Below are 209,057 nucleotides of genomic sequence, written 5' to 3' on the forward strand. Positions count from 1 at the left end.
TATCTTAACCAGGGGTGCCAACTTGAATAAAATATTGGGGGGGGGGAGAGAGAAGGTAAGCCCCACCCCACATAATTGATCACATGATGTGGTACATGCACACCATTTGAATGGCAATGCCTTGGGGGAGGGCAGTCCCATCAAATATTTTATTTGGGGGCCAAAGGGACCTCATCCCCTGGGAGTTGGCTCTTATGGTCTTAACATAGGCAACAGAGTCTTAACAAAGTCCAAAAGCACAATGTTCATCACTTGCGAAATCCAGGCTTCAAAAAGATTTGCATTAAGCTTTCCCATTTTTCTGCAATCACTAATCTAGCTGCAGTTAATAAATGGAGGATGAAATCTTTATTCGTTCTAATCTGTGAAGTATGTTACAATAGTAGAGTTAATTTCGAGTCTGGTTTTAGCAATTATTGCATCATTTGAAACACTTTTCCCCCAAAAGGGATAATTTTTGTGCAAAACCACCACATGTGCAGGTAAATTGCACTCCCACCAGCAAAGGTTCAATGTGTTATGATTAATTCTATATTATCTGGCTGGGCACATAAACCAGTGATGTGCTATCTTTAAAGCATTTTCTCAAATTCTAATTTAGATGGAGTCCAAAAGGTGGTTCATCCCAAATTTGTTCCCAGAGTTGTTCCGCTAATTCTTTTCCAAAATCTTTCACCCCATTTTAGTCTTACTGAAGTGAGAGGAAGGGTAGTCAGTTGTGTGAGGATTTTATATCGTTGGGAGAGATTCCCTTTCCCAGTGGGTTGGCTGAATAGAATAGTTTCTCAAAACCATTTCAGCTGTGTAATTATTGAGCCCATTTATTATTTATTTATTTGATTGATTGATTGATTGATTGATTTAGAAAATGTATAATCTGGTGTATCTCTAACCAGCCACACGGTATATCTCCCAATATAAAATTTATTTATGGAGCTGCAAGGGCTTTTGATTAGCACAGAAGTCTCTGGACTGTTAAGCAGCCACAAAACATTCTTGCTTGTTCAGAAAACAAAGAAAATACATGTAGGTGTTCATAGGAGGTCAGAGCAATAATTTGCTGCAAGCTCCTGCCAGGCTGAATCTTTCAAGCTGCATGCACAGTATTCTTAATTCATTGTTTTTTTACAGGTGCTCTTGCCCACGTGTAGGTACAAGCCCTCCCCCTGGGGGCAGGCAGGCAAGCCTGGAGACTTCAGGTCAGTGGTCTGCCCTGGTGGGGAGCTGGCAACTCTGCCAATGGATTTGACCTCACAAATGCAGGCAGAGGCAAGGCTCACAGAAGTAGCCCCCACACCCTGCAATCCTAGTTTGTGTTAATGAGTATCTGAAGAAAGTGGAGAAGCAAAGGCCTCTTGGCTAATGGAGGGAGATTGTGCCTGCATTGATAAGCCCCACCACATAGGCAAACATCATGAGGAACCACCCTCGGGCCCCACTTATTCATAGCAGCTTTAGTGGAACAGTGGAAACAGCACCCAACTGTTGTCATGCTTACACTTTTTCCTGAGCAGGAAGAAGCAGATCAGACCGTGGCACCCTATCCCCACCCATCTGCTCCCAGATCAAAAGGTTGCTTGCTTGCTTATTTTAAAAACTTGTGTGCATGTTCAGACATGGTGCAGGTTTAGCAAGGCCAGGAAGATGAGACAGACCTTTCAACCTGGGTCTTACAGGTTCAATCAAAGCACCTTATAGGAATGAAAGGTGTCTTGATCTCTCATTAGTTAGGCTGTAGAGTGAAAAGAGCTGGGCATGGTTTGGTCTAGAGCAGGCATAGTCCTGGTGGGGCTCTCCAGATGTTGCTGGACTCCCAAACTCCCTCCCACCCTGCCTGGCCAATAGTTGGGAATTAGGGCATTGTAATCCAACAACATCTGGAGGGAACCATGGTTGGCTAACCATGTGGTAGATAATGGGTGGGAGCCCTGCAGTCCTCTCAATATTAGATGACAGCTTCTGCAATCCCTCAGGGCTGGTTCAATCCACAAGTGACAGCACTGAACTTTCTTGGTGTTAATGTATACATAGGAAATGGCCTTACAATGAGTCAGTCCATTGGTCCGTCTGACTCATAACAACAACAACAACAACAACAACAACAACAACAACAACAACAACAACAGTAATTTATTATTTATATGCTGTCAATCTGTCTGGGTTGCTCCAGCCACTCTGGGAGGCTCCCAACAAAAAATAGTAAAAGCACAATACTACATCACACACTAAAAACTTCCCTGAACTTCAGATGTCTTTTAAAAAATCACATAGCTGTTTATCTGTTTGAAATCTGATGGGAGGGCATTCCACAGGGCGGGCGCCACTACCGAGAAGGCCCTCTGCCTGGTTCCCTATAACCTCACTTCTTGCAGAAGGCCCTCGGAGCTGGACCCCAGTGTCTGGACTGAACAACGGGGGTGGAGACACTCATTCAGGGCAAGGCCATTTAGGGCTTTCAAGGTCAGCACCAACACTTTGATTTGTGCTCAGAAATGTACTGGGAGCCAATGTAGGTCTTTCAGGACCGGTGCTATATGGTCTTGGCAGCCACTCCCAGTCACCAGTCTAGCTGCTGCATTCTGGATTAGTTGTAGTTTCCAAGTCAACTTCAAGTGTAGCCCCACATACAGCACATTGCAGTAGTCAATGTGGGAGATAACCAGAGCACCTCAGTATTGTCAACTCAGGTTCAGAGTCTCTCTTAGCCCTACCTGGAGATGCCAAGGATTGAACCTGGGACCTTCTGTATGCACGGCAGAGCCATGGCCCTTCAAATAGGTAGGGTTTGTTAGCTTAAAAATGATTGAGTCTTCTAAACATTCAAGTAAACCTTAGAATCATAGAATTGTAAAGTTGAAAGGGACCCAAGGGTCATCTAGCCCACCCCCTGCAATGCAAGTTGCAACTGGAGCAAATTATTTCCGAACACTGATATTTTAATAGACAAGTTTGCAGAGTTGTCTCATGAGATTCACAAGGATTAAATAAAAATCCAACTCAGATCCGTTTCTCCTTCCTCAATCCTGGCTGTGTAGCATCTCTTCCACATTGCCCCTGAATGGCACCTCTTATCCAAGCCCTGCTGTTCAACTGGGAAAATGACCATTGTGGGGAAACTGCCATTTGCTTTTTTTACCTAAAGGTTTAACTGAGGGTGGCAAAGGCAAGTTTATATATTTGTCAAAGAAGGAAATGCAAGATAATTCATCTTTACCATGTACAGCTGTCTGCTTTCTTCAGTACAGTATATGGTGCAGAGATACAACATTATGGAGTGACAGAAACCAGGTGAAGGTAAAAGATTACTGTTGGTCTACATAAACGGTTCTGATTTGCATATTATGTTTTTTAAATCCTTTTCTGGCTGGAAGAGCTACACAGCTTTGGGAGAGGAAGAGGGGAACTGAGCTGAAATGAGGTATTTGAAGAAAGGAGATGCTTGGGCTGCAAATCCTCTTAGCTCATCCGTTTGCCTTTAATCCTTAAATTTATTCTTATGTATTTCTCACAAGGGACTCAGTGGCATTATCAGGACTATACACAGGAATTGTTAAGAAGCAGGGTACTGACGGTGCACCTCTAGAGCCACAGTCTAGTCATCATTGCAAAGGCAAATTCTGGTTGTGTTGCAACTGAAGAACAACAGATGTGTGCAGAGAATCCAACAGATCCACATCCACCAAGTGGAGACTTGGATATTTTACATCAAGTGGAGACTTGGATATTTTACATCAAGTGGAGACTTGGATATTTTACATCCTGGACACTTTTGAGTGTCAAGCCCCAAGGCCTGCTTCTGCCTGGGCAGCTGTGGAATGCCCATTTGCTATTAGCAATGTCTGCCAGAGATGGAATTGCAGCAGCATCAGTCTCTGTGCAGACAATGTGGTATTTGTTCTTAACTTTATATTGAAACAAAGTTTGCATGACAAACTTTAACTGGAGGAGGAGGAAGAAATGTGTTTTTGTGTGTGTGTACATTATAGGAACATAGGAAGCCACCTTGAGTCAGACCAATGGGCCACATTGCTCAGTATTGTCTACACTGACTCGCAGTTCTCCAGGATTCCAGACTGGGTACATTCCCAGCCTTACCTGCAGATGCCAGAGACTAAAGCTAGGACCTTCCGCATATAAGGCAGATGCTCTACCTCTGAGCTAAGGCCCTTTCCCTTAGTCCATCCATCTAGCAAACCAACATGGCAGCCCTAGTAAGAAAAGATCCCATGTGCATAGCAAGCAAGAAGAGATCTCTGTTTGATATCTGCAGAAAATACACACAGCTACAGGTCTATGAACCAGTAAGGGCTGCTTTAGTGTACATTTTTATACTAGCAGCCTGACCTCTCTTCACCTGCTCCATGCATTCCTGGGGGTGACTCATAGTAACGTGAATGTCTTTGAGACTGGTTACTTATTCTTAATGAAATCAGCCCTGAGTGCTCACTGGAAGGACAGATCGTGAAGCTGAGGCTCCAATACTTTGGCCACCTCATGAGAAGAGAAGACTCCCTGGAAAAGACCCTGATGTTTGGGAAGATAGAGGGCACGAGGAGAAGGGGACGACAGAGGAAGAGATGGTGGGACAGTGTTCTCGAAGCTACCAGCATGAGGGAGGCAGTGGAAGACAGGAGTGCCTGGGGTACTCTGGTCCATGGGGTCACGAAGAGTCGGACACGACTAAATGACACAACAACAACTTCTTTTGTGGTTCCTGCTTACACACTGATCCCTCATGGTAGAGCACTTTTGTAGGATTTCAAGTACAGTACAAGGGTGCAAAGGAGAGTGCAAGGAGAATTTCTCAGAGCAAAGCATGTTCCTGGCACCTTCGTGGAGGCAGGCCAGCAGGGAAAACTCAAATAAATGTTTCACCCTAGTTTGCTTCCAGAGTTTGATTCAAGGATGTTTGGTGCTCCAGAGGAATGTTGTCATGGTGATTCCAAGGAATGAGAGCCCAAACTCAATGTGCAGAAGGGGCAAGCTAAGAAACAATCATTCATAGCCTGTGAATGCCTTCAATTTCCCCTGGAGATCTGAATATTAAAGGTGGAATCCAATGGCAGACTGAGTAATTTTAGCTGATGGAAACTATTGGGATGCTCTTATAGGCAAGCCCTGTTGAAATGTAAGGCTCTTGTAAGGCTCACCATTCATCTCAATAGCAGGAGTGTCCCAATGGATTGCATATTTAATTTTTTTTTAAAATAATATTTATTAGAGTTTCAAATAGTACAAAAAACAAAAAGAAAAAAGAGAAAAAAAGGAAAACAAAAAGAAAAAAGATTCAATCATTACAATCCAAATTTTCAATGACTTCTTTCCACAACTTCCCCTCACCTCCCCTTCTTGTATTCCATGTCCAGATATTTATCCAACAAGTTCTTATCCCTAAATTTTTAACCTTAATTTGTTATTATATTTAGTTCAATTTATATATCAACTTTTAACTTATATACATCAATCCTTTATACTTAAAATTTTTTCCTAGGGTCGACCCAGTTCCCCTTCCACGAATTCCCCATTTTTATACTAATAACAACACAAAATTTTAAAAAATTTTTTTTAAAAAATTCAGTCACCCTTTGGATTTCCAGGGCCCACCCTCCCTTCCCCGGTTTCGATCCCCGAACCATTGTCCATTAGTCCATCTACTCTCAGCCTGGCAACCTCACGTCTGAGGCCCTTAAATCTCTCTCAGTCCCTCTCTACCGGTTTCTTTGAAAGTCCTTTATATTTATCACCAAGTCTCGGAGGGGCACTATCCCTATAATGTCCATGTTCCTTCCAGCCAGACTTCCCTGTTTAAAGGTGGAGCTCAAATCTTGTTTTTTAATCCTTTTAAGTCCAAATAGTCCAAAGGCTCCAACTTCCACCTTGGTCAACTTTATAGTCCATAGATCTTCAAATCCCCACAAAAGGAGATCTTTCCATTCCTCATTTTTAAATTCAGACCAAATTTTCCTCTTCCAGTCCTTATTTTCATCCATCTTGACAGGCCTCCGGCACTCCTTTGCCTTCTGCAGCACTGCAGCCCCTCCTTCCTGCTCCTCTTGTTCAGCATATATCTCTTTCTCCACTTCCTCAATTTTTTCTAGTTTCTTTTCTTGTTCAGCTGCCTGGGTTTTGTACATCAAGTCCTTTTCCAACTCAGTAGATACATTTACTGTTGACTTCGAAGTTATGGCAGATGTAGACAAAACATGACCTTGCTCATGCAACTTTCGCAACTTTCCCAAGAGAAAAGCAACCTCATCCAGGTCAGCTAGTATTTTCCGACCTATTTCCATTCTTGTAATGACCCTGAACCCCCTCTAGAGGGATTCTGGTTACTCAGTATTCCTTTCACTTCCAACCCAAAAGTCAAGTTAATTTGTTTCAGTCCTTGTTTATTTTCAGCAACTTGTAACTATATTGTATCTAATGTAACCGGCAAGAACATCAGAAATAAAATTCTCTATTTTTCTGACTTTGACAGCTAATCTGACAGCTGTCAAAATCTTCTGTGTCTCCTCAGCAGGCTCCTCTCGCGGATCACTCCCGGTCCCGGGGGGGGGTGGTGGCACTTTAGCTCAAAAAGTTAGCTCTTATCCTCCAGCACAATAACTTATATTATCAATCCGTGGAATTAATAACTTTTATCCAATAAAGAACAGGCTCTTCACTCGACCTTAGTTGTCAAATCCTTGCTTTAAATTGTTTACAATGGGGGGGAGACGGACTTCCTCTTTGCATCTCCCCCGCTCGTACCGAATCCAAAAAGGTTTTTAGTCCAGTTTCCAAATTACTCACGGGTTGTTGTTTTTAGTTTTAGTCCACATTTTCAGAAGAAGAAGTCAGCGCTCTCCGTCGAATGGCATGCGGCTTCGCTCGGCAGGGGAAGCAGAAGACTCACAGCACCGCGCCGCTCCCCGTCCCCCGCTCCGTAGCCTTTAAAAAGGCTCCTTCGTGGGTCGGGGGCGCTAATGGTGCCCGCCGAGTCACCAGGTCCACGGGCTTCCACGCCCGTGGTTTTTGAGGGTCCCCGCGTCGCCGGCGTGACAGGACCCGACCCCTGCCAAGCAGATTCCCTCCGGAGCTCGGAGGGAATCCGCCATTCGGCAATGGCGCCAACCCGGAAGTCCCAATGGATTGCATATTTAAGTGTTGCTTTACAAAGGCCCCTACAGCCTGCTGTAGCGGCTGCCCAGCCATGCAAAATGTCTAGCAAAAGGCTTCCAAAAAGCCCTCAACTTGAAATTAAAGGTAGGAGCATTGGCCAACCTTTCAGTTACAATTTCTGCAACTCCCATCATCCCTGGCTACTGGTGATACTGCTGAAGAGTGGCAGATGGGAGGAGGCTGGCCTGGGAAACAATGGGTCTTCTTCCCCCCCTGTTGGGTTGAAATAAACAACAGACGAATGACAAGTGTCATACGGGAGGCATCTACCAAGCATGTCTCGGGGAGTCCCTTTTATTGAATATTACAGCATTGCCACATATGTGCTTGTTGCTGATTGGTTAACACAAATACAATACAAGGGTTGCATATAGACATTAATCATCAATAGATTAAAGGTTGGGAAAGGGAACACAGAATTAGACTGGCATGAAAACCTATTAAACTATAACTAGTGACTGATATAGCAAAACTTAACAGGGCATAACTATTGTATTCCATAGATGTGGTCAACCATGCATTAGGAACAGGTCAGAATATGATGTTTCATGAACTCAATGTGAACTGAACATTCTAGGGTGAGGAAGGAATGCTTCAGCTTAGATGTTTGCCAGAGTCATGTGCAGAAGCAAAACTTCCCATCACCCCCCTTCTTTTTGTATTTTTATTTAGATTTTCCATCATAGAATTTAATTTAAAAAGAGAAATAATACATAACAGAAAAGAAACATTAAATCATTATACATTAAATCATTATACAATATCCGAAAAAGAAAAAACATAAACAAAATAAAATAAACCCACCACCCAGTTTAACTTCCCTCCACCACTACTCACCACTACTACTACTTGTCGTGTGTGTGTTTCTTTGTGGCTGATTAGCTGCTCTCCCTGTGCAAAGGTCAGAGGGGGCAGGGCTTCTGTTGAGTCAGGTGATTAGCTGTGGGAGGAGCTTATCAGAGCTTGCAGGGCAGCGGCTGAAGGAGGAGCAAAAGAGTTTTCTTGTGTGTGTGTGTTTCTTTGTGGTTGATTAGCTGCTCTCCCTGTGCAAAGGTCAGAGGGGACAGGGTTTCTGTTGAGTCAGGTGATTAGCTGTGGGAGGAGCTTATCAGAGCTTGCAGGGCAGTGGCGCGCCTGGTGGCGCGCGCAGTTTGATCCATCTTTTAGGTTTAGGGGAGCTAGTCTCAAACGTTTGTTGGGGGAGACCTAGGTTTTTTTTTTTAGGGGGGTTATCTGTCCTGTCTTCACGCTTTTAAAGATGGAGGACCACTGTAGCCACCCCCAACGACACGTTCTCAAGATGGAGGGTGAGGGAACAGCTGCAGTCGCCTGCGGTTCCTGCGCAATGTTTGCCATCTTGCCAAAGGTTGCAGGCAGCTTTACCTGCAGCAATTGCATGTTGATTGCCCTCTTAGAAGACAAAGTCCAGCAACTAGAGGAACGTGTAGCTACGCTCCAAAGAATTAGAGAGCTGGAGCTCTTCTTGGAAGCAACAGAGAACACCGTCTCCACCAAGGAGGAGACAGGGGACACCCCTGAGAAGGAGGCTAGTTCACCAACACAGGTGCCAGATATATGGAGAAACATGACTCAAAGAAGTAGGAGGCCCAGGGTTCGCTCTGATTGTTTAGAAATACACAATCACTTTGAAGTCCTCTCCCCTAGCATGGAAGACGAAGAACAGACTCCATTTGAGGATCTCTCCCTCATTACAGTCGATCAGGTATATGAAGACGAGCAGCAAAATCAGTCCTCAGGGAATGTGCAGGCGACCTTGGAACGGACAGCTCACGGAAGAACCCCGACCAAACCTAAGAGGAGGCGTGTAGTGGTGATAGGGGATTCCCTACTGAGGGGAACAGAAGCAGTGATCTGTGGGCCTGACAAGATGTCTCGGGAGGTGTGCTGTCTCCCCGGGGCTAAGATCCAAGATGTAACTGAACGACTGCAAGGAATCATAAAACCCACTGACAAATACCCCTTCCTCTTGGTTCATGTGGGAACCAATGACACTGCAAGCAATAGCCTCCAGAAGATCAAAAGAGAATATGAGGCTCTGGGCAGGAAACTGAAGCAATTAAATGCACAAATTGTCATCCCAGTTGAACGACCTGGCCCAGGGAGAGAGGGAAAAATAGTGGAAGTGAACAGCTGGCTTCGCAAATGGTGTAAACAGGAACGGTTTGGATTCTTAGATCACGGACTGCAGTTTCTTGAAGATGGACTTCTGGCAAGCGATGGGCTGCACCTCACAGCGGTTGGGAGGAATGTTTTTGCCAAAAATCTCAGAAACCTCATCAGGAGGGCTTTAAACTGACTAATGTGGGGGAGGGAGACAGTGCTCCTGAAGGTAGGAGTCTATCAATTGATGAAGATGATCATCCAAATGTCATAGACCAAATGGAGCAAACAGCACGCAGACCTAGTGGTGGGAGGAAAAAATCATTAAATAAGAGACACGGGGGAATGATTAATGGACTTCAATGTCTGTACACTAATGCGCAAAGCATGGGAAATAAACAAGATGAGCTTGAGCTCTTGGTACAGCAAATTAAATATGACATAATAGGCATCACTGAAACCTGGTGGGATAAGTCCCACGATTGGAATGTAATAATGGAGGGATACAATCTATTTCAGAGAAACAGACCAGACAAGAAAGGAGCCATGAAGTTGGCTTTCTTAAAGTCAAGAAATTGAGTCCTAGTATGCTTGGCTACTCCTTTCCGCTGTATAGTAAACTTCAGAAGAGCATGATCACTCGCGCCTAATGATCCTTCCACTTCTACCCCACTAACCAGGTCATCAACATTGGTTAGGACCAGATCTAAAATGGCGGTTCCTCTTGTTGCTTCTCCCACTTTCTGGACAATGAAGTTGTCTGCAAGGCCAGTGAGGAATCTGTTTGACCTTATGCTCTTGGCTGAGTTTGACATCCAACAAATATCCGGGTAATTGAAGTCCCCCATTACTACTATCTCCCTTCCTTTTGCATGCTTGGCCAGCTGTTCCAGGAAGGCATCATCTATGTCCTCTGTTTGGCTTGGGGATCTATAGTAAACTCCCACAATGAGGTCTCTGTTATTCTTCTCTCCCTTAATTTTGACCCAAATGCTCTCACTTTGGCTTTGAGGTTCTAAATTTTGGATCTACATTATTACTTTTAATTTGAGAATCCATTCCTCCTTGGTAGGTAGTTCTTTAGCTTTCCATTTAGATGCTATTACTATCCTAGCTGTGGTGGTCGCATATAAGAAAATTCTTTTTTTCAATTTCAGTATTTCTTTTTTTTTAATGATATTTATTGAAAGTTTAAGATTACAGAAAAAAGTGAGAGAAAAAAGAGAAAAAAGAAATTAAACAATACAAGTCAATACATATAAAAAACAAAAAAAGGAAAAAAAACACAATACATCAAAACCAAAAACAAAAGCAAAAAAATTAAAAACAGATCCAATATTTCCATATCTTTATCTTTCCTTAACTTGTTTCATCGACCTCCTCACACCTCCCTTTTTTGTACAGTGGTGCCTCGCAAGACGAAAATAATCCGTTCCGTGAGTCTCTTCGTCTAGCGGTTTTTTCGTCTTGCGAAGCAACCCTATTAGCGGCTTAGCGGATTAGCGCTATTAGCGGTTTAGCGGCTTAGCGGCTATTAAAGGCTTAGCGGCTTAGCAGCTAAAAGGCTATTAGGGGCTTAGCGGCTTAGCGGCTTAGTGGCTAAAAGGCTATTAGCGGCTTAGCGGCTTAGAAAAAGGGGGGGGGGAGTGAAAAAAATCGCAAGACTCGCAAGACATTTCCCCCTTGCGAAGCAAGCCCATAGGGAAAATCGTCTTGCAAAGTGCATCGAAAAATGGAAAACCCTTTCGTCTAGCGGGTTTTTCATCTTGCGAGGCATTCGTCTTGCGGGGCACCACTGTATTCTAGTTATTAATTATTTCAGCAAATGCTTTCCATCTTTCACTATTTTCTGTCATTTAATTGTCTTAATTTATTTTAACCTTATCTTACCATAAAAAACCCTAAAACTTAAAACTTATTTGTACATAACTCCTTATAACATTTCTACTAAAGCCATATAGTTTCATTCCAACATTTTTCTAACACTCATTAATTTTACAATATTTCTCTAAATAAATTTTTAAACTTTCTTCCAATCTTCATCCACCGTCTCTTCTCCCTGGTCTCAGGTTCTGTCAGTCCTTTCTACCCATTCCATCTAGTCCATCAACCTGGTGATCTTCTGTCCGAGGCTCTTAACTCTTTTCCATGTCCCTTCTGCAGATCTTCTTCATATTTATACCTGCACTTTACTTTGTCTTCTGCTAATCTTGTTCTTAATTTCCTTCCTTTGTCACTGAGGAGTAGATCTCGGGGAGACTCCAACCTAACAATGTCTTTATCCCTTCTCGACAGGTCAGCCCATTCTCCATAGTCAGAACTAAAATCCAAAGGATATTTCAAAGCATGTTTCAAAATCCCTCCAAAGTTAAAGGCCCCCACCACTCCAATCTCCCCCTGGCCCAAAACCAGATCCCAAAAGCCAGAACATCCCTGCATAAGGGGATCTTTCCAACTTTCCTTCTTCAATCCAAGCGGGACTCCATCTCTCCAAATCTGGCTTTCTCCAGATTCGGTCTTCAAAAACAACAGCTTATGTTCATACAAGGCCGAGGCTCTCTCCACTTGTATTACCTGAGGTTCAACAACAACCTCCTCCTTTGTCTTCTCCACAGCTTGCCATGTCAACGCAGATTCCTGGGTCGGTTCCTGAGTAGTTTCTGTATAAGTATTCACTTTTTGTCCCAAATCAATCATTTTTTGTACAAAATTGTCAATTTTAGTAATCATCGCATCCGTCTTCTCATGAAGCTGTTCCAATAAGGCACTTGTTTTGCAAAAAGCAATCACTAAGGCTTCTTCTGTCCACATTCTTGTCCAAGGTCAATGTCTAATTCTCACGGTCTTTAATCTCTGCAGCTGGAGAATTCCCCAGCTCCACTCCTGCAACAGTTTCAAAAGCTCCCTCTAGGGGAAACAATTTCTATTTGTATCCGTCCTTTTAAAAGCAGGTCCAGCAACAAAGTTAACAAAGTTAATTTCAATTTTCAGATATTTTGCTCCTTTTAAGTGCAAAAGGAAACATTGGAATCAATATGTTTCTCTTATTTAACTATCTGTCAACATATGTTTTATTCACAGTCAATGAACTTTCCCAATACGTCGGTCTTCCTGGCAGCCCGTTCCCAGGTTCAAAACGGTGGTAATTTATCTTTCTTCACTCTCTCTCCTGCAGGCTTAAACAATCTAAACTTTCCCCCCTCTTCTCCTGCTTCCAAGGGGGGTTTAGTAATTTTAGCTGATGGAGATTTAATCCATTACAAAAGACTTTCCAGACTTTAGTTTGCAAAGTCTTTGCTTCAATCTATTTACAAAAGCGGAAGGCGGACTTCCTGTTTGGAACCTTCCCGCTTCGGTGCCAAATTAAAGATGTTTAGTAATCCAATTTTCCGTTCTACTCACGGGTAGTTGTTTAAAGTCCAATTGTCCACAGGAAAAAGTCAGCGCTCTCCGGCAACAGCAATGCGGCTTCACTCCGTGAAAAAAGCAGTCGATTCGAAGCACTGCACCGCTCACCCCATGTCGCTCCGGATCCCCGAAACCGGGCCGGGTTTCCCCGCGAGTAGGGGAGGCGCAAAAGGTGCCAGCCGAATCCCACGTCCACAGGCTCTCCCGCCTGTGGTTTTTAATGGGTCTCCGCCTCGCCGTGGCGGTCCAGACCCTGATTTCCACAAAGCGGATTCCTCCCGATCAGAGGAAATCTGCCATTGCTGGAGGCGCTAACCCGGAAGTCTCCTCAATTTCAGTATTTCTTTTCCTAAAAGGCCCAATAGGTTAGCCTCTAGTTTTTTCGTTAATGGGATTTTAAGCATTTTTTCCAACTCCTCGTGTATTTCTCCCCAGAAGTACTTAATTGGGGTGCAACTCCACCACATATGCATTGTTGTGCCAGCTTCCTTGTTGCATTTCCAACAGAGGTTGGATTTTAGTTTATAGATTTTTGCTAATTTGGCTGGTGTTAAATACCACCTGTAGAACATTTTGATTAAATTTTATTTTATTGTATTTGTTATGTACTGAGTTGAATAGGATCCAAAATGCAGCAGTCTGATTGGTCCTAGAACAATAGGATTCAGAATGCAGCAGTCTGATTGGTCCTAGAACAATGCAGCAGTATGATTGGTCTGCAGGAGCCACCCAATCCGGCTCCAGATGGAAGTGAATCCACAACCTGATTGGCCTACAGGAGAAGTCCGGAATTAGCCAATCACGTGCAGCCCATTGTGTAAATAATGTATATAAAGCAGATACTTTGAGGGGACTTTCGTTCCTCCTCACCACTATGAGCTGAATAAAGAGCATGAAATCCACTCTCGACTCTGAGTATATTTCAGTACTACAGGTGGTAAACCTTATATCTTCCTGCCAAAGTTTCTCCCTTTGCTCTAAATATATTGTGTGGCCAAAGTCTCACGCCCATTTAATCACTGTCTCTTTCACTTCCTCGTCAAACATATCCAAATCTAGCAATAGGTTATACATTTTAGATAGTAATTTTTGAGGGGGTTTTTTTAGTAATGTTTCATGCATTAATGAATTCTCTTTAGCAAAGCCTTTCTTCGAGTCCGAGTTAAAGACACTTCCAAGTTGTATATATTGCCATCTGTTGGAGACATAATGCCTTATTTCCTCGTATGGTCTTATTCTAGGTTTACCTTGATCTTCCCCTATCAAATTTCTATATGTTGCCCATTCCTTATTCATGTTTAATTTTTTCATGGCATGGGCTTCTAGAGATGCAAGCCACCATGGTGTCATTGGCTCCAGTCTCATTTTGTACTTGCTCCAGACTTTATGGACTTTGATCTTATCATATGTGAGGTAGGCATACCTATTGTTAAAGCCCTCCAGGTCTAATAAATCTGCTTTTTCCAAAGTGATCCATTCTTTCAGCCATACAAGGCATTCTGCTTCACAGTATAATTTTAAATTTGGCAACGCCAGACCTCCCCTCTCTTTTTTGTCTGTCAGGAGTTTAAATTTTATGTGGGCCTTCTTATTTTGCCATATCTTTCCTCCACTCCTCAAAACATATTTCTCTAGATATGGGAATTGTTTGAAAGAGATGGAGCATTTTGGGAAGGACATTCATTTTAATTATGGAAACTCTTCCTCCTATTGATAATTTTAATCTGCTCCAAGTTTCAAAATCCTTTTTTATTTCTTTCCAAACCCTATTACAGTGGTACCTCGGGTTACAGACGCTTCAGGTTACAGGTGCTTCAGGTTACAGAAATAGTACCAGAAATAGTACCTTGGGTTAAGAACTTTGCTTCAGGATGAGAACAGAAATCGTGCGGCGGCAGCAGGGGGCCCCATTAGCTAAAGTGGTACCTCAGGTTAAGAACAGTTTCAGGTTAAGAACGGACCTCCAGAACGAATTAAGTTCTTAACCCGAGGTACCACTGTATAAAGAACAACAAGCCATGATGTAATATTTAAAGCATTTTCCTCCTCCGCCACTAGGTGTCGCTGCAGTTGGAGCTGCAGGCCCTTCTATTTTGTCTATGGCTCCATTTTAAACAGGCAGGACGCTAGATGATTCAACTTTTCTTTATACTCATTGCCATTTTACCACCCTTTCTTCAGATCCTCATTGCTTTGCTTCTTCTATTGACACTCTGTTCCCGCTATCTTTTGTAGCTTTGCGCTCTCCCACAATTTCCTGTTCAACCTCCTTTTTCCTCTCTGACGCTGGCTTTTCTTTCTCCCGTCTTTTTCTCTCCCTTCTTTACCGTTTGCAACGCTCAGCCAGGTCTTTATAGCTCACTTGGGTTCCCTTGGGTTCTGCTTACTATTTTAATTCTTTTGCCTTCTCCACGGCTTTGCTTGAAGTGATTCTCCATGAAGCCAAGTGGTAGGATTGGGGAATCTAGTGATTCCCCCCCACTCCCACTCTCCGCCTTAACGTTAAAAGGGATTTAGGTCAGTTCTTAAACTTTGCTGAACTGTTTTGCTCACTTCGACCTCAGTATTTGAGCTAGTATGCAGGAGCCAAGAGGCAAAGCCTCACTTTTACTTTGATGTACAGTGGTACCTCTGGTTACGAACTTAATTCGTTCCGGAGGTCCGTTCTTAACCTGAAACTGTTCTTAACCTGAAGCACCACTTTAGCTAATGGGACCTCCCGCTGCTGCTGCTGCTGCTGCTGCCGCGCAGCCGTGCGATTTCTGTTCTCATCCTGAAGCAAAGTTCTTAACCCGATGCATTTTTTATTGGTTTGCGGAGTCTGTAACCTGAAGCGTCTGTAATCTGAAGCATATGTAACCTGAGGTACCACTGTAAAGCTCTTTAGTTGCAATTAAATAGATCGTGTTGCTGTGGATCTCTGGTAAGTAAAATTTTTTTAACCTTTCGGCTTGAGATTTCTTAATAGTAATTTGTAACCTCTGCATCTATGAACTTGGGTTTTTTTTAGTTTAAGCCTCTTTTAGTCCAAGTTTTGTTTTATTTTATTTAAGATGCAGGGTCCAGCGGCTCTTATAAATCAGAGAGTTCAACACTACTCAATTCAGTCCTTGGGGTGTCTCGCTGCAAGGTTGGCCCAATTTTTTTAGCGCTGAGGTTCTGTGCTTCCCTTGCCTTGCTGCGATCGGGACGTGCTCGATCCAGCAGGAGCACTTTCCCCTAACCTGACTGTGAGAGTGCTTTGCCGGAAGTGTCATGGGAAACAATGAGTCTTCTGTTGGCTGTGGATAGTGGAAGAAAAGGCTGGGCCCTGTGGATTCTGACTCGAGGGTAGCACTAAGTGTGTTTAGCCCAACTCCCTACCATCACAATTTCACAGCCTGCTATGTATTACCGTATTTCCCCCTCTATAACACGCAGATTTTTTCTTCTAAAAAGGAAGGGGAAATGTCTGTGCGTGTTATTGAGCGAATGTGTGGTCCCTGGAGCCGACTGGGGCGAGTGGAGGCAAAAATCAAATCGCACGTCTTGGAGAAGGGTAACCTGAAAAGAGGAAGCGGCTGCTTTCCTGCATTCTGCCTCAGGGTCTTACTGCCCACCCTCCTCTGTTTCGTTGCTGTGTTTGCTCAAACGGAACAAAGAGCAGGGAAAGCCCCTCCCCTCCAGGCAAGCAGAGGGGAAAGCAGAGTGTCGTTCCTTCCTCTCTGTGCTCCGGTGCTGCTGGAAACATGCAGGTGGGAGAGAGAGAGAGAGAGCGAGAGAGCTGGCTGGCTTGGGTGGGTAGGTGGGGGAAAACTGTTGCCTTCCTTTCCTCCCTCCCGTTATACCCCTCTCCTGCATACTTAGCCAGCTGCTTCTCTGCACACCCCTCTCGTGCTCCTTGTCCCTTCTGTGTTTTTCCTTCCCTCTCCACTTAAAATGTGGTTACAAAGCATGGATCCACATGGATCCTCAGGATCTTTGCATTGGGTCAGCCCAAATTCACCATCAGATCACATAGCATGTCCATGGCTACAGCCTGCCCCCCAAAAATCACGCACCCACTGTTGCCTGGGGCTGCAATGGTGCAAAAACGTGGTTACAAAGCATGGATCCACGTGGATCCTCAGAATCTTTGCATTGGGTCAGCCCAAATTCACCATCAGATCACATGTCTGTGGCCACAGCATGAAGCACAAAAATGATACATCCACTGTTTCATTCAGAATGTTTTTTCCCTTGTTTTCCTCCTCTAAAAACGATGTGCGTGTTATGGTCAGGTGCATGTTATAGAGCGAAAAATACGGTATTTCTTATTTCTATAGTGCCCTCTATGCACATGGCACCTTGCAAGGAACATAGTTGACAATCCCTTATAAAAAGTCTAAAAACAGACACAGGGAAACATGCTTTTCAATACTGCACCATGTGCTTTGTATTGTTCTCGGTGACTTCTAACACTGAAAGTGGATTTGTCATTTAGTCATGTCCGACTCTTCGTGACCCCATGGACCAGAGCACACCAGGCACTCCTGTCTTCCATTTCCCTCCCGCAGTTTGGTCAAACTCATGAAAGTGGATTAGATCAGCCCTACTGATAACAGCATTCTAACTGCCTCCATCATTCCTTTTCTTTATATCCAGGGGTGTGTAAGAGTTATTAGACACACACAAAGTACAACTGATGCCTCACAAGCCTCTGAGTCAGCTCCTTGGTTTACTTCACACAGTTCTTCTTACTCTGGCAGGTAGTAGCTCTCCAGGGCTTCACACAGGAGTTTTTCCTACCTGAAGATCCCAGGACATTCTTCATGCAAAGCAGCTGACATCAGGGAGTACCTTTCATGTGTTTAGCGAGTATATTTTGCAAAATTACAAAGAACATGCCTTTTAAAAAGCATCTAAACTAAAAGAAGTTTTATCGGATTTGTTGAACACCTTTTCGGCCCTTCCTTCTCAAATTCTTCCTTCCCTCCCAATGCAGTAGCCCAGGGAGACATTCCCCTGCCATCTTGACCTTAGACAGGTCATTACTCCCCACAAAGTACTGAATGACTACTCTACAGGGCAAGGGGGGGCCTGGCTGGGCCAGACAGAGATGGCTCTAGAGAAATGCATGCTGGGGAGGGAGATTGTGGTGCTTTTATTTATTTGCTTGATTTGGGGGTGGCAGCTCCCCCCCCGCTCCCCCCTAGCTATGCCCATGCCTGGGGAAGAACTAGGCAATGAAGCCAGTCAAACTGAGAAATTATGTGTGGGGAAAGACATCTAGTGGTAAAAGAGGGGAACTGCAATTGGTTTTTTATAACACTACTTTTTCTTTTTTATGGAATTAGAGAGGGGAAAACAGGGGCGAGTGACACCTAGAGGTTTCTAAAATTATTGCAAGTCAAAACAATATTACATTAAGAAGGTAAAGATAAAATTAAATAATTATTTAAGACAATTTGAGATATGGCAACTGAAAAGCCACAAGCAACGAAAGGAGCGGTAACTCCCACTCCTGCACAAGGGAGAAGAGGGTCAGCACTAGAAGTGGAGCCAAAAATGGATGTTTCAGAATTAATTATGGGTTTAAAAAAAGACATAAGTGAAAATGCTAAGGCCTTGGATGAAAAATTGGATAAATTGGGGGGTGGAGGGGTAGAATTGAACAAAATACAAAATTAATTGTGGAATTAAAGGGTCAAATTAAGGAATTATCAACAAAAACTACAGAATTGGGTAAATCGGTACAAGACCTAAAAACAAAAACCCAAGGCCTAGAAGATATGTCGAAAAACACCCCGGCTGAGGGCAGAGAGCTAAAGAAAGAACAGGGGAAAAGAAAGGAGGAAGTGATAGAATTAAGAGACCCAGGAAGCAGCTTGGGATTCGATTGCAATCTTGGAGATGCAGCAGAAGGAGCTGACATTGTGCTTCCAGGGGATCCTGGAAGATGCTGACGAGGATATGAGAGAGGTTAACAAAGGAATTAGCTAGTTGGCTAGAGATACAAGAGGATGAAATATCTACGTATATTGGAAAAAATTTCTGAGTTAAATCGAGACTTGCAAAAGCTTAAAAATGGCCTGGTGACTGTTTGGTGGTTTTCAACTCAATAGCCGTCAAAGATAAGATTTTACAGATAAATTATCAAAAAAATACTGCAAATGGATGAGAAAAATATTATTAGTTTAAAAGAGATTCCAGCATGACTGCTTTAGAAAAGGAGTAACTATAAATTTCCTTCACCTACAAAAGGAAAAAGCAGAGATGCAGAAATGTAGGAGAAGCAGAAACTTTTTGGAGAAAGTACAAAAAACTAGGAGGTGAAAAACCACCGGCAGTGGGAGAAGTAAGTGAGGGGTTGGTAGCAGTTAAGGAGAAAAACAAGGAGAAGTAAAAGAATAAGACTATTAATTAGATTTTTTTTTGTAATAATACATAATTGAATGATAAAGCTGAAAATCGTAATGTGGAATGTAAATGGACTAAACATTAAAATAAAAAGAAATAAAATAGAGCATGTTTTATTGAAACAAAATTTGGACATACTTTGTTTACAAGAAACACATGTAGCAAGGAAACACAGTAGATTCTTGAATAAAATATTAGGACTGGACTTAATTACATAAAACAAAAAGAAGAGGGGTTGTAATTTATGCAAAAACTAAGCTCAACCTGAAATTATTATTCAAAGACAAGGAAGGAAAGATGATAGCAATACAGGTAACAGCACAAGGTGAGAAAATAACAATAGGAATTTATGTGACGAATGAGAGAAAGTCGGAATTTTACAAATCACTTGAGGAAAAAATGTTTGAATATATGGACCAGACAATAATTTTACTTGGAGATACTAATGGGGTAGTCTCCCTAGAGATGGACAGGACATTAAGAAATCTGAAAATAAGGAAGGGAGACGACCATTAACTTTTTTTCAATTAGTGGAAAACTTGAATTTAATTGATATATGGAGATTTAAACACCCAATGGACAAAGAATTCACTTTTTTCTCAGAACCAAATCAATCTGCTGGAAGAATCACCTCAATATCGATATCGAGTGATGGAAAAAACCCAGAGATACAACCTAGGACTTTTTCATATCATAACCCAGTCTTATTAGACCTGAGGGGTGAAAGGAAACCACCACAGAAGTGGAGACTAAATGAAGGAATTCTGGATGATAGGTCTGCTTTGCAGAAAGCAGAAAAATCTTTAAGAGACTTTTTCGAATTAAATTTGAACCAGGGAACAGATTTGAATGTGGTGTGGGATAAAAGTAAAGCAGTAATGTGAGGTTTTTTAATACAACAAAATACACTTCCGAGAAAAATGGGGGGGGGGGATACTGGAGGAGATAATAAAAAATGAAAACAATGAAAACCTTAAAACAAAATATAAAAATGTTACAAACACAATTTTCAATGTTGGCGAGTCAATAAATTGAATGGAAAATCAAAATGTTAAAACAAAGGAATTTTGAATTTGCCAATAAGCCGGGGAAACTGTTAGTATGGCAATTAAAGAAAAAACAGAGGGAAAATTTAATAAATAAATTGAAAGTAGAAGATAAAATAATTGATGGCTTGAAAGATATAAGGAAACATTTTGTAAGATACTATATGGAACTATATCGAGCCGGAGAGGAACATAAAGATAAAATAGATTATTTAAAGCAGAATAATTCTGAAAGAGAAGATTAATTACCTGAACACACCAGTTACAATGATGGAGGTACAAGAGGCAATATGTGATGGCCTGAGAATCGGATTCAGAGGCTGAACCTGAGGAATCCCAGCCTGCAAAGGAGTCCCCACCTCCAGGACCGGCTGAGCTGGGGCTGGGGCTTGAACCTGAAGGGCCCTCACCTGTGCTGGATCCTCAGGAGCAGACTACCAGCTGAATCTGCTCTGGCTCCGGAGGTGATCGAGGACCCATTACCTCAGGTGCTCCACTCTCAGCCCCGTCAAGGGAAGGTGACTGGGTCCAGTAACCTCCAGCCTCTCCTGAGCTGCAGAGGCTCAGGGCAGAGAGGCGGAGGGAACTAAGTTATCGCAGGAGGAGTGCTCACCTTAAGGCCAGGAGAGGCAGGTCACCTGTAGATCGGGACCACCCTAGGCCTCAGAGGAGATAAAGGCCAGTCAGCCCAGTCCCAGGTTGCGGGAGCAACATTGTTGGTAACCTGTTCCTGCTGGCACCCTGTCCTGCTCTTCTGCCAGAGTTCCTGACCTCACCCAACTCCTTGCCTTGGACCCCGCTTCAGCCTTGACGGACAGCCTCCATACCACACCTTCGACCTCGGACTGGACTCAGACCACACTGCACGGTAACCCCCCCGGGACCAGCACACAATAACTCAGGCCAAACTAGGTAAAATGCCAATTAAGTACTATAAGGAATTTCAAGATTTTCTGGTACAACCACTTAAGGATGCAATGAATGGAATATTAGATACAGGAAAGTTACCAGAATCCTGGAAAGAAGCATACATTACGTTGATTCCTAAACATGATACAGACTTAATGTCAGTTAAGAATTACAGGCCTATCTCCTTACTAAACAATGACTATAAACTGTTTGCTAATATATTGGCAAACAGATTGAAAAGGATTTCGACTTCCGGATAGAATACATCCCGGGAGACAACAACGTCATGGCAGATGCACTATCCAGGAAGCCGCAGTATCTCGAGGAAGCGGCACCGGTGGCGGCCAAGCACATTTTCGCACCGAAAGCGTGGGCGTGCGCTTCAGCCATAGTGGACCTGGACGCGGTGCGTCGAGCACTGCAGACGGACGCGTTCGCACGATCCAAGATGGAGGAGGTGCAAAGAGGCACAGCGAAGGACGAAGAGTTCCAGGTACGCGACGGACTACTCCTCCGCAAAGGGGCGCTCTATGTGCCGGGGGACGACCTCCGCGCGAAAGTCCTGCAGCAGTTACACGACGCACCCAGCGCTGGACATTTCGGCAAGGACAAGACAGCGGAATTAGTAGCCAGAGACTTTTGGTGGCCCAAGATGAGGGGTGAAGTTGAGGATTACGTCGCTCGGTGTGACACTTGCCAAAGGGCCAAACCAGTACACAGGGCGCCGGCGGGACTGCTGGAACCGCTTCAGACGCCGTTTGAACCGTGGGAGAGAGTGGCCCTGGACTTTGTCACAGATCTGCCCAGCTCGAGAGGCAAAACAGCGGTGCTCGTAGTAGTAGACCTGTTCACCAAGATGGCGCACTTCATTCCTTGCGCGAAGGTGGCCACGGCGGAACAAACCGCCAAGCTGTTCATAGACCACGTGTTCAGAGTTCACGGCTTGCCGAGATCCATCCTATCCGACCGGGGGTGCCAGTTCATCTCGAGTTTCTGGCAGAAGCTGCTGGGCATCCTGAACGTCAAGATCGACTTAGCGTCGGCACGACACCCGCAGACCAATGGACAAGCGGAGAGGGTCAACGCCATCATGCAGCAGTACCTGCGATGCTACGCGAACCAACAACCCTCGACCTGGGTGGACTACCTACCGCTGGCCGAGTTTGCCTACAACAACACGAAGCACGCGTCTACAGGGGTGACGCCGTTCTTCGCCAACAATGGGCGGCATCCCAGAACCTTCCCGGGTTTGGAGACGAAGGGGGAGGGGGAGCCACAGGGGGCAGAGCACTTGGCAGCAGAGTTGCAGGAGGTCCACGAGCAACTCCGAAGGAACTTAGAACTAGCAAAACAAGCCTACAAAGTGCAGGCAGACAGGCACAGGAGAGTCGGGGAAGACATCCAGGTGGGGGACTGGGTATGGTTAGCAGCCCAGGCAGTGCCAGCCAGAACGTTAGCTAAGAAGAAGCTCAGGCACAAGCAGCTAGGGCCTTACCAAGTCGAGGCGCAGATCAATCCAGTGGCCTTCTGGTTGACGCTCCCGGAGGGTTCCAGAATGCACCCAGTCTTTCACAGGTCGGTGCTCACACCCTACAAGGAGCCCCACAGGTTTCAGACCCCAAGGGCCGCACCAGACCCACTCCGCAAATCACCAAAAGGGGAGGGGTCACAGAGGGCGACACCACTCAACGAGGTCACAGAGATTTTGGACTCGAGATGGGGGGAAGAGGGAGTTGAATATCTCCTCGCCGAGGAAGGTACCCCGGCCAGCGCCAACAGGTGGGTACCGGACTATGCCTTGGAGGAGCGATACCTCAAAGACGAGTTCCATGCACTCTTCCCTCACAGACCTATGCCGGCAGATTATTTCGACAACTGGCTTTTCACACCCACACTTTCGGCCAGCACGTTCCAGGGGTTCTCATCAGCTGAGGAGGCGACGCCGGAATGGAGCACCCCAAGGGGATCTTGCTCAGGGGTCGACACCGACCGCTCCTATTGGTGGGAAGATCAACCGGAGGTGGGGTGGAGACGGGAACTGCAAGAGGGGCTCGGACTCGCAGCATCACCCGAGGTACCGGAGGGTGAGTTGGATATGGACGCATTGGGGGAGGATCATGGGTTTGAGCATGAATGCAGAGAGATGGAAGCGGAGGAGATCGATGTCGACGAGCCAAGTACGGACTGGCCAGATCCAGCGGGAGGGCTGCACGACAAGGGCACCGAACCGTATCCAGCACTCGCCCCCACAGCACTGGAGCGCCCGGAACCCACGCCCGAAGAGGGGGAGGGGGGAAGGGGGGCTTCGCGGGGGGGATGGATGTCAGGGGCTCAGGGAGAGAGCCACAGGGGAAAGAGGAGATGGAGAGCGAAGAGGAAGGATCGGAGGGAAGCATAGGAGGGTATGAGAGTGACCAGGGAGATTCCATGAGCCTCTCCAGCGAATCAGAAGATTCCCAGAAGGAGGCGCCCAGGGTCAGGGCAAGGGGGGCCAGCGGAGAGGCTCAAAGCGGCAGCTGGAGATCAGGGCCAACTTACCCACCAGAGCGTAGCGGGGGGGGGGGGGAAAGAAGCCCACAGATCAGGACCAGCGGGGAGGGAGAGTGAGTCAGGACTGACCACGCCTCCGTCGGGGAGTGGAGGAGCGGAGGGGAGGTCAGTTCCAGCCAGCCCCCCCGAAGGGGGAAGCAGTGACAGGAGCAGTGTAGCCGTTAGGAGGAAAGTGGGAGGCTGGGCGCGCGCGCCAAGTTCAAATGTGCAGGCGTGCGGGACAGCAGAAAATCCGGATTGGGAACCAGGTCCCAAAGCCCGCCGGAAGCAGGGGGAGGAGTCAGAGGAATCCGCGTCCGAAGAGTCGAGGAAGGGTGAGACCTCGGCGGGCAGGAGGACCCAGAGGAGAAAGGAACAGAGGAGGAGGTGGAGCAAGGCGAGGGTCTTGAACTGGTGTACGGGGGGAGGAGATTCAGATGGAGCTTCGACGGTCTAGAGTTACAGACGTAGGGCTGCGCGCCGCGGCTGTAAAACCAACAATGAACTTCAATAAAGACTTTTGTATATAAAGAGACACTGGCGTTGGTCCTTTGTGAGCTGGGACCTGAGGCTGCCCTGACAGGTATGAAAAAGTTAAAGTCCACAAAGGATTCCTGAACCATGTAATAAGAAAGTCATTATATGTGGTATGGGATAAATACATTTTGTTGCTAGAACAAAGAACTCCATGGTGGTTATCGCCATTAGAAGCGATTTTTGTGAAGAAATCGAATATGAGAAAAGATTGGTTACAACATTTTAACAGATTGGTTACAATATCACCAGCTGAATTATGTTTTTAAAATGGATAAAAGAAAGGGTTTTGCCACTGAATTATCGAGGTTTGAGAAAGAATTTACAAAATAAGGTGAAACTACTTTCTAAAATGTATAAATTGTTTTTGGAATGGTTTGTTAAAGATGAAGAAGTTAAGTCAGCAATAATTCAATGGGCAAGAGATTTCGGATATAACATAATAATAATTTATTATTTATACCCTGTCCATCTGGCTGAGTTTCCCCAGCCACATAAAATTGGCAGCATGGGAAAAACTTTGGAAAGAGGATTTAAAATTTACAGCGAGTTACATGCTGAAAGAAAACTATATGATTATGTTTAATATTAAGGACTATAAAAAAAACTGGCAGAGAGGAACTGAGAGAGAATTAAGAGCCTCGGACGTGAGATCTCCAAGCTGATAGTAGAAGATTGATAGACATTTGTTGGGGATTGAAACCGGGAAAGGGGGGGTGGTGGAGTTTGGGGATCCAAAGGGTGCATAATTATAATCTGTTTTTGCTTTTATTTTGTTTTGCTATTTGTATGAAAATTGGGGAAGTCGTGGAAGGGAATTTGGGTCGACTTTAGAAAAAAAAGTTTTAAGAATGAGAATTGAGGTATAAATATTGATGTTTATAAGGTAAAATTGGTTGTTTTTTTTAAATGAACTAAATAGAAAAAGGTTAAGAATTGGAGATAAGAACTTGTTGAATTAATAATTTGAATTGGAATACAAGAAGGGGAGGGGTGGGGAAGTCAGGGAAATATGTTATAGAAAAATAAGGATTGTAAACTTTATGTGTTTTTAACTTTTTTTGTTTTTTCTTTTTTGATTTTTTTTTTATTGTACTAAGTGGAAAATTTCAATAAATATCTTTTAAAAAAAGAAAGAAAACAAAACTATATGATTATGTATCATTGGTATTTACAGTAACTCCCAGTAAGTTAGTGAAAATGTATAGGACTAGCTCAAATGTCTGTGGGAAATGTAAGGAAAAAGAGGGCACCTTCTACCATATGCGGTTGAATTGTAAAAAGATAAAGGAATTATGGGAAATATAATGAATTAAAAAAAGTTTATAATAGTAATTTTAGGTGCAGACATACTGAAGGATTTGAGAAGACTGTTCATGTACGCGTCTACGGCTGCAAGGATGCTGCTTGCCCAGCAATGGAAAGAGAACAAGATGCTGTGACAAAGGCGAATTGGCAGATGAAATTAGTTAACTATGCAGAGATGGCTAGATTGACTAGGAAAATCAGAAATCAGGAGGATCAAAACTTCCATAGAGAATAGGACAAATATAAAAGGTAAAGGGGACCCCAACCATTAGATCCAGTTGTGACCGACTCTGGGGTTGCGGCGCTCATCTCGCTTTACTGGCCAAGGGAGCCGGCGTACAGCTACATGTGGCCAGCATGACTAAGCCGCTTCTGGCGAACCAGAACAGCGCATGGAAACGCCGTTTACCTTCCCGCTGGAGCGGTACCTATTTATCTACTTGCACTTTGATGTGCTTTTGAACTGCTAGGTTGGCAGGAGCAGGGACCGAGCAACGGGAGCTCACTCCGTCACGGGGATTCGAACCACCGACCTTCTGATCGGCAAGTCCTAGGCTCTGTGGTTTAACCCACAGCGCCACCCGCGTCCCAGGACAAATACAGATTGTATTTAAAAGAACATTGTAAACACTTGAACTCTTTGGCAGGCTTTGAATAACTCTTGAAGTGTTATACTTTGGATATATTGGAGGACTGTAATTCGGATGAACTATAATATGCAGTTGACATAGACATTTAAACCCACAGAGGGGAGGAGGGAGGTCCTAAGATTTGGGAAAATCTTGTTTTATTTTTACTATTTTTTAAAAAAATGTTAATTGTTTGATTTACTTTGTAAAAACAATACAAATTATTTCAAAAAGGGAAATTGTGTGTGGGAAGAAGTCTTATATTTTATAATAAAAATCCCAATTTTTATTATTGTTTTCATAATCCTAGAATTTCACTTCCAATACAACTCAATTTTAATACCATACTTGAGGCTGAACTCTGGGCCAGCAGCCCCTCCGACACACCGTCGCGCGGCAGAGAAATGTTCTGCAATTATACATTAATTCCCCCTTTAAGGGAGGCACTTCCCTCCCCAGGCGGGCTTCGAAACTCCTCCCCGTCTCCTCCGCCCGCGGCCTGCGCGGTCCCCATGGCAACAGAGGCGCTTCCTCCTGCCCCGCCCATGAAGGTGCGCAGGCCCCGCCCCTCTCCCTCCCCCTTCTGCAAGCCCCGCCCCCTGGCGCCCGGGCGAAGCAAGCTGGGCGGCGCCGCGCGCCCCCGACGCCCAGAAAGAGAGACGGGGAGCCGAGCGCGGCGGGCAGGACGGAGCACGCGCGCACGCGCCACCGCCGTCGGACCCAGGTGAGGACTAGGGGGTGGTATTGTGTGGCCCCTCCCTCTGGGGACCCCCTTCCCCCAAATGCAGCTGGGGGGGGGAGCAGCGACGCCCCTCGGCCAGTTTCCTTCGCTCTATCGCATCTCCCAAAATCTCCTCACGAGGAGGGGGCGCCCCCTCCCCCAAGAAAGGTGCTTCGCACGGAGGAGGAGTCGGGTCTCTTTCTCTCTCTTTCTTTGCCCCCCCCCCCGGATCCTTTTCCATCTCCGGGACCAGCCGCTGCCCCTCCTCCCCAAGAAGACAGCCAAAGTCTCCCCCTTGTGCGAGCGAAAGACAAGCCTCTTCCTCGGGGCAGTCTCCCCCCCCCCCCGCAAATCACTTCCGATCGCCTCCCGACTTTCCTGGGCACTTGTGAGCCTGCCCCCCCCCCCCCGCGTCCTCTTCGGTCTCCTCGTTTGCTTTTCCTCCTTTCCTTTCCTCAGTTCTGCGGGATGCGCCCCCCCTCCCCCAACTCTTCTCCCGCTTCGCAGCCTCTTCCCAAGCCACCTTCTCTTCCGGACACCTCCACCCCCCCCCCCGCATTTTCTTCCTTGGGGTCTATATGTGTGCAGGCGGCACTTTCCCAAGGGGAGGGCTGTGTCCCCAGATTCCTCCTGACACGGAGCCTCCCCCCTCCCCTCCTTTCCTGCCTGGCAACAGCCCCTTCTGCTTTGTGTGCCCCCTACCCTTGCTCTGCTTTTTTGTTTCCCGTCGCCTCTGTCATGCGCCTCTGCAACAGCTTGGGGAGAAGGCGGCAGAGGAGAGCGCCTGCCTGCCTGCGAAACCCTCCAGCCGTGCAAAGAGGTCGGGGGTCAGTGCCTGCTTTGCTTTCTTTGCAGAGCATGGAAGGATGGGGTGGGGTGGCATGCGGGTGGGTGGGTGGAAGAGCCCTCCAGGCAAGCTTGAAAGAAGGAAAGGGAGCCTCCTCTTTTAGGTCTAAAACTCCCTGGAGTGATTTTTACTTCCTCCCTCCCTCCCCTTCCCTTGTTTTTGCTGCGTGTAATGGGCTCTCCCTTTTTAGCGTCCAATAAGCCGGACCCTTTTGATGGGATTAAAGGCCAAAGCTGACAGAGGAAAAATAGCAACAGGGGCTGGAGCCAGGTCGAGTTCCTTGTTCTTCACCCATTTCCCAGACCCATTTCTCCCCCTCATTAGTTAGCTGCCAGGAGGACAGAGCAGGATCCTTATCAGCCAGGCAGCTTGGCTTGGCTTGTTCCAAAATTGGGTTGCTCTGACTAAAAACAAAAAGAAATCCGATTCATCTTGATCATGCTTACCCTAAAAAAATAATCACATTATGCTATTTCCAGAGTTTCTTCCTTCTGCATAGCTAAATCATAGTATTTAAACCTCATTAAAGCCCCATGGGATAATTAAGTGATTCTGACATCCGTAATTTGTCTTACTGCATTTGAGATGATTATGTTTAGTTGAGTTATGCTAATGTCATTGTTTGTCCTCTCTCTCCTTCAGAGATTATTCATTTATTTCCTACATAGAGTGTATGTCGCAGGGAGGGCAGACTGGAGGAAACTGCTGTGCACTTGTAAACTGGGAAGGGGTGCAAATGGGAAGTCAGCATCATGTAATGTACATGAGGGGATTATTGGGCTTCTGTGCATCTCCCAGAGCAAAAGGCCAGGGGCTGGCTAGTTGGAGGGATCTAATTTTTGACTTGTGGTATTATAAAAGAAATTAATTTGGGGAAGGGGGTAGTCCCTTATTGTGGTATGTCCTGTGCTGATAGTATGGTTGTAAAATGAATCTGGGTCTATTTTTTATTATTCAGACAAAGTGTTTAATAAAAAGTTTTGGCAGTGTGGTGTAGTTGGAGAGTGGTCATGTGAATGGAAAGACTTCTTCAGCTTTGGACACATTTGAATCAATATCCATTTCTCATTTAAAAGCAACTTAGTTGACAGATTAATGATGTTATTACTTTTGTAGTGTGTTTTTTTGATAAGGGATATTGTAGGTAGGATTGTGTTTTTTACTTGAAGCAGTAATAGTGTGACTAAATGATGAACACTTTAGACATCCTATTTCAGCTGAACTTCTTTCAAGACAGATGCTTTGAATTAGGGCAGTCTTTGCTAACCTGGTCTCCTGAAGGTGTTTTGGACTACAATTCCCATCAGCCCCAGCCAGCATGGCCCTATGATGAGGTTGTCAAGAGTTTCAGTCCAAAACATTGGAAGGGCACCAGGTTGGCAAATTAGGGTCTCCTTTGTGGCATTAAGCTTAGTGCTAGTTCCACAGGCATCCACAATGGTGTGAGATAAGAGAGATAATATTTATTACGGCCATAGGCCCATACAGGTGTGTGTTCTGCCTGTAACCTGAAAGTTGAAAGATAAAGTTGACTCCAAAGGGAGCATGAGCTTGATTCTATTGATGGCACAGTTAATTTGGTTCTGAGGCACCTGACAGTCAAATCATTTCTCAGCTGTGGATTCACTGAATCTCTGTCATTTCTTAGCAGTAGACACTGTTGATAGACTGTACTGCATCAGACATCTGGTGTTACTGAATATTTGAAATACTGGTTTTCTGTATCTGATACGATATTATGGAAGAGTGCTGGGATATTCGAAACTTCTTAGTTTAATGCCCCAGTGTTAAGCACATTGACCTGGAAGAAAATCCTACTGAAATTAATAGAATTTACTTCCCAACTGTGAAACAGGAATGTTAATGACATGTCTCTCATAGCAGTTAGGAAAACAAATATAAGCATTTAAAGCCCATTTAGCACTGTGATTCTTGCATTGCAGGGGGTTGGACTAGATGACCATTTGGGTCCCTTCCAATCCTACAGTTCTATGATTTCAACCTGAGGAGCCCAGCTCTGTTTCTGCTGGCTGCATCTGTGCAAAATGTGTTTTGCTTTGTGGCAGCTACAGCAGCATCCTTTGCTTAGCAAATGGATAGATAGCCTCCATGTGTCAGCAGCCTCAGCCTCCTGCCTGCTCTGCCCTGTCAGAAAATGTGCCCCCAATGACTAGGGTGGGCTCCTTGTGCTGGCATTGGAAATTCTAGTTCCCATTCCTCTGAGAACTGCCTACGGGTCATGTCATCTTTGACTGTGGAAGTGTTGAAGTGTTTTGATATTTTGTTATATTGAAATTGCTTAAAAAAAGGGGGGGGGGGAGAATTGTAAAGTTGGAAGGGACCACAAGAGTTATCCAGTCAACCTTCTGCAATGCAGGAATCTTTTGCCCAATGTGGGCCTTGAACCCACGACCCTGAGTTTTCATGCTGTACTGACCTGAATTAACACAGGCCATATGATGCTCCATTGCATTTGTTGTATTAGAACTGTCAAATAGTTTTCTTTTAGTTTCTCTATTCAATTTTTAGTGCAAACAGGTACATACATACCAGTACTTATATTCAGATTGGGGAGGGAGATGAGAGATTCATAAAGAAATGCAAACCTAAAAGAAAGAAATGAGAAAAAAACTGTAATGTGAGAAAAGATCACATAGGGATAAAAGGAAACTCAGCAAGTATATTCAATCTGCCCTTTAAGCAATGTGGCACATGTTCTGGTTTTGAGCATTGTTAACCAAAACATGCATAATGTGTCTTGTCTAAGACGGCAAGCTAACCTTGTATAATGGCAGTGTCTGTATTTATAAAAGAATATACCAACGACCCTCTCATAACATAACAATGTCACTATATACAGCAATATAAAAACATTTAAAAATACATTAAAAGCACTACAAAGTAATCATTAAAATGACCAGCTACTGGGTATCCTGCAAATGTTCTGGTTTTGCGGGTTAAACATTTCCCTCAGATTGTCAAATCTGCCTTTATGTCCCTATTTGCATGACATGTTCAGTTTGCAGAGGCAAACCATCTCTGCAAATCTCATTGGGGATTGTGCCTGTTGTGTGATAAACTGAGTAATTTAATCTGGAAGGACAGGTGCTTTCCTGACGTCTGGCTTGAAGAAAGTTTTGTATTTTCCGTGTTTAAAGTAGGATTAGGACAAGTCTTTGACAGATGGCAGGATGCAGACTTAATCAGTGTACCACATGGTATCCAGTTCATAATCTTTCAAGTTTGATCTCTCAACCTCAGTGTCTCTAATGATGATTTAATGTGTGAATGATCTTGAGTATCTCTCTCTTCCAGGTACTTTGGATCATACAATTCTGTTCAAATTAATCTGGCGAGTGCAATCATTAAGTGAAGTTGGCATCGCTATTCAGGGATTGCAACATATGGTTATTGATCCGTCATACATGACTTTTTATTGGTGACAATTATGAGAAAATTTCATTGCGAGAAAAAGGGTAGCTAATGTTTCTATGGCAATGATCCATTACTCTCAGCAGCTGTAGGCAGCACTCTTTTAAAAAGTCATGTGTACAGGCCTGAACCAAAAAGTTTTTGTCCTCCAAGCAACTGCACCATAATTCAAAAGGTGCCCCTCAGAGTCTCTTGCAACATGATACGTACTACCTGAGCTGTGTGCAAATATTATTTCCTAAATGCCTAAAGCAAAGTGGTGAAGAATAAATATGACATAGGGTGGACAAATCACAAGAATGTGCCTGTGGACTTAAGTAACCAAATGCATGAGGAAAAGAGAGGAAGTGGAAGGAAGGGAAGTCTGGAGCAGAGGAGACACATTGGCTGTGCAATCCGATGCATATTCTCACAGAAGTAAGTCCCAGTGAACTTACTCCCACGTAAATGTAGTTAGGGTTGCAGCCTCAGTTAAAATATTAGTGAATGAAGAGAATACCTGGGAAAATAGAGACAAGACTACAAGAGTTCCTGGTTTGTTCTTGACCCCTGCAGCTGCTTAATTGAGTGCCCTCATTGGAATAATAATAATAATAATAATAATAATAATAATAATTATTATTATTATTATTATTATTATTATTATTATTATTATTATTATTTATTATTTATACCTCACCCATTTTTTGCATTACAGAGCAGGCCTTTAGGCTAAGAGGATGTCCAGCACTGTTTCTCTGGCATTCTGGGTCATACCAGTAGGTAGTGCATTTGATGAAAAGACAACAGAAAATTTGAAATATCACAACACATCAAGTTGATCAAAATACAAATTAAATAATGTGAGTGTGAGAATAGAGTGAAAAAAGTTAACTTTACAGTTGATAAATGTGACGTATCAGACAGCTGGTGCAACCCATGATAATATCACAAATGATCCTTGCTTATAGAGCGACAATTTTTCTTGGCTCTTTTCAACATATTAAATGAATGCAACCCCCTGTTCTATAGGGGGTTGATCATGACAAAAAATGGAGCTGCTAGTGAGGAGATCTTCCCTACCTGGCTGGAATTGCTGTTTTGTGTTACTGCCAACTTCTTCTAAAGTTAATTGGTTATTGGCAGATGAGTGATATTTTCATGATAAGGCTATTTCAGTTGCTTTAACAACTTCATTCACACAATATCACTAGTGCATCAAGCCACAACCTCATATCCTCCAGATGTTTCCCCCCCAAATGATATTTATTCAGAGTTTCATCAATACATATAAAAACCCCCAGCCCTAACCCAAAAAGGAAAACAGAAAAAAATAAAAATAAAAAGAGAAAATACAAATCTCAAATTACAGTTTTTCATTTGCTTAATTCTTGAACCTCCTGACACCTCCCTTTTTGTATTCTAGTTTAGTTATTTCAGCAAATTCTTCCCATATTTCTCAATTTTATTTTAAATAGTTAATCTTCACACTCTATCTTATTTATTAATCAACATAACCTTTCCCTCTTTTAATATAATCTATTATTCAATTTACCTTGCTCCATTTAACCTTATCTTATGTTAAAAATCTTAAAATTTCAAAAACACATTCATGCATTTCTCCTTAAAAACATTTCTACTAAAGCCAATTTAGTTCCTTTCCGACAAAATCCCTCAAATTTCAATAATATTACACTAATTCCAAAGTTAACATAAAAAAAAAAAAAATTCCTTCATATTTCTGATTTTCATTTTCGGGTTGTATCAGTCCTTTCTGTCCATTACTTAGTCCATCAATCTGGTGTTCTAATGTCCGAGGCCCTTAAGTCTCTTCTAGGCCCCTTCTGCAGATTTTTTTGTTCTTGTTTGTACTTACGCAGTTCCTTGTCTATTGTTAGTTTATGAGGGAGTGGGTCTCCGGAGGGTTCCATCCAGTAATAATTTCCATTTTTCTTCATCTGATTGTCCCCTTCCCCCCGGTTCCACTCCCAATCTTCATCTTTGTAGTCCAAAAAGTATTTGTCCAAATAGTTGTTCACCTGTTTCACAGTCCCACTAGAGTAAAAAGCTTCTATGACTTCAAATACTTCAAATACTTCCCAGCTCTCTCCAAATTCAATCTTCCAAGGCAATAGCTTTTGTTCCTGTAGAGCTTTGGATCTTACCATTTGTGTTGTGTAGGGAATAGCTCTTCCTTCTCCATCTGCCCTTGAACTTGCCTTGTCAAACCGGATTCCTGAGTTGATCGCAGTGTAGCTTCTTTATCCTTGTTCCCTGTTAGATCATATTCACTGGCCACAGCACTCATAAAGACCAATTTTTCATTCATCAGGCTCATTTTCACGGACAGCTGCACCAGCAGAGCATTAGTCCTGTCAAGGGCAGACACCAAGCCTTCCTGCCAAGACATTTCTGTTCAAAAACAAGGTGAAATGGCTGAAACCGCAAACTGACAGGCTCCCTCTAGGGGACACAATTTCTATTTGTATCCATTTTTCAGGAAAGTATCAAATAAAGAAAGTTACTTTCGATTTCAAAGTCCTTTCAATTTCAAATACTTTGTTTCTTTAAAGAGCAGAAATGCAGAAGGTGGCATTGAAGTTAGTTTGTTTCTCTTTTCTTTTCTTTTTCTATCTGTCAAAGTACTCCACTTTCAATCGATGGACGTCTCAAGCAGATTCTATCCCGATACCCCGTCCCCAGGCTTGGGACGGTAGAAACTTATATTCCTTCTCTCACTTCCTGCAGGATTAAACAGTCAACCCCCCCCCTTTTCTCCTGCATCCAAGGGGGGTTTTGTTGATTATGGGTGCAGGAAATTTCCAACCTTAAAAAGACTTTTTAAGCTATTAGGTTGCAAGGTCTTTGCTTCAATCTGTATACAAGAACGGGAGGCGGACTTCCTGTTTACACCTTCCCGCTTCGTGCCTAATTCATAAAATTTGCAAGTTCCTAATCCGATTCTCCGTTTTTACTCACGGGTACTTGATTTAGAGTCCAAATGTCATCAGGAAAAAGTCAGCGCTCTCCGGCGATGGCTGTGCGGCTTCCCTCCATGGAAATAGCGATCGGTTCGATGCACCGCGCTGCTCACCCCACTTCACTCCGGAGCCCCAAAAATGGGTTTCCTCGTGAGTAGGGGAGGCGCTCTTGGTGCTCTGCCGAACCCCACGTTCCCAGGCTTCCTCCGCCTGGGATTTCTAGCGGCCCCCCGCCTTCGCCGCTTCGGGAAGCCCCAATTTCCACAGAGCCCGTTCCTCCAATCGGAGGAACTCCGCCATTCGCCGATGGTGCTAACCCGGAAGTCCCATATCCTCCAGATGTTTTGGACTCCCGGCGCAGCAGTTGTGACTGGAGTTGATGGGAGTTGTATTCCAAAACATCTGGACTAGGTTGTGGGTGGATGCACTATCAAACAATGGTAGCCTGGCTATATTAATTAAAATATGGTTTCTAAATCTTACATGCCTGGACAGCTTGATTTGGGAGAAGATTTTTTAAAATTGGACACTGCATTTTGTGATGCACAAATAAGTTTCCCCCTGACTTTTCAAACCACCCTGATTGTTTTTGCCACTTAATGAGCATCTTGATCCCCCTAACTGCTCTAGAGCATCTGTTGGCTTATATATAAGTTTTCATTTCTCTGTGAAGAACCATGCACTGATTTTGCCACATAAATAGTAATTTGCTCACCAGGGTGGTGTTAAATCACCTGTTAAACTGAACAGGCAAAGATTAGGGACCCACGTATAAATGCATAGGAAAGACATGCCAGTTTTTCTGGTCAAACCAGTTAGGGAGTTTGCAATTATCCAGGGTATGGTAATTTTAGAAAACCTCTCGTATCAATGGTGTGCCAACTCCAGCCTCCCATTGTATGGTGGTAGCACCATGGAAACTGACTGTATCAAGGGGAAGACATTGTTGACTTTGGTTGGGAATGTGACAAATGGGGTGAATCCCCTGGCTCTGTAGTGTGTATTGTCATAACAAACAAGTTACAAGTTAAAGGTAAAGGTAAAGGGACCCCTGACCATTAGGTCCAGTCGTGGCCGACTCTGGGGTTGCGGTGCTCATCTCACTTTATTGGCCGAGGGAGCCGGCGTACAGCTTCCGGGTCATGTGGCCAGCATGACTAAGCTGCTTCTGGTGAACCAGAGCAGCGCACGGAAACGCCATTTACCTTCCCACTGGAGTGGTACCTATTTATCTACTTGCACTTTGACGTGCTTCCAAACTGCTAGGTTGGCAGGAGCAGGGACCGAGCAACGGGAGCTCACCCCGTCGCGGGGATTCAAACTGCCGACCTTCTGATCGGCAAGTCCGAGGCTCTGTGGTTTAACCCACAGCGCCACCCACGTCCCTCTAAAAAGCATTTGGGATGCTTTTTAGAAGCGTCTTCAGTTCTGGTTTATGACAGAAAGAAATAGGAGATGCATACCATATGTCACTTATCCCTGTGCTTTTTGCTTTCCTGTGAGTAACTAGCCAGGCTAGGTAGAACTTTACCTGATCCAGCAAGGCAGCTCTTATATCTTCAGAGTGCCTGCAAAAAAGGGAGAGGAAGAAAACGGGGCCTGAACAGACCCTGTCCCAGGACACTTACAATCTAAAGTTTGACAGCGGATGCATATTAGAAGAAAAATAATGTATTAGTAACTTGGGCACATTTGCATTGATTTCTTTTTAGTACATCAGTGTTCTTAGAGGTGCTTTTTGCTGATTTGCAGCTTTTAACTTTTATACTTTAAGGTGGTCCAAAGTATATTGCTCTCCCAGCTATATGCATCTTCCTCCACAGGCCAATCCCCGTTGCTGCATAGAATCCTTTATTGTCAAAAGAGCTGGTCTTGCAATCCAGCTTCCACTCTAAAATGGCCTTTAAGAGGCTGTGTCAGTTTCCTTGACTGGTGCTTTCTTGTTCCATGTTTTCTTCAAGGGTGCAATTTATAAATGGCTGAAAACTGAAAATGGCTGTATGTGTCAGATTAGGTACTTAGGTAGTCTTGTCTCTTTAATTTTTTTTATCTTGAGTTGATAAACATCATTGTTCATGTGAAATGTATTTATAGTGCCTGCAAGTCTCCTTTGGACAGGGCGTAATGTCATGTAATAATTGTACTAGAGTCTTTTCCTTTCCAAACAGATTCGTTCCAGCGGTGTTTTGCTCACCCCCTCCCAGACCACGTCTAATTTGAGGGGAGCAGCCTCAAGAGTTTGCATCACTGTTTATTTCTTATAGGCCTTTATGCCAGTCAGTCGTTTTTGATCAGTGTGGCATGAAAAGTATAATTGAGGTGCATGGTTTTAGAAGTCACTTATGCTGTGCAAAAAAAAAAAAAAAAAAAAAAGTTCTTTCTCCATGAAGACAACTAGTGAAATTAAGATTTAAACTGTGAAAAGAGCTCACCTTTAACTTGCCATCTAGAGATGTATAACAGAAGGTGTGTAAAATAATATTTATATGATGTGTTACAAGTGAATTAGGTTACAATTGAGTAGGTTATTATCCATCTCTGTTCTGCGTTGGTTGCCCCTCTACCGGATTCTGTTGGGTGCGGATGTGTGCTTTTGGCTTTCTGCTTAATTGTGAAATAATGAAGCTACTGTCAGGAGAACAAAGCTCTGCTTTGCAGCCTATGAGATGCTTCAGAAGGATCTGAGGGGAATAGGCACTTGGTGGAGTATCTAGCCCAAGGTCAATCTGTCGTATGCTGTGGTTAGGAGATAATGTTGCTTGTTTAGGCATGCAACTGCCAGAGGTTCACAGGGATTATGTTCATCTTGATCTTTCGCATAGCCTTTACTTTGGCACTATTTTTACTTCATTTTATTTACATAGTGCTTGGAGCAGTCATTAGGGGATTTGGAGCTTGGTGTCATCAGTGTGCTGCAGATACTAAGCTCTGTTTCTCTGTTATATCTGAGTCAGGTGTGCCTGGGCAAGTTCTGAATCAGTGTCTGGGCACAATGGTGGGTTGGATAAAGGTCCTGGCAATGCAGAGACCGTGGGGAGGATGGTTCCTGGTCCAGTAATCAAGCAAATTACTTGTTCTGGATGGGTTTGCACTCCCTCTGAAGGAAGAGATGTGTGGCTTGAGAGGGTCTTCAAGTCGCCGCAGTGGCTCGGAGCACCTTGTACAGTCATACCTCGGGTTAAAGTCGCTTCAGGTTGAGCGTTTTCAGGTTACACTCCACGGCAACCTGGAAGTAACAGAACAGGTTACTTCCGGGTTTCACCGCTTGTGCATGCACAGACGCTCAAAATGACGTCACATGCATGCGCGGAAGCGGCGAATCGCGACAGCGCAGATGCGGGTTGCGTTCTGCTCTGGGTGTGAACGGGGCTCCGGAACGGATCCTGTTCACATCCAAAGGTACCATTGTACTGCTTTGGCTGGTATAGCTCTTTCTTGATGGGATAACTTTGCTACAATGATCCAAGCATTGGTAACCTCAAGATCTAGTTATTGTAATGGAGTCTTAATGGGGCGGCCCTTATGGGTGTTTGGAAGTTGCCGTTAGTGCAGAATGCAGTGGTTAAGTTGCAGAGTGGAGCTGCTGACTGAGGGCATATCACAAAAAATTGGAAAAATTGGCACTGGCTACCCATTTGCTGCCAGCAGCCAGGCGTAAGCTTTGTATACTGACTTATAACCTGATCCAGAGGTTGGCAACCTTATTGAAGGATGGGCCGGTTGACGCTCAATCTGTTGGAGGATGGGCAGGAGCGTGTGCGCATGTGCTCTCTTCCGGGTTTGAGAAGTGCTTGTGCTCGTGCACACACGCTATTTCTGGCGCTCTGACCCTGGAAACAGCGTATGCACACGGGCGCTGCTTCGACCTGGAAGAGTGTGCGTGCGCACACGCTATTTCCAGCGCACACCTGGGTCGGAGAAGCACCTGTGCACATGTGTACAGGCACCATCAACCTTGAAGTCGGTCCCCGCACCGTGCTGGTCAGAGCGGGTGGGGGTAGGAGCGGCAGGGGTCGCCGTGGGCCGGTACCGGCCCATGGGCCTTAGGATGCCGACCCCTGATTCTGATCTGAAGTTGTGTAGGGTTTTGTCAGAGCAAACACCTTCTTCTATATAGACCTCCTCCTGAAGCAACCGCCCCAAAAAATGGTGGGCACCAACAGTAATACATGTTCAACACCACTAAGAATCTACCTGTATATGGATGCTTTGGGACTTCCGGGTTGGCGCCATCGCCGAATGGCGGACTCCCTCCGAGCTCCGGAGGGAGCCGGCTCGGCAGGGGTTGGGTCCTCCCACGCCGGCGACGCGGGGACCCTCAAAAACCATGGGCGCTGAAACCCATGGACATGGTGACTCGGCTGGCACCTTTTAAGCCCCCCCTCGACCCGCGAAGGAGCCTTTTTAAAGGCTACGGAACGGGTGACAGGGGGGGTGCTTTGAGTACTCCGCTTCCCCTGCCGAGCGAAGCCGCATGCCATTCGACGGAGAGCGCTGACTTCTTCCATTGGAAATTCGGACTTAAAGTATAACCCGTGAGTAATTGGAACTTGGATTAAAAAGGACAAAATTTATAAAAAATTTGGAACGAGCGGGGAGGGCGTAAAAAGGAAGTCAGCCCCCCCCCTGTTGTAGAGGAGTTAAAGCAAAGGACTTAACATTTAAGATCGAGTGCAACCCTATTTTGAAAAAGTTATTAAATTTCGCGATGGAAAATTATAAGACTGAGCTGGAGGAGAATAGTGGAAGTGAATTAAAAAGCAACCCCCCCACGGAACCTGGGAGCGTTTTAGCTAGAGCGCCCGGAGAAGACAAGGAGAGGTTTTGACAGCTGTCAAAGAGCTGTCAAAGCAGAAGAACAAAAAAGAACTTTGTTCCAAGGACTTTACCGGTTACATTTGTTATAATTTGGATTTAGAATGTTTAAAACAAGGAATACTAAGTTACTATGATTGCTGGTTGTGATCTGGAAGGGAACTGAGTTATTGCAATTCACCTAGAGGAGCTGAGGGATATTACAAGTTGTCAGCACTGAATTTGAACAGAACTCTTTATCTCCTGGGAAACTGCAGAAATGGAACACTATTTTGGCTACAGAGGCTTACACATGTAAAGCAGACAATGGACTTATCTACCGAAGAATGGAAGGGATTTGGCATCATGTTTGGTTCCTGAATAACAGAGCCTTTGCAGAGGAATTTAGAGACTTTTTGAATTGGAACATCTGTGCAGGAAAATAGGAAAAGAAAAGGAGGGGAAAAAGAAGAGACAGATCAACAAGAACAACAAGAACAATCGACAACTGGATAAAGCTGGAAGCGGGAACATTTGGAACATCCAGAAAAAGTATAAAGAAGTAAAACTGGAGTTTTCACTCCCAAGTATAAAAAAGTCTGGATGGGAAAAATGGGCCCTTTTGAGATAGACTCCTTCCAAGATTGGATATACAAAATTAAAAATGACTGGTAAAGGACTATGGTTTTAAAAAAAAAAATGTGGGAGCTACAGGAAGACATCAGATTCGAGAAATATTGGGGACGCAACCGGGGAAAGGGGGAGGGAAATTTGGAATCCAAAGGGTGTAAAACTACATTTCATTTTATTATATTTTAATCTATTATGTATATTAAAGGGGAGAACGCGTGGAAGGGACTAAGTCGATTTTAGGAGGTGGGCTAATATTTTTAAATTGGGATAATGACACTAAGTTTAAAATCTGGGATAAGAAATTGCTGAACTTATTTGTAAGAATTGGAATGCAAGAGGGGGAGGGGAGGGGAAGTCCTGGAAAGATGATATGGAAAATAAGACTCTAAATTGGGATGTTTTGTTTTTGATATTGTTATAATTGGAAATGCCTAATAAATATTATTAAAAAAAATATATATGGATGCTTTGGGTGGCTTTTGGCACAAACCATCTTTTAATAACATTTATACTGATTTTAATAGTGTTGTTTTATTGTTATTGTTATCATGTTCTAACAGGTTTTATTGTAAATCACTTTGAGATGTTTCCTCTCATACACACATACATGCTTTAATTAACAGAAATATATAAATTATTCTGTTAATTGAAAGCGCGTCACTGTGCAGAGTACTTACAGAGCAACAAGGAAAGACAGATCCTTGCCTCATGAGACTTAGAACTCATGGTAGTTGGAAGGAACTTGAGGTGATAAGGATAAGTAGTGGGATAATGTACAAGTATAAAGGCAATCAAAACCCATGACACACCATCCTGTGGGAATCTTTATTTTTGCAATAGCAGAATAATCTGGTGAAGGCTGGTGTCCCTCTGCCTTGGATGCTTTAGATGAGATTCCTACGTTGCAGGCGGTTGGGCTAGATGGCCCTTGGGGTACCTTCCAACTCCACAAGCTATTATTCTATGATCTAAAACTAGATTGAAAGCTCTTTAGCACTGGAGACCTGCCTTTCCTTCCCCTGAGGCTTATATTTATGTAACTCATAACACACCACTTTGCTTAGCTTAGGCCAGGGGTCTGCAACCCGCGGCTCCGGAGCCGCATGTGGCTCTTTTACACCTTTGCCGCGGCTCCGGGGCGGATACTAGAGAGGGGAGGAGGCACATTGTGCGCCCCAACACTCCCCACTGTGGCGGGCGCTGTACTGGCTGTGACGTCGCATGGGGGCAGTGCGTGCGTTAGTTACGCACTGTCCCGATGTCACCTTTCCACCCGCTGTCAGATCAGAGGGCAGCGGCGCGCATGCTTTAAATGTCGCAATGGTTTTGCGGCTCCCAGGTTTTTTTTCCTTCGGAAACGGGTCCAAGTGGCTCTTTTTGTCTTAAAGGTTGCAGACCCCTGGCTTAGGCTATACAGTGGTACCTCGGGTTACATACACTTCAGGTTACATACTCTGCTAACCCAGAAATAGTACCTCGGGTTAAGAACTTTGCTTCAGGATGAGAACAGAAAACATACACCGGTGGCACAGCAGCAGCAGGAGGCCCCATTAGCTAAAGTGGTGCTTCAGGTTAAGAACAGTTTCAGGTTAAGAACGGACCTCCGGAACGAATTACCGTATTTTTCGCTCTGTTGGACGCAGTTTTCCCCCTCCAAAAATTGAGGGGAAATGTGTGTGCGTCCTATGGAGCGAATGCAGGCTTGTGCCATAGCCACGCGCAACCCCTCCGGCAGGGAGAGGCTGCACGGGGCTATGGCTTCTTTAGCCCTGCGCAGCGTCTCCCGGCAAGGAGTGGCTGCACGGGGCTAAAGGGGAAGCCAAAACAGCGAGCGGGATCCATCCCGCTCGCTGCCTTGCCTTCTTCCATAGCTGCGCGCAACCCCTCTGGCAGGGAGAGGTTGTGTGCAGCCTGTATGCTGCTCTTTGGGGCTGGGGGGGGGGTGAATTTTTTTTTTCTTGATTTCCCCCCCTAAAAACTGGGTGTGCCCTATGGACCGGTGCGCCCTATGGTGCGAAAAATACGGTAAGTACTTAACCTGAGGTACCACTGCATAAGTAAGTTGAAACTTACTTTTTTCTTCTGCCAACTCCTTAACTACAAGGTAGTTGTAGCTGAGGCTCCTTCTGGAAGTCCACCTGTACCTTGCAGCCACCTTATCTTGCAGGTATTATTAATATTATTTTATTTATTTTATCCCACCTTTCTGCAGCTCAAGGAAGCACACAGAAATAAAAACCAAAACAAATAAAATACAGAGAGCTAAAACCATATAGAATATAACTTACTGACAGTAAGAGCTGTTTGACAGTGGAATTTGCTGCCAAGGAGTGTGGTGGAGTCTCCTTCTTTGGAGGTCTTTAAGCAGAGGCTTGACAACCATATGTCAGGAGTGCTCTGATGGTGTTTCCTGCTTGGCAGGGGGTTGGACTCGATGGCCCTTGTGGTCTCTTCCAACTCCATGATTCTATGATTCTATGATTCTATTCTATTCTATGAATAGTTTAAAAGTAATAAAACTATAATAGGCTATATAAGGGAACAAACAGATATATTAAAATACATGTAGTGAAAACGGTAAAGGTAAAGGGACTCCTGACCGTTAGGTCCAGTCATGGACAACTCTGGGATTGCAGCGCTCATCTCGCTTTATTGGCCGAGGGAGCTGGCGTACAGCTTCTGGGTCATGTGGCCAGCATGACTAAGCCACTTCTGGTGAACCAGAGGAGCGCACTATTAAAAGCCTTGTCCTTAAAAGTAATCAGTTCCCCATAGTCTCCAGGAATAAAGTTGCCTTCACCTGCCAGTGCAAGGACAACAAGGAGGGAGCCAGTCTCCCTGGGAAGGGGGTTCTGAAGTCTGGGGGCAGCCACTGAAAAGGGGCCATGGAAGGTCATAGCCCAAATCCTCCTAGTGGACAAAGGGCAGAGTCCTTGCAACTACAAATTTTCGGTTTGGATGCCTACTTTAATTATAAGGCTGACTTACAGTTTAGGATAGTTGACCTACTTAGATGTGAAGCATGTAAAACATTTCAGCTCACAGAGAGGGCTTGATTTGCGAGAGAGGGGGATGCATTTTGCCCTACAAACAACTGCTGAGCTGGGCACAGTGGGCCAGGTTATGTAATTATTTTCAGGTGAATTTCCAAGCGGCAGCAGCTAGAGATGTGGTAGGTGGAGAAGGATCTCTGTGGCGGATGTGATGGCTTGGATTTTGCAATAGGCTCATATTTCTGGTCAAACAGTAGAAGAGCATGTGATCATGATCATGGAAGGACTTTGAGAACAGTCAATGGATCGTCATGCTCCCTTTGCAGATGCCAGCAATTTGCTCCACAATTTGTAGCACTGCTGAGAGCAGGTTGGGGTGTATGGACCGTTGCCATGAGAACAATGTGCTTGTACCTTGCCCTTTCCAGTATCCTGGCATACCTTGGAGAAGAACAAGAAAGTATGTGTTGTAGCCTTAGACAGAGCTACTGTTCCATCACTCATGTCCCAGGCCCTTTCAGTGTGTGAAGACTCAATGAGGGATACAAGCAGTATACCTGAAGGAGCGTCTCCAACCCCATCGTTCAGCCCGGATGCTGAGGTCCAGCGCCGAGGGCCTTCTGGCGGTTCCCTCATTGTGAGAAGCAAAGCTACAGGGAACCAGGCAGAGGGCCTTCTCGGTAGTAGCGCCCGCCCTGTGGCACACCCTCCCATCAGATGTCAAAGCGATAAACAACTACCGGACATTCAGAAGACATCTTAAGGCAGCCCTGTTTAGGGAAGTTTTTAATGTGTGATATTTTAGTGTATTTTTGGTTTCTATGGAAGCCACCCAGAGTGGCTGGGGAACAAATAATAAATTATTATTATTATTTTCCTGGAAAACAAAATTGTACCTATGGTATGTCAGTACAGTGGTACCTCGGGTTAAGAACTTAATTCGTTCTGGAGGTCTGTTGTTAACCTGAAACTGTTCTTAACTTGAGGTACCACTTTAGTTAATGGGGCTTCCCGCTGCCGCTGCGCAATTTCTGTTCTCATCCTGAAGCAAAGTTCTTAACTCGAGGTACTATTTCTGGGTTAGTGGAGTCTGTAACCTGAAGCGTCTGTAACCCGAGGTACCACTGTATCTTTTATTCCCATCCCCCTTCCTTGGGCTAAAAGAAGACAGGTCAAATATACTAGAGCTCTGATCCTAACATATCCCCATAAGATTTGTGCTCCATTTCATTTCGGAGTTTGTACAGGTTTGAGTTTCTTGTGGGTGAATCTGGTAAAGCTAAATTCTTGTTAACTTTTATTTGTTTAGCTTGCCATAGGCTTTTGCTTAGATGTGTATTCTCTTCTGATTTTTTTTTCTATTTCCATTTGTCTAGGTGTTTTGTATTTTCAGTTATTTCAGGTGTAGCGTTGTGTAGCGAGAGGTAATGGAGGTTAAGAGCATAATATGGCTTTATCTGAATTTTGTTTTGAGAGTTGCTAACTACAGAGTACTGAAATGGGAAGGAGAAGTTGTGAATTACTGAAATCTCTTTTGCTACATGTTGGACACTCGTGGAACTTCATCAGATATATATGCAGATTAAAAAATAAGAACTGCAAAACATTTGTGGTATTGGCCAGATGCCATTATTATCGAAGTATTCTGAACATTGGGTGGATATTGGCCACTGTCAGCTGTCTTACCCACACCCTTAACTTTTTTATTTTTTCTCTCTCCCCCAATCCTTTATTTCTTACAACTTCCCCATGTATTCAGCACATTTTAGCCTACATACGACTGGGCACCCTCTGCAAATCTTTCATGAAACTTTGATTTTGGCAGTGGGGAGTAAAGGTAAACTGTAGGCAGAGGTTTTGAAAGCACAATAGCTTTTATCGGAAGAAACCTGATTTTTGTAATACGCTTTTGACTCCACACACAAATAGTTTTAGGCAGCACAGAAACGTGACTAAGCGACAAGAAAGAGAAAATGGCTAATGGGAAGGAAGGAGCTGTAGGTGTATCCGTGAGGCCTCTTTATTGGGCAGTGTAAGCAAGGAGAGTGGGGAAGCAAGTTGAGGAATTGCTGAAGATGTCACCTTGAATTCTTTCTGGTGTATCTCCATCCAGTTCAAGCACAAGTTCATATTATGGGGAGAAAGCAGTGGCATCATCAGACTGATATTGTTCATGGAGGAGGAAAAAGGCAGATGGAAGGAACACAGTTTTTTGCAAAAAGGGAAGTGTGTGGGCAAAGTTGATCCATGTTCAGAAGGGAAGACTTGACAAATAATGTGGCTACTGGCAGCACACTTGCGGGGGGGGGGGGGATCAAGCAAGAGGCTCTGAAGTTGAAATGAAGTACATTGTGGGATGTTTATTTTCCTTCCCAGGTAGGAAATGGTGCTAAAGACTCTGCGGAAAAGCTCTACTTCAGTAGATATATGAAGTGGCTTCATCCTAGATAGGAAGATTGATAACATGCAGGCAACTCTGAGGCAAGCTTGATGGTGGGAAGGCTACCTGGAATCGAAGGGGCTGGGCCCAGTCACTCATTGGCACTCCTTGCGCATACACAGCATCTGAGATGTGAAGGCCTCAGAAAACATGGGGGGGGGGACCTTTGGGTGGAGGGACACCCCCCCCCCTCCCATTGCCCCTGCCAAAGGCAGTTTTCCTGAAGAATTAAAAAGGGTTTGTAAAATATTTCAAAATGATGAAAAGAATGTTTAAGACAAGCCACCCAAAAATGATTTCTAAAACTGTGTAGAGGGAAGACTTTTATGTAAGGCTATCTACAGCAGGCATAGGCAAACTCAGCCCTCCAGATGTTTTGGGACTACAGTTCCCGTCGTCACTGACCACTGGTCCTGTTAGCTAGGGATCATGGGAGTTGTGTCTCTTGTGCTCTGGTATGATTTTGGGAGGGAGGGTGCAGCCAGAATATGTTGATTCCCCCCCCCCCCCTGCCGCTTGCTGAGAATGACTGAGATATGGACTTAAATGGGAGCAGGAACAAAAGACCCGACCAAAAAGAACAAACAGAGGTATACAGGACTGTTAAATAAACCAGTCTCTCTTTTTTAAACATTTCTGCTATTGCTGTTTCAGTGGGTCATTCCCTAATGAGCCATGAGTGGTCTTAGAGCTGAGTTTGAATTATGGACATAAGATATGAAGCCTACATGCCATGTTGCATCACAGCCATTTTTGTGGCCTCTTGATGTCTCCTTCTCCTATCCAGACGGGTGAGGCTTCTTAGACAGGCTTGCAACAAATATGTGGAATCTTTTCCCTTCCTTTCCTGCCTTACCCAAGAAGAAAGAAAAGTGTCACGTATTGCAATAGAAAATACTGGAAGCTGCTTTACCGTGGAAGGATGAACAAGCAGTATTAATGAGTTGATGTTCATCCTCTTGTAACATCGCAACCTACACAGAATAAGTACATAGGCAAAGGCCCCCTTTCCTTTTGTCATCACAACCTGCTTCCTTCAGATCTGATCTTTTCTTTTACTTTTCTGCTTTCTTGAGCTCCTTTGCCCTGGCAGACTCATCTTCTGCATCCAGAAAGAAAACTTTCCCTTCCTCACTCTACTGGAGTGCTGGTTGTGTTTTCCCAGAGTGATGACCATGTTGGCAGCCAAGGAGTAATTACTTTCCTTTACTTTTCAAACACTCACTAAGTTTTTAAGGAGGGGAACAAATCCTATGTTAGAGAGAGGTCTTTTTAAAAGACAGCTAGCTGTGTCTCAGCCATGCAGCTGCAATGAAGGATATATTTCTAGTGCTGGAGCAGAGACCTCTCTCAGGTCATTACTCTGGGAGTGGAATTGCTTAGAGGTAGTCTCCACATACCTTTGAACATATCCTTCCAGCTAACGAATAGTCTGCCTCTTGCACCCCATATTGCTTAATCACAGTGGCTTCTCAGTGGTCACAACTCCTGGGTTGCCTGCTTAAATATGTTTAAGAGGTAGGATTTCCTGTTACGGGCAGAGGGAGCTGCACTTGGCACTTCATGACTTTATAATGTTTTACCTGAGGAATCTTTTAACCTCAGTCCTAGATTTGTGCTAGCTAGTGCTTAGGTGTGATTTGGCTTTTGTTTTCTCAGGTGTTTTTCATTTTACAGTTAGTTGAACAATCCTTTCTTCCAAGTGGCCAAGGTTTCCAGATGTAACTTTTAGAAGTGGCACAGAGATGTCTGGCTTCACGGTTAACAATGTCCAGTTGACAAGTGCTTGTCAAAATGGCTATTAACAGACCAAAGGTGCTAATTATGAGGCAGTAATCTTGTTTTTTGTCTGGTGAAGGGGGGTGGGTTTGTCCTTACACATCCATTGGATTTACTCCAGTCCTGATTCCCCAGCTAAAAACAACAACAACAGCAACAACAACAACCCCGCCCATCTGGCTGGGTTTTCCCAGCCATTCTGGGTGGCTTCCAACAGAATTATTAAAAACATGATAACACATCAAATATAAAAAACTTCCGTAAACAGGGCTGCCTTCAGATGCAACAAATTCATGAGCCATGGGAAGGGACCTCAATCAGTATTTCAAATGCTTTTGCTGCATTATCCAAGTTCTAAGTAGTAAACTGGTCAAGTGCCTGGGATTTTTGTTTACTATGAGGAAATACTTTTTTTTTTTTTACTATGTGGAAATAACACCCCTCCTCCCTGGTTTATTTCCATAGAACCACATGCAATATATTTCAGAAAGTTGTTTGTTCACTAACTCACTATGCATTTGAACTCCTCTTAAGATAGTGTAGCCAAAATTTGCATGATGGTTCCTGAGATCAAACCACGTTTTTCTCCCTTTTTAATCAAGATTGCGGACTGAACCCTTAAAAACTGCACTGAGTTTAAACATTGATTTCAAAACTGCACTGTTTTTGTTTGTTTGTTTGTTTGTTTCTTAGCATTCCTAAGCAAGCGCAGGCATAAAGCTGCTGGTTTACAATAATAAATTAAAAATCCACTTGTGTTGCTGTGTCACTAATAGTGGGATTTGGCTCCCTAAGTTGTGTACTGAGAGAGACGTATGAATGCATGTCTTCTGCTGCAATGGCTGCCCTTATTTTTTGAAAAACCATTAACTAGTCAAATAATGCACTCTGTGGAGTGTGGTCAGTGCCAGGTAAGTTCCTAATTAAGATGGACCATCCATCCTGCATACTGATGGACACTTCTGATTGCTTGATTGTGATGCATGTGAGCAGGGGTGCTGATCATGTTTTCAAGTTGTTGATTTCACTGAGCAAGTGTTCACCACATAAGTCTTTTGTAGAGCAAAACAGACGGCCTTTTGAATAAATTTGCACCGCGCATTGCAGCACCCTTTTTATAAGCCTGTAAATCTAAAGATCAAGGTTGTAAGACTAAAGATTATCAGGGCAGTGAATCAACAGTAGTCGGGGGTTGCCTGGGAACACTCCTGCCCAATGATCTTTGGTGAGGCATTCTGTGTGGTTTCTTGCCAGTCCCCTGGGCTGTCTGCTTCGCCGATGGCAAAGGGCAAAGTTCCTAGGGCGTGCCAAACCTTCTCTAGCCTGATTCCATTCTTCCTGTTCTTGTGTGTAGGATGCTCCCATGAGGACTTGTGCCCTGGGTGATTAAGGATCAAAGATCTAAGTGCAGGGTTGTATACAGAGGCACATGCAGAAGATAAAACTGCGAGCATTTTTTTTTAAAAGCAAAGAATGTTGTGGGTCTGCAAAGGTGTCCTCCACTTTCATGATCTCTGTGCAGTCATACATGCAGAGCAACTTCAGAAAAGTCTAGAATAATTTTTATTTCAATATTTTCCAATTAGGATCCAATTAGAATTAGTAAATTCATCAGTGGCAACAACTTATTCTGAAATTTATATGGAACAATAAAGAAAGCAAGATTAAAAGCAAAAAATCTTTTATGACAAAAAAGAGCCTTCAGGTCCCAAACCTCACCTTGTTATTTAATGTAAATTGTGTAAACTGGTTTACAGATGAGATAGTAAACAGAAATTCTAGTTATCATAGTTTGAATATAACGCACAAAACTTAAACTTTATCTACTATATCTTTTGGGAAATCTATTCAAAAAGTATGGAAGGAAGATCCCCGCATGCAATTAATTCATAACTGCATATTAACATTCAGTGACCCCTTAACTGTGTTAAAGTTATTTCAGCTTATCCTGTTAAAATAGTCTTAAAGTACAATTAAAAGAAATGGGACTTGATAAGAGAAATTGAGAAACTTGGATGAGCTTAACAGCTTTCAGTTTTCTTTTGCAATAGGAGTCCATCGATTTTCAGGGCAGTTTCTCGTTAGCAGTATACTTTACTAAGAACACTGGAAGCATTGGGGCCGCCTGCCACTTGGTTATCAGCTCGACAATTTTAAAGTGACGTTCACCAGCCAATAATTCCTAGGTATTTTTCCTTTTATCCCCACTGAGCGATTTCATTTTTCTCTTTCAAGAAAAGAGATAGTCGTCGTCTTCTTCGTCTTCTTTTATTTTTACTCTGCCCACCTGGCTGGGTTGGTCCAGCCACTCTGGGCAGCTTCCAACTAGAGATGGGAAGTCATGGGGGAAAACCAGGGAAATTGGAAAAAAACGGCTTTGGAAGAAAATGGAATTTTTCCATTCCCCCCCCCCCCCCCGGCCTTCCCATCTCTACTTCCAATATATACAAAAACATCGCTTTTTACTTTTTCTTATAATAGGTAAGGTTAAATGTTTTTATAGAAAAATCTGATAATATTGCTCATGAGTTTCTTAGCAGTTTACTAGACATAACAAACTTCAGGCAGTTTCTTTCATGATAGTATGACTCGAATAATAGGAAGCCTCTTCTCACAGAAAATGTTCTTCAAGAGTATCCCAAACACCCACAAATCCTTAAGTACTGTTGTTGATCATCAAGGTTTGTCGAAGCAATAGCTACACACAGTTACTTGCCTCACGTGTTTTGTTGCAGCAGAGTCTCTCGATTCGTGTCTCTCGTCATGTCTTTTGCAAAGTACAAACAGGTCACTGCTGCAACGGGAAGGCAAAATCTGGTGGCTCCCTTCTTTCTCTGCTGGGTGTGTGACCACAGGCTGTGCGATCCCTGGCTGCTGACTGAGTATTTAGCAGGAGAGGCTGGGGACTCTTCCCACCTCTGCCTCCGCTTGCCCAGCTGCTCCGTAAAGGAACCAGTGCCATCCTATGCTGCCAGGAGCTCATGGAAGCACAGGAGATAGAGCAGCTAGGCAAGCGGCTCTCGTTCTGGTACACCACACTCCCACCCCACTTCCCATGGTGATGGAGAGTGACTTTTTCTATTGGAACATCGCCTGCTACAAATCCAGACCTTGGACTTGCCATTATATTTAGTACTGTCTTTCTAGGGCTTCAGGCAGGGTTCTTTCCCAGCCCTTCCTAGAAGTGCCAGAGAGATCACATGGGTGACATTATTGTTTAGTAATGAAAGAAAATAATATACCGTATATACTCGAGTATAAGCCGACTTTTCCAGCACATTTTATATGCTGTAAAAGCCCCCCTTGGCTTATACTCAAGTGAGGGTCCCACCTGAGTGCATTTCCAGCGGCAGAGGCTTTCGGGCTTCTTGTTCCTCCTCCGCCGCTGCCGCCACCAGCCTCTGCCTCTCAGCAGCACCCTACGTAGGCAGGGGGACAGGAGGGGTTGGGGGGGGAGAGAGAGAAGCCCCCTCTGCCGTGTGCGCATGCGCGCATGCACACACGCACTCCGGCCTACCAGGAGGTTTGTGGTGTGGTGAACCGGCTTACATTCAATAAGTTTTCCCAGTTTTTTTGTGGGAAAATTAGGTGCCTCGGCTTATATTCAGGTCGGCTTATACTCGAGTATATACAGTATATTTAGTAACATAAATGTACACATTGTGTTTCACAGAGTACAAGAGGGCAGGCTCCTGTGGCAAACGGATGACACTTTAAAATGTACAGTAATTGTTAACATTTATTTCTATACCTCCTTCAGCAAGAAAGGCTCCCAGCAAAGGTTGTCACAAAAATACAGAATTCAAAAATGTAATACAAAAATTTTAAGTCAACAAAATCCTGTTTAACTGTTATGGTTTCAACAACACCATTAAGAAAGAGCTAGACAATTACTTTCACATAAGCGAGAGATGTTCCTGCCATCTGGTTTCATCATCCTTATTAGAGCCTGTTGAAATTAAGTATGCTGTGCTGCATCAGTCTAGATTTCTAGATTTCTGTCACTTCCTCACCCTTCCTTGCTTCTTGGTCTTGTTGCTGATTCCTCAGTTCCAGCTGCCGTTTTCCTTACAAAGTTGTGCAGTCAGTCAGTATCCTAAGAAGACGTCCGATGAGCGACACAGCTCAAGTGGAGAGGTTACACAGCAGTTTGAGTAAAGCATGTGCGTTTGCATGTTCTCAGGCTATTCCTTTGCCTCTGAATGTTGTCTTCTTAAAAAGACCTGTTGTTATTCACAGGAGGAGGAGCAACACTTTTCTCAAGTGATGCATGGAGAGGAGACTCTGAAGAATGTCTCCAGATCCAGCTTGCCTCTTTTTCCAGTGGCCAGGGAGACTAAGGTCAGTGTGGTTTGTGTGAAAGGGGGGTACTAGAAAGGGTCTTGTGGGTTTGATGTTACTACAACAAATTCATTGGAAGCACACGTCCGCTTCTGATGCACCATTGGATTTCAAATGCCGCTCCTTCCTTCCTTCCTTCCTTCCTTTCGGATATTTGCAACTGTGTTTTTGTGATGGAAAGTGCATTGGGAATCAAGTGGAAATAGACAACAAAGAGGGCTGGGCTGGGACAATATGTTCAACTACAAGTGTGCCTTTGCAAATGAGAATGATTGTCTGAATCTGAGAAACTTGCATTTTCTACATGGAAATCATTTATGTGGGCAAAAGGTACCCACAAAAATATTTATTGGCAAAGATGACTCCAAATAAGAAACTCTTGATATTAAAAACATTGTTAGAATCCTGTCACCACCCGTCCATTTCCATCCATGTCCATGTCTGCTTGTTCACATCCCATTTGTTGAACTGAGGGGCAGTAACACCTAATTTTATTGCTTTTTTATAGCATGTTCTTCCTCACGGGTTCTTTGTAATTCCCCTGGATGGCAATGAGAGCGATGGCAACGAAAGTTGAAGTCAGCTCTGTCCTGACATCCCTGACCAATCGAAGCGAGCTTGTGAATGAGGCAACACTTCAACACACCTTTGCCAGCAGTCTTTCTGATACAAGCAACAAGTCCAATGAACATCCAAGTTCTGTGTCCCCACAAATTTCAGAAGGAAGGAGCACATTTGGGAACCCTATGAGACCAGCAACAATGCCTCCAGCTACTTCAAGGCCACGATTAACTCCGAAGCCATTCTCAAGGGAGAAGTCTTGGGACACTTTTGCAGCGGTGAAAGCTCCTGTCCCCACAGCCAAACCTGGCAACGTCGCCCGCAGACCCTTTGCATTTGCCAAAAACGTTGAAGACAATGTGGCAGATGTTAAGGGAATGCTTAGTGGAAGCATTCCTCCCTTGGTAGAGCAAAAATTAATCGAGAACAAAAGCACAAGTGAGTTTGTTGCAAATATGCCCTTTTATTCCAGTCCCCAGGCTAACACAGTAATCCTATTCGAAACCAGAAGTACTGAGGAAACAAGGATGAAGTTATCTTCTGAGAAAACATACAGCACTTTACGGGCGCAGGAGAGGCAGCTTCCCTCAGAATCAGAAATGTCCTACAGAAGACCTGAAGGTGCTGCCATTCACCAGCAATTTTCTGTTTCCTCAGAGTCCAAGCCTGTCTCCTGCAACCCTCACAGATCTCTCGAAAGGAAAGAGTCCTTTTCAGGTGCTACTGAGGAAAGGCCTAAAAATGTTGGAAAGCAGCAGAGCAGCGCTAGTTTGGCTAGCGAGGAGCAGCCAAGGCCCAAACAGAGACCAGTGTCTGCCATTTTTCTGGAGTCCTTAAAGGATCAAAAGCAGTGTGGAACTGATGTTTCTGATGAAAAACCTAATCCTGAAAAGTCCTGGGTTAGGAAGCCTCGCCCACTATCCATGGATCTTACAGCAAAATTTGAAATCCGAGACTTTTCAATTCAAAGGAAATCTTGCCCATCTGAAAGCAAGGAGAGGAACCTTCTTACCAATGAGGGCAGCAGCAGACCATTTGAACTGAGGACCAAGAGTGAAACAGAAGGGTTAAACAAAGTGGATTCTTCCAAGTCACATTTGAAAAGTGCCACTCAGGTTGATGACTGCCTGGGTATTAAAAGTAAAACTACTGCTCAAATCCAGAAACCCTCTTCAAATGAAGTTGGGTCCCTAGGCCGGAACACTCCAAAAGACTTGAATCAAGTCTCTGCAAAGGACAGAAAATACCTATGGGAGATGAGACTTAACAGCCAAGAGGAAGAAAATGGGAGAGAAACAGATATTGCAGCAACTTCAGGAAAAAACACAGAGCCACCCCGTAGCAAAGGGCTGTCTGGCAAAGAGAGAATGGCACCAAACCACAAGGGAACTTGTGCCTTTAGTGAAATCTCTGCAAATGTTTCAGACACCAAAAACAAAAGCTTGAGGGAAGGCACTATAAAAAAAATTGTGAATTTACCAGATGCATTTGAAAGCTGTGCACCTCCAGTGAATGCTGAATCCTTCCCAGAAAGTCCTGGGAAAGAAAACAAAATTATGAACATCCAGCAGAGGATCAGAGAACTGACTGCTGAAAATACAGAGACCAAGCCAGGAAACCTGCGCCAGTCATTCCGCTCGCGGCCTCTTTCTGCAGACTTGACCAAACTGTAAGTTTTGGAAGATTTAGATGTAAACTCCATAAATTCAGATAAAATGTTATTTTTAGAACATTTCCACTATTCTCATTCTCCTACTGCCTCAGTTGCTCTTGATATCTTATCTGTCTGCACAAGCATTGGCATTTTGCCTTGCAAATTGATAGGGGCAGTTGCTGGTGTGGAAAGGAGTGTCGGTGATGCCCTTTGACAGCACACTGTTTCTTTAAAATGGTGTGTTCTGGTTGGGGGCTGTGATTCCCTGCAGGTTTCAGCACAGCCTTAAAGAAGCAGGATTACTCTTGATTTTTAAAATAATGATTTTTTTAATAATGCAAAATTCATAATGTAAGGTAGGACCAAGCATTGCTAGTTCTATCAAACTAACAAATGTATGTGAATGAGTCTAATAGGTTTGTTTTTTTGTTAGCTGAATGGGCAATATTTTCAGTGTGTTCAGCTGTTTTAATGGGAGGGCTAGCAGATTGTACACCATCTCCATCTGCCAATGGGGCCAGTTGCTCCCTGCAGTTCACGGGGGTTGACACGGCTAACTCTCCCTCTTGCCCACCTGCTGCTCCCCCCTTCTGCTTGCCGGCCCTCTCACAGCAGTGGCATGGGTTCTCCCAGGTTTGCTCAGAGTGAGGTATTGTGGATGAGCTTGACCAGAGAGTGCCTGGACTACCACTGCTTTAAAACACAGGTTAATTTCATTGCATTTGGAAGTGCAGAAAAGTGGCTTTGGCACAAGCACTCTTTCAGGCAGCCCTGCACATGGCACCATCAATTGCTTCCTCAGACTGAAGCTGAGGCAACCTGTTGTCACTTTGTCAGGAGTGGCTCAGGGGAAGGACAAAGGTGCCCCTCCCCCAGTCTGACTGCTTGTCATGGTGGGCAGGGGAGTGGGCAGGGGGGGGGTCAGGGTGCCGAGGAGGGAGGGAGGAGGTGGTTGCTGGGCCAGGCTCCAGTGGCTCATTGTCTTGTGCCTGCTCTGTTTAGATCCAGAGCTGGCCCTCATTAGGTCTGGGGCAAAGGGCAGACAGAATTAGAGATCCATTTACACATCATGGCCAGTAAGACAGGTCAGGGTTTTCTGGAGTGGATGCATTGCTATTAAATTTAATTTTTCCAGTGACCTTTATGAAAAGCTGCTTTGGAATTTTTGGAAGTTTGCTAAATTAATATGCTGCTTGCCTGTAATGTACTGATGTGCCTGTATTGGAGCAAATGGCTAGTAATTTTGTTACTCAGGTTAGATCATTCCTTTTTAACTCAGTGGAATCTTTGCAAACAGGTTTTCCAACCCTGTGACTTCTGGTGACACGAAGCCTGAGCGACAGTCTGAATCAAACATGAAGCCTGTTAGTCAAACGCCAGATATTCAGGAGGTGAGAGAGCATTGTAGGGTTTGGTTCTTCTAAATGTAAGCCTGTTTTGACATTGTGTCAGGCTCTGCTTGTGCTCTGCTCATGCTGCTCCAGAGAAGCGGACACGGAGCAATGGATACAAACTACAAGAAAGAAGATTCCACCTAAACATTAGGAAGAACTTCCTGACAGTAAGAGCTGTTCGACAGTGGAATTTGCTGCCAAGGAGTGTGGTGGAGTCTCCTTCTTTGGAGGTCTTTAAGCAGAGGCTTGACAACCATATGTCAGGAGTGCTCTGATGGTGTTTCCTGCTTGGCAGGGGGTTGGACTCGATGGCCCCTGTGGTCTCTTCCAACTCTATGATTCTATGATTCTATTCTATGATTCTATGAAGCCTGAGCGACAGTCTGAATCAAACATGAAGCCTGTTAGTCAAACGCCAGATATTCAGGAGGTGAGAGAGCATTGTAGGGTTTGGTTCTTCTAAATGTAAGCCTGTTTTGACATTGTGTCAGGCTCTGCTTGTGCATATGCCCGATCAAGAAGTGGACCTTGTGCATTTTAAGAATGACCTAATCCTAAGGTGCTTAGCTTGCTAATTCCTTTGCTGAACTAGGCAGCAAAGAAAAATCCTTAATTTAGGGTAGTTTGGCTCATGCATATGGTTGTTTCTAAGCATAAGATAGCAAAATGCCTCAGTAAGCTTAGTAGCCTTTTATGAAAGAGTTCCCTGCCTCTCTTCTTTCTCCTGTGAATAGTGCTAGTTTGTTTTAATCATTATGCCATCAATTAACTCTCTCTAAACATTTCATTCCATTTGTCATAATGATACTTGGATATGGACAGAAGTTTCACTGTTAGACATGTTGTTTCTCAGTTTGTGTCAAGGCATATTTTTATATCTTTAAAAAAGATGTTCAGTTTGCTTTTAAATCTCAGTCAATTAAAGTTTGCCATGCTTTAGTAAATTTTCATGAGGTCCCAGATAGGCTGGTGATGTACTCTCCTAGCTCAGTCTAGCTCGGTCTCACTATGGAGAAAAATAACAGTTTAATAGAGTTGTTGAATATTTTATTAAAGCACCTCTTTAATTTTATTAAAGCACTAGCTTCAGTACATTAATTTCAGTGGGTCTACTCTAAGCAGAACTTAGTTGGATACTGCCCATTGGTCCTGCAGGGCTCAGCAGAAATTGGCTCAGGCTTGAATCCTTCAGGATGAAACCATGCACCATCCAAATCAGAGGAGAACAGTGGTTATATTTGGGGGAAATAGTCCAATTTTACTGCATGCAATTTTTGCTATAGTTTTACAGTCCAAAAACCATTTGCAGGAAATATCCTGTTCCTGTTGTTGTTATTGAAATGTTACAAACTTCTTAAGAAAAGCCCAAAACTTGTGAGTTGGTATAAAATTCTGGGATGTTACAAGGTTGTTCTTATGATTTATTTATTTTTAATGCTACAGGAGTGGCATATGTGTAAGATGTCATTTAGAAATGCTCTAAAATATCTTTTTCTAATGTTATATTGTTTCAGGATGAGGCATATTTCCTGCATGCAACAGATTCTAGAGAAGCCCATTCGGCTGGAACTCCCTGGAAGCTACAGCAGCCTTTAAAAATCCCACACAGAGATGGGCACCTTGAGAGAGATAGTAGTTTTGCCATAGAGAGTCAAAATGTCACTCTGCAGGGTGAAAGTCCTGCTTTGGTCACAGATCATGATATGAAAACACATTCCAAGCCTTCTATAGAAAATGTGTGCATTAAAACTGTTAGAGCAACCATGTTTGAGCACAATGTGCAGAGGCACCACATAGCTGCTGATCACTTTGAAGCTGAGTCTACATTGCAGGCAATGAATGAGCTTGTTGAGGGGCAGCTAGGATTTGGCAAGGAGTCATGGCTAGAAAAAGCTCGGGAGGCTAAAATGAACCCAAAGAAAGTGTCCTCCAGGCAGGCTCATATATCAGCAGATGCTGGAAAACAAAGAAATGCAAACATTTCAAATGAAGACAAAGTTCCTCAGGCATCAGAGATATACACTGCAAAAGACAAGTATGAAAAACCCACTGCAAAGCATGTGGAGGACTCATTAATGTACCAAAGGATAGAGCCAAGATATGAAATTCTCCAGACAGTTGGCAAAAGGGTGCAAAGCGAGGCAATTGCAGTTGTGCCTGAGGATAAGGCTGTAACCCTACGCAGCAGAAGATTTTTGAAAGAGAGGAGAAAAACGGATGGGAGTGCTGTGGATGCTTCTTGGACCTGTAGCTCCGACATTAAGGGTGATGGCTGGGAAGATGACTCTTTCCTTTTCAAAGCAAGAGACGCAGAGGAAATTTCAACAAAGGTAACTGCTCTGAAAGAAGTTAGTGCCTCCCAAAGCCAACATGTTTCCCACAAGCAAGGAGCTGAGTTGGATAAAAATCTGACTGGACAGCAGCATGCAACTGTGATAGCTTCATACTTCACTAATAGAGAGAAGGATTTGGGGAAAACAGATGACACAGTCTCTAAGCTATCTTCAGGGACAGAAAAAGGAAAAAGTGATGCTGTTCTTGCTGGTAAGATGGAGAGTTCCAAAATGCTGAAATGCTTCCCAGAGAGTTTTGAAGCAGGTCCAGACAGGACAGATGGCTGTGAAGCCAGAGCAAATGGTGGTCAGAACATTTCTTCACCCATTACCAGTAAGCAGGAGAGCCAGACTTCTCTGTGTGGGATGACCCATTACCAGTGGCAAAAGCACAGCAGCAAGTGTCCCCACCCAGAGGCAGACCCTACAATATCTTACGAGCAGAAAGAAGAATCTAAAGCATTTGGATTAATGACATGCTCAATGGCATACAGTGCCCAAGAAGAACGGGATGTTTTGGAGCACAAAGCTGAAGTACACCAACATCAACAGCTCAGTGGAGAAGAGATGGTCAGGAGAAGTGGCCGTCATGTTTCTGGTCCAAAAGCTTCAGAAGGATGGCGAAGGAAGACCTTGCCTCATGATGCTGCCCAGTTTGAGGAAGTTGGGCTGCTGGCTCAGGAGAGTGGCAAAGCCCTGAGCAGACGGGACTCCTTGCAACTTCATGACAAATTGATTGCAAAGAGAAACCCAAAACCCAGGTGTGGAGCAGAGCCACAGGATGGGAGTTTAGTCACTCCCAGCAGTCCAGACAATGATCTTAAGAATCAGCTCTCTCCTTCAGAGCCGAAAGCAACATATTTTGCTATTACTTACCAGATCCCTGATGAAAACGCAAATATCTCTGGAAAACTACTTGATCCTCTCAGAAGCAAACACATTTCTTCACTAGCCAAAGATGCTTCAGTTACTCCCAATACTAGTACTTCCAGAAGATCCTATCCCCCAAATTACCAATATAGTAAAAGATTTACAGATGCACATGTCTCTATGGACAGGCATCTTAAAAAGAACTGGATTGAAGGGGGAGAAGGTAGTGCCTCAGATCTTCCAAAGAAAGGAACATTTAAACATAGACTAACTGAGACCAGAGATGGGAACTCGATGGCTCCGGAGAAGCGACTAGAGGATGCTAAAGCGAGGGTTATAGAAGTAGATCCCCTGCATCTAGCAGGGCCAGAGTCTCTCTTCTATTTCAGACCTCTTCATTGGGACAGTGAGCATTTAGGGCAAAAGAAGTGTAGCAACCACAGCCATAGTATGGCCAAAGGTAAGGCCTCTGATTATTACAGGTCAAAAGTTCTTGACATTGATGCACTGATGGCCCAATATGAAGGAGATTCTAAGAAGGACTCTGTGGCTCTGGGCAAGAAAGAGGGTGGTCTTCCTGAAGATAGCAGCTCATTTCCTTGGGAGAGATTGGCACATAAAAGGAATTCTCCAGGAAGCACTAGGCAGGATATTTACGCCACAGAATTCTGCATAAGAGAGAGAGAGCTGTTGAGGAACTGTGGCCAGCAGCTGAATCCCTCCAAGGCCATAGATGTGAATTTCAGCCCTCCTTTCCAGGCAAGGGCAGTTGCAGAAAAACCAAAGTATTCACCTGCAGCAGATCCAGTCAGCACTAGGAAAAAAACATTCATTGTTGATGATGATCAAGGAGAGGACCTCGTGTTAAGGCACCAAAGTGCAAAATATGCTTATTACAATTCACAGATCTCCAGTCTTGTCAGTACGGATGTGGAACTGGAGAAAAGCTTTGTTCTTCATCCCCCACAGGTACTCAGTGACAGTGCCTTGGGGAAGGATGTGAGCCTGAAGCAACTGTCAGCTGTGCATTCAGAGGGCAACTGGAGCACCAGTGTTGACGTGAGTGGGGCTGATAAGAAGCAAGCTGGTGCAGGTGGAAGTTCTTTGGAGAATGACGGTTCTGCAGTCAAGAGCAGAGCCAAATGGAGTCGCGCCACATCTGGTTTGGTCTGTGACCTACCAGACTTAAAGCGTTCGTACTCTGAAAAGAGTCGCCAGTCCAGAGCAAGGGGCAGTTTACCCTCTGGGCCAGAAACAAGAGGAAGACAAGACCAAAACAGAGTATGTCAAAGCTTCCCACCAGAATCTATGGACAGCCAGCTGAACCAACAAAGGACATCTCAATGGGACTCTTTCCTCCTTGAAAGGACAAAGGTACATTACAGAACCAGTCACTGAGTATAGCTTGTATTCTGCAGGGCAGTCTTCTGCAACTGGAACCATTCAGATGCTGCTAGACTCCAACTCCCATCATCCCCAGCCGGGGTGGCCTGTGGTCCATGGTGATGGGAATTGCAGCCCAGCAACATCTGGAAGGCATTAGGATGGGGAAGGCTACTGAAAGGAATGAGCAAAGGGTGAGGGGAATGACCATTCTAGGTCTTTTTGTTCTCATGTCATCTATGATGCCCCACAAGGCTTGGGTGCACCACTGGCAAGCTGTATTAGCTGTGCAGATGGGCAGACAAACCCACACCTTCTGCCACTTCTCTGCAGTGGCAGATATAAAAACTTTGCAAGGACTCATGGCATTAAAGCAAGGTCTTGATTTTGGTGAGTTCAGTTCTCTTTTAAATTTCTTTCTCTAAAAGGATGTTGACAAAGAATGGACCAAGCAGGACCGTGATGGCTCAGGAGCAAGAAATTCTCCCTACCTTCCTCTGCAGAAGAGGAGCCACAGTTTTTACAAAGACAAAAGGACTGACCACTGGGCAGCGGTAGGTTCTCTTCTTCTGTGATTTCCCCCCCCCCAGGCCTGCAAATCTAGTTGCGTAAATGTGGTGCACTGAAGGTCTCAGAGCTTCACTGCCCACAGAATGGTTTACACACTTTGCTATGAGTGCAGATGTGCTTTCCTCCCTGCCTTGCTCTTTTCCGTAGCCTTGCTCAACCAAGGTTTCCTGGTCTAGAGTGGGCCAGTGACTTGCCTAAATCACATTGCGCCAGACCTTTCTCTGTGGGGCTGCTGAGAGCGCAATGAGTCTCCCCTAGATCACTGGATTGCCTCTAAAAGGGGCTACTTAGTGATCTGGTGATATATCACAATGTTGAAAATCAGATATTGCCCAGCCCTATTGTTGACTTAGCGTGATTGGTTGGGATGGAGGAGAATATGGCATAAGTTTAGAATAGGCGATCAAGCTCAACAAAGTGGATAACGAGGGAGACATGAGCAAGTGAAACAAGGTGTTCTTTGCTCTGCTGATAAAAGCATACTTTAGTCTTGAGTCATCTGGTAGACAAATTTGCTTGGTACTTTCCCCTTCTATTATCACTATCTAGAAACCCTCTTGAGAGTTGGAATACTGAACCTAAGAAACAGCCATGCAGTTAGTCTTTTACTCAAAGGCAAGACTTAGTGAGCCTGCTGTCATCCTAAAGGCTACTGCAGCAGCTCCTCATTTGTGGGATGCCCATGGGAGACTCACCTGGCTCATTCATTGACTACCATTAGGCACCAGGCAAAAACGTTTCTCTTCAACCAGGCCTTGGGCTGATTAACATTCTGTAGCTTTTGAAATGTGTTTGTGGAAGTGAGATTATTGGTTTGTTTTTGTCTTTGTTATATATTTTCTTTTTGTATTTTTCTGTTGTGAACTGCCCTAGGATCTTTGGATGAAGGATGAATTTAATAGTAAATAAATAAAGCTTTTGTGAGTTGTTGTAACTACCTATAATTGGATGTATGAGGTGAAATTAAGAGGCAAGTATTTGAAAATAATTGCCAGAATGCCTGCAATCAATGCCATTCCTTCTCCATTACCTTATGAAATTGACCATGGTGCAGAACTCATTTGAAACAGGCGCCTGTCCCAGAAAAGGGGCTAAAGCATATTAAATGTTGTGGCTGGGAATGATATCTCACTGTGTGAGGTGCAAGTGTTGCTTCATATTCATTCCAGTCTCTCCCTTTCAGAATTAAGTGTTCTGTTTTTGAATTTTGAATTCTGAGGTGCTAGTGCATAAACAGCAGAGGTGGAAGTTGGTGTTATTTGGTGCTGCTGTTGATCAGCATTGATGAAAGGACAGGAACAGTCTCTGATGGGTTATGGGACGCTGGTGACAGTAGTAAACTGCCAGTTAAGTGCTTATCCTTGAGGAGGAAGCTTTTCAGAGTTGTGCCTGCAAATAGGAAACTCAAAAGTGTGCTTTAAATCAAAGATTTGCTGATCACCTGGGTGTTCAACTCCACCATGTGGTGACTGAAAGGATTGCTTTTAGAAAATTGTATGCTTTTTTCAGCAGCTGCTAGCAATGGAGTACTAAGACTGGGGAAGTTGTGCTAACTTTGGCAGGTGGGGGACTCTTGTCATGTCCATGTTGTGATGTCCGTGCATGGGTAAGAGATGGGGGAGTGCTTTCTAGGATCCAGTTTCGGGGAGGGGGGATGCCTGTAAACTTTATTGGGCATTATTGTTGTCCTGCGAGGTTGCCCTGAAACATACCCAGCATCCCTTGGAGCTTCATGTTAACAGGGGAAGACCAGGAACAGTGGTTGTCTGATAACTTGTCTGTGACTATCAGCCTTCTTGTGGCAGAGCTCTGATGTGCCTTGGTGGAATCCCAGTTTGAAAAGCTAGGAGACAATATAAAATCTGGCTCACTGTCTTCTGAGTAAATCAATCTCTTGTCTGGTAGTGAGATTCTTACTAATGGGAAGCCAAGGTATGTTTGTATTGTGCTTGGTGTGTGTCAGTCCTAAATGGTGCCACCACATTGGCGTTTCAACATTTTATCCATTCATTCTGGGCAAGGTACCCATTTTTGTTCCCTTTAAAACCTTATCGCTCAAGTGTGTGTGTGTGTGTGTGTGTGTGTGTGTTAAAATAACCCACCTTTTTAAACAACAGGTTGAGCCAAACCCTTGAAACGTCACCCAATTTCAATCGTTAAAAAATATTCTTAATAACAATATGAAATTCCATCTCCTTACATTAAGGGGTAATGACAAGGGGGTGGATTTGGGGTTTTGCTTTCATCATAATGTTGCACTGTTGCTGAAAAGGGAAATCATGAGATTATGATGATTTTTATATGTTCTGTGGGAGAGAGGTGAATACTGGAAACTGTCCTCCCCACTGCCCAATGTTGGTCTCCAGCTTCCCTAATCTCTGACCATTGGCCATGTTGTCTGCAGCCGACAAAATCCAGCAGGGCACAGACAATGCACGGGGCATTGTGTGTGCCCCCCCCCCTCATTTCACTTAAAAGTCTCTTGGTTTTCATTTGTGTGCTCCAACCTGTGCCCTCATATGGTGTGAGCTCTCCTATTCTTGCTTCAATACACCAAGTGCACGATTGTCTTTTCCCTATGAACCCAGCACTGCACACTGGGATTGGCTGATGGAAGTAGATGACTTTAATCATAACAGGGCTTAATCTTTGTGGGAGTCCAGATTTCCTCACGCTAATCCCAGCCCTGGAAAGGGCTAATCTGTGTCAGCTGGTTGCACCTGAAAAACAGGATAGGCAATTCTGCCTTTTGCAATGACACCCCCCCCCCAAGTCTTACCTGCAAACTCTTGCTTCCACACAGCCCTCCCCACATCCACTGCTGTCAGATGAAGTCCTCGGGGCGGGGGCGGGGGGCGGCTCCTGCTCAGCTGTTGTTGTAAGAACTGCTGCTTACCTTGTGCCCAAGGTTCTGGGTGCTGACTTACAGCACTTATATTTAGGTAAGCAGGGGAGGCTGCCGGCAGTCCTGGATTACCTAGCAGGCAGATGAGCATTTGCTTAGGGCACCAGCAAAGCAGGGGCACCCCCCAAAAATGTGATTTTTTTTTAAAAAAAGAAGAACTTAACATTTGATATTTAAGAAAAAGTGTTGAAGTCATCATTATCATGGGGAAAAGGAGAACTTTGTAAAACTTCCTTACACTGCATTGCACACTCTTTCCCCCCTTTCGCGTTCTCTTTTTATTACTCATCTGCGCCTACATGAACCAGGGTTGTGTCTTACTAATGTAGATTGAAATAATAAGAGGAAATCAGATCATCTCATGTGTTTATTTTATGGTTTAGTATTGCTTTTATTTTGAGTTATATATTTGGGGGCAGAATCTTTCCAGTGCTTAGGGCCTCTCAAGGTCTTCATCTGGCCCTGGCTGCTCTTGCAGTCCTGCGCAAGTCTACTCAGAAGTAAACCCCATTGAGTAGGGCAAGGCTCCCAAGGTTAAGCAGGTTGCAGTCTGTGACTCAAAGAAGTGTGGGCAGCAGCATCTTGACCTCTCTTTCGCCTCTTCCTCTTCTCATACACCTGAGATCTTGAGAGGTGGCAAAGCTGTTCTCCTCCTCCTTCTCACAGCCTTTGCTCAGGAAGCTGCATGCAGAGGAACACAGAGCAGCTGATGAATAATTTGTAGGGTTTACTGCTGGTTCTTAGTTTGCAAGTGCTGCTGGTCATCAGAGGAGCGCAGGACTATTCCATGCTCTAGAATAGTTTTATCCCCTTCTTTAATTTGAAAAGTGTTTTTATGCTAAGCCTGTTCCTCTCCCCCACCCCCTTTTGTGGTCTGCAGCTCAGGGGAAATGAGGTCAGTCAGCCACAAAGCAAGGGCTGCTCCTTTTGCCATATACTGCAGCCTGTATCCGCTCAACAGGCCTTTTTCAGAAAAAGAAGTTTTGGTCAGAAGTATAATTGGAAATTGAAATTGCAGCTGCACTCTTGCTGGTGATCTACTAGCACTTGTTGGTTAATGTAAATAGGCTTGGAAGTGGCTTTAGCACCAGCACCCCCACCCGTTAAAGGGACAGACGGTGCACGGATCCTTTCCTCCTATTGAGCAGCTCTCTGAATTATTCATGGTGCCTTTAATTGGGCTGAAATGCTTATGACTTTCTACTGAAGAGCAAAACAAGCGGAGGTGGGGGAGCACACTTTCTTTCCATCTTCTGGTGAGAATGGAGTATTATTACTGCCCAAACTTGCTGAAGTCCTTACGGTCTCTGTGGGTGAGTAGAACATCTGCCTCTTGCTCATATTCTCAGTATTGGGGTGTACTTGCTTTCCCGTTAAGTATATCTGTCCATGGCTTTGAGACCTGTCTGTCAGGAGGGAGGGAGGGAGGGAGGGAGGGCAATTGGTGTCTCTTGGTTAGGAGCAGGAGGGGAAGGTCATTTGAAAAGAGATACCTGAAAATAATTTAATCATGGTAGGATAATAAAAGATGACAGCATAGATCTGTGGTTTGTATATGGGACTGGGATCCTAACTCCTTTCGGTGAGACAAGCACCAAACAAAGCAGTCATGCTGACTGGGGCTGATGGCAGCTGTCAAAAACATTGGGAGGGTAGCGGTTTGGCCACCATAGTCCATGCATTAATTACATCAAGAATGGATCACTGCAATGAGCTCTGTGTGGGGCTTCCCTTGTGCTTGATTGGGAAGCTGCCATTAGTGCAGCACAATTGCTGGCAGCCGTGAAACCTTGTCTGCATATCACACCTGTGCTCAGAGATCGGCAGTGGCTGCCAAGTTCAAGGTATTACTATTAGCATAGAAAGGCCTTAATGACTTGGGGACACATTACCCCAAAGATGGCCCCTCGTTTGCTTCCATCTGCGGAACGGGCGCTGTTACAGGTACATCATACATGTCCCACATTTGCAAGAAATTGATATTTTAGTCTGGGAGTGCCCACACTTTGGAACTCCCTGCCAGGGGCCTTTGCTGTCCTCTTTCACCAAACCTGTCCTGATATGTGATTTAATCTGGTTTTAACTTATCACTGATTTTAATTATTTACCTAGCTGTTTTTACTGATAATCTTATTGTTTTATTCTTTTTGTAAAGCGCTTTGAGGGTTTGTTGTTTAACAATCAAAAGGCATATAAATTTTATGAAATAAATAAAAATAAACAGTAGGTTGAGGAAGGCAAATCTAGTTCTATTGTTAGTGGCCTTCAAAGGGTAGAAAAATATTTATTCCCCCGTTGCTTCTTCCTAGCCCCCTCCCCTTACACAGATATGTCAGAGTCTGCTACAATTAGAAATGTAATCTGGAGTGGGGTATTCAGTCTTTGGGCCTAGTAAAACTCCTTGAGAAATTTGCTCTGTAAGCGCTTCTGGTGGCTCCCAGAACCATTGTCAAAGGTTGGCATGGGTGGGCATCTGCTGAGGACCCTCACCCCAGCAAGAGGCACCTGCTCTTCTTCACCCTCTTCACCAGCTTGCTTGCCCACCCATCTCTCCCTGACAACAGTGGGGGGGGGCTCCTCCTGATGGGGCAAGGAGGGTCCTGCCTGCTTGCTCTGTGGCTCTGTCTGCCTGGCAAGGAAGCAGGTGGTTGGAATGAAGAGGAAGGAGCAGCTGATGATCATGGGGCTAAGGCCGTAGACTCATTGTGGGAGGGGATCCCATGGAAGGGGGTGTGACTTAGGCAAGGGCCCTTGCTGGCTCAGAGTTCATGAATGTCAGCCAATCATCTTCCTAACACCATATTTTCCTGTTAGGGATACATGTTACCTTTACACACCTTGCATTCAACACTGGTGCTAGTGTTTGTATGAAAGGGTGTACATTTGTTGATTTGTACATCTCAACTGTCGTACACACAGGAACACAGGTGAAACACCTACTGAGTGCTATGGCAAAACAACATGGTTAGTAGTTTGATTTCTGTTTCCCATTATCTGGGAAACCATGTGTCTCTTTGCCTGCTTCTAGCGATTGGGTGACTGGAGGTAGTAAGTTGCACCCAGGTTACAAATTAAAGGGAGAAAACTATTCCTTTAGCATTGTCTGAAGGGTATCTTGTGTGCTGAAAAATAGGAAGGAAACCAAACCAGAGACAGTGGTCAAATGACCTGGATGAATTTTCTAATCATTATGTCGAACTTGCCTCCTCAGCCCCTCCACGCCTTGGCCTTCCTGCTTTTCATTGTGCCTCTAGCACAGTGGGTCCCATTTGGAGGGGGCACTGCCCCCTCAGTTCCACAAACTCATCCCCAGTGCCCCCTGCCCTACCCTATAAAAATAGAGCAGTAGAGCTTAAAATACAAAGTGAGGAAGGCATTTTGCTGGGCTGTAGGTTGGTCAGTTGTAAATAAGTGGTTGATGTGCTTGTTTGGGGGGGGGGGCTGCCACATAGCGCCCTCTAGGTGATTCCCCAGGGGCTGTACTGCTCCCTTTCAGAAGCCCTGCACTAGCACATACTTTGTTCTGGAAGCCTGCATGGCTCATGAAGTTTGGAAGCTCACCTAGGATCTCTTTGGTTGCCAGCGCCTTGTGTGTTTTAGTCATCATGCAGGCTTGCTAGTGTGGGGGCTTGTTGCTCACCACTTCTTCAGTTCTGTTGCCACCCCAAACTGAACTAAAAGGAGATCCTTGCAGCAGGCTGAGGCCAGTGATAAGTGTCTCTTCTTTACTACAGCGATCACAGTGTTGTTTTGGATTGTGCTGCTCCTGCTCCTTGTCAGCTGACTTTCACTAGGGATGGTGTACGATGTTGGCAGGATTCAGGATTAAAATTAACATAAACTGTGCCGGTAACGGGGTGTTAGCGCCTGCAGTCATGGCCTTTGTGGTAACCCACATTCCTTGGCTGCTGGTACTATATGTGCATTGCTGAATTCAGGTGAACTCGAAACCTGTGGACATGCCCAGATAGAAGGGCTGGAGCCTGTTGGTAATGAGAAGGCTGGCACCTTTAAATCCCAGACTTGCCAGCCACTGAAACCTCATCCTGTCTGCGCTCGGATTCAGTCAACAAAATACCCAGTCCCCATCTCCCAGCCGAACCAAATGAACCTGGGTCACAGTACTGCTTTCTGTGTCAGAAGTGACCCACAGGCCCTTTTTCCACCCTGGGGAGGGCTTGCACCTGGGACCGATGCAGGTGGGCACTTTGAGTGCTCTGCTAGGTGGGGAGGCTTGCAAAGACAAGCTCTGGTTACAAGCTCGTTTCTAACTGTGTTGTTTATTCATTCATTTATTTTTTAAAGCTCTCTAGAGCTCATGAATAGCTCTGTTACAACATTTAAGACAGTTGCCTTTGAATGTTTGAGAGGGTAATTGGCATTTGTGTCAGAAACTGGTAGAAGTCCTTTCATCCCTCTTTTCTGTCTAGGAGTGGGGGGGAAACACATTTGTGGGGCTACTTTTGAAAGCATGTAACATTTTCAAATGCAGTGGTGGGGGATCATGTGTCCTGTGAGTAATTATACTGCAATAGGCTTAATTCAGACATCAGAACCAAGCTGTGGTTTGTAACTGGTAAGCCAGAAAAGGAAACATCCGTTTTGAAGTTGGTTTGGAAACTGTGGCTTGTGCTAACTACAACTTGGGGTGAAATGACAGGCAGCATTTGCGACCAAGCCTCTTCTTCCAGAGGCCACTAAAGAACCCAGAGTAGGCAGGTAGCAGCAGCAAAGGAGAGACTTGAAGCCTCAGTTTGCTTGATGGTCTGCACCCCACACTCTGTTGCGCTTAGTTCACGTGAAGGCTTGGCAATGAGTTTAGGCCTTGAAGCTCCTTGGGTGACTTTGAGCCTAACCTCAGCCTAACCTACCTTACTGGGTTGTTGTGAGGATAAAGTGGAGAGGAAAAGAACTATGTATGCCAACTTTGAGCTTCTTGGAGAAAAGATGGGATATAAATGAAATGAATGAATGATAATGCCTCAGCCATCCTGAATTTCCCCCCAATGTGCATTTCTGAGAAGAGGTCATCAAGAGGTGGCTCGTTTCCTTCCAAAGATAACTAGAAATATTTTGTTTTTGCTGATTTTCTTTTTCAAGACAGGGCTGCTTACAAAATGCTACAACATTGCAAACATTAACTAATACAGCAAATGAAACCACAGCATAATTGCTAATGGCAATATTTTTATTTACTGTATTTATTGAATTTATGTCCCTCCTTTCCTTCCTAAGGAGCCCAGGGCAGCAAACAAAGCAGAAAATAAAATCTGAAACAGATGAAAACAATTCAAAAAACAATTACGATTAAAAACATCAGTTATAGTTAAAAACATTCAAAAGCAGTTGGAGTGGAAAAGATTGAAAGCATTCTTCCATCCAATGATCTTAAGGTTACCTGGAACAGTATTCTTCAGCCACCAAGGACGTCTTGGGGAGAAGAAAAGGCTAAGGAGTAAAAGCCTACACAAATCCAGAGTGGAATCCCTAAGACAGTTGGGTGGTGCCTTGTACACCTCCTTCAGACAACTCCTGCAGCCCAGCTGGTGCTAAACACCTGTCTCTGCTTTCCTTTAGACCACACCAGCAAGGCCGAGAGGGGGGTTTTGTTGTCTGGTCAGCCCAGGACCTCCATCCACACTGAGGTTGGTGCCCCAGGGAGGTCACTTTAGTGCTGCTAATGCAGCAGTTTGACTTCACCCTGAGAAGCACACTCCATTGTCTTTTGAGACAGACAGATACCAACAGCAATTGCCTCAGCAAATGGGAATGTTTTCAAATTCCTCCTGGAAGTTAATTGTGATAGAGCCAGGCATACCTCATAAGAAAGCAAATTGTTCCCATAAATGTTTTTTGAAATGAGCACACAAAAATTCTTGTAACCCTTTCTAAAGGCTGGGCAAGCTAAGCAGGAGCAGACGCTGCTGGAGAGCTCAGTGTCCCAAGAGGACATTCTCCTGAGTGTGTGGTCTTGGTTTGGGGCTGAATATTGACTCAGGAGTTTGTGCGCGTGAAGAGAGAATTTTATGAACTGGAGCTTTCTGTTGCACAACTCTGAGCAAAATGTTGGCACCTTCTCTCTAGAACACTAGGCAGAAGAATGTTTCGGTAAGTGTATGTATCTTTTTTGCTCTTATTTTAAAAGAAATGTGGTTGCAGTGGGTGGACAGGCCTGAACAATATTCTAATAAAATAACTTTTGATAGGAAGTAGACTTTTTCACCAAATCACTGTAGTCTTTTTGCAAAATGTCCTCATGATTTAACCACAGGAGGGCGCTATTACACTGTAGTCACCTCGACCCAGAATTTGCAAGAATTTGCCCATTCTTTAGTTTTGTAGTGGTATGCACTTGGGTTGATGGAAACCTCTGGATTTCACTAGCTCTGCCTGCCAACCTTAAAACTTTCTCCTTGGTCTTGCTAGTTTGAACCATCCCAATTTAGATGTGGCCATTGACACATGCTTTTTTAATCTCCTGTTTGGATTACTGTAACACACTCTATGCGGGGCTGCTCTTGAAAAATGTAAGCAGCCCCACATACCTGGCTGCCGCCAGATTGTTGATTAGGGCTGGTTATAGGGAGCAGGTGACTCCCTTGCTAGAACAGCTCCACAGGCCGCCAGTCTGTTTCCTGGCACAAGTCAAACTGTGCTGGCTATCACCTACAGGGCTTAGGTCCAAGCTATCTGAATGGCAGTATTCCTCCGTATGAACCTGCCTGGGCTCTGAGATCTTTGGGAGGGGCCCTTCTCCTGGTCCCACCCCCCTCACAGGCACGCTTTGTGGGGACGCGGGAGAGGGCCTTCTCGGTGGTGGCTGCTTCCAGACAGTTTTGGAACTCCCTCCCTGGAGATGCTAGACAGGCTTCCTCCCTTCTGTCATTCCACCAGCAGATGAAGACTTTCTTGTTCCAACAAGACTGGCTGCTTTTAATGAAAGGGTTGGTGCCATGCTGGTTTTATTGTAATTATTGGTATGTTTTAAACAGATTTTCTATATGTATATAGTTTTAATTCTACCAGTGTTTAATTGTATTTTAATGATTGGTTTTTTTCTTTGTTTGTAGTGGTTCTTATTTTTATCTGTAAGCCATCTTGAGTCCTGTCAGAGGAAAAGGTGGGATAATAACAACAACAACAACAACAACAACAACAACAACAACAACAATAATAATATACCAAAATAAACTGGCATATTTTATAACTTGTGCCCATCCAATTTGTGTTCCCCAGCAACCTGCCCTTCTGATCTGAGGTCTTCACGATTCCTTCACCAATTCCCATGCCACCTCCCTGTTCATAGAAGGCCACTGTCTTCCCATTCCCCATTCTGCTGTGTATAATCCCACTGGGCTTGTGAGGACTGCAGATGTACAAATAAAAGAGCTGTGCTGGATCAGACTAAATGCCCAGCTAGTTCAGTCTTCCCCAACCTTGTGCCCTCCAGATGTTTTGGACCTCAATCTCCATCAGCCACAGCTCTCCATGGCCATTGATGAAGGCTGCTCTATAACAGGTAAAGGTAAAGGGACCCCTGACCATTAGGTCCAGTCATGCCTGACTCTGGGGTTGCGGCGCTCATCTCGCTTTATTGGCCGAGGGAGCCGGCGTACAGCTTCCGGGTCATGTGGTCAGCATGACTAAGCCACTTCTGGCGAACCAGAGCAGTGCACGGAAATGCCATTTACCTTCCTGCTGGAGCGGTACCTGTTTATCTACTTGCACTTTGACATACTTTCGAACTGCTAGGTTGGCAGGAGCAGGGACCTAGGAATGGGAGCTCACCCCATCGCGGGGATTCGAACTGCCGACCTTCTGATCGGCAAGTCCTAGGCTCTACGGTTTAGACCACAGCGTCACCCACGTCCCTGTTATATTATATATCCCCTCAAAATCCTTTTCATCAAATTCATCTTTTTGTCCATCCTTGTATAATGCCTACAAAGTGCTTTGAACAGTCAGAATACTATCTATATAAAGGCTATTGTAAGGGACCCTGCTCTTAGCTAAAATGGGAGCTGTTTAACCATCCTTGATGGCAAAGTGTTACTGCACAGTAGCTGGGAGAAAGCATGAAATGCTGCCTGCTGGGTGCGGTTGTCTCCACAGACGTCCTTGACTTCAGCCAGGTGGTGGCCTCATATGCCAGCAGTTAGGAAGATTGATACTGTTGCATTAAAATGATAGACAATTCTCATCCTATTAAAATGGGGCAGAGGGCAGGATGATTGTTGCAGGATGGTCCATGTCAGGCAGAGGCAAACTCGGCCCTCCAGATGTTTTGGGACTACAGTTCCCATCATCCCTGACCACTGGTCCTGTTAGCTAGGGGTGATGAGAGTTGTAGTCCCAAAACATCTGGAGGGCCGAGTTTGCCTATGCCTGGTCCATGTGTTGATTTTGAAGGGAATTGGGAGCTTGTCTAGGAACGGAGAAGGATTTGGTTTTACTTTATGCAAGGGGGGTGTTTCTGTTCTGCCTCGTCCCGACTAACTTCCCTTTTTTGTGCCTATATCCTACCCCAGACTCTGTATGGTCCCAGGATTCAGTAGTTGATTATGTAAATTGTCGAATCCCACACTGCGCGCGCTCTCTCTCTCTCTCTCTCTCTCTCTTTAAAAGTCGTTTTTACCTTTAACAATTATCATCACAAATCAATCATTTCTTGTACACATAGGATTCTCTGAATCTCTGGACTTCCCTTCGCCCCTCCTTGGTTTCCATACTGTATCATATAATGTTCTCCATATTTTCTTAACACTCAATTCTTGCCATAGTTCTCACTACATTGCAAGTGTTTTTTTAGAATCCAGCCAATGTTTTAATTATTTACAGTGTTCTTTTAAGTAACTTAAACCCCCCCCCCCTTCTTTATTAAATTTGTTATCTTCAGGTCATTTTGCCCTCCAGGTCATTTTCGCCATTTCAACGTAGTCCATTATCTTTGTTAGCCATTCTTCTCTTGTAGGTACCTTGTCTTCCTTCCATCTTTGGGCAAAGAACATCCACACAGCTGTCATAGCCTACATAAACAGTCTTTTCTGCTCCTTTGGTATTTCTGGACTTAAAATTCCTAATAAAAAGGCTTCTGGTTTTTTTACAAAAGTAATTTTAAACATTTTTTTCAACTCATTATAAATCATTTCCCAATATGATTTTGTCATCTTGCACATCCACATGTGCCTTCTTTCTCTTTACACTTCCAACATGTGTTTGTTGGTTTGGTTCTATATATTTTTGCTAATTTAGTAGGAGTTAGGTATCAACAATACATAATTTTCATATAATTTTCCTTCAGCATACAGCATGCTGTAAATTTTAATTCTTCCCTCCATAACTTTTCCCATGATGCAAGTTGTATATTATGTCCAATATCCCTTGTTCATTGTATCATTACTAATTTAACTTCTTCATCTTTAGCATACCATTCTAACAACAGTTAATACATTTTTGAAAGTAATTTCACATTATTCTCTAATAAATCTTTTTCAAACCTCAAAATTTGTTTACTAAAACCATTTTTTAATCCTTTATAAATACATCATTTAATTGGTGACATTGCAACCAATCAGTTACTAAATGTCATATATCCTCAGTTTTTTCCACTTTCAATTGGTCTTCTACTTCTGATAACAGCTCTTTATAAGTTGCCCACTCACCTTTTGCATTAAATTTTCAAATATATTGTTTCCAAGATGTTTTCTGTTCCAATAAATTTTTATATTTCTCCCACACAGAATAAATTTTCTCACAAAGTGGTTTAGGAAACCTTTATGCACTTTTGTCTTTTGATACCATAGATATGCATGCTAACCAAATCTATTATCAAGACCTTCCAAGTCTAAAATATCCACATTCTTTAGAACAATCCACTCCCAAAGCCAGCAAAGACGGGACACCTCATAGTATAATCTCTTTTTTTTTTTAATAAATTTTTATTGGATTTTCACATTTTATAAAGACATTACACACACAAAAAAGACAAAGACAAAAACATGTATAATTTCAGATCCTTACTTTCTTAACCTTATTCCCTGACTTCCCCCCACCCCCCCTTCATACATCCCAATTCCCATAATTCAGTCAGCAAGTTCTTATCTCTCCTCCTTACCATATTAAGATTATTTTTTAACTTAACTCTTCTTAGTTGGCCAAATTTCCTTATCCACCTCTCTTGTGACAATTAAATTCTTTCCTAAGGTTGACCCGAGTTCCCTTCCACCGATTCCCCATTTTTATATTAGATATAAATCATGCTACCTAAACCCAAAAATCATAAACAATTTTAAAATTCTTTTTCCCCTCCCCCCCTTCCCCGGTTTCAATCCCTTCCCAAGTACATGTCCATAATAACAGTTCTTAGCCTGGATTCCTCACGTCCGAGGCCTTCAAATCTCTTTCAGTCTCTGCCGATTTTGTTGGTAGCCTTTTGTGTTGGTCATCGAATCTCGAAGGAGTTCTATCACAATCACACCAGATTTTCTTCCGACCAGAGTACTTGGAAACAGCTGCTGCAAAAGGTCCACCAATCCTTCATCTTCAAGGTGGAAGCCCCAATCATATTTCTTATTTCTTTTAAGTTCCTGTATTCCAAATACTCCTGGGGCCCCCTCCTTCATCTTTCGCATCTTTTGCAGATTTGTGATCCATGTAATCCAAAGGTCTTCTTCCTTATAATCCACTAATGTAGGCTTCTGGTTGGTGCTCTCCATCTGTATTTTCTCCATTCCTTCCTTAGTTTCCTCCAGTTCTTGAAATATCTCTTCTGATTCAGCTGCAGATTTTTCCTCAGTCAAGTCCTTAGTACATTCAGCAGAGCTGCTTGTTCCAGAGGTCAAGGTTGTAAGTTGTTTGCTCATAGCCTGAGTCTGCTCTTGCAACATTCCCACAAGAAGAAACATTCTTTCTATCTCTGCCTGTAATTTTCCATCTGCAGCCATTGCAATGTCTCTGAATTCCCCCTAGAGGGATTCTGGTTACTTAGTAGTTTTATTTTTTCCCCAACAATCCTTTTTCTTCTTTGTTTCCAACAATTTTAATTCAATTGTAACACATTTAGTCCAGAGAGATATTAAATAGCAAATTTTTTTAGCCTTAAACTGCCCGTTTGACAGCTTTGACAGCTGTCAAACTCCTTATTCCTCTTCCACAGACTCAAACACAGGACGCTCCCGGGTCCGGGGGGGGGGGGGTTTACACAAAAAGCTTCTAAAATTTCACTCTCGCACTCCAGCACAAAAACTTCTTTTATCAAATCATGGAAGTTAATTTTTTTTTATCTCACACTGAGAAGAGTGGTCTCTCCACCTTAGTTCTCCGGTCCTTGCTTTAGATCGTTTGTAGGAGGGGGGGTGCGGACTTCCCTTTAGCACCTCCCCCGGTCGTACCGAATTCAAGGGTAAAAATTTTAAAGTCCGAATTCCGTTCTACTCACGGGTTGTTTCTTTCAGTTCCGAATTTAGGGAAAAAAGTCAGCGCTCTCCGGCCATGGCTCGCGGCTTCGCTCCACTGAAGTAGCGGTCTACTCACAGCACCACGCCACTCTCCGTACCCTCTCCGAAGCCTTTAAAAAGGCTCTTCGTGGGTCGGGGGCGCTTAAGGTGCCCGCCGAGTCACCAAGTCCGCAGGCTTCAGCGCCTGCGGTTTCAGAGGGTCTCCGCGTCGCCGTCGCGGCAAGACCCGTCTCCAGCGGAGCCAATTCCCTCCGGAGCTCGGAGGGAATCCGCCATTAGTCGATGGCGCTAACCCGGAAGTCCTCCTCATAGTATAATCTCAAGTCTGGCATGGGAAAGCCACCTCTTTCCTTAGTATCCGTTAACAATTTATAATTTATCATTGGTTTCTTCCCGATAAATTTGGAGATAGCTTTCTGCCATTGTTTAAATTATCCTACTCCACTGATTACTGGAATTATCTGGAATAGAAATAACATTCTTAGCAATACATTGATTTTTATTACTGATATCCTTCCCCACAAACTTCATCCTCCCCCATACCTCCAAATTTCTCTTTATTTCTTTCCAAGTGGTTATATAGTTGTCTTTAAAAATGTTTATATTCCTTGCTTTTTTCTATTAAAACAGTTCTGTTTTTTTGTGTTGTTCTGTCATATTTTTAACCAACATTTTTGCTTCCTTTTTATTTAACTTGAAACCTGCTACTTGGCCAAACTCCAGAATTCTGTCCAAGACCCTTGGTATACTTATCATCAGGTCTTCTACTGTTATCACAATGTCATCTGCGAATGCTTTCAGTTTATATGCTTTGCACCCAACTGTAATACCTTTTATTCCATCATCTGATCTTATACATCTTGCCAGGGTTTCTAAAATTAATATAAACAATAATGGGGACAGGGGACATCCCTGTCTTGTCCCTTTAGCTATTTTACATTTTTCTCTTACCACAAAAAAAATTCCTTCCAGTAGCACCTTAAAGACCAACTAAGTTAGTTCTTGGTATGAGCTTTTGTGTGCATGCACACTTCTTCAGATACACTGAAACAGAAGTTGCCAGATCCTTCTATATAGTGAGAAGGTGGGGAGGGGTATTACTCAGAAGGGTGGTGGGAATGGGTGATTGGCAGATAGCTGTGATGAGCCTGTTGACAACTCTTAACGACTGCAGTAGGTCTTACAGGAAAAAGCAAGGGCTGAGAAGGTGAAAAATGGCTTTGTCATGTATAATGAGATAAGAATCCAATGTCTTTGTTCAGGCCAGGTCTCTCCATGGTTTTAAGTTTGGTAATGAGTTGCAATTCAGCAGCTTCTCTTTCCAGTCTATTTCTGAAATTCCTTTGTAGTAAAACAGCTACTTTGAGATCTTGTATCGAATGTCCTGGGAGATCGAAGTGTTCTCCTACTGGTTTCTCTGTCTTGTGATTCTTGATGTCAGATTTATGTCCGTTTATTCTTTGGCGTAAGGTTTGGCCTGTTTGTCCAATATAGAGAGCTGAAGGACACTGTTGGCATTTGATGGCATACACAATGTTAGACGATGAGCAATTAAATAGTCCCGAGATGGTATGTGTGATGTTGTTGGGGCCAGTAATGGTGTTGTCCGGGTGTATGTGGCAGCAAAGTTGGCATCTGGGTTTATTGCAGGCTCTGGTGCCAGTGTCCGTGTTAAGTCTGGTTGTAGTATTATTGTGGGTTAGGAGTTGTTTAAGATTGGGTGGCTGTCTGTAGGCAATGAAAGGTCTTCCTCCCAGAGCTTGAGAAAGAGAACTGTCATTGTCCAGGAGAGGTTGTAGATCTCTGATGATGCGTTGTACTGTTTTAACTTGGGAGCTGTATGTGATGACTAGAGGTGTTCTGTTATTTTCTTTTTTGGGTCTGTCTTGCAGCAAGTTCTCTCTGGGTATCAGTCTGGCTCTGTTGATCTGTTGTCTAACTTCATCTGCTGGGTATTTTAGTTCTAAAAAGGTTTGCTGTAGATCTCTTAGGTGAGAGTCTCTGTCTGTAGAATTGGAACAGATACGGCTGTAACGTAGTGCCTGGCTATATACAATGGACTGTTTGGTATGTTTGGGATGGTGATGACCTGTTCCTTCAGATCAGCAGCACAACAATGGGCACCCGCATGGCCCCACAGTATGCCAACATCTTCATGGCAGATGAAACCTCTCTTGTACCTGCGATACATTGACGATATTTTTATCATCTGGACACATGGTCAACAGACCCTGGACACCTTCCACCAGAAATTCAATGATTTTCAAAAAATATCGTCAATGTATCGCAGGCACAAGAGAGGTTTGATTGGGTAGGAGTTTAGGAAACGTTGTTCTAAATCTGCCATGAAGATGTTGGCATGCTGTGGGGCCATGCGGGTGCCCATTGCTGTGCCGCTGATCTGAAGGAACAGGTCATCACCGAATTTGAAGTTGTTGTGGGGAAGGACAAATTGGCAGAGTTTTGTGGCAAAGTCCGCTGTGGTTTTATCTGAAATGGTGTTCCTTATAGCTACCAGAAATTCAATGATTTTCACCCCACAATCAACCTAACAATGAATCAATCTATGCAAAAAATACATTTTTTGGACACTACTATAAAAATACAGGATGGGCACATAGACACCACCTTATACCGTAAACCAACTGACCGACAAACATATCTACATGCCTCTAGCTACCATCCCAAACATACCAAACAGTCCATTGTATATAGCCAGGCACTACGTTACAGCCGTATCTGTTCCAATTCTACAGACAGAGACTCTCACCTAAGAGATCTACAGTTTTGACTATGGCAGACCAACACGGCTACCTATCTATAACTTATCTTATCACGTTATTCACTATTAGCAAAGCCTATTGCTCTGAGTAAATTGCTTCTATTCCCCTCTGGAATGACTCTCCAAAGTTCATCATCTCTATTGTTTTTCCCCATAAACATCCATGACACATTGTCAAAGGCCTTCTCTGCATCTATAAACATTAATGTGGATCATTCCTGACCTCCAGATATAACATCAATTATATTCCTTATGCTATCCTTCATTTGACAGCCAGAAAGCCTGCTTGATTTTGATGAATCAAATCTTTGAACAACGTTTTCATATGATTGCCATTATATTGGCAAATAGTTTGTAATCATTATGTAGCAGAGAAATTGGCCTATAATTTTTTACGGATAGTAAGTCTGTGTCTTACTTTGGGATTAAAGTGATATATGCCTTTTTCCAAGACTCTGGTTCAAAATTTTATTCATTACTTCTTTTAAGGGTTATATCAGAAAATCTTGTAAATTCTTATAATATTTTGCTGATAGTCCGTCTGGTCCTGGTGATTTGCCTATTTTTGTCTGGTTGATTACTTGTTGGAATTCCACCATCGTTATTGGTGCATTTAAATAATTAATTTTCTGAACTGGAATTTGTGGCAATTTATTCTGCATCAAATATTTCTCGATTTCACCTTTATTTTCTTTACCGGATCGATATAGTATAGTATTTTATGAATTGTCTTCTTATGTCTTTCAAATTATCTATTATTTTTCCATCTATTTTCAGTTTGTTAATTGTTTTCATTCCCTGTCTTTTCTTTAACTGCTATGCCAACAGTTTCCCAGGTTTGTTAGCGAATTCAAAAAAATTCTGCCTTAGTGTTTTTATCTTTCTTTCAATTCACTAACATTGAAAATTGTGTTTGTAACATTTATATATTTTGCTTAATTGCATCTTTACCAGGTTTTTAAATCAATTTTTCTATTATCTCTTCCTTTCTTGTTTTCTTTATCCTCAGGAGTTCGTTCCCCTTTATCTTCCACTGTGTGTGTGTGTGTGTGTGTGTGTGTGTGTGTGATATTTACATATATTACTGTGGATGCTCAGGTTGCGAATGTGATCTGCGGGTTGCGATTTGGCGCTTATGTTGGAATCCAGTTGGAATTTCCTTCAGAATTATTATATTAAGTTCATCTGTTAGAAGTCTCTTTTGATAATTCATCTGTAGTATTCTATCTTTTGCTATACATTAGTTGAAGGTCACCTGGCAGTCCCTTGGCAATACCTTTGCCTTTGCAAAGCTTAATTTTATCCTGAAGGGTTTGTTGATCGCTTGGGCTACTTCTTCTTGTATCTCCATCCAGATGTCTAATTCCTGTATTATTTTTTCTCTTATGTCTTCCTCAGTCTCCTCCGGTATCCCACGAAAACACAAAGTTAAATCTTTATGTTGCATTTACAGAACTGCAATCGAGTCCCAGGCGGCCTCCTGCATCTTCATCAGCTCGGCCGATTCTTCCCTCATTTTACCATGTTCCCTTTTCAATTTCCCCCCTTCTGTTTGTGTTTTTTTCTGTTGTTTCCTCAAGGCCTTTTGTATTTTCCCCCCATCCCCTGCACTGATTTTTTTCCAATCCTGTCATTTTGGTTGAAAATTCTTTGGTTGAAAACTCACTTTTTTTTGGGGGGGGTGCACAACGTCCTTGTACTTTCCCTGAGCCCCCCTCACCGATTGAGCCTTTCTCCCGAGATCAAGGCTCGTGCTCTGTCACCATTCGCGGGAACCCGGAAGTTCCCCACTCTGCACTCTCAGGTTGTTTGAATTACACCATGGTAAGTCATGGGATGTGGGTGCTCATACTCTGCCTCTCCTTACAGTGGGACAAGGAATTCTTAGTGATTGAAGTAGTGCGGGATGAACCTCCCACATCCTTGCTGGGCCTCTTCTTTGAGTTTGTTGGCAGTTATATCAGACGGATTTATATAGTGAACTTACATCCTGCCACTCAGTAAACATTATTCACAAGATAGAAAACACAAGTGTATGCTTGGTTGAACATCAGTTTAGAAATACATAATTTAAAACAACCATTGAGACAGTTTTAGTTTTACTTAATGCAAAGGGGGTGAGTTTCTGTTCTGCTCAATCTCTGTGAACTTATCACCTGGACCCTGCACTATAGAATTAAAATAAAAGCTGCATCCCACAGTTCAGCAACATGCTCACCTGAATGTGTGTCTGGCAGTACTTGTACACCCAACAACGTGAAGAGGAAAGATCCAGTAGTAGGGCACCAGGAAGCTTGTCTACTGCGGCACAGATACTTCCATTGGATCTGACTTGCTTGTTTCTAATGTTAGCAGCCTCTTCCTGCAACAAAAAGGAAATGTGCCCCTTTGCCTCAGCATTATCCAGTTCCCAGCTGAGGTGTGTATGTGTCTTTACAGAACTTCACTCTTTCCCTGCCTACCAGGGAGGTAAGGAAGCTGTTTCACTGGCATTGCTGCTCAGTTTTGGTCTGAAGGAGAGGAAGCCCTGTCCTGGTGCTCCCGAGTAGAGAGCTGGCCTCAGCTGGTGTCCTCCTCTGCACTGGCTTTTTGTGGCCCATGTGGGTTTCTGTTGCATGTGGGATACACACACACACACTTTTTATTAACTTATTATTACAGCACACACACACCACTTAGAAAACAAACTACAAAAGAAAACACAAAATAAATTATAAACATATATCCCTAAATCTGCAAGTATCTGCACATGGACTTTTGTTATCTAATCTTTAGTTCTTATTCTATTCTAATAGACTTCCTTCTCAGTGTGGGTCTGATTTTAAACTTGATAAACTGTTTCTTTTTCATTTCGTCTTTTCTACCATTCTCCATATGTTGTATTTGTAAACCATATTTTGTTTTGCAAAAATTATTCGAAGCAAGTCCAGGTTTTAATTTGAGGGCACTGTTTTTTAAAATAATCTCTGTACTTTCCCCACTCTTTTTGAAATTGCATCCGTCATTTTTGCCAACTCAAGGCAATCAAATAATCTCTCTTGCCACTCTTTTTTTGTTGTTACTGTTTCGCGTTTCCAGTTTTTTGCAATTAACATTCTTGCTGTGGATGTTGTATAAAGGAATATTCTCTTATTTTCATTTGCCATGTCTGAATCTACTATGCCCAATAGAAATGCTTCTGTTTCTTTTTTTACAAAAGTTTGTTTAAATATTTTTTTCAACTCCTCATATACCGTGTCCCAGAAGCTCTTAATTTTGTTACAGGTCCACCACGTATGAAGTAACGACCCCTCTGATTGATTACATCTCCAGCACATTTTAGATTTTGTTTTATACATTTTGGATATTTTGGTAGGTCTTATCTGTTGTTGTTGTTTAGTCGTTTAGTCGTGTCCGACTCTTCGTGACCCCATGGACCAGAGCACGCCAGGCACTTCTGTCTTCCACTGCCTCCCGCAGTTTAGTCAAACTCATGCTGGTAGCTTCGAGAACACTATCCAACCATCTCGTCCTCTGTCGTCCCCTTCTCCTTGTGCCCTCCATCTTTCCCAACATCAGGGTCTTTTCCAGTGAGTCTTCTCTTCTCATGAGGTGGCCAAAGTATTGGAGTCTCAGCTTCAGGATCTGTCCTTCCAGTGAGAACTCAGGGCTCATTTCCTTCAGAATGGATAGGTTTGATCTTCGTGCAGTCCATGGGACTCTCAAGATCTCCTCCAGCACCATGTAGGTGTTATATACCACCTATAAAACATCTTGAGAAAATGCCGTGAATCTCCGGTCCTTATTCCATAATTTGTCCCAGGCCAATAATTGAATATTTTTGCCTAGGTCCATTGCCCAGTTAATCATTATTTCCTTTACTTGCTCATCTTTAGCCTCCCATTCTAAAATAATTCCATACATTCTAGAAATTACTTTTTTCTTGTTTTGTATAAATTCGTTGTCTAGTGTTGACTCTTCTCTTGCAAAACCTTTTTTTAATTATCTATTCTAAACACCTCATTCAACTGATGGTATTGAATCCATCCCGTCAAGTGATATTTTATTTCCTCATATTTTTTCAGTTTCAGTTTATTACCTTCTTCATCTAAGAGATCCTTATATGTGGCCCATAGCGTTTCCATGCTCTTCCTTTTGCCTGCTATAGCCTCCAGAGGGGAGTGCCACCAAGGGGTTTAGGGTTCTAGTAATTCTTTGTGCTTCACCCATACTCTATATAAAGGCTTTCTTATGATATGACTGAGGAATCCTTTTCATATCCTAAGTATGCATGCCACCCATAGGGATTGTCAAACCCTTCTAAGTCCGGTAAATCTACATTCTGTTTTATATATAATTATGGTATTATTCCCCCCAAAAAAACTGGTGTTATGAGTCATCATTGCCAAAACAAGATGACACCTGATTGGCTCTCTAAACACTCCTTTTTCTGGTTATTTGGCTATAACTCTTGATAGAATACAGATAATTGAACAAACCTTGTTGCATTACAAGAGAGCCAGTGTGGTGTAGTGGTTAAGAGCGGTAGTCTCGTAATCTGGGGAACCGGGTTCGCGTCTCCGCTCCTCCACCTGCAGCTGCTGGGTGACCTTGGGCCAGTCACACTTCTCTGAAGTCTCTCAGCCCCACTCACCTCACAGAGTGTTTGTTGTGGGGGAGGAAGGGAAAGGAGAATGTGAGCCGCTTTGAGACTCCTGAAGGGGAGTGAAAGGCGGGATATCAAATCCAAACTCTTCTTCTTCTTCTTCTTCTTCTTCTTCTTCTTCTTCTTCTTCTACATTCTTCATTTAATTATCTTTCCAATGATATATAATTTTATGGTATTACTCCAAAAGAAAGTGGTGTTATGAGCCATCAAACCTTGGAAATACACTTTCTCCAAAAGGTTTCCACAATTTTGGCCACTAGTGTAGTTTGTTTTTAACACACCCATTTGGTGTGAGGGTTCATAAAATAGAACTAGCAGACCTCTCCTGGCCAGCATGTTTTCAGTTTTCCTTGGTAATGAGCTCTGATCAAGGTGGCCTTTTGGAAAAACTGAAATTTTCTGTGTGTGTGTGTGTGTGTGTGTGTGTGTGTGTGTCTGTCTCTACACACACCATATTTTTGCCACATAAGACGCACCTGACCATAAGACGCACCTAGTTTTTAGAGGAGGAAAACAAGAAAAAAAATATTCTGAACGAAACACTGAATGTATGATTTTTGTGGTTCATGCTATGGCCACAGACATGTGATTTGATAGTGAGTTTGGGGTAGCCCAATGCAAAAATCCTGAGGATCCATGTGGATCCGTGCTTTGTAACCACATTTTTGTGCCATTGTGGCCCCACACAACAGTGGGTGCGTGATTTTGTGTGTGTGTGTGTGTGTGTGTGTGTGTGTGTGTGTATCGGCTGTAGCCATGGACATGCTATGAGACCTGATGGTGAATTTGGGGTGACCCAAAGCAAAAATCCTGAGGATCCATGGCCTTTTACCTCCCCCCTCCTAGGCAGCCTCTGCTAGCATCCCTTATCTCTCTCCCGATCCCACCAATCAGCTGCTTCCTTTCAACACTCCCTTCCCTCTTGTTTGCCTTAGTGTCTTTTCCTTAGCTGTAGCAGTTTTTTGCTCCTCCTTTTCTTCTAATTTCTCTCCTCATTGATTTAGTCTTCCTTGTCTCCTCTCCTTGCAAGTTTGCTGTCTTTACCTCCCCCCTCCCAGGCAGCCTCCTTTATTGCTAGTGTCCCTTATCTCGCTTGCGATCAGCGGCTTTGTTTCAACACCCACTTCCCTCTTTCAAAAAAAAACAACAAAACACCATGATCTGCTTTTTGCCCCTGGGCAATTCGGCTCCAGGGACCACACATTCGCTCCATAAAACGCACAGACATTTCCCCTTACTTTTTAGGAAGAAAAAAGTGTGTCTTGTGGATTGAAAAATACGGTATATTAATTTCTTGCATGTTTAGGGCTATATCAATTGCTAGTCATGCTCAGAGGAGACCCACAGAAATTAATGGACATGATTAATGTAATTTCAGTAGACATACTCTGAGTAGAACTTAGTTGGATACATCCTTCGTAAGTAGAAGGAAGCCACTGTAATGAACAGCCATGTGCAAATGATGATACCTTGTACAATGTTTTTTAAATGGTGGCCAGCTGAAGCACATGTTGGAATAATGGAATACAGGCACATTGTCCAGGTGCTCTCTCCTTCTTTGCCCCCCAAACGCACATACACACAGTTGATGGTTCCCAGGTGCTCATCTCACAAAATGGCTCTTGCCACTCAGCTGTCATGGTGGCTGGGGGAAAGAGCCTGGCTTCTGGATGAGCTCCTGATTGACTCAGGGCTCTTCCCTCACAGGGCGTGCATTCTTAATGCTATTCAGGCAGCTCCCCTAGTGCTGCTGTGCACCTCCTTGAGGTTCTCCACACCATCCCTTCACCTTGAACGCATCTGCACACATAATGTTCCACGCCAGTGTGGGATTGCCAGCTGGTGGGAGGAACAACCAAACTGCAGTTGGGAATGTCTTCCTAAAATGGTATTTATGCTGTTGGTTTAAATATTAACTGAGGCAGTTTCTAGCTCAGTTTGCTGAAGAGGTTTCAGGCCAGCTGCTGTGCAGAGTCCTTTAACCCTGCTGATGACCTTGCCACCTTTTTTCTGTTCTGCTTCCTGGCCTCTTAGTAAGTTCAGCTAGCAAATGGCTTCAGTCAGTGGTTTCAGAGCAAACTGCTACTGAGATGGGAAAATGGATCTCTGGCTTTTCTTGCTTCAGCCCAGCTGCTTGAGCTGATGAGGGTTTTTTTGCTTTTGTTCCTTTAGAAGGGTGGCTAACTGGGAGATATGCTGGAGGTTTACAAAATGAAGCACAGGGTGGAGAAAGTGGGCAGAAAACCTTTGCTCCCCCTTGTATATTACTGGAACTCGGGAGGGGGCAGGGTGTCACTCAGTGAAATTGATTGACAGTGGATTCAGGACAGGCAAAATAAGTGACTTCTTCACAGTATTTGCTGCCACTAAGTCTGGCAATGGCCATACTTTAAAAAGAGGATTAGACAGATATTCTGAGGACCTAAGTCTGTTGGTGGATATTACACAGGAGTATAACTGAATGGAACCTCCAGGGCCAGATGAAGTATTATTTGGAATGCCAGTTGTGTAAAGATGGGGCAAACTGAAGGAGGCAGGCTGCTTTGATGTTTTATGCCTCCTTGGGAAAGGCTGCAGGGATGGAGGGTGCCTTGTAAGTAGAGTAAGTCTCTCGATTTTCACAGTGGAACTGTTGTTTCCAGTTCAGGTCATTTATTTCAGTAATCTGATTTCAGATCCCTGAATCAACTTTTAATAATGGTTTTTCACTCTGCCTTTGGGGCAGTGCTGTAAACAGCTCTTGTTGACATAGAAGGAGATGAGAACTTCCAAACACCTGTTCTCTTGGGATGATGATCAGTGCAAACCCCTGACTATTTTTAAACTGTCTCTGACAAAGCCAGCTGGCTCGAATGAAGTAATATTTCTAATGAACATTCACCATGATGGCTGTGGAATGCATGGTCGCTGCAGCCTTACAAGGGAAAGCCCAAGAAGGGGCCACAAAATGCCCTGAAACCTTGAGTCATACAGCCAAATTAAGGCGCACCTCGGCGGCTGTCTTGGATTTTGCCAAGACTTCCATCCCAAATTGAGCTGGAGATGGAGCATGTCCTAGCACACATTCCAACACAAACACAACAGTTTTCGGAAATGAAAAGGAGGGGAAAGGTGCTCCTTACGCATTCCTAATTATCTCTAGAGGGGTAGCCCTGCTAGTCTGTTGCAACCAGTGGCGTAGCGTGGGGGGTGCAGGGGGGGCCAGCCGCACCGGGCGCAACATCTGGGGGTTAGGGTTAGGGGGTGCAAATCCACGGGTTAGGGGGCGCAAATCCATGGGTTAGGGGGTGCAAATTACTTGCCTTGCCCTGGGTGCTGACAACCCACGCTACGCCGCTGGTTGCAACAAAAGTAACAGTGTCTTATTGAACTTCAAGGACAATAAGTTTATTATGGGATGGACCAGAGTCCACTTCATCATATGCATGAGGTCTTTCCCTACCTTAGTGGGTCAGGAGTGGGGATAGGGCAGGCATACACACAAATGTAGAGACACACATGCACCTCTGGTTGGAAGGGGAGAGGAAGTGTACTGTAAGTTGTGTGGTCAGAGGGAAGTGTATACCAACCAACAGGATTATAGCTTAAATGCATGCAAAATGGTTACATTGACCATTCACATAGCAGTGGGGGTGAGGATACAAACATCCTGGAATGGGTCAGCTGATTTGACACCTGTAGTATCTTGATTCACATAACAGAATGTTACCTCTTTGCCCCTACTAGAACAGCTATGTCGCCCATCAATGTGAGGGTAGTTGGTCACCCATTGCTTCAACATTTCTTCTTTTGGGTGCCTCGTCAATGTCCTTCATGTCAAGATTTTTTGAGCATTTTTATGAAGGGGACAATGGCACATCTCCAGTACTAAATTACTCTTGGGGCCTGGCATTGTCACCCACAACAATTCTGTGGAAGAGTCTGCCTGGTTTTGGATTTCTAGCCAGGTGGATTCTGTACCCTCTTTGGCGTACAAAGTAATATAATTTTTGTGTGTGTGGAGAGGGACTATTGTGTGGATGTTTTTATTTTTTATTAATGTCTTTAGTGATTTTATATATTGGTTTTATTCTGTGAACCGCCCTGAGACCCCTGGATATAGTGTGGTATATAAATTCAATCAATCAATCAGTCAGTCAGTCAATAAATAAATACCAGTATGTTTTTCCCTATCCTTCCTGTAGAGCTTATATCCAGCGATAACCGTGTTTCACTGGTTCTCTCCATTCCACCTGGAATATACCGTACTTTTCGCACCATAACACGCAGTTTTTCCCCCTTAAAAAGTAAAGGGAAATGTGTGTGCGTGTTATGGAGCGAATGCAGGCAGGAGGAGCCGCTCTTGCTGGCTGTTCGGCAGCCTCTTTTCCTCCGCTTGGCTCCCTGAGAAGCCGGCAACAGCTGAGCAACAGCTGAGTGTCGGGAGACAGCCTCTCTCCCTCCTGTCTGCCTGCTCTATGGCTTTTTAGCGAGGTGGGAGAAGGGAGGCAGCTTGGAAGCCGGCAAGAGCTGCCTGCAGCTGTAAAAGCCAAGGTGGGAGAAGGGAGACAGCCTCTCTCCCTCCTGTCTGCCTGCTCTATGGCTTTTTAGCGAGGTGGGAGAAGGGAGGCAGCTTGGAAGCCGGCAAGAGCTGCCTGCAGCTGTAAAAGCCAAGGTGGGAGAAGGGAGACAGCCTCTCTCATGGCAGTTCACAATATCAGAATAGATTCTTTATTGTCATTACACAAGTGCAACATTGCACAAGTGCAACGAAATTGGATGCCATCCCTTAAAAACAACAAAAGCAAAACAACAACAACAACCAAACAAACCACATTCCAGCCACACCCACACCCACACCCATCAAACTCCCAGGTCACACTATCGAGTTACAGCATTCAAAAAGGCCACAGCTCTTGGATAGAAACTGTTTTTCAGTCTATTTGTCCTTGACTTGATGTTTCTATATCTCCTGCCAGAAGGCAGTAGTGCAAACAGACTGTGTCCCGGGTGAGATGAATCCTGCAGGATGTTGTTTGCTTTCCTAAGACAACGGGAACCGTACAGTTCTTCCAAAGATGGGAGAGGATGACCAATAATCCTTTGGGCTGTGGTTATGACCTTCTGGAGCACCTTCCTCTCCCTAGCTGTACAACTGGAGAACCAAGCACAAATACAGTATGTAAGAATGCTCTCTATGGAGCCTCGGTAGAAGGACACCAGCAGTCTCTCACTCAGATTGTTCTTCTTCAAAAGTCTGAGGAAATAAATTCTCTGCTGGGCCTTCTTCACCAGAGCAGTGGTATTTGCGCTCCAAGTCATGCCCTGATCGATAGTTACTCCCAAAAACCTGAATTCCGCCACCCTCTCCACCCGTTCCCCGTTGATATACAAGGGCTGAATGTCCGCCTTTTTTTTCCTGTAATCCACCACCAATTCCTTGGTCTTAGCCGTATTAAGAGCCAGATTGTTCTCTCCACACCAAACACAGAGCCGCTCCACCTCGTCCCGATAGGCGGACTCATCCCCTCCTGTCTATGGCTTTTTGGCGAGGTGGGAGAAGGGAGGCAGCTTGGAAGCCGGCAAGAGCTGCCTGCAGCGTGTAAAAGCCAAGGTGGGAGAAGGGAGACAGCCTCTCTCCCTCCTGTCTGCCTGCTCTATGGCTTTTTAGCGAGGTGGGAGAAGGGAGGCAGCTTGGAAGCCGGCAAGAGCTGCCTGCAGCTGTAAAAGCCAAGGTGGGAGAAGGGAGACAGCCTCTCTCCCTCCTGTCTATGGCTTTTTGGCGAGGTGGGAGAAGGGAGGCAGCTTGGAAGCCGGCAAGAGCTGCCTGCAGTGTGTAAAAGCCAAGGTGGGAGAAGGGAGACAGCCTCTCTCCCTCCTGTCTGCCTGCTCTATGGCTTTTTAGCGAGGTGGGAGAAGGGAGGCAGCTTGGAAGCCGGCAAGAGCTGCCTGCAGCGTGTAAAAGCCAAGGTGGGAGAAGGGAGACAGCCTCTCTCCCTCCTGTCTGCCTGCTCTATGGCTTTTTAGCGAGGTGGGAGAAGGGAGGCAGCTTGGAAGCCGGCAAGAGCTGCCTGCAGCTGTAAAAGCCAAGGTGGGAGAAGGGAGACAGCCTCTTTTTCTCAGTGTCTGCCTGCTCTATGGCTCTCCCTTACACACATGTAAGTGGCTCTTACTCTGCTTTCTTTACAATGAGCTGGAAGGAGGGACAAAGAGGGCATCCCCTTCCGTCCCTCCCCCAGCACCTCACCGGTAAATTCAAACAAAGCAGCTTACAAGGCTCGTGTCCCTGCGTCTCCTCCTCTTTTTGCTTCGGTTCGAGGCAAGGCAGCTGCACAAATGTGAGTTCCCCCTCTCTCTTCCTTCCCTCCCTCCCTCCCTCTTCCAGCTTCAAAAAATATTGGGGAGACAGCCAGGTAAGCCCCACTCACATACCACAATGGGGGGTGGGGGATGACTCCCTCAAATATTTAATGGGGGGGTGAAGGCACCTAGGCCCATAGGAGTTAGCTGCTTTGCCTAGGACAAATGTGAGCTCTCCATCTCTCTTCCCTCCCTCCCTCCCTCCCTCCCTCTTCCAATTTCAATAAAATATTGGGGGGGGGGCAGGTACAGGTAAGCCCCATCTCACAGACTGCAATGATCTCAAGACAAAGTGCATGCACACTGGTACCTTATATGAATGGCAATGTCCATCAGCATGGGGGGAGGATGACTCCCTCAAATATTTAATGGAGGGGGTGAAGGCACCTAGGCCTATAGGAGTTGGCTGCTTTGCCTAGGACAAGTGCGAGCTCCCCCCCTCTTCCTTCATCACTGTATTGGAGATACCATACATTACTGACAGTTCCTTCATTCACGTGGTTACAAAGCACGGATCCACATGGATCCTCAGGATTTTTGCATTGGGCTACCCCAAACTCATCGTTAGATCACATGTCTGTGGCCACAGCATGAACCACAAAAATCATACATCCACTGTTTTGTTTAGAATATTTTTTTTCTTGTTTTCCTCCTCTAAAAACTATGTGCGTGTTATGGTTGGGAGCGTGTTATAGAGCGAAAAATACGGTATTTTTAAAATGTGCAAGGCTTGTGTCCCATCATACATCAGTATCCTAAGTGCTAATTAAGAATGTTGCTTAGTATTTTTATTACAAAAATATCACAGATCAAAGTAAAGCATAAAAAATTGGACTCATACATTGCACATATTTACCCCAGTTGTACAACAGGTTTTCAGCTTATTTTGGAGCAATGTACAGTGGTACCTCGGTTTAAGAACAGCCCTGTTTATCAACTATTCAGTATACGATCTCCGCAAAACCGGAAGCAGTGTTCCAGTTTGAGAACTTTACCTCGGTCTACGAACGGAAGCCGAACAGTGGAAGGGCACCGGCGGCAGGAGGCTTCATCAGGGAAAGCATGCCTCGGTTTAAGAAGGGCTTTGGTTTAAGAACAGACTTCCGGAATGGATTAAGTTTGTAAACCGAGGTACCACTGTATAAGAGGCATTGGGTGGGATGTTGTTATCTAATTTTGTCATTCAAAAAATTCATAAATAAGGCCTGCCTTTCAGTAAGTTTCTTCTCTTAAAACATATATATTTATGATATGTAAATGTGACTGTGATGTGTAGTGAAGAGAACAGCCACTTGCCTGGGGAGGGGAGGCCTTGGAACTTTTGTTTCTGACTTCCTTGAAATGAAGATGTTGCAGACATGCTGCCTTCCATTCTGGCTGATGTTTCTCTTTGCTTTTAATGCAGCAATAAATTGTCCATTTGAGAGAGTGATGAATACGAGCTTGTCATGGATGTTTTAGTTGAGATTCCTGTGTTGCAGGGGGTTGGACTACACGGCATTGTGGATACCTTCCAATATTACAAATCTATGATTCAAGAGTGTAAAATGTTAATAATAATAATGATAATAAATTTTATTTATATCCCGCTCTCCCCAGCTGAAGCCAGGCTCAGAGTGGCTAACAACAGTAAAACGATAAAACATTCTAAAATCATTTCATTATAAAATTAATTCCAATCAAATTAATGGCAACCATTGGGCTAGAAGTTCTGTGAGGATTGCCAAAGGAGGGAGTCAGGCTGTGCCCTGGCCAAAGGCCTGGTGGAACAGCTCTGTCTTGCAGGCCCTGTGGAAAGATGTCAAGTCCCGCTGGGCCCTAGGCTCTTGTGACAGAGCGTTCTACCAGATCAGAGCTACAGCCGAAAAAGCCCTGGCTCTGGTTGAGGCCAGCCTAACCTCTCTGTGGCCTGGAACCTTCAAGATGTTTTTGTTTGTTTGTTTTTTTATAAATAATTTTTATTAGTTTTCCAGACATATAATAAAAACAAACAATATGACAAAACAAAACATACACACGGATAAACATAAATAATATCTTAAACTTATTTTCTTTCACCTTGCTTCCCGGACTTCCCCATACCTCCCTTTTTCTGCATCCTTATATTTACCCTTTCTCAGCAACCCTCCATTCAATTAATTAACTGATTTTCATTATAGTTTCCTTAAATTTATGATTTACAGCTGCAATTCTCTGTTTCTTAACACCATAACATCTCAGCAATCATCAATTTTACAACAGTTTTTAAGATATATTTTAAATTTCTTCCAATCTTCTTCCACTGTCTCACTCCCCTGGTCTCGGATTCTGCCGGTCATCTCTGCCATTCCCATGTAGTCAATCACCTTCGCTTGCCATTCTTCCAGAGTGGGTAGCTGCTGCGTCTTCCAATACTTTGCCAGAAGAATTCTTGCTGCTGTAGTAGCATACATGAAAAAAGTTCTATCCTTCCTTGGCACCAATTGGCCCACCATGCCCAGGAGAAAAGCCTCTGGTTTTTTAAAAAATGTCCATTTAAGGACCTTTTTAATTTCATTATAGATCATTTCCCAGTAGGCTTTAATCTTCGGGCAGGTCCACCAAAGGTGATAGAAAGTACCTTCAGTCTCATTACATTTCCAATATTTATTATTGGGCAAATGGTAAATTTTTGCAAGTTTGACTGGGGTCATGTACCACCTATAGATCATTTTCATTATGTTTTCTCTCAAAGCATTACAAGCCGTAAACCTAACACCAGTATTCCATAACCTTTCCCAGTCATCAAACATAATGTCATGACCTATGTCTTGTGCCCATTTGATCATAGCTGATTTTACTGTTTCATCTTGTGTATTCCATTTCAGCAGCAAATTATACATTCTTGACAAGTTCTTAGTATTGGGTTCTAACAATTCTGTTTCTAATTTCGACCTCTCCATCTGAAAACCTATTTTCCTGTCCTGTTTGAATACCTCGTTTATCTGAAGGTAGTGCAACCAATCTCGTACTTTAGACTTTAATTTGTCATAACTCTGTAATTTAACCCTTTCACCATCTTGCTCTAAGATTTCACAATATTTTGGCCATTTGGACTCCATATTAAGTTTTTTTGTCTCTTTAGCTTCCATTGGTGATAGCCACCTGGGAGTTTTACTTTCCAGTAGATCTTTGTATCTTATCCAAACATTGTATAGTGCTTTCCTGACAATATGGTTTTTAAAACCTTTATGTATTTTTACCTTGTCATACCATATATATGCATGCCAACCAAATCTATTGTCATACCCTTCCAGATCCAAAATGTCTGTGTTCTCAAGAAGCAGCCATTGTTTCAGCCAGCAGAACGCTGCCGATTCATAATAAAGTCTCAGGTCCGGCAGGGCAAACCCCCCTCTATCTTTTGTATCAGTTAAGATCTTAAAGTTTATTCTGGGCTTTTTGCCCTGCCAGACAAATTTTGATATGTCTTTTTGCCACCTCTTGAAACAGTCCATTTTGTCCAGGATCTGGAGTGTCTGAAATAAAAACAACATTCTAGGCAATACATTCATCTTGATGACAGCAATTCGGCCTAACAAGGAAAGTCTCAACCTTGACCATATTTCTAGATCTTTCTTCACCTCTGTCCAACATTTGTCATAATTGTCTTTAAATAAATTCACATTTTTAGAAGTCAAGTTCACACCCAGGTACTTCACCTTTTTTGTTATTACTAAACCTGTTTCACTCTGAAACTTCTCTTTTTCTGCCATTGTTAGATTTTTCTCCAACACTTTAGTTTTTTGCTTGTTCAGTTTAAATCCTGCTACTTGACCAAATATCTCAATTAGTTCTAATACTCTTTTGGTGCTAGTATCTGGCTGTTGCAAAGTCAATACTAGGTCATCTGCGAATGCCCTTAGTTTGTAATTTCTGGCTCTGACCTGAACTCCTTTAACCAATTGGTCCCCTCTAATCATGTTTAACAAGACCTCCAGGACTGTTATAAAAAGTAAAGGGGATATTGGGCATCCCTGTCGTGTGCCTTTTTCTATAGGTATTTCTTCCGTAACCACATTGTTCACAATCAACTTTGCTTTTTGCTTAGAATATATAGCACCTATACCGTTTTCAAAACCTTGGCCTACCCCCATCCCTTGGAGATTCTTCTTCATAAAGGTCCAGCAAATATTATCAAAGGCTTTCTCCGCATCCACAAAAATCAAGACCGCCTTTCTGTTAATGTTCACTTCCAGCAGTTCCAAAATGTCTATAATGTTCCTCACATTGTCCGACATATGTCTCCCTGGAAGAAAGCCTGTTTGGTCCTTGTGAATCTCCCCTATCAGCACTCTCTTCAGTCTTTTTGCTAAAATGTCTGCAAAGATTTTATAATCCACATTAAGTAATGATATAGGGCGGTAGTTTTTAACCTGGTTCTTTTCAGTCTCTGTTTTCGGTATAAGTGAAATAAAAGCTTCTTTCCACGATTCAGGTGCCTTTTTCCCTTCCAAAATTTCATTACAGACCTCCTTCAATGGTTGTATTATCCATTCCTTCAATGCCTTGTAGTATCTAGCCGTTAAGCCATCTGGTCCTGGAGATTTTCCCAACTGCATATTCTGAATGGCACCCTCTATTTCTTGTCCTGTTATTTTCTCATTCAGAATCATTTTACTTTGATCTGAGATCTTTGGTAGTCCATACTTCTTAATAAATTCTTCTAGAAGAACAAGATGTTTTTGTTTGAAGACCGTAAGTCCCTCTGTGGGACATACCAGGAGAGACGGTCCCGTAGGTACGAGGGTCTTAGGCCGTATAGGGCTTTGAAGGTTAAAACCAGCACCTTAAACCTGATCCTATACTCCACCGGGAGCCAGTGCAGCTGGTATAGCACCGGGTGAATGTGATCTTGCAGCGAGGACCCTGTAAGGAGTCTCACCGCGGCATTCTGCACCCGCTGGAGTTTCTGGGTCAGTCTCAAGGGCAGCCCCACGTAGAGCGAGTTACAATAATCCAGCCTGGAGGTGACCGCATGGATCACAATGGCTAGGTCAGGGCGAGAGAGGTAAGGAGCCAACTGCTTAGCTTGGCGGAGATGAAAAAATGCCACCTTTGTTATAGCTGCAATCTGTGCCTCAATGGAAAGGGAGGTGTCGAAGATTACACCCAATCTCTTAACGGACGGCGCTGGCACTAATTGCGCCCGCATAAGAGATGGGAGTTGCCCCCCCCAAGCCCATATCGTCCCGACCCAGCCAAAGGACCTCTGTCTTCGAAGGATTTAACTTCAACCGGCTCCCATGTAACCATCCAGCCACAGCTTCCAAACATCTGATCAGTGTGTCTGGGGCCGAGTCAGGATGGCCATTCATCAACAGATAGAGTTGGGTATCATCAGCATACTGATGGCAGCCCAACCCAAAACTCCGGACAAGCTGGGCGAGGGGGCACATAAAGTTGTTGAAAAGCATCAGGGAGAGTATTGTACCCTACGGCACTCCACACACCAAGGAGTGGCGTGATGACAATTCCCCCCAAGCGCCACCCTCTGTCCCTGACCAGAGAGAAACGAGCGCAGCCATTGAAGGACTGTGCCCTGGATCCCCACGGCGGCAAGGCGGTGGTCCAGGAGTTCGTGATCGACCATGTCGAAGGCTGCTGACAAGTCTAGAAGAATCAGCAGCCCCGACCCGCCTCGATCCAGCTGTTAGAGTGACCAGAGCCATCTCGGTCCCATTACCAGCGCCGAAGCCAGATTTAAATGGATCCAGAGCCGATGTTTCTTTAAAAAAAAAAAAAAAATTATTAAAGTTTCAAACAAAATTACAATAATACAAAAAAATAATAATTATAAAAGAGAAAATAAAATACAAAAAACAGAAAAAATAGAATAACAATTAAAAACAAATCAGTCTTTCCATATCTTGTCTTTCGTTCACTTGTTTCCCGGACCTCCTCACACCTCCCTTTTTTGCATCCCAGATCAGTTAATTAATTCAGCAAATCCTTTCCCTTTTTGTTCTTATCTTAATCCTTAATCTTAGTATATTATTACTTCAAGTTCCCATCTATTAACAATCCATTTTTACATAAACCTTAATAACATTGCTGCTAAAACCACTTAACTTCATTCCAACATCATTCTAACATTCATTAATTTTACAATATTTCTGTAAATAGTCTTTAAATTTCTTCCAATCTTCTTCCACCGACTCTTCTCCCTGGTCTCGGATTCTGCCGGTCATCTCCACCAGTTCCATATAGTCCATCACCTTCATCTGCCATTCTTCCAGTGTGGGTAAATCTTGTGTCTTCCAGTACTTTGCAATAAGTATTCTCGCTGCTGTTGTAGCATACATAAAGAAAGTTCTGTCCTTCTTTGGCACCAATTGGCCGACAATGCCCAGGAGAAAGGCCTCTGGTTTCTTCAGGAAGGTATATTTAAATACCTTTTTCATTTCATTATATATCGTCTCCCAGAAAGCCTTAATCCTTGGGCACGTCCACCAAAGGTGAAAGAATGTACCTTCAGTTTCTTTACATTTCCAACACTTATTATTGGGCAAGTGATAGATTTTTGCAAGCTTGACTGGTGTCATGTACCACCTGTATATCATTTTCATAATATTCTCTCTTAAGGCATTACATGCCGTAAACTTTATACCTGTGGTCCATAACTGTTCCCAGTCAGCCATCATAATGTTATGTCCAACATCTTGTGCCCATTTAATCATAGCAGATTTCACCGTTTCATCCTGAGTATTCCATTTCAACAGCAAGTTATACATTCTTGACAAAGTCTTAGTTTTGGGATCTAACAGTTCTGTTTCCAATTTTGATTTTTCCACCTGGAAGCCAATTTTCTTATCCACATTGAATGCCTCCATTATTTGGTAATAATGAAGCCAATCTCGCACTTTATTTTTTAGTTTTTCAAAACTCTGCAATTTCAATTTATCTCCCTCTTGTTCCAAAATTTCCTAATATTTCGGCCATTTGGCCTCCATATTGAACTTTTTCTGAGCCTTCGCTTCCATCGGTGACAACCACCTTGGGGTTTTATTTTCAAGTAAGTCCTTATATCTTATCCAGACATTAAACAATGCTTTCCTGACAGTATGGTTTTTAAATGCTTTATGTGCTTTGACCTTATTATACCACAGATATGCATGCCACCCAAATACATTGTTAAAACCTTCTAAATCCAAAATGTCTGTGTTTTCAAGAAGCAGCCAATCTCTCAGCCAGCAAAATGCGGCCGACTCATAATAAAGTTTAAGGTCTGGCAGGGCAAATCCACCTCTTTCTTTTGCATCCGTTAGTATTTTAAATTTTATTCTAGGCTTCTTGCCCTGCCAGACAAATCTAGAAATATCTCTCTGCCACTTCTTGAAACAATCCACTTTATCCAAAATTTGCAATGTTTGAAACAAAAACAACATTCCTGGCAATACATTCATTTTTATCACAGCTATACGGCCTAGCAGTGAAAGCTTCAAATTTGACCATATTTCTAAAACTTTTTTCACTTCCGCCCAGCATTTCTCATAGTTATCTTTAAATAGGTTCACATTCTTAGCTGTCATACCAGGGCCGATGTTTCATCCAGAAACCCACCAAGCTGTTCAGCAACCGCTCTCTCAATCACCTTACCCAGGAACGGAAGATTCGAAACCGGGCGGTAATTGGATAGATCTAAAGGATCTAATGATGTTTTCTTTAAGAGCGGGCGCACCACTGCCTTCTTCAGTTCCCCTGGGAATGTCTCGGTGCCAAGGGACAGATTGATGATATCCCCTAGGGGGGCCCGCACCTCGTCTGGACACGCTTTATTCAGCCAGGACGGGCACGGGTCAAGAGGACAGGTGGTGGGCTTACCAGCTCGGAGGAGTCTGTCCACATTGGCTGGGGACATCCGGTCAAAGTGGTCCAATACTGGACCCGAGGACAGTCGAGGGGCCTCCAGTTCCATTATTGTATCCAAATTGGCAGGGAGGTCACAGCGGAGCGACAGGACCTTCTCCGCAAAAAAGCTCGCAAATGCCTCACAGCTGTGTGTCAAATTGTTATTTAAATTTGGCTGTCCCTCGAGGGACATTAAAGACCTAATTATACTAAATAATTGCGCTGGGCGAGAGCTAGCGAATACAATGGAGGCCGAGAAGTAAGACTTCCTAGTGGCCTTCACTGCCATCTCGTAGGTTTTCATGAAAACCCTATAAGATGTTCTTGAGGCTCCATTGCGGGCACCCTGCCATACTCGCTCTAACCATCTGAGGTACCACTTCCATTTTCCAGAGCTCCTTGGTAAACCAGGGAGCCCGGTTTCTGCGGGGTCGCAGAGGGCACTTAGGTGCGATCTCATCGATGGCTGCCAGGAGCTGGATATTCCAGCCCTCAACAAGCTCAGTCAATGAGTTGCCAGGGGGAGCAAGGTCCCGCAAGGCTTGGCAGAATTATCAGGGTCCATCAGCCTCTGCGGGCGAACCCAAATTAGTTCGCCACCTAAGCAGGGTGGGAGTGGAAAGTCAGTCCTGGCTTTCAGAGCGTAGTGATCAGACCATGGCACCTTCATCGAAGGAGACATGATCACATCTATACCTATGCCAAAGATCAAATCCAGCGTGTGGCCTGCTTGATGTGTGGGGCCCGAAACAAACTGGGAGAGCCCTAGTGTCGCCATGGAAGATGCCAGGTCCAGAGCCTGTGAGGAGGGAGTGGCATCAGCATGGATGTTGAAGTCCACCAATACCAATAGGTTAGGGAACTCCAAGGCCCAGCCGGCCACTACCTCCAGTAGGCCTGACAGGGTGGCTGCTGGTGCACTAGGTGGCTGGTACACCAGACAGACAGCCAAGCTCACCTCGGAGCCCCACACTAGGCCAACACATTCAATGCCGGGGATCGATTGTGATGGTAGAGCCCTGAAAGAACAATCTTCCCAGATTAATAATGCCACCCCTCCCCCCCCGGCCCACAGTCAGTGACTGGTGGAGGACGGAGAAACCCGGGGGCGTCATCTCTCATAAGGTAACTGTTTCCCCTTCGCGCACCCAGGTCTCTGTCACACAAGCCTGGTCGACCCCCTGCGAGGTAAAGAAATCTTGCAGGGAGGCGGTTTTGTTGCCTATAGACCTGGCATTGCACAGCACCAGTGACGGAGGTGAGTAATCCTTGCTCACCCTACCCTCGTCCCTCGGGATGGGGCGCAGATTGGAAGGGGTACGAGCATATCCATATCTCAATCCCCTTCGCCTATAACATCTGCCCCCCCCCCCCCGGCACTGAAAACTCCCATTCCCTCTCCTTAACTGCAGAGACTTCTGGAGACAGGTGGGGTAATTTGTTGCCCACTCTGCTGAGCTGGTTGGTGATGACAAATAATGACTGCCTATAAAGCCAACACAAAATCTTTGCACCGCTGGATGAAACATTTGCATGACCTAGTATACCGAATGCCCATAAAATGAGTGCATTATGTGCCACACATCATGCTCTTATGTTTTGGCCATGCATCCTCTTTGCTGCCAAATTAAAATAATTTTAGGATCATTGTCCTCAAGGCCCATCAAGAAGGCGGTCCCAAGTGCTATAGCATCCCACCTGTTCAGGTTGCTGCTTCTCCTCTAAATTAGGATTGAGCTACAAATATCTCGTTCTTTGCAGGGGGCAGTTGCTGTTTCTGTTTTCCTTCTACAGGCTCCCATTTCCTGCTGCTGGAACACCACTGTTTGCAGATGTTCCCCTTACATTATTGTGCATATTTCACTTAAGAATAAAACTGAATTTTCTGCTGCTTGCTTCTCTTTATGGCTAATAACCTCCTGTCGACACCCACCCCCAATCTGACACACACTTTCAGATTTTTGCTTGGAATGTATTGCTTACAAGGATATATTGTATGAAATGCTCAATGCGTTTAAAATGAGAGAGCTCAGGGTGTGGTGCTCTCATGAAGAAAATAATGGAATGATGACTGCTATAAAAAGGTTCATCAGCCTGATGGTTCCTGATAGTTACAGCTTTGAACAAGTGGCAGAAAGCTTCACCCCTCCTCCTCTTCCGCCTCCTCCTCCTCCTCCTCTTTCGGGGGGACGGGGACACCAGATATCCTTTTGGGAATGCTGCAGGAATGGAGGTGCCTAATAGGTTGCAAATGGATAATGATCAAAGCAGGTTTGTAACTTTAGTGACATGATTGCTCCTTTGGTGGGAGGTTTTGAAGAGCAAAAAAGAGAACACTTGCTGACTTCTGCTTTTAACTATGGATCTCTATGGTGACTCATCATGAAAAAGAGGCCATGGAGTCCTGGAAAAAGAGGACACATGGCAACCCTAGTTTTGTATAGAATGAGACCATCTTGATTGATTTTGATATTTTTTTGTACTGAGGGTGCAGAACTAAACTCTGCTACCTACAAGGTTCTCCAAAGCTGATTTAAAGCTTTGCACCCCAAGCTTTTTTGTACCCCAAGCCTTCCCCCTCAAACATTTCATTTAAGACGGTAAGAAGAGCCTTCTGGATCAGATCAACTGCCCATCTTGTCCAGCATCCTGTTCTCACAGTGCTAACCAGATGCTTGCAGGAAACCCACAAGCAGGATCTACATAGAAGAGCAGCCCTCTCCCCATAGAAGCATTTCTACTTCCAACTGTGGAGGCTAGTGACCAAAGATAGCCCCCTCCTCTGCGAACTTGTCTGATCCTCTTTCAAAGCCATCTAAGTGTGTGGCCATCACTGCCTCCTGTGGGATGGAGTTCCATAGTTCAACTATCCTCCTCTTGTGATGTTGCCCTCCTTTATGCTTCCAGAAGAGCCTACATAACCTAAGATAACATTGGAACATGAGAGGACCCTTGGAACAAGCCTTCTTGCCCCGTTAGTGCAGGATGAAGAATTTGTGATCCTCCAGTTGCTGTTGGACTCCCCGCTCTCATCCACCCCAGCCAGCGTGGCCTATGGTCTGTCATGGATGGAGTCTCATTCTCCCTGGAGGAGCAGCTGCACAATTTGGAGGTGCTCCCGGATTCAGCTCTATCACTTGACAGAGGCGCAGGTGTCCTTGGTGGCTAGGAGTGCCATTTGCTAGCTTCAGCTACTGCCATTCCTTGGTCAAAATAGTGTAACTACCCTTGTCCATGGACTCTATGGGGGGCTGCTCTTGAGGCTGGTCCAGAGACTGCAGATGCAGCAGAATGCAGTGGCTCGGTTGCTGGTGGAGACTCACAACCTTCCACAAAGCACCTTATTTGTAGGACTTGCTCTAGCTGCCAACTGCTATTGGCGAAGTTCAAGATTTTGGCCCTATACAGCTCAGGGGAAGGTTTCTCGAAGGAGCTTCATATCTTTCATATAACCATTAGGTCGCTGTGGTCTGCAGGAGAGTTCCAAAGAGCTCAGAGGAAGGCTTCTCCTGTGGCTGCTGCTTTCACGAAACAATTGAATGCCTTTTTGTTCTGACAAGTTTTCCTAGCTGAATGAATTGATTTCGGCCATAGGTTTTTTCTTTGTATAGTTTTTAAAGTTAATTTGCTGTTTTTAACTGTTTTCTTATGTTTTGTGGAACACCTTGAGACATATTTGTGAAAGGTGGTGGTGTTAACAACAACAACAACAACAACAACAACAACAACAACAACAACAACAACAACAACAGAAGATCTGGCCAGAATGCTGCTCATGAACAGAGTATATTCAGAAACCCACCTTGAACGGGACGCAAACTTATTAATTCAAATAATAGGTGTTTCAAGGAGTTAGCTATTCATCAGGAGGCAGTTCCTTAGGTTAATATAACAAAAAGGGGTTTCTGATTCCTACAATAGTAACTGGTGGTTCTATTCAAGAAACAGTCTGGGGTTTTTATGACTTAGAAGCATCTATTAGTTTCTGATTTGAGCTGCTGCCCTTTTGGTGTGTCCAGTCGATGTTCCCTGAAGGAACCACTGTGACTTAACATATTAAGTAAACTTCAACTGACAGTGCAGACACTGAATAACTTTGTTTATTTCTGGAATCTTTTCATATAATTTATGTTCGGCTAACCTTGATTGACTAGCATTTTGTCTTCACAGCTATTTTTTAATGGGGATACGTTTTTTGCTTTGCTCTTTTCCATACTAAGTTTGTAGTAGCTTACAAGCTCCAGATGAAGCTAGGGGAGAACATCAGATGACCAAACAAACAAACAATTGCTCCCAGTCAACAGAAGGGGGGGTTTGCTTTGTAGAGCACTCTGGGTGACCAGTTTTAGTCCTCTGCTGGCTGTTGCTGCTAAAGGAAGGCTTTCCAAGAAGCCCAGGTGGCTTCTCTCCTGATGTGCAGGCAAGGGTTAACAATTGCCCAGGTTCCACGTGATGAGATGCAAACTGAATCATTCCAAGGGATCTCCGCCTGCCCAGTCACCAGGCAGATGCTGTTCCCCTTGGTTGCCATGACAACCCGGGCTGTACTCTAATCAAGCCCAGCCCCTGCAGTGGTTATATCTCATTCATTGTTTTCCTTCCTGTTGCAGAGGAGGGGAGAGGAGGAACCGGGTGCCTCTAAGTGGGGAGGAGGCCACCGCCTGGAGCCCCTTCTGCCTCAAGCTGCTCTCAGAGTCTCCCTGAGCGAGCTACCCCTCCACTTGCAGACACCCAGGTGGGCTTGCCCAGTGCTGCGGCAGCCAGCAGCATTTCTGGAGGGTGCCTTCTAGTGGCACAAAGGTGGAGAGGAGTGCTTTGAGGAAGCCTGCCTTTCTGCTGCCTCTCCTGGAACAGCCAGCAATCGCTCACTCTCAAGCTCTCAGTCTCTAGAACATCCCGCCCCACGGAAGCCCCTTCCTGAGCCGCAGAGCCATGAAAAAGACTTTCCGGAGGCTGTGAGTCAGGCAAGCAGGGTCTCAAAGGCAGCATGCTTCACATCGTTCTCCCCATCTTGGAACTGACGGGGCTCTAGAAATTAAGGCAAGTGCTGGTCGTGGTGATGCCGGAGATTAAAACGGACCTCTGACAGGGTGGGGGCTTCTGTGGCCATCACTGGTACCTACCTTTGAAGGACTGGCTTTCTAGGGAGATGGGAAGAGCCCATCTCATGAATGGGTCAAAGGCCACCTTCGGAACTTCATTCTCTGTGCTGCTGCCCCAGAAGCTCACCAGGCCAGAGGGGGAAGGAAGAGAAGAGGGGCTGCTTTTCTAGGAGTCTCAACTCGAAAATTGCTGAACTGGCCTGTGGAAAGGAGTTCCCTGAGACTGTGTGGGAATGAGAAAGAAGACCAAATGCCATTCTGCTGCCAAAGCAAGCTCTAGATTTCTGTTTTTAATGTGCTTGATATATCAGATGCATTTTCACTGGGTGAATTTGGTTCAAAGAGGCACCCACAACTGAGGAAGATAGAAATAGACCAGCCTTATTCCATCCTCCACCCCCCACCCCCCATGCTCCTTTTCCCCATTTTTCTTTTTGTAACTAGATTTTCAAGAGTGTTTAGTAGTTTCTGGCTCCCGGGCAGCTCTGGTTTCATTTTAGGGGGAAGTAAATTTCTCGGTCTCTCCCCCCCCCCCCCGCAAGCCCATCTGCCTCTTTGGGTGCCTTGGAGCGATGGATTACCTTGGAGACAAGCTGACTGTGGCGCAGAGCCACATGACCCACTGGGTGGGCTCCGTGCGAAGGTCCTTGCAAGAGGCACTGAATTTAGTCACAACTGCAGTTGCCCATGAACGAACAAGTGGGGTGGGGGCAGGCAGAGCCCCTTTCAAGCGCACCTCCTCCTTCAGGCACTTTGCATCCCGGAGCAGAGAGTCCTTCCGCAGGTTTTCCATGCGCAGTCAGCAAAGGCTTTCCTCTCTGAGGAAGAGGCAAGCCAGCTCGGAGCAGCCTGACCTTGTAAGCACCCTTTTAAGTTGCCGGTGGATGACATGAACTGAGCCAGGATGGTTGCTGTTGCATTCTAGGCTGGTAACCCTGCTACAGTTTGTGTGCTTGCAAATGTATCTCTGTTTAGTTTTAAGAAGGAAAAAAGCCTCTTGCTGTTGATCATTTTAGCATTGTTGGGTGTTTCTTTCAGATCTTTTAGCCTTCATTGTCCCAAAGGTACTTGGGCAACAGGGCGATTGGTCTGTGGCTCATTTCTTCTTGAAATAACTCAAAGTCCTTGGATGCAGGCATGGGGCTAAAAAAGAAAGCACTCCTAGGGAGAGTTGCTTGGAGCTTGGTCCTGAATAAATGTCTTCTCCTCTGTTCTGGAATGTTGTTTCCCTAATTCTAAACTTTGAAGGGGAGGCAAGGAAGGAACAGCTGGAAACACTCTGCAAATGCTCAAGGGTGCTTCCTCTTATGAGGACTTTGAACCGGAGCTTAGGAAATGGTATTTGGGATGAAGCCTGACTCACCCTTCCTCCCAGTAAGTCCCTGACTGACCCTGGGTCCAAGATCAACATGCTCCCTTGGCCACCCTTTCTGAGGGCCCTGTGGCAAAAGACAAAAGAGCTGTGTTTGGCCTTTTTGTTCTCTCAGTTGATAACGTAACACCTGGGTGCCTGTCTGTGGTTGTGGGCTAAGTCACTGCTGGGGAGCCATGTAAAAGGTTTCTTGTTCACTCATGCTCAGCTTCCCTTAAAGTCTAACCAGGTCAACGGGGGGGGGGGGTGTGGGGGTGTGAGTGTGAACAGGACCATGTGGACTTGCAGTTGCATAGTGCACACACACAAGGGCTTCCTGAAGAAATCATTGTTTGCGGCCTTGTTCAGTTCCAGCATAATGCCAGGAAAGGCTGCTGTGATTCCAAACTTAGCCAATTCAGCCTTGAGAGGGAATTTACCTCCAACGTTGTGAATATGCTGCAAGGACATTTCTTATTACTTTGAGGAAAGTGTAAGTTTGCGAGTGCTCTGAATTTGCTGAAGCAAGAGTGGGCTGGGAGTATAATTTTAAAAATGGGTTCTTTGGTTTGTGTGGAATGCCAAGCTCTCTCTTGCCCATTGGCATCTTCAGGTTCTCCAATGTCCCAGGAAGGCTTCTCAGAAAGGCTCCCCAAATTTCAGACTGGTCAGGATAGGTCTTGCCTTTTCAACTCTCTGGCCGGTTCCTAGGGGGAATATTCTTCCAGCTGGCTGACTTCCCCCTGCTCCAGCTGGGCTTAGACAGGCCCAGCAGTTTCACCCTTCATGTTTCATTGCCTTGAACCCACCTTCTCCAGAAGGCCCTGTGGGATGTCCAGAAGGTTTATTCCATCCAGAAGTGAGGTGCCAGGGTCACAGCTACCACACTTGTTACCTCTAATGACACTGCTTCAGATTTTACATGTTGGTATCTACAACACAGCAGAAGGGTGGCTTCTGCAGCCTCATGCTAGAGTGTTTTGAGAGCGAAGAGTTAAACCTCCTCCATGGCCTGAGCTGTTCTTTGTTTACTCTTTGGCTGGGCCTGCCAGAGAAACTAAAAAGACATTATTGTGTAAGAGGTAGGCAAAGGCAGGTTGTTTGAATAACAAAGCTGGTTGCGGGAGGGGAATGTACCTTAAGTGGTGTTGATCAGAATTGTAGAGATTAAAAGTGACACCTGGGTTGAATGATTTGTTTATGGCTGATCCAGGTTGCAGAGCAATTTGGTGCCAGAAATCTACTCCATCTGGGCGGTTGTTGGCATGGCACCAACAGCTATCAGAAGTAAATTTGATTAATTTCAGCAAATATCTGGTCATGCTGAAAAACTTTGTCCAGAAGGTGAGGTCAAGCACATGGTCTCCACATTGAACCTGCCATGGTTGAGGCTTTTAATTTTCTCTGTGCCATATAATTCTTAACCTAAAGTTCCCAAGGGTTATGCCTCTTTTCTGTAAGGTTATTGTCCTATGTCAGCCCTGTTCAGAATGAACAAGAACTGCTTAAACATGTGTAGTTTTGCAACTGCACTAGTTATTGTTCCAGGGTTCTTTAGAGGAGGTCGTGAAAAATTGCACTGGTGCACAGCTGATAGAAGTTTGTAGTACCGAAATGAATGTGGTAAGATACTTAGGAAGTTGCCCTGTACCAACCAAGACTCTTGGCACAGCTAGCCAAGACCACAAGGCAGATCCACACCATGCTTTCAAGTCACATCTAACATACATTTAAAGTGCATGACTACACCCCAAAGAATCCTGGGAGCTGTAGTTTGTTGTGAGCACTGGGCATTGCAGCTCTGTAAAGGGAAACTACAGCTCCCAGAATTCTTTGGTGGGTGACATGTACTTTAAAATGTGTGTTGGGTGTGGTTTAAATACATGGTGGGGATCTGCCCTCAGACTGGGGCTCCCATGAAGAGGAGCAGCCTTGGTTTGTGATCTATCTCCATGTAGCCTTGAACATGTACAAAAATGATGGCTTCTGCCAACGTGGGAGAGTCATGGCAGAACTAGTCTATACTGACTGGGGTTGGCTCTCCAGAATTTCAGGCAAAGTCTTTCTCAGCCCTCCTGGGAAGATGTCAGAGATTGAATTCCAAAAGGACAGACCAGACGCTTGGTAGCTTTAGGGCACAGACTCCTGCTTCTGATGGCTGGCTGTCATATTGGTTGGCCACTCTCAACCCTGAAAAGCAGAGGCTGTAGCAGTAGAGTTTTGGGGCAGTGACTGCTTCACTTGTCAGCTGGATTTATGTCATTGTTTTCTTTTTGTCCCCCAGATCCTTTCTCCTCCTGTCTCCAGGAACTCCTGGTTCCTGACATGGTGTGACTTCCTGACTTGTTTTGGACCTGACCAGAGGCCATGTTTTGACAAACAGGGAGAAAGTTTCTTTTGTAACCCCCACCCCCATGGTTGCACTGAAGGGTTTTAAAGAAACAGGCCTTTATGACAAAACGAGTCTGTTTAGTCAAGAATCCGTCTCTTTGCTTCAGATGATCCTGCCTATATTTCAAGCTTGGATCTCTGATCAGAATTGGACTCTGGAGCTTCCTGACCTTAAGCAGGGCTCGTGGTCCTCACTTGGTCTTGGTGCTCATTGTGGCAAGCGCCTGCAGATGGCTCCTCCGGAAGGAAGTTCACCTTGAGAGTCTAATTGGGTAAACAAACTATGGGAGCCTCACTTAAGGCACCAGCAGCAGCAGCAGCAGCGTTCTCCAAATCTGGCTTTAAGCTTCATCAAGGTGCAAGATGGATGTTGGCATTTTACCCCCTTACTCCTGGCCAAAGACATAAATGACCTACATTTGGGGATTACTTTTGGTCTGGACTTCCATGATTTTGCAGACTTGAGTACAGGGAAGGGCTGTCAATGTCAGGCCCAGGCACTCCACTTCCTGTGTATTATTCCATGGCATACATCTTGTCTTTCTTTTGAGTCCCTGATTGGCAGCTAGGTCACTTAGTGGGCCAGGCTAGTGCAGAGCTCTTTTTACAATTATGTAAAATGAAAGCCCATAAAGCTGGTGGGAGGGTGCAGAGCACTGGTTGGTTTTTCTCTTCTGCTTTTTTGGCAAATTCACCAAAAATAAATGAAGTTTTGGAGCTATTTTAAAGGGAAATTGCCAAAAACGACACTGCTGACATGGGTTGTCATATGTTTGGCAACCCTATCATACACAGCGACAACACAAATCAACTGAATTTAATAAACAAGGGGACTAGAACCGGCACCCAAGCAGTTCATAGTTTTCCACTTGATAACCTCTTTAATAGGCTGTGGAATTTGCTTGCAGAAGATGCTTGGCCTCTAAGAAAAAGGCTTCTTCTGTTTACTGTATTCTTCCCATCTCCAGTTTTCAGATGGTGCCTTCTTGAAACCACGTCTCACCAAGTTAAAACGAAGTTGGTGTGTTAATAGGCAATATTCCTAGATAACTTACCCTAACATAGCGCAGTCAGAGACATCGTTTGCTCTTGAAAATGGGTGGAAATCTATCCTTGTGCCCTGTACATGTGCACCTGCTTGTCTGCCAACATCTCCATACCCCATTGCGTCCACATCATGTTACTGATTTCTGCAGTGCAGGGGGGTGGACTAGATAGCCCTTGGGGTCCCTTCCAGCCCTACAATTATATGATTATATCTTCCCCTTGAAAATGGTTGCAGGAGTTGAACTGGGGCTTGGTGTTTAGAATGTAGAATTGTTTCTGAATGTGTGTATCAAGTTTCAATCTGACACGTCAGAGTTAAGTGGAATAATTGTGCTAAACCAACCTGACAAATGGGACCCAAAATGATTTGAGTTAAACCACAGGGTTCCCTTTTATCTTTAGTAATCTTTAGTGCAGCACAAGATTGCAGCATGGAGTGCTGCTGCTCAAGGTTCCAGCCAGCCAGGTCTTTCCCCCAAATACTCCATTCCACATACAGTGCTCCTCTCCCGCTCCCCCCACTACCAGGGGCCACTCAGCGTGCTCCACCCTCATTCGGCTGCTGGTGCAGGTGGCATCACTTTGGGGGCAGAAGAATCAGCCCGTGAAGGAGGAGCCTTTGGAATGTTTTTGCTGCACTTCTGTTGCATTTGGGATGCATGTTTATATGTTGCAAGTCACTTTATTGAAAGGTAGTCCTAATTATTCTAAAGGAAGAAGGAAGCCTCCTGAGAATGCATCCAGAAGCAAATGGTATTTAAAACTAATTACTCCTTGGTACATGCAAAGGGAAACATCAGACAGCTGTAAGAACTTGATTCCATAGACATGCTGGCCATACATTTTTTTTTTAAACCCAAAATTCTGAATAGAATAATAATTGTTGCCTTTGCACATTGTGGGTAACTCAGAGCAACATTCTGAGAGGCAGTGTGGTGCTGTGGATTAAGGATAACAAGTTTGAAGAGCTTCCCTTTGGGGCAAGGGCTGTAGCTCATTGGCAGAAACCTGTTTTGCATGCAGATCCCCAGTTCAATCCCAGACATCTCCAGGTAGGACTGGGAAAAATCCCAGCCTGAAACCCAGGACAGCTGCTGCCAGTCTATGTAGCACTGAGCTAGATGCACACAAGGATCTGAGTCCATATAAGGCAGCTGCTGCTGTTTCTATTAAATCTTTCAGGTGTTCCACGTATAGCTCTTGTGGCAGTGACCCAGCAGTGCTTTATTCAGCTAAGCAGAATCAACAAATCTTTCAGATGCCAGCCAGGTCTCTGGCACTTGGCAGGTCACATCTCAGCTACCAGGCAGGGAGGATTGGGGATCATTTGGGCACTTTATTAGAAGTGATGGTAAATGTTATTAGGTCAGCTGAAATGGTAGACATTGCCTAACCTTTTGTGCTTTCATGAAACAGCTGCTGCTGTTTCAGGCACCCTCTCTCTTCCAGATGCTATGGCACTTGCAGTTGGTATGCGAGTAGGTTTCCCCTCTTTGCTCTCTTTACCAAAGAGGTGAGGAGGCAGCCAGGTTTCCTTGCTGATGTGCCATTCCTTTGGAAACTCACCTCCTAGAGAAGCCCACCTGGTCCCCACTCCCTCACAAGGGTTAGGAAGCTGGTGGACATCCTTCTTATGTTCTCTGTCCTGGTTGTAATGTTTTGTTATTGTTCTCCAGCTGCTGTTTTCCTGATACGTGGTGCTGGTTTGGTTGATATTGTCTATATTTCAGCTCCATAAGCATTCTTGAGTACCTAATGATAATGAAAGGCAGGGATGTAGTTCCCTATTGCCCATTTGATTTCAAGGATAAACCAAAGGAAGGGGTGGAAAATGTTTACCAGTTAAGGTGCTCTGTAGGTCAAATAATAGCAATTTGCTGGTTGCCTGCCACATGAATGCTAGTTTTACCCTTCTCAGCTCAGCATTCCTCACTAGAACAATTTCTGGGTTTTTTGTTTATAAGTTGACAAAATTTAAAAGCAGATAAAAATTTTGTTTTCATCATTGTCAGATTTTCTGCTGATCTCTTGAGAGCTGCACAGATTCTTTCTAAAGTATGTGCTACAATATTCTTGCAGGAAATGTAAAAGTCAAATATTTTCTCTCACTGGAGAAAAGTTAGCTTTGTAGAAGAAAATTTAACATGAACCACTACAGCGTTAAAGGAGCTTTCCATGAGCCTCTAAGTTAGGCTTCCTCAACCTCAGCCCTCCGGATGTTTTGAGACTACAATTCCCACCATCCCTGACCACTGGTCCTGCTAGCTAGGGATCATGGAAGTTGTAAGCCAAAAACATCTGGAGGGCCGAGGTTGAGGAAGCCTGCTATAAGTCTTTTAAATGCAACCAAGACTAACGCTGGATTTTACATCAGGAACTATTTGGCAACCAACTCCTTGTTAGCACTCACAAGAGCCATTCCAAATCAGCTTTGACTGTTGGCAATGTCACTTTCTAACTTGCACAAAGTGGAGCCATTTTTATGGGTTGGTGATTTTGGTAGTATATCCTCACTTTTCAGATGGGAGAACTGAGGTTTAGAGCAGTTAAGTGGCGGGCTGATCAGTACGTAAGGTGTGAATGTGAGACTCCTACCTGCCCCAAGAAGCATCTTATGCCTTTGGAAGGATGCAGAGGGAGTGTCACGGATTTTTTGAGGGGCTGGTAGGAAAGGTGCAGTGAAGCTGTGCTTACAGCTGGGAAATTAGCGCCAGGCAGGAAAATGGACTTGCCATTCATGGTGACCTTGGACAATTTGTTTTAGTCATGCTTTATCCTACATTCTCCTTTTAAACGACATTACCAGCCTTCATAACAATACATCATCCCCACCCCCTTTTTGGTTAAGGAACATTCTTGGAGATGTTAACTAATGTTTTACGCCGTAGTGTAAACCCAGTCTGTGACAAACAATGAGTGGCTAGTGTTTGACTGCCAAGGAATTTGGAGGAGAGAACTGTGTTTGTGTTCTCCAGAAAGGCCTTAGGGGCTGCACTTTGGGCTGGCCTGAGGGAGTATGCGCAGCAACTGGCTGATATGTGCTTATGCTGGAACCCCTTTGTGGGAGACTTCCCCATTCCACTGGATCTCATGCCTAGCTGACACACACATAGCAGGCAAGCTGGTAAAGACTTGCGGACCATACGGCATCAGACTGCAGGAAGAGATTTTCTCTTGGGAAAACCAGCATATCAGGAAGAAACTTAGTGTGTGAAATATACTCAGAGTCGCAAAGTGATTTCATGCTCTTTATTCAGCTCATAGTGGTGAGGAGGAATGAATGAAAGTCCCCTCAAAGTATCTGCTTTATATACATTATTTACACAATGGGCTGCACATGATTGGCTAGTTCCGGAATTCTACTGTAAGCCAATCAGGTTGTGGATTCACTTCTATCTGGAGCATGATTGGGTAGTTCCTGCCAACCAATCATACTGCTGCATTGTTCTAGGACCAATCAGACTGCTGCATTCTGAATCCTATTGTTCTAGGACCAATCAGACTGCTGCCTTTTGGATCCTATTGTTCTAGGACCAATCAGACTGCTGCAGTTTGGATCCTATTCAACTCAGTACATAACACCGTGGTACTTAAGTAAGTTTTACTCAGAGTAGAAACGTTGAAATGAATGGATGAGACTAAGTTTTACAGTTAGTGAAGCTTACTTGAATACCACTCCTAGACTAGAGGTCATCTTCCTGCTGCCTGTTCAGCCTGCTGCCATCTTTATCTCAAATTCCAGCTGTTTCTTGCCAGGGCAGGCTAGACAAGAGAGGTCTGAAAAGGCCTGAGCGTCTCCAGGAAGTAGTGTGCAAGATCTTGGTATTCAAGTAAGCCATCTGTGGTCAGGGATAATCTGGGTCTTCCTCCAGCTGCAAGCTTTCAGACCCATATGTTAAGCCATCTGGTTACTTGCTTCTAAACATCAGCCCAGGGAATGCTTGTGTCAGGTTAGATAATAAAATTTCCAGTTCTAATTCCAGCTTCTCCATGCATTCAGAGAGCACACTCGCTTTTAATTTTACCAAATTGAACTGCCCTGTCCTCCCAGTTCCTGCTTCATCATTTCATAAAGCTTCCTCTGATCTTAAAGCAAACACCATCTCTTTGCAGGCCTGCCACCCGCTTGGTGAGGTGACCTTTACAAGCCTGAGGTTGGCAGTCTTGTACTGCAGAATCAGGTATGCAGACACCTTTGTCTCCATGTGAATCTTTGGAGCAGCACTTTGATGCCATCGGGTGCCTCTGAACCTGTGAAAAGAGTGCACCAACCTGGTATTCATTGCAGATGAGGATTCTGCATCATTCTGCTTCTGCCAGCCACCTGGTGATGGCTTCCTGAATACTTTGAAATGTCAACCTTCTCCATTTGCCATGAGGCCTGTCCCATCAGGTGCACTCCACTCCACCTCCTTGACTTCATACCATATGAATTTTAACCCTTCCTTTTCACCTGGCCCTTCCCCTTCTCGCTCAGATGGACTGCACTTTGAGTGCCCCACCAGCAGCATTTTGAACAAAAAAGGAGCCCTCTGGATCTGGCCAGCAGCCCATCCAGTCCACCATGCTGCTTTGACAGTAGCCAACCAGATGCCTCAGTGGAAACCCCATAAGCAGGGTATAAGCACAAGCATTCTCTCCCTCCTGTGGTTTCCTGCAACAGGAACATAGCCATCCTGGCTAGTATCCATTGAAAGCCCTCTCTTTCATGAATTTGTCTAGTCCTCTTTTAAAGCCATTTCCTGTGGGAGAGAGTTCCATAGTTTATGTGCTGTGTGAAGAAGGACTTTTCTGTCTGCGAAACTTAAGTGCAAGTGAGTGTGTGCTTTGCTGGCCTTACTGCTTTCTCTCCTTTGAGCCCTTTCAGTTTTGAGCTTTGTTGATAGGGTTGATTTCATTTCTCTATTATATCTCCTGATTTTATGTTTGTGGCATCCAGTCTAAACCTTTTGCAAGATAGGCCACAAAATCATAAGGAATACCACCACTGCTGCATACAACAAGCAAAATGTTTGTTGATACTAAATGTTCATGGCTCCACAAAAGTGATGTCACTTGCAGGATGCTGTGGGACAGAAATACGTAACTTAGATTATTCAGGCAGCCTTCTGGTTGCATAGCAACCTTGGTATTATTAGCAGTGAGAGCATTCAGCTTCATGGCACAAGAGTAGGTGGGATGTTTAGTTAGGTGTTGGGAAAAATGAGCTCTGCTTGCATCTCCTGCACTGCTTTAATATAGCAGCAGGACTTGTTCTCCTAGTGCATGGAGATGAGAGAGACTGGCCTGTTGCAAGCTGTCAGAGTTTTGCATCTCTTTGGCTTGTGTGTGTTCCCAAACCTGCAACTGTCCTAGTTTGCTAATGACCAAGTAAGTCTCAAGGATCGCTAAGGTCTCATCTCCTGTTCATCCCTTTGTGGTTTTTAGCAATAGTCCATAACATTTGCTGTTCTGTCACATCCACCTACATACCACGAGAGCAGGCGTGCGTATGTTCTTGGTGATTGCACTATTGATGGGGAACTCTCTGAAATCCTGGTCACACTACAGAGGGGGTGGGGGTAAAACTGTGCTCCTGGATTGTACCATTGCAGGCTGCCATTAGCAGGAGAGGCAGCTGCATATCTGAGCTCTTCCCACTCTTCCCAAACAAACTCACTCTGCACAGCAAACCAGCTTATTAAGCAAAAGGTTGGAGATGTTTTCCACATGCAAAGTGGTGTGTGTGTCTGTGTCTGTCTATAGTACATCCCCTGCAGTCTGAAATGGGATAGTCCAGGAATGTTTTGTCACCTCACTTGTATAGACCAGGCTGGAGCCTGAGGGTTGGATCCAAGTAACTTCTGCTCAGAGTAGACTCACTAAAATTAATGGACCTGTTAGCCATGTTCATTAGTTTCAATGCATCTCCTCTTAGTAGGACTGCTGATTTGGGGTGGTGCTGCATTTGTGTTTTAATTATTGTAAACAAGCCTTGGGACCTGGGGGTGAAGGATGCGTAATAAATAGTAGTAATAATAATAACTTTAAATGAGCCTTGTTTAAATGAGCTGTGCTACTATCAGAACTCTTTCTAGCATGTCCAAAATACACATGTAAGTCAGACTCTGTCATGTTTAACTGTTGTGGTTTCCAGCTAAAGAGTTCTAGCAGGGAGAAGTCTAGACACCTTCTTAAAATGACATTTGTAAGACTTTGTGGAGGGGGAACCCATGAAAAAAGTCAATATTCCTTGTCAATATTTCCTAGACCCAGTTATGTTTCTGTGTCCTCTGCTGGATTTCAGAGACAAGGGATATTCAACTGGATGGCTTAAGTTTGGAGTATCTGATGCTTCAGACATAGAGGATATTGGGAGTCCGCACTTTAGGCAAAGGAAGGAGAGTGGCTCATTGGCAGAGCATGTGCTGTGCATGCAGAAGGACGCAGGGTCAATCCTCAGCTTCTCTGGATGGGACTGACAAGGTCCCTTGCCTGGAGAACCACCCCCGGGCAGTGCAAATAGAACAGGCTAGAGGCACCGAAGATCTGGCTTGGTATAAGAGAGCTTCCCATGTACCCACAATGGTGTCCCAGCACCCTGTCAGGGCTCCAAGGCACACCTTTTAGACTGCTTCCTTCTTGCCCCTTCCCCCCACCCTGCCCTTGAAATGTTGGCTACCCCAAGCCACTCATGTGCTGGGGTTCAGAGGGTTGGGCTGGTGGCTGCACTGGCTCCTTCTCCTCTCTGCCTCTACAGAGGAGTCATCAGCTACAGAAAAATGCTGTGTCTTCATGCTGTGGGAAGTCTTCCAGATAACTGCCATGGCTGGTGAGGTCAGCTGGGATAGGATCCTGCTCAGTTCTAGGAACTGTTTATCTGTTGCTGCAGCACGTTAGGGGAGAGGAAGGTGTCTCTCACTCAGGAAATTGCTCTGCCTAACGCCATCTCCACATTGGACCAGGGGTTCTTCACCAGGTCTAGAAGAAGGCATTGGGCCATGTTCAGATCCTTGTGGGCAAAGTTAACCTATCCAGTAGTGAGTATTTGGAAATGGTGCTTGGATTTTGTGTGTGTGTGTGTGTCTTGGTGTGCTTTCTGGGGAGCAATATGTGGATTTTGCCTTTACATTTCTGTGTGGTCAGTAAACTTTTTAAAAGAAATATGTGCCTGTTCTGTATCACTCAGTTTCCCACGGGCATCTGGTTGGCCACTGTGAGAACAGGAGGCTGGGCATGAGTACTCTGTTGGCCCTCTGCTCAGTGGGAGTGGAGACAGGAAACCTTGAGTAAAGTGACATTAAAATTGTCACCTGATTAAAATGTTGTGATCAGTTTAACATGTATAAAAGCAATAGTTCTGTTTTATAGAATGCCCTTGGAGCAGCCTTCCCCCACCTAATGCCCTTCAGGTGTTCTGGCCTGCAACCTGCATTAGCACCAGCCGGCATGGTTGTCTGGGAGTTGTAGTCCAAAACATTTGGAGGGCAGGAACCAAGATGGAGTAGGCTGACAACTTGGAGGCATTTTTTACAATGCAAAGGGAAACAGGCCACGTCTGCCTGCTGTTCCATCCTCTCTTTTTAAAAATTCATTGCATTAAAAATAGATTTAAAGATCACATTGAGTAATTGAGGGCACATTTTTAGTCAATGAAAGGGTTTTTAATCCATCTAGCTAAACATTGCAGCCATGGAACTGCAGGCACTCCTAAAGCTGTGCTGGTAGAAGGGGGTTGCTTGTTTTCCAGGCACAAGCTGCACGGGTTGACTGTGAAAGGAGGCTTGCAAGTAGCTAGTCACCAGGTTACCGGGGTTGCCTCTGGCAGTTCAAGCACTTTGCAAAAGTTGGTGGTTGTCTTACTTTAGGGTTGCAGGTGGCCCATAGCTTTTTAGGAAGGCTGGAGAAAGTTATCAGGGCAGGGGCATACTTTTGTAGTTGCACTGAAGCCAAAAGCGTATCCCAGAGACTGCCTCTCTGTGCCCCATCTTGGTATATCTGATCTCCCTCTGAGAGAAATTCCAATCCATCCACTGACTTAGAAACTAGGATGTGTGTGGACAAACAGTTGTGAGAGTGGCTGGATTTCCTTTTTCTGAAAATTCACCCCAACCTGAGCCTAGCTAAGAGGTGCATGAGGGTTGGTGTATTTTAGCTGATTGTTTGGTTGTGTGTCATGTTTTCAGTGGGATAGTGTGGAGAACAGAACTGTATTAAACTAAGCAGGCACCAAGGATTGCTTGCTGCACCTTGAATGCATCATGTGGATGCAAAGCAGTGACATAGAAGACTGCTACTGGTCTAGGGGAGCTATTGCTCAGCAACTTGGCTATGGGCGGGGCACCTTGAACTCTTCATACGACTGCTTCTGTATGGTGAGGAAATTTCCGTGTTCTTAGGTTACCTTTGTGATGACTTTTGCTTGTAGTGGTTAAGAACTGCTGGCTTAAAGAGCAGCCTGAACATCAGACTCTTTCAGATAAGGGCAAACTGTGTTTTTACTACTGGGGGGGGGGGGCAGAGTGGCTGCGGCAACGTAGTCAGATGGGTGACATATAAATAATAAATTGTTATTGTTATATAAACCTTTTCACCAGCCACAGTCCCAACTGCAGCATAGATATTCTGAAAAAGGGGTGTATGGGTGGGTGGGGGGTGTTTCTTTCTCACATACGTCACAGACTTGGGCTTTTTATTTTATTTTTTATTTTATTTTACAAAGTTTGTGATCAACCTGTGGAAGGAATTTGCAATCAAATGCTACCAGCTGAAATGCAAAGGATAAGAGAGAGAGAGAGACAGAGAGAGAGAGACATTTTGCCACCAGAAGGTGCCAGCCTGTGTCTGTACCAGTCCTCTCACTTTATGTGGACAACATGGACCCACCAAGAAACAGCCTGTAGCAGAAGTGTGCAACTCAGCCTTGCATCTATGTGCCCCCCAACCACAAACTGGGGTGCAACTCTTTCAAATGTTTTGCCTGGAGGGTTTTTTGGGGTGTCTCTTGACACTTCCCATCATTGGTAGAAGAATTTCCATAGCACATTTTGATGTCTAAAGATAATCTTTCATGACACAGTCATGGGTTACACATTCAAGCTGTCCCTTTAGCAGACTTTTTTCTCACAGGAGGAGTGTTAAAAATGTAGATTTTTCATTGTTCTCCATTTACTGGGTTTTTAAAATTCCCATTGCTGATGGTGAGTGTGGTGAGTAACCAGGCTCCTGTCCAGCGGACTAGTTAGCGAGTTTCACCCAGAAGCTCCTGTAGGTTCACATGGCCTGCTCTGGCCAGCTGACTGCAGGGCCTTCTTTTGGTGGTGTGGCTCCCGACCTCACACCCTGCATGTTCCAGCAGGTATTTAATGTGTCGCATAAATAACATGTGGTGGCTGTATGCCTCAAGATATTCATTGAGCTGGAGGTTCTAAACTCTTTCCCCAAGACTGAGTCTAGAAACAAAAATGTTGTACCATGGAGTCTCCATTACCTTAGTAGAGCAGCTGTACTAATACACTGGAACCTTTCATATGGTTTGGGTCAAGTAGTTTAGAGCATTCCACAGTCTCTCACAATCCAAATCAGTTCTCTCTATTTCTTATTTTTCCAACCTTAAATTTAGTTCTCCACATTCTTGCAACAATTTGAACTTTTCTTTTAGAAGAAGCTCATGAAAGTTCATCAGCATTTCGGTGTGAATTTATCTGAATACATGCTGTATGCAATTGTGCCCAATATACACATTCATGCATACCAATTTCCCCGGCCTAACACAATGCATTTCACTAATCTGTGCAGCTTTTATCTGCACTTTTGGACACATTACTTGACTAGGGAACTATACTGGAATTTTTTTAAGAAATGCACATTTCAAGGGATGGTTGTGATTTGAGTCACATTTGATTTGGAATATGGGAGTTTGGCCAGTTTGTCTTTAAATGCAGACTAAATAGAATTTCTCCCCCTCCCTAAATCCAGGGCTTTTCTCATAATAAGCCTTTTTTCCCTACCTGTGTTGCCCAGCCAGAAGCTCTTCTGAATTTTCCCTGTGGGTCAATGCAAAGTCACCCCGCTTTGGAGAGAGGAGAGCCCCAATCCATCAGGATGTTGGAGAGCCAGTGTGGTGTAGTGGTTAAGAGCGGTAGACTCCTAATCTGGGGAACCAGGTTCGCGTCTCCGCTCCTCCACTGCAGCTGCTGGGTGACCTTGGGGTAGCCACACTTCTCTGAAGTCTCTCAGCCCCACTCACCTCACAGAGTGTTTGTTGTGGGGGAGGAAGGGAAAGGAGAATGTGTGCCGCTTTGAGACTCCTTAAAGGGAGTGAAAGGCGGGATATCAAATCCAAACTCTTCTTCTGGCACAAGAACCCATAGATTATGGTCTGGTGAAGCTTACAGTGACTCAAACAAGGGGTTTGATTGTGCTTCTGAGTGGAAGGTGCCTTTCCAGTGAGCACAAGAATTTTTAAAGCAAATATTTAAAGATCTTCTGTGGCTTCTGTTTGACACTAGCCCAGAGGACACCATGGCAAAGCTGTCCACTGGACAAGTTCTTACTCAAGTTCTGCCTTGTCTCTCTTTTTTTTTTTAATATCATATTTATTGAAGTTTCCAAAAAATCAAAAAAAAAAAAAAAGAAGAAGAAGAAGAAGAAAGAAAGAGGGGGGGAAAAGAAAACATTTACATTTAAGACCTTACTTTCAATAACATCTTTCCAAGACTTCCCCACACCTCCCCTTCTTGTATTCCATTTCCATTTGTTTAGTTCAACAAGTTCTTATCCCAAATTTTTGACCTTAATATATTTAGCCCATTATTCAGTTTAGTTCATTTTATATAACCACTTTCCCTTTATATTCCACAGTCTTTAAACATTAAAATCTTTTTTCTAAGGTCGACCCCAATTCCCTTCCACGAATTCCCCCTTTTTATACTCACAACAAAACAAAATAAAGAAAAAAGAAAAGTTCAAAACATAATTGTACACCCTTCGGATTCCCAAACTCCCTCCCCCCTTTCCCGGTTTTGATCCCCAATGTCCATCAGTCTATCTGCTATCAGCCTGGAGACCTCACACCCGAGGCCCTTAATTCTCTCTCAGCTCCTCTTTGCCGGTTTTTTTGGTAGTCTTTTGTATCAAGCACCAAATCTCGGAGAAGCTCTGTCTCGAAAATGTCCATTTTTCTTCCATCCAGACCTCCATATTTAAAAGTGGAACTCAAATCTTGTTTCTTAATCCTTTTAAGTCTGAATGTCCCAAATGCTCCAACTTCCATCTTGCTCAAATTTGTAATCCATAGGTCTTCAGATCTCCACATCAGGAGATCTCTCCAATCTTCCTTGTCCAATTCAAACCAAATTTTCATGATCCAATTCTTGTTTTCCTTTATGTCCTTCCTAACAGGCCTTTGGCCTTCCTTGATCTTCTGCGACGATGTGACTCCTCCTTCATTCCCTTCCAGATCATCGTAAATCTCTTGTTCCCTTTCATCACTTTTCTCAGCTTTCTTTTCCTGCTCAGCTGCAAAAACTTCTAATTCCGCTACAGGGGCTTTTTGTTCAGGAACAAGAACAAAAACTTGCGTCAAGTCCCTTCCATTTTCAGTAAATATGTCTATTGTCTCCTTCAGTGTAGAGACCCCTGTAGACAAAATATTGCTCTGTTCATGAAGCTTTCCCAGGAGATAAAAAGTCCTGTTTAGCTCAATGAGTATTTTTCCACTTACAGCCATTCTTGTAATGTCCCAAAAACCCCCTCTAGAGGGATTATGGTTACTTAATATCCTTCCAATTCCAACCCAAGAGTCAAACTAACTTATTCTTCCTTGTTTTCAACAATTAATATCCAAATTGTAACAAATCTAACCAGCAAAGTCACAGAAACAAAGTTCTCTTTTTATTCCCCAACTTTGACAGCTACTTTGACAGCTGTCAAAATCTCTGTATCTCTTCACCAGGCTCTCTCGCGGATCACTCCCGGTTCCCGGGGGGTTGCACTTTAACTCTCAAAATCAACTCTTATCCTCCAGCAAAACTACTTGTAGTTTCCAATCGTGAAATTAATAACTTTTATCCAATAAAGAAAAGGCTCTTCTCTCGACCTTAGTTGTCAAATCCTTGCTTTAAATTGATTACAATGGGGGGAGACGGACTTCCTCTTTGCACCTCCCCCGCTCGTGCCGAATTCAAGAGAAAGAAAAATTTCCCTTTTAAGTCCGATTTCCGTATTACTCACGGGTTGTTATTTTTAGTCCAAATGTTCAGAAGAAGAAGTCAGCGCTCTCCGTCAAATGGCATGCGGCTTCGCTCGGCAGGGGAAGCAAAAGACTCACAGCACCGCGCCGCTCCCCGTCCCCCGTTTCGTAGCCTTTAAAAAGGCTCCTTCGCGGGTCGGGGGCGCAAACGGTGCCCGCTGAGTCACCAGGTCCACGGGCTTTCGCGCCCGTGGTTTTTGAGGGTCCCCGTGTCGCCGGCGCGGCAGGACCCAACCCCTGCCGAGCAGATTCCCTCCGGAGTTCGGAGGGAATCCGCCATTCGACGATGGCGCTAACCCGGAAGTCAAGTTCTGCCTTGTCTCACCAGTAGCCACTTGGTCTGGTCTCAACTAAGACTTTAACCTGGGTTCTGGGATCTGAGTAGATCCCCAGGGCTTAAACAGAGAGCCTCCTTGTTTGTGGCTGGGGCTTGCCCTCCTGAGCTACCCCTGGCTGTACTTTCTCGCAGTTTCCTCAGGCACAGAAAGGATTGTGTGTCTATGTTGTAAAGGCCCCTGCCATTAGCAGTGCACAAGCTGGAATCCTTTGGAGTGGCCACTCTTGGTGTGTGTTGTTAGCAAATCACTCCTCTGTTGCTAACATTGTGGCTGGTGTGTCACATGTCTGTGTTTACTTCCCTGAGCTGGGAAGGTTCTGAGGACGGAAGAGTGTGGCCAGCCAGCAGCTGAGCTTGAGGAACCTGGCAGTGCTTGAAGAACCTCCTCCTGTGTTTACTTCCCTTCTTGAGGGATCCTGATGGCAGGACTGAGAGCAAATCAAATAACTTTTTTGGGTTTCAGAGGGCCTTGGCAAAGGAAGCACATAGTTCTTTTTTAATGAAAAGCGATTGTCATGATAGGCTGGGTGGAAGGGACCAGAATCATTTGGTGGCTGGAATGGAACTGCATAAAACAAAGGGCTTTTATTGGGCTGACCTAGCTTTATTCTGCTCTTTCGCTTTGCTGTCTCCATTAATTAACATGTACCATATTATTTTTCAATAGCTTTGCCCGTTGGTAGTGACCTAATCGTGGCACAGTTGCCAAGTGAGAGAGAGAGAGAGAGAGAGAGAGAGAGCAGGCCTGTGATGGGCATTCCGTAAACAAAAGGGGTTGGGCAAGATAAGGAGGGCCTTGAGCAGGTTAGCCCGGGGGTCAGCAAACTCTTTCAGCCATGGGCCGGTCCACTGTCCCTCAGACCTTTGGAGGGCCAGACTATATTTTTTTTTTGGGGGGGGGGGGAATGAACAAATTCCTATGCCCCACAAATAACACAGAGATGCATTTTAAATAAAAGCACACATTCTACTCATGTAGAAACACGCAGATTGCCGGACCACCTGCAGGCCGGATTGAGAAGGCATAGACAAGAAGGTGCTGTTAGAATCTCAGTAAGTTAAAAAGTAGAGAAGTAAAAAAGGAAAAATTACTTCCCTGGGTGAAGTAATTTTCTTTTAATTGTCAAATAATTCTGTGTACATTGCGGCAGCCTTTGGCTATGTGCAATAAAACTGACTGAGACTGAGATTGAGAAGGCGATTAGGCCGGATCTGGCCCCCGGGCCTTAGTTTGCCTACCCATGGGTTAGCCAAACAGAAAAGAAAAATGTATAAAGTGAGAGAAAGGAACACTCAGTACCAGATTTTGGGGTGTTCACTGGTTTCTAAAACCAGCTTTGTCTAGGCAAGATGAGTCTATGCTGTGTTTCCTAAGAGGAAGATTTGGCACATTTTGTGAGAGAACCCTGCTATTTTTCTGTGAGTCCTTCTAACTCTTTTCCAGCATGGTACAAGAAGGCTGACCCAGGAGCCCCACCCCCATTACTCTTCCTGGGAATCCCCTCTGTCACACAGCTGGCTTTCTAGTCAAGGATGCTCATAGCCCTCACACAGCAACAATACCTAGAGCAGTTTAAGTGACACCAGGTTTCAGCCTCCTTGAAAGTTGTCCTTTTAAAGGTGACTTCCCCATATTTTTGGCCCTTTGCTGTATTGGGGTGGGGCTGTTTATAAGAACAAGCAAGCAGCCATGGAACAAGGGTACCTCTCAGTTTCTACAGATGATTCCCTATAGAAGGTGGGGGTGGGATGCTTGGAAAGCCCCTTGGGGAGGCCACACCCTGCTAAGTGCCAGGAGGAAACAGACATCACGACCCTTTATTCGCCATCACTCCCTAGACCTGCTAGCTGTTCCTTGCCCTAGAAGGGGCTAATGCATGCTCTCCCCCCCCCCCCCTTGTGTGTTGCAGGATCAGCTGAAGCAGTGCTTTGGCAGGCCAGCTGCAGAAGCCAAGGACACCGACACGCTTGTGCAAGAGACGGACAGTCAGTATGGCACCTGGAGCGACCAGCGGCACAGTGTGGACAGGTGAGGCTCCTGGGGTGGCAACCCTGAGCAGCCAAGGTCCACGGATCCCTTTGTAAGGGAGAAGGGCCTGCTCTCACCTGGAGTCAGGATCCACTTGGGATCTACCTTTCTCATTCCCAGTCTCTTACAATGGATGGGAGCTGGGCAGTGGCTCTTTCTGATCCCTGCACTTTTGCAATAGGCTTGAACCTTGGAAACTGACCCCTTGATCTGTTTTGTGTCCTTGGGCAGAGGTGGTGCCTCTAAGGCTTCAGTTCCCCTTTTACAAAAGGGGCAGAGCGAAGGCTGTATATCACAGGGGGCTTGGTAAGCAAGAGCTGTACAGAATTGCAGAACTGAGAGGCTTTTGAGCTTCTGGACTTGATTTCAGTAAGGCTTTTGACAAAGTCCCCAATGATATTCTTGTGAAAATGCTGGTAAAATGTAACTGTTAGGTGGATTTGTAGCTCGTTGACTGACCAAACCCAAGCAGTATTGGTTAATGGTTCCTTGTCATCCTGGAAAAAAGTGACAAGTGGGGTACCACTGGATTCTATCTTGGGCCCATTGTTGTTCAATGTATTTATAAACGACTTGGATGAAAGAATTGAAGGGATGCTCATCAAATTTGCAGATGGCATCAAACTGGGAGGGGGAGCTAATGCCACAGAAGACAGATTCAAAATTCAAAATTACCTCAACAGATTGGAGAACTGGGCACAAGCTAACAAAATGAATTTTAATAGGGACTATCTATATCTATATCTATATCTATATCTATAGTCCCTATTAAATATATATAGTCCCTATTAAATATATAAATGAATTTTAATAGGGACACTCTCTCTCTCTCTCTCTCTCTATATATATATATATATATGAACAAATTTTAACATAATCCCTACTGGTAAGATGGTCACAAAATAGATTTCCAATTACACCCTCACCCCACGATTTCCCCCAACTTCCCTTTCTGGTTTATAACGTATTCACTTCTCCTGCATGTTATCTTATTCCCTAATATAGTAAAGTTAAGATTATACTTCATTATTATGTTCTATTTGTTGATTGTAAGTGTTTACTCAAACCCTACAAGTGAGTCCAATTCCTTATGTTGCTTCTGTATGCACATCATAAAAGGTTCTCAGTCTTTTTAAAAGTCAATATTGTCCTTATCTTTAGGTCTTTCAGTCAACTTCACCATTTCAGCATATTCCATCAGTTTTTCTTGCCATTGTTATTTCGTTGGCATTTCATCGCCTTTCCACTTTTGAGCTAGTAAAATTTTAGCCACTGTTGTAGTATACATAAATAAATTTTTCTTGTCTTTTGGCAAATTTTGACCTAAAATGCCTAATAAGAAAGCTTCTGGTCTTTTAACAAAGGTTATCTTAAACATTCTTTTCATTTCATTATAAATCATGTACCAATAGTTTTTAATTATTTTACAATTCCACTACATGTGATAAAATGTTCCTTCTTTTTCTTTAAATTTCCAACACTTATTGGAGCTTCTTCTATACATTTTGGCCATTTTCGCTGGTGTAATAAACCATCAGTACATCATTTTCATATAATTCTCTTTTAACAATACACAATCAGTAAATTTTAAATTAACTTTCCATAGCTTTCCCCAGTCTTCCATTTGTATATTATGACCTATATTTTGTGCCCATTTAATCATTACCAATTTAACCTCTTCGTCTTTCGTCTCCCATTCTAACAATAAATTATACATTTTCTTTAAAAGTTTATTATTATCCTCTGTAATTTCTCTTTGGAATCTAGATATGGTATAACCAAATCCTTTCTTGTTATCTTCTTTAAAAACCTCATTTAGTTGGCAGTGTTGCAGCCAATCATGAACAAAGTCTCTAATCTCCTTATAATCCAGTTTCCATATTTATCCTTTTGATTGATATTCCCTCTGTTGGGACAACCCACCAGGGCATTTTTTGTTCTAATGAATCTTTATATTTCCCCCATACTTTTATTAATGATTTCCTAATTATATGGTTATGGAAGCCATTATGTACCTTCCCTTTACTGTACCATAAATACACATTGCCAGCCAAATCTATTATCATGTCCTTCCAGGTCTAATAAATCAGTATTTTCTAATTTGACCCAATCCCGGATCCAAGTAACACAGCTCGCTTCATAATACAATTTAAAATCTGGAAGGGAGAATCCGCCTCCATCTTTAATATCTGTTAATATTTTATGTTTTATTTTCGGTTTCTTCCCTTTCCAAATAAATTTAGAAATACCTTTTTGCCATTTCTTGAAGCAGGCCGTGTTATTGTCTGGAATAAAAACAACATTTTTGGCAATGCGTTCATTTTAATTGCTGCAATTCTTCCTAATAATGATAGGTTCATTTTGCCCCATATTTCTAGATTCCCTTTTAACTCATTCCAACATTTTTCATAATTGTCTTTATAAATATTGATAATTCTAGTTGAGAGCCAGATCCCTAAATATTTCACTTTTTTATGGATTTCTATTTCTATGGTTTGAAATAATTCCTTTTTATCTGCTTCTGTTAAGTTTTTAATTAATAATTTAGTCTTACTTTTATTTAATTTAAATCCTGCTACTTGCCCAAACTCCTGAATTTTTCTATCAGCCTCAAAAGAGAATTTTTGGGATCTTCAACTGTGATTACCAGATTATCTGCATAGACTTTCAATTTGTATGACTTTTCCCATACTTTAATTCCTTTAATATTTTCATCTGCCTTTATATTTCTCGCCAGGACTTCTAGGACCAAGATAAATAATAAAGGTGATAACAGGAATGTATTTTACATTCATCTGTTACCACGTGATTGACAATTAATTTCGCTTTTAGATTTGAATATATAGCTTGAATTCCCCCCCCCCTAAATTCTCAAGAGACATTGTCAAAGGCTTTTTCAGCATCTATAAACATTAATGCTGCTTGTTTTTCATTTCTCACTTCCAGGTATTCTATAATATCTATAATGTTTCTTATATTGTCTTTCATTTGTCTGCCTGGAAGGAATCCTACCTGGTCATGATGTATATACTCATTCATTACTATTTTCATTCTATTGGCCATTATATTAGCAAATAATTTATAATAATTATTTAATAATGAAATTGGTCTATAACTTTTTATTGATGCCACATTGGCATCTTGTTTTGGAATCAAAGTTATATAAGCCTCTTTCCATGTCTCTGGGACTCTAATATTAAGATTTTATTCATTATTTCCTGTAATGGTATTACAGTTGATTATTTAATTTCTTATAATATTTTGCTGATAGTCCATTTGTTCCTGGCGATTTCCCTGTTTTTGGCTGCTTAATTGCATCTAATATTTCTTGCGTTGTTATCTGGGCATTTAGAATTTCTAATTTTTCTTCTTTAATTTTTGGTAAATTACTAGCTTTCAGATATTCATCTATATCCTTCCCCTTTTCACATCCTTTCCTATATAATTCTGTAAAATATTTAACAAAAGGCTTCCTAATTTCTTTCTAATTGTCTATATTTTTTCCATTTTATTTTATTTATGCTAATTTTTTGCTCGTTTTTATTCAACTGCCATGCTAATAATTTCCCTGGTTTATTTGCATATTCAAAATACTTTTGTTTCATTCTTTTAATTTTCCACTGTATTTCTTGATTGATGATCATTGAATATTGTGTTTGTAATAATTTTATTACTTGCTTTGTGGACTCTTTGTTTGGTTTGCATATCAGTTCTTTTTCTTTTTTCAATAATGCCTCTAATATTTCTCTCTTCTTTTTCTCTCTATTTCCTCCTATACGTATTTTGTTGGATAAATAAGTCCCTCATAACCGCTTTACTAGCATCCCATACTATCTGTGCTTTCGTACCCTTATTTAGGTTTAGCTCAAAATAGTCTCCAAATACCTTTTGTGCTTTTTTAAATTTTTATTTTTAAATTGAATCTAATAAATCCTCATTTAATCTCCATCTAAAAGTGGATTGTATTTCATTTTGCATTTCTAAAAATAAAGGATTGTAGTCTGAGATTGTTCTTGGCATTATTTATATTTTCCTTACCTTCAGTTCTAATTCTTTAGACAGCCACATCACATCTATCCTTGCACTGCTTTCATGCACTTTGAATGGAAAGTGAATTCCCTATCTAATAGATGTTTATTTCTCCAAATGTCTATCAAATTTTAATTGCCCACCATCTCACAGAATGTTTTTGGGAGTCAGTCCTGTTCAGTATCCTTCTTCCTAATTGTTCTATCCATTTACAATGACACGACTCCATTCAGATTACCCATCAATATCATTTTCTGATCTGCGAAATCCATTAAATCAGTCTCTAATTTCTTATAAAAGTTCACTTTTTTATCAATAGGGGCATAGATTGCTATTAATAAAAATTGTTCGTCTTGCACTACGATCTGTACCACTATTACTCTTCCATGGTCATCTTTAAAAATTTGTTTGGGCTCGAATTTTGATTTAATATAAAGGACCACTCCACTTTTTTTGATCTATCTGCTGTTATAAATTCCATTCCTAATTTTTTATTACTTAGGACTCTTTGGTATTTGCTTGCTATATGTGTTTCTTGAAGACAAACTATCTAAATTTTGTTTGAAAATTATATATTTTATTCCTTTTTGTTTTATTATTTAAGCTGTTTACGTTCCAACTTAATACCTTTAAATTTGCCATTTTGTTTTACTGTTTGTTTTTACCTACGACCTTGTCTAATATTCCCCTTTGTCTTGATTATATAAGTTATCTACATCCCCTTCTGTTGCTCCGCTTATTGGATCTTGACCTGTCCCTCCTACCAGGCCGAGAGGGCCTAGTACTGTATATGGGTTATCAAATTCAAAATCTCTGCCATGTTTTTGCCAGAATTCATGTGCTTGATCTTCATTTGCCAATCTATATTTTTTGCTTTTGTATTTAAAGGAAATTCCTTCTGGGAATTCCCATCTGAATTTTATTTTGGCTTTAATCAAACCATTTGTTATATAATGGATTCTCTGGCGTCTTTGTCATAAAATCGGGGGGATTTCCTTGTAAATGGCCACCTCATTACTGTCAACCTGGAGACTGTTTTCATAATTTTTTGGAGAATAGCTCCCCTGACCCCAAGCAGTCTCCAGGTTGCTTTCTAGCTCTAGAAGTCTTCAAACGAAACCCGGTAGCAACTTGATTCTTCCAGATACTCCTGACTTTCCCCCAACCAATCAGCAATTGTCTTGGCTATATATGTCAACAAATCTTGTTTCTCCCTCCTTCTCTGGCAAACCTCTTATTCTGAGAACATTGGATTTTTGCCTCATCTCAAGGAGGGCAAGCTGTAGCTCAAATTGGTCCTGCCTGCCCGACAGACCTCTCACGTCGCTCTTAATTACCTCTTGTTCTTCCTGCAATTCTTGGGTGACTTTTTCCGTTTTTTGAGTTTTGGTCTCCAAATTTTTAACGGTTATTTCCATGGCATCTGTCACCTTTTTTGTATGCTTTTCCATCTCCCCCCTAATATCCTCCTTGACACTATCAAATTGTGTTTGCATTTGTGCCAGCATTTCCTTTTTAAAGTCTCCCAAAATGGAAACCATCTCAGATGCTATACTGCCCTCAGGAACTGAATCTCATCGACCTGAGAGGCCTTTACTTCTTTCTAGTTGGAGATGCCATCCCTTGCTTACTTACAATTTTATGTCTGTTTAAGAACAGACATTAAAAACACTGGCAAAACAATGGCTTCTCAGTGTCACTCTTATCCAGGGGTCAGCAAGGTTTATCTCGCTTGGGCTGGTTCACTCCACTGGAGATCCCTCCATGAGCCAGATCGTGCGCATGCATAAGCATGCGCAGCCGTGATTTCCGGTGTCTGCTGCGCAGATGAGATTTTCGGCTTCTGAGTATGTGCAGACGCGATTTTCGGCACCACAGAAGCGAGTCCCTGCGTTGCGCTGCACCGGTTTAGCACAGTGCGCGGGGGCTCGCTGAGCAGGCAGCTTGGTTTGGGGGCGACTCATGGGCTGGTTAAATGACCCCCGTGGGCCGCTTGTGGCCCATGGGCCTTAGCTTGCCTACCCCTGCTCTTATTAGTTGTTCAAGGCCACCTCTCAGATTTTTGTTTCGGTTCTCAACCTAATAACAAGAGCAAACAGGATGGAAATGAAAAAAATCAAACTGTTCGCAGAGACATAGTATGTTCACCAATACAAAGAGTACGCATTTAGCAAATATGGACAATGTAACTTAAGGTTTATAGGAATTTAAAGATTAAACAATTTAAAGATTAAACCGTAGGCACAGTTAATAAAAAAAAATGTAATGCTGCTCACAGCTGCTCAGTTCTTTTGATTTATTTATTTTTATTTTTATTATTATTATTTACTGAATTTATATACCGCCCTATACCCGGGTCTTTCAGTACTTCCAAATAGTTCCTGTCACACGTGGGTAATTGTAAATTGTAAATCCAAAATGTTTATACATCCAAAATAATTGTAAATCCAAATTAATATGATATTTTCCTTACACACTGGTCTTCACCATTCTTCATATTATTTCTCACAACGTATGCCCTCCAGCTAATTCCAGGCACTCTCCCGTCCCGAGGGTCCCTCCCAGAGTTGGGTGAGTGTTCACCTGCTTAGCTTTGGGTCTGATTGTGGAGATCCAGGTGTTATTAATCCAAAATACAGAAAGCCGGTGCTCTTTTGTCAAGCTCCAATTTAAAGGATATTATTCCAAATCAGGACTAATAGAGCACCTTCCAAGTTTAGTGTCAAAACCAATCCTGTTAAATTCCAAAAAAGGGAAAAAAATAGTTCTCTTTTTTTTTTAAAAAAAATATTTTTTATTAAGTTTTCCATTTTAACAATCCAATCAAATCACATTAAGTATTCCAAATTATACATATACATATCAAATAATCCAAATATTCTGCTGAGTTATTAATTTTTTATTGGGACTTCCCATGCTTCAAGTTCAGGAGGGCGGGGCTCTGATCATCTCATATCTCTACTGCTTTTGATAGTCATTTCTAATAGTTCCTTTAAATCTTCCTGTTGTTTTCCTTCTTTCATGGCCTCTGAGTTGTTTCCACAAGCGAGTTGAAGTAAAATGGTGTGTTTCTGTGTGAATTTTCTGTGTATGATACCCCTCTGACCTTTGCAGTATCTCCTCACATGCTGGTATTTCTGCCGAATCAATCCAAAAGTCTTTTCGCTGCTGGCAGCCGCCATCTTCTCTCAGTTCCGATGTAATCAGTTATAAGCGTCTGCTCATTAATTTTCCCAGACCGGTTGCATCAAACATTAGCCTTTCTAGGGGAGATTTACCAAATCGGACTTGAAGTATAAATACAGTAGCATATTAAAGGCTCACCTCCCCCATGACTATTTATAATTCTGCAGCTCGGTCTTATTCCATCATGGTGGATTTCCAAATTTAAAATGTGTCATGAATCCTCCAACACAATCTAGGAAACCATCAAAAAAATTTTAACATCCTCCAGCGGCTAATGAGATCCTGCTTCTGTCTAACATCAACAGTTGGAGAATCTTTTATCTTCTTCCAAGCAATTCAAAGATCAAAAGCTTTAATTATATAATATTGTTATTTCCACACAGTTTATAGTTTTAGAACCATATTTATATCAACAAATAGAAAACTTTTCAGTCTCGCTTGCTATAAATGATGTAAACGGTTCTTCTGGGTTGTTGTTTTTTGCCAAGTATCATAATAAATCAGAATCAGACTACAATGGTAAAAAAGGCTTACCCCCCCCTTTCCGTTCTGTTCAACGTACCAACTTATATGTTATCCTTTTTCCGTATCTCAGTGGCTGGCTTAATTGGCAGAACAATTTCCCCCTCCTCACTCGAAGCATGTCCAAAACTTAAATCCAGTTTTTCTTTCTTTTTTTTAAATGATATTTATTAAAAGTTTAACAATTACAGAGGAAAGAAAAAAAGAAAACAACAAAAAATTTAGCAAGACATACATTGCAATACATAAAAAGAAAAACATAAAAAACAATACAACAATATCACACACAAAAAAACAATAACACTAAAACACCCCCCCCCAATATTCCATATCTTTATCTTTCATTTACTTGTTTCATCGACCTCCTCACACCTCCCTTTTTGTATTCTAGTTCAATTAATTGTTTCAGCAAATTCTTTCCATCTTTCTCAATTTTTGTTCTATAATTTATCTTAACCTATTTATTTATATATTTATATAATATATATTTATATATATTTATATATTTATTTATATCCTAACCTATTTATTAACTCAGCAAATCCTTTCCATCTTTAACTGTATTCTGTCATTAAATTACCTTAATTTATTTTAACCTTATCTTACCATAAAAAGCCTTAAAACTTACAACTTAATACTTATTTATACATAACTCCTTATATCATTTCTACTAAAGCCAAGTAGTTTCATTCCAACATTTTTCCTAACACTCATTAATTTTACACTAATTCTCGAAATGAATTTTTAAAAACTTTCTTCCAATCTTCCTCCAACGTCTCTTCTTCCTGGTCTCGGGTTATGTCAGTCCTTTCTATCCATTCCATCTAGTCCATCAACCTGGTGATCTTCTGTCCGAGGCTCTTAAGTCTTTTCCATGTCCCTTCTGCAGATCTTCTTCTTGTTTATACCTGCACTTTACTTTGTCTTTTGCTGATCTTATTCTTAATATCCTTCCTTTCTCATTGAGGAGTAGGGCTCGGGGAGACTCCAACCCAACCATGTCTCCATCCCCCCTCGGCAGGTCAGCCCATTCTCCACAGTCAGCACTGTAATCCAGAAAGTATTTGAAGGCATGTTTCAAAGTCCCTCCAAAGTTAAGAACCCCCACAACTCCAAAGTCCCCCTGGCCCAAAACCATATCCCAAAAGCCGAGACATCCCTGCATAGGGGGGTCCATCCAACTTCCCATCTCCAAACCAAACAGTACTCCATCTCTCCAAATCTGACTTTCTCCAGATTCAGTCGTCAAAGACAGCAGCTTATGTTCCAGCAAGGCCTCGGGTCTCTCCATTTGTGTTACTTGAGGTTCTACAACAACCTCCTCCATTATCTTCTGCACTTGCCCTGTCAAGGCAGATTCCTGGGTTGGTTCCTGAGTGGTTTCTATATAAGTATTCACTGTTTGTCCAAAATTACTGACTGCAACAGTCATCAAATCCATCTTCTCATGCAGCTGCTCCAACAAAGCACTTGTCTTGCAAAAAGCAAGCACCAAAACTTATTCTAAGCACATTCTTATCCAAGGTCAAAGTCTGGTCTCACGATCCTTAATCTCCACAGCTGTGGAATTCCCCAGATCGACTCCAGCAACAGTTTAACAAGCTCCCTCTAGAGGAGGCAATTTCTATTTGTATCCATTTTTTGAAAGCAGGTCCAGCAAGGGGGAAAAATTAGTTTCGTTTTTCAAATATTTTGTTTCTTTTAAATGCAAAAGGCAACATTGGAATCAATATGTTTCTCTTTTTTAACTATCTGTCAAAAGACGTTTCATTCACAGTCGATGAACTTCCCCAAAACGTCTGTCTCTGACACCCCGTTCCCAGGTTCGAGACAGTGGAAATTTATCTTTCTTTACTCTCTCTCCTGCAGGTTTAAACAATCCAAGATTCCCCCCCTCTTCTCCTGCTTCCAAGAGGGGTTTTGGTAATTTTAACTGAAGGAAATTTAGTCCTTTATATACGACTTTCCAGACTTTAGCTTGCAAAATTTTTGCTTCAATCTATTTACAAAAGCGGAAGGCGGACTTCCTGTTTAGAACCTTCCCGCTTCGGTGCCAAATTAAAATGTTTCGTAGTCCAATTTTCCGTTCTACTCACGGGTAGTGTTTAGAGTCCAAATGTCCACAGGAAAAAGTCAGCGCACTCCGGCAACGGCTGTGCGGCTTCACTCCGTAAAAGTAGCAGTCGATTCAAAACACCGCGCCACTCACCCCACTTTGCTTCGGATCCCCTAAAAAGGGTTTCCCCGCGAGTAGGGGAGGCGCTCTTGGTGTCAGCCGAATCCCACATTCCCGGGCTTCCTCCGCCTGGGATTTTTGAAGGGTCTCCGCCTTCGCCGCAGCGGCAAGACCCGATTTTCACGGAGCGGGTTCCTCTCGGTCAGAGGAACTCCGCCATTGCCGATGGCGCTAACCCGGAAGTCTCTTAAATGGATGTGAGGGCGATCTGGCTGCGACATCTGTCACCCCATTGATCACCAGGGTTGATTCGGCTGATCTGGCTGGCTAGGCGGGTGTCCCCTTCCTCCCTCACCGCTCCATGTGCGTCCCTCCCGAAGCTGCGCGCTCGGTGGAAGAGGACAACCATCCCAGATAGAAGGAGTGTACCATTCTTCGGTCAAGGGTATACGATAGCTGCGCTCCCCTGCTAGAACCTCCAAACAAGCTTAAATCCAGTTTTTCATCTTAAGAAATGGAACTTGGTGCGCTTGCAGAGAGCGTCTGGGAGATCCAGACTCCCTCGGGGGCTTTCCATCCAGTGCCCTCACCCCCTCCTTCTTTATGAAATTGGGGCTGGTTTGTTGGGCATCCGCGGATGACACTGCATCTTCCCATACCCCAGGAAGATTTTGGGAGGCTGATTACTCCCATCTCAGCCTCTAATTATCCCGTGGGAGCCGGAGTGATGGTATTTTCAGCCATCTTCCGTGGCGCCTCAAGCGGAAGTACAGAAAATATAGTTCTCACCATAGAAGCGTCCAATATTGTCCTTTAAGCACTTACAAATCCTTCCCTTGCAGTTGGCAGATTGCCAGAAAACGGAAGTTGACTTCCTCTTTAGTTTCTGTTTTGCCAAATTTAATTTTATTTGGATAAAATAACTTTTAAACTGCTTATTTTTCTTCAGCTTCAATTGTTGTTATGCAAATCTCCTGCTTGCTGCGGCAGCCTGTGACTTCAGCAGGCAGAGCTGCGATGAAGCCTGGAGTGCGCTCCACTGCACTCCCCCCCCCCTCAGCAAGGTTCTTGGGTGGGCAGTGGGAGCTTGGTGCTTCTGACGGACCACTCAACACTTCACTAACCTCAGTGAACCTTTGTGGGGGGGGGGTGCCTAGCCCTGGCACGCTCCCCTCTTGTCTCTGCAAGCCTCAGAATAATCACTATTTACAGAGCGATCAGTTCCACTCTGCCATTCCGCTCGGCAGGAAACTGGAAGTAAGATGCGCAAATAAAAGATGGAAGGCACCTGGCTTACTAGCAGTACATATGAAAAGGATCTCGGGGTCTTGGTGGACCACAAGCTTAACATGTCAACAGGGTGGTGCAGCTGCAAAAAAAGCTAATGCTATTCTAGCCTGCATCAACAGAAGTGTAGTGTCCTGATCAAAGGAAGTAATAGTACCACTCTATTCTGCTCTGGTCAGACCACCCCTGGAATACTGTATCCAGTTCTGGGTGCCACAATTTAATAAAAATGTTGAAAAGCTGGAACGTATGCAGAGGAGGGCAACCAAGATGATCAAGGGTCTGGAAACTAAGCCAAATGAGGAGCGCTTGAAGGAGTTGGGTATGTTTAGCCTGGAAAAGAGGGAACTGAGATATGATAGTCCTCTTCAAATATATGAAGGGCTGTCCGATGGAAGATGCAGCAAGCTTGTATTCTCCTACTCTGGAGGGTAAGACTTGAACCAATGACTTCAAGTTACAAGAAAGGAATTCCGACTAACCATCCGGACGAACTTCTTACAGTAAGAGCTGTTTGATGGTGGAACAATCTCCCTCAGGAAGTGGTAGACTCTCCTTCCTTGGAGGTTTTTAAGCAGAGGTTGGATGGCCATCTGTCATGGATGCTTTAGCTGAGATTCCTGCATTGCAGGGGGTTGGACTAGATGACCCTGGGGTCCCTTTTAACTCCAGTTCTATTATTCTATACTCTGCACCTCCCATAGCACCATGGGTGTTTCTTCCCACTGCTGTGAACATGGTACCTTAAGTCCTTATCCTGTCATGCTCAACACTTTTAAAGTGCACTGTTTTTGTCCTTGAGCTCCCCTGACGTCCAGCTTTCCACTTTTTTCATCTTTTATGAAATTAATCTCTTGTATCACACTCTGATGGTCAAGTGTCTCCCTGCCCTTCTCTTATTCATGCCAAGGCTTTCTAGATCCACCCCAGGGTTAACTTTCTCCCCTTTGCCCCATCTGAGGGCTAATAATAATAATAATAATTTAGTTTCCCCAGCCACTCTGGGTAGCTTCCAACAAAGATTAAAAATACATTAAAATGTCACACAGTAAAAACTTCCCTGAACAGGGCTGCCTTCAGATGTCTTCTAAATGTCAGGCAGTTGTTTTTCTCTTTGACATCTGGTGGGAGGGCATCCCACAGGGCGGGTGCCACTACCGAGAAGGCCCTCAGCCTGGTTCCCTGTAACTTGGCTTCTCACAGCGAAGGAATCGGATCTGCCGCTGGATCTCAGTGTCCAGCCAAAACGATGGGGGTATACTGGACCGAGGCCGTTTACGGCTTTAAAGGTCAGCACCAACACTTTGAATTGTGCTCGGAAACGTACTGGGAGCCAGTGTAGGTCTTTCAAGACCGATGTTATGTGGTCTCGGTGGCCGCTCCCAGTCACCAGTCTAGCTGCCGCATTCTGGATTAGTTGTAGTTTCTGGGTCACCTTCAAAAGTAGCCCCACATAGAGCACATTGCAGTAGTCCAAGCGGGAGATAACTAGAGCACGCACCACTCTGGTGAGACAGTCTGCGGGCAGGGAGGGACTCAGCCTGTGTACCAGATGGAGCTGGTAGACAGCTGCCCTGGATACAGAATTGACCTGCGCCTCCATGGACAGCTGTGAGTCCAAAATGACTCCCAGGCTGTGCAACTGTTTCTTCAGGGGCACAGCTACCCCTTTCAGGACCAGCGAGTCCTCCACACCTGCCCACGTCCTGTTCCCCCCAAAACAGTACTTCTGTCTTGTCAGGATTCACCCTCAATCTGTTAGCCACCATCCATCCTCCAACCGCCTCCAGGCACTCACACAGGACCTTCACCGCCTTCACTGGTTCTGATTTGAAAGAGAGATAGAGCTGGGTATCATCTGCATATTGATGGACACCCAGCCCAAACCCCTGATGATCTCCCAGCAGCTGCATATAGATGTTGAAAAGCATGGGGGAGATGATGGAACCCTGAGGCAGCCCACATGTGAGAGCCCAGGGGTCTGAACACTCATCCCCCACCACCACTTACTGGACACGACCCAGGAGGAAGGAGCGGAACCACTGTATAACATCAGTTATCCATCTTTCCAGGCAGAGGTCCATCCTTTAATGCAGGGGTCAGCAAACCTTTCCAGCAGCAAACTTTTTCCCTCAGACCTTGGGGGGGGGGGCTGGACTATACTTTTTGGGGTGAAATGAATGAATTCCTATGCCCCATAAATAACCCAGAGATGCATTTTAAATAAAAGGACACATTCTACTCATGTAAAAACATGCTGATTCCCGGACCATCCGCGGGCCAGATTTAGAAGGCAATTGGGCCGTATCTGGTCCCCGGGCCTTAGTTTGCTTACCCATGCTTTAATGCTCTGAGTCTTAGTGGTGTTGGGGGATTTTGTCCTGAGCTTTCCTTGTGAAAACCATCTCTTTAAAGCTGAATCAGTGCAAATCTTATTTCAGGTATTCTGTGGATTGAGGTTTGCTCTGATTGAGCTTTAAAGAGATGGTTTTCACAGGGAAAGCTCAGGACAGCTTTAAATAGCAAGTTTTCATGGGGAAAACTGTGGAGCAAAAAGGGGGGCGCTCAGACATGGAGCCTAAAACCCTGTAAAGACTGAAAGAAAGGCAAGTGTGGCCAACGGTCTCCATTCTTCCACATCAGGGCATATTTGGTTAAAGCAAACTAAGCAAATTCAGTTAAGGCAAGCTAAGGCCCAGGGGACGGATCGAGCCGAATTGCCTTCTAAATCCAGCCCGCAGATGGTCCAGAAATCAGCATGTTTTTACATGAGGAGAATGTGAGCTTTTATGTAAAATGCACCTCTGGGCTGTTTGTGGGGCACAGGAATTATTTCATCCCCCCCCCCCCCAAAAAAATATAGCCCTTGCCCCCCCCCCCCCCCAAGATCTGAGGGACAGTGGACCGGCCCCCTGCTGAAAAAGTTTGCTGATCCTTGAGTTAAAGATATCCTTCATTGCAAATGGTGAGGTCATTAGGAGCTCATTAGGAGGTGGTCTTAATTGACCCGGAGAGCTGATGAGAAGAGGCTGCCTTTGGCTGCCTGGTGCTGCCATTTCTGAGCAGAAGAAGCTGCCTAAGGATTCTGTTCTTGAGTGTTCTCTTTTCAAGGCCTGTCTGCCTCTCAATCAGTCGGCACCAGAGCTTGAGAAATATGCCTGTTCAGTGTCTTTTTAAGGCAGCAGCCTCTTAAAATGGTGCTGTGAGATGATGCTTAGTTGTTTCAGGCTTCTGTTCACTGTTGGTGCGTTCAGACGTGAGCAGCCTTCCCTGGGGTGGGAGGGTGGAGTTTGTGTCTCAGCCAGGTGGCCACCTGCTAAGAACAGCCAGGCCCCAGGAGGATGTCAAACTATTCCACGCTTCTGCTGCTGTCGTTAGAAACCATTTGGGAATGCTGATTTGGCCAGGAAGGGTCCCTTTAGGGGATGTCACTGAGTTACCATCCAGAACAATTGCTGAACTGGGACTGGGGAGCCTGCCTAACTCCACGTGGTCCTCTGCAAGTGACCAGTTCAGATCTGTCTTAATAGAGGGTGAATAATTGTGGGGAGGGGGATGCTGAAGCAAAGGAAGAGTTGAGGGAAGGAAGCAGACAGGTTGCACAGAGAAAGAGTGCTCAGTAATGCTGCTGGCCCTGTGCACACACACCCCCTTTGTCTTTTGCCGTGGACAACAGCCCTTCACAGGAGAGGAGACCCCCCCCCCAGGGTTTAAAAAGCCAGCCTAGGTCCCATAGGGGTCCATGGAGGGAGCTGTCAGTCTTTAGCCATCTGGGACCAGACTGAAATGGGCTTTGCGTTTCCATTCTTCTCAAACGCCTCCTGCATGTGACAACCAGGCTTTCCAAAGCCTGATACTCCTTTATACCTCCAGCCCGCTCTGCTGCCTCTTAGCAGCCCCAGGTAATCCCTTCAACCTGAACCATTGGTCTGATGTTGGTGTATAGAAGCCTGTGGGCATGCAGTGTGTGGGTTCCCAATCTGGCTAACCACTGTGGGGAAAGAGTAAGGGACAAGATGGTTCTTTGGGTATGATCACTGGGGCTTTTCTCTTAAAATGTCCATCATTCTCTTCATGGAAACTCCGAAATGGCAGTTCTGCACTTCCTTCCAAGATGCAGTCAGTGTGCACACTGTGGCTTCCTTGCTCCTGATGCATTTGGTGTGCTTTTTCTTCAGGGTGTTTTCTTCCTTGGTACCTGGGCTCTTCAGTGTTGCAGGGCATCCTAGGACCCCCTGCCTCTCCTTGGCTTTGTAAACATACCACTTCCTGTGCTCTGTGGCAAGAAAGGGGCAAGAAAGGAAGAATGCCAAGTGAGATAATAGGTTATTGTCAGTATTACTACTGTTATTCATTAACTGTCCTCCTTCCTAAGGTCCCAGGGCAGGTTACAACATTCAAAAACAGCATCGAAAACAGTTTAAAACAATTTAGAATCACAGAACTAAGAGGGATCCTAAAGATACACATCTCAGGTGCCAAAGGCCAGGGTTTCGGCATTTCCCCAAGGCTGTATAGTGCAGGTCCCACAACTCAGGGGTTGCAACAGAGAAGGCCCTCTCCAGCCCCACACCCCCACCCTGCAATCCTGAGGGAGCTACCAAAAGGGCCCCCTCTGCTGATCTTAACATCTGGGTGGGCCTCTAGGGAAAATAGCACTCCACATCTTGTTTGTGCCATTGAGTCAGTTCTGGGGACAAGAAAGGTGGGCCTCCAAACACAGGAGGTGAGGTTGAGCTTTAAGCAGCCAGCTTCAAGAGGCAGCTGTCTCCTGGGTTGGGGGGTGATTCAGTCACCACCCAGCCTTCCCTGCTTTGTATTCCTCTGGCTAACCACTGCTCTGTTCCCCTTGGTTGTCGTAGCTTTGTGCCAGAGTCCCCTTTCTCAGAAAGCAACATGGCTTCAGCCCGGAAACAGCCCCCCAGCAGCCGGTTCTCGTCCTTCTCCTCTCAAACAGATCCTGCCTCTGCAACCGACCAGCACGATTCCTCCAGGGACCACAGGAGCACCAGTCTGGACCGCTTCAGCACAGATGTAGAATCTGCAGACGGGGCTAAGGCCCCTGCATTAGCAGGGGACGGCCCAGACTTCTCCTTCCTGGAGGTAAGTTCTTGAGGCATGTCCCTGAGGGACACATTGCAGGCAGTGTTGCAGGTCTGTGTTTGACAGCATGTGTGTTTGTTCTTCTCAAAGCAAACTCCTGTGCTGGACTCCAGTGTCTTGAAAACCCGCGTGCAGCTCAGCAAAAGGAGGCGCCAGCACCGAGCCCCAATTTCCCACTCGCTCAGAAGAAGCACCGGGGGAGACACTGAGCAGCGGCTCTCTGTGACAGAAGAGGCAGACAGCACGTGGTTGTTCAAGGGCTCCACAGGTAGCAGAGGGAAGGTGTCCTGTGCTATATAACCTGTCCCAAATCCCCAGAATCTGCCAAATAGTTCCATGAGTGATACAAGTAAGCGAGCCAAGCTGCAGGATCCCAGCCAATTTGAACCTGGATTACTTGCCATCCTTGAGCACGTTGAAAGGGTGTTGGATAGCACAGAGCTGTGTGCCTGGTCGTTGTGCCCTTAGAATAGTGTTCAACGGATACATTGTCAGGTGCAGCTACATGCTCTCTAGCTTCCTATCTGGATGGTTCACTGCGAGGGAGAGGTGAGGTGGGAGACCTTAGCCAAAAGCACATGGAACTGGGCACTTCCCGCCTTTGTAGGTTGGAAGTACTCATCAGTGCGGGCTCCGAGACTTTCATCATCATCTTCGTCCACTTGTTTCTATACTGTTTTCTGGCCAAGACCCACAAAACGGTGAACAAATTAATATGAGAGACAATACAATAAAGCTATAGTAAATACAAATGTGGACGTAAATCCATTTAGCAGCACACGGTGATTCATACTTCATACTTTCCCAAGCTGCATTTGTGCTCGGACCAAAACACAGCTGCCACCTACAACACAATGGCCCATGCAACGGGCTTCTCTCTGGAAGCAGCTGTAGCTGTGGGACTCACTGGCTCAGCCTTCTGGCTCTTCAACAGGCTGCAGTTCTCCAGGTGCAAATGCAGGAAAGAAGGGAAGGGGAGGCTAAACTTGATTTTCACCTCCCAGCTAGCAAGGATCTTATTACTGCTGCCCTGCTACCTCTCCAGTCACCTCTGTACCTGGAAGGGTCAGGAAAGGTTGTGTAGACCCAGAATTCCCCCATGGTGCCTCTGGTTGCAAAGCGGGTGGTTGTTGGAGCAGCAGTGGGCCCTTGGCTAGTCTTGGGGCCACAGTGCCTGACCTTTCCACCACAGGGAGATTGGAGACAGAGGGACCTGGTCAGCAAAGTCACAGAGGCCTGGGCAGGAGCAAAGATGGCAGAGGGTGAAGTCGCATCCCCCGGCTGACCAAGCTGCTTTCTGGTGCTTCTGGCTTGGGAGAATTGATTGGAAAGTCATCCCAAGGACTGCTTTGAAAGGAGACAGAAGCTGCTGGTGGGAGGGGGCCAAGCAGTGGGTTTCTAGCCCTGTGTTTTGTGCCTTCCTTCCCTCCCTCCCTCCCAAAGTGTCTGAAGCCTCATGAGTAATCCTCATTCTTAAGCAGAAAACTCAGCCAAGAAAGAAGACTCTGGTGAGGACGGAAACCCACAGCCAACAGAGAGGTCGCCCATCTCTCAGCTGCAGAGGCTCCCTGTCTTTCCAGGGATGGACCACTCAGCCCTCAAGGTGAATGTTGGTGCACCCCCCCCCCCCATACACACTTGTCCTTAGCATTGGGAACCTGTCGTGGAGTATATTTCAGAGACACTGTGGAGAGGTTGATTCTGCCTCAACCTGCGCTGAGAAACACGTGGTACTAGTTCATGTAATTTGGTAGCACAAGAAGAGAAATGTCATGGGGGCACTTTGGGTACCAATGGGAATACCTGGAGCCCATTCTGAGCCCCAAAGGCACCTGAGGGTGGGCTATGGAAATGGTGTACCTCACATGTTGCATGCAAGGAGGCAGTGGAACGGTGTGGGATGAAGGGGCCAGTGACTGGGGACTGGGAACAGGATGCCCAGTAGACAGCTGGGAGGCCCATGCCCTGTGCTGTGAGCCTCCATTCAACGCTGCCTGAAGATTTAGGAAGCTGCCCCTTACCGTGTCAGAATGTTTGTATTATTGTATTATTGCTACAATTTATTTATTTATTGCCTTCCAAACCACCATCTCAAGGTGATTTACACGTCAGATAATTAAAAGCAGTTAGAAACACTAAAGTAACAAATACATTTGAAACAAGATTAAAACCATACAAAATAGGCATTCATGGCAAAGTCCATGGTTTATCTGGTTGGGAAAGCCTGTTGGAACAAAAATGTCTTCAGCTGTTTCCAGAAAGTGGACTCCTTCTGTCTCTCATCCGAGATGCTGTTCCACAGAACAGTTGCAGCTGCACTAAAAGCCCTGTCCTGAGTTCCTGTGGAGTAGGGTTTTGGGAACTTGCAGGAGAGACTGTCCTGCAAAATGCAGAGATCTGCTGGGTATCTGTTAGGGCAGTCTGGTCTCAGCCTGGTCTCCCCTCAAAGGCCTCCTCAGGCCATGGTCTTTTCCAGGAGCTGCTCCTTGATTACTTGGTGACTGGATGCACTAGCCGGGTGCTCCATCCCTGAAATCATGCCCCTCCACATGATGCATAACCACCCTTGCCTGGTGATGGCCAGAAGGCACCAGGCCCTTGGCTAGACATTCCTTGGAGTGAGCTCATTGCTGATGGGTCCCTTTCTCACACTGCCTTTTGTGAAACTTGTGATCCAACCGTGACATTTACCAGAGGGTTCCCCTCTCTCCAGGCTCAACTCAGGAAAAGACATGAACCAGATGGAACAGGAGAAGTGCAGTTTTCCAAGTCACCAAAATTCCCATTTCAGGCTGGAGTTCCTGCTGGCAGAGTTCTGCCTGTTGGCACGGAGAAAGAAGAGAGGTGAGGAGGCTTGTTGTCAGGGTGACATTCTGATAAATTCACCTTTAAGTTTTTCTGCAGATTTTACTGCTTTGCTACTTGTGAAAGCCCCACCTTCTAGCTTCCCAAAAGTCTTTTGGTTTCTGAGATTCCAGCAGGGGTTGCCCAAATACTTTAAATCCCACCTTTATAGTCATAAGGGCTGGTGACATTAAAATTATAAATCTTGAAGTGGAATTCTACAGCTTATACAGTGGCACCTCAGTTTACGAACTTAATCCATTCTGGAAGAGCGTTCTTAAACCAAAGCCGTTCTTAGACTGAGGTGTGCTTTCCCTAATGAGACCTCCTGCCGCCGGTGCCCTCCCACCATTCAACTTGCGTTCATAGACCAAGGTAAAGTTTGCTAACCGGAACACTACTTTCAGTTTTGCGGAGTTCGTATTCCAAATAGTTCATAAACAGGGCTGTTCTTGAACCAAGGTACCACTGTACTACATTCAAGACTACATACAGACCCTATTCTCGTCCCCAGTTTTGAGACTGTATTTACATAAATACCAGCACTTTGCTGAGTTTTTGCACTTTAAACATTTTTTAAATGAGAAGTGTGCTTTGAAGGCATGAAAAGCCTCTTGGGGAAACTTGGGGAACTCATGCAGTTTCTTTGTTTTTTGATTGCCCTGTTTCCAGCCCCAGATAAGCTACTATTTTCAATGTCCGTATTTTAAGTTTTTTCTTCTTGTTCTGTGAGTGAAGCCAATAAGGAATCACCCAGCAGAACTGTATCATCCTGTTCGCTGCACCTTCTATCAGATTTGGTCATCTGGCAGCATCTCAAAAGGTAAACAAAGGCTTCACTCATGGTGTCAGTGGGAGGAAGCGCAAAGCAGTTGCTGAGGAAAGTGGGCCGACACCACCTTGTCTTTCTGGGTTCAGGTGACCATAATCACCAGCCAGGGCTGCATTGGCAAGACTTCCAAACTTCTGCCCCAGCCAAGCTCAGCATGATCAGCTGTGAGGGAGCAATGGCTGCACATCCCGCCATGCAGTGCAGAGGGAAAAGATCCTCCTTTAGATGCATTAGTAGGATTGAATCCAAAGGTTTTGCTGAAACTTTGGGCAACCAGGATGTGTTCCCCGCCTTCTCACCTGTGCGCAAAGAGGACCAAACAAGGGCTAAGGGCAGAGGGAAGATGGGCTTGCGAGAAGCAGGCACCCTCCTTATTTCAGCTCCCCAGTAATGAATTTCTCATGGAAGGACCTCGAATGGGATGTGCATTTGTTTGTAAAGGAAGTGACCCAGGCCTGTTTCCTGCATTCCAGGTCAGAGGAGCTGTCTCCACGTTGGCTGAAGGAGCTGAAGTCCAAGAAGAGGCAGAGCCAATACGAGAACCAAGTGTGACGACCGAGGTCTGGAGGTGGCGGCAGTGGCGGTGATGGGGTTAGCTGCCTGTTGAGTGGAAGAGGGTCTGCAGAGCAAATGAGCCTGGCCCAATGCAGGGGGGAAAGGGCGGGGTGACCAGGGGCCATCAGCCATAATGTCTCATTGAGGAGCTCTGGATTCCAGATGCTGGGGTGGCAAGCATTTTTTTGAAACTTTTTGTTTTTTTGAAAGCATTTTTAGTTGGTTTTACAAATACAGTGGTACCTCGGGATGCGAACAGGATCCGTTCCGGAGCCAATTCGCATCCTGAAGCGAACGTAACAAGCGACAGTGCGTGGGCGGGTTGCGGTTTGCTGCTTCCGTGCATGAGCGTGACGTCATTTTGAGCATCTGCGCATGCACAAGCGGCGAAACCTGGAAGTAACGTGCTCTGTTACTTCCAGGTTGCCGCGGAGCGCAACTCGAACATGCTCAATGCGAAGCACATTCAACCCGAGGTATGACTGTACAAAGTTATAAAAAGTATCCAAATATATATCCATATATAGAGATTTCTCCAAATCTGAGGACTTCCCCCGATCCACTCCATGGGGTCCCATTTTAAACATTTAATCAGTGATGGCCAAACTTGGCCCTCCATCTGTTTTGGGACTACCAATTCCCAACATCCCTGACCACTGGTCCTGTTAGCTAGGGATGATGGGAGTTGTAGTCCCAAAACAGATGGAAGGCCAATTTTGGCCATCACTGCATTCATTACTACATATTCTTCGCTACTGCAACTTTTATATCAATCCATATTATACATGGTAATTGTTACACTACAAATGAAATCAAAGTCCTGCTAATGTTTCCATCTGCTTACAGTGGTTTCCTAAATAACTTATAAATTTTTCCCATTCTTTTATAAAGTTTTTGTCCTCTTGGTTTCTGAGTTTTCCAGTCAGTTTTGCCATCTCGGCATGGTCCATCAGTTTGGTTTGCCACTCCTCTCTGGTAGGGGCTTTGTGTTCTTTCCATTTCTGGGCTAGTAACATCTGGGCAGCTGTTGTTCCATACATGAAAAGTCTTTTCTGTTCCTTTGGAATGTTGGTACCTGTAATTCCTAATAGAAAAGCTTCTGGTTTCTTAAGAAAGGTTATTTTAAGCATTTTTTTCATTTCAATATATATCATCTCCCAGAAAGCTTTTATTACCTTACAGTTCCACCACATATGGTAAAAGGTACCTTCTTTTTCTTTACATGTCCAGCAGGTATTTGTACTTGTAGTAGGTGTCAAATATCACTGGTACATCATTTTCATATAGTTTTCTTTTAATGCACTGTAAATTTCAAGTTTACAGTGGATGCAGGTGGCGCTCTGGGTTAAAGCCTCAGCGCCTAGGACTTGCCAATCGAAAGGTCGGCGGTTTGAATCCCCGCGGCGGGGTGCGCTCCCGTCATTCGGTCCCAGTGCCTGCCAACCTAGCAGTTCGAAAGCACCTCCGGGTGCAAGTAGATAAATAGGGACCGCTTACCAGCGGGAAGGTAAACGGCGTTCCGTGTGCTGCGCTGGCTCGCCAGATGCAGCTTGTCACGCTGGCCATGTGACCCGGAAGTGTCTGCAGACTGCGCTGGCTCCCGGCCTCTAGAGTGAGATGAGCGCACAACCCTAGAGTCTGGCAAGACTGGCCCGTACGGGCAGGGGTACCTAAATTTCAAGTCTGTTTTCCATAACCTTTCCCAATCTGCCATTTGGATATTATGTCCCAAATCCTTTGCCCAGTGTATCATTACTGACTTGTTCATGTTTGTATGCCACTCTAAAAGCAAACTAGACATTTTGGACAATAATTTAACATTATTTTCTAACAACTCTTTTTGAAATCTTGATATTTCACAACTAAAACTTTTCTTTTTATCTGTCTTAGAGATATAATCTAATTGGTGATACTGTAACCAATCCGTTAATAAATCTCTTATCGCCTCCTAGTCGGCCAATTTTTTCAGAGATATTGTTTCTAAAGCCACCAAGATGTTTTTTGTTCTAATAAGTTTTTATATTCCCCCCTTATCATAAAAATTTATTTTCTTATTAAGTGGTCCTGAAAACCTTTATGCACCTTTGCTTTTTCATAACATAAGTATTTGTGCCATCCAAATCTATTATCGTGTCCTTCTAGATTTAAAATATCTGCAATTTATTTCATCGAACGCTGGGGACAGTGGATTGGGTATTTCCTCTCGCATGACCTCAGGCAGGAGCAAAGACTTGTGGGAGGCAGGCACTTCCTCCTCAGTCTTTTTTCTCCTGCCTGACTCAGCAGTCTGTTTTGCCTGGCTTTCCTTCTTCAGATAAGTTTTTCAATTTTGATCTCATTTTATTATTGCTTTATTTTATCTAGTCCTGCTTAGTTTTAGCAACTTACCCCGTCTTTGAGTCTTGCATACACACACACACTCTCCAAAAAATATTTCATCCCTCCCCACCCTGGTTGTTTCCCTTAGCAACCTTGGTTCTTCTTGTTTTTATTTTATTTCGTATACTTTCTTGCAGAGCATCCTTGTATAATGTTCTCCTTCACGGTCACTGAATATGCTCGTTTTTTGCATACTGTGGCTCCGTTTTGCCACATTTATCAGATTTAAAGATGGGGGGGTGGGATCCTACCCAAGTCTTTTTGCAATTGCAGCTCAATTTTAGTGGCTGCTGGCTCCAAATCACCACCTCATTTCTTTGGTGATTTCTACAGCCTTTAGCCATTATTTTCTGTATCATTTCAGGCTTCATTAAGGCTTCATATTGACTACTCTCCTAGTTCGTGGTACGGCAGAAGGAGTTGGGGTTATTATTCCTCAGCAATATATTCTCCTCCCAGTTCGCAGTCATGGCAACGGAGTGAGCAGGCACTGATAGACTGCTTCTGAACCTCCTAGTTAAGGAGTGATTCAATTGTTTATTATTATTTTCACTTATTATTCTGCGTCTTGCAGACCCAATCCACTTGTGACTGCATTGGAGAGATGTATGTTTGTGCCATTTCCCATAGTCCATGATTGTGGCATTGGAAGTGAATGCATTCATATTTATCCGTTCCTAGACGACCTGCTCCTCCAGGCAACATCCCTTCAACAGGCTCATCTCCATTTGCAGATCACCCTCAATCTCACAGCTTCTTGATCAACTACAAAAAAAGTTGCTTGGCTCCATCACAAAGGATCATTCACTTAGGCACCCGGCTAGATACAGTTCAAATCTCGTGACTCTTCACCAGAGCAGATCAGCAAAATCTCCACAGCGGCAACTTCAATCTTAAAGACAAAAAAGATGGCAGCCAAACAACTGTCAACAATTCTAGGTCTCTGCATGTGAGCCTCTCAGATTACACCTTGAGCGAAGCACCACACAAGAACCCTGCAGTGGTTTTTACTTCTGCATCAATGAGAGATCATTCAAAATTGGCCCAGGTCTTTGCTCTTATCTCCTCAACTCAAACTGCCCATGCTGCGCAAACCTCCAGTCTTTGGAAAGGCACTCCATTCAGAAATCCCTGCAGCACTCAGGTAACCATGTTTACAAGGTTTAATCTCTCTACACTCAATGCCTCTGAAGGCCACTTACTCCATCAATTGGCTAGAGTTGAGAGCAGCCAGACTGGCAATTGGTGACAGCAGCCACGAAATTAAAAGACGCCTGCTTCTTGGGAGAAGGGCAATGACAGGCCTAGACAGCATCTTGAGAAGTAGAGACGTCACCTTGCCAACAAAGGTCCGTATAGTTAAAGCCATGGTTTTCCCAGTAGTGATGTATGGAAGTGAGAGCTGGACCATAAAGAAGGCTGATCGCCGAAGAATTGATGCTTTTGAATTATGGTGCTGGAGAAGATTCTTGAGAGTCCCATGGACTGCCTGACTCAGCAGTCTGTTTTGCCTGGCTTTCCTTCTTCAGATAAGTTTTTCAATTTTGATCTCATTTTATTATTATCCTTTATGGCTGATGCCACTTTAATAGAGATTTGTAGGGCAGCCACTTGGTCGCCTCCTTCCACTTTCACTAGGCATTGTAAGTTAAACTAAATGTCTTCAGCTGAGGCGGCTTTTGGCCATACAGTGTATACCAAGTTTTGTAGTCAGTGCGTAAGCCGGATTGGGAAGTGCTGTGGTATGTCCCAATCCACTGTTCCCAGCGTCCCATGAAATAAATAGAATGATTGGCTTACCTGAAGTGTAGATTTATGAATTGGGGATGCTGGGGACAGTGGAACCCTCCCTATGGTGGTCTGCAGTCGCACTGATTTTTTTCCTTTAGGAGGGGTACTATTGACTCTGTTGCTTCTATTTTTATTGATTTATGAGCCAGGAAGGGAGGCAAGCTGCTATTATTGTTTCTGGTGCATTGGTGAACGTTACTGCTTGGCAAATCCGAAAAACTGAGGAAATGCCTGCCTCCCACAAGTCTTTGCTCTTGCCTGAGGTCAGGAAATACCCAATCCACTCTCCCCAGTGTCCCCATTTCATAAATCTACACCTCAGGTAAGCCAATCGTTCTTTTTCCAATGTTATCCATTCCCAGATCCAGCAACTGCAGGATGCTTCATAATATAATTTAAAATCTGGCAGGGTGAAGCCTCCTCTCTCTTTAGCATCTGTTAACAATTTATATTTTATCCTTGGTTTCGTTCCCTGCCAAATAAATCTAGAAATAACTTTTTGCCATTCCTTGAAGTGTCCTGTACTTCCAATCACCGGTATCACTCATATTCTTCCCCAAAAAGATAAATTCATCCTACCCGAAATCTCTAAATTTCTTTTTATAGTGGTACCTTGGTTCTCAAACTTAATCTGTTCCAGAAGACTGTTCCAAAATCAAAGCATTCCAAAACCAAGACTCGCTTTCCCATAGAAAGTAATGCAAAATGGATTAATCCGTTCCAGACTTGTAAAAACAACCCCTAAAACAGCAATTTAACATGAATTTTACTATCTAACGAAATCATTAATCCATAAAATGAAAGCAATAACACTGGGCAACAATTTTTTACTTTTTGAATGTTGTCTAGATTTCTACAACTGATTTAGGGTATTTTTGCACTGCTGAATCAGGAAATGGCATCCGTTTCTCTCCAGGTCAGGTTTACTGTAAACTGAATGGTGGGCATTGATAAAGGTAAGTACACGTAAATTGCATGTTACTTCACCATTTTTCAAACTTCAGGGCTTGAACTTCTGTTTCTTGGAACTCCTGGAATGCTCAGCAGCACGGAGGTCTCTTCAGAGTCCAACAGTAGTCAGCCATCATGACTGCAACCCTGATACCTGGTCTCCATCACTTTCATGTCCTGATGGAATCTCTCCCCCTGCTCGTCACTCATTGAACCCAGGTTCTCAGGAAACCGGTCCATATGTGAAAATAGGTAGTGCATCTTGACGCTCATGTTGCAGCCCAGGTTTCTGAAAGCAGTCAGCATGTTGTTGACAAGTTCTGCGTAGTTTCTGGCCTTATTGTTGCCAAGAAAGTTCTTCACTACCAGAACAAATGCCTTCCACGCTTCCAGTTCCACTTCGTTCATTGAGTTTCCGAACTCTGGATCTCTGATGAGCTGACGGATCTGAGGACCGTCAAAGATGCCAGCTTTCAACTTCTCCATGGTCAATCCTGGAAAAGCCTGGCACAAGTAAATGAAGCAGTCACCATCCTTGTCCAGAGCCTTGGTGAACTGCTTGATTAAGGCGAGCTTGATGTGCAGCGGTGGGAAGAGTATTCTGTCTCTGTCCACCAGAGGGTCGTTGATGACGTTCCTTTCTTTGCAAGGCACCAATTCCTCCCGCACAGGCCAGTCCTTCTTCGTGTAATGCTGAGCACGGTCCCTACTATCCCACATGCACAGAAAACATGGGTACTTGGTGAAGCCAGACTGTTGTCCCAACAAAAAGTTCACCATCTTCAGGTCAACACTAATAAACCACTTATGCTGATCATAACCAATTTTCTCCAGCACATACTTCACTGCTTCATAGTTCTCCTTCAGTGTAGTCGAGTGAGCCAGGGGTATAGAGGCAAACTGGTTGCTGTTGTGTAGCAGAACACATTTCAGTGATCGCTTGCTGCTGTCAATGAACAGTCTCCAATCTTTGGGTTCGTACTGTGGCACTCCAAGCTTGAGCAGAAGCTGTGCAATATCTGCACAGCACACCAAGTCCTTCTCTTCCGAGAAAAAACAGAGGTACTCTTGATGCCTGTTGCGCAAGAAGCTGATGCGAGCACTGTCAGAGAGGAGGTTTTTTCCCTTCAATCTGGATGCCAACAGTTCGGCAGAGTCCTTTGACAAGCTGAGGTCGCAGACTAGATCATTCAACTCCTTTTGGGAAAATGGATGTGGAGCATCATCTTCAAGAACCACTTCTTCTTCTTATCAGAGCTTGCAGGGCAGCAGCTGAAGAAGGTGCAAAAAAGGGTTGTTGTTTTTGTGTGTGTGTGTGTGTGTGTGTGTGTGTGTGTGTGTGTTACTTGTGGCTGATTAGCTGCTCTCTCTGTGCAAAGGTCAGAGGGGGCAGGGTTTCTGTTGAGGTAGGTGATTAGCTGTGGGAGGAGCTTATCAGAGCTTGCAGGGCAGCAGCTGAAGAAGGTGCAAAAAAGGGTTTTTCGTGTGTGTGTGTGTGTGTGTGTGTTACTTGTGGCTGATTAGCTGCTCTCCCTGTGCAAAGGTCAGAGGGGGCAGGGTTTCTGTTGAGGTAGGTGATTAGCTGTGGGAGGAGCTTATCAGAGCTTGCAGGGCAGCGGCACGCGCCTAGCGGCGCACGCAGTTTAATCCATCTTTTAGATTTAGGGGAGCTAGTCTCACACGTTTGTTGGCGGAGACCTAGGTTTTTTTGGGGGGGGGCGGTTATTTGTCCTGTCTTCACGCTTTTTATGATGGAGGACCGCTGTAGTCACCCCCAACGACATGTTCTCAAGATGGAGGGTGAGGGAACAGCTGCAGTTGCCTGCGATTCCTGCGCAATGTTTGCCATCTTTCCAAAGGTTGCAGGCAGCTTTACTTGCAGCAATTGCATGTAGATTGCCCTCTTACAAGACAAAGTCCAGCAACTGGAGGAACGTGTAGCTACGCTCCAAAGAATTAGAGAGCTGGAGCTCTTCTTGGAAGCAACAGAGCACACCGTCTCAACCAAGGAGGAGACAGGGGACTCCCCTGAGAAGGGGAGCCAGATATATGGAGAAACGTGACTCAAAGAAGTAGGAGGCCCAGGGTTCGCTCTGATTGTTTAGAAATACACAGTCGCTTTGAGGTCCTCTCCCCTAGCATGGAAGACGAAGAGCAGACTCCATTTGAGGATCTCTCCCTCATTACAGTCGATCAGGTATATGAAGACGAGCAGCAAAGTCAGTCAGGGAATGTGCAGGCGACCTTGGAACGGACAGCTCACGGAAGAACCCCGACCAAACCTAAGAGGAGGCGTGTAGTGGTGATAGGGGATTCCCTACTGAGGGGAACAGAAGCAGTGATCTGTGGGCCTGACAAGATGTCTCGGGAGGTGTGCTGTCTCCCCGGGGCTAAGATCCAAGATGTAACTGAACGACTGCAAGGAATCATAAAACCCACTGACAAATACCCCTTCCTCTTGGTTCATGTGGGAACCAATGACACTGCAAGCAATAGCCTCCAGAGGATCAAAAGAGACTACGAGGCTCTGGGCAGGAAATTGAAGCAATTAAATGCACAAATTGCCATCTCATCTGTCCTCCCAGTTGAACGACGTGGCCCAGGGAGAGAGGGAAAAATAGTGGAAGTGAACAACTGGCTTCGCAAATGGGGTAAACAGGAACGGTTTGGATTCTTAGATCACGGACTGCAGTTTCTTAAAGATGGACTTCTGGCAAGCGATGGGCTGCACCTCACAACGGTTGGGAGGAATGTTTTTGCCAAAAATCTCAGAAACCTCATCAGGAGGGCTTTAAACTGACTAATGTGGGGGAGGGAGACAGTGCTCCTGAAGGTAGGAGTCTATCAATTGATGAAGATGATAATCCAAATGTCATAGACCAAATGGAGCAAACAGCACACAGACCTAGTGGTGGGGGGAAAAAATCCTTAAATAAGAGACACGGGGGAATGATTAATGGACTTCAATGTCTGTACACTAATGCGCAAAGCATGGGAAATAAACAAGATGAGCTTGAGCTCTTGGTACAGCAAACTAAATATGACATAATAGGCATCACTGAAACCTGGTGGGATAAGTCCCACGATTGGAATGTAATAATGGAGGGATACAATCTATTTCAGAGAAACAGAGCAGACAAGAAAGGAGGAGAAGTGGCGTTATATGTTAGGGATGTGTATACCTGTGAAGAGATCCAAGATTTAGAACCTCAAAGCCAAAGGGAGAGCATTTGGGTCAAAATTAAGGGAGAGAAGAATAACAGAGACCTCATTGTGGGAGTTTACTATAGATCCCCAAGCCAAACGGAGGACATAGATGATGCCTTCCTGGAACAGATGGCCAAGCATGCAAAAGGAAGGGAGATAGTAGTAATGGGGGACTTCAATTACCCGGATATTTGTTGGATGTCAAACTCAGCCAAGAGCATAAGGTCAAACAGATTCCTTACTGGCCTTGCAGACAACTTCATTGTCCAGAAAGTGGGAGAAGCAACAAGAGGAACAGCCATTTTAGATCTGGTCCTAACCAATGTTGATGACCTGGTTAGTGGGGTAGAAGTGGAAGGATCATTAGGCGTGAGTGATCATGCTCTTCTGAAGTTTACTATACAGCGGAAAGGAGCAGCCAAGCATACTAGGACTCAATTTCTTGACTTTAAGAAAGTCGACTTCATAAAACTTAGGGAAGTGCTGGGTGAGATCCCATGGACAGTAATACTAAAAGGAAAGGGAGTTCATGATGGCTGGGAGTTTGTTAAGAGGGAGATAGTAAAAGCACAACTTCAGGCAATACCAATGAGACGGAAACATGGAAGGTGCCTAAAGAAGCCAGGGTGGCTATCTAAAGAACTTTTAACCGAGTTAAGATTTAAAAAGGATGTGTACAAAAAATGGAAAAGGGGGGAAACCACCAAAGAGGAATTCAAACAAATAGCCAGCACATGTAGACACAAAGTCAGAAAAGCTAAAGCACAGAATGAACTCAGGCTTGCTAGAGAGGTTAAAAGCAACAAAAAAAGCTTTTATGGGTATGTCCGTAGCAAAAGGAAGAACAGTCTTCTCCGATAAAGAAAACAATGCCTGACCTGAAGAATTTGGAGCAAATGATTCAGCAGAGGAAACACAGCCCAGAATAACTAAGGAGATAGTACAAGAATACTTGGCTAGTCTAGATGTATTCAAGTCTCCAGGGCCAGATGAGCTGCATCCAAGAGTATTAAAAGAACTGGCAGATGTGACTTCAGAACCACTGGCAGTCATCTTTGAGAATTCCTGGAGAACAGGCGAAGTCCCGGCAGACTGGAGGAGGGCAAATGTACCTATTTTCAAAAAGGGGGAAAGAGAGGACCCAAATAATTACCGCCCAGTCAGTCTGACATCAATACCAGGGAAGATTCTGGAGCAGATCATTAAGCAAACAGTCTGTGAGCACCTAGAAAGGAATGCTGAGATCACCAATAGTCAGCATGGATTTCTGAAAAATAAGTCATGTCAGACTAACCTGATCTCGTTTTTTGACAGAATTACAACCCTGGTAGATGAAGGGAACGCAGTGGATGTAGCCTACCTTGATTTCAGCAAGGCATTTGACAAGGTGCCCCATGATATTCTTGTAAAGAAGCTGGTAAAATGCGGTCTTGACTATGCTACCACTCAGTGGATTTGTAACTGGCTGACTGACCGAACCCAAAGGGTGCTCATCAATGGTTCCTCTTCATCCTGGAGAAGAGTGACTAGTGGGGTGCCACAGGGTTCTGTCTTGGGCCCGGTCTTATTCAACATCTTTATCAACGACTTGGATGATGGACTCAAGGGCATCCTGATCAAATTTGAAGATGACACCAAACTGGGAGGGGTGGCTAACACCCCAGAGGACAGGATCACACTTCAAAACGACCTTGACAGATTAGAGAACTGGGCCAAAACAAACAAGATGAACTTTAACAGGGAGAAATGTAAAGTATTGCACTTGGGCAAAAAATAATAATGAGAGGCACAAATACAAGATGGGTGACACCTGGCTTGAGAGCAGTACATGTGAAAAGGATCTAGGAGTCTTGGTTGACCACAAACTTGACATGAGCCAACAGTGTGACGCGGCAGCTAAAAAAGCCAATGCAATTCTGGGCTGCATCAATAGGAGTATAGCATCTAGATCAAGGGAAGTAATAGTGCCACTGTATTCTGCTCTGGTCAGACCTCACCTGGAGTACTGTGTCCAGTTCTGGGCACCACAGTTTAAGGAGGACACTGACAAACTGGAACGTGCCCAGAGGAGGGCAACCAAAATGGTCAAAGGCCTGGAAACGATGCCTTATGAGGAACGGCTAAGGGAGCTGGGCATGTTTAGCCTGGAGAAGAGGAGGTTAAGGGGTGATATGATAGCCATGTTCAAATATATAAAAGGATGTCACATAGAGGAGGGAGAAAGGTTGTTTTCTGCTGCTCCAGAGAAGCGGACACGGAGCAATGGATCCAAACTACAAGAAAGAAGATTCCACCTAAACATTAGGAAGAACTTCCTGACAGTAAGAGCTGTTCGACAGTGGAATTTGCTGCCAAGGAGTGTGGTGGAGTCTCCTTCTTTGGAGGTCTTTAAGCAGAGGCTTGACAACCATATGTCAGGAGTGCTCTGATGGTGTTTCCTGCTTGGCAGGGGGTTGGACTCGATGGCCCTTGTGGTCTCTTCCAACTCTATTATTCTATGATTCTATGATTCTTCATGTCCTTCAACACTGGAGGCATCTTTGTCACTAATGTCAGGAAGTTCTCCGAAGATAGGCACTGGAATTTCATCATAATGAGCTACAGGACGACATGCTGATTGAAGATCAGGATACTTCGTGGGGCGGCTGCCCCATTAACTTAGTTTTGATCCCCCAACTTTATGCTTTGCTGGACCAATTTATGGAAGATTTCGAGGTTTTATGACTTCAAACTGATCCCTTTTCGACATAATCACCCAGAACTATCGGACCTGAATACTTCTTGTCATTAAAATAATCATTTCCAATCAAAACAACAAGGCATTTTACCCCCACCAACTTCTTCTAAAATGCTCCACACAAGCGTACATGTGAACAAAAACGTAAAAAAAGACATGTGGCCATAGCTCAAAAACTTGACCTGATTGAGCAAAACCAATGTGATTTTTGGATTCAGCGCATCAGAGTCATCCTAAATCAGCTGAAAAAAATGCAGACAACAAATTTGTTGTTGACCAATGTAATCAATGTACTATACTATAAAATAAGTATTGTACATGATAAAAATTAAAATTATTTTTTTTCTTACCTGCACTGATGATGGGGGGCTTTTATCCATTACTGCAGTCACACAATCAGTCAATCAATATATAATAAAATGAAGAACAAGCCACAGTCACAAAAACGAAAAAGCCACACAAACAAAAATGCAAAAAATAGCAAAAACAAAAGCACCAAATATAAGCTCCAAATATCACCTCAGAACACTGCAATTGGAAAGGGAAGGCTTTGATTACAATGGGGGGTGCAAATTAGCAGTGCAACAGTGAAAATGGGAAGAAAAAGGCTTTGATTGCAATGGGGCAATGCAAATTAGCAGCTCAACAGTGAAAACGGAAGTTCAGGAGCATGTTCGGCTTCCGAAGCAAAGTTCGCAAACCAGAACACTGACTTTTGTAAGAACACTTGAATGATAGGCAGCGTTCAAGTTCCAAGTTGTTCAGGAACTAAGCTGTTCAAAAACCGAGGTACCACTGTATTTCTTTCCAAGTGTTTATGTAATTGTCTTTAAATATATTAATGTTTTTAGCTGTCAGTCATACCCCCCAGATATTTAATGTGTAAGTCTGTAAGTTTCTGGAAACTTTATAAATGGGAAAACTTTTTGCCTCCCTAATTGACAAAGCTGGCCCACCTATGAGGCATGGGGAAGCACCCGCCTCAGGCAGCGGAAATGCAAGAGGTGGTTCTCCACCTGCCCCACTGCTTCTCCTGCTCCCAAAATGTCTCCCTCTCACTGGTGAGAGGGGATGTTCCAGCAGGAGGGGCCACCACTCGGCTTACCTGTCCGCAGGCCGAGAAACACATCAGCAATGCTTTGCAAATGCCAGGTGTTATAAATGCCGGCGTGGTTGCTCGAGAGCAAACAGGCAAGACTTCCTGTTGGTGTCTTTCCAAGGCTTTATTATCTGTCCAAAATGTTCACAATGCAGATTGACTCTTTTCCATGTCTGCTTAGTCACTAGCAGAATCTGGGAGTGGGCGGTCCTTAAACTTTCCCCAGCAGAGCAGTTTTTTTACCCCCATCCTACGCTTCCCCTCTCTGCGCAGAGAGGGCATGGGCAAGGGGGGACCTGCCTCCCCCCCCCCCCGCTTTGCTCAGGTTCAGTGTTGCGGCTCTCCCTTGCATCTTCCGAGCCCTGCATCCCTTTCCCCACTGGAGGCATGGCTTCGCTCCTCCTCGGAGGACAAGCTGCTTCTCACAATCTTTGGCGGCTCCCTGTAACCCAACTGCCCTTCCACCTCCCACCTCTGAGCTGATGGCAGTTCCCTGACACCAAGGCTCCTGCGGTGGAAGGGAAGGGATGGGGTGGGGAGGGGAGGGGGAAGGAGGGAGAAATTCCCATTTTGCTTCAAGTGGTGAAATGGGCCACTCCTGCCTGTTGGAATTAGCAGACGCAAGTTACTTGTAGAATCCTAGAATTGTAGATTTGGAACAGACCTCAAGAATCATCTAGTCCATCCCCCTGCAATGCAGGAATCTCAACTAAAACAGCCGTGACAAAGGACCATCCAACTTCTGCTTAAAAACCTCCAAGGAAGGAGAGTCCACCCAAAGGAGACTGTTCCACAGTTGAACAGCTCTTACTGTCAAAAAGTTTTTTCTGATGTTTAGTCTGAATCTCCTTTCTTAGAACTTGAATCCATTGGTTCAGGTCCTACCCTCCAGAGCAGGAGAAAACAAGCTTGCTCCAGCTTCCCTTGCGATATTTGAAGATGGCTATCAGGAATTTGAAGAGGGTTGTTAGCAGCTGAACAATAATAATAGTAATAATAGTAATAATTTATTGATGATGATAATGATAACAATGATAATGATAATAATACAGTGGTGCCCCGCAAGACGAATGCCTCGCTAGACGAAAGGGTTTTCCGTTTTTTGAGTCGTTCCGCAAGACGAATTTCCCTATGGGCTTGCTTCGCAAGACGAAAGTCTTGTGAGTTCTTGCGAGTTTGTTTCCTTTTTCTTAAAGCCGCTAAGCCGCTAATAGCCACTAAGCCGCTAATAGCCGTGCTTCGCAAGACGAAAAAAACCGCAAGACGAAGAGACTCGCGGAACGGATTAATTTCGTCTTGTGAGGCACCACTGTATATGAAAGCATGGCCTCCTTTGGCTTGCAGGGGCTCTCCAGAGTCTGTGGCAAAGAAAGTTCTTATCCATTACCAGCCACCTGCTCTTATTTTAATAGAGATGCGAAGGAATAAATCTGAAGCTCTCTGCGTGCAAAACATGTGTTTCGGTCACTGAGCAACAATTTCTCCCCACGGGTTAAGTTAGACCCTAATGAGGGAAAGATGCACTGCTCCTACGAACGCAGCAGCCCTTGCCCGCCTGCGTTTTCCAGCATCTGGGATTCAGAAGCATTGCTGCCTCTGAAGGCAGAGCAGAGCCACTGTGGCTGGAAGCCATCGACAGCCATCCAAGTTGGTGGCCATCGCTGCCTCCTGTCTGTGAGAGTTCTACAGTTTAACTATGCACTGTGTGAAGAAGGCCTTGTTCCACCAGCAGATATGAAATAGTGTTTCTCCCCCAACTTTCCAGGTGGAAGTCTGGATGACTTGGAAGACAGAAGAAGCCTTAACTTGCTCACGCCCCTCTCCCCTGCTGCTGCTGCTGCTGCTGCTGCTTCCCGCCCTGACTGCTGTGTGCGCAGTGCCTTTCCATCTGGTGTGAAGAATGTCCATGGTGGGCCTGATGCGGAAGGATGTCCAACTCCTCAGGATCCATTCCGCCCCTCTGCAGCTGTGGCTGTTATGGTCTCCTAGTTGTGCTGCAGAGCTGCCCCCCCACTCCAGCTGCCGGGGGGGGGGGCAGTGCTGTGCCTGACACACTGGCCTTCTGGCTGGGGAATTGGGCATACCAACCTGCTCTTTGTTGGCTTATGAACAAAGAGAGGATGTTGTAGCGGATGAACTTATAGGCTGGTCTCTTGCAAAAAGATTTGTTGCTGTCTGAGGATGGGAAATGGAAAGAGGAAGAAACAGATTATGTTTACTGCCATATTGAAAGAGGAAACTTGACTGATTATTTTTTAAGAAAATTTTGATTGGCTGGTATTAACTTTGTGGATCATCTGTTCCGCCAAGACAATGTGATATATACTCTTTCTTTTTTAGGATCAAAGGAGATTTTATTGTTTAAGTGAGATTTTATGTGTGTGTGTTTTGTCAGCACACAGAGTAATGAGCATCCCATTTCTAGAGGGATAAAGCAATAACATCAGACAGTCCTCATTAAAATAGTTGTAAATAATCTGAGGGGTGGTTCCCCACCCCTCACTATTTACTGAAAAAAGAAGGGAAGTCTCACCTTGCCAGTATCAGGGCTGCGTAGGAACCCTGCTGGGTTCTCTTGCTGGAAGTTTAAGTTTTTTCTTTCTGTAAATAAAGGGGTAAATAAATAGTTTATATTCTTCTGATTATTTCAAAAGTTCAGTTGCAGAAGTGTGTACCTATTTTTCCACAAATGTTAAACTTGGATGATATCAGTGAAGGAGCTTAGGGTCCCTGCCTGTGGTCTCCAAGCGTTCTTGAAGACAGACTCTAAGAAGCCTTTTTACCTTGTCACAATCTGTCAAAAGAAATCCAGGGTCGGTCATTCTTGTGAATGTATGGGGGGGGGGGACAGGTGAATTATGACCCTGCAAAGCACCTTCCTTCCTCTTTGGTCTTTTCCATTGCTGAGTCTCTGCTTTTGCCATCTAGGAAGCCTCTTTACCTGAACAAGTTCCCATGAAGGATCTGCAAGATTCTTTCTTCTATAGTGAGGTTTCTCTGTTGTTGTTTCCTTACCCAAAGCCCCCATGTTTGGGATTCCTTCTTTGGATGTTAAGAAAATAGCATTACCCCTAAGTGCTCTTCCCAGAAATGTTCTATTTTCAGAAAATTAAAGTTTATATTGTCACAGAATTAGACAGATTTCTATTGCACTGCACAGATGTCCTCCATGGACATGCACACACGGTCTGTGGTGGGCAGAAGATTTCACTGCTGAGCAGTGTCTCACAAGTTCACAGCCCTGTTGGGAGTACAAAAATGCATCTGCACTGGCCCTTAGGAATGGTGACGTGTCCCACTGATCTAGGCCTAACCCTGAAGATGAGCATCCCCAATTTGCCCTTGTGGGCTTTCAGACATTCATAACCTTTGTGCCAATTCCTCATGCAATTGGCTTTTTCTGCTCTTCCCTGCCCTGCCCCACGTGGGTTTTGCAGTCTTCGGCCTATGCCCAAGCCCCATGCAAATGGTGCTGTCTCCCAATCAGCCCCTCCCTTTCAGGAGACCATTCCTCAGCTAAGTGGCTGTGCCTGGGATGGAGCACCTTCTTCCTTGGGAAGAGGCAGAATAACCTTTGTACGTCCCCTGGGGATCTGCCCCTATTAAACCAGACACCTCCCATGGGTTCCTCTCAGAGCAGAAATAGCAGTAATATTTTGCCATAGGAAAACATAATATATTCTACTCTGAGCACCACTGAGGATGTATCCTGGGGTCCTCAGTGCTGCTTAGCAGCATCCTCACCCCACTCCCAGCCCACAGGGTAGACCCAGTTGGCATGGTTTGGGAAGGGTGTGGGTATATCCAGGGGATTAGAGAGATGCTGTCACAATGCCCCTCCTTTTCAAGTAGATGTGGGTATAGATTTTCCCCCAGACCTTGCCACTTCCTAAGACTCGGGATATTTTGGTTTGGCCCTAGTCTGTTTGTTTTGTTTGCTAGGTGGGTTGGCTGTGCTGTAGTGGCAAACGTGATTAGCACCAAAATGCCCCTGAAGGTGCTGACAATCTTCCCATTTGCTTCGCTTAAAAAAAAAATCAGTTGCCTTTGTCCTGGTGTTCTCATTTGGTTTGATTTCCACCTGTGACTCTAATGTGTGCTAGAAGCCTTTCCTTAAATTGCACTGAGTATGCACACAGACACACACACATCCTACAGACTCCTTCCCAGCCTAGCAGAAACCTTTTGCTGGGATGTGAGGGCCTGCAGCAAAGTTTGGGGCATCCACAGCATCTCTTTCATGTTGGGGGGGGGCAGGGGGTTTGTTGGAATGTATGCAATGCCTGGATTCCCCGGGGAGCTGGCCCTGCACAAAGGAGCGGGATTAAGGTGGCATCAGGGCAAATCCCTCTGAATCTGTACACACACGGGTTCTCTTTTGTGCTTGTGCAAGGCACTGAAATTCTGTATTTTAGTAGTTTTACTACTAAGAAATGTTTGGACAACTATATCTGATTAAAAACAGCATTCAGAATGACTTTACATGTCCATCTTTCATTTTTCTTTTAAACTATTCACATTTATTGAAGCAGAAGGTTTTCCTTCCCCCTTTCCTCCCCCATAGAAGACTCCACAGTCTGTTTTTAAATGTTACTCTCTCAGAGCAGGATGGGGGGGGGGCAAGGGTTGTTCACCTGCAGCAGCCTTGCTTGCTCTCTCTTTGAGGTTGCCAGAAAGAGGGAACAGGTAGCTGAAGAAGGGCCCCAGCATCTCTGCCTTCTTTTTCTCCCCCCTCCTATACATATAGTTTGGAAAGGAGAGAAGACTAGAGATGGGAGTTTGGCAGGGCCCTTTCTTACTCCTGAGGTGGCAGCTATACCATTTTCGGGCAGCTTGGGTCCCAGTTCCAACTCTTGCATCCTACCAGATGATGGCTGCTATGAAGCATAGCAAAACAATTCCACACAAGTTGCAAGACCACAAGTTGCTGGCTTCAGAGAATGATCTGAATGAGTGTTGTGATGCTTTCACCACTTTGCTGAAGCTAAGCTGGTTGGCACCTGGAGGAAGATGCATAGATATGCAAAACAGACAGAGCAAAATTAATAAATCATAGAATTGTACAGTTGGACGGAACACATCTAGTCCAACCCCCTGCAATGCAGGAATCTCAACTAAAACAGCTATGACAGATGGCCGTGCAACCTCTGCTTAAAAACCTCCAAGGAAGGAGAGTCCACAACCTCCCAAGGGAGACCTTGCCACTGTCAAACAGTTGAACAGCTCTTACTGCCAAAAAGTTCTTCCTGATGTTTAGCTGGAATCTCCTTTCTTGAACTTGAAGCCATTGGTTCGAGTCCTACCCTCCAGAGCAGGAGAAAACAAGCTTTGCTCCATCTTTTGTGTGATAGCCCATAAGATATTTGAAGATAACAATCATAACTCCTTTCATCCAGGCTAAATATACCCAACTCCTTCAACTCATAAGGCTTGATTTCCAGACCCTTAATCATCTTGGTTTCCCTTCTCCGCACATGTTCCAGCTTGTCAATATCCTCCTTACATTGCTGGTTCAAATCACTTCCACTCGCTAGAATAAACACGTGTAGTTTTAATAACCTGGATGAGGATTCTCATGAGCCTGCCTTTTAAAGACCAGCAACCTGAGACTGGAGGCAAAGAATTCTTGCTCCTTTCAATGGAATCCGCAACATCTCCCTGGCCTGGGACATACGGCATGAGTGTCTGCTGCTGCTGAAAGGGCTTTGGTTTGGGGTTGGAAAGCTGCTGACCCATAACTTTTGTGAAGTTCTGGCAAGGAGCAGTGCCAACATGCTGATGGGCTGACTCCCAGGCAGGCTGTTAATCTTCTCCAAACCGTCAGCTGGGAGGCCTCTGCATAATGGCTCTGTATTGTGGAGTGGAGCCCTCACTATTGAAGTGAAAGGCAATGGGTGGGGTCTGCTGGATGGAGTTGCTGCTGCCTCAGCACCCCTCGAAAGCCAGGGATGCGCTCAGAGGCAAGCGCATAAATAGGCGTCTGCTTCCTCTGCCTGCCTGCCTGCCTGTCAGAGTTTCCAACAGCATCTGGAAAAGGAGGTATGAATGTGTCCTCACCAGACACATGGTTACCCTGGAGTCCTTCGCATAGCGCTTCCCTACCTCCAGCAAAAGCTTTTGAATGTCATACTTAACCTTTTGATCCATGTTATCCCCCCACAGCCAAAAAAAGGGGTAGATGAGACCTAAAGACAGTAAGTTGTATGTAACGGCATCTGTCTTTGTACCAGCGACAGCAGTGAGGGAAGGCCAGGGAGATGTCGCGGAGGGCCTTGGGAGGGTGGGGAACTGGAACACCAGGCAGTGGAATTCCAAGACTGAAACCTGAAGGAAGCTGCAAGTGAGGTGGCGTCTTGAACTACAACTCATTGTGGGTCAGTGGGTGGGCAGAGTGCTGAGAGGAATCTTACAGGGTTGATCTGTAGCAGCAAAAATGCAGTGTGCTGCTCTGCAGTTCCTTGAGGTGCAGAGCTTTGAGTCATGCACTCTTGGAGGAGAACCTTCCATGTGTCTCTGCCTCCCTGAAGCTTAGAACTGCAGAGTTGGAAGGAATCCTAAGGGTCAACCAGCTTCACCAGTAATAAGGAATGAGAAAAAGACCAGCTGGGTGTGGGATGTGTTTACTCTCCACCCCTGTGTCCCCTGTCTCCAGTCCAATGAAGTTGACAGTTGCCTCCATCACAAATAGGTTCCTCCCCAAAGCTCTCCTGCCCTTTTGGTCTTAAAGCTAGACAATAAAGTAGGAATGACCACTGCCTTACTTTGGCCAGTTCTTTGCAGGTCAATCTCCCAGAGTCCCTGGAGACTGGGAGTCTCCTTATGCAGATGATGATCTCTTCATTCTCATGCTCTCTGGCAGAAAGCCTGGCAGAAATCTTTGGCAGAGAGGATTTTCCTCCTTGGAGCAATAACCATCTCTAACTTGCACGGGGATGGGGGCGGGACAGGGTTTGATTGCAGACACCATGACTGAACAACAGACCCCTATGGAGGAGATGGCAGCTGCGGAGAGCCCAGAGGAAATGGGGCCAAATTACAAGGTATGGCAAGTGTTGAATTCATCCCTTCCCTGTCCCACAAAGCCCCTGAAGATTTTATACTGTTGCAGGTTTGGGCAGTCAGTCTGGATGATGCCCTGAGCCCCTTCTTGGGGTCCTGTACCCAGTGAGGGTAGAAATAAAGGGTTATATTGCTGAGCTGTTCAGACAAGTTTCTCTGTGAAACAAGAAGCTTAGCTGGCTACTTAAGTATCCTCAATGGCATTCCCCCAAAAAGAGCTAGGTAACAAGGGCAACAACTAAATGATGGGGCCCTCCAGGCAGATGTGGGGCCCTTTCCTCCGCCCCTCTCACCTAACTGTTAAGTAAGAGAACAACAGCCAGGAGAGTGAGTTTTGAGCTGAAAACAGGCTGGAAGCCAGAGACCCAGAGGCCTGCTTGCTCTGTGCTGGATCCCAAACTGTGACTTGACTAATGGAGAAACAAGATCCTTGGGAGTTTTAATGCTGTGAGTCCCTCCATTTATGCTCATGTTGTAAATAATGTGTAAATAATGTCAATGCAGGTGGCGCTGTGGGTTAAACCACAGAGCCTAGGACTTTTCAATCAGAAGGTTGGTGGTTCGAATCCCCGTGACGGGGTGAGTTCCCGTTGCTCAGTCCCTGCTCCTGCCAACCTAGCAGTTTGAAAGCACGTCAAAGTGCAAGTAGATAAATAGGTACCGCTGCGGCGGGAAGGTAAACGGTGTTTCCGTGCGCTGCTCTGGTTTGCCAGAAGCGGCTTAGTCATGCTGGCCACATGACCCAGAAACTGTACGCCAGCTCCCTCGGCCAATAAAGCGAGATGAGCGCCGCAACCCCAGAGTCAGTCACGACTGGACCTAATGGTCAGGGGTCCCTTTACCTTTAATGTCATATAGCCTTAAGACTCCACAGTCTCCACTGAACTTCATTCCAAGGAATGCAACTAGGTAAGCTCCTGGAACTCCTGAATTCTCTCACTGCTCAGAGATTGAATAGGGGGATGTAACAATACATGGTGCACATTTTACTAGAAGCAGATACCAGTGGTACCTCAGGTTACATATGCTTCAGGTTACAGACTCTGCTAACCCAGAAATAGTGCTTCAGGTTAAGAAATTTGCTTCAGGATGAGAAGAGAAATCGGGCTTCAGTGGCGCGGCAGCAGCGGGAGGCCCCATTAGCTAAAGTGGTGCTTCAGGTTAAGTACAGTTTCAGGTTTAATACGGACCTCTGGAACGAATTAAGTACTTAACCCGAGGTACCACTGTATTTTTTTAAAAGCTGGTTGTTCTAGATTTAGACAGAAGATGGCACTCTTGACTCCTCCAACAAATCTTTTGCTTGCCAAGAGCAAGTCTGAGCACAGCCCGACCTCCATGTACCAGCAAACATGCAAGGAGCGATGTGATCTTTCCATAGCATGTAGTTTGTGGCCTTTGCCGGTGGCATGGTGTTGGGGCAGTTGTCCCAGGAGCAAAATCCTTAAGGGTGCAAAAACATTGACGTTGCAAGCATTGTAGCTTAGGACTCAGGCCGGAATTGGGATTGCTGGGCAATCGGCTCCTCTCGCACTTTGACCGGCAACCTTGCTCTCCCAACCCTGGGGACTAGTTGGGTCTCCTGCAGGACTCACTGCCCAAGTGGCACCTCTTGGTGAGCTGGATCAGGGCAGGTGGCGGGGCAGCACGCTTGCCTCCCATGACAGCTGGGTATGGGTGTTGCGCGGCCAACTTCTCACCAGGGTTACCATTTCTGCATATCACTGGGCTAGGATGTGCCAGGCCACTGTCTTGCTAGCCATAGCCCTTTCAGCTGGGGTGGCAACTTGAATAAAAGTTGGGGGGGGATGTAAGCCCCGTCCCAATAATTGATCACATGATGCAGTGCACACACACCATTTGAAAGGCAATGCCTATCCACTTTGGGGGGCAGCCCCTCAAATATTTAAGGGAGGGCAAAGACCCCTTCAGCCCTCCTGCTTGCACCTTGCACTCAAGGGCATTGCGCTCGTCTAGGGCAGGGTATGGGTGCTCACAGGTGCATCCCTTCCTCAGGCCCTCCCTGCTTCCCAAGCACTGGGCTCCCCATAGCTTCTCCCTCTCCCCAGCACATACTTTCCCCAGCCTCTCCTTTCCTGCCCAACAACAGCCGGCTGTGGTAGGAGGTGTTTGTGGGCATGTGCTGCGCATGTGTGCAAAGACAGCCAAGGGTTTCTGCAACAATGTAACTGGTTAGAGCCCACTTCATCGTTCTGGGCTGTCTGTGTAAACTTTCTGGTGGTTTATACTAGACCACCTTCTGCTCCTTTTCTTCTTTTTCAAAAGTTTGGATACCTAAATTCAACTGCCTTCCAAGTGACCTCTTGAGCCTGTGGCATTGCTCCCTATCTCTGGAAAACTCGTCTGGGTATCAGAGAGATCTGAAATCTCAGGGCCTGGGGGGCTCCTGACCACTCTGTACTTGAGGCAGCTGCCTCACTGTGTCTAATGGTTGGGCCGACTGCTGATGAGCCTCCTGTGTTCAGATATGCACAGCCTGTTGGGGATGAATGTTCTTGCAGTGGCATCAGGGCTGCCAGGCTGGGCCTGGTGATGATGGTTGCCTTCATCCAGTGATGGCCTGAAACCTAAGAGTGGCCCCTGGTGATGTCATGGTAGGAGGTCCAGGAAACAGAGGTTACTTGGGAGTGCGGAGTGAAGGAAGGCAGGGACACCCCCCCCCCAATTTGCAGCCAGCTCCTGCCAAGCTGAAGCTTGCAAGCTGTATGCACAGTCTTCTTAATATTTTTTCTTATTGATAAAGGTACTCTCACCCACCCTGAGAATCAAGTCCTCCAGCTGGAGGGGTCCAGGCAAACCCAGAGGCTTCAAATCAGACCTGGAGACCTGGCAATCATATCTTCAAGACCTTGTCGGCTTTCAATGAGCTGGCCATCACTTGCTACATATTTGAACTATTACTTTCCTCGACACACACCTCTCCTTCACTTCCACCTCTTTTCTCTAAGGCTTTTGTTATGAGAATTCTAAGGTCTCAAATATAAATTAAATGTTCATAAATGTACAAGGCAAACACATACATACCATTTGTCTGAGAGAGCAATCCTAAAGCCATTTTGACTCTCCCAAATTGACCTCAAATATTTCTCTGCAAGGAGGAAGGAAATGGGAAATCCTCCCCATTGTCTTTTGCTTTCAAATCCTGTCTTAAGGGCGTGTATTTGTGTATAAGGGTGAGCCTGGCTGCCCAGGTAATGTAATCAGTGCAATCAGTGACCATTATCAGGTATCCTGGCAGAAAGGATTTCTGCTGTAGACAACCTCCTGTGATTTATTTTTGCTGTAGACCGCCTCCTTCTGTGATGTATGTATGATGTTTTAGGGGGGGGGGGCTCCTGAGCTACAGGGTGGGCAGTTTCAAAAGTCTGTATAAGGACTCACGCTCCATTGTTCAGGGTTCTCTCCTCCCTCCTGCATGTGGGGAGTGGGGACCCTTTGCAACAGTTAATAAAGATCAGACTTACTAGCCACTTTGCTTCTCTATATACTCTGGTTGGCCTCTGTTTCTCCAACTGATAGAAAACCCACTTGGATACCCCATAAGGGAAAAGGAGCAGTTTTTTTTCTTATAAAACTTTCCTTAACAAAAGTTTTCCTGCACCTTTCTTGGGCCCCTTGTTAGAAGCTACTTTTTGAACACTGTCCCCCTGCCTCTGTGGTTGTGTCCTTGTTGTCCCTGAATAAAGTCTTTCAAATTTCTCCACAATTGTGTCTTAATTGTGATGTGGTGCAGTGGACCAGGGAGACCCAGGTTGAAATCCCCACTCAGCCAGGCCTATCTCACAGGGTGGTTGTGGGGATTAAACGAGAAGTGGGAAAACTATGCATACCACCTCAGGCTCCATGGAGGAAAGGTGGAATACAAATGAAAAATAAGAGCTGCTGGAAGCTGCAAACATATTCAGAGAGTCTTCATTCTTTGGCCTTCCCTCCTCCACACAGAGAGAAACAGCTCTGTCTGTCCTAAAGGTGTCTGTGTCACCTTTGGTGGAGGGCATCTCAATTTGGGAATGCTTTTTTCTCCCCCTGCAAACAAGCTGGCTGATAGCTTCTCTCCCAAAACTGTTTCTCCATCAGTACATGCTCCTTTTTGAGGCTCTTTACCCCTTGATGGCTGTTGGGCCACTTGGCTTCTGTGCCCTCATCTAGGTCACCCTCTTCGAGATGGAGAATTTCCAGGGCAGGAAATGTGAGCTCATGGATGAGAACCCCAACGTGACGGAGAAGGAGTTGGACAAAGTGGGCTCCATCCAGGTGGAGGCTGGCCCGTGAGTACCAAGCATGGGAGAGAGCAGGGAGCCACACCGGGCTAGAAGCACATGTCTTGAAATTTGAGCATTCTCAAGGAAAGCTAGATTTTAAAAGCACCCAATTTTGATTTGGGTTTTATCCCAGAAGCTTTTGTGAGGAGTAAAAGTAGTTTGAGAGGTGTATAATGCCCCTAGTTGCCCCCTGAAGGCACCTCTTTTCTAGTTCTGGACTGCTGGCAAAGTTCTGGTTGGGGGGGGGTGCCAGTCAGGAACTCCCTTAGGCCTCCTCAGCTCTGTGCAGCCAATTACAGGCAGCTGTGTGTCCTTTAAAAAAAAAAAAAGCTTTAAATGCTGTGCCCAGGTGATCCCAAAGGGAGCAAGCAGAGCAAGAGGTGAATTGGCTAAGAGGCTGAGCTACAAATCAGGGAATTGCTCCCGTCACAAACTCACTTCCAGAATCATAGAATTGTAGAGTTTCTAGAAAAATAGATGCCAGAACTATTTGGCACCTAAACACCTCCTTTGTTCTCTTATAATAATGGCAATGGCACCCTCTCTGAATATGCCGGAACTGAGTTCTGGTGAATTTCAGCTGCCAAAAAAAAAAAAAAAAAAAAAGCCCTGGTTGGAAGGGACCCAAAGGGTCGTCTAGCAGTAAGTAACCTGGCCCCTCAGCCTTCCTGTCTGAGTTATGGGGATAAAATTGGTACTGATTCTGATAACTGCTGTTCATAACCTGTGTTTTCTTTATTGACAATCAGCACAGCTTCTAGAAGTCTTGTTCTGGCTATGTTAGGCTCTCGCAAAAAGACCAAGAGTCATGTGGCACTGCCCACTTCCCTATAGAAAGCACAACCCACTAAGGAAGAGAAGAACAAAAAATAAAATAAAATCAAAACAGAAACAATTAATTTTGCATATTCCCAAAATCAGGTTAAAACTTTACATGGCTGGGTCTATGTCAGAGGGAAATTAATACACAAAAGTTAGAGGTAGTGTTACAGGGGCCATTCACATGTTGATAACACAGACATTCTGGCAATGGGTAGCAAATTAACTATTGCTGGCAAGGAAAAAATAGATATAAAAGAATAATTTCCTGGATGCCAACATCCAGGTTTGGGGCATGTACTCTCTGATGAGACAAACCCAGCAGAGATTTAAAATCACAAAATCTACAGCAAAGTAAAGTGAGGAAATATGGGCTGTTAGATATGCCCGAGTTCCTTCCAAAGTTCCCCTCTTCCCCAGTATAAAAAAAGACCACATGTTTAGTAAGTTAAAAATGGTTTATTTACAAACTTCCTAAAGGTCACATTCATGTGCTTTTCCATACAGTATTCAGAAAATGCTGCACAGGAATTCAATATTGGCTTGTGATAGCCATGTAGTCTGAATTTGGAGCAACCTCTTTACATGCCAAGCTTCTCAGGTTGACTGAGGAACAACAATAGGTTTGATTCCTCCCACAGGTGGCTCGGGTTTGAGCGTCAGGCATTCAGTGGCGAGCAGTTTGTGTTGGAGAAGGGCGACTACCCTCGCTGGGACTCCTGGTCCAACAGCCACTGCAGTGACAGCCTCCTCTCCATTCGCCCCCTGCTGATCGTAAGTCACAGATATTTGCCCACAAAAGGGCAGTGGCCATGGGCTACGGTAAATTATCTGTTATTGTCCTGATCTACATTGGGGGAGGACACCCCAGTGCCTTGGGCAGCCCTTGTATGCCAGTTTCATGCTCCCTTTATCATATCCTCTGTGTTTGTTCAGGATATTTATCCTTCTAGCCCCATGCTGTCCACTCTGGTTGGCAACAGCTTTCCAGGAGCTCAGGCAGAGAGCTTCCTTCTCATCACCTGCGTTCTGTATGCATAGCAAATGTCCTGGTACAGCCCCTCCCTCTTCATTGTGAATATGTGGTTCATTGTGAATATGTGGTTGCAGGGGGAGAAGGTTCAGGGACCCATTCAGCCACCCCCACTCCACACCAGCTCCCATCACTTGTTCCCACTGCAGGACAGTGCAGACCACAAGATCCACCTCTTTGAAAACACCAGCTATGGGGGCAGGAAGATGGAGATCGTGGAGGATGACGTCCCCAGCTTGTGGGCTCATGGCTTCCAGGACCGCGTGGCCAGCATTAAGGCCCTGAATGGAATGTAAGGAGGGAGCGGGGGGGGGGGGGGGAGAGGCAAATCCTGTAGCCCCATGCGAAAGGTGGAGGGGGTGCCTCTGCTTCAGAAGGGGGCTTCTTTGCACAGTTGCTTCTCTTGGAAGAGCAAATCCCTAAATCAGCTTCCTTAGAATTAGTATATAAAGCCCTTAACAATTTGGGACCAGCTTGCCCCATATCTTTTCCCCCTTGACTGCTGCAGTTGGCAGATCTGGCATTCTTGCAGGGGCTGCATAATATCTATTCCACATTTGTAGAAAATGGATATTTTAGTGTGGCAGCACCTACACTCTGGAACTCCCTTCCTATTGACATCAGGCAGGTGCCTTCACTGTACTCTTTTTAGCACCTGGGGCAGATCTACACTCAGGATTTTTAACCTTGTTGTTGTTTAGTCGTTTAGTCGTGTCCGACTCTTCGTGACCCCATGGACCAGAGCACGCCAGGCACTCCTGTCTTCCACTGCCTCCCGCAGTTTGGTCAGACTCATGTTGCTAGCTTCAAGAACACTGTCCCCACCATCTCATCCTCTGTTGTCCCCTTCTCCTTGTGCCCTCAATCTTTCCCAACATGAGGGTCTTTTCCAGGGGTTTTTAACCTTAAGGAAGGGCTAAGAAATGGTTTTGACAGCCACAGGACACATTATGTCCTAATGAGTTGTTGAAAGGTGACACCAGAGGGCGCTGCAGAGCAGCCAGCAACCGGCAGTAGGAAGATGGCCGCTTTGACAAATAAAAAGGTAAAAAAACCTGTGACGTTTTAGAATGATATATCCCTGTTAAAACGATATAGCCCTGTTAAAAACATTCTTGTTTAGCCAAACCTACCCAGCTGAAAGTTAGTGTGAGTTTTAATCCGCTTTTAGCCTTTAACTTTTTGAAAGTCTTAAATTGTTATTAATTCTTCTTATAGACAATTTTATTGTTTTATCTTTGTTGTAAACCACTTTGAGGGTTTTCTTTTTTTACAATCAAGTGGAATATAAATTGTATGAAATAAATAATGATGGAACTCACTGAAGGTAATCCAACCGATTTTGGCTCATTCTGGCATGTGGGCTTATCTCCCCCCCCCCCCCAAAAAAAAAAGATGAAAAGAACAGGCAGGAGGCACGGAAACCCCAAAAATGCAGGAAGGAGGAGCTGGTTCTCCAAAGTGGTAGCTCTGAGCTACTGACTACAGCTCAAACACATTTGGAACAGACTTTCCTTCAGGAACAACCTTCAACTTCCTGAGCCATTTTGGCATTCCTGAAGCAACCCCCATAAATGTTTCTGCCAGGACTTGCTCTCATTTTAATTGTCCACACACCTTGTCCAGGCCCCCTTTTGCTCTTTGTCTTTCTCTCCCAGTCTCTGGCCTCCATCTTCACATTATTTGAAATGTGAGGGAAAAGGGCCAAGACTATTAGCGTGGTTCTTGCTCTTAAAACCTGTCTCTCATTATAGATCTTTGTAAGCTACTCTGATAGTCTTTTCCAGCCAAAGAATTTGGGGTGATGGCAGTAAAAAATGCTTCAAATATTATAAATGAATGTAATACATAGTTGGCTCTGGGAGGGACAATGGCCAGTGAGAAAGATCTATTAACAATCATGCTTATAACCAGAGTGGCTGGTGGGTGCTTGAAGATCTTTGGGCAAAATTTTGGTCTTATATATTTTATTAATCAGATGTCCAGTACAAATGCTCTCTAGGTACTGCATAAAATGAGATTAAAACAGAAAAAAAATGCAAAGCAATAATATACAAGGTCTGGGCAAATAAAAATGGATTGGTCTCTGGTATCTTTCCCTGGGGAAAGCATTCCACAAAAAAGGGAATTAAAAAGTGACATAAACAATGAAAAATGAAAAGAGAGTTGGATTCAAATTCTGACTAAACATTAGGAAGAACTTTCTGACAGTAGAGCTGTTCAGCAGTGGGACAGATGACCTCAGAAGGTGATGAACCTTCACTGGAGGTTTTTTTAACAGATGTTGGATGCCCATCTGCCAGGGATTCTTTAGTTGCGATTCCTGCATTGCAGGGATTTGGCTTATAATAAGGTTACCAGATTTTTTTTAATGAATCTGGGGACACTTTAAATACATACATACATACATACTACATGTTCAGGACGCAGATGCTGCAGCAGTGGCGCTGGCAGAGGGGCGGCCGCCACCTTGACCTCAACCGCCATGTTTCCCCTTCCTCCGAGGCTTCTATCTCCTTTCTCCATGAGCCTGGGCAGCCCCTGAGTTGGTTCTTCAGTGGTGGTGGTGGGGGAAGCGGTGCGCAGTGGGTCAGGCATGGAAGGCAGAGAAGGAGGGCCGAGAGCAGCGGCAGCGCAATGCCTCCCTTCCCATTGGAGCAGCCCCAATCCCATTCCTACTTGTGTGCAAGCAGGAGGAGGCGGGGATCCCTCAGCTTCCTCTTGCCTAACTGAGAGATCCCCACCCTGTTCCTGCTTGCACGCAAGTAGGAGTTGGGAGGCTGCTCCAGTAGGCATCATGAAGCCTCCCTTCACAGCTTAATTGCTGGGGTCAGGGAAGGTGGAAGTAGCTCGGAAGCTGCACCTTAGAGCCCCTGCACCACAATCATATGGGGATTTCTGAGCAGCTCCTGAAGCCAGCCAGAGCCAACTGCTCCAGGCTGCTGAGACTGCCGCTGCTGCGTTTCCCGGGGATATTAGATGAAATCCACGGACATTATTCGCACATGCGGGGACTATCCCAGGGAAACGGGGACTTCTGGTAACCCTAGCTTATAGGGCCATTGGGGTCCCTTGCAACCCTACAGCTCCATGATTCTGTGAGTCTATGAGTTGAAAACTGTAACAAGCAGCACAGGTGGCCATAAAATGCCCAGGAAAGCATCTTGAAGGACTATTTGACCAGTACTGAGATGTAATTCACCCAGAGGACACTGATGGGTGAGCAATCTATAAATGAATGAATTCCTTTGTAGCATTTATATCCTGCTTTTTCCAGTCAGATGGCCTTTGTGGTGGCTTAAATGAACTAAAAATAACCCAAAAAAAACATAGCAAGCAAATTAATTAGAGCCTGCATCACAAACAAATCTCAGAGACCTGGAATGTGTTGCTCAAAACTGAAGGATATGCAAGCATAATCAAGGATTGGGTTTTAAAATAAATAGAGTTTGAGGATGTCCTTAAAATCATGCCCCCCACCAATGCAAATAGCAGCCCACAGGAAGGGGGCAGAGGGCAGGCTCCAATCTAGCTTATATTATTGTAACCAGAGTTTGGGAAGTTCAGTTTTGAAAGGAACTAATACTAGATCATGTTTGACATGCCCCAACAGAAAGTAATTCCAGTTCATGTTTGTCCCTTTACAAAACAAAGTGGTTCAGCTCCCAGTTTAGTTCAAGTTGTTGGCATCTGTCTTTCTCGAGAAAAAATGGAGTTCACGTAATGCTTCTGAATACCAGTTGCTAGAAGCTCCTGGTTGAGGGCTTCTCCCCTTTAGTGCATCTAGGTGGCCACTGTGAGAACAGGATGCTGTACTAGATGGCTCTCTTTGGCCTGATCCAGTAGGCTCTGCTGATGTTGTTAAATTCATCTAAATGATCCTCCGGGGTGGGAGGGAATTCAGCATTCAGGATGTCAGCAGCTACTGTACTGGTGTGACATATACTTCAGAAGACATTGAACCACACAGACAGTGGAACGTGACTCAATGAGTTCATTTCCCTCAACAATTACGAACTTAGAGAGGAAAAAAAGTGTGTAAGGAAATGAAATTGAAGATAAACTAGAAACAAATCTAGTTTAGTTCAACCAGAAATCATGGGAACTACTTTTATGCATAGTTCAGAGATTTTTGAACTAATTCTGTGAACTAATTCTAACACACATTCTGCCTGAATTTGCCTTTGAACGGCACCTGGAAATTAAAACTGGTGCAAGATGATCTTATCTTCCTGGTACTTGTGCTGACGTCTAATTAATTTCAGGACCCAATTCAAGATGTTGCTAACTCCCTATTAAGGGAAACCATTTTTTCTCCAAGCTAGTGCCCAACAGACATTGCTGGACTCCATTCATGGGTGTAGCCAGGGGACAGGGGGGGCACTGCCCCCCAGATCAGGTAAATCAATAAAAATACATAACTAATGGAGGTTTGCCCCCCTAACATAAATCATGGCTACTCTCATGACTCCATTTCCCATCAGTCCGAGCCAGCATAACTGATGATCAGGGATGATGGGAACTGTAGTCCAATATCACCAGCCTGGGGAAGTGTGCCGTAAACCGTTTGGGACACGGCCTTCTTCCATATGAACCTGACAGCCCACCACGTTTACCTTGGGACCTTTGATCCAGGTTCTTCCACCAGGAGAAGTACATTTCGTTGGGATACAGGAGAAGACCTTTTCAGCTGTAATACCCTGATTGTGGAACTACTTCCCAAAAGAGGCTTCGTGTGTGTGTGTGTGTGTGTGTGTGTATCCTTTTCATATTTTACACCAAGCTTTTTCAACTTTCATACCTAACCTACCATATAGCTCTGTTTTGTTGAATCTTATTATGTAAATGAAAATTTCATTTTGTAAATTGTCTTCGGAGAGGAACTGTTGAGAGCCCAAAGGCAGTAGTTCTGACTTCAATGAGTAGTTCTAGCTTCAATGAGTAGTTTGGATCTTTGGAAATGAGTTGTTACTGTGGTGAGCTGTGTTGGGAAGGATGCCTGGCTGAGCCTATCCTGATAGGTCCTCCTTCTTTTGCCCCTCTGTCTCCATAGATGGGTGGGATATGAGTATCCCGGGTACCGTGGCCGCCAGTACGTCTTTGAGAAGGGTGAGTACTGCCACTGGAATGAGTGGGATGCCAGCCAACCTTTGATCCAGTCAGTGCGGCGCATCCGGGACCAGCAATGGCACAAAAGAGGCTGCTTTGAGGAAAGCTAAAGTAATAGCGAGTCACATTCATCAAGGAGAAGAAACAGAAATGAGACCCTCCCCTCCCTGAAGTGCTGGCAAAAGGCCGTGTTTTGCTGTCTAAATAAAAATAAAGCCTAATGTTCTCAATAAAGTTCTGAGCCTCCAAGGCTTCTGCTCTTTGCTGTGTCTCCTCTCGTTTGTCACTTGATGGCAGAACTTTGCAGTCAGCAGGTCCCCTGTTCAGTCCTCCACCGCTTTAGTTAAAAAGGACCTCAGGCGTTCACAGGGCTGGGGATGGCCACAGAGAGTGGACACAGCGACAGGCTAAGTGAATCTGGCACACTCTAAGGCAGCTTTGAATGTTCCTATGGCTTGTTCACTGGGAGCAAAGGTGGTTCACCATCAAGACACAAGTGATCTTAAAACACATGGGGAAATCAAAGTCTTCACCTTGTGCCAAAAAAGGCCATAATGCAAGGCTGCCAGTACTTAGCATTGGTTCATCCAGTTTTGCCCTTGCACTCACTTCAGCCCAAGCTCCATCCATCATGTCTCTTAGGAGGTTTTTTGTCACACACACACACACACACACACACACACACACACACACACGGATATGCAAAAGTTCATACCCAATACATAGTATATTTTTATAATACACTGAAATAAAAGAAATGCTTAATCTAAAATGGAATGGAGGCGGAAAAAAGAAAAAAAGGGGGGGGGAGGGAAATACAGTAAAGGTCTGGAGGTGGTCTGACCTGCCTGCCTTCCAATTGAATTAAGATTCTCATAGGGGTGGGGTCAAAGTGCCACCCCCAAAATCTCCTGAGCCCACCAAGTCTGGGAGATTTGAGCCATCAGGACCCCCCAGGCACTGTGCCAGCTGTGGAGGATGCCAATTGGCATGCCAGTATGGAGCAGGAGGACCACCTTCACATTCCAATGGTCCTAGACTCAACATTCAGGTAAAGTTTGGTAAAGAAATTTCATACATGATAGAAGTTTACAAATTATTGCACGACATGAGAGTGGACAAAGAAAGGTTTCTCTCTCTCCTAACACTAGAACTCAGGGCCACATCCAATGAAGCTGAATGTCAAGAGAGTCTGGATGGATAAAAGAAAGTCCTTCACGCAGCGCATAGTTTTCTTTGGATAAACTGTGGAGCTCCCTCCCACAGCAGGCAGGGATGGCCACCAATGTGGATGGCTTCAAAAGAGGACAAATTCATGAAGAAGGATAAGGCTATTGGTGCCCACTAGCCCTGCTGGCTTTGTTCTGCCTCCACGGTCAGAGCCAGTGATGCTTCCAAAGGCCAGTTACTGGAGACTCCAGGAGGGGAGCATCCTGCAACCGGGGGGGGGGGGTGGAGCGAGCCAAGGGAGGGTGCACTGCATGGAGCCCCTCCACAGCCTCCCCCTCAAGCTGTAGGGCGGCTGAGGTGGTGGGCAGACGCAAGCCCCATGCTGCTCGAAAAAGCCGCGCAGAGATTGCAGGCAGTCCGCCTTCCACCTCCCCCTCAGGAAGGGGGTGAGGGGTGTGTGGGAGTTATTTTAGGGTTGCCGGGCACCCTTGTTTTATAAAAACACACATATTGGGCAGCTGCTGCTCCTGGCTGCCCCCCCTCGCCCCTTGGCCTTCCTGGCAGTTGGGCGCCGTGGCTGGGCTGGCGAGGGAGCCTGCACACACCCCAAGCGCCCCATCCCGCTTGGTCGTGAGGCGCTGGCTCTGCCTCTTCCGGACCCTGCTCAGGGTTGGAGCCAGGATGGTCCACCAGCCTTGGCCCCTGACGCTGCCCGGCCCACCTCACTGCCTACGCCTCTCTGCCTCTCTGTTGCGCCTGTCAAGCTCAGGGCCCTCTTCTTTTTTTGATCCTGGGCTAAATGGTCTTACAGAGCAGGGGCTCTTTGGATGCCCAGGATGTCTACAGGCCTCAACATCATCTACAGTCATACCTCATGTTACTGACGCTTCAGGTTACGTGTTTTCGGGTTATGGAAGTACCCAGAAGTACCGGAACCCTACCCTTCAGGATGCGAACGCTGCGGGTTGCAGACATGCCTCCGTCATGGATTACGTGGATTACCCGAGGATCCACTGTGCATGTCTTTACAAACCGTGACATGCCATTCTGTGTTGAGGGTTCCAATCTGCTTTGCATAAAATGAAGCTCCGTGATCCACATTTGCTATAATGAGAAATCTTAAAAACTGCGGTTGCATGTTCTCCTTTTGGTCACAGGCAGGAGCCGGCAATTTTTTTTAGCTGCGGGCTAAAAAAAACCTGCTGCTCCCCTGTCCCTCAGACCTTGTGGCGGGCTGGAGAAGTGGCATGGGGGGGGGGGAGCTGGAAAAAGAGGCAAGGGGGGCCAGCCGCTGCGCTTAGCTTCCCAGGGGCACAATCCATAGCGCATTTCATTTCAGTGAGCTTCGGGCGCTGAACAAGCGGTCTTGAAACGATTGCAGCTTCCTTGCGAGTAAGCGTGGCTTTAGGACTCTTCGTGTCCGTGCATCCAATGGCAGGGCAGACGCGGCGGCGTCTAAAGTGGACTTCCGGAGGTGGCGAGGCGGAAGGAGCCAATCTCTGCCAATCAAACGCCGCTGAGGTAAACCTTTCCTGCCGTCGCCATCGCTGGGAGTCTCGGCTTCAGGGCGCAGGGCGCAGGCCCTTGGTTTGCCTTGGGATGCCAAAGTGATTGAAATCTATAGTGTTAACGGAAAAATCTGAGGGCTCCCTTGGACAAAAAGTAAAGACACCAACCAGGATAACTTGGAGCAAAACAGCAGCCTGTAGGCTTGGCCTTTATTGAACTGATGCATCAGGGTGTTCCCCTCACTTGCAGGAGAGAGGAAAGACCCAGAAAAATAGTGTGCAAGGTCTTAAAAAAACTTTTGAAATTCCCCTCCTCTAGGTCAAGCCCACCCCCCAGAAACATCATGCATATATTACAGAAAGGAGGGGTTGAGGGAGGAGTTGGTGGTAACCTGAGTATCTTGTCACCTGGCTGGTTCCTCCTCTCCCCCCTACCCCTTGAGTCACTTCCAGGAGACAAAGGGGAGTTTGCAGTTTCCTGCCCCCAGAGGGAAGATCTGATCATTGTCCTTTGTTTAATCCACTCCCATATGCAAGTTCTTTGTGGTCTTGATTGTCTTCTGTCTGGGATCATCTGGGCAGGGCTCCTGCAGATGTGCTGAGACAGTGAAGGGATTTTGGCTGACCAGGGTCAAACCCCCCCTCCCCTTTTGTTAGTTCTTGTCATATGGAGTAAAATAAAAATGGAACAATGCAAATCCAATGTATGGTTGATTTTCTATGAATTTATAACAGAAATGTGGCGTATGTAGTGTGTGAGTGTGTGTGTGTGTGAAGTTTGTACAAGCAGAATGATTGGGGTGGGGGGGTTCCTGCTACAGTTCCCCCCTTCGGAGATAAGATTGCAAAGGTGGCTACTTTGCAATCCTTTTCTCCGCACAATTTAAGGTGGTAAATATTAACCTGCTATTCTCCGTGTGTCCATGTGAACGTGAAAGGGACTTGAATGTCATGCTTCTTAAGGATATTTGCATAGAAATATAATGGTGTGACAGTGCACATAGTTAGACATAGGATATCATGTAAAATTAATATTTTGTTGCTCAGTTATTTGTGGCATTCTAGTACCTTGGAAGGGATATTTCCTCAATAGTGATCTATGCTTTACATTTAGGCAGGAAGGTCCACTAATGACTGAAAAGTGCAGTTTGCTTCCCCCCCCCGCCATTTGTGTGTTCTCAGGTGTCAAGGTAGCTCTTCTGTGGTCTCACATCGGCATGGTGTCGCAGTAGTGGCAATCCCTGGTGAATCCACTTAGGGCTTTCATATTTATCATGTAGCCTGGCACCCACCACAGCTGGCACAGGTTTCGGACACGTCCTGAGAGAAATGCCTTTGCCTTGGCCAAAATCCATGGGATTTCTTATTATTATTACAGGCTCTGGTCTTGCATCCTGGGAAGTTGCTCACTTGCACTTAAAGGACCAAAAAGCTAATTGCAGCCTGGATACACTTGCCCAATTCAAACTGAGTCCAATTTGAATTTATCTTGCCCCATGGTTCTCAACTCTTCAAACCAATCTGTTAAAAGAAAACCATTCTTAAAAGGGCACTTTGTCCAAATAAGTCAATTTAACTCTATAAGGGATCATTCCTGCTAAACCAAAGCATTTGCACCTTCATGTACCTGGTGTTTTATGGATCCAGAAGCTTGTCCTTGGCAAAACGAGGTTTAACACATTTTAAAATGAATAGGGAAAGTTGGCAGAGTGCCAGGTGGAACAATGAAATGTGGTTATAAATTGAGCTAAACATTGGACTACACAATAGTGTGAGCTATTAGCAAGTATAAAATGCATGAGAATTCTCCATTGGTGTGTAAGCAATAAGACATTAAACATAAAAACAATTACACACAAAAATTGCCCCCCTTTGTGGAAATCACACTGTCAGACACATTTCAACATTCTTACATAATAACACATAATACAAAAAAAACTAATTAAATATCAGTTGCATATCTTGACACAATTGTGATCTTTTACACATGTATCTTTTGAATCCTGGAGCACAGTCTTAAGGTTCAAAAGTGGGAAAATGTCCTTGCAATTTAAGTCCTCCCCCCTTTGTCAGCCCCACTCCCCATCAGTCTATATCATTTTAAAGAGATAGCTGTGGCCACTTTGAAAACTCTGGTGTTGTAGGTCTTGTGATGGCGAAGAACTGAGTTGAGGGGTTGTTGCTGCTTTTCATCATTGCACATCTGTAGAAGTGATATCCTGTAAGGGGGCAGGGTTTTTTTGGGGAGACTTAAAGACACAGTTAGACAAGGAAGGGGCAAAAGGCAAAAAGGGTGTCCTCCAGTTTCCATGGGAAGCTGCAAATAATAACAATCTTAGCACATTAAGCATTTTATTCATTTCAATATTATTATCACATTTCCACATAATTACTGTTATTATCTGCTAAGTTTGTTTGCTTTCCTTCACTTAGTTTTTGTTGTTGTTGTTCTTTTCATATTATAAAATAAAAACTACTCCACATGTATAGAAAGAGAACTGTAAAAAATACAAAGGTTAAAAAATACAAAGAAAGCAAAAAATTAGATTACCAGTCAGATGAAAACAAACTTGACACAAAGACATCAGATTTAGAAAAGAATTATTAAATATATTATCAAAACCACGCAGATTACTACTAGACTGAAAAAAATGGGGAAACCATGGGGAAAAAACTTTAAATTCACCATGTGCTATCTGATAAAAGAACTTCATGAAACTGACTTTCAACATGTGATGAACATGTCCCCAAAGTAGAACACACAGATACAAAATGACCTATGAGGAACCAAAAATAAATAAATGCTAAGACACGCAATTTGTTTTTTTTTTGTTTTTAACCTGAAGTCACCTGAAGTAACTTGTTTTGGCATTCTAACAACCCAATGAAAAACTGATTAATAAATGAAAAACAGATTATTTGTAACCTAAAAAAGTGTCAGAGATAGAGGAAAATCAACTAATATAGCAGGGATTCAGACTTGTTTTGCTGAACAGAAAGAAAGTGACTGTTTGGCTTTAAGGGAAGAAAGACAAAAGAAATACAAATGCAATTACTTTTATAGAGTATTTAAATCACTGTTTGCATCCCCTCATTATCATTTGTGCTGTGGGAGAAAAGAAGGGACAAACACTTTGTTAATGGGGTTCACATATCCTGTTAAAAGGGGAAATTATTTCATGTGAGAAGTCTGTCAGGAAATGCTGTTCCTAAAATGCATAGGCATATACACACACACACACAAAACTGTTATAAAATTTAAATCCCATTGGGGAGGCAAACTACTCAAGAGAGGAACTCACAGTGGGAGTGCTTTGATATTTACCTGTGGAAAGAAATCGTCATGTCAAGACCTGAAACCTGGCAACCTCTTGACCCTTGATGGTCCAGTACCCAACCCCTTTGTCTTAATTAGTCCCTGGAGCAAAAGACACATCAAGGATGATCTCCCCCAATGGTTCCAAGTTCTTTTCATAAGGAAATTTGGATAAGCTTCTCCCTGCAGGCAAGCTCTCAAAACCTCCTCTCTCCACCCTACAGTTCCCCCCTTTCCTCTCTCTCTTTCTCTCCTTTTTTTTTTTGACTGATCTAGCCTCTGTGTATGTGCAGAGTTCATGTCTCAGCAAACCTTTTATACTATTGAAAATGTTGCATCCTTTGGCTAAATTAGAATTTGAATAAGGGAAGGGAAGGGTAAGGAGTAGATTTTAAAAATAGGGTTAGATTTTAAAACAAAAAGGAGAAACTCAGCAATTCAAGTATTCACCAAAGCTAGCAATTGTAGCCCAAGCAAAGGACTGCTTCCTTTATGTACAGGAAAGGGCTAATATCCCTCTGGCTATTCGCGGAACAATGCCACGCCCTTATATATGGGGGAAATGGCCAGAGAGTCAGAATTCATAGGACATTATTATTATTATTATTATTATTATTATTATTATTATTATTATTATAATTATAATTATTATTATTTTAAATATTCTCAGTCATTTCAGCCTCACCATTTGCAGACAAAAATTTTTTTCTGCCCTTTATTTACAGGATTGGTCAAGGCCCCCATATGTATTTGTATGTGCTTAAACTTTGAATTGACTTTGAAGTCTGATTCCCCCCCCCAATGATAAACACTGTAATCAGCTTGATATTACCAGTTGTGCTTCAAAACATCACAGCTTCACCTCTCACCTTTTAAGACTAAAGAGCAAAGCTAGGCTGAATTTCAACTCCATCAGCACGCCAGAATTTAAGAATTACCCTCCAATGCTTGCAGACACATGTTCCTTCCACACAGCCACAAATTGGGAGAGTTGAAAGAGACCTTGGGGTTATCTAGTCCAACCCTCCAAAATATTCTTCGTATCTGAAGAAGTGTGCATGCACACGAAAGCTCATACCAAGAACTAACTTAGTTGGTCTTTAAGGTGCTACTGGAAGGAATTTTTTTTGTTCCTCCAAAATATAGTTCACAGCAAGATTTCACAGCAGGATTTGTACTATCAAAGAGACATACACATTTAAGTACAGATTTACAACTGGGAAAGGAAACATCTATGCTCCTATCATGTACTAAGGAAGAGGAAAATAAAAGTACCCAACTTTACACAGAACCCTTTTTGCAGATCTTGAGATAGTGTGAGTGAGTTTGCTTCCTTAGACTAAAGAATGCAAGTTCTTAGAGAAATTATCTTTAAAGGAAGATTGAAGTGAACATTTTTCCTAAGATAGGGAGAGGATCTCTTATAAAGCAAAGTTAATTCAATTGATATAACCACTCACAAATAATTAAAACAGCCATAGATTTGCTTTAAAAGGAATACAAAAGTGAACAATTTTTCCTGAACTTGCAGGGGAATAGTAAGCCTCATCTATGCCCCCCCTTTCCTTTAAAGGAAGCTTACTCTGGAGTAAATTTACTTGGCACAGAAGTAAGAAGGAGAAGAAAAGGGAAAAACCCCTGAAAGAGACAGAATGAAACAAGGGGGGCATTTTCTAAGAAAAGAGTCCAGGAAGTCTTATAGAGACTGATATCTGGACTGGACTCATAGAATTTTGCTGGCCATGGAAGCCTCTACATTTAATAACAATTTTCTTAGAAAAAACACCATACTTTCATAGGCATATACTTAATGAAGTACATACAAGGAGAAAGACTCTTTTGAGCCTCTCTCAAATAACAAACATTTACACACTTCATTCTGATTTTTGTCTTAAGATTGATAAGGCCCAACATGGCTTTCTTAGATTTAAAATTTTTGAAGCAAGCTTGCAATTTAAAACTATGTGCATTTAAGAACAGTCTGTGGATGCCGAGGCCAATGTAAATACAAACCCTTGAAATATTTCTAAATCCTTGAGTACATCTCTTATTCATTTATTATTATTATTTTAATAACTAAGATCTCTAATGCGTGGGCTCTCAGGCTGGGCTGTTATTATATCTACTGCCTTCTGAGCACCATTAAGTTTTCGGTTTTATGTTCTAGCTTTAGGTCATAGTTTAACAACACAAATTTGATGTTTTCAGCTCTCCCTATGGGTTCACACCCTGATTTTGTTGAAGGATCCCTGAGGTGGCTGCTGTGCCCTGGGTTCCAGGTGGTGAGCTTAGCCACCCACTAAAAGTTACAACGGTCTCATACTTTGTACTTGAAAGACCATTTTGCCCCTTTATTTTATTTTTTCCCAATTGGAGATGACAAGCTGGAGGGGCATATTAGAATCCTCTCTGGGGCAAAAAGGCTTCATGGAAGCTTTGTTGCCAGGAGGAGTCCAGCTAGGGTGTTTTAGTGAGCTCCCATTCTCTCATATGTCATTATTGGGCTTTTTTCATTAACGAAGTACACTAAAGACAGAAAGAGTGGAAACACACACACAAGGGAGGAGGACAATGGGAAGAAAGGGGTAGAAGAAAGATTCTTTCAGTATTTGGAGTATCCTTGACCTAACACATTCCCTACTTATTTCTTGACCACAAATTATTTGCTGAAAACGTCAAGCCTGAACGGAAACCTTAACCACGGGTCTCTGCCCGGAAACCTTAACCACGGGTCTCTGCCCGGAAACCTTAACCACGGGTCTCTGCCCGGAAACCTTAACCACGGGTCTCTGCCCGGAAACCTTAACCACGGGTCTCTGCCCGGAAACCTAAACCACGGGTCTCTGCCCGGAAACCTAAACCACGGGTCTCTGCCCGGAAACCTTAACCACGGGTCTCTGCCCGGAAACCTTAACCACGGGTCTCTGCCCGGAAACCTTAACCACGGGTCTCTGCCCGGAAACCTAAACCACGGGTCTCTGCCCGGAAACCTAAACCACGGGTCTCTGCCCGGAAACCTTAACCACGGGTCTCTGCCCGGAAACCTTAACCACAGCACTGTTTTTTTCAAGACTAACCCTAGTGTGGGGCCCCAATTGTGAACCTCCCCTTTACCTTCCACAACAGCCTCCTGCCTAGCCTTTGGACTAAGTTCGGATTCCTTACTGAACGCCTGCGCAGTGCAGTGCCAGATCAGGACCCGAGAAAACAAAGTTTTGAAAGGAAACAAATGACCTTGCGTTCTCACGTACCCGGGTCATCCCTAACGAAGGTCGCTGGGCAGGAGGGGCAGCTTCATTTGCATAAACAGGGAAAGCAGAGAGAGGTTTGTAGGGACGCCCCTGGACGACTCCGAAAAAGGACGTCAGAGAAACAATAAGCACCACGTTCTCCTGGCCACACTCCGAGAGGAAAACGGGGGAGAAAAAGGAGAGAGAGATTTGTAGGGGACGCCTCTGGCCGACTCCGAAAAAGGACGTCAGAGAAACAATAAACACCACGTTCTCCTGGCCACACTCCGAGAGGAAAACGGGGGAGAAAAAGGAGAGAGAGATTTGTAGGGGACGCCTCTGGCCGACTCCGAAAAAGGACGTCAGAAAAACAATAAGCACCACGTTCTCCTGGCCACACTCCGAGAGGAAAACGGGGGAGAAAAAGGAGAGAGAGATTTGTAGGGGACGCCTCTGGCCGACTCCGAAAAAGGACGTCAGAAAAACAATAAGCACCACGTTCTCCTGGCCACACTCCGAGAGGAAAACGGGGGAGAAAAGGGAGAGAGAAATTTGTAGGGGACGCCTCTGGCCGACTCCGAAAAAGGACGTCAGAAAAACAATAAACACCACGTTTTCCTGGCCACACTCCGAGAGGAAAACGGAGAGAGAGAGAAAAGGAGATTCAGGATTTGTAGGTGTAACGTTGGAAATAAAGGAGAAAAGTCCGGCTGTTGTGGGGACGTTACTTTCCACCCCCCTCCCAATGTATTTTCTTCAGAACCATACTCACGTTCGAAGATGTCCCCCGTGGATCCCGGGATCCTTTCCCCTTAGCCAGCTTGACCTTGCCTTTGCTTCCCCTGGTTGGGCTTTTGGTGACGATTGATTACCGCCCGCAAAGAGGAGGCAGGGAGAGGAAGAAGGATCCCTGGGCTAAGGTTGCCCAGTGGCGCCTGATCCCCTCTATCTCCCCTCTCACCTTTGCAGGAGAACCAAGTGTCCCTGAGAATGGTCGCCAACTGTTAACGGAAAAATCTGAGGGCTCCCTTGGACAAAAAGTAAAGACACCAACCAGGATAACTTGGAGCAAAACAGCAGCCTGTAGGCTTGGCCTTTATTGAACTGATGCATCAGGGTGTTCCCCTCACTTGCAGGAGAGAGGAAAGACCCAGAAAAATAGTGTGCAAGGTCTTAAAAAAACTTTTGAAATTCCCCTCCTCTAGGTCAAGCCCACCCCCCAGAAACATCATGCATATATTACAGAAAGGAGGGGTTGAGGGAGGAGTTGGTGGTAACCTGAGTATCTTGTCACCTGGCTGGTTCCTCCTCTCCCCCCTACCCCTTGAGTCACTTCCAGGAGACAAAGGGGAGTTTGCAGTTTCCTGCCCCCAGAGGGAAGATCTGATCATTGTCCTTTGTTTAATCCACTCCCATATGCAAGTTCTTTGTGGTCTTGATTGTCTTCTGTCTGGGATCATCTGGGCAGGGCTCCTGCAGATGTGCTGAGACAGTGAAGGGATTTTGGCTGACCAGGGTCAAACCCCCCCTCCCCTTTTGTTAGTTCTTGTCATATGGAGTAAAATAAAAATGGAACAATGCAAATCCAATGTATGGTTGATTTTCTATGAATTTATAACAGAAATGTGGCGTATGTAGTGTGTGAGTGTGTGTGTGTGTGAAGTTTGTACAAGCAGAATGATTGGGGTGGGGGGGTTCCTGCTACAATAGGAACAGGAGACCCTCACCCCCAGCTCCTCAAATTGATTAAATCTGCCACATTGCTGACAAATAGGCGCAGAAGCTTTTGTGGGAGAAAGTAAAAGGGACTCACTTTCCTCCGTAAACACGGGAGAGAAGGTGTTTTAAAGGTGGCCAAATGCTGGTGCATTTTTTAAAAAAGTTGTTGCTTCCAGGTGACTTTCCCAGTTCCTTTTTGTGTCCAAAGAGCTATTTTAGTGCTCTGAGTTGGTGGATGCAACACCCTCCTAGCAAGTGTTATATTCTTATCAAGACAGACTAGCTTCCTGAGGCTGGGCCAGTAAGAGAGCAAAGGAAAGGGGCTCTGTGCCAGATGACAACGGAGAGAGGCTCCTCTAGTTCTTAGACAGGAGGACAAAGCCTGAGTTTGAGAGCAGTGTGTGCTAGAGGAAAAAGCTGCAGGCTGGAAAGGCAGAGCTCTCTCAACCATCACCCATGGTAGATTTATGCTTGAAACCAAGGCTGTGGCTTTGGGATAAACAAAAATACACCTTTGGGGTGTTAATACTGTGAACCCCTCCATCCTAGACTCAGGTTATATATTTGTATAAAGAAACCATATATCCTAAAGAAACCATAGTTTCCCCTGTGTATCATTTCCAAAAGTTAAAATGAACCCTGGGTAAGCACTTGGAATCTCACCCCCCTCAGAGATTGGAGAGGTATGCAACAATAGGCTTTGCAACATGAGACTATTGAGGGTGCTGCCCATGGAGTTATGGGGTGCGCTAAGGTTATTTGTTAAAGTACAGCAATGCAGTTAAAAAACAAAAAACTTAAATGAAGCTTTTAACTTAAAAACAAAGAAAAATGTTAAAACAAAGTGGATTTTAAAGCTGTGCTTTAAAACAAAAAAACACCAAATAATCCCAAACTCTCCAATGCTCTGCAAGCAGCATTTTAGACAGTCCCACTTCTTGCAAAGCCCACTGGACCTATTGAAACAGATTTGTGTGTATGTGAATGTGGGAGAAAGGAGACATGGATCACTCCAATTTGTCTTGGTGCACACCCTTATTAGATGGCAATGTGCTTCCTTCAAAATGTGGCAAGTCTTTTTTTTTTTTTTTAATAAATTTTTATTAGTTTTCCATAAGTAATAAAGAAACAAAGCAAAAACATAAACATAAACAAACACAAAATCGACTTCCCCGTACCACCCCTTTTCTGCATTCTTGTTTCAAGATTTTTCAGCAACCCTTTCGTTATAAACTTGTTTATATTTCATAAATTTAACTTCTATAAGTTATTAATACAACTGTAGTTCTTTATCTCTTATTACCCTGAGCCCCTAATTTTCCAAATTACAACAGTTTTTAAGATAAACTTTGAATTTGTTCCAATCTTCATCCACCGCCTCTTTCCCCCGGTCTCGAATTCTGCCAGTCATCTCTGCCAGTCCCATATAATCGATCACCTTCGTCTGCCATTCTTCCAACGTGGGTAAATCTTGCGTCTTCCAATACTTTGCTAGAAGAATTCTTGCTGCTGTTGTGGCATACATAAAAAATGTCCTATCCTTCTTTGGCACCATTTGGCCCACCATGCCCAAGAGAAAGGCTTCTGGTTTTTTAATAAAGGTTCTCTTCAGAACTTTTTTAATTTCATTATAGATCATTTCCCAGAAAGCCTTAATCTTCGGGCAGGTCCACCAAAGGTGATAGAAGGTTCCCTCCGTTTCATTGCATTTCCAACACTTATTGTTGGGCAAATGATAGATCTTTGCTAACTTGGCCGGAGTCATGTACCACCTGTAGATCATTTTCATAATGTTTTCTCTTAAGGCATTACATGCCGTGAATTTAACACCCGTGGTCCATAACTGCTCTCAGTCAGCAAGCTCAATGTCATGCCCCATATCCTGTGCCCATTTAATCATGCTAGATTTCACCATTTCATCTTGAGTATTCCATTTCAACAGCAAGTTGTACATTCTTGACAAATTTTTAGTATTGGGTTCTAACAGTTCTGTTTCTAGTTTTGACTTCTCCACTTGGAAGCCTTTCTTTCTGTCCTGTTTAAAAACTTCATTTATCTGTCGATAATGTAACCAATCTCTGACCTTAAACTTCAGCTTCTCGAAACTCTGCAATTTTACTTTTTCACCATCTTGTTCTAAGATTTCAAAATATTTAGGCCAATTAGAACCCATATTCAATTTTTTCACCTCTTTTGCCTCCATTGGTGACAGCCACCTAGGGGTTCTACTTTCAAACAAATCTTTGTACCTTATCCAAACATTATACAAAGCTTTCCTCACCATATGGTTCTTAAAACCTTTGTGCGCTTTTACCTTGTCATACCATATATATGCATGCCAACCAAATCTGTTATCAAATCCTTCAAGATCCAAAATGTCTGTATTCTCGAGGAGCAGCCAGTCTTTCAACCAGCAAAACGCTGCTGATTCATAGTAAAGTCTTAAGTCCGGCTTAAGACTTAAGACTGCCGGACAAAATGTGGCAAGTCAGCCCTGGGCCCTCTTACACTTTTTGCAGAATGGGGTTCTCTGCCCCTCTTTTCTGAATGGACCCAAGCTCTTTGTGGATCTGTTGAGAAACACCAATTAGTACAGAATAACCCCACAATGTTGCCTTATTTCCATTTGCAGTAGTTTTTGCAGGGTGCAGAGAAAGAGAGAGACTCTTCTGCTTCAAGGATCAAGCACAATAAATGTGTAAATGTATCTATGGATCTAGCTATCCATGCCACAGTGATGACTCCCAAATATTATCATGGTTTGGTGTTATCAAGAATAGGGGAACCCCACTACTAGACCATGAGTATTGATGGTTTCTTGAAACTGTGTAGATCCCACACTATCCGAGCCTAGTTTTGCCCCATCTCAGTTATGGGGCATCATGTGCCCACCTGCAAGCAAAAGACATAATGGGCAAGAGGCACCAGGAGACCACTTCTTGTGATCAGCCAACCTGGTGTCTCCAGGCGCTGATGGCAAAAGGCCTTGGACTCCAGGCGCTAACACCAGTCAGGATGGCCTGAGGTCTGATGGCAAAAGGCCTTGGACTTTCCCTGGAGAAGCTCTATTGGACACCAACTGCCTCCACTTAGTGGTTAAGAGCTTAAGCTGCAGAGGTCCAATCAGGTTTAGCTTGTGAGAGTGTTGCATTGGTGGGTGGCTATATTTGAGCTGTTTTCTTTTTAGCATAATTTACAATCCCCAAAAAGGGGTACTTGTCAATTGCCAAGGAATAATAAATGATATGGGACGCGGGTGGCGCTGTGGGTAAAACCTCAGTGCATAGGAGTTGCCGATCGTCAGGTCGGCGGTTCGAATCCCCGCAGCGGGGTGCGTTCCCGCTGCTCGGTCCCAGCGACTGCCAACCTAGCAGTTCGAAAGCACCCCCGGGTGCAAGTAGATAAATAGGGACCGCTTACTAGCGGGAAGGTAAACAGCGTTTCCGTGTGCTGTGCTGGCTCGCCAGATGCAGCTTGTCATGCTGGCCACGTGACCCGGAAGTGTCTGCGAACAGCGCTGGCCCCCGGCCTCTTAAGTGAGATGGGCGCACAACCCTAGAGTCAGACACGACTGGCCTGTACGGGCAGGGGTACCTTTACTTTTAATAAATGATATGGGTTGGGATCCCCCTGGGAGCCCCAACTTTATGGGGCTGAGAACAGATCACCCCCCCCCAAAAAGTATGCAGGAATGGGGCTGAGGCCTCCCAATCTTGATTGGCTGGGCCATGCTGGGCCTCCCATCAGCAGTGGTGTGCCTTGGTGGGCTATCTCTGGTGGCATAGGGCCCTGCCGGGCCTAGCTGTAGTGGGCAGGCCTTGCAACCTCCTCCCAACTTATGAGACATTGCAAGTGTGTGTTGCACATGTGATGTTACACACACATGTCGAACCCCCCAGTGTCATGCAGAACTCGGTGCCTCTGCTCTCCTGTAAAGAAAGACTGCTCTGTTTGCAACGTTTTAGTTCAGAGAAAGGGTGAGAAAGATACGGCATGAAATATACTTTTAAAATTATGCCTGGCATGGAGGACACAGATAGAAAAAGACTTTTTTTCTTCTCTCTGTGTGTCTCCTGTCAACCAGAACTCATAGACATTGGATGAAGCTGAATGTTTGAAGATGCAGGACAGATAAAAGAAATGACTTCTTCACACAGCGCATAAACTATGGAACTCCCTCCCTCAGGAGGCAGGGATGGCTACTAACTTGGATGGCTTTAACGGAGGATTGGAGAAATTCATGGTGGAGGAGAGGGCTCCCAGTGGCTCCTGGCTACAATGACTCTGCTCTGCCCAGGAGGGGAGAGTGTTGCTCTTCTGCTTGCATATTGTTCGCCCCTTTCCCTTTGGAGCCTTTGGGCAGCCAGTTGCTTCAGTAGATGGGTCTCCCTGTGGTTGCTTCTTGCCAAACCAGCAGGGACTGTGGTCTGAGCAGCGGGCAGAATGTGTGCACAGCTGGAAAAACCCATCTTCCCTTAAAAATAAACAAACAAAACTCCAACTTTGCAACTGCTGACCTTGGCATTTTTATTTCTATTATTTTGCCTCCTAAATGAGCTATATGGGTGTGTTGTGTTTATCAAAGAGGGACAGTCCCTCGTCCTCAAAATCCCCAGGCTGGACTGAGCTGGGAGCAATATTGTTCCAAAGGGATGCCAGGGGGGGCTTGGCAAAGATCCTGCTGAGGTTGACAGAAACTCCCTTTTCTTGCCAACAGGCCTGACAAAGAGAGTGGCTCCAAAATGAAAAGCTCATGAAATAATTCTGCCTCTTGGTCTTTAGCAGGACAAAGGGTCGTGACGAGTCAGCTGATCTGGGTTTTCATTGCCCTTTAATCCAACATTCTCGATTTTGATCACACATTCGTGAACTCGATAAATACTTCTGGTGCATTAATGTGCCGGCTGCCTATAAATTCTGGTGCTTGGCTGCAGCACTTCCAGTGGCATAAGCAAACTCTGGTGCAACTGGTAAGCATCTTATTCTTTTTTAAAATCCCCCCCCAAAGTTTTAAAGCTGGGGGGTTTGGGGGTTTTTTGTTATTTTTTTTTGGGGGGGGGTCTTCTTCTTTCCATTCCAGGTGTGAATATCCTGTAAAGAAAATCCCAGAAGGAGAAATTAGAAAGCATCTCTCTAGTTCTCAGCCAGTCTCAGCTTCCACTGAGGCACCTCAAGTTAGGCATCCAATATCTTTGTTCCAACCTGTCCTTACCTATGCTTTGAAAATCCAAACAGAAGAGCTGACTCCATTGCCTAGGGAATATCTGTACAGTGGTACTTCGGGTTAAGAACTTAATGCGTTCTGGAGGTCCGTTCTTAACATGAAACTGTTCTTAACCTGAAGCACCACTTTAGCTAATGGGGCCACCGGAGCATGATTTCTGTTCTCATCCTGAAGCAAAGTTCTTAACCTGAGGTACTATTTCTGGGTTAGCGGAGTCTGTAACCTGAAGCGTCTGTAACCTGAAGTGTATTTAGAGAGGCGGAAGAGGGACCGCAGCAATTGGGAGGGGAATGCCCTTTGGACAAGAGGGAATTGAGACAGGCAAGAGTGGTTCACAGCCTGCATTAACCCGTGCTAAGTGCTTAAAAAAGTAAAGTAAAGGACAGTTAAGTCCAGTCGCAGACGACTCTGGGGTTGCGGTGTTCATCTCGCTTTACAGGCCGAAGGAGCTGACGTTTGTCCGCAGACAGTTTTCCCGGGTCATGTGGCCAGCATGACTAAGCCGCTGGGACCGAGCAATGGGAGCTCACCCTGTCGCGGGGATTTGAACCACTGACTGGCAAGCCCAAGAGGCTCGGTGGTTTAGACCACAGCGCCACCCGCATCCCTATGCTAAGTGCTTAGTTGTGAGTAATTCCTCCTGGCTAGATGTGTCTGTGTCTGGACTGTTTGGGTATTTCCCAGCACCTTGGCAGCAATCAGAGGGTGTGGTCCCCACCCCCTATAGACCCCCCTTTTTTCTTTTGCAAACTGGCTGATTCCCTCTCCCTTTCAAATGTATTCAAATGTATATATTTTCTAGCTTCCTTTTACACAGCAGTCTCTTTAACCCTGGCAAGTGTTTGTGTGGCCACCTGCAAATGGGGACCTTTCTGTTAGGTTTCCTATCTAGAAATGTATATGATGGGAAAGGGAGCTGGTTGCAGTGGCGCTTTATGGCTGCATTGCAAATGAAGAGAGCCAAGTAGGGACAGGAGAGCAAGACAGTTTCTGCCTAAACTGCACTTCCCCAAGTGATTTCTGGACCAAAATGCAACTATCTTTCAAAATTGGCACTTCTCTGAGTTCTGCGGTGCAATTCTCCAATCCTTGAAAATGTTACAAAAATGCATCTATCTATCGGGGTGGGGGAGAGGAGAGAGTATCAGGGGGCATAGCTTGCAAAAAATATACATGTTAGGCACAGCTGCATACGTGACAATTAGGGAAATGGCACACTAAAAGGATGACTAATTTTCATGAGGACTCTTTAAAATAAAAAGTGCAGATTGGTGTGGAGAACAGATTGGGGCAAAAGAAAATTTGAGAGAAACTGAAACTGACAGATCAATCCTCTGTCCCTGCTGTGTCAGGAGATTGTCTCTTGCCAGCTCTGCCGCTCCAGCTTACCTACCTCCCAGGACTAGTAAACCCAGCATTGGAGACAGCAATGCTTCTGAATACCAGTTGCTGGAAATTGCAGGAGGGGAGAGAGCTCTAGTGCTCATGTTCTCCTTGCAGGATTCCCATCTGTTTGGCCACTGTGAGGATAGGATGCTGCACTAGATGGATCCAGCCAATGGTATTGCCGGGTTTCTGGTGCTCATGAAGCAGTGAGCTGAACTTCCTCTGGGATGGCCCCTACCTAGCATTGTGTTTGTGCAATTTCTCCAATGTGGTGACTTTGCCCTCATCCTTCTAATCTGATGTGAGGTTCTCTCCCCAGGGAGCAGCTCAACCACTTTTCATGATGGCTTCAGACCACCAAGCATCAAAACAGCAGCAAGCCAGTTCCAAGGTCAGTAAGGGGCAGGCCAGGAAGCCCAGAGGGCTTGCAGCCCTGCAGAATCTTGCGGGGCAGCAGGAAGCAGTGACAAGAATAGATTTTGGTCCAATCTTACATTTTATCAATAAAATGAGAACCTTTATAACAGGGGAGATCTTTCCTGTAAACAAAGGAGGTGTAAGATCAACAAAGAGTATTATAGCTCCTCAAAGACTAATGAATGCATCATGGCGCAAGCTTTTGTGGACTTTTGTGCATAAAAGTGTTAAGTTGCTCAGAAGGCAAGCAGAATGCAAAATCATTAGCCCACCATTTCTACCCCGACTAGGAGAAAGGTAATCTCCATCTTGCTGGCTTCTGTGCAGAAAGAGAAAAGCAAGCCTGGCCGCCTTCCCCATCAGCACCACACAGAAAAAGGCAGGAAGCACAGGAGCTCCAGCAGGGGGCTTGGGCATCCTTGACATAGGTGGGCTTCTTAACTGTATGTGTGGGCTGGTAGGGAGGACTCTCCAGAGCTTCAGGCAGAAGAACATTCCCAGCCCTACCTGGAAATGCCAAGGATTGAACTTGGGGACCTTCTGCATTCAAAGCAGATGCTCTGCCTCTGAGCAGAGTAGCACTGAGAAACCACGGAAGGATTTTCTGGGAGCTTGAGTGTGGTCTGGACTAGCTCATGAGGTCTTTGACTTGGCTGGACCCTGCCCCAAGCAGAGCCACAGTGGGTGGTGTTGGTTCCTCCTGCCCCCCCCATCAATTCTCATTTATTGCTCCTATGTGTAACCTGTGGGACAGGGGGTTGGTCTGTAAAAGGCAGCAAGTTGGTTATAAGCAAGGACCAGGGCAGGATTCATGAATACATCTCAAACTTCTACTCTGTGCAGCTTTTGCATCACTGAGGTTCCTCTTTAGCCCTACAGGAAGCAGGATCGCATGTGCCTGTTCAAGCTTCAAAGATGCTTCAAAGCATCCTGCCAACTTTTTACACACACAAAATGAACCAGAAAGTGGACAGAGCAGGGCAATGGAAAGGTGGTGGAACAGGGATCCACCCTTGCCCCCCTCCCCATATTGGGCCATAATACAACAGAAGTTGCCAGGGACCCAAGCTTTGCAAAGTTCCCGAATGCCTCTCCTACCTCCCAGCCCTCCTGCCAGGGTTACAGGAAGTGTCCACACAAAGACAAACCCTGAAATGAGCTTGTTAATGCTGGAACTGGTTTCAGTAACAAAGCCATGTTACTTGGTCTTTTGCAGCAAAAAAGTCCAACAGATCTGAGGCATCTAAGGGCCAATTTTCGGAAACCTGTTTGTGTTTCAGTTCTCACTGGTCATCTTTTTTTACTCTCTGCTGTTGTGGTGGGCAGGAGGGGAGGCTTTGGGTCTATTATTTATTGCATTTATATCCCACCTTTTTCTCTAAGGAGCTCAAGGTGACTTACATGGTTCTTTCTCTCCTCACTTAATCCCCACAACAGCCCTGTGAGACAATGGTTGCCCCATGAGCTTTATGGCTGAGCTTTATGGATTTGAACCCTGGTCTCCCAGGCCCAACACTCTGACCACTAGGCCACCCTTGCTCTCTCCCAGTGAGCCTGGTAGATGTTATGTATCTACCCTTGCTTTCCCTTTGGCCTGCTCCTCCTCCTCCAGGCACTAGCATTCCCATCTTTTAGCTGGAACCTCAGTGGATGGTACAATCCATGGAGGTCTTAGGCCAAAACTGGATAACTAGGTAGGCTAGGGAGGAAATTGGTGCAGGATGAAGTCACTCACAGTTAGGCCTGTCAAAAGAATGTTACAGCATTGCTTGTAAAGTCCTGTTGCAAAGTCCCATTGCAAAGTCCTGTTTCCGCCTGTGAACAGCCCAGGGAGGTCCATGAAGGAGGTACCCATCACCTCCTGCTGCCATCCCAGTATCTGCTTCTCAGCAGGAGGCTGTTCTGAAGGTGCCACTGGAAATCATGTCCTTGGTACATATTTCCACCTCCTTTGAAGTGTAAGTATTCTAACCCCTTCACTTGACCTGCTCCACTTGCTCCCTGCTCCAGGACTGAAAGGGAAATCTGAAAGAGGGAAGTTTATAGGAAAGTTCACTGACTTGATGAAACCTGAATGCAGCCAAAATTCCTGGTGGATCCACTGGCAGAGGAAGAGAAGTGTGGAGGGAGCGCACCGCCGCTGGCAGCGCAATCCTGGTGGGGTGCCATCGCAGCTGCCCCCCCGCCTGTGCTGGGCGCCACGCCCCCGCAGGTGGTGCACCACACCCCCAGGATTTCCGCCATGGATCATGACATTTGTAGCTCAGAGGTAGAGTATCTGCTTTGCATGCAGAACATCCCAGCTTCAGTCTTCAGGTAGAGCTTGAAGAGACCCTCCCTGAAACCCTGGAGGGCCACTGGCAGTCAGTGAAGACAGTACAGTACTGAGCAGTGGCCTAGCCGGGGGGGGGCTGGGGGGTTCTGGGTGCCCCCATGGCAGGTGGGGCAGGAGCACAGGAAAGGTGCGCCCAGTCAGGGGTGGCACCCCCTTCCCCTTGTGGCCAGCCAAGGGGCACCAAGGGGGGGGGAGGCACAGCCGCTGCAACTACCTTCCCCCAGGGCGTGACCTGGGACAGAAACAGTGGACAGCAGGAGAGGTGATGGAGGCCTCTCTTCTCCTCTCCTCCACTGGCCTCAGCATGTGATTGCACCCCCCATGCTGCATTGTGAGGCTGCAATCAGATAGTCACAAAGGCGCACATGGCTGCCAGGCACGTGCCCTTCAAATCAGTCCAATCAGACTAATTGCAAGCAGTCGCTCCCTCTGTGCCCCACCCCCTGCCACTTTGTGCACCTGCCCCGGGCGGCAGTAGCATACGCTCTGCCATTGGTCCTGAGCTAGCTGGACCAGCGGCCCAATGCCATATAAGGGAGTTTCCAATGTTCATACCCAGACACAGCTGTTCTCTCCATCTGTATGTTCGGCTAGCCACACCATGATGACTGCACTAACCTGTCCTCCTCTGTTCCTGCCTTCTCTGCCTATTTGAAGGCAGCTTCCCCTCCAGATGTTTGGATTGCAGCTTTCACCAGCCACCCAGCATCAAAAGGCTCTGGGTAGGCACACTGAGTAGGGTACCAGGTGTCTGTCTGTCTGTCTCTCTTTCTCGGGTTCCAGATTGTCGTCTTCGAGCAGGAGAATTTCCAGGGTCGCTGCCATGAGCTGAATGTGGCTTGTCCCAATTTGAAGGAGGTTGGGCTAGAGAAAGTGGGCTCCATCCTGGTGCATTCAGGCCCGTAAGTCTCCCCCTGTGCGAACAGGGATCAGGAAAGATGCAAGGGCAAGCTTCTGTGCCAAGGTGGGGTTGGGTCACACAGCTAGAAGGAGCTTCGTTTTTGACACTGCACAATTTCATGCAAGTGTCTTGTTTGTCCTTCAAAGGGCAAAATGAGGAGAACCTCCTGCCTCTTCAGATAATTATCTCAGATAGCCTCTGAGGTGAATCATGCTCCAACATAACTGTCATTTCAATGATGAGCAAATATGACACTCTTAGCCCTTTGTGGGAGAGGGAATGATGTCTTTGGAGGAATGAGATTCCTTCAGCTCCAACTTTCATTTTAATTTTATTTCAGCAATTTTTGTTAGGGTGAGGTTTTGGGTTTGAGTTTATGAATGTATGGATCATTTGAGCAAGTTTGGGGTTCTTCTGGGTTTAAGGCTGTTTATTTCCTGTTAGGTGAAGAATAGGTTGTAAATAGCATAAGTACATAAATAATTGAATTAAAATGTTGGAGTAGTTCCCCTCCTCTACACCAGAGGCATACACCAGAGATTTTCTTCTAAATCTGAAGTGAGGACAGATAATTTATCTGTACAGTGGTACCTCGGGTTAAGAATTTAATTCGTTCTGGAGGTCCATTCTTAACCTGAAACTGTTCTTAACCTGAGGTACCATTTTAGCTAATGGGGCCTCCCACTGCCACTGTGCTGCCGCTGCACAATTTCTGTTCTCATCCTGAAGCAAAGTTCTTAACCCGAGGTACTATTTCTGGGTTAGCGGAGTCTGTAACCTGAAGCGTCTGTAACCTGAAGCATCTGTAACCCGAGATACCACTGTACTGCCAGGAAAAAGTTAGTTCTGCTCCAGCTGATGGAGATTTTTGTGGGGGTTGGGGGGTATCTCTGTGCTTTTCCAGATGGGTTGGCTATGAGCAGGTGAACTGCAAAGGGGAGCAATTTGTCTTTGAGAAAGGAGAATATCCCCGCTGGGACTCGTGGACCAACAGCCGGAGGAGCGACAGCATCTCTGCCTTGAGGCCCATCAAAGTGGTGAGGAGGTGGGGAGGGGAGGGGGACATTCTGGCTGGTGGCGGGCAGCACTCATGTAGTGAATGTCCTGGGCTGGATACAAGAATGGGCAGGTTTGGCTTCAAGGGTCTGCAGCTGATCTTAGAAGATTTTGGAGTGGGCAGATGGAATCATTGAGCTGGGATCCCACTTTGGGGTCACTCAGTCCACCCCCTTGTAATGCTCTCCTAAGGATGTGTGCCCAGCAACATCAAATTCCCCATCCCTACTCGAAATATGATGGGGCTGGACAGACATAGAACAGATGGCAGCTTCAGCAGCAAAAACAAAAGAGAGGAAGGAAAGAAGGGTGCAAATGATGACCTTCATGTGCCCTTTGTGGTTTGTTATTCCAGTTGGAAGGTGGGTCATGGCTTTATCTGCAAAGCAAAACTCTGAATCAGTGACACAAGTCATGCTTTCACAGGAACCACTTGGAGGAAAGAGGGGTTTTGTGGGCAGGGGGGGGATGTAATATTCTGGAACACACAATAGCCTAGTTTTATGAGAGAGATTTCTCCCTACCACCACCAACCATATACTTGTGAGGAGGGCCCACCCGTGGTGTGTTACTGTTTGGGTGGCTTTCAATGATTAAAAATGCAATGCATTAAAATTCATGCATGGTATTTTCAGTGCTATTTTTCTAGAAAAAGAGCCAGAACTCACCACGGACACCTCCCTTGTTCTCTTATATATATATATATATATTTAAATGATATTTATTAAAGTTTAACAATAACAAAAAAGAAAAGAAAAAGCAAACAATAAAAAAGTTACAATACTTCAAAAATAAAAGAAAATACAATAAAAAAACAGTACAGCAGAACAATAAAAAGAGAAAAAACAAAAACATTTAAAAACAAAAACATTTAGAAAAAAAACACACATCCAATATTTTCATATCTTTATCTTTCATTTACTTATTTCCTCGACTTCCTCACACCTCCCTTTTTTGTATTCTAATTCAATTAGCTGTTTCTGCAAGTCCTTTCCCTCTTTCTCAGATTTTGTTCTATAATTTATCTTAACGCAGTTTGACCTTAAATTTTACACTTTGACCCATTAACTATCCATTTTACTTAATTCTTTATAACCTTTCTGCTAAAACCATGTAAATTCATTCCAGCATCCTTCTAACATTCATTAATTTTACAATATTTCTGTAAATATACTTTAAATTTTTTCCAATCTTCTTCCACCGACTCTTCTCCCTGGTCTTGGATTCTGCCAGTCATTTCCACCAGTTCCATCAGCTTCATCTGCCATTCCTTGTTCTCTTATAATGGCAATGGTGCCTACCTGAGAGGGACTGAGTTCCGGTTGAAAAAAAGCTGTGGATATTTTAATATATATTTATTAACAATAAAATTGCATGAAGTACATGGCATTGAAGTCCCTTCAAAAACCAAGAGCTGAAGTGGCTGCAGCAGAGAAGTCCCTGCTGCCGCAGAAATTTTCCGATCAGCAAGGAGTGGGCAGCCCTTGCTGGAAGCCTCCAAGGAGAGCTTTTTCCCCACCCCCCTCCGGATCTCTCTGTTCATTCCTGCCTCCAAGGACCCCTTTTAATTACGGGGTGTATTTCTTGGAGAAAGAGGTTTAGAAGAGAGATTCCTACTCTCTGGTAGGCACAATGGCGATAGCTACCAAGTACATTACAACTTGGTTAGATATTACATCTACCCTTATCCACTTTTAAACAAATGTTCTGTACAAAAATACAGAATAAAATCACAGACGCTTGGCTTTGCAAATAAGTGAATGTTTTACTCACAGAGTTTCCAAAAGTTGCAGCAAGAAAGTCTCCATCTGCTGGCAGTCATACAAAGAAGAGGCTCTAAAAGACTTTAAAATAAAAGAAAAAAATTTTAAAGGATCATTGCAGGCTATAAAATCTCCCTTTTGGAGAGGTTCAGCTCAATGGCAGCATTTGCAGAGCCCGGAGTCAAAGCTATATAGCAGGAAGAGAAAGACACTGAGGGGGAGGGGGAGCCTGCTAAGCAACACCAACTCTGATAATTTGGGCTCAGGGTTAACCCTTTTATGCACACAGGTGTGTGTCAATAACTGCATATTACAGCATTTATACCCTGCCTTTTCCCCAAGCTGGGATTCAAGGAGGCGTCCAACCTTTAAAAACACCATTATGAAATACAAAGTAATCCCAACAAGCTAGTTAAAAACCAATAGTTAAAATACATTAGAACACCAGCAATTAAAATGCAGTTTGCCCCGACAGCAGCACTGTCTGCACCTTAGTTTCCAAAGACCTGTCCAAACAGGAAGGTCTCAACCTGCCAGCAGAAGGGTGACAAAGAGGGAGTCAGTCTAGCCTCTCTTGGGAGGGAATCTCATATTCTGGGAGCAGCTGTAGAAAAGACTCATTCTTGGGTCACCACCAGCTGTGCTTCTGATGCTGTTGGGACCAAGATCTCACTCAAAGATCTCACCCAAAGATCTTAACACCTGGGCAGGTTTGCGTGGGGAGATGTGATCTTTCAGGTAGCCTGGGCCCAATCATATAGGACTTTGTAAGTTACAAGCAGCACTTTGAAGTGTGCCTGGAATCAGATTGGTAGCCTGTGAAATTGTTTTAACTGGGCTGTAGTGTGCTGAGGTGGCATAATTCTCCCAGCCACCCCTTACAAGGATCCTACGATGTAAAGCTAATCCAAGGGTTTGAGCCCAGAGGAGTGGAGCTGGCATGCTTCTGCTCCTGCCCAGTGAGCCAGGGTTTGCACGTGGCTTCCCCCCATGGCCTCCTTCTTCCTTTGCTCTGTCACCCTTCCCCCTGCCTTTGTGTGGCTGCCTCTAACCTTGGCCTGGTGCGGCTTCCTCCTAGGACAGCCAGGAGCACAAGATCGTCCTCTATGAGAACCCCAGCTTCACGGGAAAGAAGATAGAGATCATCGATGATGACGTGCCCAGTTTCCATGCCCATGGCTACCAGGAGAAGGTGTCCTCTGTGCGCGTCCAGAGTGGCACGTAAGTCCTCTGCCAGGCAGCTTGGTCAAGCTTGGTTGGCTGAGAGAGCTCATTTCCTAAAGATTCCTGGGTGGAGTGGCACAAAAGCCTCTGAGGTGTTCCTGGACTCAACTGAAGGCCACTGGGGTTTTTGCAGGACACCACTCGCATGCAGCTAGAAACATAGGTATCAGACCATTGGTCTATCTAGCTCAGTATTGCCTCTACTGACTGGCAGCGGCTCTCTTGCCCAGTCCTCCCTGGAGATGCCAGCGGAGATTGAACCTGGGACCTTCTGCTTGCAAGACAGATGCTCTTCTGTGACCCTCCATAAGGACAGTGCAAAAAAGGTGCTAGAGATGGAGGCGCAGGTGTGGGGTAGATGAAGAGGCTGGGCTTCGTTAGGGTCCAGTCTATGTCTTATAGGAAGTGCCCAGAGTCTGAGCCAGAGTGCTGCTTAGGACTGTCTACAATAATATTCCCCAACCTGGTGCCCTTCAGGTCTTTTGAATGACAACTCTCATTAGCTCTGACCATTGGCCAGGGTGGGAGTTGTTGTTCAAAACACCTGGAAGGCACCAGGTTGGGGGCTCAGGTGGGGTCTTTCCCAGCCCTGCCTGGGGTGGGTTGAATCTAGGGCCATTTGCATGGGGGTCAGGGGCCCTATTTCTCCTTGATAGGATTGTGCAAATTCATTTCTTCCTTGAGTTCCTTGGGTTCACGTGTTACACTCAGGCCACATTCATACCAAACATTTGAAGCACTATAAAACTGCTTTAAAAAGTTGAGGCTTCCCGCAAAGAATTCTGGGAGCTGAAGTCTATTAAGGGCACCCTGTTCTCTGAATGGTTTGACAATCAGTCCCTCTTCCCAGGGAATTATGGGAATTGTGGCTCTGTGAGAAGCACAGGGGTATTCTAGCAATGCTCAGCACCCTTAACAGACTACAGCTCCCAGAATTCTTTGCAGGAAGTCATTGCTTCTTAAAAGTGGCACCATAGCTCTTTAAATACATGGTGTAGATGTGGCTCAGTCAAAGTGGCAGGCAGTGGCAGATCCATGATCATCCCCCCTGGATGGTGGAAGCATATAGAAAGGCCTTTTTTGCTTTTGGAAATAAATGAGATGCTGTAAATCTGCTTCCAAACTTTTCTTAATGTTCAGTTCTAAATATAACAAATGTGTTACAGACTGCAAGCAAAACAGAGCAGAAAGCCCTGTCCACTAGCCAGATCCCATCACCTGGGATGAATAGCTGGGAGGGGACTCCCACTGTGTGCTGCGCTGACTCCACTTCCCTTTTGCAGATGGGTGGGATACCAGTATCCTGGCTACCGAGGCTACCAATACCTCTTTGAGAAGGGGGACTATAAGGACAGCGCTGAGTTTGGTGCTCAGCAGCCCCAGATCCAGTCGGTGCGGCGAATCCGGGACATGCAGTGGCATCAGAGGGGGGCCTTCCATCCTGCCAGCTAAGCCTCCCACTCCCCTTCGCTGCTGCCTCCAGACTGGGGAGGGGGTGAGAGAGTGCTCTGAGAGAGCCAGCAAGGGCCCTGACCTGGTCATCTACTCCCTCCCCACCAGCTGGGGCCGCCTCTTCTGCACGCTCATGTGTGTGAGTAACTGTTCTTGCTACTGCTGCCATCACCATGGAATTGCCTGAATAAAGCTTTGCCATTCGAACACAGTTCTTGGTCTTTTCTGTTCTACTCATGATACTCCTAGAATCATGGAATTGTAGCATTGGAGGGGCTCTCTGAGGGTCATCTAGTCCAGCTCTCTGCCATGCAGGAATCAAAGCTACGGCATCCTTGACTTCTGTTTAAATACTTCCAGTGAAGGAGAGTCCACCACCTTCCCAGGGCGTCCATTCCACTGCCAAACGGTTCTTGCTGTCAGAAAGTTCTTTGTGAGGTTTAATCAGAATTTCCTTTCTTAGAATTTGAATCTACTGGTTTGGGTCCTATCCTCCGAAGCAGGAGAAACAAAAGCTCACTCCACCCTCCATTGGCTATGCATTTTTATTGATTTGTATTGATTGGGGGCGGCAACTTTCCCCCCTGCCCCCCCCCCCCCGCTACACCCATGAGTCCAATCCCCTTTGATGCAGGAAGAGCTGCAGTCCAGCAGCAAGCAGGGAGACTTACTCAGCCATGGTATTTTACTTAAGGGCCACTCACTCTTAGATGAACCTACTTCACAGGGTTTTTGGAAGGATAAAAGGACAAAGGAAAACCATAGATGCCTTGGAGTTCAACCAACACAGAAAACTTACAAATTTTCCCTTCCAAACAAAGGCTCCCCCCCTTTTTAGGGGGAGGGTTGTGTGCATGGCTAGGTTAGGTGTCTAATGTCTTCCTGTGTGTGAGGAAGAAGACATAGACAAAAACAAAGGGAGAGAGAGGAAACAAGAGGCATAGAGTGAAGATATGCCTTATGAGGAACGGCTAAGGGAGCTGGGCATGTTTAGCCTGGAGAAGAGGAGGTTAAGGGGTGATATGATAGCCATGCTCAAATATATAAAAGGATGTCACATAGAGGAGGGAGAAAGGTTGTTTTCTGCTGCTCCAGAGAAGCGGACACGGAGCAATGGATCCAAACTACAAGAAAGAAGATTCCACCTAAACATTAGGAAGAACTTCCTGACAGTAAGAGCTGTTCGACAGTGGAATTTGCTGCCAAGGAGTGTGGTGGAGTCTCCGTCTTTGGAGGTCTTTAAGCAGAGGCTTGACAACCATATGTCAGGAGTGCTCTGATGGTGTTTCCTGCTTGGCAGGGGGTTGGACTCGATGGCCCTTGTGGTCTCTTCCAACTCCATGATTCTATGATTCTATGATTCTATGAAGTGAGCAAGCAGAGCTTCATGCCTGATAACCCCCTATTCCCTCATCCCAGATTCCCCTCACTGGTGAAGTACATGGCAGCCTGTACTTGGGGGGAGCTTAGATAAGAGAGAGAGGGGACGAGAGACAGAGAAGCTGATGCTTGCCCTCCCCCCAATCACACCGCCACTTGCCCTTCCGCATCCCACAGAATCATGCCACCACTTGCCCTCCTAACCCCCCCCACCCCAAATCGCATGTGAACTGCTGCTCACCTGTGGGCAGCTGGCAGCCACTAGAGTTGCCATATTTCAAACAGTGAAAATCAGGACAGAAAAGTTGTTGTTTTTTGAGGGTTTTTTTAGTTTTGCCCAAAGTTGTTGACACTGTTGACATGGATTGCCGCATGTCCAGATTTTCCCAGACATTTTTTCATTTTTTCCTGTCTCAACCCTTTTGGAGGGGTCTCTTAGGGTCACTTCCCATCTCTCCACATCCCCATAGGTTAGATTACTGCGACATGTTATATGCTCAAACCACCTTTGCAGATGGTTTAAGCATATAACATCAATCCTGGCCCAACTGCATTGGCTGCCACTTAGTTTCTGGACCCCATTCAAAGTACTGGTTTTGACATATAAAGCCTTAAATGGCTCAGGATTGCAATACCTGACCTGACCCAGCATTCATCATCAGCTATCATTTTCTGATCATTCTCTATTGCTGTTGAAGGTGTGCACTGTTGAAAGTCTTCTGCCTCTGCTATTTACCATGGAGGGCTGTTTAACCCACAGCCACCATGCTACCTCAGTCATGTGCTGATAGCAGAGTTAACCAGGGTTCCATCTGCACCCCATGCAAATATTACTTGCCCAATGAGAGCACTTTCTCAATCTGGTGATCCTCTTTTGAGCCCCTCCCTGCTCTGTAGTCCTGCAGCCTCCAAACCAGCGAAGGAGAGGCCAAGTTCCCCTCTGTCCTCTTTGCTGGCTGTCCAAGAGGCACCTTGGGTGGCTATTTAAGCTGAAGCCCCCTGGCATGTCACTGGCTGTGATGAATGATGTTCCAAGAAAATTTGCTATTTTCTGCTCCCAGACATACAAGCGGATGCATCTTGAATGCCAATGAGTCCCCCGTCTGAGGAGGAACTGGGGAGACCAGGCAGCTGCTTTTCAGATTTGTATGTAAAAGCCGCCCCCCCCCTTTCCAAGTTTCCCCTGCTGTGCCCGGGCGTGCCTTCCCCCTTCATCTATCATTCTAAAACATTTCTGTCTCGCTATTCAGCCACACACACCCCTGTGGCGAAGCAGCTTACAAAAACTAGTAGATGGTTTTGCCCTTAGCTCTGCAATTTAAAATACACAACCCACAAGGAAAAAGAGATTGGGAGGGAGGAGGAAAACAACAAGCTCAGGCAGGTGTTCTTAAAGTCACAGTTCTTCTAATGAACCGTTGGGATAGAAGAGATGAACTGCTTCTCCCTTGGAGGTTAATTTTGAAAAACAAAGTGGCAAACTGCTATGGTTCTGCCTTGGACCAGTATTTGCCTGAATAAAAGTACCCCCCCCCCATTTAGGTGGGATTTGGAGCCTTCCAGGAAGAATGGGAGGCTATGGCACCTTTCTTGGCTAGAAATTAAGCCATGGCTGAGCCCACCAGAAGTGGCACCTCAACGTAGCTAGGCTCGCTCTGAGGTCCTGCGTCTGTTCCAGGTCTCATGGCTGAGGCACTGGCTTGGGCTTTCCCGGAGGGAAGCGGGGAACCCAAAGCAATCAGCCTTTGGCCACGCATTTGGGTTGGGCTTTGCTTGTTCTGACTTGGTCAGATCCCACCTGGGATGTCCAGTTCTGGGTGCCATAGTTTAAGACCGGATATTAAGGACTTCCGGGTTAGTGCCATTGGCGAATGGCGGAGTTCCTCTGACCGGAGGAACTGGCTCCGTGGAAACTGGGTCTTCCCGCCGCGGCAAAGGTGGGGACCCGCTAGGAATCCCAGGTGGAGGAAGCCTGGGAACGTGGGGTTCAGCAGGGCACCAGGAGTGCCTCCCCTAGTCACGGGGAACCCCATTTTGGGGCTCCGGAGCGAAGTAGGGTGAGCAGCGCGGTGCTGCGAACTGATTGCTACTTTCACGGAGTGAAGCCGCACAGCCATTGCCGGAGAGCGGTGACTTTTTCCTGTGGATAATTAGACTCTAAACAAGTACCCGTGAGTAGAAACGGAAAATTGGATCAAGAAACAAACTAATTTGGCATCGAAGCGGGAAGGTTCAAAACAGGAAGTCCGCCTTCTGCTTTTTGTAAATAGACTGAAGCAAAACCTTGTAAGCTAATAGCCTGGAAAGCCGTTCACAAAGGTCGAAATTTCCTTCATTTATAACCACTAAAACCCCCTTGGAAGCAGGAGAAAAGGGGGGGGGGGATTTGACTGTTTAAGCCTGCAGGAGAGGGAGTAAAGAAAGATAAGTTTCCACCGTCTCAAACCTGGGAACGGGGTGTCAGAGACAGAAATTGTTGGAGACGTTCATTGACTGTGAATGGAACATTTTGACAGATAGTTAAAAAAGAGAAACAAACTGATTCCAATGTTACCTTTTGCATTTTAAAGAAACAAAATATTTGAAAAATGAAAGTAACCTTCCTGTCAGGGGTTCAGGGAGAGAGGCACAGATGAGGGAGGAGACTGAGAGCGAGGGGGAAGAATCCCGGAACGAGGAGGAGGAGGATGACAATGACTTGAGGGTTTCCATGAGTCTTTCAAGTGAATCGGAGGATTCCCAAAAGGGGGCGCCCCTGGTCAGGCCAAGGGGAGCCACAGGGGGGACTCGTCAGGAGCAGGGGAGCAGCAGGGAAATCCCGAGTGGGAGTGGGAGATCGGGGCCGGCTTCCCCGCCGGAACGGAGTGAAGAGGGTGGAGTTCCCAGTGTGACAGACGAAGCAGAGCAGGAAGCAGAGAGGGGAAGGAGATCGGGGCAAGACGTCCTGCCGGAAGGGGCGGAGAGTAGTACAGAGAGTAGTGTAACTGTCAAGAGGAAGGTCAGAGGTAGCGAACGTGCGCCAAGTTCAAATGTGGAGGCGCGCGGAAATGCGTAGAGCCCGGAGGAGGAGCCTGGTCCCAAAGCACGGAGGAGGGGGGGAGCAGGCGTCTGGGGACTCAGCGTCAGGGGAAAGCAGGAGGGAAGGAACCCAGGGGGGCAGAAAGACCCTGCGGAAAAGGAAGGACAGGAAGAGGTGGACCAGCAGAAGCCTCTTAAACTGGTGTGGAGGTGGGACTGATTCAAAGGGGACTTCAGCAGTCTAAGCGTAACAGACGTGGGGCTGCGCGCCTCGGCTGTGGAACAAACAATGTACTTCAATAAAGACTTTTGTAAATAAAGTGGACTTGGCGTTGGTCTCTTGTGAGCTGGGACCTGAGGCGGCCCTGACACTTCCTTTGTTGGACTTGCTTTAAAAAGACGGATACAAATAGAAATTGTCTCCTCTAGAGGGAGCTTGTTAAATTGTTGCTGCAGTCTGCTTGGGGACTCTACAGCTGTAAGATTAAGATCGTGGGACCAGTCTTTTGACCTTGGACAAAAGTGTGTTGGAAGGAAGCTTTGGTGCTCGCTCTTTGCAAGACAAGTGCTCTGTTGGAGCAGATGCATGAGAAGATGGATCTGATATAAAGGAAGGAAAATAAGGATAAGGACAGTAAGTGATAAAGACAAATTTTTGAGAGACCACGAAGAGGACCTTCAGAAAGAAGCAGAATCTGGAGAGGAGCCAACTCCATCAGGAAAAGGAATACTGGACATAGCAAATTTATCATTTGGACTGAAACTACCGACGGAAGAAGAACAACTACTTGGAGGAGTAGGAGGGGGAAGCAAATAGTGCCATCATGGCTCTGCAACTTCTAAGCTGGAATTGTAATGGTTTGAACATGCCCCGAAAGAGGAAAAGTGTCTTTCATATATTGAAGAAAGAGCAACTGGACTTGATTTGTCTACAAGAAACACATGTGATGAGATCACATAGGAAAATACTCGTCAATAAAAGATTGGGACAAGAATTTATTTCATCTGACAAAGTCAAAAAAAGAGGAGTGGTGATATATGCAAAGGAAAAATTGCAACCGAAATTAATTTTTAAAGACGAACAAGGAAGATTTTTGGCAATTGAAATTCAAGTTCAAGGAGAGAAATTTTTGATTGTAGGAATTTATGCACCGAATGAGGGGAAATCTGAATTCTTCAAGAAGTGGCATGAGACTTTGCTGGACTATTTGGACTATAACTTAATTTTGATGGGAGATATGAACGGAGTTGTATCTACAAATATGGACAAAGCACAAAGACAGGTAGTTACTAAAGATGGAAGACTACCAAAAACTTTTTTTGAAATGCCTGACAATATGGACTTGATTGACATTTGGAGAACAAAGAACCCTCTTGAGAGAGAGGGAACCTTCTTTTCTGAAGCCAAAATGACATGGACTAGAATTGACCAAATCTGGGTTACTAGAGGAATGGCACCAAAGATAAAGAAAGTGGAAATCTGCCCAAAAACTTGCTCTGACCATAATGCTGTAAGGATGGAGATGAAGCAGATAACAGCTGGCTCCTTCAGATGGAGGATGAATGACACCTTATTTAGAGATGAAGAAGTGTATAAAAAGGCCCAAAAAACTTTGAGAGACTATTTTGAAATAAACATGAACACCAATGTTGAAAAAAGAGTAATCTGGGACGCAAGTAAAGCCATTATGCAAGGGTTCTTGATACAACAAAATGCAATAAAAAAGAGAAGCCAAAATGAAAAAAAAGATAAGATCTTGGAGAAGATAAAAGAAGGGGAAAGGAAATTAAGATCAAAACCAAAGTCCCAAGAGATTTTGAGAGAAATTAAGTTATATCAAACACAATACATGGAACTGATGAACCAAGAAATAGAATGGAAAATTAAACAAATGAGACAAAAGACATTTGAATCAGCAGATAAATGTGGCAAACTACTGGCTTGGCAAATGAGGAAAAGACAAAAACTAAATACGGTTACAAATTTAGAAGTGGAAGGAAGGAACATCTATAACCCAATTGAAATCAGGAATTGCTTCCAGAGATATTTTAAACAACTATATTCACAAGGGCCACAGAAAGAAAAGGACCAATTTCTTGAGACAAATGGATTACAAAAAATTTCTCAGGAAAGCAAAATAGTGTTGAATCAGAAAATAACTGAACAGGAAAATAGAAGGTGCCATTCAAAACATGCAATTGGGCAAATCTCCAGGACCGGATGGGCTGACTTCCAGATACTATAAAGCGTTGAAGGAGTGGTTATTACAACCTTTGAAGGAAGTCTGCAATGAAATCCTGGAGGGGAAAAGGGCACCAGAATCGTGGAAAGAGGCTTTTATTACATTTATACCGAAGACAGAGACTGAAAAGACTCAACTTAAGAACTACCGGCCCATTTCGCTATTAAATGTGGATTACAAAATTTTTGCTGATATTTTGGCTAAGAGACTGAAAAAAGTTTTGATGAAGGAGATCCATAAAGACCAAACGGGCTTTCTTCCGGGAAGACATTTATCAGATAACGTAAGGAATATAATTGACATTTTGGAAAAGCTAGATGTGAACATAAACACTAAAGTAGCTTTGATATTTGTGGACGCGGAGAAAGCCTTTGACAATATTTCTTGGAGATTTATGAAAAAGAATCTCCAGGGGATGGGGGTAGGCCAAGGATTTGAAAATGGTATAGGTGCAATATACTCAGAGCAAAAAGCAAAGCTAATTGTAAATAATGTGGTTACGGAAGAATTTAAGATAGAAAAAGGGACACGTCAGGGGTGCCCAATTTCCCCATTACTTTTTATATCAGTCCTGGAGGTTTTGCTGAACATGATTAGAAGGGATCAGCTGGTTAAAGGGGTACAGGTCGGAGCCAAACAGTACAAACTGAGAGCATTTGCAGATGATCTGGTACTTACATTACAAGAGCCAGAATCTAGTACCAAAAGGGTCTTAGAATTAATTCAAGAGTTTGGTCAAGTAGCAGGATTTAAACTGAACAAACTGAAAACAAAGGTATTAGAGAAAAATTTAACACCTATCGAAAGGGAGAGGTTTCAGAATGAGACAGGTTTAACAGTAGTTAAGAAAGTGAAGTATTTGGGGATTAACAAGACAGCTAAAAATGCGAATTTGTTTAAAGATAATTATGAGAAATGTTGGACAGAAGTGAAAAAAGATTTAGAAATTTGGTCAAACTTGAAGCTTTGCTTGTCTGGTCGAATTGCAGCTATTAAGATGAATGTACTGCCTAGAATGTTGTTTTTATTCCAAACATTGCAGATTGTGGACAAGATGGACTGTTTCAAGAAGTGGCAGAAAGACATTTCTAAATTTGTCTGACAGGGCAAGAAACCCAGAATAAAATTTAAGATTTTAACCGATGCAAAGGAAAGGGGGGGATTTGCCCTGCCAGACTTTAAACTATATTATGAATCAGCAGCATTCTGCTGGTTGAAAGATTGGCTGCTTCTTGAGAATACAGACATTTTGGATTTAGAAGGTTTTAACAATATTTTTGGGTGGCATGCTTATTTGTGGTATGACAAGGTTAAAGCTCATAAAGCTTTTAAAAATCATATTGTCAGGAAAGCATTGTATAATGTCTGGATTAAATATAAAGACTTGTTGGAAAATAAAACCCCAAGGTGGTTGTCGCCAATGGAGGCAAAGGCTGGGAAAAGACTCAATATGGAGTCTAAATGGCCAAAATATTGGGAAATTTTGGAACAAGAAGGGGAGAAACTGAAATTGCAGAGCTTTGAGAAATTAAAAGATAAAGTGCTAGACTGGCTGCATTATTATCAAATAATGGAGGCTTATAAGTTGGACAGGAAAATTGGCTTCCAGGTGGAAAAATCAAAATTGGAAACAGAACTGTTAGATTCCAATACTAAGAATTTGTCAAAAATGTATAACTTGCTGTTCGAGGTGGCTTTCACCAATGGAGGCAAAGGCCTCAAAAAGACTTAATATGGAGGGTGGCTGGGCGAAATACTGTGAGATAATAGAAAAAATTGGAGACAATTGGAGGTTGCAGAGCCTAGAAAAATTAAAAGATAAGGTGCGAGACTGGTTACACTATGCCCAAATTCAAGAGACTTTAAAAAGGATAAAAAAGTTGGTTTCCAGGTGGAAAAATCGAAATTAGAGATAGAATTACTCGAACCAAAGACGAAAGTGCTTTCAAGAATGTATAACTTGCTGCTTAAATGGAACACTCAAGATGAGATAGTCAAATCAGCCATGATAAAATGGGCTCAAGACATTGGGTACAACATTATGTTTGAAGACTGGGAAAGGTTATGGACCACCGGTATGAAATTCACGGCATGTAGTGCCTTGAAAGAAAACATTATGAAAATGATATATAGGTGGTACATGACCCCAGTCAAACTTGCAAAGATATATCATCTGTCTGATAATAAATGTTGGAAATGTAAGGAGGCTGAAGGAACATTCTTTCACCTCTGGTGGACATGCCCGAGGGTGAAGGCCTTCTGGGAAATGATTTACAATGAATTGAAAAAGGTATTTAAGTATACCTTTCACAAGAAACCGGAGGCCTTCCTCCTGGGCATTGTAGGCCAGAGAGTGTTAAAGAAGGATAGAACTTTCTTTTTATATGCAACTACAGCAGCAAGAATTCTTATAGCCAAACATTGGAAGACACAGGAGTTACCCACGCTGGAAGAGTGGCATACGCAACTGATGGACTACATGGAATTGGCCGAAATGACTGGCAGAATCCGAGATCTGGGAGAAGAGGCAGTGGAAGAGGACTGGAAAAAATATAAGGACTATTTACAAAAACATTATAAGTTATATGAATGTTGAGAATTTGCTAAGTTTTGGGAAAATTAGTTTCAGCAATCAAACTTGAAAATGTTTGGAAATTAAGTCATGACCGTGAAAAGACCAAAGTTTAGAGTAATGTTGTTGTTGTTTTTTTTAATTGATGATGGGAAAAAGTGATTCAACAACAAGTACCCTAAATCTAAAATATAATTAGATGAAAGTACAAAAACGCATGAAACAAGGTAACAATTTGCTGTTATTTTTTATTGTAAAGAACGCAGGGTGTGGAGGATGTGGGGAAGTCCAGTAGATTATGAAAAATTGTTTGGAAAATATGAATATTATCTTTTCTAATCTCTTTTTTTCCGGTAAAGTCGCTTTTGGTGAATTATTGACGATGTATTTGACCTTGGAAAAAAGCAATAAAAAATATTATAAATAAAAATGTATAACTTGCTGTTGAAATGGAATACGCAGGATGAAACGGTTAAATCAGCTATGATCAAGTGGGCACAAGATATTGGTCATAACATTATGTTTGCTGATTGGGAGCAGTTGTGGACCACCGGTATGAAATTTATGGCATGCAATGCTTTAAAAGAAAATATTATGAAAATGATTTATAGGTGGTACATGACCCCAGTCAAGCTTGCAAAAATTTACCACTTGTCTGATAATAAATGCTGGAAATGTAAAGAGACTGAAGGTACATTCTTTCACCTTTGGTGGACATGCCCAAGGATTAAGGCTTTCTGGGAAATGATATATAATGAAATGAAAAAGGTATTTAAATATACCTTCTTGAAGAAACCAGAGGCTTTTCTCCTGGGTATGGTCAGCCAATTGGTGCCAAGGAAGGATAGAACATTCTTTATGTATGCTACAACAGCAGCAAGAATACTTATTGCAAAGTATTGGAAGACACAAGACTTACCCACCGTGGAAGAATGGCAGATGAAGGTGATAGACTATATGGGACTGGCAGAAATGACCGGCAGAATCCGAGACCAGGGAAGAGAGATGGCGGAAGAAGATTGGAAGAAATTTAAAGATTATCTCAGGAAATATTGCAAAATTAATGAATGTTAGAACGATGTTGATTTTAGAAATTAAGTGGTTTTCAGCTGTAATGATTAAGTAAAAAGAAAAGAAAGGTTAAAAACTAAACAAAAATTAAGGGAGAGGATTTGCTGAACTAATGAATTAGAAATTGGAATACAGAAAGGGGAGGTATGAGGAGGTCGGGGAAGTAAGTTATAAGAAAATAAGGGAATGAAATTATACTTGTTTTGTTTGTGTTTTGTTTGTATTATTGTTTTTCTTTTTGTATAATTTTTGAAAATTTAATAAATATCTTTTTTTTAAAAAAAGAGAAGATGGATCTGATGAATGAAAAGATGGATTTGATGACGGCTGCAGGGAATACTGATACAGAAATCATTCAGGGACCAACTCAGGAACCTGTTTTAACTGGGCAAGTACAAATGCAGAAGATAATGGACGAGGTTGCGGTAGCACCTCAAGTATTACAAATGGAGAGATCTGAGGCCCTGCACGAGCATAAGCCGCTGTTTTTGAAGATTGAATTTGGAGTGGGCCAGGGGAAGTCTGGAGCTGAGAAGCCTCTTAATTTCGGAGGGGCTTTGAAACATGCTGTTAAATATTTTCTGGATTACGCTGATGACTGCGGGGAGTGGGACTCTGGGGAATGGGCTGGTCTGATGAGGGGAGACAATTTTGGGCTGGAACCCCCCAGAGACCTACTCCTCAATGAGAAAGGAAAGAAATTAAGAAAGAGACCAACAAAAGACAAGGAAAAGTGCAAGTATAAACAAGAAGAAGAAGATCTGCAGAAGGGGCATGGAAGAGACTTAAGAGCCTCGGACATAAGATTACCAGGTTGATGGACTAGATGGAATGGACAGTAAGGACTGACATAAC

The 209,057-nt window shown here is 44.6% G+C and overlaps 3 protein-coding genes and 2 long non-coding RNA genes across 23 annotated transcripts; 3 read left to right on the forward strand and 2 right to left on the reverse strand.

The window, feature by feature from the left end:
* Positions 1–7,410: 7,410 nt before the first annotated feature.
* Positions 7,411–27,539, reverse strand: LOC144325184 (uncharacterized). The gene is made up of 2 exons (XR_013390521.1): positions 27,447–27,539; positions 7,411–9,583 (listed from the first exon to the last, which is right to left on the reverse strand). It is a non-coding gene; the product is annotated as an uncharacterized LOC144325184 (long non-coding RNA).
* On the forward strand, positions 26,615–157,391 carry KIAA1671 (KIAA1671 ortholog). Of its 18 annotated transcripts, none has more exons than XR_013390514.1 (14): positions 26,634–26,747; positions 50,862–50,963; positions 51,472–53,193; positions 54,476–54,569; positions 56,087–59,149; positions 59,587–59,712; positions 120,098–120,216; positions 136,279–136,519; positions 136,610–136,787; positions 137,998–138,122; positions 139,233–139,363; positions 140,669–140,786; positions 143,811–144,273; positions 154,680–157,391. XR_013390514.1 is itself a non-coding variant. In XM_077917736.1 (13 exons), exons 3-12 carry the CDS (start codon positions 51,509–51,511, stop codon positions 140,745–140,747), a joined length of 5,841 nt encoding a protein of 1,946 aa, XP_077773862.1. In that variant the 5' UTR covers positions 26,634–26,747; positions 50,862–50,963; positions 51,472–51,508; the 3' UTR covers positions 140,748–140,786; positions 154,680–157,391. The 18 variants fall into 18 exon arrangements, 15 of the variants coding, with proteins under 15 accessions (XP_077773871.1, XP_077773864.1, XP_028557904.2 ...); XR_013390516.1 differs by having other exon boundaries at positions 140,669–140,755; XR_013390515.1 differs by lacking the exon at positions 143,811–144,273 and having other exon boundaries at positions 140,669–140,812.
* LOC144325183 (uncharacterized) lies at positions 88,625–101,529 on the reverse strand. The gene is made up of 2 exons (XR_013390520.1): positions 101,411–101,529; positions 88,625–89,385 (listed from the first exon to the last, which is right to left on the reverse strand). It is a non-coding gene; the product is annotated as an uncharacterized LOC144325183 (long non-coding RNA).
* Positions 157,392–159,209: 1,818 nt separating the features above from the next.
* On the forward strand, positions 159,210–171,451 carry LOC114581669 (beta-crystallin B3-like). The gene is made up of 5 exons (XM_028702086.2): positions 159,210–159,954; positions 164,144–164,262; positions 165,717–165,849; positions 166,258–166,400; positions 171,162–171,451. The coding sequence occupies exons 1-5, from the start codon at positions 159,847–159,849 to the stop codon at positions 171,325–171,327; spliced, it is 669 nt and encodes a 222-aa protein (XP_028557919.2). The 5' UTR covers positions 159,210–159,846; the 3' UTR covers positions 171,328–171,451.
* Positions 171,452–173,704: 2,253 nt separating this feature from the next.
* Positions 173,705–198,125, forward strand: LOC114581666 (beta-crystallin B2). 2 transcript variants are annotated; one of them, XM_028702079.2, is made up of 6 exons: positions 173,705–173,908; positions 189,090–189,161; positions 192,306–192,424; positions 193,328–193,460; positions 196,321–196,463; positions 197,750–198,125. In XM_028702079.2, exons 1-6 carry the CDS (start codon positions 173,819–173,821, stop codon positions 197,916–197,918), a joined length of 726 nt encoding a protein of 241 aa, XP_028557912.2. In that variant the 5' UTR covers positions 173,705–173,818; the 3' UTR covers positions 197,919–198,125. The 2 variants fall into 2 exon arrangements, with proteins under 2 accessions (XP_028557912.2, XP_028557913.1); XM_028702080.2 differs by lacking the exon at positions 173,705–173,908 and adding an exon at positions 186,867–187,130.
* The last annotated feature ends 10,932 nt before the right edge of the window (positions 198,126–209,057 follow it).

The sequence above is a fragment of the Podarcis muralis genome, chromosome 13, assembly GCF_964188315.1.
Source record: "Podarcis muralis chromosome 13, rPodMur119.hap1.1, whole genome shotgun sequence".
In the NCBI taxonomy this organism is placed as follows: domain Eukaryota; kingdom Metazoa; phylum Chordata; class Lepidosauria; order Squamata; family Lacertidae; genus Podarcis; species Podarcis muralis.

Coding starts and splice junctions, on each gene's coding strand:
- KIAA1671 (XM_077917738.1), top strand. CDS start 51,509: ATGGCAATGAGAGCGATGGCAACGAAAGTTGAAGTCAGCTCTGTCCTG. Junction 54,570..56,086: donor AAACGCCAGATATTCAGGAG/GTGAGAGAGCAT, acceptor ATATTGTTTCAG/GATGAGGCATATTTCCTGCA. Junction 59,713..120,097: donor GGACTGACCACTGGGCAGCG/GTAGGTTCTCTT, acceptor TGTGTGTTGCAG/GATCAGCTGAAGCAGTGCTT.
- LOC114581669 (XM_028702086.2), top strand. CDS start 159,847: ATGGGGGCGGGACAGGGTTTGATTGCAGACACCATGACTGAACAACAG. Junction 164,263..165,716: donor ATCCAGGTGGAGGCTGGCCC/GTGAGTACCAAG, acceptor TTCCTCCCACAG/GTGGCTCGGGTTTGAGCGTC. Junction 166,401..171,161: donor ATTAAGGCCCTGAATGGAAT/GTAAGGAGGGAG, acceptor CTGTCTCCATAG/ATGGGTGGGATATGAGTATC.
- LOC114581666 (XM_028702079.2), top strand. CDS start 173,819: ATGGCAGGGCAGACGCGGCGGCGTCTAAAGTGGACTTCCGGAGGTGGC. Junction 189,162..192,305: donor AGCAGCAAGCCAGTTCCAAG/GTCAGTAAGGGG, acceptor CTCGGGTTCCAG/ATTGTCGTCTTCGAGCAGGA. Junction 196,464..197,749: donor GTGCGCGTCCAGAGTGGCAC/GTAAGTCCTCTG, acceptor TCCCTTTTGCAG/ATGGGTGGGATACCAGTATC.